The sequence below is a fragment of the Salmo salar genome, chromosome ssa03, assembly GCF_905237065.1.
Source record: "Salmo salar chromosome ssa03, Ssal_v3.1, whole genome shotgun sequence".
In the NCBI taxonomy this organism is placed as follows: Eukaryota; Metazoa; Chordata; class Actinopteri; order Salmoniformes; family Salmonidae; genus Salmo; species Salmo salar.
The window spans coordinates 10,005,134-10,293,491 of NC_059444.1; the positions used below are offsets into that span (position 1 = coordinate 10,005,134).

General features: G+C 43.5%; 7 protein-coding genes, 1 long non-coding RNA gene and 1 other non-coding gene across 16 annotated transcripts; 4 read left to right on the forward strand and 5 right to left on the reverse strand.

Annotated features, from left to right (window-relative positions):
• Positions 1–20,449: 20,449 nt before the first annotated feature.
• Positions 20,450–21,642, reverse strand: LOC123741627 (olfactory receptor 1F12). The gene is made up of 2 exons (XM_045714751.1): positions 21,597–21,642; positions 20,450–21,225 (listed from the first exon to the last, which is right to left on the reverse strand). The coding sequence occupies exons 1-2, from the start codon at positions 21,640–21,642 to the stop codon at positions 20,450–20,452; spliced, it is 822 nt and encodes a 273-aa protein (XP_045570707.1).
• Positions 21,643–22,301: 659 nt separating this feature from the next.
• Positions 22,302–26,669, reverse strand: fbxo36b (F-box protein 36b). 2 transcript variants are annotated; one of them, XM_014189241.2, is made up of 4 exons: positions 26,526–26,669; positions 26,037–26,145; positions 24,527–24,699; positions 22,302–23,093 (listed from the first exon to the last, which is right to left on the reverse strand). In XM_014189241.2, exons 1-4 carry the CDS (start codon positions 26,619–26,621, stop codon positions 22,707–22,709), a joined length of 765 nt encoding a protein of 254 aa, XP_014044716.1. In that variant the 5' UTR covers positions 26,622–26,669; the 3' UTR covers positions 22,302–22,706. The 2 variants fall into 2 exon arrangements, with proteins under 2 accessions (XP_014044716.1, XP_045570432.1); XM_045714476.1 differs by having other exon boundaries at positions 24,527–24,756.
• A 1,280-nt stretch (positions 26,670–27,949) lies between these two features.
• agfg1b (ArfGAP with FG repeats 1b) lies at positions 27,950–35,835 on the reverse strand. Of its 3 annotated transcripts, none has more exons than XM_014189244.2 (11): positions 35,510–35,835; positions 34,657–34,750; positions 34,205–34,320; positions 33,813–33,954; positions 32,524–32,680; positions 30,945–31,089; positions 30,725–30,813; positions 30,550–30,636; positions 30,192–30,353; positions 29,871–29,968; positions 27,950–29,592 (listed from the first exon to the last, which is right to left on the reverse strand). In XM_014189244.2, the coding sequence occupies exons 1-11, from the start codon at positions 35,674–35,676 to the stop codon at positions 29,533–29,535; spliced, it is 1,317 nt and encodes a 438-aa protein (XP_014044719.1). In that variant the 5' UTR covers positions 35,677–35,835; the 3' UTR covers positions 27,950–29,532. The 3 variants fall into 3 exon arrangements, with proteins under 3 accessions (XP_014044719.1, XP_014044724.1, XP_014044721.1); XM_014189249.2 differs by having other exon boundaries at positions 29,857–29,968; positions 35,510–35,834; XM_014189246.2 differs by having other exon boundaries at positions 29,853–29,968; positions 35,510–35,834.
• Positions 35,836–36,818: 983 nt separating this feature from the next.
• LOC106598202 (mitochondrial fission factor homolog A) lies at positions 36,819–64,113 on the reverse strand. 4 transcript variants are annotated; one of them, XM_014189263.2, is made up of 16 exons: positions 63,727–64,113; positions 62,373–62,454; positions 60,189–60,398; positions 53,085–53,263; positions 52,282–52,367; positions 51,208–51,381; positions 50,069–50,147; positions 48,157–49,563; positions 47,683–47,750; positions 47,090–47,144; positions 40,207–40,259; positions 39,667–39,725; positions 38,737–38,838; positions 38,332–38,448; positions 37,937–38,063; positions 36,819–37,173 (listed from the first exon to the last, which is right to left on the reverse strand). In XM_014189263.2, exons 3-8 carry the CDS (start codon positions 60,391–60,393, stop codon positions 49,432–49,434), a joined length of 855 nt encoding a protein of 284 aa, XP_014044738.1. In that variant the 5' UTR covers positions 60,394–60,398; positions 62,373–62,454; positions 63,727–64,113; the 3' UTR covers positions 36,819–37,173; positions 37,937–38,063; positions 38,332–38,448; positions 38,737–38,838; positions 39,667–39,725; positions 40,207–40,259; positions 47,090–47,144; positions 47,683–47,750; positions 48,157–49,431. The 4 variants fall into 4 exon arrangements, with proteins under 4 accessions (XP_014044738.1, XP_045570433.1, XP_045570434.1 ...); XM_045714477.1 differs by lacking the exon at positions 62,373–62,454 and having other exon boundaries at positions 63,727–64,111; XM_045714478.1 differs by lacking the exons at positions 60,189–60,398; positions 62,373–62,454; positions 63,727–64,113 and adding an exon at positions 54,948–55,077.
• Positions 40,960–41,588, forward strand: LOC123741601 (uncharacterized). Its single transcript, XR_006769056.1, has 3 exons — positions 40,960–41,046; positions 41,093–41,293; positions 41,541–41,588. It is a non-coding gene; the product is annotated as an uncharacterized lncRNA (long non-coding RNA).
• Positions 64,114–79,330: 15,217 nt separating the features above from the next.
• Positions 79,331–119,863, forward strand: LOC106598217 (neuronal tyrosine-phosphorylated phosphoinositide-3-kinase adapter 2). 2 transcript variants are annotated; one of them, XM_014189270.2, is made up of 7 exons: positions 79,331–80,225; positions 83,711–84,346; positions 98,044–98,336; positions 105,920–106,966; positions 115,977–117,398; positions 118,709–118,806; positions 119,018–119,863. In XM_014189270.2, exons 2-7 carry the CDS (start codon positions 83,736–83,738, stop codon positions 119,258–119,260), a joined length of 3,714 nt encoding a protein of 1,237 aa, XP_014044745.2. In that variant the 5' UTR covers positions 79,331–80,225; positions 83,711–83,735; the 3' UTR covers positions 119,261–119,863. The 2 variants fall into 2 exon arrangements, with proteins under 2 accessions (XP_014044745.2, XP_014044754.2); XM_014189279.2 differs by lacking the exon at positions 83,711–84,346 and having other exon boundaries at positions 119,018–119,858.
• A 4,805-nt stretch (positions 119,864–124,668) lies between these two features.
• On the reverse strand, positions 124,669–200,296 carry LOC106598235 (collagen alpha-4(IV) chain). The gene is made up of 48 exons (XM_014189290.2): positions 199,891–200,296; positions 199,143–199,273; positions 193,406–193,448; positions 189,510–189,581; positions 188,832–188,966; positions 188,154–188,198; positions 182,397–182,513; positions 181,180–181,245; positions 181,064–181,090; positions 179,132–179,194; positions 178,890–178,925; positions 178,771–178,812; positions 176,259–176,339; positions 175,885–175,929; positions 175,745–175,807; positions 175,277–175,321; positions 174,892–174,945; positions 167,309–167,375; positions 164,252–164,359; positions 162,109–162,264; positions 161,849–161,857; positions 160,754–160,843; positions 159,739–159,899; positions 157,510–157,582; positions 156,721–156,827; positions 156,116–156,299; positions 155,868–155,936; positions 153,889–153,996; positions 151,751–151,969; positions 149,589–149,747; positions 147,467–147,634; positions 140,967–141,116; positions 140,543–140,650; positions 139,540–139,721; positions 139,129–139,192; positions 138,167–138,241; positions 136,498–136,596; positions 136,234–136,344; positions 133,876–133,947; positions 133,624–133,752; positions 133,040–133,147; positions 128,901–129,056; positions 128,631–128,738; positions 128,391–128,534; positions 128,190–128,306; positions 127,841–128,029; positions 126,723–127,006; positions 124,669–126,586 (listed from the first exon to the last, which is right to left on the reverse strand). The coding sequence occupies exons 2-48, from the start codon at positions 199,187–199,189 to the stop codon at positions 126,326–126,328; spliced, it is 5,016 nt and encodes a 1,671-aa protein (XP_014044765.2). The 5' UTR covers positions 199,190–199,273; positions 199,891–200,296; the 3' UTR covers positions 124,669–126,325.
• Positions 200,297–234,869: 34,573 nt separating this feature from the next.
• On the forward strand, positions 234,870–281,276 carry LOC106598248 (collagen alpha-5(IV) chain). Its single transcript, XM_045714797.1, has 39 exons — positions 234,870–234,875; positions 236,706–236,768; positions 237,227–237,274; positions 237,833–237,907; positions 242,418–242,459; positions 242,640–242,730; positions 242,990–243,025; positions 243,165–243,329; positions 243,602–243,685; positions 243,951–244,040; positions 244,156–244,226; positions 244,581–244,769; positions 245,209–245,262; positions 245,416–245,508; positions 245,777–245,867; positions 246,978–247,072; positions 250,993–251,143; positions 251,425–251,532; positions 252,571–252,735; positions 253,939–254,025; positions 254,212–254,346; positions 254,523–254,618; positions 266,115–266,207; positions 266,993–267,132; positions 267,343–267,469; positions 267,929–268,000; positions 268,304–268,402; positions 268,880–268,927; positions 269,120–269,302; positions 270,580–270,710; positions 270,862–270,934; positions 271,510–271,584; positions 271,890–272,009; positions 272,997–273,092; positions 274,217–274,426; positions 276,288–276,465; positions 277,207–277,321; positions 279,937–280,109; positions 280,646–281,276. The coding sequence occupies exons 1-39, from the start codon at positions 234,870–234,872 to the stop codon at positions 280,722–280,724; spliced, it is 4,047 nt and encodes a 1,348-aa protein (XP_045570753.1). The 3' UTR covers positions 280,725–281,276.
• Positions 281,277–287,050: 5,774 nt separating this feature from the next.
• Positions 287,051–287,958, forward strand: LOC106598589 (uncharacterized). Its single transcript, XR_006769409.1, has 2 exons — positions 287,051–287,254; positions 287,550–287,958. It is a non-coding gene; the product is annotated as an uncharacterized protein (transcript).
• The last annotated feature ends 400 nt before the right edge of the window (positions 287,959–288,358 follow it).

The following is a 288,358-nucleotide window of genomic DNA, read 5'->3' on the forward strand; positions in this document are numbered from 1 at the left end:
CTATTATTCTATAATGTAGAAAATAGTTAAAATAAAGAAAAACCCTTGAATGAGTAGGTGTGTCGCTAACGGCTACATTAATACGTACGCACCACGCACGTACACACACATAGGGGAATTCATATGCCGTTTCAGAAATCTGCAGGAAAATATGAATATACAAATATGAATCACTGATGCATTTTGTTGATGTCTTATGATTAACCTGGGCAAATTAATGCATTTTCTAATAAGTTCAATACATTTAGCTAATTTCCTATTAAGTTCAAAACATTTTTGAATATTATTGAATTCCGTTTGAATGTCTGAATTCTCTGATTCCGTCCGCGTTCTCAGCATCGCAGTTTTTATAGGGCCCTACATTATTTGAAATGCAATTGTTTTGTTTTTATTTACCATGTGCATGTACTGTAGACCATAAAAAACCTTTTTTGCTTTCGCTACGTATTTGGATATCTTTAACACTAACATGAAGACAGAACTAATGCAAGTAATGAAATGTGATACCAATGTTTCATACCTAAGAGATGTCTGAAGTTGCAGTACACTGGGTTGTGATTGCTGTAGTATGTCTGCAGCACACCTGAATGGAGGCAACTTTGTGGACGAGGAATGAAGAAACGTGATCAAATCAAATCAAATGTATTTATATAGCCCTTCTTACATCAGCTGATATCACAAAGTGCTGTACAGAAACCCAGCCTAAAACCCCAAACAGCAAGCAATGCAGATGTAGAAGCACGGTGGCTAGGAAAAACTCCCTAGAAAGGCCAAAACCTAGGAAGAAACCTAGAGAGGAACCAGGCTATGAGGGGTGGCCAGTTCTCTTCTGGCTGTGCCGGGTGTAGATTATAACAGAACATGGCCAAGATGTTCAAATGTTCATAAATGACCAACATGGTGAAATAATAATAATCACAGTAGTTGTCGAGGGTGCAACAAGTCAGCACCTCAAGAGTAAATGTCAGTTGGCTTTTCATAGCCGATCATTGAGAGTATCTCTACCGCTCCTGCTGTCTCTAGAGAGTTGAAAACAGCAGGTCTGGGACAGGTAGCACGTCCGGTGAACAGGTCAGGGTTCCATAGCCGCAGGCAGAACAGTTGAAACTGGAGCAGCAGCATGGCCAGGTGGACTGGGGACAGCAAGGAGTCATCATGTCAGGTAGTCCTGAGGCATGGTCCTAGGGCTCAGGTCCTCCGAGAGAGAGAAAGAAAGAAAGAGAGAATTAGAGAGAGCATACTTACATTCACACAGGACACCGGATAAGACAGGAGAAATACTCCAGATATAACAGACTGACCCTAGCCCCCCGACACATAAACTACTGCAGCATAAATACTGGAGGCTGAGACAAGAGGGGTCAGGAGACACTGTGGCCCCATCCGATGATACCCCCAGACAGGGCCAAACAGGAAGGATATAACCCCACCCACGTTGCCAAAGCACAGCCCCCACACCACTAGAGGGATACCTTCAACCACCAACTTACCATCCTGAGACAAGGCCGAGTATAGCCCACAAAGATCTCCGCCACGGCACAACCCAAGGGGGGCGACAACCCAGACAGGAAGACCACGTCAGTGACTCAACCCACTCAAGTGACGCACCCCTCCTAGGGATGGCATGGAAGAACACCAATAAGCCAGTGACTCAGCCCCAGTAATAGGGTTAGAGGCAGAGAATCCCAGTGGAGAGAGGGGAACCGGCCAGGCAGAGACAGCAAGGGCGGTTCGTTGCTCCAGAGCCTTTCCGTTCACCTTCACACTCCTGGGCCAGACTACACTCAATCATAGGACCCACTGAAGAGATGAGTCTTCAGTAAAGACTTAAAGGTTGAGACCGAGTCTGCATCTCTCACATGGGTAGGCAGACCATTCCATAAAAATTGAGCTCTATAGGAGAAAGCCCTGCCTCCAGCTGTTTGATTAGAAATTCTAGGGACAATTAGGAGGCCTGCGTCTTATGACCGTAGCATACGTGTAGGTATGTACGGCAGGACCAAATCGGAAAGATAGGTAGGAGCAAGCCCATGTAATGCTTTGTAGGTTAGCAGTAAAGCCTTGAAATCAGCCCTTGCCTTAACAGGAAGCCAGTGTAGGGAGGCTAGCACTGGAGTAATATGATTAAATTGTATGGTTCTAGTCAGGATTCTAGCAGTCGTATTTAGCACTAACTGAAGTTTATTTAGTGCTTTATCCGGGTAGCCGGAAAGTACAGCATTGCAGTAGTCCAACCTAGAAGTAACAAAAGCATGGATTAATTTTTCTGCATCATTTTTGGACAGAAAGTTTCTGATTTTTGCAATATTACGTAGATGGAAAAAAGCTGTCCTTGAAACAGTCTTGATATGTTCTTCAAAAGAGAGATCAGGGTCAAGAGTAACGCCGAGGTCCTTCACAGTTTTATTTGAGACGACTGTACAACCATCAAGATTAATTGTCAGATTTAACAGAAGATCTCTTTGTTTCTTGGGACCTAGAACAAGCATCTCTGTTTTGTCCGAGTTTAAAAGTAGAAAGTTTGCAGCCATCCACTTCCTTATGTCTGAAACACAGGCTTCTAGCGAGGGCAATTTTGGGGCTTCACCATGTTTCATTGAAATGTACAGCTGTGTGTCATCCGCATAGCAGTGAAATTTAACATTATGTTTTCGAATGACATCCCCAAGAGGTAAAATATATAGTGAAAACAATAGTGGTCCTAAAACGGAACCTTGAGGAACACCGAAATTTGCAGTTGATTTGTCAGAGGACAAACCATTCACAGAGACAAACTGATATCTTTACAACAGATAAGATCTAAACCAGGCCAGAACTTGTCTGTGTAGACCAATTTGGGTTTCCAATCTCTCCAAAAGAATGTGGTGATCGATGGTATCAAAAGCAGCACTAAGATCTAGGAGCACGAGGACAGATGCAGAGCCTCGGTCTGACACCATTAAAAGGTAATTTACCACCTTCACAAGTGCATTCTCAATGCTATGATGGGGTCTAAAACCAGACTGAAGCGTTTCGTATACATTGTTTGTCTTCAGGAAGGCAGTGAGTTGCTGCGCAACAGCTTTTTCAATTTTTTTTGAGAGGAATGGAAGATTCGATATAGGCCGATAGTTTTTTCTATTTTCTGGGTCAAGGTTTGGCTTTTTCAAGAGAGGCTTTATTACTGCCACTTTTAGTGAGTTTGGTACACATCCGGTGGATAGAGAGCCATTTATTATGTTCAACATAGGAGGGCCAAGCACAGAAAGCAGCTCTTTCAGTAGTTTAGTTGGAATAGGGTCCAGTATGCAGCTTGAAGGTTTAGAGGCCATGATTATTTTCATCATTGTGTCAAGAGATATAGTACTAAAACACTTTAGTGTCTCCCTTGATCCTAGGTCCTGGCAGAGTTGTGCAGACTCAGGACAACGGAGCTTTGGAGGAATACGTAGATTTAAAGAGGAGTCCGTAATTTGCTTTCTAATGATCATGATCTTTTCCTCAAAGAGTTCATGAATTTTTTACTGCTGAAGTGAGAGCCATCCTCTCCTGGGGAATGCTGCTTTTTAGTTAGCTTTGCGACAGTATCAAAAATAAATTTTGGATTGTTCTTATTTTCCTCAATTAAGTTGGAAAAATAGGATGATCGAGCAGCAGTGAGGGCTCTTCGATACTGCACGGTACTGTCTTTCCAAGCTAGTCGGAAGACTTCCAGTTTGAGGTGGCGCCATTTCTGTTCCAATTTTCTGGAAGCTTGCTTCAGAGCTCGTGTATTTTCTGTATACCAGGGAGCTAGTTTCTTATGACAAATGTTTTTAGTTTATAGGGGTGCAACTGCATCTAGGGTATTGCGCAAAGTTAAATTGAGTTCCTCAGTTAGGTGGTTAACTGATTTTTGTCCTCTGATGTCCTTGGGTAGGCAGATGGAGTATGGAAGGGCATCAAGGAATCTTTGGCAAGACACTTTGGACAAAACCCACTGAGTCGATGATGGCTCCAAAAGCCTTTTGGAGTGGGTCTGTGGACTTTTCCATGTGAATATTAAAGTCACCAAAAATTAGAATATTATCTGCTGTGACTACAATGTCCGATAGGAATTCAGGGAACTCAGTGAGGAACGCTGTATATGGCCCAGTAGGCCTGTAAACAGTAGCTATAAAAAGTGATTGAGTAGGCTGCATAGATTTCATGACTGGAAGCTCAAAAGACGAAAACGTCGTTGTTTTTTTTTGTAAATTGAAATTTGCTATCGTAAACGTTAGCAACACCCCCGCCTTTGCGGGATGCACAGGGGATATGGTCACTAGTGTAACCAGGAGGTGAGGCCTCATTTAACACAGTAAATTAATCAGGCTTAAGCCATGTTTCAGTCAGGCCAATCACATCAAGATTATGATCAGTGATTAGTTCATTGACTATAACTGCCTTTGAAGTGAGGGATCTAACATTAAGTAGCCCTATTTTGAGATGTGAGTTATCACAATCTCTTTCAATAATGGCAGGAATGGAGGAGGTCTTTATTCTAGTGAGATTGCTAAGGCGAACACCGCCATGTTAAGTTTTGCCCAATCTAGATCGAGGCACAGACACGGTCTCAATGGGGATAGCTGAGCTGACTACACTGACTGTGCTAGTGGCAGACTCCACTAAGCTGGCAGGCTGGCTAACAGCCTGCTGCCTGGCCTGTACCCTATTTCATTGTGGAGCTAGGGGAGTTAGAGCCCTGTCTATGTTCGTAGATAAGATGAGAGCACCCCTCTAGCTAGGATGGAGTCCGTCACTCCTCAACAGGCCAGGCTTGGTCCTGTTTGTGGGTGAGTCCCAGAAGGAGGGCCAATTATCTACAAATTCTATCTTTTGGGAGGGGCAGAAAACAGTTTTCAACCAGCGATTGAGTTGTGAGACTCTGCTGTAGAGCTCATCACTCCCCCTAACTGGGAGGGGGCCAGAGACAATTACTCGATGCTGACACATCTTTCTAGCTGATTTACACGCTGAAGCTATGTTGCGCTTGGTGACCTCTGACCGTTTCATCCTAACATCGTTGGTGCCGACGTAGATAACAATATCTCTATACTCTCTACACTCGCCGGTTTTAGCTTTAGCCAGCACCATCTTCAGATTAGCCTTAACGTCGGTAGTCCTGCCCCCTGGTAAACAGTGTATGATCGCTGGATGATTCGTTTTAAGTCTAATACTACGGGTAATGGAGTCGCCAATGACTAGGGTTTTCAATTTGTCACAGCTAACGGTGGGAAGCTTCGGCGTCTCAGACCCCGTAACGGGAGGAGTAGAGACCAGAGAAGGCTTGGCCTCTGACTCCGACTCGCTGCTTAATGGGGAGAATTGGTTGAAAGTTTCTGTCGGCTGAATGAGCGACACCGGTTGAGCATTTCTACAGCATTTCCCTCCAGAAGCTATGAGAAAGTTGTCCGGCTGCGGGGACCGTGGGAGGGGGTTTATACTAACGTTACTATCTGTACTTACTGGTGGCACAGACGCTGTTTCATCCTTTCCTACACTGAAATTACCCTTGCCTAACGATTGTGTCTGAAGCTGGGCTTGCAGCACAGCTATCCTCGCAGTAAGGCAATCGTTCTCCTGTATATTATGAGTACAGCGACTGCAATTAGAAGGCATCATGTTAATGTTACTACTTAGCTTCGGCTGTTGGAAGTCCTGACGAACCATGTCCAGATAAAACGTCCGGAGTGAAAAAGTTGAATGAAAAAAGTTGAGTGAGGGAAAAACTAAAAATATAAACGGTAATTAAAAAGTAAAAACCGTAAAGTTGTCAGGTAGCAAAGTAAGGTTGGCAACAAAACGTACAGCAGCACGTAAACATGTCTGCAAGTTGTGACCGGAGTGATGTTGTTTTATTGGAATTTGCAGCTGTTGTTGGTAAGTAATGAATTAGCTCAGATGTGTGAAGACCTACACTATCAATACATCTTCATTCCAAAAATTTACAAAATAAAAAATTGTTCTGTCGTTTTTTTTTCTCGCATTGAAAGTGTGTAGTAGGTTGGGTAGATCAGTGGGGTAAAATCCCAATTTAATCCATTGTTAGATTTTAAATAAGGGTGAAAAATGTGATAACTGTGCAAAGGAGACTTTCACTAGGCACTGTATTTTCAAACCACTGTCACAAATGCAACATTTAAACACATTTTATGGATGGTCTGCTTGGCTGCAAGGCAGGGGCGGAAATTCCGGGGGGGACGGGGGGGGACACGACCCCCCCATCCTGGGAAAAATATGATTTGTCCCCCCCAATATATCACTGAAACATAACTATGTAATTTAAATAATATTAATAATACGCAATGAAAGCAATTGTGCTGATTATAGACACTTAATAGCGCGTTTTTAAGTTTCAAAAGATTGCGACCCCCCCGCCCTTTGCCTCACAATGGTTTGATCCACTGCCAGTTCCTTAGCTTGCTACGTAACTGCCGTGAGGTTCATCCAGTCAATCGCGCACACACACACTAGCTGAATATGCAGAGCTAGCGCGCAAATATTAACTATTAAGCTAGCTAGTACCTATTCCATTTATGTGGCGTCGTCAAAGATGGAATCAGCATGCAGATGATGTAAGTTAGTGCTTCAAAGTCCCTGTGATAAGGTTAGCGATAAACTGAAGTCCAAACTGAACAGAACTACACTCTCATCTACCATTGTCTTAAATATATTTAATGGTCTCGTTGCAAAAGCTAAATTGTCGCAAGGGAACTTTTATTTATTTAATTTCACCTTTATTTAACCCGGGTAGCAAAGATTATAGCAAACACCACTGAAACTGAATTGGTGCTCGCTAGCTTTGCAAATTCAGCTATTGTTGGAAGCCAGCCAATATGAAACAAACTATTAAAATTACAAAAGGTTGCAGCATATGTTGTGTAAATGGTGAACTCATACAGCTGTCAACTCTTGTCATTTTAATCCGTTTCACATTTACTAGCTACCTTTTAGATCGAAGCCCATATAGAATGATTGAAGATGATAGAAGCCCATCTCCTACTGTAAATAACCTACACACTGTGTGTGTGTGTGTGTGTGTAGCCAGCCAGGTAGAAAAATGGCAGAAAAATAAAAGACGGACATCAGAGTATTTTTCAATACACCAAAACGCAAAGTAAGAACCCGAGTAGCCTAATATCTCAAAGACTAGTTGATAAAATGTTCATAAGAAAGAAATGAAATTCTAATGGAAATGTTTCACAATGATGTCATTAGGCAGAGCAGGCAACAGATGGCACACAGACAGCAGAGTTGGGGACAGATATGCAGGGACAGACTGGCAGAGACAGGGAGTCTCAGGTAAGTTTGTTGAGTCTTTGTTTGGCAACATTATGAAAGGTTCTCAATTTTTTTGACTTGTAAAATAGGAACATAATTGGAAAATGCCATGGATACCCCCACTCTCAACTTAAACTGGTGACTGAACTAAGATTTGTTAAAGGCAATGGTATTGCTGTTGTGATTAGTTGTGTAGTTTTGGGTACCGGTAGTTAGGAGTACGGCAAACACCTTATGTCTTTGGTTCCTCAATATACATTTACCATATTACAATGTAGGCTATGTGTTACAGCACTACTTTTGGTGTCCCCCTCAGGAATTGCTCTTGAGAAAATGTCATGTAATTGTCCCCTCCAAAGTGGATATCAGATTTTCGCCCCTGCTGCAAGGCCAGGATAAAAAAGACACCCGATGACGCATTGCTGTGTAACTAGACTTAGTATAGTAAGGTAAGGTAGTTTACTGAGGGCTTGGTTTTTAATGAAGTGAAACGTAAAACAAGCAACTGTTACAGTAAAATAACTTAAAGAGATTCTCCGATGCTTTTGTATACTTTTTAGCCAGTAGTTTTGAAAGTAGCGCTCACGAGCCAAAAGTAAAATGACATACTACGTCACATATGTGCAGATATGTGCACCATGTCATTGCTCTCTCTCTCTTTTTGCTGTTTGTGCATCTTGCTAGCTGTCACTCAAATGGCGAGGGGCTGAAGCTCATTAGCTAGAACTCAAATTGCTAGGGGGCTGCACACAGCTTCAGTAAACATTCGCTTTCAAACTAGGGATTTTGTGGCTAATTGTGGTAAGACAGTAATTCTGCTCATAGATTATGCATGAATGAAGTACAAATTGACACATCCAGCCCAAAGCGGGAGGTTTAAAAAATACTTACTAGTCGCCAAAGTTCCGAAGCATGTCTTTAAATGTTTCTAAATAAGAGGGTCACTGGCATCATGGAATCATCTCATCTCTCGTTTCACGATGGGCATATAGATAAAAGTATGGATGGGGGTTTTATGGACGTCCAAAATAACAACGGGATCTGGCTAAAAATAATGTAAAATACATAAATAAGGAGATGTCCGCTCATTGTTTTGCTTCTCTTTCAACTTGATCTTTTAATAAAGCTTTTGTTATTAAGATTTATTTCAAAGCAGTCTCACAAGCCAAAGCCTCTTATTGATAGGCTTGGATACTAGTACTTGGCGAATGCATTGGGCAGGAAGAAAAAATATTCCTTCATTGAGGGGAGGCTATGCTAGTTTTTTTTTAATCAAATTAAATGAAATTAAGAAAATAAAACATGAATTTTTTATGTTTCTAAATACAAGGGGCACAAAAAGCCCATCTCCTCTCCTGTTCCAAGAGCATGAGGCCACTGTGCATCATGGCTGTGTTGTCATGTGTTGCTGCCATGCTGTGTTGTCATGTGTTGCTGCCATGCTGTGTTGTCATGTGTTGCTGCCATGCTATGTTGTTGTCTTAGGTCTCTCTTTATGTTGTGTTGTCTCTCTTGTCGTGATGTGTGTTTTGTCCTATATTTTTATTTTTAATCCCAGCCCCCATCCCTGCAGGAGGCCTTTTGCCTTTTGGTAGGCAGTCATTGTAAATAAGAATTTATTCTTAACTGACTTACCTAGTTAAATAAAGGTTCAATATTTTAATTATTTTTTTAAATGGCTTCCCACGGGGGGCCAGCAAAAAAAAAAAAATAATAATATTTAAAATGTATGCAATGTATGCATTCACTACTGTAAGTCGCTCTGGATAAGAGTGTCTGCTAAATTACTAAAATGTAAAATGTAAAATGGGATTGAGGCTAAATGGGGGACATCAGATCACCAACAGATCAGAAAGATTTACATCGTTTGGGAATGATTGGATATTTTTACTGTGGAGCCAGAATAGATTGATCTCAGAATGATCCCAATTAAAACACCAGGGCCCAGGGCCGGTTCCAGGCATAAGCGACATAAGCGTTCACTAGGGCCCCCGGCCATCTGATGGGGGGGGGGGGGTGACTCAGTCTGGGTCTCAAAATTTGGTTGTGCATCGGCAGTTTCTCTCATGTTATGTCAGTCACTCAATTAGCCATGTCAGCTAACAATTTTTTGATTGGTAGTTAGTCTGGCCAGCTCTCTAAACTTAATCATGGCCGAATACCGACCGGGCATGCAGGGCACGTGCCCAGGGGCCCTGACCTCCAGGGGGCTCCCATTGATGATGTTAGTCATTCTCACTCAGATATCATATTAACGGGGAGTAATTCATGACAAAATGTGTAGAATTGCAGAAAACAAACTTCAAAACTCTCCACCGTGAAGTGGGTGTTTGTGTGAAAATTCACTAGCTTTCTTTGTCATTCTCAGCATCTCAGTTCTCTCACTCTGTCTGTATTCTTACAGGTGCAGCTCCATCTGTAAGTGGCGACGCTGAAGCTGACATAGCAGCCTCGTAGTTACAACGGGCCCATGTTGCAATGCTTGGATTCAATGCTCTGGTTCAAACTCAATCCGTTAATTAGTCATTAAGACGTCGCAGCATATTATCCACCTACAGGGAGGATATCATTTTCTTACCCCTGTGACCAGACGCAAGTGACAGGGCAAATTACATCATCCCGGGTCATTACTGGTCTCGTTGGTTGGCAGAAACCTAAAGCTATGAAGCTATATAGGCTAATTCAGTCCGATTAACCTAAGTTAATATGAGCTTATCCAAGCCTAAAGAATCCCCGGCTCCCAGAGCAATGCATAAGAGCAGGGGTGTCAGCCTTCTGTAGGGAGGGGTGTCAGCCTTCTGTAGGGAGGGGTGTCAGCCTTCTGTAGGGAGGGGTGTCAGCCCTCTGTAGGGAGGGGTGTCAGCCTTCTGTAGGGAGGGGTGTCAGCCTTCTGTAGGGAGGGGTGTCAGCCCTCTGTAGGGAGGGGTGTCAGCCCTCTGTAGGGAGGGGTGTCAGCCTTCTGTAGGGAGGGGTGTCAGCCTTCTGTAGGGAGGGGTGTCAGCCTTCTGTAGGGAGGGGTGTCAGCCTTCTGTAGGGAGGGGTGTCAGCCTTCTGTAGGGAGGGGTGTCAGCCTTCTGTAGGGAGGGGTGTCAGCCTTCTGTAGGGAGGGGTGTCAGCCTTCTGTAGGGAGGGGTGTGGTAAGGTGGCGTTTAGATAAGCAGCCACTGAAACTCTGCAGCAGGTCACCACACGAGAATTTCATTCAGACTCCCGTGGGATCCCTGTGGCGTACCACTACACTCCCTGACATGGACACCTGGATCAACCTGTGTCCTCTGTGGCTTACTTAGCAGAGCATGGTGCTTGCAACACCGAGGTCATGAGTTTGATACCCATTTGGGCCACACGTGTGATAAATGTATGCATGTATGATTGTAAGCCTTTTAGCAGCCTCGTAGTTACAACGGGCCCATGTTGCAATGCTTGGATTCAATGCTCTGGTTCAAACTCAATCCGTTAATTAGTCATTAAGACGTCGCAGCATATTATCCACCTACAGGGGGGATATCATTTTCTTACCCCTGTGACCAGACGCAGGTGACAGGGCAAATTACATCATCCCGGGTCATTACTGGTCTCGTTGGTTGGCAGAAACCTAAAGCTATGAAGCTATATAGGCTAATTCAGTCCGATTAACCTAAGTTAATATGAGCTTATCCAAGCCTAAAGAATCCCCGGCTCCCAGAGCAATGCATAAGAGCAGGGGTGTCAGCCTTCTGTAGGGAGGGGTGTCAGCCTTCTGTAGGGAGGGGTGTCAGCCTTCTGTAGGGAGGGGTGTCAGCCTTCTGTAGGGAGGGGTGTCAGCCTTCTGTAGGGAGGGGTGTCAGCCTTCTGTAGGGAGGGGTGTCAGCCTTCTGTAGGGAGGGGTGTCAGCCTTCTGTAGGGAGGGGTGTCAGCCCTCTGTAGGGAGGGGTGTCAGCCTTCTGTAGGGAGGGGTGTTCGCCTTCTGTAGGGAGGGGTGTCAGCCTTCTGTAAGGGAGGGGTGTCAGCCTTCTGTAGGGAGGGGTGTCAGCCCTCTGTAGGGAGGGGTGTGGTAAGGTGGCGTTTAGATAAGCAGCCACTGAAACTCTGCAGCAGGTCACCACACGAGAATTTCATTTAGACTCCCGTCGGATCCCTGTGGTGTACCACTACACTCTCTGACATGGACACCTGGATCAACCTGTATCCTCTGTGGCTTATTTAGCAGAGCATGGTGCTTGCAACACCGAGGTCGTGAGTTTGATACCCATTTGGGCCACACGTGTGATAAATGTATGCATGTATGATTGTAAGCCTTTTAGGATAAAAGCGTCAGCTAAATTGGCATATATTATTATATACCCACAGACACCTACACAACAAACAAATTCACGTACAGGGACTCCTCGACAACAGTGAAATGTACTCACAGTAACACACACGTACACAAACACACATAACTTTTCATACATTTGTGAAGTGCATGGAGACTTTTTAAATACTGTATAATAAATAAGTAATATATATACTTAATAGATAACAATGTAAATATAATTTAAATCCACCATGACAAATAAACTATAAACAGCACATATTTCAGATCTCCCGCATACCAACCACTAACACATTGTGAGGATCATGCTCAGGTAAATGCTTAGGTTGTTGTCTCTCACACTCTTCTTAGTGCTGAGCTGTCACCTTAGCTGACCTGCCATAACCTTACTTGCTGATTGGGGCAGGATTAGTTTGGGGGGGTTAAGAATCAGACCACCAATCCCCCATCTGCTTCATGGCCTGGAGTGGCCTCCAGCAACTCCTCCCAACCGTATAGTTTTGAAGAAGCACACCACTGTTTTTTCTCTTTCACTCTGCACACATCACGGGAACAGACCTCCCTATTAACATCAACGGGGCTGTAGTGGAGCCGGTCGAGAGCTTCAAGTCCCTTGGTGTCCACATCACCCACGATCTATCATGGTTCAAACGCACCAAGACAGTCATGAAGAGGGCACGACAAAACCTTTTCCCCCTCAGGAGACTGAAAAGATTTGGCATGGGTCCCCAGATCCTCAAAAAGTTCTACAGCTGCACCATCGAGAGAATCCTGACCGGTTGCATCACCGCCTGGTATGGCAACTGCTCGGCATCTGACCGTAAGGCGCTACAGAGGGTAGTGCGTACGGCCCAGTACATCACTGGGGCCAAGCTTCCTGCAATCCAGGACCTATATAATAGGCGGTGTCAGAGGAAAGCCCATAAAATTGTCAGAGACTCCAGTCACCCAAGTCATAGACTGTTTTCTCTGCTAGCGCACGGCAATCGGTACCCGAGCGCCAAGTCTAGGACCAAAAGGCTCCTTAACAGCTTCTACCACCAAGCCATAAGACTGCTGAACAATTGATAAAATGGCCACCGGTCTATTACATTGACCCCCCCCCCACCTCCATTTGTTTTTACACTGCTGCTACTCACTGTTTATTATCTATGCATAGTCACTTCACCCCCATCTACATGTACAAATGACCTCTAACCTGTACCCCCGCACACTGACTCAGTACCGGTACCCCCTGTATATAGCCTCATTATTGTTATTTTATTGTGTTACTTTCTATTATTTTTTTACTTTAGTTTATTTGTTAAATATTTTCTTAACTCTTCTTGAACTGCATTGTTGGTTAAGGGCTTGTAAGTAAGCATTTCACGGTAAAGTCTACCCTTGTTGTATGTGACAAAAACAGTTTGATTCGATTTTTTTATTTGATTTGAAACACACAAAACACACACACACACACACACACACACACACACACACCTGCACAGTCACTTTATAAGCCATGAATGGCACCTCATCATCACAACGCTACTTTATCTGATATGTGCGCGGTGACATCACACAGCTCTCATAATGCTCTAACAACTAATCCGACTGCTGTACGACATTGCCTGTCTGAGCCGGTTACTACAGTATAATGTATTGTGCCTCCTATTCGTGGCTCTAATACATTCTGACTGTTGCACAAACACCACGGCTATGGATCCTATAGACGCTAATAGTCTCTGGCTGTCTCCGCACCTTTACACTTTCCCAAGTTGAAATGTAACGTCCCAGCTAACACTTCTAGGGAGACAGAACGTTTTTGTTATGTTACCTGTAATGTTCCCCTGACGTTTGAGTGTTCCGTTTTCTGTTAGTTAGGGGGACATTCTATATATGTTAGCAAAAACCTTCTGAGGACCTACAGTATTTAGCATATTTTGGTGTTAGTTAGGAGAACAGTCCCTTAACGTCAAACAGAACTTACCCAGACACATTTCATGGGACGTTGCAAGAAGATTCATGTGTCTGGTTTTTCCGAAGGTTAGGAGAATATTCCATCAACGTCACACTAAACAGAACATGGTTGGTGAACTACTAATCCATTCAACACACTTTGTCTAATGGTAAGGTTAGGGACACCCACACAGTGCTTTCAACTTCCATATTTGACATACATGATTTTATTGCATATGTTTATTCAACATGTCTTCACCTGGGATTTGACTTCACAACCTCTTGGTTCATGGCATTCTGATCTTTTTCAAACGCCACCATGTCTGTATCAGTGATTGAACTCACCTGTATCAGTGATTGAACACACCTGTATCAGTGATTGAACACACCTGTATCAGTGATTGAACACACCTGTATCAGTGATTGAACAAACTCACCTGTATTAGTGATTTAACTCTGTATTGCTACACTTTGCACTTCGAAGTAAATCCCAGCTCTGTTAAAAGTACACTCAAGAAAAACAATTTTATTTATCATAAACCAGGTTTCCAGCGAACCTTTCTCTGCAAGTAAAGTACATGTCAGATAAAACATGTAATGACAGGCCTCATGAAAACAGAAAATGTGTCAGTAAACTTTCCAAATGTCCACAAAACAAAATACGCTTGATGAGGTGTGATATTTTTGTGTCTGTAAAATGTATTATGCGATAAATGGCAGTGAAAGCTTTTATGCGCAAATATTGATATAATAACCATCAAATCGAAGTAAACTTGGAGTCACGCGATGACATGTTGTGTCGTCCTCCCTCTACGACTCGATGGGAAAGCATGCAGTTAATTCGGCTACATATGAAACGTGTTATGAAAAACTTCACATTGTGTTGAATGTGCACGATGATGAGCTTGATGCTCCTTTCCAATAAATATCAAGGGTCTTATTCTGTTGACATGAATCATGATCATCGATGCTTGTCTGTATTGACAAATAAAAATAATCTTGCTCTTTTTTCCAGAATCGTCTCATCATGAAGGCTATACCCACACCGTACCTTCAAGCTGTTGGCTATAGCACACATACCAATACCAGAGCGGACACACTCACTATAACACAAACATTTGTTGTGGGAAACCCATCAGTAGAGTTGAAAATACGATAAACAGTCATTTAACATGTATTTTTTATTCAGCCATTTATCCGCAACAAGTCAATTTGATGGAAATATATCTCAGTTGGGAAAATGCGCATATTGTTTTTATGCAAATGTTTGAAAATTGACATTCAAATCTGTCACCATTTGGATGGAAACCCAGCTATAGTGATTAAGGAGTAACATTACAACAGAGTAATATACCCCACCAACGTTAGACAACTCTACAGAAAACCATCAAATTACTGAAATAAGTCAATCAAATAAACGATGAGACGATAGTGAGATTACTGACACAGACATGGTGGCATAGCAGGACGATCAGAATGCCATGAACTAAGAGGTTGTGAGTTCAAATCCTAGGTGAGGACATGCTCAATAATAATTCCTGTATAAAGGAACCTGAATCATGTATATCAAAGAGTCAAATATTTACATTGAAAACATTGCAAGTTAAAATGCACTGTTTGTCTGGGTGTTCCTGAATTTACCAACAGACAAAGAGCTTTGAGTGGATCAGTAGTTCACCAATCAGGGCCTTGGAGAACGTTTCTTTGGAACCCTCATGCGACGTCCTAAAAATGTCAAGCTGGGAACTAAACAAAAACCTCCAGGGGACCATGACAGAACGTCCTATGTTTTAAACGTCATTGGACTCAATACTTTTCTTGCAACAATCCCATGGAATGTGTCTACAAGATTCATATCTAATATTTAGAGAACATGGCAACCATGTATTGCTTTACCTCCCTTATCTTACCTCATTTGCACACACTGTATATAGATTTCTTTTGTACTGTATTATTGACTGTATGTTTGTTTATTCCATGTGTAACTCTGTGTTGTATCTGTCGAACTGCTTTGCTTTATTCCTGGCCAGGTCGCAGTTGTAAATGAGAACTTGTTCTCAATTAGCCTATCTGGTTAAATAAAGATGAAATAAAATGTTCTGTATATGTTTGGTGTGACGTTAATGGAATTTTCTACTTACCCTGAGAACTGGACACATGAATGTTCTTGCGACATTCTCGTGAAACGTGTCTAGAAGATTTATATCTTATTCGGAGAACATGGTAACCATGTTCTGTGTATGTTTGGTGTGAAGTTGATGGAATATTTTCCTAAACCTCCGAAAACTGGACACAGGAATATTCTTGCTATGTTCCAAGGAAAAGTGACTAGAAGATTAATATTAAATATTCTGAAACCATGGTAACAGTAACAATATGCGCTGAGAGTCGGGGAGTGAGTGTTTAAAAAAAAAAAAAAAAACATAATCCAAAACAAGAAACACTAACAGCACACAGACATGAATCGAACAGAAACATTGACGACTGAGGGGGGGAAGAAAAACAAAGGGAGTGACATACATAGGGAAGGTAATCAGGGAGGTGATGGAGTTCAGGTGAGTCTGATGACGCGCAGGTGCGCGTAACGATGGTGACAGGTGTGCGCTATAACGAGCAGCCTGGTGACCTAGAGCGCCGGAGAGGAGCACACATGACAGTAACCATGTGCAGGGTAAGTTCTGTTTTGAGATGAAGGGAATGGTCTTTTTGGAAACAGTCCTTGCACATCACAGGAACATTCCTATGAAAACGTTTGGTAATGACCTAATGAGATCCTCCAAAGTTGTGGGAACGTTGATTTTAAATGAATATGTGACACACCCACTCACAACCTTTCTTAGATACTGTGTATGAGATGTAACAGTTTCTATTTATACATCAAATATTTTGTTACTCCCTTATGGAGATTGGAAGAGTGAGCCACCTGGTCAGTCCAGCCAGGACACCTGGCCACACACATAGATGTCCAGGGAGGAGAGGGTTACTAGAGTGAATAAGGATAACAGTTGCTTTGGAAACTCAGGCCCAAGAATCTGGGACAAGCTAGTTCAGTAAATTGAAACTGGATCCAGAGCTTTTGGCATATTTACAAACCTCAAAAAGTTAATATTGAGTAATATTTTAAACTCAAGGCTTGAGATTTATGGTTAGATAGGCTGTTCAATCGAAAGTCAAGCATATCGAGTGTTATCTGCAGCTGTCGAGAGTTTGGGACTATAAAGTTAAAATGTAGTTATTGACATAGCTTTGTTCTGTTAAATATTCTCTATCTATATAGTACTCTAAATACCCCAATTCATGTTGTTAAATTAAAAAAAATACAATAGAAACCTTTCTGTCACCTTTCAAACCAATAAGGGTTCTGAACTTTAAAGCCAATTATCTCGGAATCCTTGTTTTGCAGATAGAACCTTCTAGTTCCAATCTGTCGTGTTGTTGACTCAACTCATGATGAATGATGTTGTGTCAGCACTATTTCACGATAGTTGCTGGTTGAAAATACAATCAATACAGGACTTTAAAAAATATATATATATTTTTTTTGCATGGGTGTTGTTTTTGCTTCACACATGATATTACATGAGGGAATAATTTATAGACCAATACCAGAAGCCTAGATTCATCGTAGACTGCGTAATATCTGCGTGATTGAAATTTACAGGCAATGTTCTCACGTTTGCGGAGACTACATTCACGCTAAACGCTGCACACAGTATTCTGTCTCATTCGGAAATTACTTTTACATTTCAAACGCGCTATAATGCGGATCTTCCGCAGTCCGGATTGAATCTAGCCTAAACAGATTTTAAAACCTCCGATAACCTTTCAGTTGCCTAATCCCACCCATTACACCACCCCCCAACCCATCCATAATCCTAACTGAAATCCTAACGATTACACCCACCCCTCCCTTAATCCTAACTGTGGTCCCCTCTCCGCTCCACTCAGACCACTCCCAGACAAAAAAACAACTGTTTTTATATATTTTTTTACCATTTTAAATTAAAACTATTATAGTTAGTAACTTTATTGTTACCCTAGAAATGATTTAATATGAAGCTCAAGATGGTTCTACTGGACCTTTAAATCACTGCAAAAAGTGCTTCTACAAAGTATTGACTCATTGGTGTGAATACTTATGTAAATTAGATATGTGTGTGTATTTAATTTTCAATAAATTTGCTATCATTCTAAATAACATGTTTTGAATTCAGGCTGTAACGCAACAAAATGTGGACTAAGTCGAGGGGTAGGAATACTTTCTGTACATAATTATATCGGCATTTATATGTACATTCATGAAAACAGTAATAATGTAATTCAGCAAGTAATATTTCATGATCAACCTTGTCAAACACTTTGGATAAATCTAGAAAATTGCCAAGAGCATTGTTGTAGAGGGCTGTAAAGATTTTATCCTCAGGTTGTAAAAGAGCCATATCTGTGGAGTAGTTTTTACAAAAACCATGTTGGTGATTATCATATAAAATACAGTGTTGGTTTAAATGTTTCAACATTCTTTTTTTACACCAGTTTCTCTGGGATTTATGAAAAACATGGTATTATAGATATAGCCCGAGTGGTGCAGCGGTCTAAGGCACTGCATCTTTGTGCAAGAGGCGTCACTACAGTCCCTGGTTTGAATCCAGGCTGTATCACATCCAGCCGTGATTATGAGTCCCATAGAGCGGCGCACAATTGGCCCAGTGTCGCCGGGGTAGGCCATCATTGTAAATAAGAATTTGTTCTTAACTGACTTGCCTAGTTAAATAAAAAAAAGTATAATAAATCAGTTAAGGATCTTGGATCCCCAGGTTTAAAGAGGGGGAAAACTTTAAAATCTTTAGGAACAATACCAGTTGGTATAGATTTGGTGAATATTTACCTTAGAGGGTATATAATTGAGGAAGACAATGATTTCTCCAAAGAGGCACCAATCTCATCATGACCTGTTGCTGATATCTTTAAGTTACCAATTACCTCCATCACCTCCATTACATCAGGAGGATCAAACTGATGCAGAGAAGGGAAATGTCCCTTAATGTAATCCAAAGGATTTCTGTCAGTTTTTGCCGGACCCTGGTCTTTTTGTCTTTAAATCATGGATACCGTTTTTATGTCTCTGCATCCAGTATCAAATAAGTTAGCATTGGCTCGCAAAATAAACTAACTAGCGTTAGCGGAATGACTGGAAGTCTACGGTATCTACTAGCATGATAGCAGTTACCATAGACTTCCAGTCATTGTGCTAACGCAAGTCAGCAATTGCGCTAACGCTAGTTAGCAACTTCCTTCAAACTGCATGCAGAGACATAAAAAATGGTATTCACTGCACAGGAGGTTGGTGGCACTTTAATTGGGGAGGACGGGCTTGTGGTAATGGCTGGAGCAGAATTAGTGGAATGGTATCCAATACATCAAACACATGGTTTGATGCCATTCCATTGGCTCCGTTCCAGTCATTATTATGAACCGTCCTCCCCTCAGCAGCCTCCACTGATCCACGGGTTCATCTGACTCAGGGGAAGTAGATAAAGGGCTTCATTGCTAAAATTCTGAAGTATCCCTTTAACAGCGAGTAACACACAATCACAAATAAAAGTATTAAATACAACTCAAATAGCATGAGGATCATTATAGGATCACTGTAGGATCACTGTAGGATCACTGTAGGATCACTGTAGGATCACTATAGGATCACTGTAGGATCACTATAGGATTATAGGATCACTATAGGATTATAGGATCACTGTAGGGTCACTATAGGATTATAGGGGTGGCAGGTAGCCTGGTGGTTAGAGCATTGGGCCAGTAACCAAAACGGTTGCTAGATCAAATCTGTCATTCTGCCCCTGAACAAGGCAGTTAACCTACTTTTCCTAGGCCGTCATTGTAAATAAGAATTTGTTCTTAACTGACTTGCTAAGTTAAATAAAGGTTAAATAAAAAAATATATAGGATCACTATAGGTCTTCCAACATTAAATTGAGATGTGAGAGCCATAGAAGCCTTTTTCCTGTTCACCAGTTGATTGATGATTTTCCAAGTTGACTTTAATATTGTTTGAAGATTCTTGGAATTTTCTAGTATAAATCTTTTGTGATATCCGAAGTAGATAAATCTGTTCTCATACTTTTTGTAATTGGTACAATTCCGGGGTGGGATTAGTGAGACATTTTTATATCATTAGTTTTTAGTGAGGATTGTTTTGGAGAGGTCTGACTAAGGGAAAGAAGTGGTGAAATATTATGAAATATCATCAATTAAAATCTTAAAGGGCTCAGTATTGTTACATATTCTACATTTAACGCTACTATCCATTTCCACCGGATCTTTTGACAAAGAGAAGTGGAATATTGGAAAGTGGTCAGAAACGAGTATTTAAATAAGAAATATTTGAATACGGATATAGTTGAACCCGGGTCTAATCAGACAATACCAATACAATGTGAAAACCAAACAATAACCAAGTGTTTTACATTTTATCTGTTCTTTTCCCGACGATTCCACATGTTCAATCGCCACCATTGTCTACAGCAGGTTCAGTAATCATCATACAATGTCCTCATACGATTGCACTTCACTTGTCTCTATACTAGTTTGTCAGTCCACTGGCTTCAGTCTCTATACTAGTTTCAGTCAGTTTCAGTTACGTCACTGGCTTCTATACTATTTTCAGTCAGTCCACTGGTTTCAGTTATGTTACTGGCTTCATTCTCTATTATTGGTCCATGTGCACACTGTGGTTTTCTGTATTTGCTGGGCTCTCTAGGTTTATTCCAGGTCCTTCACATGATGCAGACTCCATACTGGCTTTAGTCTCTATTGTAGCACAGGTTCCAATGCCGAGTGTGGTCTTTGCGCTGGTTACAGTCCCTGTACTAGCCGCGGTTCTGGAGATCATTGCAGTTCCAGTGCTGAGTGGGGGTCTCTGTACTAGAGCAGTCTGTGGTGCTGCTGTAGGTCTGGAAAACGTGTCCAGCGGGGGAGGAAGCGGGGAAGCTGCTCCCGGAGTTCCCGGCAACGCAGGCCGTACACCACGGGGCTGAGTGCCTGCCCCACTAGGAACACCACGAAGTTGGTCACTGTGGCGGCCATATTGTGCTTCCACCTGGTGATGATGGGCACCAGAGGGAGCAGGTACAGGATCATCTGTAGCATGTGGATCAGGGTGGTGTGGCGCCCGCTGCTGTTGGCGTGTGAGAAATGCCCCGCCCGGTAGCCCTCCATGTAGATGAGCACGTAGCTGGTCATGATGAGCAGTACCAAGAACACCACCAGCGCCAGGCTGCTGAACCGAGACGCGGGACTCTCCAGCGTGGTGGAGCATACGGGGTCCAGATCCACCACATAGGCCCAAGAGGACTGGGCGCAGGCCAGGACAGTGAACAGAACCGGGTTGAGCAGGGCCACGAACCAAGCCAGCGCCATGACAGAAGACCGAATGCGACGCACCAGCGTTGGGTAGTGGAGCGGCCGCAGGATGGACAGACAGGTGTTGAGGGCCGTGAGGGTGAGGGTGATGCCCATGCCACGGCCTAGAGCCACCTGGAAGTCAAAAAGGACCCAGCAGGTCAGGCGGTTGATGGGCACGCGGAGGGTGCGGAGGCCGTGCAGGACAGTGCCCAAGGCGTTGAAGCTGGTCACACAGGCACAGTGCTGGCACAGCAGAACGACGCGGACGTTGCGGCGCAGCTCGGCTGTGTGGAACACTGTCACGATTAGGTAGGTCAAGAAGAAGGTGGTCAGGAAGATGCCCCCGCGGACACACAGCCCTATGCATCCCGAGCAGCCCTATGTCATCCCCAGCAGCCCTATGTCATCCCCAGCAGCCCTATGTCATCCCCAGATATTGTAGCATTTAAAAGGCCCGAGTAGATGAAAGACACAAAAACCCTGAGAAATAACATGTGAAGTTAAACCACAAATGCATGAGTGAGATTATTTTGATACTTTGATAAACCACATTTGATGTCAATGACAATACAATGAATGTAAACCCAAGATAGAGCAAACTCATAGGTTGAGACGAAAGAAACATTACAGGGAGGAAAAACAACTGAAAAAAATGGCCATGTCTTACCTGTATTCTGTTCCACTGCCAAATCATAGTTGGAGTCATTGGACATCGCTTCTGCTGATTCTGGCCGGTCACAGGGGTGAAAACTAAATGTTGAATTTGCCAAACCAAGAATACGCAAAACCAAGTTAATGGTGCCAACATCTACAGTATGGGTGTCTCTACTGTGGCTGCTAGCCCTTTGCTTCAGGTAACTGTTACCTTCTATATCTTTGCCTTGTATTTTCTGTCACGTGTCACCACCGCCATGCATTTAGTTACAGATTCTTTATCGACTGCCTCGTAATCCGTGGGTTTAGTGGAATAGACTGTTCTGAGAGTCAACACCTGCCTCTCAGCATAGCAAAATTCTATATTTAACAGTAGGTGGAGCAATTGATTGTGCTCCTAGGTGTGTGTGCTGTGCTGAGTGTGTGTGTGTATGGACATCTGACCTGCACCAGGAGGTTTTGTCGCTAGTGAATGTGAAGGTCCATGAGTGGAGATCAGACTGAACACTTTCCCTATTATTAACTAGAAGGATGTTAAAATGATTGGACCCTTGGTCCTCAAGTTATTTAGCCGAGATAAGGATTTAATCTAGAATATACTGTAGGTTTAAGTCATGAGCATGTTTAAAATATTGTTATATTTTAAACATTGTAAAAATACATAATATATATTTATAAAACAATATCAAATAGGAAGAAAATTGTTATGAGACACAGCTGGCAGGTTTTTATCCTTTTATTTTTACCAAACGTGCCCTCCCTGAATCATTCCACTGAATGGTATTGTCCTGCTCGTGCTAAAATGTATAAGGAAAAAGATTATGGCACATGTACAACACAAAGCAACAGCAGGTAAAAATGCATATTAACATCTCCAGCCATTGCCACAACATCCTTTGCTGCCAGGCAACTGTCTATGAGACAAACTGTCTTCCAACACAACACAGCCATTGTATTGATTGAAAGACAAGAAGCATAACTAACATGAATTCATCAAACATTCAACAGTCATCATATTTGTATCAAAAACGACTTGTACTGTCTCCACCCGAGATCAAGCCGTCCTCTATTCCTCTGCATTGAAACCTCAGATCCTATTTAGAGTGTAAAGATAAAACACTAGTCATTTCAGTGAGCTCCCTGAATCAGCGCTGCAGTCCCCCTGTGCCACACCACGACCCTGGCCCGCAATCATCCCACAGCGCTGCATGTCTGTACAGAGCTGCTCCGGCCCAGGGTCCGACTCAGAACCTGGCTCTATATCTGCAGCGTGGCTCTCTGGGTCCTCACTGCGCTCCACCATTGTGTCTACATCATAGCGCTCCAGGTCTGTACAGAGTAGCTTCTGGCTCCTCTTCCTCCTGCGGCTGATCTGTTTCTGCAGCTGCAGCTTGCTGGTGAAGAAGACGCTCTTCCAGCCCAACTCCAGGGCCAGGGCCTCCACCTCAGCAGACACGGAGCCGCAGTGGCCGCGCACCGCTTGCTCCCAGAACTCCTCCGAACGACACAGCTGACAGACACACAGGGAACAGTGGTTAGGGACCTAGACCATAGTTTGCGGTCAATCCTTCCATCAGTTAACTCACCAGGGGTTTAAACCACAAACAAAAACAACAGATTCACTACAGAAAATAAACCAACAGAATATGGAAATATGAATATGGAAAACACGTAATTACAGTCAGATATACCAATGTAGTTACAAAAGGATTCACATACAGTATACATCATAGGTAGTATACAGTCTACATCATAGGTAGTATACAGTCTACATCACAGGCAGTATACAGTCTACATCACAGGCAGTATACAGTCTACATCATAGGTAGTATACAGTCTACATCATAGGCAGTATACAGTCTACATCATAGGTAGTATACAGTCTACATCATAGGCAGTATACAGTCTACATCATAGGCAGTATACAGTCTACATCACAGGCAGTATACAGTCTACATCACAGGCAGTATACAGTCTACATCACAGGCAGTATACAGTCTACATCACAGGCAGTATACAGTCTACATCATAGGCAGTATACAGTCTACATCACAGGCAGTATACAGTCTACATCATAGGCAGTATACAGTCTACATCATAGGCAGTATACAGTCTACATCATAGGTAGTATACAGTCTACATCATAGGCAGTATACAGTCTACATCATAGGCAGTATACAGTCTACATCACAGGCAGTATACAGTCTACATCATAGGCAGTATACAGTCTACATCACAGGCAGTATACAGTCTACATCACAGGCAGTATACAGTCTACATCACAGGCAGTATACAGTCTACATCATAGGCAGTATACAGTCTACATCATAGGCAGTATACAGTCTACATCACAGGCAGTATACAGTCTACATCACAGGCAGTATACAGTCTACATCACAGGCAGTATACAGTCTACATCACAGGCAGTATACAGTCTACATCACAGGCAGTATACAGTCTACATCATAGGCAGTATACAGTCTACATCACAGGCAGTATACAGTCTACATCATAGGCAGTATACAGTCTACATCATAGGCAGTATACAGTCTACATCATAGGCAGTATACAGTCTACATCCTAGGCAGTATACAGTCTACATCATAGGCAGTATACAGTCTACATCATAGGCAGTATACAGTCTACATCATAGGCTGTATACAGTCTACATCATAGGCTGTATACAGTCTACATCATAGGGTTTGATCCCAGGTTGTATCATAACCGACCGTGATCGGGGGTCGCATAGGGGGGCGCACAATTGGCTCAGAGTCGTCAAGATTAGGGGAGAGTTTTCCCAGGGTAGGACATCATTGTAAATAAGAATTTGTTCTTAACTGACTTGCCTAGATAAATAAAGGTTAAAAAAAATAAAAAAAATAGGCAGTAATACTGTCTACATGCATGCACCGAGTCTCACACAGATAGAGTGGGTCCATTCACCTTCCTGAACCTGTGTGAGGTGTGTCCAAGCCGTGCCACGTCCTCCAGTTCCAGATGAGTCAGGATGTGGAGAAGCAGGGGGTCGGGCAGACGCTCCAGGTAGTCATAGTGGCCCTGACATAGTGCCTGGCTGTACTGAAGGATCCGTGGGCCAAACACCACACTCACCTGACCTAGGAAACCATCACACCAGTGGAGGCTGCTGAGGGGAGGATGGCTCATAATGATGGCTGGAATGGAGTCAATTGAATGGTATCAAACACATGGAAACCATGTCGTTGATGTGTTTATCATTCCACTGACTCCATTCCAGCCATTATTATGAGCCGTCCTCCCCTCAGCAGCCTCTACTTGATCACACAGACAGCACCTGTCAACAGAGTCCCTTAGCCTCATGCCCACCAATGGGGACGTTGCTTAACTCTTTTTTGTGCTGTGCCCAACCTAGCCAAAGTCTGTTACAAGGACATTAGACCATGGGAGAATCTCAATTTGCATTTCCTTGACTCCTCGCATCCCCTCTCCTTCTCAAACCCCATTGGATGAGAAAGTCACAGGTCCCTCCCCTCTGACCATCTCCAATGGGTTTTGAGATTCTCCCCATCTCTCTGACCTAGCAACTAGGTGATTCAAAAGTCTTTCTAGTAAAAGATGCTTAAAAAAACCGCAACACCCGTGAATGGATACAATCTCTACACCAAGGGTCTACAATCCTGTTCCTGGAGAGCTACCCTCCTGTAGATTTTTGCTCCAACCCTAGTTGTATCTAACCTGGTTCAGTTTACCAACCAGATAATTATTAGACTCAGGTGTGCTAGATTAGGGTAGGAGTGTAAACCTACAGGACAGTAGCTCTCCAGGAACAGGGTTGGAGTTAAAAACTACAGGACGGTAGCTCTCCAGGAACAGGGTTGGAGTTAAAACCTACAGGACGGTGGCTCTCCAGGAACAGGGTTGGAGTTAAAAACTACAGGACGGTAGCTCTCCAGGAACAGGGTTGGAGTTAAAACCTACAGGAGGGTGGCTCTACAGGAACAGGGTTGGAGTTAAAACCTACAGGAGGGTATCTCTACAGGAACAGGGTTGGAGTTAAAACCTACAGGAGGGTATCTCTACAGGAACAGGGTTGGAGTTAAAACCTACAGGAGGGTAGCTCTCCAGGAACAGGGTTGGAGTTAAAACCTACAGGAGGGTAACTCTCCAGGAACAGAGTTGGAGAGCCCTGGTCTAGGCCATTGCCTCAACGACCTCTGCCCTCCTGGAAACAACCCTTCTGACACACCTGTGAACCTAAATCATGTGGGAACTGCCGACTTAGCCAATAGTATCATTTAATTAGGGGTTGATTGGGTTACAATCAAAGCAGTCATTTTTAGCATGGTAATTCCCTTTACTCGAGGGCATAGGGTTATTTGGGGCATTTACGCTATTATCTATCTTGCTATTAGTGAGCAGGTGGGCTGTAAGTTGAGCAGGTGGGCTGAGGGCTAGGCTACACTGGGCACCTTACTCTGAATCCGGCTGTCATCCAAGTAGTCATTGTGAGACTCCCTCAGTTCTCCTGGCTTAGTGTTCCTACCATCACTTCTCAAAGAAATCTTCCACCATCTCCAAATAACCTGAAAAATATAGGCCTATGAGTATTGCAGAGCAAGCGGCATTACAGTATTTACTTAGCAAAGCAATTTAGCTAGGTCTATTTGTTACAAGTGCTATTTACTTTAACTATTTGTTGCCAGCTTTCTGGCAAAGCCTTATTTGTTAGTTAGCCGAGCAAGCTACTACTAGATTATATTGTTATGTGTCTAACGTTAACGTTACTGACATGTACGTTATTATTGCTAGCTAACGCGTTGGCTAAACTAAGATTGAAAGATTACTGTAGCGTTAGAGAATGAAAGGGCAAGGCAGTAAATGGCTAACGTTAGCTTAGAAATGTCTAAGAAAAATTGACTAAATACTTTACATTTTAGAGAGGACATAACACGAAAAGATTTACCTCTGTCTTGGTAACAGAAAATTGGAAGAAGTCTTTATTGGGTGGAGGACCTTGACCACTGACTTCAAATAAACTTTTCCCCAACAAACTCGACATTTTGGACGCTTGGTTTGGGTTGCCATGGCAACGAAAGGGTTCGTTAAGGTTTTTTTTCCAGAGTGCTAGAATGTAACAAAACCCGTCCTGCTGCAACATTCCTTCCTGCCGCAACATGCAGCAATGTAACAAATGCAAAATTGCAACCTCCTCTTGTCTTGGGTTTGAAGTCACTTTTGCAGCTGTGTATAAATGAAAAGCTAAGTTTTCCTGGTACTTGAGTCAATGAAAACATTTCCTCATAAAGAGCTTTAGTGAACAACATTTTACTGAGTTACAGATCATATAAGGAAATCAGTCAATTGAAATAAATTCATTAGGCCCCAATCTTTGGATTTCATATGACTGGAAATACAGAGAAAAAAAGCGAGGGGCGTGGATCAGAAAACCAGTCAGTATCTGGTGTGACCACCGTAGAGTTGATCAGGCTGTTGATTGTGGCCTGTGTAATGTTGTCCCACTCCTCAATGGCTGTGCAAAGTTGTTGAATATTGGCAGGAACATGAACACACTCCAAAGCATCCCAAACATGCTCAATGGGTGACATGTCTGGTGAGTATGCAGGCCATGGAAGAACAGGGACATTTTCAGCTTCCAGGAATTGTGTACAGATCCTTGCGTCATGGGGCCATGCATTATCATGCTGAAACATGAGGTGATGGCGGCGGATGAAAGGCACGACAATGGGCCTCAGGATCTCATCATGGTATCCCTGTGCATTTAAATTGCCATAGATAAAATGCAATTGTGTTCGTTGTCCATAGTTTATGCCTGCCCATACCACACAACCCCACCATGGGGCACTCTGTTCACAGCAAACCGCTCACCCACACGACACTATACACGTGGTCTGTGGTTATGAGGCCGGTTCTACATACTGCCAATTCTCTAAAATGACATTTGAGGCAACTTATGGTAAAGAAAGGAACATTCAATTCTCTGGCATCAGCTCTGGTGGACATTGCTGCAGTCCACATGCCAATTGCACTCCCTTAAAACTTGAGATATCTGGGGCATTGTGTTGTGTGACAAAACATATTTTAGTGGCCTTTTGACCCCAGCACAAGGTGCACTTGTGTAATGATCCTGCTGTTTAATCAGCTTCTTGATATGCCACACTTGTCAGGTGGATGGATTATCTTGGCAAAGGAGAAATGCCCACTAACAAGGATGTGAACCAATGTGTACAACATTTTAGAGAAATAAGCTTTTTGTGCATACTGGGATCTTTTATTTTATCTCATGAAACATGGGACCAACAATTTACATGTTGTTCACTGTAGATTTTAACCTCATTCTAAATGAAAAAATGAGAATCAAGTGCAAACTGCAGTTAAAAATCTTTAATATATTTATATATGTACACATTGACTTACGTATTACTGTAATGGCGAGTAACACAATTGCATTAATTAAAAGTGATTGGGGGGCACAAGTTAACCATCTCTCCAAATAAATACAAACTTGTCATGTGTTTTTACACACCTGCGCAGGGCCGTAGCTACATATGAAGACACCGAGGTCCGGACACTGAGGTATAATGGTCCGGACCTCGGTCATTTTTTACAATTAGAAAAATAAAACATTTATTTAAAAAAAATGTACGAACCGAGGCGGGGTCTCCACTTCCTGTTGAGAGTTAGAATAGTAAAATACACAAGGTGCAATTTAAAAACTTGGTTGTGCATCAGCAGTTTTCCTCTTGTTACATGTCACACACTGACAATCACTCCATTTTGGGGGGGGGATTGGTAAATGGGTCTCGTTAGTCTAGCCAGCTATCTAAACTTGTAGTAATCATGGTTGAATTACCAACCGGGCACGTGTCCTATTAACATGGCATAAGTCATTACAAAATATGTAGAATTGCAGGAAATTAGCTTTAAAACTGCAACAACAAGAAGAAAATGTATATAAAGCAAATGTAGTGGTTTACCTTTGGTTACTAACAGTTTTTCTGTTACCAGATCCCTCTGTACGTATTAATTCTAGTCTTATCCCAGTGCTGAGTTAATGTGTAGCGGCTGATCGTATATGTTTGTAGGTCGACTGAGATGAATGAAGCTACAGCATCTAATGTGATAATGGCTGGGGTCATTTAAGCTTGTTTTCGCTGTTCTTCAAATAGCATTTTAGAGTTTATAAATTGTATAAATGCAGTAAATGAGCTTAAATTTTCTTAATTTCTTTGATGGGGTAAAATCTAGGGGTTTTTTTCGGGGGGGGTCCTGCTACACAATCTTGTATCCTGCTGAACACACCCCAGGTTGCACCCCGAGTAACAGTGGTATTAAGCATGCACCAAATAAAAGTCCCTTTCCCGGACACCATAACTGCAAACAGATGCAAGCAGAGGCCCATTGAAACCACTACACAATACATTGTTTCTTTAACACAGAATTCATTAAATGATAGTGAATATGACCATCGGTGCCACCTCGTTCACCAGCCTGATTCTTCACCAACATCTAATCGTCATCGTTCCCGATGAGAAAATCTTTGTCACCTCAGTTCCCTTCTAAAGTTGTTGGATACAACCATGTTAGTTATCATATAAACCCACTGGTAGAAACATTGTAGTGGCGCCTGCACAATGTCGCCCCGCCCACGTCAAGTCCCAATTATACATAACATGTATTTTAAACGTGATTACAAATGCCGACATGCACAATAATACTGTCAAACATAATAAACTACAAAATATATGTATAGAGAACGTATAAGTCCCAGGGCATCGTTCCAGGGCAGTCCACGATCCCATAGTCCTTCATAGTGTCGTAAACATAGTTAAGAAAATCTTGAATTCAGAGTTTCAGAAATGTACTGTCACATCACAAGGTGTGACTGAGCCGGTACATTGAATAGGTGCTGCATGCTGCCCTCTGGTGGTGACTACGGGGAGGGAGGCGCGCTACAGGAAGGGGTTGGTGTTGGAGCTTCCAGAGGGGTAGGATCCAGCCGGGGCTCCCGCCTGGTTGGAGACAAAGGATTAATCAATATTGTAAAATACATGACCATCAGCATGACTTCCAAACATTCATCCATGAAGTTAGCAGAGAGAGAGAGGATGCACATATGCGTTTTTACATTGGACCCATGCAGAAGCCGAATGTGTATAAGTATATTGGACGTGTTCGGATTTGCATTTTGTTGGTCAGTGTTTCACACTTGTATTACAAGTATTACAATCAAAGACCACAAAACATTATTCGACATGATCTGGAAACATACACACTATTAAATACTCCCCATAAATGGGTTTTTGGTCATCCCAGGACCAGCCATGGGCTGCCCAAAGGGGGTCATGGAGGACTTGGTCTGTCCATAGACTGTATATCCACCAGGGCCTGTCAATGCAGAGAAAAAAACAGATTAAGGCTTAATGGTCTCTCTGCCAATTAGGTTCCCAAATAGTAGAATGATGGCTATTTAGTTACAGAGTGGATACTAGCCAGAAACATGATATTTGTTTATAGTGTAGGGTCACAAGAAAAGCACTAAAATTGTTTTGGAAATCACAGCTTTAATGTTATGGCCAAACTATATTGTGATTGAAACTACACTACTTACCATTGGGTTGTTGGGGTTGGTAGGCCCCCGGCTGGGGGTAAGGGCAGGGGGCCTGGCCAGGGAAGGGCTGCTGGAAGGTCCCACTAAAACTGGTCGGGAGGCAGTAAGAGGAGGCATTCCCAAAGCCAGCAGGCATACTCATAGAGCCTGTGCCAAATGAGGCTAGGATACACAGAGAGATGGGAGGGGGCGGAGTGAATAACATGAACACAGTGGCAAACACAAACTAACCTTTCAATGTACAGGATCTACTGATATCAAACAATGCTATTTCAGACAAAGAGAGACAACTGGCTGAGTCCCAAACACACACACTTGATATGCATGTATGCACTTTCATGTGCTCACACAAACACACCTGCGGCCGGCGCTATACCATTGGTCTGGAAGGGGTTGGTGGCCATATCCGGAGCAGCAGCAACAAATGGGTTATTGGACGAGACGGCTGAAACAACAGGAAATTACATTATGCTTTCATTATGTTTGAGAGTCAACCATTTCAGAAAATACTGTAGGTATAACAATCCACTCACCTCCAAAGCCTTGCTGCACATGCATGTTGGGTAAGACTGTCTGGGCAGGCGAGGTTCCCAACACAGCTCCAAACATATTCCTAGATTCACTTAAATACAGAACATGAATACATTTCTTAGCTCATTGAACCACAAAAAAATATATTTTTAAGGAGATCTAAAAGCAAAGGCTAAAAATGTGTTTTTAGTGCCAAGTTTTGGAGTGGCGTCTGTCTCTCACCCCTGGACACTACTCCCTGTAGGGGCAGAGGAGCTCAGCTCGTTGTCCAGCTCAGCCAGAGCAGCGTAGCGGTCCTCTGCCGAGGTGCCCAGCTGGGACTGGGCCGGTACAGCACCAGCCACTGACGGCACTGGGACACCTCGCCCTACAGAGAGCGAGAGAGACATACACAGGGGTCAATATACACACATTCAGACACAGGAGGAAGGACATGGACACAAACACACACATTAAAGAAAGAGGCACACATGGTATGATAAAAACAAGCTAACCTGTTCCCCTGTTGGGCTTGGAACAGAGATAATGAATTAAATGACATTTCATTTTCGTGTCAAACCGCCAATAGGCAACCCATCCCTTATGGGATTAACTGACAAACAAACATCACAATAATTTACTGTAGCAATTAAATAATGTAAATGAGAGGGTGTGTATGAGAATGGGACCCGGCGGTACCTGACGCAAACAACAGAGGGGGGTGAAGTCCTGAAATGCGGAGGTACTCCAGAGTTGCCATACGCCTCAAAGTTGGCAAAGTCAGCTTTTGAGTTAACCTTAGTCACTGCAAACCACAGAGGAAACACAAAACCCTGACAATGGGAGGAATGAGGAATGACGTGACGGTAAAGCCCTGACAATGGGAGGAATGAGGAATGACGTGACGGTAAAGCCCTGACAATGGGAGGAATGAGGAATGGCTTGACGGTAAAGCCCTGACAATGGGAGGAATGAGGAATGGCTTGACGGTAAAGCCCTGACAATGGGAGGAATGAGGAATGGCGTGACGGTAAAGCCCTGACAATGGGAGGAATGGCGTGACGGTAAAGCCCTGACAATGGGAGGAATGGGAAGAGCAGCAAATGACAATGATTTAACATACAAATAACATTATAATGACTTGTGTACCTGCTTAGGGACATTCAGTTTTACTACATTACTCTTCTTTACTCCTCATTTGCATGAACTCGAGATTTATTTCATTTTGACCCCTTGAAGACAAATCACTCAAATCTACTCAATATTGGACGACGTCTAAATCCAACTTAAAAAGGGTCAATCTGCAGTTGCTACATACATTTTTGGACTAATGAATTTATTAAAATGTACCCATTGATTCTTGAACAATATAACTTAAATGCCTCGTGAGCTTAGTTCAACAGTTGTACCTCGTCAGAACCCAAAATATAAGCTTGTTTTACTCCAATGTTTGTAAACAAAGTAAATGTAAACAAACACTAAAAAGCCTCTAAAAACATGGTTAAAACTACATTTTTGATATCATGGATGGTCAGTCCTTGCATCCATAGTGGTCTATGAATTTGAGAGTGGTTACATTTCTCCAGCCCCATCCATCAGCTTTATAGCAAACCAATAGTCTGTTATTGTTTCCACTGCTGATTGCTGCTTTAAATAAAATGTTCACTTAGTCTCCCATTAACATCCACGCATGACTAAGTGAAAATTCAACCTAAATGGAAGTTAGGATTTTCCCCTGGGAGTTTGAGTGAAGGCCACTCTCACTCACTACTAGATTGTCTTGGGAACCTGGTTGGCTAGGGAAACCTGATTGGCTCATTACCTGATTGACTGGGGAAATTCGCAAAGTTGGCAAAATTGGCGTTGCTGGCAGCCTGAGAGGGCAGAGCGGCAAAGATGTCTCCACCCAGGTCCGTAAGGAGGTCAAACTTCTTCTCCTGAACTATGGGATGGGCCAGGGAGCGAACCACCATCGGGGACTGGCGTAGGGAGAGAGAGAGAACATGAGGAATGATTAAGAACAAATTTATCAACGTATATAGCGCTTTTCAAAGAATCTTAAAGTGCCTGCACTTCAAAGCACAAAAAGAGATAGGTAATTTAGAAAAACAACATCACAACGTTATGAGATGGACAGTCATTATAAAGTTCATGGCTTGAGTGGTCATCTGAGGGAGGTGGTCAAGCAGGGAGAGACAGTCCAGAGGCAGGCAGGAAGTGTGATGTCTTCAAGGTGTCACACTGTCTCTGGCTTTTCCGTAGTAGAACTCAGTCAGATGAAGTCTGAGCTAAGCCACTGTAGTCCATGGACTCCGTAGAAGGTAGGTAGCTAGCTACCAAAATTAAGCACCCACTTAGATGATGCTATGGCAGTGACGTGGCACCAGAAAGCACCCACTTAGATGATGCTATGGCAGTCACGTGGCACCAGAAAGCACCCACTTAGATGATGCTATGGCAGTCACGTGGCACCAGAAAGCACCCACTTAGATGATGCTATGGCAGTCACGTGGCACCAGAAAGCACCCACTTAGATGATGCTATGGCAGTCACGTGGCACCAGAAAGCACACCACATTTCAATAATAATTAAATAGCAGCCTTGTAACTTCGTCCTCCCTACGAGCCTCATCACTGCACACCTCTGCAGTCTTGCTTTCGGCTTCTCTCCATCTTCACCCTCCAGACACTAGCTGGCATTCGAATCAAAACTGCTAGCCAGCTAACGTTAGCTAGGTATTCAAACAGCTTCAGTCTTAATGTTGTGGTGGATTCTGATTATATTAATTGTTCATTCTTAAAACAAAAAGATTGTAGGTAAAAATACCATACAAATTACAAAAATATTTACAAAATGTACAGGAGCTCTCTGCTTAGGCTGTTGCTAGGGCGCCATGGCAAATGTCTACTCAATGATGACATGTTTCAAATTAAAATAACTGGGGACATTTTGGGTTGCACCCATTGACTTATATGACTAGACCAAGTTATGAAAATGGCTAAAAGGGCATCAGTCTAAAATGTATTTCATCATTTGTTTGGAAATGACTCAAAAGCACATCAGCCTGAAATGTATTATGCCATATGTTAAGGAAGCAGGTAGAAGCAATACTTGACGTGTTGGGGGGGTCTTGTTGAGCTGCAGGGTTTTCAGGGGCTGGACCTCCGGGGTGCTGGCTGTGCTGCTGGCTGAGGAGCCCGACTTGGAGGCCTGGGCCATGGCTACCGTCCTCGCCTGGTCTGGAGGGACGTACCTGTGTGCACACAAGCATAAAGAAAAATACATCCAGGCAATTGCTGGAACAGTGTTCCAAAGGTGTAAAAAATGTTACATGTAAAACTGGGTTGTTGTTCATGAATTCATAGGATTTTACATTGGCAGTTCCCTAAAGTGGTTTTTCCTCCCATTTCACCCCTGAATATATCACAATAGAAACTGGAGGATCTCTACCTTTTCAGATATTCCGTTAACTCGATAGAAAGCAAAAGAGTGAAGCTCCTCACCATCTTTTCTTCTCATATTTTTCCTGGAGGAATTCTTTTACTTTCTGTGGTTGGCGGAAGTCTGGAACAACCAATGTCTTGTCATCGTACAGACCCAACCAGATGTATTTACAAACCTAGATAGAAAGTGTGTGGGGAAGAGGGAGAGAAAGGAAAAAGAGATACCAATAAACTCCCTTGAGACAGAAAAACTCAAGACGGCAGACATGAGGAGGCAGACATGCACAAAGACAATAATCCATTGTTCTTCAATACTGGTCCTGGGGACCTACAGGGTCAGCAAGACTTTATTCTCAATACTAACACATCTGACTAAGCTAATCATCAATGCCTTTGAATGAATCCGATGTGTTAGTGCTAGGCCGGAATAAAAGCCTGCATTCCCCTCGGATCCCCAGGACTAGGATTGAAGAACACATTTCATAATACATTACATGAATTCATGTCAGTACCTCGTTGGTGTGTTTCTGTAAGAATTCAATTTCCTGTAGTGTGAAGGTGGTCATAGAGATGGACTTCACTCTGTGGGGGGGATTCAGGCCTCTTCTAGCGTGTGTGTGTGGGGAGGGGGGGGTAACGATAGCAGAGGGGGACAATTGGTGAGTATGCATTCTGTGTCAATAATTTTACAAATGACTAGGCCCAACATGACTATACACTCACAGCTAAAATGTTTTAATGTGCTTAGCCTTCACATATGGAGTGAGATGATCCGTTTTAGCATCAGTTGTGCTTTTGTCACTAGTCCCTTCCTATTGTTGTCTCTAAACCATATTCATTTGAATTACTTGACCCACTTCAGGTATTCTATAAGTGTTTGGCAAGCAACAAATGTAACCATTTCTGCCTAGTTCAATACTATATAGACCTATAGGAGTGAGCAACAGATGTCCCAAACTACGCTTATGGTATAGATAAACTTGGATTGGTAAAGAGCCGAGGTTGGGCAAGAGTTTCGCCGGTGGTACAGTGACGTGCTGTTTTGACACACTGGGCAAATACGCCTTTTATCAACAAGCATCACACACACTAACCTTGAGACAACTATTTTCGGTACAAACAATACTTTAGTTGACCTTTTAAAGATTGGGAATTGAAACCTCTCCTTACATCAAAGTACGGGCTTTGCGACCCTGCCGAACCAATTATAGTATTTAGCTAACGTTGGATAGCATTACATGCGGTGTTGGGGAGCATGATAAGTAATATTAGCTAAACCACTAAAATACACCATAAAGAACGACTTTAGCTTGCTTTAAAATCAACCTCACATAAAAGCATAACAATGGTCAACACAGTACTTACAGGATGCCAGAACAGGTGGTACAGACGAAGGAACCCACTGTCATGTTGGCATAAGTCGGGCCGCGCTGGTCGCAATCAAAGCACTTCCTATTCGGGGGCTGGCTAGTCATTTCCCGAAGCATCTTAAGATGCGTCTCCTCTTGTTTTCGCTTCGCACTCGTCGCCATGGTTGAGAAAAGGGGCTGCTAAAGGTGGGAGAAGTTTATCCAGGGGCTAGGCAGGAGAAACAAGGGGATGTCTTGCCTCGACAGCGGTGGTTCAGACACCTTGCAGAGAGGTCTATTGGGACATTTCTTCTTCGTTGGTTTACAGGTGTACTAGACTGCTAACTGGAGCGTGACTGACACCTACTGGTGGACAGCAGTGACCATTCGACAACATTACATTGATGAATAACAGTTTAATAGTAAATACAATGTTTACCATCATACTGATTATGTTTTGTAAAAACAACGACTTAAGATAATCTCCTCTTCCAAAAGGCATCATATGGAGTTTTGGTCTCAACTTTGACATGATCCTGTCAGTTTATCACGATAAGAAAGTCATTTGCCTAGAATGTGGCACTGTTGAGGGTAGCAGGTGTCCACCCATTTGCCTTCCCTCAATATAAATCAATAGTCTCCTGTTTTGGCTGAAGGAACAAGCAAGGCCCCACAGACAGTGGTTGTACTGTTCTCGCCAATGAGTCCCCGCCTCTGCTCATCCTGTTTACTCACTCACTGGGAGTTGGCCAGGGCCGTGTTCATTAGGGCACACAAGGTTTTAAAGCGGAAAACAAATATGAGAATGACCTATTGGACATGCCCAGTTAGTCTGTCCCCGTTTCAGTGCATTTTCTTCCGCTTGGTGCCTAATGAACATGACCCTGAGGTAGTCGCTGTCCCGAATCGGTTTATGCTCAATTGTTCGGAAGTTAAATAAGTGTATAGATCAGTTGATCTGCACAGCTCCATGTTCAGGTAGACCTTCATGGTCCTTTTTCAGGTAGGAATGTGAGACAAAATATTCAGTGCAGTGTTATCAACCCGACCTTCAGTATGCTGGTCTGTAACATATCGTTTGCATTTTCAATACTGATGCAATTCGCATGTGACAAAATACTTACACAATATGGCCGAGGCTAACCGAATGGCAAACACTTCCAGCTGATTGCGAGGAAACGTTATTCGGTCGACTACACTCATTTACCGTTTACGTATTTTGCATCACGTTGAAAATACAAAAAAAAAAGTCAGGTAAAGAACAGTTTCCTGTGGATTTATCTCCCCCTCCTACTGTCAAAATGACCGACAGCATGTACAACCGGTAAAGTGTAAATATCATTTTATTCAACATTCTTCCTTGTAGACTATGCGTCTTTTTTTTATGACTGGAGTAACCATGGTAACAGTCTAGGGCATCCTCTTCACTGTCAGACAGCTGGGGTGGAATCATTAATCCAAACAGTTGCAAAACGATCATTTCTATTGGACAAATTAAGTTATGTCCTTCCCCATTTAATTCCGTTTGCTTTTGTTTATGAAATGTTTTGTAACAGAATCGGCGAACAAGCCCCTGGTTAGTCAGGATGCATTTGCAGTACCGCCAGGCACCGTCTGAGGACAGTGTCACTTGGACTCACTCTGTTTCCTTTGGCTGCGATGGAAGATAGATTCAGCCGGCTACAAGGGGAGAGATAAGACTGGTATTTCAGACAACACAACGACTAAATACATACTAAAAATACACTGGCCGATTTAGGTGGCACATCACTTTCAGTTTAGCCTGGAATCCAGTGTGTTTCTGCTTTAGCCGACCCGGTTATCTTGGAATATTATCTTGCCAAACAAAGCAATGTGACGTTGTTGAATGCAGGAAGAGTTAGGCAACCAGGCTACCCCCAGTTCAGCAGTACAGGGTCGTGTTCAGTAGGGCACACGGTAGTGAATCATTATGCATGCAACAGAGAAGTAAAACCTGTGCTCTTACTGGACAAGTTCAGGTAGTACCTTCACTCTATTTCAAAGCGTTTTCTCCTGTTTCGAGCCTACTGAACACGACCCAGAAGAAAACGTGGTTTTCAACACTTTTTAACTGTATCAAGAAGAGAGACAGTCAATATAACCAAATACATGAAAGGTGATCAATCAATAAAAAGGCATATCTACACTGATGAGTTTATAAACTGTGAAAATCGCTGTACAATTCATACTGTTCACATTAGCTGTACTGGATATAACGGACAAATGTAAAGGGTTGATACAGTCTGGGGATCTCCAAAGCCATAAGTATATGAAGCATTTGGCATCGATTAAATGCTTAATAAAAGTTCTATATATAGCCATCTTTATACAGGGCTCTGGGCCTTATGATGAGATATAGAGTTCAGCAGGTACTCCCACCGTAAAAAGGTGAGGTGTCATTAAAATAGTGGTGTTATATCACCTGCTGGCTTTTCCGCGTAACGAGGAAGAATTCTTCCATGCGAGTTTTATCAGCTCCATCCTGCTGCCTTGTCGCCCTCCCTCTCCACTCACGGAATTTTGCCATTCGACCGCGTCCCCTGTACTCTCTACATATCACATACATATGGAATAATACCGTTTTAGATTACTACCATGGAAATAAAACATGCACTGCAAGATCCACATGATTAGAGTTGTGCGCACCAAGAGGTCGCATGTAACAAACATCTCAGTTTTAGCTTTTAGAACACAATGAAGAAGATTACATGGACAGGGAGGACCTGATCCTAGATCAGCACTCGTACTCTGAGACGCTTGATACATTATGACCCCTGGTCTAATTCCAAAGGGTGTCATACAGGACCAGAACAGTACTTGATGTGTTTATGATGGTACAGAAACCGGACCAGGGCCTCATCCGGCTCAGTCCAGGTCAGGGGGCTCGGTCAGGGTGGCGTCCTGGTACTGCCAGAACAGTGGGACAGGGTGGTTCTGGAGGAGGAAGGGTTGGAGAGTGTTATTCTAGGTACAGTCCATGGACAGGAACATAGCATAGGAGTTGAGGTCTGAGGTGAACATTTTTATAACTATTAGTTAATATATGTTCATCATATGTGAAGTGGGAACAAATTACATTGATTATTTCCTTGGTTTAATAGAGGTTTAATAGATTGTTTAATCCAGATTTATAAAAAAAGACTTCTGCAAACGCATTGGCACCAAAATCTCCAAGTCAATTGTATTGTAGTAATATGAGCAGTGGTCAGGGAGAAAACGTACCTTTCTGTTGATGTACTACGTTCTCTATAGTCCGGTGCTGCTGGATCAGAGTCAGCGCTCTCTTGGGGCCAAGGCCTGCAATCTTATCGCAGTAGTCACAGCCTAACAAGACACACAAGTCCACAAACTGACATTAGGAGGATAAAGAGAAGGGGTGTTAATGAGTATGGGAGTATTTTCAGAGTACAATAGTTGTCTCTCATACTTGAGAGACAAGTACATAATGATGTTGTATGTCTTACAATTCAAGGACATAGTGTGCTTATATATACACATGAAGGCCACTGACCATGTGATGATGGTCTAGGACCATGTAATGAAGGCCTATGACCATGTGATGATGGTCTAGGACCATGTAATGAAGGTCTAGGACCATGTAATGAAGGTCTAGGACCATGTAATGAAGGTCTATGACCATGTGATGATGGTCTAGGACCATGTAATGAAGGTCTAGGACCATGTAATGAAGGTCTATGACCATGTGATGATGGTCTAGGACCATGTAATGAAGGTCTATGACCATGTAATGAAGGCCTATGACCATGTAATGAAGGCCTATGACCATGTAATGAAGGTCTAGGACCATGTGATGATGGTCTAGGACCATGTAATGAAGGCCTAGGACCATGTAATGAAGGTCTAGGACCATGTAATGATGGTCTAGGACCATGTAATGAAGGTCTAGGACCATGTAATGAAGGCCTAGGACCATGTAATGAAGGTCTAGGACCATGTAATGAAGGTCTATGACCATGTAATGAAGGTCTAGGACCATGTAATGAAGGTCTAGGACCATGTAATGAAGGCCTATGACCATGTAATGAAGGCCTATGACCATGTAATGAAGGCCTAGGACCATGTAATGAAGGTCTAGGACCATGTAATGAAGGCCTATGACTCATTCATTACAAAAGCTTTGGGTGGTCTTACCTCCATGTGTAATCTTCAGATTGTCTAACAGCTTGGGTGGAGAGTATTCAATTACTTCACTGTGAGGAAGAATTCGACAGAGAAAAGTGGCCATCAGTCATTTCAATAACTCAACCAATAAATCAATTAAATGTAATTTGTATAGCCTTCATTTTACAAATACTTTGCCACAAAGTGCTTGGAAAGCCACTCGGGCTTAAAGTTTTTTCTATTGGAGAAGCCCACAGCAGTATAGACATGGTTATTGACTCAAAGGATGAGCTGGCGGATCAGGACGTTGCCACCAAAGGGCAGTGTCCATGTCTTCTGATGCCACCACGTCTACTGTGCCCCGTTTCACCAGGTGGGCGCATAACTCCTCGCCATCCCCAAGAGCCTTGAGTGAGTGAGTGAGTGAGTGAGTGAGTGAGTGAGTGAGTGAGTGAGTGAGTGAGTGAGTGAGTGAGTGAGTGGCATGTCATTGTGTGGTGGTTAGTGTGTGTTCAAGTCAACTGGGTGTGTTCAGCGTTAGCATGCTACATAGAGGATTGGCACACTTACCTGGATGATGGACACACCCATAAGCTTCAGGAGCTCACATGTCTGAGGACACACTACAGAGGCACAGAGAGACGGGTCAAAAGTCCAATACAGGAAGACGGAAAACTTGGGTGTATTCATTTAAACCAAGAATGAAGCACATAGTTGCAAACAGTTGCAAAACATTCTTGGCTGTGATATATATTTTATTGTTATCTGTATGTTAGCGATGGGGATGTATATTACGTGTTGTGCGAGGTTGGGGATTGGGTGGGGCCACCAGGGGTATGTTAGGGATGGGGATGTATATTACGTGTTGTGTGAGGTTGGGGATTGGGTGGGGCCACCAGGGGTATGTTAGGGATGGGGATGTATATTACGTGTTGTGTGAGGTTGGGGATTGGGTGGGGCCACCAGGGGTATGTTAGGGATGGGGATGTATATTACGTGTTGTGTGAGGTTGGGGATTGGGTGGGGCCGCCAGGGGCATGTTAGGGATGGGGATGTATATTACGTGTTGTGTGAGGTTGGGGATTGGGTGGGGCCACCAGGGGTATGTTAGGGATGGGGATGTATATTACGTGTTGTGTGAGGTTGGGGATTGGGTGGGGCCACCAGGGGCATGTTAGGGATGGGGATGTATATTACGTGTTGTGTGAGGTTGGGGATTGGGTGGGGCCACCAGGGGTATGTTAGGGATGGGGATGTATATTACGTGTTGTGTGAGGTTGGGGATTGGGTGGGGCCACCAGGGGTATGTTAGGGATGGGGATGTATATTACGTGTTGTGTGAGGTTGGGGATTGGGTGGGGCCACCAGGGGTATGTTAGGGATGGGGATGTATATTACGTGTTGTGTGAGGTTGGGGTATGTTAGGGATGGGGATGTATATTACGTGTTGTGTGAGGTTGGGGATTGGGTGGGGCCACCAGGGGTATGTTAGGGATGGGTATGTATATTACGTGTTGTGTGAGGTTGGGGATTGGGTGGGGCCACCAGGGGTATGTTAGGGATGGGTATGTATATTACGTGTTGTGTGAGGTTGGGGATTGGGTGGGGCCACCAGGGGTATGTTAGGGATGGGGATGTATATTACGTGTTGTGTGAGGTTGGGGATTGGGTGGGGCCACCAGGGGTATGTTAGGGATGGGGATGTATATTACGTGTTGTGTGAGGTTGGGGATTGGGTGGGGCCACCAGGGGTATGTTAGGGATGGGGATGTATATTACGTGTTGTGTGAGGTTGGGGATTGGGTGGGGCCGCCAGGGGTATGTTAGGGATGGGGATGTATATTACGTGTTGTGTGAGGTTGGGGTATGTTAGGGATGGGGATGTATATTACGTGTTGTGTGAGGTTGGGGATTGGGTGGGGCCACCAGGGGTATGTTAGGGATGGGGATGTATATTACGTGTTGTGTGAGGTTGGGGATTGGGTGGGGCCACCAGGGGTATGTTGGGGATGTATATTATGTGTTGTGTGAGGTTGGGGTATGTTAGGGATGGGGATGTATATTACGTGTTGTGTGAGGTTGGGGATTGGGTGGGGCCACCAGGGGTATGTTAGGGATGGGGATGTATATTACGTGTTGTGTGAGGTTGGGGATTGGGTGGGGCCACCAGGGGTATGTTAGGGATGGGGATGTATATTACGTGTTGTGTGAGGTTGGGGATTGGGTGGGGCCACCAGGGGTATGTTAGGGATGGGGATGTATATTACGTGTTGTGTGAGGTTGGGGATTGGGTGGGGCCACCAGGGGTATGTTAGGGATGGGGATGTATATTACGTGTTGTGTGAGGTTGGGGATTGGGTGGGGCCACCAGGGGTATGTTAGGGATGGGGATGTATATTACGTGTTGTGTGAGGTTGGGGTATGTTAGGGATGGGGATGTATATTACGTGTTGTTTGAGGTTGGGGATTGGGTGGGGCCACCAGGGGTATGTTAGGGATGGGGATGTAGATTACGTGTTGTGTGAGGTTGGGGATTGGGTGGGGCCACCAGGGGTATGTTAGGGATGGGGATGTATATTACGTGTTGTGTGAGGTTGGGGATTGGGTGGGGCCACCAGGGGTATGTTAGGGATGGGGATGTATATTACGTGTTGTGTGAGGTTGGGGATTGGGTGGGGCCACCAGGGGTATGTTAGGGTTGGGGATGTATATTACGTGTTGTGTGAGGTTGGGGATTGGGTGGGGCCACCAGGGGTATGTTAGGGATGGGGATGTAGATTACGTGTTGTGTGAGGTTGGGGATTGGGTGGGGCCACCAGGGGTATGTTAGGGATGGGGATGTATATTACGTGTTGTGTGAGGTTGGGGATTGGGTGGGGCCACCAGGGGTATGTTAGGGATGGGGATGTATATTACGTGTTGTGTGAGGTTGGGGTATGTTAGGGATGGGGATGTATATTACGTGTTGTGTGAGGTTGGGGATTGGGTGGGGCCACCAGGGGCATGTTAGGGATGGGGATGTATATTACGTGTTGTGTGAGGTTGGGGTATGTTAGGGATGGGGATGTATATTACGTGTTGTGTGAGGTTGGGGATTGGGTGGGGCCACCAGGGGTATGTTAGGGATGGGGATGTATATTACGTGTTGTGTGAGGTTGGGGATTGGGTGGGGCCACCAGGGGTATGTTAGGGATGGGGATGTATATTACGTGTTGTGTGAGGTTGGGGATTGGGTGGGGCCACCAGGGGTATGTTGGGGATGTATATTATGTGTTGTGTGAGGTTGGGGTATGTTAGGGATGGGGATGTATATTACGTGTTGTGTGAGGTTGGGGATTGGGGGGGGCCACCAGGGGTATGTTAGGGATGGGGATGTATATTACGTGTTGTGTGAGGTTGGGGATTGGGTGGGGCCACCAGGGGTATGTTAGGGATGGGGATGTATATTACGTGTTGTGTGAGGTTGGGGATTGGGTGGGGCCACCAGGGGTATGTTAGGGATGGGGATGTATATTACGTGTTGTGTGAGGTTGGGGAATGTTAGGGATGGGGATGTATATTACGTGTTGTGTGAGGTTGGGGATTGGGTGGGGCCACCAGGGGTATGTTAGGGATGGGGATGTATATTACGTGTTGTGTGAGGTTGGGGATTGGGTGGGGCCACCAGGGGTATGTTAGGGATGGGGATGTATATTACGTGTTGTGTGAGGTTGGGGATTGGGTGGGGCCACCAGGGGTATGTTAGGGATGGGGATGTATATTACGTGTTGTGTGAGGTTGGGGATTGGGTGGGGCCACCAGGGTTATGTTAGGGATGGGGATGTATATTACGTGTTGTGTGAGGTTGGGGATTGGGTGGGGCCACCAGGGGTATGTTAGGGATGGGGATGTATATTACGTGTTGTGTGAGGTTGGGGATTGGGTGGGGCCGCCAGGGGTATGTTAGGGATGGGGATGTATATTACGTGTTGTGTGAGGTTGGGGATTGGGTGGGGCCGCCAGGGTATGTTAGGGATGGGGATGTATATTACGTGTTGTGTGAGGTTGGGGATTGGGTCGGCCAGGGGTATGTTAGGGATGGGGATGTATATTACGTGTTGTGTGAGGTTGGGGTCACCAGGGGTATGTTAGGGATGGGGATGTATATTACGTGTTGTGTGAGGTTGGGGTATGTTAGGGATGGGGATGTATATTACGTGTTGTGTGAGGTTGGGGATTGGGTGGGGCCACCAGGGGTATGTTGGGGATGGGGATGTATATTACGTGTTGTGTGAGGTTGGGGATTGGGTGGGGCCACCAGGGGTATGTTAGGGATGGGGATGTATATTACGTGTTGTGTGAGGTTGGGGTATGTTAGGGATGGGGATGTATATTACGTGTTGTGTGAGGTTGGGGATTGGGTGGGGCCACCAGGGGTATGTTAGGGATGGGGATGTATATTACGTGTTGTGTGAGGTTGGGGATTGGGTGGGGCCACCAGGGGTATGTTAGGGATGGGGATGTATATTACGTGTTGTGTGAGGTTGGAGTTTGGGTGGGGCCACCAGGGGTATGTTGGGGATGTATATTATGTGTTGTGTGAGGTTGGGGTATGTTAGGGATGGGGATGTATATTACGTGTTGTGTGAGGTTGGGGATTGGGTGGGGCCACCAGGGGTATGTTGGGGATGTATATTATGTGTTGTGTGAGGTTGGGGTATGTTAGGGATGGGGATGTATATTACGTGTTGTGTGAGGTTGGGGATTGGGTGGGGCCACCAGGGGTATGTTGGGGATGTATATTATGTGTTGTGTGAGGTTGGGGTATGTTAGGGATGGGGATGTATATTACGTGTTGTGTGAGGTTGGGGATTGGGTGGGGCCACCAGGGGTATGTTGGGGATGTATATTATGTGTTGTGTGAGGTTGGGGTATGTTAGGGATGGGGATGTATATTACGTGTTGTGTGAGGTTGGGGATTGGGTGGGGCCACCAGGGGTATGTTGGGGATGTATATTATGTGTTGTGTGAGGTTGGGGTATGTTAGGGATGGGGATGTATATTACGTGTTGTGTGAGGTTGGGGATTGGGTGGGGCCACCAGGGGTATGTTGGGGATGTATATTATGTGTTGTGTGAGGTTGGGGTATGTTAGGGATGGGGATGTATATTACGTGTTGTGTGAGGTTGGGGATTGGGTGGGGCCACCAGGGGTATGTTGGGATGGGGATGTATATTATGTGTTGTGTGAGGTTGGGGTATGTTAGGGATGGGGATGTATATTACGTGTTGTGTGAGGTTGGGGATTGGGTGGGGCCACCAGGGGTATGTTGGGGATGTATATTATGTGTTGTGTGAGGTTGGGGTATGTTAGGGATGGGGATGTATATTACGTGTTGTGTGAGGTTGGGGATTGGGTGGGGCCACCAGGGGGTATGTTGGGGATGTATATTATGTGTTGTGTGAGGTTGGGGTATGTTAGGGATGGGGATGTATATTACGTGTTGTGTGAGGTTGGGGATTGGGTGGGGCCACCAGGGGTATGTTGGGGATGTATATTATGTGTTGTGTGAGGTTGGGGTATGTTAGGGATGGGGATGTATATTACGTGTTGTGTGAGGTTGGGGATTGGGTGGGGCCACCAGGGGTATGTTGGGGATGTATATTATGTGTTGTGTGAGGTTGGGGTATGTTAGGGATGGGGATGTATATTACGTGTTGTGTGAGGTTGGGGATTGGGTGGGGCCACCAGGGGTATGTTAGGGATGGGGATGTATATGATGTTGTGTGAGGTTGGGGTATGTTAGGGATGGGGATGTATATTACGTGTTGTGTGAGGTTGGGGATTGGGTGGGGCCACCAGGGGTATGTTAGGGATGGGGATGTATATTACGTGTTGTGTGAGGTTGGGGATTGGGTGGGGCCACCAGGGGTATGTTGGGGATGTATATTATGTGTTGTGTGAGGTTGGGGTATGTTAGGGATGGGGATGTATATTACGTGTTGTGTGAGGTTGGGGATTGGGTGGGGCCACCAGGGGTATGTTGGGGATGTATATTATGTGTTGTGTGAGGTTGGGGTATGTTAGGGATGGGGATGTATATTACGTGTTGTGTGAGGTTGGGGATTGGGTGGGGCCACCAGGGGTATGTTGGGGATGTATATTATGTGTTGTGTGAGGTTGGGGTATGTTAGGGATGGGGATGTATATTACGTGTTGTGTGAGGTTGGGGATTGGGTGGGGCCACCAGGGGTATGTTGGGGATGTATATTATGTGTTGTGTGAGGTTGGGGTATGTTAGGGATGGGGATGTATATTACGTGTTGTGTGAGGTTGGGGATTGGGTGGGGCCACCAGGGGTATGTTGGGGATGTATATTATGTGTTGTGTGAGGTTGGGGTATGTTAGGGATGGGGATGTATATTACGTGTTGTGTGAGGTTGGGGATTGGGTGGGGCCACCAGGGGTATGTTGGGGATGTATATTATGTGTTGTGTGAGGTTGGGGTATGTTAGGGATGGGGATGTATATTACGTGTTGTGTGAGGTTGGGGATTGGGTGGGGCCACCAGGGGTATGTTAGGGATGGGGATGTATATTACGTGTTGTGTGAGGTTGGGGATTGGGTGGGGCCACCAGGGGTATGTTAGGGATGGGGATGTATATTACGTGTTGTGTGAGGTTGGGGATTGGGTGGGGCCACCAGGGGTATGTTAGGGATGGGGATGTATATTACGTGTTGTGTGAGGTTGGGGATTGGGTGGGGCCACCAGGGGTATGTTAGGGATGGGGATGTATATTACGTGTTGTGTGAGGTTGGGGATTGGGTGGGGCCACCAGGGGTATGTTAGGGATGGGGATGTATATTACGTGTTGTGTGAGGTTGGGGAATGTTAGGGATGGGGATGTACATTACGTGTTGTGTGAGGTTGGGGATTGGGTGGGGCCACCAGGGGTATGTTAGGGATGGGGATGTATATTACGTGTTGTGTGAGGTTGGGGATTGGGTGGGGCCACCAGGGGTATGTTAGGGATGGGGATGTAGATTACGTGTTGTGTGAGGTTGGGGATTGGGTGGGGCCACCAGGGGTATGTTAGGGATGGGGATGTATATTACGTGTTGTGTGAGGTTGGGGATTGGGTGGGGCCACCAGGGGTATGTTAGGGATGGGGATGTATATTACGTGTTGTGTGAGGTTGGGGATTGGGTGGGGCCACCAGGGGTATGTTAGGGATGGGGATGGGAGGGGTTGTTATTTAGCGATTGTATTGCCTTGATGTGATCCAATAAAAACAATTGTTCACGAAAAAAAAAAAAACTTTCAACTGCAACCGTTCACTCTAAACGAAAAACATTTTGTAATGAAAACGAGTTTCTATTGGAATGGGGCTTGACCTTTCTGTTGGCTTCAGTTTGGTTCTTAGTGAATAGACCCCTGATATGCGCAGTGATTGAATTCCACATTTTCTCTTACCTGTTCCTGAACGACTGGGAGAGCTCTAGCCTGCAGCCTGTGTGCTCTTCTCCAGCTGGAACAAAACAGGGATTTTACGGGATGTGTCGAAATTATACCATAAATACTGTATTGCACTACTCGTGAGGGTGCCATTTTGTGAGGTAGGTAGCTATGGTTTTGGCTGTAATTCTAAGAGCGCCACTCAACACAGCTCTTTTCTCCCCTGGAGGCTTCCCATCGAACACTCTGGCTTGATGTCATGTTCCAAGAAGGTTAGCGTGCGAAAGGACATGCCTGTCACGTGACTAGGGCGAGAGGATGGGAACATGGGTTGGAAACAGGGCCCCTAATTCAGAGTTAGTTGTCACAGAATAGAAACACATCCCAATAGTCTAAAGTGACTCCCTCTTCATCTGGGCTACGGTCTTCCTCTGCACTCACATGAATTAACTGGACAGGTGAAAGTAAATAGCTGGTAGACAGCTGCCTTTCACAAATCCTGTGATCTCGGATCAGTACAGAGGAGAGAAGAGGAAGCCACAGTGTTTTAATGTTATCATCTATGCCAATGGTTCGGTAAGCTGCTCAAGAAGTAAGAAATTACAGCTCACCTAGGGTACTGAAGATGAAGATTGGGTACTGCAGTGAGGAACTGGTTCAGGTGTCCAACGCAAATTACCTTTCCGAAAATTGAAACAAATTACTGTATTAGTCAAATCTGTCAACTCAATGAGCAGCAAATCTGCAGATCATACATCCAACTAGGCCTATGTGTGCCCCATGCCAATAGATATGGGACATCTATTGGCTAACACTTGGCCAGCAAACTAGTTTGCTACTTTTGAATAATGCCTTGTCTGGTAGCTTCAATGTTGGTGAGAAGACTAGTCAACTCTTGGACGGGGCGCAAGGATGCTCCATAACATTACGCATGTTAGGATGAGATGAATCACATATGGAGGAGGTCAAAGTTGATACTAGTAGTATAGATGGAAGGGGAAAATTCTAGTAGTAGCGAACTGCATGCTAGTTAGCTAAACTCTCGGCTAACCCACAGCTAAACGTTATAAAACATGCACACTTACCCGTGTAATCACAGATCTCTGTGTACGAAATGGCACCAGGTGCGTTGCTGCGCAACAAATCAGTCAGTTTTGTAATACCATTGTGCTCGTCTGACTCTTAGTTATAATGCCAACAACTTGATACACAGTTGTGTCTGAAACCTTTTTTGTTTGTTTGTTTGTTTGTTTTTACACTAATCTACCAATAGGGGGCAGAGGGTAGAGAACAACAGATCATCCTTTTCAAACCACACATCATTTATTACAGTCAAATATTTACAAACAATCCATTGATATTACAAGAAAATAGATAAATAAATCCACAAATACATGTTCAACTAAAGAAAATAAAAACTGTTTTTCAACTAAAGATGCCAGTTTCGTGCAGCAAAAACAGCGCCTGATAAATACAGAACAGAATCACATTTGTCGCAATGTTTCTTAGCTCATATATTCCACAAGATACATACATATTTATTCTTGAAAAATATGAGTTCAAACAATTTTTTCCACAATTATGTCATACAGTGCTAAAGACTTCATTGGATGATAATGAATAGACATTTAAACTCATGCTCCACTTCTTGCTAACATTGAGGTAGGAGAGAAATAAATAGTCAATCCACACCATAAAATGGAGTAATGGTATGAATCCCTTCACACAGGACGTGCAACTAAATGCTTCCATTTGGGGAAATCTCAACACTGATTTCCTTTGCCTGTATCCTTGTCATTTCCTCAGCTTCACTGGTTCAAGCAATCTGGATTGATGGGGACATCCAAGGCATATTTTTAACCAACAGATTAGGCAGTCGGAGTTGTCTTAGATACACAACCCCCCAATTTACACCCCTCCAATTTAGTTTTGCTCCAGACAGGTGGGTCCACCCCAAAGTGAGGACAGACACCTGTCTCGATCTATGTGAGAAGACTTGAAATATACAAGATGGCGGTGTACACATTGTTGGATTACTTCACGGATCAAAAAAAGTATTTCTTTTAATAACAGAGCATTTTAATTTTAAAATGTAATGGACCCCCTTGCACCCTGGACAAGGACATTTTATGAGACTCCTGTTTCTACAAATAGAGGGCGAGGGCAGTATCGCCAAACTAAGGTTGGTCTGAAATGTTCTGTGCTACACCAAACAGTCCCTAACCGGTAACTCCCAGTATATTAGATAAAAACATTGTTTTGATTACATCACATTATCTGGTGTTAAAATCTGTAGATAGAATTGAGATATTTCTGCTTAAATGACAGTGTAGGACCTGGTCATTGGGTTCCGTGCGGTTCTAACGTCGGAACCAGATCCAGGTATTGATGAGCCAGAACGCCACGGTGGCGGAGTAGAGAATCACCTCTCGCTTGGAGCGCTCCTTGTTCTCCTCCTCCAGTAGCTGGAGACGTCGGTTCAGCTTCACAATCTGAATTGTGAATCAGTTTGAATCAGTTTGTTAAAAGGATGATTCATCAGAACAGTTGATTCAGTGAATTAAATGAAATTCAGTTTGGTGGATTGAAAACTCCTTATAGAGACCATTTTATTCTTTCTTCATTGGGAGAGTGTCAATTCCACATCAATTCAGGACATCCCCAAAATGTCATTTCCTGAACTGAAATTGAATTGACTCAATTTCTGTGAGTCTGACAATTTATGAATTTATACATTACATACCTATCAGTGGTGGCTGGTGGCACTTTAAAAGGGGATGACGGGCTCATAAAAATTTCTGGAATGAAATTAATGGATGTGTTTGATACCTTTCCATTCACTATTATGAGCCATCCTCCCCTCACCAGCCTCCTCTGATACCCATTATGTGTTAGCTACAGTCATTCATTTGATCAATATATAAATTGGAAGGTAATCAATCATTTAATAAATATAATTGGATAGGAGGGCAACACAGGGTACAATGCTTTGACTACCTGTCGCCGTAATGACGAGGCGTCCACTAAGCCTGAATCGTCAGGGGTCATGTCCATGTCGAGGGTCAAGTGACCAGCCCTACAGGAAACAAAAAGCAGAACATATTTATAATACGACAGAACATAAATGGATTTACCATATATGAAAAAGTTACATTTGAATAGTTACTGGCTGCAACACTGCAAAAGCAAACATCTATATAACAAAGTAAAATGCGTTTCCCCAACTGATGGACTGCATTTTCCTTTCGGCTTGGTTAGTAGCATTTTCCTTTCGGCTTGGTTAGTAGCATTTTCCTTTCGGCTTGGTTAGTAACATTTTCCTTTCGGCTTGGTTAGTAGCATTTTCCTTTCGGCTTGGTTAGTAGCATTTTCCTTTTGGCTTGGTTAGTAACATTTTCCTTTCGGCTTGGTTAGTAACATTTTCCTTTCGGCTTGGTTAGTAACATTGTAAATACTTGACTCAGAGCATTTGAATGGTCTTTCAACTTTGAAAAACACCGTTTTAGTGGCACTAAACACGCCATCACCACTCCGAGCTCAGCTTCATTATTGTGAGGGTAAGTACAGGCTTTGTGCCAATACAGCAGTATTTGAGCTAACAGAGGCGATCATGAGCCAACTCTATGCAGTCTAATGCTATTCCATTCACACACACACACCACACACACACACACACACACACACACACACACACGTCAAGAGTCACCTTGATTCAGCGGGAAAAAGGACAAAGTCATCATGAGCAAATATAAAAAAAGGGGCTATTGTAAAAACAGACTGACTGTCTGATGTTCTCCTAGAGAATGACTAATGTCACAAGATAAAATAGACCCAAGGAAATCTGTTGACAGTAGCTACGCACTACAGCTTACTTAGACATAATAGATCTTTATCTTATCCTAGCTTAGAGAAAGCATGAGGCACACACTGACTACTCCTGAAGTATGCACTAGCATACTTTCTCACATGGACGTTATTAACAAGGGTGGAAACTCCTTCCAGTCGATGTTTACACCAGTCTTATGCTTTTAAATCCATGACCGGGAGCGTGCAAGTGCACACACGTAGGAAAAAGGGTGATTTTATTTATTCTTCTCAGAACGCAACGTGTGTGTGGCTGAGATCAAGGGGGTCACCTGCGGTGGATGTCGACCTCCAGGACCTCCAGGACCTGCTGGTAGGCCCGGCGCGTGGTGCATTGGATATAGGACAACAACCCTCCAGCACTGTACTGTAGGTTCACCACGTCCTCAGGGGTACACAGTGGAGGACAGGCACGGAGAGGGGGGGCGACGGGGGACAGGGTTACACTGAGAGAGAAGGGGGAAAAAAAGTAAGAGTGAGATGGAGAGAAGGGAGGGATGGAAAATTGAAAGAAGGTAGAGAGATGGACAAACAGAGGAAGAGAGGCAAAGACATGTCAAGGAATTGAGAGAGATGAAGAGAGAAAGGCATTTCATAGTCTCTCGTGACTAATCACGGCAAATCTAGGCTCCGGCCAACTGCTTGATTTGGTTCTGGGGGGGGGGCATCCCCGCAAAATTAGGATTAGTCCAAAACCAGCGCAATGGAAGAATTATCCATCAAATCCCAGTCTCCGAGGAAAGACGCAACATTTGAATGTTTCGTCCTCATGAGATTCTTCCTGTGACAGATTACATTTAAATGTTAAAGGGGATACTTTTGGCGATAAAGACCCAGATGAACTCATGGACACCATTTTTATTTACATTTTAGTCATTTAGCAGACACTCTTATCCAGAGCGACTAACAAGAGCAATTAGGGTTACTTGCTTTGCTCAAGGGCACATCAGCAGATTTTTCACTTAGTCGACGAGGGGATTCGAACCAGCGATCCTTTCCAGCGGTTATTTTTACGAATCGTGATCTCGCCGAAGTGGTGCTAGAAGTGGGAACAGGGATTCCAACCAGACAATTCTCTAATAAACACTGGTTATCTGCAAAATAGTCGCACTGAAAACATTGCCATGTTATTAGCATTCAGTATATAAAAATATTGTAAAAATAGGGGGACTTTCCAGAAAGGATGGGGCTAGGAAGGGTCTTTTTTGCCCCAAGAACCAAATCAAGTAGCTGGCCAGTGCACACGCAATATCTGGTTCTGGGTGTTGAAATGAGGCATTTCATAACTACGAGAAAGAAAGCGATGACTCTTCCAATGCTTCCCTCACACCTGGGCTGGTGCTTACCTTACGTGGGTTCTGTTGGCCGGGCCGCTCTGGCGGATGCTGGTGGTATCGCTCACAGTGCGCTCCCTCAGCGACCGAGAGTGGACCTGTGTGTGGGGCACATCAGGGATGTATGATGGGATCGCTATATTTTCATTTTAGCCTTAGATTTGAAAGTGATAGGACTATTTCTGCCTAATTAGAAATGTAGTAACGGATAACTAGGAAGTAACTGGCGATCCTTAGAGTAAGATACCAAACATACAGTATGGGTTGGTCTACTTTTTATTACCATTTTTTCCACTTTGGTCCACTTTGGTCCAGTTGGTAGTTACAGTCTTGTCCCATCGCTGCAACTCCTGTACAGACTCGGGAGAGGCGAAGGTCGAGAACCATGCGTCCTCTGAAACACAACCCAACCAAGCCGCACTGCTTCTTGACACAATGCCCACTTAACTCGGAAGCCAGCCGCACCAATGTGTCAGAGGAAACACCGTACACCTGGCAACTGTGTCAGTGTGCACTGCGCCCGGCCTGCCACAAGAGTCGCTAGTGCGCGATGGGACAAGGACATCCTTGCTGGCCAAACCCTCACGACGCTGGGCCAATTGTGCGCCGCCCCATGGGTCTTCCGGGTCGCGGCCAGCTGCAACAGAACCTGGACTCGAACTCAGAATCTCTAGTGGCACAGCTAGCACTGAGATGCAGTGCCTTAGACCACTGCGCCACTCGGGAGGCCTGGGTTGTAGAACATTTCTAATTTCTGAGAACCATTTATGGCTCTGTGTAGTTCTAATGACTTCACACCGTTGACACAAACTCACCCCCTGGTTGGCGTGGGCCTGTGGTGTGGGAGCCTGGTCCGTCTCCAGGGAGTCCAGGGAATGTTCATTGAGGGTGAGGACTCGTGGTGGCGCCTTCATGTCCAGTAAATCCACAGGAGGAGTGGACTGGATCAGGTCTAGGTCTCTGGGCCGGGAGTAACGGGAGTCCCCATCGTCCCCTGGAGATGGAGGAAGGAGGACAGTGTCATGTTCATTAGTCAACAAACGGGAGAAAACGGACTGAAACAGGGGAGGACTAGCTGGACTTGTCAGCACAATGACTCAACAGGCATTTGGACTGACCTACTGACAACCAGATGGCCCTCTCCAGGTTTCCCCAGACAACCAGATGGCCCTCTCCGGGTTTCCCCACAGACAACCAGATGGCTCTGTCCAGGTTTCCCCACAGACAACCAGATGGCTCTGTCCAGGTTTCCCCACAGACAACCAGATGGCTCTCTCCAGGTTTCCCCAGACAACCAGATGGCTCTCTCCAGGTTTCCCCAGACAACCAGATGGCCCTCTCCGGGTTTCCCCACAGACAACCAGATGGCTCTGTCCAGGTTTCCCCACAGACAACCAGATGGCTCTGTCCAGGTTTCCCCACAGACAACCAGATGGCTCTGTCCAGGTTTCCCCACAGACAACCAGATGGCTCTCTCCGGGTTTCCCCACAGACAACCAGATGGCTCTCTCCAGGTTTCCCCAGACAACCAGATGGCTCTCTCCAGGTTTCCCCAGACAACCAGATGGCTCTCTCCAGGTTTCCCCACAGACAACCAGATGGCTCTCTCCAGGTTTCCCCACAGACAACCAGATGGCTCTCTCCAGGTTTCCCCAGACAACCAGATGGCTCTGTCCAGGTTCCCCCACAGACAACCAGATGGCTCTCTCCAGGTTCCCCCACAGACAACCAGATGGCTCTCTCCAGGTTTCCCCAGACAACCAGATGGCTCTGTCCGGGTTTCCCCACAGACAACCAGATGGCTCTGTCCAGGTTTCCACAGACAACCAGATGCCTCTGTCCAGGTTCCCCCACAGACAACCAGATGGCCCTCTCCGGGTTTCCCCACAGACAACCAGATGGCTCTGTCCAGGTTTCCCCACAGACAACCAGATGGCTCTGTCCAGGTTTCCCCACAGACAACCAGATGGCTCTGTCCAGGTTTCCCCACAGACAACCAGATGGCTCTCTCCAGGTTCCCCCACAGACAACCAGATGGCTCTCTCCGGGTTTCCCCACAGACAACCAGATGGCTCTCTCCGGGTTTCCCCACAGACAACCAGATGGCTCTCTCCGGGTTTCCCCAGACAACCAGATGGCTCTCTCCAGGTTCCCCCACAGACAACCAGATGGCTCTCTCCAGGTTCCCCCACAGACAACCAGATGGCTCTGTCCAGGTTTCCACAGACAACCAGATGGCTCTGTCCAGGTTTCCACAGACAACCAGATGGCTCTGTCCAGGTTTCCCCACAGACAACCAGATGGCTCTGTCCAGGTTTCCCCACAGACAACCAGATGGCTCTCTCCAGGTTCCCCCACAGACAACCAGATGGCTCTCTCCAGGGTTCCCCACAGACAACCAGATGGCTCTCTCCAGGTTCCCCCACAGACAACCAGATGGCTCTCTCCAGGTTCCCCCACAGACAACCAGATGGCTCTCTCCAGGGTTCCCCACAGACAACCAGATGGCTCTCTCCAGGTTTCCCCAGACAACCAGATGGCTCTCTCCAGGTTTACCCACAGACAACCAGATGGCTCTCTCCAGGTTTACCCAGACAACCAGATGGCTCTCTCCAGGTTTCCCCACAAAACCACCCTGACAACCAGATGGCTCTGTCCAGAGAGCAGACACCGCTCACCTGCTATCACAATCCTCTCTGGTACATGTATCATGTAGACCAGGGGCTCCAAAACTTTTTCCCTCCGGCCCCACTTCCAGCATTGGGGAACATCCCGCGTCACGTCTATTCCCATACGCACAAGCATTGTTCATGACACAAACTGCTCACACCACTCATTGGCGTAAAGAATTAGACAGATTTAAAGCTTATTTCCTGCAATTCTACACATGGGTGCAGAGAAAATGTGAACATTTTAAACCTAATTTACTTGCAATTCTATACATTTTTCCATGTCTAATGTGCATTCATGTGATAGGAGTGACTCAAACATGACAACAAAATCTATGGGATAAAATAACTAGGAAAGAAAACATTAGCTGACATGAGCAAGTTGATCTGGACTTTTCTGACAAGTTATAAATAGCTCTCTAAGGTATGTAATGACTGGCATGACAAGAGGAACTGATGATGCACTACCCAATTTAGAAAATGCACCTGGTGCATTCTACTATTACAACTTTCAAGAGTAGGTTGAAAGCGGGACAGAGTTCCTTTTTTTACGGGCGCCTAATCAATTGTGCTATGTGGGTTTTTTTTGCGTTATTTGTAACTTATTTTGTACATAATGTTTCTGCCACCGTATCTTACGGCAAAAAAGAGACACAGGTACAGAGGACACAGAGTGGGGTGCCTCAGACGGCGACCGGGAAAGCTGCCATTACCGTCAATATTACTTGCCAACGTGCAATCATTGGACAATAAATTAGACAAGGTACGATCACGAATATCCCACCAACGGGACATCAGAAACTGTAACATCTTATGTTTCACGGAATCGTGGCTGAATGACGACATGGATATTCTGCTAGTGGGATATACGCTGCACCGGCAAGATATAACAGCACACTCCGGTTAGATGAGAGGAGGCGGTCTGTGCATATCTGTAAACAACAACTGGTGCACAAAATCTTAGGAAGTCTCTAGATTTTGCTCACCTGAAGTAGAGTATCTTATAATAAAATGTAGACCAAACTCTTGGCAAATAGTGTTCATCCATACTTTTTTCGTGGCTGTTTATTTACCACCACAGACAGATGCTGGCACTAAGACTGCACTCAGTCAGCTGTATAAGGAAATAAGCAAACAGGAAACCGCTCACCCAGAGGCAGCGCTCCTAGTGGATTTTAATGCAGGGAAACTTAAATCAGTTTTACTTCATTTCAAATCAGCATGTTAAATGAGCAACCAGAGGGAAACAAAATCTGGATCACCTGTACTCCACACACAGAGACGCATACAATGCTCTCCCTCGCCCTCCATTTGGTGAATCTGACCACAATTCCTGCTTACAAGCAAAAATTAAAGCAGGAAGCACCAGTGACTCGGTCTAGAAAAAAGTGGTCAGATGAAGCAGATGCTAAACTACAGGACTGTTTTGCTAGCACAGACTGGAATATGTTCCCGGATTCTTCTGATGCCATTGAGGAGTACACCACATCAGTCACTGGCTTTATCAATAAGTGCATCGAAGACGTCGTCCCCACAGTGACTGTACGTACAACCAGAAGCCATGGATTACAGGCAACATTCACACTGAGCTAAAGGGTAGAGCTGCCGCTTTCAAGGTACGAGACTCTAACCTGGAAGCTTATAAGAAATCCTGCTATGCCCTCCGACAAACCATCAAACAGGCACGGCGCTGATACAGGGCTAAGATTGACTCGTACTACACCGGCTCCGACGCTCATCTTATGTGGCAGGGCTTGCAAACTATTACAGACTACAAAGGGAAGCACAGCCGCGAGCTGCCCAGTGACACGAGCCTACCAGATGAGCTAAATCACTTCTATGCTCGCTTCGAGGCAAGCAACAATGAGGCATGCCTGAGAGCATCAGCTGTAGTACCCTCAAAGCTCATCACTAAGCTAAGGATCCTGGGACTAAACACCTCCCTCTGCAACTGGATCCTGGACTTCCTGACGGGCCTCAGGGGTTGTGCTCAGTCCCCTCCTGTAATCCCTGTTCACTCATGACTGCACGGCCAGGCACGACTCCAACACCATCATTAAGTTTGCCAATGACACAACAGTGGTAGGCCTGATCACCAACAACGACGAGACAGCATATAGGGAGGAGGTCAGAGGCCTGGCCGTGTGGTGCAAGGACAACAATCTCTCCCTCAACGTGATCAAGACAAAGGAGATGATTGTGGACTACAGGAAAAAGAGGACCGAGCACGCCCCCATTCTCATCAACGGGTAGTGCGTATGGCCCAGTACACCACTGGGGCTAAGCTGCCAGCCATCCAGGACCTCTACACCAGGCGGTGTCAGAGAAAGGCCCTAAAGGCATGGTACCAGAGCGCCAAGTCTAGGACCAAAAGGCTTCTCAACAGTTTTTACCCCCAAGCCATAAGACTCCTGAACAAGTAATCAAATGGCTATCCGGACTATTTGCATTGCCCCCCCCAACCCCTCTTTTACGCTGCTGCTACTCTCTGTTTATCATATATGCATAGTCACTTTAACCATACCTACATGTACATACTACATCAATTAGCCCTACTAACCGGTGTCTGTTTTTAGCCTCAATACTGTATATTTTATTTCACCTTTATTTAACCATATAGCCTCACAACTGTTATTTTTCACTGTCTTTTTACTGTTGTTTTTATTCCTTTACTTTTCACATAATACCCAATTTTTTTATTTTTTTTTATTATTTATTTATTTTACTATTTTTGTATTTTTTTTTTTTTTAAATCGCACTGTTGGTTAGGGCCTGTAAGTAAGCATTTCACTGTAAAGTCTACAGCTGTTGTATTCAGTGGGGCAGCAGGTAGCCTAGTGGTTAGAGCATTTGACTAGTAGCCTGAAGGTTGCAAGTTCGAATCCCTGAGCTGACAAGGTAAAAATCTGTCGTCATGCCCCTGAACAAGGCAGTTAAACCCACTGTTCCTAGGCCATCATTGAAAATAAGAATTTGTAGGCAAGTCTTAACTGACTTGCCAACTGTAGATAATAAAGGTAAAAAATAATAACATTTGGCGCACGTGACAAATAAACTTTGATTTGATTCCCAACCATCACAACTGGGTTGAGGTCGGGTGATTGCGGAGGCCAGGTCATCTGATGCAGCACTTCATAACTCTCCTTCTTGGTCAAATAGCCCTTACACAGCCTGGAGGTGTGTTTGGTCATTGTCCTGTTGAAAAACAAATGATAGTCCCACTAAGCGCAAACCAGATGGGATGGCGTATCGCTGCAGAATGCTGTGGTAGCCATGCTGGATAAGTGTGCCTTGAATTCTAAATAAATCACAGACGGTGTCACCAGCAAAGCAGCCCCACACCATCACACCTCCCCCATGCTTCACAGTGGGAAACACACATGCGGAGATCGTCTCACAAAGACACAGCGTCTGGAACCTAAAATCTCCTATTTGGACTCCAGACTAAAGGACAAATTTCCACCGGTCTAATATCCATTGCTCGTGTTTCTTGGCCCAAGCAAGTCTCTTCTTCTTATTGGTGTCCTTTAGTAGTGGTTTCTTTGCAGCAATTCCATCATGGAGGCCTGATTCACACAGTCTCCTCTGAACAGTAGATGTTGAGATGTCTGTTACTTCTACTCTGAAGCATTTATTTGGGCTGCAATTTCTGAGGCTGGTAACTAAGGAACTTATCCTCTGCAGCAGAGGTAACTGTGGCGGTCCTCATGAGAGACAGTTTTAAATCAAATCAAATTTTATTGGTCACATACACATGGTTAGCTGATGTTAATGCAAGTGTAGCGAAATGCTTGTGCTTCTAGTTCCGACCATGCAGTAATATCCAACAAGTAAACTAACAATTTCACAACAACTACCTTTTGCACACAAGTGTAAAGGAATGAATAAGAATATGTACCTAGAAATATATGGATGAGCGATGGCCTTGCGGCATAGGCAAGATGCAGTAGATGGTATAGAGAACAGTATATCCATATGAGATGAGTAATGTAGGGTATGTAAACATTATATAAAGTGGCATTGTTTAAAGTGACAAGTGATACAGTTATTACATCCAATTTTTAATTATTAAATTGGCTAGAGATGTTGTTTCCTACTTGAGTGGCTGCTGCCAACAACATCTCTAGCCAATTTAATACATCTCCACCCCGCTGATCCTCAACACTGGGGCCCCACAAGGGTGCGTTCTCAGCCCTCTCCTGTACTCCCTGTTCACCCATGACTGCGTGGCCATGCACGCCTCAAACTCAATCATCAAGTTTGCAGACGACACTACAGTGGTAGGCTTGATTACCAACAACGACGAGACGGCCTACAGGGAGGAGGTGAAAGCCCTCAGAGTGTGGTGTCAGGAAAATAACCTCTCACTCAAAGTCAACAAAACAAAAGAGATGATCGTGGACTTCAGGAAACAGCAAAGGGAGCACCCCCTTATCCACATCGACGGGACAGCAGTGGAGAAGGTGGAAAGTTCCTCGGCGTACACATCACGGAGAAACTGAAATGGTCCACCCACACAGACAGCGTGGTGAAGAAGGCACAACAGCGCCTCTTCAACCGAAATTTGGCTTGTCACCAAAAACACTCACAAACTTTTACAGATGCACAAACGAGAGCATCCTGTCGAGTTGTATCACCGCCTGGTACGGCAACTGCTCCCCCCACAACCATAAGGCTCTCCAGAGGGTAGTGCGGTCTGCACAACGCATCACCAGGGGAAAACTACCTGCCCTCCAGGACACCTACAACACCCGATGTCACAGGAAGGCCAAAAAGATCATCAAGGACAACAACCACCCGAGCCACAGCCAGTTCACCCCGCTACCATCCAGAAGGCAAGGTCAGTACAGGTGCATCAAAGCTGGGACCGAGAGAATGAAAAACAGCTTCTATCTCAAGGCCATCAGACTGTTAAACAGCCATCACTAACATTGAGTGGCTGCTGCCAACATACATCATAGCGCTTGATGGTTTTTGCGACTGCACTTCATGTCTTAAAGTAATGATGGACTGTCGTTTCTCTTTGCTTATTTGAGCTGTTCTCACCATAATATGGACTTGGTCTTTTACCAAATAGGGCTATCTTCTGTATACCACCCCCCCACCTTGTCATAACACAACTGATTGACTCAAACGCATTAAGAAGGAAAGAAATTCCATAAATTAACTTTCAAGAAGGCACACCTGTTAATTGAAATGCATTCCTCCACACAATTTGGGAACGTCTGATGTAGACCACACACTGCTCACCTGCTATCACAATCCTCTCTGGTACATGCATCATGTGGGGGGCCAGGGGCTGAGACAGCAGCCCATGTTGGTTTTCGGGGGCCACTTTGAGTGTGTCGGGGATGCGCATGCGCTGGCTGATACCCTCGGTGTACTCCAGCTCATAGTGGATCCGATTCATCTCTGCCTCTTCCGAAGAGGAAGAGGGGAAGGTTGCCCCACTCATCCAGCCTTGTAATAACAACAACAAAAGCTTAAATAATCAAACATTTAAAAATCACTCATATGTTAACATTTAGGTCAATGGATTTTAAGGGCTTGCCCTAAAAAAGGAATGCAATTTGCCATTTAACCAACTGTGTTGATAACAGGGCATTTCATATAGCATAATGATTTCATGGTTTTATTGCATTCTACACATTATTGACATTCTTATGCATTCCTGATATGTTTAATACCAACTCATAATCAAATAATGATGACTGCATTTCTAAGTTTAATGATCATGTAGGCTACCATTTTTGTGGGCTAACTAACACAGTGATGTTTTATGTACTTCTGGTTATTAATAGCCTGATACCTCTGCTTAATCCAAAACAAGCTGATCATGGTTTTATTTATACTGAACAAAAATATAAATGTAAAGGGTTGGTCCCATGTTTCATGAGCTAAAACAAAAAAAAAAATCACAGACATTTTTCCATATGCACAAAATACTTATTTATCTCTGATTTTGTGCACACGTGTTTACATCCCTGTTAGTGAACATTTCTCCTTTGCCAAGATAATCCATCCACCTGACAGGTGTGGCATATCAAGAAGATGGTTAAACAGCATGATCATTACACAGGTACAACTTGTGCTGGGGACTATAAAAGGCCACTCTAAAATGTGCAGTTTTGTCACACAACACAATTCCACAGATGTCTGTTTTTTTAGTGAGCTGACAATTGGCATGCTGACTGCAGGAATGTCCACCAGAGCTGCTGCAAGAGAATTTATTGTTAATTTCTCTACCATAAGCCGCCTCCAATGTTGTTTTAGAGAATTTGGCAGTACATCCACCGGCTTCAGAACCGCGTGTAACCACGCCAGCCCAGGATCTCCACATCTGGTTTCTTCACCTGCGGGATCGTCTGAGACCAGCCACCCCGACAGCTGATTAAACTGTCTGAATAATTTCTACACAAACTGCCTCAGGGAAGCTCATATTTTTAATAAATGTTTTATTTTATTTAACCTTTATTTATCTGTGTGCTCGTTATCCTCAGCAGGGTTTTGACCTGACTGCAGTTCGGCGTCATAACCGACTTCAGTGGGCAAATGCTCACCTTCGATGGCCACTAGCACACTGGCAAAGTCTGCTCTTCACGGATTAATCCCATTTTCAACTGTACCAGGCAGCTGGCAGACAGCGTGTATGGTGTCGTGTGGGTGAGCGGTTTACTGACGTCAACGTTGTGAACAGAGAGCCTGATGGTGGTGGTGGGGTTATGGTATGGGCAGGCATAAGCTACGGACAACGAGAACAATTGCATTTTATCTATGGAAATTTGAATGCACAGACATAACGTGACGAAATCCTGAGGCCCGTTGTCATGCCATTTATCTGCCGCCATCACCATGTTTCAGCATGATAATGCACGGTACCATGTCGCAAGGATCTGTACACAATTTATGGAAGCTGAAAATGTCCCAGTTCTTCCATGGCCTGCATACTCACCAGACATGTCACCCATTGATCATGTTTGGGATGCTCTGGATCGATGTGTATGACACAGTGTTCCAGTTCCCGCCAATATCCAACAACTTCACACAGCTATTGAAGAGGAGTGGGACAACATTCCACAATCAACAGCCTGATCAACTCTATGCGAAGGAGATGTGTCACGTTGCATGAGGCAGATGGTCACACCAGATACTGACTGGTTTTCTGATCCACGCCCCAACTTTTTTTTTTTTTTAAAGGTGTCTGTGACCAACAGATGCATATCTGTATTCCCAGTCATGTGAAATCCAGGGCCTAATGTATTTATTTCCATTGACTTATATGAACTGTAACTCAGATAAATCGTTGAAATTGTTGGATGTTGCGTTCATATTTTTGTTTAGTGTAGCTACGGAATTGTAAAGCAATATGTGATGGCTCCATATCTGGTGTTAAGGCTTAGTTAATGGAATTCGCAGCCACATTTTTTAACTAACCTGGTCTTAGCGATATTTTCCTTGTTCTCGATTTAGAAGGAAAGTGTATCTCATAAATATCCTTGTCCAGTTGCAAGTGGTTCTACAAAAAAAAACAGAAAATTCAGAAAGATTTTAAATCCATGTTTTGTACCGCATGACGGGGTTCCTTGTTATTTTAGCTGCCTACACATCTAGCATCCCCAGCATCTTTGCAGGAACTAGTTGCTTCTGTGACGCCCCCGCGGCCACATGTAGAAGTAGATGACAGCCATCACACAGTGCGACCAAAACAAAGATATGCACACATGCCAGATGCCATTTCTCACTCACTACAGGTTTTATTGCATTCTATAAATTAGACATTCTTGTTACCAACTCCTAATCATGTCATAATGACTTCATGCAAAATGAACACGTAGGCTACCATTTTAATTATGTTTTTTATTTTTTAACCTTTTTTAACTAGGCAATTCAGTTAAGAACAAATTGGTATTTATAATAACGGACTGCCCCGGCCTTTCCCTAACCCGGACGATGCTGGGCCAATTGTGCACAGCCCTATAGGACTCCTGATCACGGCTGGTTGTGATACAGCCCGGGATCGAACCAGTGTCTGCAGTGCCTTAGAACACTGCGCCACTCGGGCTAACTGTTGTTTGTTTTCCTACTTATGGTTAATAATAGCCAAATACCTCATGCTTAATCCTAAACAACCCAAACAAAACATGGACTGAAATTAGCTCAAACGAATTGTCTTAACGTGCTATCCAGAATCCTTGAGACGTGTCTCCCAAACGAAGTTGATATTAAATGGTTATGGTTAGTGGTGGTTATGGTTAGGTAAGGGTTAATGTTAGGGTTTAGGACATGGACGTCCCAGGGATCCCGAGTAGCAAAGGCATTGGCTGAACTGCGTGGGTCACACAGTGGATTACTTGACCATTACAGGCAGTAAACAATAACGCTGGAAAGCACCGTGTGGATGTGATATTTCACACTCGTATCAAACAATGACAACTAGTGTGATGATATTACAAATACTAACTAGTTAACATGTTCAGTGTTTCGCCCATCAGGCTAGCTAGCTATTTGAAAGTCTAACCAGGTAACGTTAGCTATATTGTTTCGACGCTTTGCAACAGAAAGCCAACGGGAAATTTCAGTCGTCGGCTGACTGGAGAATGTAGATTGATTGTAGAATTGTAGTAAGACAAGTCAGACGAAATGTTGTTAACGGTAAACGCTAACAAACGCGTGCATGCAAAATAATAATTGTTGTAAGTAACTATAGCTAGCTAACGTTAGTAACTGGCTTGAAGTTAGCTACATACATTTTCTCACGACGGTGAAGGCTAAATATTCAGACACTTACCTGTTGTATTGCTTCGTCGAAGTGCAGATTTCATAAGCTAAATGGTGACATTTAATTAGTGTGTTTTATGTTCTCCGTGTGCTGCTCATCATCAACCAACCGCATGAAGCTGTAGTAGTCGACAAGACCGGGTAGGGGAGTACCAGCTAGCTACGAAATGTTAGCACATAGCTGGAGCGTCATTCATTCATTCATTCATTCATTCATTGTAGTAGTAATGGCAAACCAATCATTGTCTCAACGCTATCTTCAAAATGGCATTTCGAACTAACACATTACTTGACATGTTTCACTAACTAGTGTTAGTTAGCATTAGTTAACTTAGTAGCCTAGTTACTAACATAACACATCTTTCAACTCGAGGACAAAATCACATATACACTGAGCGGACAAAACATTAAGGACACCTGCTCTTTCCATGACAGACTGGCCAGGTGAATCCAAGTGAAAGCTATGATCCATTATTGATGTCACTTGCTAAATCCACGTCAGTCAGTGTAGATGAAGTGGAGGATACAGTTTAAATAATTATTTTTAAGCCTTGAGACAATTGAGACATGGATTGTGTATGTGTGCTATTCAGTGGATGAATGGGAAAGACTATTTATCCGTCCGTTTTTGAACGGGTGTTCTTCCTGGGATCCTGCAAAATTAAGTCAGTTTTACAATTTTTAAAACATTACGATACATTCACAGATTTCACAACACATTGTGTGCCCTCAGAACCCTACTTCACTGCTACCGCATCCTACAATACAAAATCTATAGGTATGTGTGTGTATGCATGTGCCTGGGCTCCCAAGTGGCACAGCGGTCTAAGGCACTGCATCACTACAGTCCCAGGCTGTATCACATCTGGCTGTGAAGAACTGCAAAACTGCTGGGTTTTTCATGGTCAACAGTTTCCTGTGTGTATCAAGAACCCAAAGGACACCCAGCCAACGTGGCATAACTGTGGGAAGCATTGGGGCGGCAGGTAGCTTAGTGGTTAGACCGTTGGGCCAGTAACCGAAAGGTTGCTAGATCAAATCCCTGAGCTGACAAGGTAAAAATCTGTTGTTCTGCCCCTGAACAAGGCAGTTAACCCACTAAGCCGTCATTAACCCACCTAGGCCGTCATTGTAAATAAGAATTTGTTCTTAACTGACTTGCCTAGTTAAATAAAAATATACATTAGAGTCAACATGGGCCAGCATCCCTGCGGAACACTTTCAATGTAAAACTAAAATGATTATATGGGACATCCTAGCCACTTCCATTGATTGTTGGTCCCTTCATAATTGATCAAGTTTTCCCCCAGATCAGAGCTATTCCCCAACCATTTCCTGAGAATCCTGTCTTTCTATTATAGAGTGTCTCTATTATCCAGTGTCTGTCAGTTTTTTTTATACCCCATACAGTGCCAGAACCTCATATGGGCTCCACATGCTCATCAAGCTCTCTTTTCCCTCCTGTTTCATCCTCCTCATACCTTTCAATCCATAGATATACTATTCAATTACTATTATAGTATTCTAATTCCTAATTCTCTTTTAATCTGTCTTTGCATCAGCTGAATTCTCACAAACTCTCTTGGTGTCACCGCCTTGGTGTGTTTTGTGCTCTGTCTAATTTCATCTTCCTTTCTCTCCATCTCTTGCTCTCTCTTTCCAGATGTTCTCTATTTCGTCCAGCAGAACCTTCCACAGCTGTGTTATAAACTTCTGGAGTAGCGTTCCCTCACTCTTATCCTCCATCTGTTTCCCTCTCTTTTGATCATCTCCATTCAGGAGCTCCCGAGTGGCGCAATGGTCTAAGGCACTGCATCTGAGTGCTAGAGGCATCACTACAGACCCAGGTTCGATCCTGGTCTGTATCACAACCAGCTGTGATCGTGAGTCCCGTAGGGCGGCGCACAAGTTGTCCAGGTTAGGGGAAGGTTTGGCTGGGGTAGGCCATCATTGTAAAATAAGAGTTTGTTCTTAACTGACTTGCCTAGTTAAATAGAATTCCTCAATATGATCTCTGTCTCTCTTCCAGCTTTTCTTCTTTCTCAGCATTTCAAAAGAAAAATACTTTTAATGACAGGAGGTAACAAATCTGAAGAATGCGTATGGAACTACAGTGTGGACATTTGAACATAATACCTTGTAGTCACCCCCTCCAAAATATTCTAAATAGTATTGACACAATACACTATGAAAGTGACACGTTATTTTACAGGATGTAGCTTTGTAGTTTTTTAACTTTTTATTAGGCAATGGTCTTCAGCTCAAAATGTAATAAAAGCCAATCTGGCAGAAATAAATTAATCAACAATCTAGTTTGACTTACCATATTTCTTTGTCTCTCCATTTCCCCCTCACCTTCCTCTTCTTTTTACATTTCTATCATGTTGTTGTCCAATAACCAATCACCCTCGAGCTGAAATTCGAATTCTGTTTGTAAATGTTTACAATTACTTAGAATATCAACAAAAACAACAACACAACAGAAAAGTCTACCTTACTTAGTCTCTAGCGCCCTCTAGTGCTCTGTAGTGCTCTGTAATGCTCTCTAGTGCTCTGTAGTGCTCTCTGTGTGGTGTTACAGCCTGATTTCAACCACTGTTTCTCACATTCCTCTCCATTATTCTGTGCTGCTCTTCTGTCGATCTCCAACTCCCTCCATTGTGGACTCAAATTCCATTAAAAAAAATTCTGTTGTTCCCACGCTCTCATCCTCAGTTACTTGTTCCTCTGTTGTTCTTTCCATCTTTCCATCCTCCTCCCTTTCTCTTTTGTATCACGTTGGGGAATCTATCGATCTCTCTCCATAGCCTTCTGGATAGTTGGCTTTTCCTCCACCATCCTGCTCGATCTCATTTGATCTTTCATTCTTTCTATGTGTCCCTTCCCTTCCCACCACCACCTCCAACCTGTGTCCCTTTCTCTTCCCACCACCACCTCCAACCTATGTGCTTGTGGAGCAGACAGTCATACTCCTCAACATTCCCAACATACCACTGCTTCTCCCCTCTCCTCCGTCTTCCAACCCCTCTGTTGCTTCACCTGATCACCTGTTATTACCATGACCTAATTTCAACATGAATCACTGCGCAGCATTCAAAAAATATCCCAATTTTTGTTGTTGTATTGATTTTATAGCCAGATATTACATACACTCACCACAAGCAGACCGAGTGGAGAAACAGACGATTCTTTTAAATATTAAAGTGTTCTGAATGTGGGAGGGTAAGGCTGCTTCATTGTTCAACCAAAACTAGAAACAAAGTATTGAAATGTAAAGACCTACTCAAAGCTTTCAGTAACTTGGTACAACTACTGATTGCGTTCTATCCATGGTCCTGTTGGTTACATTCTCTGTGAAGTCTTTTTTTTTAATGTCAAGCATCGGTGTTACGTCATCAAACGTCACAATTTGTAACCGTGACGTCAATTTCTTTAATTATATCCATTCAGTCACTATGGAAACCACTTTATGATGTCAGACCTGATTACCTGGCTATATCACAGGCTGAGGCAAGTTGTAACCTAGGGGTTTCTTCAACCATGTGACTTCCCCTAAGGAAAAACTGGATACGCTGGTAATAAGCAGGATGTCAAATCCATTTCAAATGAATTAAAACATGAACATACTGTATTATATCAGTCTCATGCATTGTTTTTTTTATTCTGCAGTTCAAACAATAAAGCGGTCACCTCGCTTTGGTAATGAGCTGAGGGATGGGGGCTGGAGAAATGTCCATTCATGACCATCCCTGATATGAAAGTTATGAGTTTTAATCATGTTTTGAGGCTATGCACTATTCGTTTATAATGACATTGTTTTACTGCAGTGATTGTAAACTATCTTATATTTTGGGTTCTGATGGGAAGACACCTGAAGTAAGCTGATTAAATTAATCTATAATCCATGGCTATACTGTATATCATTACTTAAAAGTAAAAAAAATAATTCATAGATATACTTCAGCAACTACAGATAGTTCAGACAGAAGCTACCATTAGTCAAAAGGTCAAAGTCTACAGTTTTCAACTCAAGATAACTTGCAAAGAGGCAGGTTTTAGCACCATCTGCCACGTAGAGCTGGAAACAGACCAGTCTATATTAATGAAGCTTTGTGTTCTGTTTTGGTTTGATATCTACCCTTAATTGGCCCTAGGAACATAAAATATCACTCTCTCACAACCACCCTAGAATTAATGTAAACCAGCCATTCACTGATTGTAACCTTGTACTTATCATACATATTTGTCTCAGTAATTTAAGTGTTTACTCTGTCAGAAAAACGCTAAACAATCGTGACCCTACGTCCACTAAAATTAAGATTGCGAGCTTACCGACAAAGTCTCATATGTCAGTCAAACTGCACTTGTGATCTGGCTGTCTGTCCCCAAAGCTCTCTCTCCTTGCCAACCCCTTTGTGATGTCATGCCTGTTACGCCTGTAACTGTGACAACACAGTTAGACAAAAATCTTACTACAGTAGGTGCAAATAATTATTGCGCTTTTTTTTCACATACAAACTCACCATATAACTTTGCAACACTGAATTGTTGAATTGCATTTTGCTGAAAAATATCTCCTCATGAGAATTCTCCTCAGAATTAAGATAGGTGTCATTTGTATGTTGCAGTTCAGTTTGGAGTCTGTGTTTGCTGGTTTAGGCCAACAGATGGCGCTTGATATCTGCGCTTTCAATTTAGCTTGTTTTGAGTATGAAACTACGTAGGTGGCCATAACTATCGATATCATTAATGCAGTGTATGGAAGGAGGGTTATCTGTTAAAAGCTGATGAATCGTAATGTGTGTAAGCTATGACAAGAAAGCGCTGAGCTCCTATTCACCAACCATCTGGGGCTCATGCAGTAAGTTCCCTGAGCGGCGCAGCGGTTTAAGATACTGCATCTCACTACAGACCCTGGTTTGATTCCCCGGCTGTATCACAGCGGTCTAAGATACTGCATCTCACTACATACCCTGGTTCCATTCCGGACTGTAACACAGCGGTCTAAGATACTGCATCTCACTACAGACCCTGGTTCGATTCCCCGGCTGTATCACAGCAGTCTAAGATACTGCATCTCACTACAGACCCTGGTTCCATTCCAGACTGTATCACAGCGGTCTAAGATACTGCATCTCACTACAGACCCTGGTTTGATTCCCTGGCTGTATCACAGCGGTCTAAGATACTGCATCTCAGTGCTAGAGGAGTGACGCCAGACCCTGGTTCCATTCCAGGCTGTATCACAACCGGCCGTGATTGGGAGTCCCATAGGGCGGCGCACAATTGGCCCAGCGTCGTCCGGGTTAGGGTTTGGCCGGGGGTAGGCCATCATTGTAAAATAAGAATTTGTTCTTAACTGACTTGCCTAGTTAAAAAAGGTTAAATAATCAAAACAGAAATGGCATCTCCTGATCAACACGGTAACCACTGTGCATCTCCTGGTCATCTCCATAACCACTGTGCATCTCCTGGTCATCTCCGTAACCACTGTGCATCTCCTGGTCAACACGGTAACCACTGTGCATCTCCTGGTCATCTCCGTAACCACTGTGCATCTCCTGGTCAACACGGTAACCACTGTGCATCTCCTGGTCAACACGGTAACCACTGTGCATCTCCTGGTCATCTCCGTAACCACTGTGCATCTCCTGATCAACTCCATAACCACTGTGCATCTCCTGGTCAACCCGGTAACCACTGTGCATCTCCTGGTCAACACGGTAACCACTGTGCATCTCCTGGTCAACACGGTAACCACTGTGCATCTCCTGGTCAACCCGGTAACCACTGTGCATCTCCTGATCAACTCCATAACCACTGTGCATCTCCTGGTCAACACGGTAACCACTGTGCATCTCCTGGTCAACACGGTAACCACTGTGCATCTCCTGGTCATCTCCGTAACCACTGTGCATCTCCTGATCAACTCCATAACCACTGTGCATCTCCTGGTCAACCCGGTAACCACTGTGCATCTCCTGATCAACTCCATAACCACTGTGCATCTCCTGATCTACTCCATAACCACTGTGCATCTCCTGATCAACTCCATAACCACTGTGCATCTCCTGATCAACTCCATAACCACTGTGCATCTCCTGGTCAACACGGTAACCACTGTGCATCTCCTGATCAACTCCATAACCACTGTGCATCTCCTGATCAACTCCATAACCACTGTGCATCTCCTGGTCAACACGGTAACCACTGTGCATCTCCTGGTCAACCCGGTAACCACTGTGCATCTCCTGGTCAACACGGTAACCACTGTGCATCTCCTGATCAACTCCATAACCACTGTGCATCTCCTGATCAACACGGTAACCACTGTGCATCTCCTGGTCAACACGGTAACCACTGTGCATCTCCTGGTCAACACGGTAACCACTGTGCATCTCCTGGTCATCTCCGTAACCACTGTGCATCTCCTGGTCAACCCGGTAACCACTGTGCATCTCCTGGTCAACACGGTAACCACTGTGTATCTCCTGGTCAACACGGTAACCACTGTGCATCTCCTGGTCAACACGGTAACCACTGTGCATCTCCTGGTCAACACGGTAACCACTGTGCATCTCCTGGTCAACACGGTAACCACTGTGCATCTCCTGGTCATCTCCGTAACCACTGTGCATCTCCTGGTCATCTCCGTAACCACTGTGCATCTCCTGGTCAACACGGTAACCACTGTGCATCTCCTGGTCAACACGGTAACCACTGTGCATCTCCTGGTCAACACGGTAACCACTGTGCATCTCCTGGTCAACACGGTAACCACTGTGCATCTCCTGGTCAACACGGTAACCACTGTGCATCTCCTGGTCATCTCCGTAACCACTGTGCATCTCCTGGTCAACTCCATAACCACTGTGCATCTCCTGGTCATCTCCGTAACCACTGTGCATTTCCTGGTCAACACGGTAACCATAGTTCCCCTCCGACATGTTCATCCGTTGACCACTGTGGGATGAGGAGGGTCTTCTGTCTGGGTCCAGCCCGTCTGCAGCCATGTATGGTGCTTTAGTCCATCAGTTGTGGCCCTCTGAACTGGGGATTTAGGGGCTTATGGGGGGTTAAATCCCCGGATTCAAGCCCCCAGCCGCCTGATTGAGGGATTACGATCCTCGACCCCCATTTCACCTCTCCATCTTGACTAACGAGAAGTGGGGGTCGTCTTTCTGGTTGTGTCTCTACTTGACATCCATGGGGGGGAGGGGGAGAGGTCGCTAAATGATTAAGCTAGTTGTTAGTTGTTGGAAGGGGAGGAGGGGGGGAGAGGGGGAGAGGAGAGGTCAATAAATGAGTGGGCTGGTTGTTAGTTGTTGGAGGGGGAGACTGGGGGAGTAGGGGGAGATGAGAGGTTGATAAATGAGTGGGCTGGTTGTTAGTTGTTGGAGGGGGAGACTGGGGGAGTAGGGGGAGAGGAGAGGTTGATAAATGAGTGGGCTGGTTGTTAGTTGTTGGAGGGGGAGACTGGGGGAGTAGGGGGAGAGGAGAGGTTGATAAATGAGTGGGCTGGTTGTTAGTTGTTGGAGGGGGGAGAGGAGGGGAGGGGAGGGGTTGATAAATGAGTGGGCTGGTTGTTAAGGGGAGAGGAGGGGATGATAAATGAGTGGGCTGGTTGTTAAGGGGAGAGGAGGGGTTGATAAATGAGTGGGCTGGTTGTTAGTTGTTGGAGGGGGAGAGGAGGGGAGGGGTTGATAAATGAGTGGGCTGGTTGTTAGTTGTTGGAGGGGGAGAGGAGGGGAGGGGTTGATAAATGAGTGAGCTGGTTGTTAGGGGGAGAGAAGGGGTTGATAAATGAGTGGGCTGGTTGTTAGGGGGAGAGGAGGGGTTGATAAATGAGTGGTCTGGTTGTTAGGGGGAGAGGAGGGGTTGATAAATGAGTGGGCTGGTTGTTAGGGGAGAGGAGGGGTTGATAAATGAGTGGGCTGGTTGTTAGGGGGAGAGGAGGGGTTGATAAATGAGTGGGCTGGTTGTTAGGGGGAGAGGAGGGGTTGATAAATGAGTGGGCTGGTTGTTAGGGGGAGAGGAGGGGTTGATAAATGAGTGGGCTGGTTGTTAGGGGGAGAGGAGGGGTTGATAAATGAGTGGGCTGGTTGTTAGGGGGAGAGGAGGGGTTGATAAAAGAGTGGGCTGGTTGTTAGGGGGAGAGGAGGGGTTGATAAATGAGTGAGTTGGTTGTTAGGGGGAGAGGAGGGGTTGATAAATGAGTGGGCTGGTTGTTAGGGGGAGAGGAGGGGTTGATAAATGAGTGGGCTGGTTGTTAAGGGGAGAGGAGGGGTTGATAAATGAGTGGGCTGGTTGTTAGGGGGGTGTAGTGGAACATATGGAACATACTGTATTACAATGTGAAGACGAATGCTGAGGGTCTTTAGAGTGTTGTTGTTGTGACAGATGAGAGCCCCTGGAATGCACCATGTCATTTTGAGGTGGGTCTGATGCAGCAGTAAAGAACAGACATCAAAGATAAAACCTAGGCATACATACAGTATTAACACACATATGGATGATATATTGACTACAGAATGGACTGCTTTGCCTACAAAGGTCTCTAATGGTTTCTAGGAACTGCCTATGTTAGCAGTATGGTAATGTCTTGGATCTATGGGTGTGTGTGTATGCACAGCATGTGTGTGTGTGTGTGTGTGTGTGTGTGTGAGAGAGCGAGAAGTGTGTGTGCGCATGCATGTGTGGGAGTATTTTTTGTGAGTGCCTGTGTGCGTGCATGTGTTCAGGTATGTGTGTGTGTGTGTGTATGTGTGTTCCGGTGTGTCAGGTGTCATTTGTCCAGTGGTGGAAAAAGTACCCAACTGTCATACTTGAGTAAAAGTATAGATACCTTAATAGAACGTTACTCAAAAGTTGAAGTCACCCAGTAAAATACTACATGAGTAAAAGTCTAAAAGTATGTGGTTCTAAAAAGTAAAAGTATAAAGCATTTCAAATTCCTTATATTAAGCAAAGCAGATGGCTCCATTTCCTTGTTTTTAATATTTATGGATAGCCAGGGGCACACTCCAACACTCAGACATAATTTATAGATAGCCAGGGGCACACTCCAACACTCAGACATAATTTATAGATAGCCAGGGGCACACTCCAACACTCAGACATAATTTATAGATAGCCAGGGGCACACTCCAACACTCAGACATAATTTACAGATTGCCAGGGGCACACTCCAACACTCAGACATAATTTACAGATAGCCAGGGGCACACTCCAACACTCAGACATAATTTATAGATAGCCAGGGGCACACTCCAACACTCAGACATAATTTATAGATAGCCAGGGGCACACTCCAACAATGAGACATAATTTATAGATAGCCAGGGGCACACTCCAACACTCAGACATAATTTACAGATTGCCAGGGGCACACTCCAACACTCAGACATAATTTATAGATTGCCAGGGGCACACTCCAACACTCAGACATAATTTACAGATTGCCAGGGGCACACTCCAACACTCAGACATAATTTACAGATAGCCAGGGGCACACTCCAACACTCAGACATAATTTAGAAAATATACATTTGTGTTTAGTGAGTCCTCCAGATCAGAGGCAATAGAGATGACCGGGGATGTTCTCTTGATAAGTGAATGAATTGGACCATGTTCCTGTCCTGCTAAGCATTCAAAATGTAACGAGTACTTTTGGGTGTCAGGAAAAAATGTAGGGAGTAAAAAGTATGTTATTTTCTTTAGGATTGTAGTGAAGTAAAAGCAAAAGTTGCCCAAAATATAAATAGTAAAGTACAGATACCAAAAAAAAACGACTTAAGTAGTACTTTAAAGTATTTTTACTTAAGTACTTTACACCACTGCATATGTCAGGTGCTTCCGCTCCACTTCAGTGTGTGTGTGTGTGTGTGTGTGTGTGTGTGTGTGTGTGTGTGTGTGTGTGTGTGTGTGTGTGTGTGTGTGTGTGTGTGTGTGTGTGTGTGTGTGTTCCGGTATGTCAGGTGTCCAGAGTGAGAAGCTTTCTGCTTCGCTTAGGAAGAAGGGAGAACAGGGGGTGGAAGTAAGCTGCGCTGAAACTTTAATGAGAATCTGACATCTTCAACATGACCGTCTCACTAGCTGACCACTGCCCTCCTCATCCTCTCCTGAACACTGTCTATATGTGGAGAGAAAAGCAGCCTTTCCTACCAGACTGACGTTCTGTGTTCTCCTACACACAAACCAGCTACTGACACTAGTTATGAAGCTTCATTGTGAAGAATCAACAGCCTGACACGTCAATAGGTTTCCACTACACTTTAATGGTCTTGTGTACAGTACCTTAAATGTACATGGAAGTTGATGTTGACGTGTGATGACTGTTCCAAATGATTTTGTTTCATTCGTTTTTTTGTTATTGACTGACTAATTGTCCTATAGCCACATAATTTGCGAATTAGCAGATCAATGTTAGTTTAAATCATGACATGCTTGGCTGAACTGTAAAAACACTAGAGTACTGTAAATTCAATATTGGGAAACCCCTGGTTAGTTGTCCTAATGAGGTCTACTGTAAATCAATGACCAAAATCAACAATGTGCAATGCTTACCTCCTATAACTTAAATCTACACTTCTGTAAGTACATGAACATCTTTAAAGGAGCACTCCTCAATCTCTATTCCTCGGTTTTGATAGGGCGGTGGTGACTACAGAATTCAGATAGCCTACCTCAGTGGTAGTTACATTGACCGAAACCCTGACCTCAGTTTACAGTACAAACAGTTCATTGTTAGAGGTTCAGTGTAGGCAGAAACATAGGTTGAGGAGTGCTCCTTTAAACCAGGACTACGCTATTCACGTTTTCACATTCTCAAAACACAGTAGCATCATAAAATCCTCTGTGAACTGCTGTGTGCTGCAACACTGTCATTTGGAAGTAGTTGTCTTTTGACCCCTCACCCCCCAGAATCAGTTGAGTTGCACTAATAGAGTTACACACTCTTTAGGCTGCATGCATTGACCTTCGACCCTAACCCTCTGTCAGTCAGTAAACGGTCCCTTTTGAGACGCTATACACTGAGGCTGGGGGGAAAAAGGTCAGGCTGATTCTGGATGAAGCGGCTGGCTTTGTGTCTGTCCAGTCAGCTATTAACATGGTTGATATTTCCTTTACAGTAAAAAATAAAAAATAAAAAAAGTAAAACAAGCTGGTAGTGACTGACTATTTAGTCGTGAGATTTGGCATGTGGTAAATTCATTGTAATTTAGTGATGGTAACAGTATAATATAGAAAGATATATATATATATATATATATATATGTATATACAGTGAGGGAAAAAAGTATTTGATCCCCTGCTGATTTTGTAAGTTTGCCCACTGACAAAGAAGTGATCAGTCTATAATTTTAATGGTAGGTTTATTTGAACAGTGAGAGACAGAATAACAACAAAAAAATCCAGAAAAACGCATGTCAAAAATGTTATGAATTGATTTGCATTTTAATGAGGGAAATAAGTATTTGACCCCTCTGCAAAACATGACTTAGTACTTGGTGGCAAAACCCTTGTTGGCAATCACAGAGGTCAGACGTTTCTTGTAGTTGGCCACCAGGTTTGCATACATCTCAGGAGGGTTTTTGTCCCACTCCTCTTTGCAGAGCTTCTCCAAGTCATTAAGGTTTCGAGGCTGATGTTTGGCAACTCGAACCTTCAGCTCCCTCCACAGATTTTCTATGGGATTAAGGTCTGGAGACTGGCTAGGCCACTCCAGGACCTTAATGTGCTTCTTCTTGAGCCACTCCTTTGTTCTGGAGAAATTGGTTAACAAACACCTAAATGATTTTTAAGTACCAACTGTATTTAGAAAAATTCCAATCTGGTTTACGTGTCCACCACAGTAGACTTGGTTAAAGTGATAAATTATCTTAGAGCCAACACAGACGCCAAACAGCTTTCTGTCCTTGTACTCTTGGATTTAAGTGCTGCATTCGACACTGTTGACCATGATGTCCTTCTGGACAGACTGGAGAGGTAGGTTGGCCTCTCTGGTCCAGTTCTAAATTGGTTTAGGACCTATTTAACTGGTCAAAAGTTTTTTGTCACCTTTGGTGAACATAACTTAGAGAAAATACATATCACGTGGCGTTCCACAAGGTTCTATTTTGGGTCCGATACTGTTCAGTGTAATTATGTTACTCCTTGGCAGCGTTATCAGAAAGCACAGCATTGATTTTCACTGCTACGTAGACAATACACGACTTTACATTTCTGTGTCACCAGAGGATTTAAATTCTTGGATGACTCACTACTTCATCCAGCTAAATCAAGACAAGACCGAGATACTTATTGTTGTAGCCAAAGCACAGAGAGAGAATCTGGCTGAACATTTTAATTCAAGGGCAATAAAGATAAAACACCAGGTAAAAAAACCTACGTGTCATTTTTGATTCTGAATTCAATTTCAAATCACACATTAGGAATGTGACTAAAATAGCTTTTTACCACCTGAGGAACATTGCCAAGGTGTGTCCGTTTCTCTCTCAGGCTGATACAGAGAGACTCATCCATGCTTTTATTACAAGCAGCCTTGACTACTGTAATGCTCTCTTGTCTGGTCTACCCAAGAAAGCTATTGGTCAGCCTCAAAACAAACATACAGAATGCTGCAGCACGGGTACTGACCAAGACCAGACGGAGAGCACACATTACACCGGGTTTAAGGTCTCTGCGCTGACTGCCTGTGAGTTTTAGAATACATTTTAAGATTATTCTATTGGTTTTTAAATCAGTCCGCGATTGTGCACCCCAATACATGTCAGACGTGCTTTTAAGTTCTGTAGCCAGTAGGTCCCTCAGGTCCTCTGTCCCTGGCCTTTTAACTATCCCAAAGCCTCGGACCAAGAGGCATGGAGAGGCAGCATTTAGTTACTATGCCCCCAGCCTCTGGAATAGCCTGCCAGGGAACCTGAGGGGGGCTGAAACTGTGGACATATTTAAAATACATCTTAAAACACACCTCTTTAGCTTTGCTTTTCGTTAGGGTGCTTTTTAGTCTTTCAGTTTTTGTTATTCTTTAGTTTTTTATTGTCTTATGGTTGTTGTGTAGTGTTGGTCAATTAGGTGCAGGCAGGTAGCCTAGTGGTTAGAGTGATGGACTAGTAACCAAAATGGTTGCAAGATCAAATCCCTGAGCTGACAAGGTAAAAATCTGTTGTTCTGCCCCTGAACAAGACAGTTAACCCACTGTTCCTAGGCCGTCATTGAAAATAAGAATTTGTTCTTAACTGACTTGCCTAGTTAAATAAAGGTTAAAAACATTTTTTAAATCTTCAACAGATGACCAGGTCTATATAATTATCAAACTTATATATATTTGTAGTAGAAAGGAAACACAGACTCTATGTTTAAGTATTACAATTCTCCTTTAGTAATACAATTGTAGGCAGAAGTTGGTACAGAGTACAGTATATGATAGCTGTCCCCAGGTTCTGTAAAGTGTTTAAGACATCCTGTAACTTATAGCATCCCCAGTTCCCCTCGCGTGACTTTCCCTGGCAACAACATTTGAATAAATCTAACCTCCCCCTGACAGCAGCAACCATCTTGTCAGCAATTAAAAGCTCAGAAGTGGGTTTGACCGAAACTTGACCTTTCATCACAAGTATAGGGTCATAACAAGGTGAACGAGTCCAAGCATCTTCTGACAGGTGGCTGTTTTCATCAGGCCTGCGGCAGCCTTGTGTTTTCAGAACCTCAGACAGCCACGGTGGGGCCCAGACAGGAGGAGTCTGAGCGTAGGCGGTTTCCGCCTTCTGATAGTGTCTGAAGGGCACAGCACTCAAAACAGGTGTTAACACACACACACACACACACACACACACACACACACACACACACACACACACAGAGGAGACCTTACAGTTTATCATAACACAATGTATACACCCTTTAAAAGTTACGAGGCCTTGGTTTAATTCCTTCAGTAGTAAATATTTCAGTTTATTTATTGTAATTGTTTTTTATTCGTTTTTTTCCTGTTGAAGCACATTGTGTTGCCTTCCATGTCTGAAATGTGCTGTATAAATAAAGCTTGATTTGATTACATCCACTAGTAATAATATGAGTCTGGAGCTATAGGATGTTATTTACAAATTATGTGTTGAGAGAGTAACCAGTGTCATCTGTACAGCAAAGTACTTAGCCCTCAAATATGACTGCTTTCTTAGTAGGCTATTTATAGGCATTTTCCATTTGGGTACTGAACCATACTGTACCTACACAAGCTAGTCCCTATATACACATCTTTCCACATTTACTCTGGCTCCTTTTTGTAGGGCTAAAAGGGTACTAAAACTAAACTCTCTCTCAACTGCTGACTTACTTTCTCATGTTCGGTTATAGAGCTTTAACATGCAACTTGGGGCGACAGGTAGCCTAGTGGTTATAACACCTATAAGTAGCACCTATAAGTAGCCTACTAAGAAAGCAGTCAAAAGGTTGTTGCATCGAATCCCCAAGCTGACAAGATGAAAATCTGTTGTTCTGTCCCTGAGCAAGACAGTTAACCCACTGTTCCCTGGGCGCTGAAGATGTGGATGTTGATTAAGGCAGCCCTCCGCACATCTCTGATTCAGAGGGGTTGGGTTAAATGCAGAAGACACAATTCAGTTGAATGCATTCAGTTGTACAACTGACTAGGTATCCCCCCTTTCCCTATAACTAACTCAATTGTAACACTGTTGCTGATCTCTAACTCACTACTGTGACATTTAACCCTGACTCTTTCTCTCCCCTACTGCTCCCTACCTGCTCTGCCATCCCTAATTCACTGCTAATCCAACCTAAATTCCACCACCGCCTGCTTCTGTCAACTCATTTTTGGTCCCGACACAGTTTCCCTCCACCTCCTTGTTCCTGCAGCCGAGTGTTTAGACCGAGAGAGGGGGAAAGTTAGGGGAGGGGCGAGGGTGCGGATGAAAACAACAGATCGCTACTCCCCTAATCCCTTTGTGTCCACAGTGTTAATCCATCCGTACAAGCCCCCCCTGTACCCGCGCCTCGTAACCGGCCCTCCCAGCACACAAACAACTACATAGTATTCCCTTCAGGAAAGCAATGTCGGTTAGTCATACTGTAAACACAGCGCTAGCAGCAGTAGGATGCTAGCAGCAGTAGGATAACAAACACACAACAACACTAACTCTAACTGTTTTGCGTACATTCTTACCCCAGGGAAGTTTCAGCGTTAACATTGATATTTTTGTGCTTAAATTGTTACATGGGGCTGACGCTGTGTTCTGCAAATGTGTTTCGTTTTTTTCTGTGCTTTCTGAAATGTTGTCTATGTGCTTTCGTTGTTTTTGTTGCATTTGTGCATACAGAGTTGTTGTTTGGTATGCATGTGTGAACACATGCATGTGAATGTAACTCAGTGAATTCATTGTGCTGTGTTTTTTTTGTATGTGTGTGTCTTGTTTACAAGCTGAAGGGAGGGCCGGGGAAGAGGGAGGGAGAGGTAAGAGGAGGCTGTGTTTATTGAGGTCACACCCTGGCAATAGTGGAGGAACCGATCCCCCCCCCCACCCCCACCCTCGCCCTCTTCTCCAACCCACCAACCCAGGCTGCTGGTAAGAGAACTCTCTGTGGTGCTGAAAAGAGAAAAACACATTCAGACACACAGTGAGTGCAGTGCGGCCGTATAAAGCAGATAGATAGACCGAAAGACAACAGTGAGGCAGAGGGGATGGGGGGGCAGAAAGATACTAGTAGAGAGAGAGAGAGGCAGGGAGGCAGGCAGGAGATTTGCTGGGAGGAAGGAAGGTAGAGTAGGCGTGTTCTTTGTGATCCGTGCTCATGAAGCCTGGTCTGGTCTGCTGAGGCTAGTGGAGCTCTGTGTTGATGAGAGAGACGGTGGAGAGATGCTCTGACTGAACACCCCCCTGACACACACCGCTCTGCTTCTCAACTACGGATACTAACTGCATCTGAGGGTCACACACAACCAGACAGCCAAGAGTTCATCGGATCGGTTCAGACAGAAACCCACTAGGAGCCGCCGGAGTCTGTGTTCAGTCGGCAGAAAGTGGCTGCATGTCAAAAGGAGTGTGTGATGCTGGTAGGGTCTGTCTATGTGTGGGTGATGATGGTAGGGTCTGTCCATGTGTGGGTGATGATGGTAGGGTCTGTCAATGTGTGTGATGCTGGTAGGGTCTGTCCATGTGTGTGCAGATGAGTGTAAAGCTGGCCCCTGTGTTGGAGTCTAGAATTGTTTTGACAGGGGCCTTGGGTCTCTCTGGCTACCCAGGGGAGGGAGCACTGGCCTGGGCATCCACAGGCCTCGCTACCCCCTGTCACCGCCCTGGCCCTGGAGGACTCCTTTGAGCAAGCCTAACTGTTGGGAGCGTACAATGGCTACTGGGCTTCCCTGTGGATTGAAGTGGCTTTCTGTACAAGTGCTCCGGGATCTGTCTGAGTTGTTCTGCGGCTCGCACTGGACCCACCTGGAGAACGTTGCTTTGGCCCTCCTCAAGCCAGCAGGGACACAGCTCCACTGTAAGTACCACCACGCATATATTCACACACACACACACACACACACACACACACACACACACACACACACACACACACACACACACACACACACACACACACACACACACACACACACACACACACACGTGTATATACACAGACCTTTCCCTAGCAGTGCCATTGAGTTAATAGGATTTACCTTTGTTACCTGATCCTCTGTATAATGAGTTCGCGGGCAGTGACATTTTTGACACCGATCGAGAAGATCCCCTTCTCCCGTGACACCGTTGCCTAGATACGGACATAGTGTGCCGCTGTCATTTCTGTTTTGAGAAAATTGCAGCTCGGAGAACCAACAGCTGCAGCCAACGAGAGGAGAGGACGGGAAAGTAAAAAGTGAGAGGTAGTGAGGGAAAGAGGGGATGTGGGTTAGCATCAGAGCTGCAGAACAACCTTTTAACAGAATAGATTGAGAGCTTCTCCATCAGATTTATCTGATTTGAAGAGAGGAAAGAAAGAGAAAATATGTGTAAGACCAGAGGAGGACAAACAGCTGCAAGGTTTCACTGAAAAACAATGTGATAAATAAGCTGAGTGCAGTGCTGCAGGTTTACAGGGATTACAGAGGCAGGCTTAATTCAGCTCCAGTAGTGTTTTGAATCCTGCAAGAGCACTCTGTGCCTGAGCATCAACGATAAACTTCAACTATGAGGTACATTTATGCAGTATTAACTGTCGCGTCAGCTACAAGTTGTAATTACATCACTGCCATTTAGATCTGTCTCTTGTCTGTCTGTGACAGTGATTCAAAACTGTTCCCTTTCAAAACGAGTAGTCTCTGTAGCGAACCGGGACTGACTGCTCCACATGCAGTTAAACCCACTAACCCCAACACTGAGGTTATTCATGGATAGACAGAACCGACTGCTCCACATGCAGTTAAACCCACTAACCCCAACACTGAGGTTATTCATGGTTAGACAGAACCGACTGCTCCACATGCAGTTAAACCCACTAACCCCAACACTGAGGTTATTAATGGATAGACAGAACCGACTGCTCCACATGCAGTTAAACCCACTAACCCCAACACTGAGGTTATTAATGGATAGACAGAACCGACTGCTCCACATGCAGTTAAACCCACTAACCCCAACACTGAGGTTATTCATGGATAGACAGAACCGACTGCTCCACATGCAGTTAAACCCACTAACCCCAACACTGAGGTTATTCATGGATAGACAGAACCGACTGCTCCACATGCAGTTAAACCCACTAACCCCAACACTGAGGTTATTCATGGATAGACAGAACCGACTGCTCCACATGCAGTTAAACCCACTAACCCCAACACTGAGGTTATTCATGGATAGACAGAACCGACTGCTCCACATGCAGTTAAACCCACTAACCCCAACACTGAGGTTATTCATGGATAGACAGAACCGACTGCTCCACATGCAGTTAAACCCACTAACCCCAACACTGAGGTTATTCATGGATAGACAGAACCGACTGCTCCACATGCAGTTAAACCCACTAACCCCAACACTGAGGTTATTAATGGATAGACAGAACCGACTGCTCCACATGCAGTTAAACCCACTAACCCCAACACTGAGGTTATTAATGGATAGACAGAACCGACTGCTCCACATGCAGTTAAACCCACTAACCCCAACACTGAGGTTATTAATGGATAGACAGAACCGAATGACAGTAGAGGTATAGTGATGCAGAAGATGCTGGTCTCTCTGAGTTGGCCATGTAATCTCCATCTGTCTTCTCTCCAACCTCTCTGACTCTCTCTCTCTCTCTCTCTCTCTCTCTCTCTCTCTCTCTCTCTCTCTCTCTCTCTCTCTCTCTCATAAACATACAAACACACATACCGGTACACACACACATTCACTCCCTCAAACAGCATAGTATACACTTTGCATTTACACACACCTACCGGTACACACACACACACACACACACACACACACACACACACACACATTGAATCCCACAACACATCATTAGATGCTCAGTGGTGTGGCTGTAAACAGTGTTATATTAGTGGTGTGGCTGTAAACAGTGTTATATCAGTGGTGTGGCTGTAAACAGTGTTATATTAGTGGTGTGGCTGTAAACAGTGTTATATCAGTAATGTGGCTGTAAACAGTGTTATATTAGTGGTGTGGCTGTAAACAGTGTTATATCAGTGGTGTGGCTGTAAACAGTGTTATATCAGTGGTGTGTTTGAATGTGGCTGTAAACAGTGTTATATCAGTGGTGTGGCTGTAAACAGTGTTATATTAGTGGTGTGGCTGTAAACAGTGTTATATCAGTGGTGTGTTTGAATGTGGCTGTAAACAGTGTTATATCAGTGGTGTGGCTGTAAACAGTGTTATATTAGTGGTGTGGCTGTAAACAGTGTTATATTAGTGGTGTGGCTGTAAACAGTGTTATATCAGTAATGTGGCTGTAAACAGTGTTATATTAGTGGTGTGGCTGTAAACAGTGTTATATCAGTAATGTGGCTGTAAACAGTGTTATATTAGTGGTGTGGCTGTAAACAGTGTTATATCAGTAATGTGGCTGTAAACAGTGTTATATTAGTGGTGTGGCTGTAAACAGTGTTATATCAGTGGTGTGGCTGTAAACAGTGTTATATCAGTGGTGTGGCTGTAAACAGTGTTATATTAGTGGTATGTTTGAATGTGGCTGTAAACAGTGTTATATTCACCATCCATTCTCCTCACTTGAGAGTAAGAAATCAAAGGGATCGCAGTTGAACTGACGTCAGGAAAAAGTATTTTTTTCAATGGAGCATTCCAATTCACGCAGCTCGTCTCTGACGCACAAGTGTTTGTGGAGGAATCCTATAAAGAATAATCTTTTAGAGATTCAGATTAAAGCACAAGCCCAATTATTTGATCAGGAATCGCAGCAGTTCTGCGTGTAAATCCAGGAATGCACATAAATGCAATCAGTACCACAATGCGGCATGTCCTGTGTTCATGGTGCATGACCCTAAAGGATTTCTCAGTACTGTTGTTGCCCTAAAGCTTCTGTGTCATTCGGTTCTGTGTCATTTGGTTTCCTTCTTTCATCGGTAAGTTCTTGATCAATGGAAGTCATTTATCAGAGCGTGAGAAAACAGTTAGGACAAAAACCGACTAGATAGTGGACCCCTCCAGAGTTGTTTGTGCGTTTGAGTATTTGTACAGGGACAGTGCACATTAATTAACGTTTCAGTAAAAGTGCCGGTTTTAGCCAGTCGGCTCATTTTCAACCGCAGTCCCTGGGTTTGCATTGTACATTTCCCATGCTCCGGGAATAATGATGAAACGTTGACCAACAACTGCCACAGATACTAACAACCCTTTACAGGCAACGAACCCAGTAGACCACCAGACACAGAAACCAGCCACCAGCCACCAGCCACCAGACATCAGACACCAGACACCAGAAACACCACTATGTCATTAACATTTCTCTATTATACGTTCCAGAAGGTTGCCGGATTGCTTGTGAAGAATGATGAGCTCCAAACAGGAAGAAACTCTGAGATTTGTCCAGTATGTTGAAGATAGTGGACTAAGAGCCTACAACGGGGTGGTCTATCAGAACCCGGATGTTGAAGGTAGTGGACTAGGGACCTACAACGGGCTGGTCTCTCAGAACCTGGATGTGGAAGATAGTGGACTAGGAACCTACAACGGGCTGGTCTCTCAGAACCTAGATGTTGAAGATAGTGGACTAAGAGCCTACAACGGGCTGGTCTCTCAGAACCTGGATGTTGAAGATAGTGGACTAAGAGCCTACAACGGGCTGGTCTCTCAGAACCTGGATGTGGAAGATAGTGGACTAGGAACCTACAACGGGCTGGTCTCTCAGAACCTGGATATGGAAGATAGTGGACTAAGAGCCTACAACGGGCTGGTCTCTCAGAACCTGGATGTGGAAGATAGTGGACTAAGAGCCTACAACGGGCTGGTCTCTCAGAACCTGGATATGGAAGATAGTGGACTAAGAGCCTACAACGGGCTGGTCTCTCAGAACCTGGACCACGGCAGGAATGATAGGAACAGTATTTACCTACAGGAGAAAAAGGACAAGAAGAGAAAACAGGAAGAAGCCATAAAAAGGTAGGAGGCTTAAAATGTGTTCATACACCTACAGGACACTTTGAGAAATGATCCACACATACAGACTGGTCATGCTTGTCTATAGATGTGAGATGTTGCGTCATACTCGTGTGAGGTCTTCTCACAATAACGTTCCATGTAACAAAGCATCAGAGACAGTCCTGTACCTTATAATACACACCCACACCTCAACACACCCACACCACAACACAACACACACACACCTCAACACACCCACACCTCAACACACCCACACCTCAACACACACACACCACAACACAACACACACACACCTCAACACACCCACACCACAACACAACACACACACACCTCAACACACCCACACCTCAACACACCCACACCTCAACACACACACACCTCAACACACCCACACCTCAACACACACACACCTCAACACACCCACACCTCAACACACCCACACCTCAACACACACACACACCACAACACACACCTCAACACACACACACACACCACAACACACACCTCAACACACACACACACCACAACACACACCCACACCTCAACACACCCACACACCTCAACACACACACACACCACAACACACACACACACCTCAACACACACACACACACCTCAACACACCCACACCTCAACACACCCACACCTCAACACACCCACACCTCAACACACACACAACACAACACACACACACCTCAACACACCCACACCTCAACACACACACACCACCACAACACACACACACACACCTCAACACACCCACACCTCAACACACCCACACCTCAACACACACACACCACAACACACCCACACCTCAACACACACAGACCACAACACACCCACACCTCAACACACACACACACACACCTCAACACACCCACACCTCAACACACCCACACCTCAACACACCCACACCACAACACACACACACATCAACACACCCACACCTCAACACACACACACCTCAACACACCCACACCACAGCACACACACACCTCAACACACCCACACCTCAACACACCCACACCTCAACACACACACACCACAACACAACACACACACACCTCAACACACCCACACCACAACACAACACACACACACCTCAACACACCCACACCTCAACACACCCACACCTCAACACACACACACCTCAACACACCCACACCTCAACACACACACACCTCAACACACCCACACCTCAACACACCCACACCTCAACACACACACACACCACAACACACACACACACCTCAACACACACACACACACACACCACAACACACACACACACCTCAACACACACACACACCACAACACACACCCACACCTCAACACACCCACACACCTCAACACACACACACACCACAACACACACACACACACCTCAACACACACACACACCTCAACACACCCACACCTCAACACACCCACACCTCAACACACCCACACCTCAACACACACACACCACAACACAACACACACACACCTCAACACACCCACACCTCAACACACACACACAACAAAAAACACACACCTCAACACACACACACCTCAACAACACACACACACCTCAACACACACCCACACCTCAACACACCCACACCTCAACACACACACACCTCAACACACACACACCACAACACACACACACCTCAACACACCCACACCTCAACACACCCACACCTCAACACACACACACCTCAACACACCCACACCTCAACACACCCACACCTCAACACACACACACCACAACACACCCACACCTCAACACACACACACACACACCTCAACACACCCACAACTCAACACACCCACACCTCAACACACCCACACCACAACACACACACACATCAACACACCCATACCTCAACACACACACACCTCAACACACACACACACACCTCAACACACCCACACCTCAACACACACCCACACCTCAACACACACACACCACAACACACACACACCTCAACACACCCACACCACAACACACACACACCTCAACACACACACACCTCAACACACCCACACCACAACACACCCACACCTCAACACACCCACACCTCAACACACACCCACACCTCAACACACACACACCTCAACACATGCACACCTCAACACACACCCACACCTCAACACACCCACACCTCAACACACCCACACCACAACACACACACACCTCATCACACACACACCTCAACACACCCACACCTCAACACACCCACACCTCAACACACACACACCTCAACACACACACACACACCGCAACACACCCACACCACAACACACCTCAACACACCCACACCTCAACACACACACACCTCAAACACACACACACACACACACACACACACACACACACACACCTCAACACACCCACACCACAACACACCCACACCTCAACACACCTCAACACACCCACACACCTCAACACACCCACACCACAACACACACACCTCAACACACACACACCTCAACACACACACACACACACACACCTCAACACACCCACACCTCAACACACAGACACACACACACCTCAACACATCCACACCTCAACACACCCACACCTCAACACACCCACACCTCAATTCCATTCACACACACCTCAACACACACACACACCTCAACACACCGCATGCTAGTCCAGTTATACCTAGATCCACTAATACATTGCATCCCTGTAAAGTCACAGGTTTAAGTTGTTGCATTGTGCCATGGCAGCCATGGATCTTTTACAATGACATGTAACCCAAGCCTTCGGATTTCCCCTCATTCTGATTTGAAGTGATGGCTTGCTGTGTTGGTCAAATGTCATTACCTGACTTGTTGAGTTGTCATACATACTGCAGAGAGGAAAGAATGTGTGTAATGTATGTGTTTCTTGTGTGTGTGTGTGTGTGTGTGTGTGTGTGTGTGTTAATTAATGGGTTGTGTTTGTGTGTGTGTGTGTGTGTTAATGGGTTGTGTTTGTGTGTGTATCTCTTTGACTATGGCATATTACCATATTTTGGGATGTCAGTGGGGGTGCAGGCCTCTCTAGGGAGTAGAGTTACTTTGTCACTTCCTGACTTATTTGGGACTTGTCCTTGGCTAGAGGTTGTCTCTGCCTGGTCTACTTCTGATATGGAGAGTAGTGTTAGGGTAGCCTGGTCTTTACTTCTGATATGGAGAGTAGTGTTAGGGTAGCCTGGTCTACTTATGATATGGAGAGTGGTGTTAGGGTAGCCTGGTCTACTTCTGATATGGAGAGTGGTGTTAGGGTAGCCTGGTCTTTACTTCTGATATGGAGAGTAGTGTTAGGGTAGCCTGGTCTACTTCTGATATGGAGAGTGGTGTTAGGGTAGCCTGGTCTTTACTTCTGATATGGAGAGTAGTGTTAGGGTAGCCTGGTCTACTTATGATATGGAGAGTGGTGTTAGGGTAGCCTGGTCTTTACTTCTGATATGGAGAGTAGTGTTAGGGTAGCCTGGTCTACTTCTGATATGGAGAGTAGTGTTAGGGTAGCCTGGTCTACTTCTGATATGGAGAGTAGTGTTAGGGTAGCCTGGTCTACTTCTGATATGGAGAGTAGTGTTAGGGTAGCCTGGTCTACTTCTGATATGGAGAGTAGTGTTAGGGTAGCCTGGTCTACTTCTGATATGGAGAGTAGTGTTAGGGTAGCCTGGTCTTTACTTCTGATATGGAGAGTAGTGTTAGGGTAGCCTGGTCTACTTCTGATATGGAGAGTAGTGTTAGGGTAGCCTGGTCTTTACTTCTGATATGGAGAGTAGGTTAGGGTAGCCTGGTCTACTTATGATATGGAGAGTAGTGTTAGGGTAGCCTGGTCTTTACTTCTGATATGGAGAGTGGTGTTAGGGTAGCCTGGTCTTTACTTCTGATATGGAGAGTGGTGTTAGGGTAGCCTGGTCTCAGGTCTGTTTGTGCCGTATAGCCATAGGACTTGGCAAGATAGCACAAACAGATGACAGCGGCCACAGGAGCACAAACAGATCTGGGACAAGGCTAGAGTTAGGGGGATTGTGATCATAAAATCGATGAATGAGCCCACGTTCACTATTGGATATAAATACACTAAGTGTGTGGTTTGTGTATAGTTGTTTTTAACGTTGGACCTATCAACAGAACTATAGGCAAGGTTACGTGTTAATTGGCTAATGATGGAATATATGTGATCCAAAACTCAAAACCAGCCATACATATTCCCTAACTGAATGTCGGTCATTTCAGTCGTCTGATACATTGTTTAATAAATAAACAGTCCTACAAAACGTTGTAATTAACATTGGGATAGTCAGTCGTGTCTTGCAAATGTTTTTGTCCTCTTTCGCTCTCTGTCCCGATGAAAGCGAGGCCGAGGAGACCTGAATATGTAGCGGCACCACGTGGGCATCTGAAAGCTCCGCGAATAGGAAGCGGGCGCACAACGTGGGCATCTGAAAGCTCAGCGAATAGGAAGCGGGCGCACAACGTGGGCATCTGAAAGCTCAGCGAATAGGAAGCGGGCGCACAACGTGGGCATCACGTGGAGACCGCGAGCCTTGGTTGTGTGTCAACAGGTAGGCGCTGTGGAATCAAAGTGTGTGGTTCGCCCGTGATAGATCATAGCAGACTCAGTGGATATAGAGCTGGTGGCGTCTGCTTGTGTGTGTCTGTGTGTGCTTTCTAATGCTACATGCTGACTGTGGCGACAGATTCCCTTTCTACATGTTGCCAAAGTCTCTGCAACATCTAAGAGAGATGTTTTCAAAGCTGCAACAGTCATCGCTCATCAGCTGTGGCATCAATGATGTCTGGTTACCTTGTTATCTTACACCTTGTAGGGTATTGATTAATTTCACCTGACAGCTATATTACAAAGCAGGCTCAATGAGATAGCCAGATAACTTTGATAAATAACCACAAATAACTATTGATTTTCTGGTTCATTAAGAAAGATAAACTTAGATATGTTTTTTGTTGTTGTTGGTTGTTGAGTCAATTAGACCGTACCCATTTCAAGTATATCTTCAATAAATAAATAATAATATTTCAGACTGTTTAGGCATGTTTAGCTGGCTAACTCATTGAACCTGCTTTGTAGTATACCCCACTGGTAAGCTCTGCAAATGTTGTTGAGAGTGTTGAGTGTATTCAGTGCCTTAAAGCTTATGGTCATTTAGTCACTTGTTCTGATAGTAAAGCTGACTCCTAATATTATAGAGGAGTGTCAGCAGTGTCCTTTTTCTACTCATTATCTGTATACTCACAACACTGTTTATACGAGTATACGTCTATGAGCAAATTCTATTTGAGCAAGTAATAGTCCACGTTTTCAAGCGCAAAATCCTAGGTCCTTCAGTCATATGATGAAACTTTTTTTATGGAGTGTAGAACAAACTCGTATAACTTTTCACTCAAAACACATGGCGGCAAAAGTTAACGCACCAAAAGCGAGTCTGTCATCCCAACTCTGTGTCAATTCCAAGTGAGGTGAAAGTGATATCTAGTGTTCCGATATCTCTCTATCCGCCTTTCAGCTCTTGTCAATGGAAAATATTAATACACAGTAGCTAGAGGAAGAATATGAAATGATAGCTGATGATAGCCTTTTTCAAAAGGCCTATTAGTAGGTCAATGAGACAACCCATTTTTACAGTAGCTGATGGAGGGAGAGAGAGAGGCAAAGGGAGAGAGAGAGAGGGGGTGAAGATAGAGAGCGAATGGGAGAGACAGAAAGATTGTTGAGGGAGGGGCAGAGAGGGGGTGAAGATAGAGAGTGAATGGGAGAGACAGAAAGATAGGAGAGGGAGGGGCAGAGAGGGGGTGAAGATAGAGAGAAAACGGGAGAGACAGAAAGAGAAGAGAGGGAGGGGCAGAGAGGGAGTGAAGATAGAGAGAAAACGGGAGAGACAGAAAGAGAGGAGAGGGAGGGGCAGAGAGGGGGTGAAGATAGAGAGAAAACGGGAGAGACAGAAAGAGAGGAGAGGGAGGGGCAGAGAGGGAGTGAAGATAGAGAGCGAATGGGAGAGACAGAAAGAGAGGAGAGGGAGGGGCAGAGAGGGGGGTGAAGATAGAGAGAAAACGGGAGAGACAGAAAGAGAGGAGAGGGAGGGGCAGAGAGGGGGTGAAGATAGAGAGAAAATGGGAGAGACAGAAAGAGAGGAGAGGGAGGGGCAGAGAGGGAGTGAAGATAGAGAGCGAATGGGAGAGACAGAAAGATTGGAGAGGGAGGGGCAGAGAGGGGGTGAAGATAGAGAGAAAACGGGAGAGACAGAAAGAGAGGAGAGGGAGGGGCAGAGAGGGGGTGAAGATAGAGAGAAAACGGGAGAGACAGAAAGAGAGGAGAGGGAGGGGCAGAGAGGGGGTGAAGATAGAGAGAAAACGGGAGAGACAGAAAGAGAGGAGAGGGAGGGGCAGAGAGGGAGTGAAGATAGAGAGCGAATGGGAGAGACAGAAAGAGAGGAGAGGGAGGGGCAGAGAGGGGGTGAAGATAGAGAGAAAACGGGAGAGACAGAAAGAGAGGAGAGGGAGGGGCAGAGAGGGGGTGAAGATAGAGAGAAAACGGGAGAGACAGAAAGAGAGGAGAGGGAGGGGCAGAGAGGGAGTGAAGATAGAGAGCGAATGGGAGAGACAGAAAGATTGGAGAGGGAGGGGCAGAGAGGGGGTGAAGATAGAGAGAGAATGGGAGAGACAGAAAGAGAGGAGAGGGAGGGGCAGAGGAAAAAAACCTGTTAGAAGGAGATTAAGTGTGAATTGCTTGCAAGCAGGAGATGTGTTCTGCCTGGTGACAGCTGGAACAGCCGCAGGCCAATCAGATCACCACGTCGGTTTGAGTGAGGAGGTTCTTCCTGCGTGTACTGCCATCCCATTGGTGTTTTCCTTGTATCTGAAGGAGTAGTTATTCACACACACAGGGTTGTCGCCTGGCAGTTCTGGTTCTGTGTCAACACTTGAGTCTCTGTTTGAACGCACAATACAACACCAACAAACAAAATAACTGGGTTTGTGTGTGAGGAAAAAGTCTGTGCATATCACTGTGTTTGTTGTCTCACACACACACACACACACACACACACACACACACACACACACACACACACACACACACACACACACACACACACACACACACACAGAGATAAACCCAGTTCTATCATGTGTTGGTGTGGTGTTGTGCGTTCCATGTCCCATAGAGACTCAAGCAGCCTATTTACACACAACCAGAACTGCCCAACGACAACCCTCCATCCAGCTGTTCCAAGTGCACCTGTGGTCTGCGTTCCAGCCAATCACTGGTAAATATCCTGTATATAACTCCACCAGTTAAACACCTGACACTCACTACTCTGTTAATATTCATGAGTGTTTTCCTGCAGACAGCTGTGTGTTAGAAGCAGAGTTTCATTCTTATGACCTATGAATGGTATTATTACCTTATTGTTACCATTTCTACAGAGTATATGAAATAAGTACCACCCTGTTCATGTAAAGCCACATTTCCATATTGCCTGGACAACGTTTTTTTCTAATTCTAATGTTATTACATAGGTTCATGTTATTACATAGGTTCATGTTATTACATAGGTTCATGTTATTACATGTTATTACATAGGTTCATGTTATTACATAGGTTAATGTTATTACATAGGTTCATGTTATTACATGTTATTACGTAGGTTCATGTTATTACATAGGTTCATGTTATTACATGTTATTACGTAGGTTCATGTTATTACATAGGTTCATGTTATTACGTAGGTTCATGTTATTACATAGGTTCATGTTATTACATGTTATTACATAGGTTCATGTTATTACATAGGTTCATGTTATTATGTAGGTTCATGTTATTATGTAGGTTCATGTTATTACATAGGTTCATGTTATTATGTAGGTTCATGTTATTATGTAGGTTCATGTTATTATATAGGTTCATGTTATTACGTAGGTTCATGTTATTATATAGGTTCATGTTATTACATGTATTTAGGTTCATGTTATTATATAGGTTCATGTTATTATGTAGGTTCATGTTATTATGGCATGTTATTACATAGGTTCATGTTATTATGTAGGTTCATGTTATTATGTAGGTTCATGTTATTATGTAGGTTCATGTTATTACATAGGTTCATGTTATTATGTAGGTTCATGTTATTATGTAGGTTCATGTTATTATGTAGGTTCATGTTATTACATAGGTTCATGTTATTACATGTTATTACATAGGTTCATGTTATTACATAGGTTCATGTTATTATGTAGGTTCATGTTATTATGTAGGTTCATGTTATTACATAGGTTCATGTTATTATGTAGGTTCATGTTATTATGTAGGTTCATGTTATTACGTAGGTTCATGTTATTATGTAGGTTCATGTTATTATGTAGGTTCATGTTATTACGTAGGTTCATGTTATTATGTAGGTTCATGTTATTATGTAGGTTCATGTTATTATGTAGGTTCATGTTATTACGTAGGTTCATGTTATTACGTAGGTTCATGTTATTATGTAGGTTCATGTTATTAGATAGGTTATTATGATCATTTCTGCAGACTTGATTAATTAAAGTGCAAAAGCTAGAACTTATTACGTGATTTACAATATGGGGAAAACAACTCCTGCCATTCAGATACCAGATTTAGTGTATTTTATGATTTGGAAAAGAACAATACAAAAGTTTGCAAAGAGAGTGTTTTGAAATGTCCGCTGTCTGGGCTACATAACATCAGCTAGAGCAAAGCTCCTCTGGGCACCAGGCTTAAACAGGAATACACACGGAGATCCGTGTCATTTTTCTTTCTCTTTCTGATCTTGAAAAAATGCGAGTTCAATGCCACATCTATCATGGGTATGACTGGCAGCGCTCCACTGTAGTGATTGATGCCCTGAGGTCTTAGAACCCTCAGTTGAAAGGTTTGATTGCTGGAGGACGGTAGCAGTTGTATGTCAGTACTCAAGGGATGTCTGCGGGTTAAGGACTACAGATGGGAGTTTGAGACTTGGGAGTTGTAGTCTCCTGAGTATGTTTGGGGTGTGCACGTGTGCGTTTGTTATGTGGAGCAGTCCGGAGGCTGGTTTTGTGTCTGGTTTCCGTGGATACCCAGTTGCTAGGCAAAGTTAAGCCTCTGACCAATGACCACCCTCAGCTCCTGCAGCTGGCTCAGAGTCAGTGGGAGTCTCACACACACACACACCCAAACACCCCCTGCACACCCACACCACACCCAAACACCCCCACACACCCAAACACACCCACACCACACCCAAACACCCCCACACACCCAAACACACCCACACCACACCCAAACACCCCCCGCAAACCCACACCACACCCAAACACCCCCTGCACACCCAAACACACCCACACCACACCCAAACACCCCCACACACCCAAACACACCCACACCACACCCAAACACCCCCACACACCCAAACACACCCACACCACACCCAAACACCCACTGCACACCCACACCACACCCAAACACCCCCGCAAAACCCACACCACACCCAAACACCCCCGCAAAACCCACACCACACCCAAACACCCCCTGCACACCCACACCACACCCAAACACCCACTGCACACCCACACCACACCCAAACACCCACTGCACACCCACACCACACCCAAACACCTCCCGCAAACCCACACCACACCCAAACACCCCCCGCACACCCACACCCAAACACCCCCTGCAAACCCACACCACACCCTGCAAACCCACACCACACCCAAACACCCACTGCAAACCCACACCACACCCAAACACCCCCGCAAAACCCACACCACACCCAAACACCCCCCGCACACCCACACCACACCCCCGCACACCCACACCCAAACACCCCCTGCAAACCCACACCACACCCTGCAAACCCACACCACACCCAAACACCCACTGCAAACCCACAACCACCCATCCAAGCACTTGTGAGCACACATCGTCACTTAAATGTAACAACTGCTTTTTTATTTGGACTAAAGCATTGATTTATTGTGTCGTTCCTGGATAAACTCTGGGACTTAATAACCCCTCAGTGTTGAACTCTGTTCCACTGACATGGTGAAGACTCCAGTCCAGTGAGGAGTTTGAGTTGTACTTGAGCGCCAACTGAGAAAGATTCACTGAGAAGGAATTACATATTCAACACAGTGTGGACGACGCACAGCCGTTTCAGTGGCCACTATGTGAGTGGGTGTGTGCATATGCAAAAAGGGCCATAGTTGTGTTGTTGGAGAGACAATAGTTGTTGGGCTATTTGTTTTTCTATGGTTCAGTGTAGTGTTGTTTTGTATCTATTGGAAGTGTTGACCAATAAAGCTTATTGGACGCATTTTCCAATCTGATGATATAAGAGAAATAACGAGGTCCAACGGCCTCGTCATCTCCAAACTGCATTTAAACTTTCCAATTATCTCAGTGACTCCTTCTGTTCATTTGCTGGTGACCTTCTAAATAATCAAAAAAGAAAAACAAACAATTTTAAATGAAGCTAAAGTCTCTACCATTTGGCAGTAAGAGTCAGAAATCTACTCTGTACTCTCTGGCCAGTACAGTCCTGTGACTGTCAAAACCCCCACCCTGCCACAACAGCCGCTCTATTCAGACCAATCATCCATGTTTTTAAAGGGGGATTGATGGAGGCTGGAGTGGGGGACTTCCATCGTGTCTCTCGGTCTCTGGGTTTTGGGAGCGCTGAGCTAACCGTGCGCAGAGTTAAACACAAATCAATGGCAACCCACAGAGAGATTTTCTCTCGGCTGAATGGCACCAATGTGGTTCTCAATGTTGGTCGCTTCCATCATTTGAGTCTTCACAAACAGACTAGTGCAAGCAGAAACATGCACACCCAGACACACACACACACACACACACACACACACACACACACACACACACACACACACACACACACACACACACACACACAGGTAGACTGCTGTGTGCTATTATTTTGGTTCAAGGTCTTGTGAAAGGACAGACTTCCAGAGGTGAGGGAAGGACTGATGTATCGGTGATGTTAGAACTTTTCTTAAGCTGGAAACCTTCATGGTGTAACAGCCACTTCTGTTAGAGATATTACAAGAAAAAAGAAGTTAGTGCAAACAACAAACACAGTGTTTTCCCCTCTGACATCATCGCATGTGTGATAGAAGAGCCCAATATGTACAGATTGTTGTTTTACCAAGCTGCACGACGCTCCTCAGCTCTACAACTAAAACATGAATCAATATGTACAGATTGTTGTTTTACCACGCTGCACGACGCTCCTCAGCTCTACAACTAAAACATGAATCAATATGTACAGATTGTTGTTTTACCACGCTGCACGACGCTCCTCAGCTCTACAACTAAAACATGAATCAATATGTACAGATTGTTGTTTTACCACGCTGCACGATGCTCCTCAGCTCTACAACTAAAACATGAATCAACATGTACAGATTGTTGTTTTACCACGCTGCACGATGCTCCTCAGCTCTACAACTAAAACATGAATCAATATGTACAGATTGTTGTTTTACCACGCTGCACGACGCTCCTCAGCTCTACAACTAAAACATGAATCAATATGTACAGATTGTTGTTTTACCATGCTGCACGACACTCCTCAGCTCTACAACTAAAACATGAATCAACATGTACAGATTGTTGTTTTACCACGCTGCACGATGCTCCTCAGCTCTACAACTAAAACATGAATCAACATGTACAGATTGTTGTTTTACCACGCTGCACGACGCTCCTCAGCTCTACAACTAAAACATGAATCAATATGTACAGATTGTTGTTTTACCACGCTGCACGATGCTCCTCAGCTCTACAACTAAAACATGAATCAACATGTACAGATTGTTGTTTTACCACGCTGCACGACGCTCCTCAGCTCTACAACTAAAACATGAATCAATATGTACAGATTGTTGTTTTACCACGCTGCACGACACTCCTCAGCTCTACAACTAAAACATGAATCAACATGTACAGATTGTTGTTTTACCACGCTGCACGATGCTCCTCAGCTCTACAACTAAAACATGAATCAATATGTACAGATTGTTGTTTTACCACGCTGCACGACGCTCCTCAGCTCTACAACTAAAACATGAATCAATATGTACAGATTGTTGTTTTACCATGCTGCACGATGCTCCTCAGCTCTACAACTAAAACATGAATCAATATGTACAGATTGTTGTTTTACCACGCTGCACGACGCTCCTCAGCTCTACAACTAAAACATGAATCAACATGTACAGATTGTTGTTTTACCACGCTGCACGACGCTCCTCAGCTCTACAACTAAAACATGAATCAATATGTACAGATTGTTGTTTTACCACGCTGCACGACGCTCCTCAGCTCTACAACTAAAACATGAATCAATATGTACAGATTGTTGTTTTACCACGCTGCACGATGCTCCTCAGCTCTACAACTAAAACATGAATCAATATGTACAGATTGTTGTTTTACCACGCTGCACGATGCTCCTCAGCTCTACAACTAAAACATGAATCAACATGTACAGATTGTTGTTTTACCACGCTGCACGACGCTCCTCAGCTCTACAACTAAAACAATAAAAACGGTGGTGGGGCGACCAGTAGCACTGTTTCCCCCTACTGCAGATTCCACCTTTAAAGATACATCTTTGTCACAGTAACTAACTACATCTGTTTACTCTTTTGAATGTTATAAAATTAAATAAAGACAGTAGCACACTCTATATTTAAGCAATAAGACCAGAGGAGGTGTGGTATATGGCTAATATACCACAAACCCCCTAGGTGCCTTATTGCTGTTATAAACTGGTTACCAATGTAATTAGAGCAGTAAAAATAAATGCTTTGTCATACGGTCTCGTATACCATGGCTGTCAGCCAATCAGCATTCAGGGCTCGAACCACCCAGTTTATAAATATATTTAAAGAAAAGCACATTTTTTGGTCCATTAAAACAACATCAAATTGATCAGAAATACAGTGTAGACATTGTTAATGTTGTAAATGACTATTGTAGCTGGAAATTGATGATTTTTTATGGAATATCTACATAGGCGTACAGAGACCTATTATCATCAACCATCACTCCTGTGTTCCAATGACACGTTGTGTTAGCTAATCCAAGTTTATCATTTAAAAAGGCTAATTGATCATTAGAAAACCCTTTTGCAACTACTGTATGTTAGCACAGCTGAAAACTGTTGTTCTGATTAAAGAAGAAATAAAACTGGCCTTTAGACTAGTTGAGTATCTGGAGCATCAGCATTTGTGGGTTCGATTACAGGCTCAAAATGGCAAGAAACAAAGGACTTTCTTCTGAAATTTGTCAGTCTATTCTTGTTCTGAGAAATTAAGGACTTTTCTAAGTGACCCCAAACTTTTGAATGGTAGTGTATATATAAACTCCCAGTAATTTATTGGGTAAAACACCAACGTTTCAGCATCACTGTGCCTTCCTCAAGAAGCGTTTATGCCGAAACGTTGGTCCTTCTTCTGACACCGCCTGGTGTAGAGGTCCTGGATGGCAGGAAGCTCAGCCTCAGTGATGTACTGGGACGTACACACTACCCTCTGTAGCGCCTTGCGGTCGGATGCCAAACAGTTGACATTCCAAGCAGTGATGTAGCCAGTCAAGATGCTGTCAATGGTATAGCCATTCGTCATGTATCATAACAAACATTTCTCTCTCTCTCTGTCAGGACGGGCGAAGAGGTGGTGACCGAGGAGAAGCACCTGCGTATGGGCTCTATGACCATGCCAGCCTCCCCGCAGCTTGTTTGCGGGCTGGGCTTTGCCGTGCCCTCCCAGTCACTACACTCGGTGGGCGGGGGCAGTAACGGCGGTGGGGAGGAGGAGGTGGGCAGCCCTACCTCCCGTAAGCAGCCCCCACCCAAACCCAGGAGGGACCCGGCTACCAAGCTGAGCATTTCCTCTGAGACAGTGGACCACAGCCCCACCTTGGTCTGCAGGGGCTGCAGGGCCAATCCGGATGGTAAGTGTTGAACAACGAGACTAGATACTCAAACAGCCTGTAACTCAAGTAGCTAGGGGAAGATAGGCCTACTAAGCAGCTATGAAAAATGCTACTTAAAGCACAACTACGCAATCAAGACCATTATGCAACAGCCAACAATCATGGGAAAATACTACACAACTACAACAAATAATGCTGTGTACCACACAGTTAAGAAAACAAACTACATAGCTAAATAATGCTGTGTACCACACAGTTAAGAAAACAAACTACATAGCTAAATAATGCTGTGTATCACACAGTTAAGAAAACAAACTACATAGCTAAATAATGCTGTGTACCACACAGTTAAGAAAACAAACTACATAGCTAAATAATGCTGTGTATCACACAGTTAAGAAAACAAACTACATAGCTAAATAATGCTGTGTATCACACAGTTAAGAAAACAAACTACATAGCTAAATAATGCTGTGTACCACACAGTTAAGAAAACAAACACAGGGGGGTTTGGTTGTTGTTTTGTCTAGGTGCAGTCGGAGTCCGCACCTTAGGGGGGGTGGGGTGTACTGTCACGTCCTGACCATAGAAAGATGTTATTTTCTATGGTAGAGTAGGTCAGGGCATGACAGGGTTTTTTCCCCCAGGTTTTCTATTTCTAAGTTTTTGGTTCTAGTTTTGTATTTCTATGTTGCGGCTTTGTTTGGGATGATCTCCAATTAGAGGCAGCTGGTCCTCGTTGTCTCTACATTTTAGTCATTTTAGCAGACGCTCTTATCCAGAGCGACTTACAGTAGTGAATGCATACATTTCATACATTATTATTATTATTATTTTTTTTTTTTCTGTACTGGCCTCCCATGGGAATCGACACACACCATGCTCTACCAACTGAGCCACAGGGAAGTCTCTAATTGGAGATCATACTTAAGTAGGGGGTTTTCCACCTGGGTTTGTGGGAGATTAATTTTGAGTAGTGTATGTTTCACCTCTGCGTCACGGTTTGTTGTTTTTGTCATTACGTCTATTTATGTATTGCATAGTTTCACAGTATAAATAAAATGTGGAACAACACACACGCTGCACTTTGGTCCGCTCATTCCTACGACAATCGTGACAATATGCCTTGACACTGTGATATATACAGTGCCTTCGGAAAGTATTCAGACCCCTTGAATTTTTCCACATTTGTTAGGCTACAGCCTTACTCAAAAATGTATTAAATTGTTTATTTCCCTCATCAATCTACACACAATACCACATAATGACAAAGAATAAACATTTGCAAATGTAAAAAAATAAAACAGTAATGAAATAGTACATTTACATAAGTATTCAGACCCTTTACTCAGTACTTTGTTGAAGCACCTTTGGGAGCAATTACAGCATTGTCTTCTTGGGTATGACATTACAAGCTTGGCACACCTGTATTTGGGGAGTTTCTCCATTTCTTCTCTGCAGATCCTCTCAAGCTCTGTCTGGTTGGATGTGGAGCGTTGCTGCTCAGCTATTTTCAGGTCTCTCCAAAGATGTTAGATCGGGTTCAAGTCAAGGCTCTGGCTGGGCCACTGAAGGACATTCAGAGACTTGTCCCAAAGTCACTCCTGCGTTGTCTTGGCTGTGTGCTTAGGGTCGTTGTCCTGTTGGAAGGTGAACCTTCACCCCAGTCTGAGGTCCTAAGCGCTCTGGAGCAGGTTTTCATCAAGGATCTCTCTGTACTTTCCTCCGTTCATCTTTGCCACTGAAAAACACCCCCACAGCATGATGCTGCCACCACCATTTTTAATTTATTTTATCTTTATTTAACTAGGCAAGTCAGTTAAGAATAAATTCTTATTTACAACGACGGCCTAGGAACAGTGGGCTAACTGCCTTGTTCAGGGACAGATTTTTACCTCGTCAGCTTGGGGATTCAATCTAGCAACCTTTCGATTACTGGCCCAACACTCTAACCACTAGGCTACCATGATTCACCTTAGGGATGGTGCCAGGTTTCCTCCAGACGCGACGCTTGGCATTCAGGCCAAAGAGGTCAATCTGGGTTTCATCAGACCAGATAATTCTGTGTCGCATGGTCTGAGAGTCTTTAGGTGCCTTTTGACAAACTCCAAGCTGGCTGTCCTGTGCCTTTTACTGAGGAGTGGCTTCCGTCTGGCCACTCTACCATAAAGGTCTGATTGGTGGGGTGCTGCAGAGATGGCTGTCCTTCTGGAAGGTTCTCCCATCTCCACAGAGGAACTCTAGAGCTCTGTCAGTGGCCATCGGGTTCTTGGTCATCTCCCTGACCAAGGCCCTTCTCCCCCGATTGCTCAGTTTGGCTGGGCGGCCAGCTCTAGGAAGACTCTTGGTGGTTCCAAACTTCTTCCATTTAAGAACGATGGAGGCCACTGTGTTCTTGGGGACCTTGAATGCTGCAGAAATGTTTTGGTACCCTTCCCCAGATCTGCGCCTCGACACAATCCTGTCTCAGAGCTCTACGAACAATTCCTTTGACTTCATGGCTTGGTTTTGGCTCTGACATGCACTGTCAACTGTGGAACATTATATAGACAGATGTGTGCCTTTCCAAATCATGTCCAATCAATTGACTTTACCACAGGTGGACTCCAAGTTGTACAAACATCTTAAGGATGACCAATGGAAATAGGATGCACCTGAGCTTAATTCCGAGTCTCATAGCAAAGGGTCTGAATACTTATGTAAATAAGGCATTTCTGTTTTTTTATTTTAATACATTTGCCCATATTTATAACAACGTTTTTTCGCTTTGTCATTATGGGGTATTGTGATGTTATTATGTGGTATTGTGTTTAGATTGTTCAAGATTTGTATTTATTTTATCCATTTTAGAATAAGGCTGTAACATAACAAAATGTGGAAAAAGTCAAGGGGCCTGAATACTTTCTGAAGACACTGTATGCCTAAGGCTGAGACAATAAGAAGACACAGTGGCAGAATAAATTCAACCAGACCTTTGTTTCATCACAAAAACGGAGAGCAACATCTGTCCGGTGAAGTCCACAAAGCATATTGCATGTAACAAACAGTTACATGACCTACAGCATGGTCTAACAAGTTAATGTTTCTGACATTTTTGGACCTCTAAACAACTATTGATTTAGAACCACGTAGTGTCGCAAAGAAAGTAGAAAAAAACATGTTAACTCACCCTACATGTAGAGAAATGCCATCCTCCTCTTTCATGTTGGTGAAACATTCTATGACTCTGTCATACAGTACACACTTTTATTTGTTGTTGTCCTAGGCTACCTGGTTAAAATGCTTTCTTGCTAGCCTAACTTCCTTTCATGGGCAGTGTTAGCTAGTTAATATTAGCCTTCTACATCAAGCTACATGTTGAACTTCCATCCTCTCAGTCCCGGGGCACAATTTATGAATTTATGGTTGGATCAGAATCGCCATTATAGTCATTGGCCAGTACGGAGAATGAAGTAAAACCACAAGGCCAAATCCCTATCTCTATCCATGGCTAATTTAGAAAAGGGACAATTTTATCTAGCTAGCCAGCGGAGGACAACAACACAATAATATGCAACAATTCAAGTTGTTTCTGTCAATCACGTATTTCTATCGATGCGATGTAATAGGAGTGAAGCCAAATCCAAACTGGCTTCCCTTGACACTTTTTTTATGGTGCGCCAGGACCATTCACAATTGAGCTCAGTCAGTTTAGCTCATAGATGATTGGCTATTATTTTCTTTTTTTAAATATCAAAGGAGGCCAAATGCTCTCTGGCTTCTCTTGCATTCAATGCTACAGGCAGCAGCAATGTCATACTCTTTATGACCAGATAGCATCAGATAGATGGCCTACACATACAGAGACAGAGGGGCGCTGTTTTGCTCTCTCTAATTCTTTCTCCAGTGAGATGCATTCATCCTCTTGCGAATTGAAGGAAAATTATGAAACACAGAGAGAAAGAAATAGTTTTTCCTTGGTACATTTTTGGTGAAGCCTGGCTTCCCTTGGCATCCATGAATACACGCCTGGGGGCTGCCTGCAATCATGGGACTGTTGGTTAGCAAGATTTGATTTGGGCCTTCTCCTCTCCACACGGACATGTCGCAGTTCTAGATCCCCCGATGATGTCACAGTGTTGGATCCCTCGACGATGTCGTGTCAAGGATGAGCAGTCCCTAAGTCAAGGTCATTCAGGTTTCTCTAACCCCACCCCTCAGGTTTCTCTAACCCCACCCCTCATTTTCCTCTGGGATTACACAGTAACACAACCTGACTACTGACTCATTCAGACTTGAGAAGGTTTGAAAGGTGCGTGCGAAGTGACCGGTCCCATTTGTGATGTGGTGATGAAAGCTAACCACGTGCTAACCAATGCCTCCCCAGAGTATGTGCGTTCTACAGTATCTGGGTTGTACAGTATCTGGGTTCTACAGTATCTGGGTTCTACAGAATCTGGGTTGTACAGTATCTGCGTTCTACAGTATCTGCGTTCTACGTTCTACAGTATCTGCGTTCTGCGCTCTACAGTATCAGCGTTCTACAGTATCTGTGTTCTGCGCTCTACAGTATCGGTGTTCTACAGTATCTGCGTTCTACAGAATCTGCATTCTACGTTCTACAGTATCTTTTGTTCTACAGTCTGTATCTGACTGACTGTTCTACAGTCATTATCTGCACTCGACAGTATCAGCATTCTACAGTATCTGCGTTCTACAGTATCTGCATTCTACAGTATCTGCGTTCTACAGAATCTGCGTTCTACAGAATCTGCGTTCTACGTTCTACAGTATCTTTTGTTCTACAGTCTGTATCTGACTGACTGTTCTACAGTCATTATCTGCGTTCTACAGTATCTGCATTCTACAGTATCTGCGTTCTACAGAATCTGCATTCTACAGTATCTGGGTTCTACAGAATCTGCGTTCTACAGTATCTGGGTTCTACAGAATCTGCGTTCTACAGTATCTGCGCTCTACAGTATCTGCGTTCTACAGTAATCTGCGTTCTACAGTATCTGCGTTCTGCGCTCTACAGTATCTGCGTTCTACAGTAATCTGCGTTCTACAGTAATCTGCCTTCTGCGTTCTAATCTGTGTTTTAACATGATGCATCTTTCCTACAAACGGACGGAGATGTAAAATGCGTTTCCCAAAACACCACGCAGAGAGAACGGTTGCTAAGTGTTGATACTGATAGGATCGAAAGAAAGGAAGCGCTGCTATCGGATCAGTTTTCTCCATTCAAATCTTTCCTTAACGTTATAATTATTTCACAATACTGACAACAGATCAGCCCCTAGAGAGATATTCTCACCTACGGCTGCAAATATTGAGGCGGATTATTCTAATGCTAACCCAATAAAAATGCACTAATACACCAATTTGGCACATCATTGCACACGTTGTCACACATCATGGAATATGTTGAGACAAATTACAGATAGTAGCCAACAAGTAGCAAAATAAACCTCAATTGATTGAACATGAAATGTATTTCAATATGATTGAAATATGCCTATAGCTTACTGTTTATATTTTAATGTAGTCATCTCAGTTTTCATTTGAAGCATATCTTTTTATACGTCCCTTGTTTGTATTAATGGCAAAGACATTGGCAAGTTTGTATTTGTAGTCAACTTCGTTCTGATGTTATCTCAGTCACAGAGATGTTTAGCGGAGATCTTCTGTGTATAAAGTGGACAGAAAATCATCTAACGACGCATTTAGCTGTTCTACTGGTCTGAGGAAACTGTTAGATTACGAGTGTTTTCAAGTGCAACTTTAATAGCGATGGTATTTGGGAAAAAGCTCGGAGATTTAACGATGCTCCTACGAAGGTTCTAACGATGAACTTAAACCTTAAAATGCTCTTGGGGAAACTGGGCCCTGATCTTCATGTCCTGGTGTGAGCCGTTTAGTTTAGCCTTTATCCTCACCACGTAGATGAAAGTAATCTTCTCCGCATCTGTTGTGAGGAAAAGTGTAAGAGGACACTGCCAACTGTTACATGTTCACCTGCATTTACTAATAACAGTGGATCTCAAATGAAAACAGAGGAATGAAACGAATGATGGGAGTGGGACACATTGGAAAATAAGATGGTGATAGAAAACATAAGTAGAAAGTGTAGAGACAAGGTAACGAATGAATGGACATTTGACCAATCTCTGATCAGATATGATTTGTTTTTACTTTATTCAAATCAAATGTTATTGGTCACATATACATATATTTAGCGGATGTTACTGTGAGCATAGCGAAATGCTTGTAATGCTGTAAAAGCAGTAGTGTGGCCTTGCGGTTACTGGTTAGGGATGTAAACTAACGGAGCATAAGCACCTAACTATAAACTCAATCACTGTTCAGCTGTACAGATGTACGCCTATATCATGTAGCATGTAAATAACAAGATACTTTGACAGAACAGAAACCACCTGCTGATCAAAGAAACATCAAGTGCTGCAAAATGATCAAGAAATGAACAGGCTATTGAAGTAATATAATATAGTAATATAGTCTGTGAGAGACTTAAAGGTGAATATACGGTCGCATTTGACCGCGTTACAGTTCGATGTGCATGCCATTGTGACGGTTGGTTAGGGAGTTGCCCTGACTGCCTCAGATTGGAGGGGATCCCCGTGTGCACACAGTTCTTCTCCTGTGCCACAGCAACCATCCCACAGAAACAAGCCCCCCCCCCGTAGCCCGGCCAATCAGAACGACAGCAGGCAGCGCGTGCCAATGAGGCGGCGGCAATGGTGAAGCTCTAAGGCGTCCCGGGCCAATCGCCGTCTGAGTGTCGGGGTGTTCCTCACCGAGGGGAGGGTTGTTACGTGAGCCAGATTGGGTTCTGAGCGGAACAGGGGGGAGGGACCAGTTAGAGGCAGAATTCATTCAGGAGAAGTGACTGACCTAGATTCCATTTCCCCCAGGATGGAGAGGGGGCGGGGTGAACACATCCACTACGGGGGAGGGGGAAGGGAGGTGGGGAGGATGAATTCATCATCAGTGCATGAAACAGATCTCAAAATCCACCATGCAACCCAGTTAGCAAAATGGTAGTAAGAATAACAAGCCATCCGAGTACAGAGACACAAATTACACTGAGACGTCTACACACACATTGGACCACAGCTTGCTGAGCTCAAATCTCCTAATGTCACCTCAGGTTGAGATGCATGGCTAAAAAGAGTCTCCCCGTATGGCCTCATTATTCGGTTGAGATGCACGGAATGGTGCTGTGATATAAAGCACTGTTGCATTGACACACGTGTTTTATTACAGTGAGTGTGCAGCCTGTGTTTTGGTCTTGTTTGCCTGTATGTATGTGTGTGTAGTGGAATGTGAGTATGTAGAGGTTGGATTAAGGTTGAGGGTGTATATGAAAGGGATAAATTGTGTGTGTGTGTGCGTGCGTGTGTGCGTGTGTGTGTGTGGTGAAGGCGGTTGAGTCATAGAGAGGAGCCCCTGGGACTGTTTCTGCATGTAGTCATGTATCAAATATATCTGACTCAATGAATGTCGTTCAGCTATTGTGACCTAATGCCATGTAACATGTAGTAATACAACGATAAGGTTTATGCTGATTGGCTGAACGTTTTTGTTTTCTGTTCCTTCAGCGCCACAAGGCTGCGGTGAAGACTGCAAGAGGATCCCTCCGCCCAAACCCAGGAGGAACCCCAACACCCAGCTGAGCACCTCCTTCGATGATTCCTACATCAGGAAGCACATTGGCTCCAAGAGTCACTCCCCCTCTGCCGAGCACGAGCCCAACCCCTCTCCGCCGAGCGACGAGAGCCCCAGCCACCACTCCGACTCGGATGAGCCTGTCTACATCGAGATGGGCGCCAGTGTTGGGGGCGGCGGGCACACAGAGGCACCCAAGAGTGAGGACGAGGAGCCGGGAGAGTCTGTGTACGAGGAGATGAAGTACCCTCTCCTGGATGATCTGGACTACTGCTGGGACCCCCCGGGGTGCCGCTCTGCCTGCCCCACCCCGGCGCTACTGGACCCAGAGCCCCTCAACCGCTGCTCCACCCCGCGTAACATCCCCCTATGCAACATCCCTGCGCCGTTTCCCAACTTGCTCACCCACCGGCCGCCCCTCCTGGTGTTCCCCCCGGCGCCGGCCCAGTGCTCGCCAAACTCGGACGAGTCCCCGCTCACCCCTGTGGATGCACTGACGAAGCTGCCCATGATGGACAACCCCTGCGCCTACAACAAGTCACCCACCTCCTCTTCCGAGCCCCCCTTGGCGCACCTCCGCCGGGAGCTGACAGCCACGCCCACCCTGACTGTTTCGGGTCGCTCGTCGGCTCCGCCCCTGCCCTGCACCCTCTACAAGTCCTCAGCCTCCTCAGCCCACGGCTATCAGCACAGCCACTCAGCCTGCCCCTCTCCCGTCAGCATGGGCCGCTGCCTCACGCCGCTTAGCCTGATCCCGGGCGGGCTGCCGCGCAGCGCCTCCACCACGCCCCATGGAAAGGGCTCGCCCCCACAGGACTGCGTGGTCGGGGGCAGGCTGCATGGGTCAATGCAGAATGTGTCCACGGGACGCTCACGCACACCGACCAGCCCTCTGGACGAGCTGACCAACCTGTTCACCGCCGGCAGGAACATGATGAAGAAGAACACCGGCGGGAGGAAGTCCAAGGAGCCCGGGGAGAGTGAGTGTCAATCAATCATTCAGTCAATCAATCAGTCAATACATCAATCAGTCAATACATCAATCAGTCAATACATCACATCATCATTTATTTGTCAATATAGTTACAGAATCAGTCAATACATCACACCATCATCTATTTGTCAATATGGTTACAGAATCAGTCAATAGCAACATAGAGGTGGAGTAACAAAATAGTTACTCCATATGTATCCAGTGTGATCCAATATGGCTGCCGTGCCATAACCCACACAGTGTAACATTGACACATTGACTCACAAAATACAGCAATGTTTATTTTTATTTGTATGAAATTAGTTGTTAGTGGTCTCATCCACGTCGTATCAACGTAACCCCCTTTTCATCTGGTAAAACAACTTCCAATCCCGTTAAAGAAGGAGATGCTGCTGATAGCAGGCATGCAGGCTATACCATGGGTGTTTTGTGGCTCTTTGCAAGCATTTCCTCCATGAGCCCGTTTAATCTAGGCCCACCGAATGTAGATTGATACAGATCATATGATTTAATCTGGCAGGATTAGGGAGTAGAGCGGCCGGCATTAGGACCTCTCAAACCCAGCAGTGGCATTAAGCCACCACACAGCATTACTGGTAAATATGGAAACATCATGTTTAAACACAGGAAGCCAATGTGTCCAGTCCAGGACCCAGACAAAATTACATCAATGGTGAATTCAGATAGGTTCCCAACACCGGAGATTAACACATTTCTAAATAACTTCAGAAACGTTTTTTCCCGTTTTATGTCGACCATCCCTATGCGCTGTATTTTCAATCATGAATTCATATTTAATTTGTATGCATAATTCAGCCATTACTTTTCTCCGAATGAACGATCTCTATTGAGACATGGCCTGAAACTTTAATGGGCCTCTAATGCGAAGGAATAAAACATGAATTTGTGTTTAAAACCACGTAGGCTATGCATTGCAAATGCACACTGTACTGCAATCTGTAAAGAATTAACTAATGTGTAGGTATTCAGAATTTACACGTTTTGTGTTCCTTAATAACTGGCACAAGAGCAGTGAAGTGTGTGAGTGGGTTTTTATCAGATTGGCAGAAAAGAGCAGCTGATGATTTGGAGAGAGATCTAACATACTGCAGCAACTCCATAGGGGAATTCCCACCAGTTGAGTCCATTTGAATCCATTTAGTTCAAAAAGAACTGAGCATGTGTCAATCAATCTGCACTTAACTCCCAGAGCTTCATAGCAACCATTAACTCCAAACCAGCCATAGCAACAGAAAAAGGAGCCTCTCTTATTTCCCTCCCTATGAGGAAGTGGGCCAATCGCAGTGCAGCCAAGGCTTTTACAGCTGATCAAAGAGTTATATTCCTCTGTTGGCCCAATCAGCTAGTAGAGATTTAACCAATCAGGGAAACATCTTCACAGTCACCAATCAGGAGAGAGAAAGAACAGCCGCTGACTTCTATGACAGTTGCTGACTTCCTGGAATTATACCACAATCTTCTCTGACTGTTGGAAATCTTAGTGGTTGTGACAAATGTTTGCGTCTTGCCTTTTATGCAATTTCTGTGTATTTCTTTGGCTTGTGTAAAAATGTATTCCTATGCAGTAATGTCTTATTGATGCATGGTTCTGGTTTGTCCTTTAGCCCCATATGGCTCATGAACCATGTTCACTCACACTATGTAGCGACTGGGGCAATGCTGTGAAGTCTACAGTTTTTTTCTTCTCATTTGTTTCTATTGTAGCACCTGCGTTCAGCCAGCCTATTGGGGCTCAGGTAATGGCAGGTCCGCTGAGCAACGTTCTATGATTGGTCACGTGCAGGCATCCTCTTGCTATTGGGGAGGATAGACGATAGAAACACAGCTAGCTAGCATAACCCACTTTTCCCCTGGTTCGTCACCTCTATGAGACCGTAACAACCAGCACGCACTGGTGACACGCAAGCCTTGTGATATGGGACTTCTGGGAAAGCAATGATGCACCACAGCGCGCTCTGCTGGGAATCATCTATGCATGTTCGTTTTTGATTTTTGTTGTTGTTGCAGAGATTGATGTATTTTATGGAAGGCAGATTTTAGTCTCTTTGTAGGCTGTTGCCTTTTGGTTGCCAAAACGTTGAGGAACGCTCTCTGACTTCCTTTACTTCCTTCACCAAATTCGACAGATTAAGGGTTGCACATATCGCACCGAATGTGGATCGCATAAAAATCGTCTGCCGATTTTTATGCGAACTGTGTTAAAGGGACATTTCTAAAATGTTCAATTTCATATTCATCATCAATGTCACCAATGTTCCCTCTAAACTGCGCGTGTGCGCACCTCCTCCACGACTGCCACGCAGATGACAAGAGATTGAACTTCACTTGAGTTCGCACCATTAGTTTGCACTTCATAGAATCAACATTATATCACACCCTTTTCAATGCAACAAACCAAAACAAATCTAACTTTGCAAGATTGAGTCTGTGATTTTGTTGTAGGCAGAGCGCGAGCGCAACGGAGTAGAATTCTATTGGTGGAGGTAGCCCACGAGCGGTCGTTCAATTACTCACGAATGAATGAGCAGCGCATGTGCACATTTGTTGATATTCTTTTCCAATTAGCGAGTTTTTAGCCCAGTTAGAGATACCGCTTCCTACAAGAGCACAAAACGTCTAGGCTACATTTCAAGCAGTCTTTGAAAAACCAGTCAGGTAAAAAGCTTATGTCTTAATTAAAGGGGCAGTGTTGTATTTTGAGACAGGCTTGAATATGCAAATAAGTCAATTGACAGAGGGGTAGGCTAGATTGTCTAATTAGCTGTATGGTAATAATGATAAATGCTATTTGGTAAAGTGGTTTCTGGCATCATACAACACAATACAATGCAATGTACAGTCACCTATTTGGCCCATGATGTTAAAGACCAAGTAAAAAATAATTTATTAATATCAAGCCCTTCATAATGTAAAAATGTTATTAAAAGTCTCATGCAATGTAGGTCTGCATTAAACACCACACATATGCCACTGTAGGCTATATCATAGAAATCACAATCTATTTCCATGTGAAAATTGTATGGGATTTGCTCCATTGGTTTTGTTGGTATAGGTCTGCATTATGCTCAAATAGCCACAATAGTCTATTGGCTACTATCTAAAACTGTAAGGGTACAGCCTCAGTGTTCACTGTGTTCATTGTTCACTCTATCATTATGTTAAATGTGCAACCAGAGGAAAAAAAAATCTCTTGACCACCTATACTCCACACGCAGAGACGCGTACAAAGCTCTCCTTCGCCCGCCATTTGGCATATCTGACCATAATTCTATCCTGATTCACCAGTGACTAGATCAATCCAAAAATGGTCAGATGAAGCAGACAGGACTGTTTTGCTAGCACAGAATGGAATATGTTCAGGGATTCTGATGGCATTGAGGACTACACCACATCAGTCATTGGCTTCATCAATAAGTGCATCGACAACGTCGTCCCCACAGTGACCGTACGTACATACCCCAACCAGAAGCCATGGATTACAGGCAACATCAGCACTGAGCTAAAGGCTAGAGCTGCTGCTTTCAAGGAGCGGGACTCTAAATCCCGCTATGTCCTCCGACGAACCATCAAACAGGCAAAGGGTCAATACAGGACTAAGATCGAATCCTAATACACTGGCTCTGACGCTCGTCGGATGTGGCAGGGCTTGCAAACCATTACAGACTACAAAGGGAAGCACAGCCGAGAGCTGCCCAGTGACACGAGCCTACCAGACGAGCCTTCTATGCTCGCTTCAAGGCAAATAACACTGAAACATGCATGAGAGCACCAGCTGTTCCGGAAGACTGTGTGAACACGCTCTAGCAGCCGATGTGAGTAAGACCTTTAAACAGGTCAACATTCACAAGGCCGCAAGGCCAGACGGATTACCAGGACGTGTACTCCGAGCATGCGCTGACCAACTGGCAAGTGTCTTCACTGACATTTTCAACCTCTCCATGTCTGTAATACCAACAAGTTTCAAGCAGACCACCATATTCCCTGTGCCCAAGAACACTAAGGTAACCTGCCTAAATGACTACCGACCCGTAGCACTCACGTCTGTAGCCATGAAATGCTTTGAAAGGATGGTCATGGCTCACATCAACACCATTATCCCAGAAACCCTAAACCCATTCAAATGTGCATACCGCCCCAACAGATCCACAGATGATGCAATCTCTATTGCACTCCACACTACCCTTTCCCACCTGGACAAAAGGAACACCTATGTGAGAATGCTATTCATTGACTACAGCTCAGAGTTCAACACCATAGTGCCCTCAAAGCTCATCAATAAGCTAAGGACCCTGGGACTAAACACCTCCCTCTGCAACTGGATCCTGGACTTCCTGATGGGCCGCCCCCAGGGGGTAAGGGTAGGTAACAACACATCCGCCACGCTGATCCTCAACACAGGGGCCCCTCAGGGGTGCTTGCTCAGTCCCCTCCGCTGCAGTGGAGCAGGTTGAGAGATTCAAGTTCCTTGGTGTCCACATCACCAACAAACTAACATGGTCCAAGCACACCAAGACAGTCGTGAAGATGGCATGACAAAACCTATTCCCCCTCAGGAGACTGAAAATATTTGGCATGGGTCCTCAGTTCCTCAAAGGGTTCTACAGCTGCACCATCGAGAGCATCCTGACTGGTTGCATCACTGCTTGGTATGGCAAGCAGGGCACTACAGAGGGTAGTGCGAACGGTCCAGTTCATCACTGGGGCCAAGCTTCCTGCCATCCAGGACCTCTATACCAGGCAGTGTCAGAGGAAGGCCCTAAAAATTGTCAAAGACTCCAGTCACCCTAGTCATAGACTGTTCTCTCTGCTACCGCACGGCAAGCGGTACCAGAGCGCCGCCAAGTCTAGGCCCAAGAGGCTTCTAAACAGCTTCTACCCCAAAGACATAAGACTCCTGAACACCTAATTTTTTATTTATTTTATTTATTTCACCTTTATTTAACCAGGTAGGCAAGTTGAGAATAAGTTCTCATTTACAATTGCGACCTGGCCAAGATAAAGCAAAGCAGTTCGACACATACAACACAGAGTTACACATGGAGTAAAACAAATATACAGTCAATAATACAGTAGAAAAATAAGTCTATATACAATGTGAGCAAATGAGGTGAGATAAGGGAGGTAAAGGCAAAAAAGGCCATGGTGGCAAAGTAAATACAATATACAGTGAGGGAAAAAGGATTTCATCCCCTGCTGATTTTGTACGTTTGCCCGCTGACAAAGAAATGATCAGTCTATAATTTTAATGGTAGGTTTATTTGAACAGTGAGAGACAGAATAACAACAAAAAAATCCAGAAAAACGCATGTCAAAAATGTTCTGAATTGATTTGCATTTTAATGAGGGAAATAAGTATTTGACCCCTCTGCAAAGCATGACTTAGTACTTGGTGGCAAAACTCTTGTTGGCAATCACAGAGGTCAGATGTTTCTTGTAGTTGGCCACCAGGTTTGCACACATCTCAGGAGAGATTTTGTCCCACTCCTCTTTGCAGATCTTCTCCAAGTCATTAAGGTTTCGAGGCTGACGTTTGGCAACTCGAACCTTCAGCTCCCTCCACAGATTTTCTATGGGATTAAGGTCTGGAGACTGGCTAGGCCACTCCAGGACCTTAATGTGCTTCTTCTTGAGCCACTCCTTTGTTGCCTTGGCCGTGTGTTTTGGGTCATTGTCATGCTGGAATACCCATCCACGACCCATTTTCAATGCCCTGGCTGAGGGAAGGAGGTTCTCACCCAAGATTTGACGGTACATGGCCCCGTCCATCGTCCCTTTGATGCGGTGAAGTTGTCCTGTCCCCTTAGCAGAAAAACACCCCCAAAGCATAATGTTTCCACCTCCATGTTTGACGGTGGGGATGGTGTTCTTGGGGTCATAGGCAGCATTCCTCCTCCTCCAAACACGGCGAGTTGAGTTGATGCCAAAGAGCTCCATTTTGGTCTCATCTGACCACAACACTTTCACCCAGTTGTCCTCTGAATCATTCAGATGTTCATTGGCAAACTTCAGACGGGCATGTATATGTGCTTTCTTGAGCAGGGGGACCTTGCGGGCGCTGCAGGATTTCAGTCCTTCACAGCGTAGTGTTTTACCAATAGTTTTCTTGGTGACTATGGTCCCAGCTGCCTTGAGATCATTGACAAGATCCTCCCGTGTAGTTCTGGGCTGATTCCTCACCGTTCTCATGATCATTGCAACTCCACGAGGTGAGATCTTGCATGGAGCCCCAGGCCGAGGGAGATTGACAGTTCTTTTGTGTTACTTCCATTTGCGAATAATCGCACCAACTGTTGTCACCTTCTGACCAAGCTGCTTGGCGATGGTCTTGTAGCCCATTCCAGCCTTGTGTAGGTCTACAATCTTGTCCCTGACATCCTTGGAGAGCTCTTTGGTCTTGGCCATGGTGGAGAGTTTGGAATCTGATTGATTGATTGCTTCTGTGGACAGGTGTCTTTTATACAGGTAACAAGCTGAGATTAGGAGCACTCCCTTTAAGAGTGTGCTTCTAATCACAGCTCCTTATCTGTATAAAAGACACCTGGGAGCCAGAAATCTTTCTGATTGAGAGGGGGTCAAATACTTATTTCCCTCATTAAAATGCAAATCAATTGATAACATTTTTGACATGCGTTTTTCTGGATATTTATGTTGTTATTCTCTCTCTCACTGTTCAAATAAACCTACCATTAAAATTATAGACTGATCATTTCTTTGTCAGTGGGCAAACGTACAAAATCAGCAGGGGATCAAATACTTTTTTCCATCACTGTAGCAAGTAAAACACTGGAATGGTAGATTTGTAGTGGAAGAAAGTGCAAAGTAGAAATAGAAATAATGGGGTGCAAAGGAGCTAAATAAATAAATACAGTAGGGGAAGATGTAGTTGTTTTGGGCTAAATTATAGATGGGCTATGTACAGGTGCAGTGATCTGTGAGCTGCTCTGACAGCTGGTGCTTAAAGCTAGTGAGGGAGATAAGTGTTTCCAGTTTCAGAGATTTTTTGTAGTTCGTTCCAGTCATTGGCAGCAGAGAACTGGAAGGAGAGATGGCCAAAGGAGAAATTGGCTTTGGGGGTGACCAGAGAGATATACCTGCTGGAGCACGTGCTACAGGTGGGTGCTGCTATGGCGACCAGTGAGCGGAGATAAGGGGGGATTTTTCCTAGCAGGGTCTTGTAGATGACCTGGAGCCAGTGGGTTTGGTGATAAGTATGAAGCGAGGGCCAGCCAACAAGAGCGTACAGGTCGCAGTGGTGGGTAGTATATGGGGCTTTGGTGACAAAACGGATGGCACTGTGATAGACTCCATCCAGTTTATTGAGTAGGGTAATGGAGGCTATTTTGTAAATGACATCGCCGAAGTCGAGGATCGGTAGGATGATCAGTTTTACGAGGGTATGTTTGGCAGCATGAGTGAAGGATGCTTTGTTGCGAAATAGGAAACTAATTCTAGATTTAACTTTGGATTGGAGATGTTTGATGTGAGTCTGGAAGGAGAGCTTACAGTCTAACCAGACACCTAGGTATTTGTAGTTGTCCACATATTCTAAGTCAGAACCGTCCAGAGTAGTGATGCTGGACGGGCGGGCGGGCAGGTGTAGGCAGCGATCGGTTGAAGAGCATGCATTTAGTTTTACTTGTATTTAAGAGCAGTTGGAGGCCACGGAAGGAGAGTTGTATGGCATTGAAGCTCGTCGAAATCAAATGGCTACGCAGACTATTTGCATTGCCTCCCCCTCTTTTACACCGCTGCTCTATCTTCATGTATATATTACCTCAACTAAGCGGTGTCCCTGCACATTGACTCTGTACCGGTACCCCCCTGTATATAGACCTGCTATTGTTATTTTACTGCTGCTCTTTAATTACTTGTTTCTTTTATTTGTTATTCTTATCCATATTTTTAAAAACTGAATTGTTGGTTAGGGGCTCTTAAGTAAGCATTTCACTGTAAGGTCTACGACCTGTTGTATTCGACTCATGTGACTAACAAAATTGGATTGGAAATGCGCGCCAGAAGTTGCAGAAAATTCTCACAACGTTCAAGTTTCTGCTCTGATGTCCTAAAATTTGCTCAGTGCCCCAAAATTTTTTAGGGAACATTATTCATCATCTCCAGCACCACCCCAACATCAACATATGTGAAAATGGCAAGTTTCTATGTTTTGTAGTAAAAAAGATAAAGAAAGATAAGTGTTTCCAATGACATCATCAACCAATTAGGAGGCAATTAGTAGGCAATGCCTCCTCATAATTGGTTAAAAATCACACGACTCACAACGATGTCATTGGAAGCACTTATCTTCCTCTATATTTTTTACTACAGAACATAGAAACCCACCATTTTCACATATGTTAATGTTGGAGCTGGATATGATGAATATGAAGTTTAAACATTTTGAAATGTCCCTTTTTTAATAAAAAAAAAATGTATTTAACTAGGCAAGTCAGTAAAGAACAAATTCTTATTTTCAATGACAGCCTAGGAACAGTGGGTTAACTGCTTTGTTCAGGGGCAGAACGACAGATTTGTACCTTGTCAGCTCAGGGATTGGAACTTGCAACCTTTTGGTTACTAGTCCAACACTCTAACCACTAGGCTACGCAAATGCTATTGGCGTGTCAGAGCCCTAACATGGTGAGAAGAAATTGAAATAAGAATGTATTCAAAGTGGTTACTGGGCCTTTATCTACCCATTGATAAAAGCATCTATGCAATTCACATCCTGGATGTCTCCATGGCAACTGTGGAACAAACAGCGTTATATCCCAGCATACCCATAGTTCATAGCTCCCACAGCGCATGGGTGACACCAAGTGGCCGTATAGCGGTAGTGCAGTATAAATACATAGATATTACAGATGTACTTTAATTTTTCATCTTCTTTATGGTATATAGGCTATGTTTACTAGTTATTTTTGTGTAGACATAACTTGGTATTTTTCGGTACATTGACTGTTTGTCCTCTGTTACAGCCGAATCCAAGAGTAAGTCTCACAGTGAATCAAAACGTGATGGCAAGGACCGGCACAGTCACAAGGAGTCCAAACGGGAGAGTAAGGATCGTAGCAAAGAGTCTTCTTCTCACCTACGCAACACCAAGGACAGGAGCTGTAGCAGCGTGGAGCCACTCCCCAGGCGATATAGCAAAGACCGGGTTTGTAACAGTGTGAAGCCCTTGCCTATGAAACGGGACAGCAGAGACCGGGGTTGTAACCGTGTGGAGCCCTTGCCTATGAAAATGGACAGTAAAGGCAGAGGTTGTAAAAGTGTGGAACTCCCGCCTGTCAGACGGGACAGCAAGGACAGAAGTGTCCACGGCATGGAGCCATTACTACAACTAGACAGCAAAGACTCTCCCCGGAATGGTGTGGAGTCCAGACCGGACAGCAAAGACTCTCCCCGGAATGGTGTGGAGTCCAGACACGACAGCAAAGACTCTCCCCGGAATGGTGTGGAGTCCAGACATGACAGCAAAGACTCTCCCTGGAATGGTGTGGAGTCCAGACATGACAGCAAAGACTCTCCCCGGAATGGTGTGGAGTCCAGACATGACAGCAAAGACTCTCCCCGGAATGGTGTGGAGTCGAGACCAGAGAGCAAAGAAAGGCTCAGCCACCAGAACCCACCGGAACTTCTACCCAGGCAAGATAGCAAAGACCGAACCAGGAACGGAATTGATTTGAGACATGACAGTAAAGTACGAATGGACCAGCCACCAGAGCTCCTACCAAGGCAAGATAGCAAAGACCGAACCAGGAACGGAATGGATTCTAGACATGAAAGCAAAGAACAAATGGACCAGCCACCAGAGCTTCTACCCAGGGAAGATAGCAAAGACCGAGTCAGGAACGGAATGGATTCGAGACACGACAGCAACGAACGAATGGACCAGCCACCAGAGCTCCTACCCAGACAAAAAAGCAAAGATTCACCCAGAAATGGCCTTCAGTGCAGACGTAATAGCAAAGACAGAGACAGGGAGAGCTACAGCCTAGAGTTTAGACATGAGGGCAAAGAACGAAGTTACAATGGAATGGAGCCCTTTCCCTTACCCCGACAGGAAATCAAAGAGTCAGACAGAAATGGCCTTGAAGCCAGGCGTGACAGCAAGGACAGAAGCTGCAATGGCTCAGAGCTGCCCCCCCGGCGCGATAGCTACGGCAAGAGTGCCAATGGGGTAGATCTTAGGTGCGTCAATAAAGACCAGGTTGGTCATAGCTCAGAGGCCTTGCCCAGGCGTGATGTCAGAGATAGGGGGACCTACAGCGTTGAGCAATCAAAAGCACAAGCGAGGAACGGTGTATCAGGGCAACAACAATCCTCGACTGCCACACCAACTCGGCATGGGAGACCTGCTGGCAGTCCGCCAATGGTGTTTGGAAGTGGCAATACAGGTGAGGATAGCCTAAATGAAATTGCAATCCTTCAACACAACCAGACAGACACCATGAAGTGACTGTGGTAAATTATTTGCAGACGCTAAACATGTCCTCATCATACACAATAATCTGCAAAGTTTACTGAGATGCTATACTGTTGATTGCAATAACATGCCATTTACTGAGAGTCAGTAGTCTGTCCATAATAACATGTTTTAAAAAGTGAGCATTCTCTGACTGGGTTGGGTAACCAACATGTATATAACCATGGTAGTAAGGTTCACACTGGGCAAAAACTGGTTGAATCAACGTTGTTTCCACGTAATTTCCTCACAAAAAAAAAATCTATGTGATGACGTTGAATCAACTTGGAAAATTGATTGGATTTGCAAAAAGTTATACATTTAAGGGAATTTCGTATTTTTTTCACCCAACTTTTAACCTAAATCCAATGTTGATTTCCCATTAAATTCATGTGAGTTGACAATTCAATCAAATGTAAATAAAAAATGTGCCCAGTGGGTTATTATTGATATTTGAAGTTATTGGCATAAAATAAACTTGCTGAAGTAAACTAAATATTTAGGCCTACTAGCTGAAGAAAACCATTCACACATCAGTTTAGCAAGTGTTTGTTAGTTTGGGCAGGCCGGTTTGCAGAATTTCATTGCTTTGATGGAATATAGGTTTTCAGCAATAGGTAAATTGGCTATTGAAATTGGTAGCTAAGTTAAGATAACTATTCAGCGACCCACTGTCGAAGTTAGTTTAAGCAAAGTTGTGAGGACTATGTGTAGCCTTCTGAGTGAGCTTGTTAGCTAGCTAGCTAGACATTGATAATAGGATATTTCATATTCTACCAGTAAAGTTATAAAGAATAAATCAAATTGTACACTTTATACATGAAATAAGCAACATACCTAGGCTACTTCACCAACTGTGCTCATCAAGTTTCAGTCTAAAACTCATTTTCCCCCCTATGGTTTTGTTAGGAAGATAATCACACTGCACACACCCTTCAGCTGCAGGTGCTTTTTCAAACATTGTATAGTTGAAAAAGCTAGTACCTTAGGCTACACAATGTAAAAGTAAATGCGATTCCAAGCGTTATCTTATAGACAAGACAGAAAAACATGGTGAGAGTACAATATTTATTCTGATCTAAAAAAAATGACAACGGGTATCAATGTGTGTGGTGGGTTTGAGATTGTGTTTAGGCTTACAACTGTGTGTAGCTTCACCGTAACGTTTTGTTTTGTTTTATGTAAACCATTAAAAGAGTGAGCTCAATTAATTAATTGAAATGCATTTGTCCCTCTTTGTAGAGCTGAAACCAGCACTAACGAAGTATGGCCACTCCTCATCTGCCCCAGTTACACCCTCTCCCTTAGGGACCCCACAGAGGCTAGCATCAGAGGCACAGGTAAGTCGATGAGATAGGCACCTCCTGCAGACCTGGATGAATATACATTTTACATTTTAGTCATTTAGCAGACGCTCTTATCCAGAGCGACTTACAGTAGTGAATGCATACATTTCATACATTTTTTATATAGATTTGTTTTCTTTCATTCTTGAGATGTGCTTGATTTACTTTCCCTGGTTGCTTACCGCTCCACTCCGCTTTTCCCCAGGCGTCCCAGATACCGTGGAAGTGTGGGAACAGCACCATGCTGGAGCAGATCGAGAGGAAACGCTCCCTGTGCATGGAGATCCGCTCCAGGCAGCAGCCAGACAGGAACACCCCGGACAGGAACCTCTGTAAGCAGGACAGCATGCCTACCCTCCCCATCTGGGGGAAGAGCAGCGGGGCCAAAAAGATCCGGCCTCCCCCCTACCCAACACAAACCACCGTGTTCTGGGACACAGCCATCTGACAATAACCAGCTTGGCCTCACGCCCATCCTCCTTCTGAACTCTGTGCCTACTGATTGGCCCTCTCCACATCAGAGGTATCAGGGGCAGCCAATAAGAGCAGGGGGGATCGCTAATGTCAAAGGACAATGGTGGTTACCATAGCAATATTTCTGCTTGTTCAGGTTGACATTTTTTCTTATCATCACCAGTGATATTTGATATTTTTCTATTTCGTGTGACTTCGTATGAATAGATATTTTCTAAACAAAAAGCGATGAAGCAGCAAAAAACTATGTAGTTGTAGATCAATCCGATGTCGTTTTTTTAAACGTTTTTTTGTTTTGTATTTAACATTTTAAAGCATAGTCTATCAAGCATAATTCTTTATGCCAAATGCTCAATTAATTTAAAATGCTAGACGTACTCTTTTGAATGGAGGATATTCTGACAGTCAACACGCTGTCACTGTTGTAGGTTGAGGAGTTCAGTTGACATACAGTACAATACCAGTCAAATGTTTGGACACACCTACTCATTCAATGGTTTTTCTTTAATTTTTAAAATTTTCGAGGTTGTAGAATAATAGTGAAGACATCAAAACTATGAAATAACACATATGGAATAAGGTAGTAACCAAAAAAGTATTTTATATTTGAGATTCTTCAAAGTAGCCACCCTTTGCCTTGATGACAGCTTTGCACTCTCTTGGCATTCTCTCAACCATCTTCACCTGGAATGCTTTTCCAATAGTCTTGAAGGAGTTCCCACATATGCTGAGCACATGTTGGCTGCTTTTCCTTCACTTTGTGGTCCAACTCATCCCAAACCATCTCAATTGGGTTGAAGTCAGTGATTGTGGAGGCCACGTCATCTGATGCAGCACTCCATCACTCTACTTCTTGGTCAAATAACCCTTACACAGCCTGGAGGTGTGTTGGGTCATTGTCCTGTTGAAAAACAAATGATAGTCCCACTAAGTGCAAACCAGATGGGATGGCGTATTGCTGCAGAATGCCGTGCTAGCCATGCTGGTTAAGTGTGACCCATCACACCTCCTCCTCCATGCTTCACGGTGGGAACCACACATGCGGAGATCATCTATTCACCTACTCTGCGTCTCACAAAGACACGGCAGTTGGAACCAAAAATCTCAAATTTAGACTCATCAGATGTAAGGACAGATTTCCACCGGTCTAATGTCCATTGCTAGTGTTTCTTGGCCCAAGCAAGTCTCCTCTGCAGCATAGTTAACTCTGGGTCATCCTTTCCTGTGGCGGTCCTCATGAGAGTCAGTTTCATCATAGCGCTTGATGGTTTTTGCGACTGCACTGAAGAAACTTTCAAAGTTCTTGAAATTTTCCGAATTGACTGACTTTCATGTCTTAAAGTAATGATTGACTGTCATTTCTCTTTGCTTATCTGAGCTGTTCTTGCCATAATATGGACTTGGACTTTTACCAAATAAGGCTATCTTCTGTATACCACCCCTACCTGATCACAACACAACTGATTGGCTCAAATGCATTAAGAAGGAAAGAAATTCCACAAATTAACTTTTAACCTGTTAGGGCTAGGGGGCAGTATTTGCACGGCTGGATAAAAAAAATGTACCCGATTTAATCTGGTTACTAATCCTACCCAGTAACTAGAATATGCATATACTTATTATATATGGATAGAAAACACTCTAAAGTTTCTAAAACTGTTTGAATGGTGTCTGTGAGTATAACAGAACTCATTTGGCAGGCAAAACCCTGAGACATTTTCTGACAGGAAGTGGATACCTGATGTGTTGTATTACCTTTAAACCTATCCCATTGAAAAACACAGGGGCTGAGGAATATTTTGGCACTTCCTATTGCTTCCACTAGATGTCACCAGCCTTTACAAAGTGTTTTGAGTCTTCTGGAGGGAGATCTGACCGAACAAGAGCCATGGAACGATGATGGCCCATTAGACACCTGGCGCGCGAGTTCATGTTGGGTACCCTCGTTCCAATACGTTATAAAAGAGTATGCATTCGTCCACCTTGAATATTATTCATGTTCTGGTTAAAAAAGGCCCTAATGATTTATGCTATACAACGTTTGACATGTTTGAACGAACGTAAATATATTTTTTCCCCTCGTTCATGACGAGAAGTCCGGCTGGCTTAGATCATGTGCTAACAAGACGGAGATTTTTGGACATAAATGATGAGCTTTTTTGAACAAAACTACATTCGTTATGGACCTGTGATACCTGGAAGTGACATCTGATGAAGAGAATCAAAGGTAATGGATTATTTACATAGTATTTTCGATTTTAGATCTCCCCAACATGACGTCTAGTCTGTATCGCAACACCTATTTTTCTGGGCGCAGTGCTCAGATTATTGCAAAGTGTGATTTCCCAGTAAGGTTATTTTTAAATCTGGCAAGTTGATTGCGTTCAAGAGATGTAAATCTATAATTCTTTAAATGACAATATAATATTTTACCAATGTTTTCTAATTTTAATTATTTCATTTGTGGTGTTGACTTGACTGCCGGTTATTGGAGGGAAACGATTTCCTCAACATCAATGCCATAGTAAAACGCTGTTTTTGGATATAAATATGAACTTGATAGAACTAAAAATGCATGCATTGTCTAACATAATGTCCTAGGAGTGTCATCTGATGGAGATTGTAAAAGGTTAGTGCATCATTTTAGCTGGTTTTATGGTTTTGGTGACCCTGTCTTTGAATTGACAAAACATTACACACAACTCTTGTAAATGTACTGTCCTAACATACTCTAAATTTATGCTTTCGCCGTAAAACCTTTTTGAAATCGTAAAACGTGGTTAGATTAAGGAGATGTTTATCTTTCAAAGGGTGTAAAATAGTTGTATGTTTGAAAAATTTGAATTTTGACATTTATTTGGATTCAAATTTGCCGCTCTTGAAATGCACCTGCTGTTGATGGAGTGCACCACGGGGGGGGGGACGCTAGCGTCCCACCTAGCCCATAGAGGTTAACAAGGCACACCTGTTAATTGAAATACATTCCAGGTGACTACCTCATGAAGCTGGTTGAGAGAATGCCAAGAGTGTGCAAAGCTGTCAAGGCAAAGGGTGGCTACTTTGAAGAATCTCAAATATATTTTGATTTGTTTAACACTTTTTTGGTTACTACATGATTCCATATGTGTTATTTCATAGTTGTGATGTCTTCACTATTATTCTACAATGTAGAAAAACCCTTGAATAAGTAGGTGTGTCCAAACCTTTGACTGGTACTGTAGGTTTCTATCTGAGCCATAAATGTAGATCTATATACCTGGCTCTGGTTGCCATGGGCCAATGTGTTCTAGAATGTATAATACTTAGTTCCAGAACAGGTCAGGAATCTTGTGCTTCAGTTTGTAAGTTCACTAGCTGTGTAGTCAGTCAGAGCCTTTGATGAGGATTTCCAAGTAATGAGATGGGTTTGCTGGCATGTAGTACACTTGTGACAATTTTCAATGACATTACACGAAGATGGAAACAAGGGTGGGTCGGGGAGATAAACGTAAACCTATTATCCCAAACCAGCCAAAGCCTGTTGAGGTAAATTGTGGATGGTGACGTTGCACTTTGCAAGGGTTGGTTATTTAATGTGGGTTGGTGGCAATAGCTGGCACAGGTCAGCTGTCCTACTCTGCCAGGCACATTGAGGGCTTCTGTTCACAGAGTAGATACTGTACTCAATCCACACCAACAATCAGCCGGAACAATGATCGCCTGAGATTTTAGACAAATACGTATGCTTACAGCAGAATGTGTATATTATGCACTTGCTTGAGAAATATCTTTGGAAAATATGCTTATATATATTTTTTGTGAGTAGTAGAGCTGTGCCATGTAATGTGTTATCATTGGTTGGCTGGGTGGTATGGTCGCGGATGATTGGCTGTCTGTGACATGCCGTCACCCATGACTGGCTGTCTGTGACGCATTACCCCCTGTGATTGGCGGCTGCTTGGTGGCATCAGATGATAAGGACCTATAGCGTGGCCGCAGCTCTGCCCAAGTATTAAGAACATAGAACAAGGGTTGCACAAGGACCTACAGATCAAGAATTAAGGTTAATAATTAAAAACTGCACTACTCATAACACTCAATTAGGCTGTATCCATGACCACCTGCTCTTCCTCTATCTCAACCTCCTGCATCGTCTAAAGTGGGGTTTTTTTGTACTTAAGAAATGCAATGTCTGCATATCATTTTTTTTCTTCAGAATCCCCCTCTGATCTGTCTTGTCCATAGACCTTGCCTGGCTACCCAGACTCCTTGCTCTGGCCAAAAGCTACGTTCGTTTCTTCTCCACAATGAGTCTGGATCTGAGTACCTCCCCTGACAATTTCTAGAATGGAAATCCATTCTTGACCATCTGATTGGTCCCAGAAACCAATGGGTTGGGCCAGAGCCAGAACACACGTGGTTAAAGTGACATTTGACAATTTGTCATTGGCTTTGATACTCTGATTGGTTAGAGATGATCCAATCGCTGATGACTGTTTTGTACGACAGCACAAACGACTTCAATGATGTCAGTCTCTGACTGAAGTATGTAGCGATACATTCAGTTTGAGTCGTCAGGCAAGCATAGACCAGCATGCACCTGAAGTCAAGGTGAGTCAGGAGTTGCCTCTAACTGCTGGTCCAGTGCCATCTTTTTTAATGATCTTCTAATGGTTAAGGTTAGGATTTGGGACATCTGACCCCAGATCTGTGTTGCGGGCAACTTCTACATCGAGCCATGAATCACTTTGAGGATATTTAAGGTGCAATGCACTGTAGTGATGTTGGGCATCGAAATGGGTTAGAGACCCAAATCTGTCCATCCATTGGCAGACATGAGCAGCAGGCCAATAGGAATGGAGGAAAGGAAACCTAGGAGTAGCATGAACAATCTAACTGGTTAAGCCAGCGCAGTATCCCTTCCACTGAGAAATCAACACGGCGGTCCACACCAAGTCCCTTATACCTGTGCGTGTGTGTTAGTGTGTGTTAGTGTGTGCCAAGCTACACTGTATGCAGGTCAACTCTGAAATGATTGTTTTAAAACATGAACTTTTCTTACAGCGCCGGTCCGAAATGTATAACAATGTTTAACTATCTTTTTTTGTTTGTGTAAATAATGTGCAGTGTGAAAGAGCACTGACTGTGCTCTTCATTCTAAAACGGAAAAGAAGAAAAAAAAAAACATGTTTGAGAAAGAAGTACTGTATGCTGATTGGTTCTGTTGTTGAGAGAAATAAATATTAACTTTGTCTCACTGTGGAAGAGCTGGGACTCCCGGTGAAATATGTGATTGTGCTTTTGGTCTTTACATTTTACTCCGATTTACTTGGATACATATGGTTTTCGATAAGAGTAACCTTAAAAAAAGTTAAAGTTAATGGAAAAGGTCCCTGTAAATGATGACATGATACACAAGGATTTTTTTCATTGTGGATAAAACTTTTAAAAGAATAAAGACATTTGCGTATCTGTAATACAAACATGGCATAGCTCTATTTCATAAATGCAAAACAATAACAGGACGACTGTAATAATCAGCACCGACATAAACATAATTGATATTCACATCACGACACAAGAAACTAAATTAAACTATTTCATTTGTCATTACATTTTACACAACTGAAAACCGGTATATAAAACAGTTATGATGTATGAAAAAATGGGACCAGTGCATTTCAAAGCTGTAATAGCTGTAGTGTAAATGATAAATTATAAACAGGGTAGTTTGGGTCCTCGATGCTGATTGGCTGAAACAGCATTCCAGCCATGCGTATATCAGACAATATACCACGGCGTTGACACAAAAATACTTGTTACTGACAAAAATAGAACAGTAAACACCGTTTTATAGCAATAAGGCACCTTGGGGGTTTGTGGTATATGGCCAATATATATCCAAGAACAGCCCTTAGCCATGGTATATTGGCAATATACCACACCTCTCATTCCTTATTGCTTAATTCTAACATTATGACATGGATATTGATACAATACTAGATTATTGGTTATTTTAACTACACATGTTAAGATTATTTCTGATTAAGGCATACGGTGTCTTTTGGCCTGTAGTCTTTGTGGGAGTGAATAGCTGGTTTTCTAATGATGAGCGCTCTCTGAGTAATCCAGTGTGTTCACATGGCTTACTCCTTTCCCAGTGTCCACTGTCACTTCCTGGCCTGGGAGGTGCTCAGTGCAGGTTGATCAGTGCTGAACCATTGTGCCAATAGATGGGTTAGCATTCTGGATGGCCAAATACTGTAGCTAGCAACAATGACAAAAAGCTGCCATGTGGGGAATCGTAGGTGGGTCATTATTTATCTTGTTCTTGATGTCTTGTTTTGAGGTGTTTTGACTGTCACGTCGATGCTAATATGGCTCAAATTCGCTAGCTAACCAACAACTAACGTATTTGAGAGACATCAAGTGCCCATTGAGCACATTATGTTTTCAATAAACACTGGAGATTAAATATAGTTTACATGTTGTCAACCATCTAAGCCAACCCCGTCTGTTTTGCCCCATAGTTGCACACGCCTCGGTTTTGTTGCTAAACAACCAACCCGTCTATGACCTGGCCAATGGCCTCCATCACGAAGTCAGTTAAAGGGATAGTTCAGCAAAATGACATCATCCTCCACACTTGATAGATGTTTCCTTCCCTTGAAAGTGGTCTATGGACTAGTATAGACTGCAATCCATACTATGGTTTCGTTAAACTAGCCACCATAGTCAAAATGGTAAATGGTAGTCAGCGCCCAGTCCCTGACAAGTGGGACTGGGCGCTGACAGGGCTAGCATAGCACAGCATTGGGACAGTGATGTAGTTTGGTAATCATATTATGAGGCAACTTGACTTATGGATGAAATAGGAGGTGACGTGGCCTGGGGTGGTCTAGTGGTCTGGAGCACATGTACGATGTGCCGCTGCCAGCATGGATTGAAATCTGTCCTACTGCCTTTTCAGAACACGCTCCTCTCTCTCAATCCAATATACATACAAAATACCAACAAACAAAACTATTTAAGAAAATAAATAGGAGGTGACATAAGGTGTTCAGCCCTTGGTGCACACGTGGCAGCGGCTGGCCTGCTGGCGCTGTTGATCGGCGGCCTTCAACACGCTAGGGACGGGGCCGGGGCCAAACTGCTCGTCCAGGGAAACATGGGTCAGCCAGAAGCTGTAGACATTGGCGAAGTAGTGGCATGTGCCCCGCGGGCCCTGGCACTCCACAAAGGGCTGGGCACGGAAGTCTCGCAGGCAGCTGCCGGATGAGGTCAGAGATTGGCCGCCACCCTCGTCGCCCGCTCCAGAGTGCTGGAGAGACGAGAGGATAGTGTGAGCGATATACAGTCACACACACACACACACACACACACACACACACACACACACACACACACACACACACACACACACACACACACACACACACACACACACACACACTCACCATGAGGAAGGAGTAGCCAGCCCACAGACTCCTCCACCCAGGGGGGCAGGTGGGGGCGATATAATCCTGGCTGTGCACTGCCACAGCGGGCGAGGGTGTCTCACACACGGCACAGCGGCTGATATGGGCGCGGATGTCGTGGCCCGACACGGGCATCATGGGCACGGCAGCGGTGGTGGAAAGCCAGTAGGACTTGTCGTTGCGGCTGGCGTAGTCACAGGTACCTGTGTTGCAGTAGGAGAAGGGCATGGTGCTGAAGATACGCAGACATGAGCCGGCCTGGCCTGGGGGGAGGAGAGAGAGAGAGGGGAGGGGGGAAGAGGAGAGAGAACGCGGATGGAGAGAGAGAGAGAGAGAGAGAGAGAGAGAGAGAGAGAGAAGGGTGGGGGGAGGAGAGAGAGAGTTGTGTATATGTGAAACAGGGTTGCGGTCAATTCCTTTTTTAATACAGCCAATTCAGGAAGTAAAAAGAAATTCCAATTCAATTTTTTCCTCATAGGAAAACTGAAAAGGAATTGACCCCCAACTCTGATGTGAATACATTGAAAGACAGACCTGAACACATTGTTGAGCTGACACAAAATGGAGATACCTTATTAGTCAGTATCCTCTCTCTCACCCCCATACACACACACTACCTCTACCCTCGGCCCACCCCTCCACCCTCGGCCCACCCCTCCACAGCCCTATCCACCCCTCCAACCCCCTCTACTCAGCCCGCCCCTCCACACCCCTACCCACCCCTCCAACCCCCTCTACTCAGCCCGCCCCTCCACACCCCTACCCACCCCTCCACACCCCTACCCACCCCTCCACACCCCTATCCACCCCTCCAACCCCCTCCACTCAGCCCGCCCCGCCACACCCCTACCCACCCCTCCACACCCCTACCCACCCCTCCACACCCCTACCCACCCCTCCACACCCCTACCCACCCCTCCACACCCTCAGCCCAACCCTAAAATCCCCTACACTCGGCCCACCCCTCCACACCCCTACCCACCCCTCCACTCCTCGGCCCACTCCTCGGCCCACCCCTCCACACCCCTACCCACCCCCGGCCCACCCCTCCACTCCTCGGCCCACCCCTCCACACCCATCTAGGGGTTCGTACGTACCCAGGTCCTGTGTGTGTGTCCTCTCCTGCCCCTCTAGGTAGAACAGGCTGTAGCCGGTCCACAGGGGGCTGCTGCCCTCGGGACACACAGGGACCTCCACTGACTGGCTGTGGATCACCAGCAGGAAGCCTGAACTCACAGAGCCAGTGGAACCAGGGTAGCCACGGTCACCCTGAGAACCCGGAGGACCTGTGAGGAGGAGGAGTATATGTGTTTACACTGAAAGACTAATGTGTACACGTCAGAGGTGAGGTTAGTATATTGCATTATGTTGAGGTGCACGGTGAGACGGCTTACTTCTGTTACTATTTGTTATATATTCTGTCTCTGTGTGTGTGTGTGTCTTTACCCTGATGTCCCACAAAACCTTGCTGTCCATGATCGCCTGGGTCTCCTAAAGGTCCAGGTGGACCTGGAGGTCCGTTTCTCCCTGGGGGCCCTCGTGACCCAGCCGGGCCCTTAGGACCTAGAGAGAATGACACACAAAACACCACCGTCGGTGTGAAAATAACACACATACACACATATCATGTTTCTGTAGGTCACTTACCGTGAGGCCCAGGGTTCCCACGGGGCCCAGCCGTTCCCGGGGGCCCATTTGGACCTAATGGACCTGAGGGGCCATGGATCCCACGGTGGGGTTCCTGAGTGGTAACGACACCATCCAAAACCTGACCGGGCAGGCCTTTAGGACCTGCAGGGGGATACAGAGGAACCTCATTGTCAGAAAAACAGGGCAGGCTAAAAAGCTAGAATTGTCTCAGTTATCTCTATTGGTCTCAGTCCTCACCTGCATCCCCAGGTCTGCCTTTGTCACCTTTGGGCCCCAGGAGGCCATAGGCACCTGGACGACCTCTTGGTCCGTTGGGGCCCATGTGACCCTCAGGGCCTCTGGCACCTATCAGAAAATAACATTAGGCACCAAACACAGAAAACAGACTGCATCAGGGAGGGACTAACTCGACCTGCCCCCCCCTCCCCCCAAAAACTACATTTTTGTTTTCTGATTTTAAATGTTTTACACAGTTTTCTGTTTCGGAGTTGTGTGTTATGTGGTTACCTTTGGGTCCTTGTGATCCTGAGTAGTCTGTTGGCCCTAGGGGTCCTGGGGGGCCTCTCTGTCCTTTATGGCCATTGGGCCCTGGTGGCCCTTGGGGGCCTGGGTCTCCTGGAGATGGCTCTGCAGTACCAGCAGGACCCGGTTCACCGGGTGGTCCTGAAAACACTCAAATACTGAGACAAGAAAAACACACAGAAACACCTGGTACACACTGACATCTGACACCATAAATGTCATGTATTTTTCTAAGTAGTGGATGGCTGCCGTCTTCTTGGCTCTTAACCAACTATGATATTTTGTTTGTTTTTTCGCGTTGTTCGTAACTTGTTTTGTACATAATGTGGCTAATACCGTCTCTTATGACTGAAAAGAGCTTCTGGACATCGGAACTGTGATTACTCACCTAAAATTGGACAAAGAGTTTTTCTTCAATGAGTCAAACGGAAGGGATATACTACAGACACTGGAATAGGCCCAGATCCCCGTGATTCGCTGGAGAAGGAAACTGAGATTTCGTGGAAAAAGATCAGGGTGCCTTGTGAGGATCAAACGACGAGTGGCTAACCTGCCTTTGCCTTCCCTCCTGCTAGCTAACGTTCAATCGCTGGAAAATAAATGGGACGAACTGAAAGCACGTATATCCTACCAACGGGACATTAAAAACAAATATCTTATGCTTCACCGAGTCGTGGCTGAATGATGACATTAAGAACATACAGCTGGTTGTCAAGACTTCCGCCGAAGTCGGTCCCTCTCCTTGTTCGGGCGGCATTCGTCGGTCGACGTCGCCGGCCTTCTAGCCACCGCCGATCCACTTTTCATTTTCCATTTGTTTTGTCTATGTCTTACACACCTGGTTTCACTCACCCAATTACCTGTTTATTATTTAACCCTCTGTTCCCTATGTTTGGTTGTGAGTGATTGTTTGTTGTATTGTGGTCCGTATTGTGGGCTTGGTAATTCTCATGTATTTTGATGACTTTGAGTAAATTACTTTTATTTCCTCATCTCTGCTGTCCTGCGCCTGACTCCTCTGCACCAGCTACACATAGATCCTTACACTGGTGGGTTATACACTCCATCGGCAGGATAGAACAGCAGCCTCTGGTAAGACACGGGGTGGGGGCCTATGCATATATGTAAACAACAGCTGGTGCACGATATCTAAGGAAGTCTCGAGGTTTTGCTCGCCTGAGGTAGAGTATCTGATGATAAGCTGTAGACCACACTGTCTACTTAGAGAGTTTTCATCTGTATTTTTCGTAGCTATCTACATACTAAAACCGCACACAATGAGCTGTATACCACCATAAGCAAACAGGAAAACGCTCATCCAGAGGCGGCGATCCTAGTGGCCAGGGACTTTAATGCAGGGAAGCTTAAATCAGTTTTACCTCATTTCTATCAGCATGTTAAATGTGCAACCAGACGAAAAAAATTCTAGACCACCTTTACTCCACACACAGAGACGCGTACAAAGCTCTCCCTTGCCCTCCATTTGGTAAATCTGACCATAATTCTATCCTCCTGATTACTGCTTACAAGCTAAAAATTAAAGCAGGAAGCACCAGTGACTCGGTCTATAAAAAAGTGGTCAGACGAAGCGGATGGTAAATTACAGGACTGTTTTGCTAGCACAGACTGGAATATGTTCCCGGATTCTTCCGATGCCATTGAGGAGTACACCACATCAGTCACTGGCTTTATCAATAAGTGCATCGAGGACATTGTCCCCACAGTGACTGTACGTACATACCCCAACCAGAAGCCATGGATCACAGGCAACATTCACACTGAGCTAAAGGGTAGAGCTGCCACTTTCAAGGAGCGGGACTCTAACCCGGAAGCTTATAAGAAATCCCGCTATGTCCTCCGACGAACCATCAAACAGGCAAAGCGCAATACAGGACTAAGATCGAATCGTACTACACCGGCTCCGACACTCATCAGATGAGGCAGGGCTTGCAAACTATTACAGACTACAAAGGGAAGCACAGACAAGAGCAACCCAGTGATACGAGCCTACCAGACGAGCTAAATAACTTATATGCTTGTTTTGAGGCAAGTAACACAAACATGCATGAGAGCATCAGCTGTTCCGGACGACTGTGTGATCATGCTCTCCGTAGACGATGTGAGTAAGACTTTTAAACAGATCAACATTCACAAGGCCGCAGGGCCAGATGGATTACCAGAATGTGTACTCCACCTCTCTCTGACCGAGTCTGTAATACCAACATGTTTCAAGCAGACCACCATAGTCCCTGTGCCCAAGAACACTAAGGTAACATGCCTAAATGACTACCGACCTGTAGCACTCACATTTGTAGCCATGAAATGCTTTCAAAGGCTGGTCATGGTTCACATCAACACCATTATCCCAGAAACCCTAGACCCACTCCAATTTGCGTACCACACCAACAGATCCACAGATGATGCAATCTATATTGCACTTCACACTTCCCTTTCATACCTGGACAAAAGGAACACCTATGTAGTTAATGTGTTCCATTGACTACAGCTCAGCGTTCAACACCATAGTGCCGTCAAAGCTCATCACTAAGCTAAGGACCCTGGGACTAAACACCTCCCTCTGCAACTGGATCCTGGACTTCCTGACGGGCCACCCCCAGGTGGTAAGGGTAGGTAACAACACATCTGCCACGCTGATCCTCAACACGGGGGCCCCTCAGGGGTGTGTGCTCAGTCCCCTCCTGTACTCCCTGTTCACTCATGACTGCATGGCCAGGCAAGACTCCAACACCAGCATTAAGTTTGCTGATGACACAACAGTGGTAGGCCTGATCACCGACAACGATGAGACAGCCTATAGGGAGGAGGACAGAGACCTGACCGTGTGGTGCAAGTGTAACAGTTTTGCTTCCGTTCCTCTACTCGCCCCTACCTGGGCTCGAACCAGGGACCCTCTGCACACATCAATAACTGACACTCACGAAGCATCGTTACCCATTGCTCCACAAAAGCCGAGGCCCTTGCAGAGCAAAGGGAACAACTATTTCAAGGTCTCAGAGCGAGTGCCATCACCGATTGAAACGCTATTAGCGCTCACCCCACTAACTAGCTAGTCATTTCACACCGGTTACACAAGGACAACAACCTCTCACTCAACATGATCAAGACAAGAGATGATTGTGGACTACAGGAAAAGGAGGAACGAGCATGCCCCCATTCTCATCGATGGGGCTATAGTGGAGCAGGTTGAGAGCTTTAAGTTCCTTGGTGTCCACATCACCAACAAACTAACATGGTCCAAGTACACAAAGAGAGTTGTGAAGAGGGCATGACAAAACCTATTCAGGAGACTGAAAAGATTTGGCATGGGTCCACAGATCCTCAAAAGGTTTTACAGCTGCACCATCGAGAGCATCCTCACGGGTTGCATCACTGCCTGGTATGGGAACTTCTCGGCCTCCAACTGCAAGGCACTACAGAGGGTAGTGTGAACGGCCCAGTACATCACTGGGGCCAAGCTTCCTGCCATCTAGGACCTCTATACCAGGCGGTGTCAGAGGAAGGCCTTAAAAATTGCCAAAGACTCCGCCACCCTAGTCATAGACTGTTCTCTCTGCTACCGCACAGCAAGCGGTACCGGAGGGCCAAGACTAGGTCCAAGAGGCTTCTAAACAGCTTCTACCCCCAAGCCATAAAACTCCTGAACAGGTAATCAAATGGATACCCAGTCTATTTGCATTGCCCCCCCCCCCTCCCCTTTTCTATGCTGCTGCTACTCTCTGTTATTATCTATGCATAGTCACTTTAATAACTCTACCTACATGTACATATTACCTCGACACCGGTCCCCTGCACATTGACTCTGTACCGGTACCCCCTGTATATAGCCCCACTATCGTTATTTACTGCTGCTCTTTAATTATTTGTTATTCTTATCTCTTACTTTTTTTTGTATTTTCTAAAAACTGCATTGTTGGTTAAGGGCTTGTAAGTAAGCATTTCATTATTCGACGCATGTGACAAATACAATTTTATTTGGTACACACTGACAGACTGTTTGACATCTGACACCTGGTGCACAATGACAGACAGACAGACAGACAGACAGACTGTTTGACATCTGACACCTGGTGCACAATGACAGACAGACAGACAGACAGACAGACCTGGAGGTCCATGAATGCCTTCGTATCCTGGCTCTCCGTTGGGTCCTCTGTGACATTCTGTGCACTCTCCACCTGAACCACCGGGCTCACCAGTGAGTCCTTTTGGTCCTGGGTGACATTACACATTCAATCAACCATACAGGAGTCATACAGTAACAAACATCATGTCAACAACCCAGCCACTCAACACTCACATGTACCCTACTCCACCGGGGAACTACGTAGTAAATGACACACAATGTACTGTATCTACTATATAGAAACTTAAAAGAAAATCACACAGTTCAATTTTTTTGTTTTTAATACATTTGAAAAAATGTCTAAAAACCTGTTTTTGCTTTGTCATTATGGAGTATTGTGTGTAGATTCATACATTTTTGAATAAATCTGTAATGTAATAAAATGTGAAAAAAAGTCTAGGGGTCTGAATACTTTCCGAATGCACTGTATATAAACTTAAAATAAAATCACACACCAACCTTTTGCTACATTCTAACACATGATGATCTCTTACATGGCATATCAATCATGTCATTACTATCTTGAAAAGCAAATTTTTCACTCATGACTGATACAAACAGTACCTTGGTAGCCTGGAGGGCCCCTTAGGCCTTTAGGTCCGGGGTAAGAAGTTCCCGGGGGTCCCTGGGAGCCTGTGTGGCCTTTGACTCCGGGGAACCCAGATGGCCCTCGTGGGCCCAACACATCTGGTCCTGAGAGAGTGAGATGTGACACATAAGGACTACTGGTACCTGCTTCTATTAGTAACATACTTTACCTGGATTTCTATTTCTATTCAGAGACAGTTATTTATTGATAAGTGTTTGTAACCTCACCTCTTGCTCCCTTCTCTCCTTTTTGGCCTTGTAGCCCGTTCAGACCATGCAGACCTGGGGGTCCCGGAAAACCTGTGGAGAAATTCACATCAAGTCATTCCCATATACATCAAAATCATGCCCGGGTCAACTGCACACATGTACAGTATACATGTATACCATGTCAGCTAAATGTTTTGGAATGCTAGGTAAATGAGTCCAGCCAGCTATCATGACCGGATTACCGACAGGGTATGCAGGGAACGGGGCCCTGACCTCCAGGGTGCCCCCATTGACTACACTCACCCAGATATTGTATGCACATGGCATTAAGTCATGGCAACATGTAGAATTTCAGGAAATTAGCTTTAAAAACTATAAAAATGTGTTCTCCACCCAATGTCAAAATGTGTAGAATTGCAGGATATTAGCTTTAAAACTGCAATATTTTCTCTACAACCCATGGCAAAATTAGGAGCATTGCATGAATTTAGTTTTCAAACTAGAAGATTTCTTTCCGACCCCATGGTAAAATGTGTAGAATTGCAGAAAATGTGTATTTAAAAACAGCAACATATTCTCTATGCATGGCAAAATGTGTAGAATTGCAGGAAATTTACTTTGAAATAGCATTTAATAATTTTTTTTTGCCAAGAGGGGGGAAACTTAAAGTTTTGCCCGAGGTGAGGGGCCCTCCAACCAAATCTAAATGGCTAGGGCCTGTCACTAGGTGGTAAGTATAGTTGAAGTGGGAAGTTTACATACACTTAGTTTACATACACTTAAAACACGTTTTTCAACCACTCCACTTCTTGTTAACAAACTATAGTTTTGGCAAGTCGGTTAGGACATCTACTTTGTGCATGACACAAGTAATTTTTCCAACAATTGTTTACAGACAGATTATTTCACTGTATCACAATTCCAGTGGGTCAGAAGTTTACATACACCAAGTTGACTGTGCCTTTAAACAGCTTGGAAAATTCCAGGAAATTATGTCATGGCTTTAGAAGCTTCTGATAGGCTAATTCACATAATTTGAGTCAATTGGAGGTGTATCTGTGGATGTATTTCAAGGCCTACCTTCAAACTCAGTGCCTCTTTGCTTGACATCATGGGAAAATCAAAAGAAATCAGCCAAGACCTCAGAAAACAAAATGTAGACCTCCACAAGTCTGGTTCATCCTTGGGAGCAATTTCCAAATGCCTGAAGGTACCACGTTTATCTGTACAAACAATAGTACACAAGTACAAACACCATGGGACCACGCAGTCGTCATACCGCTCAGGAAGGAGACGCGTTCTGTCTCCTAGAGATGAACGTACTTTGGTGCGGAAAGTGCAAATCAATCCCAGAACAACAGCAAAGGACCTTGTGAAGATGCTGGAGGAAACAGGTACAAAAGTATCTATATCCACAGTAAAATGACTCCAATATCGACATAACCTGAAAGGCCGCTCAACAAGGAAGAAGCCACTGCTCCAAAACCACCATAAAAAAGCCACACTACGGTTTGCAAATGCACATGTGGACAAAGATCGTACTTTTTGGAGAAATGTCCTCTGGTCTGATGAAACAAAAATAGAACTGTTTGGCCATAATGACCATCGTTATCTTTGGAGGAATAAGCGGGAGGCTTGCAAGCCGAAGAACACCATCCCAACCATGAAGCACGGGGGTGGCAGCATCATGTTGTGGGGGTGCTTTGCTGCAGGAGGGACTGGTGCACTTCACAAAATAGATCACATCATGAGGTTGGAAATTATGTGGATATATTGAAGCAACATCTCAAGACTTCAGTCAGGAAGTTAAAGCTTGGTCACAAATGGGTCTTCAAATGGACAATGACCCCAAGCATACTTCCAAAGTTGTGGAAAATGGCTTAAGGACAACAAAGTCAAGGTTTTGGAGTGGCCATCACAAAGCCCTGATCTCATCCTATAGAAAATGTGTGGGCAGAACTGACAAAGCATGTGCGAGCAAGGAGGCCTACAAACCTGACTCCGTTACACCGGCTCTGTCAGGAGGAATGGGACAAAATTCACCCAACTTATTGTGGGAAGCTTGTGGAAGGCTACCTAAAACGTTTGCCCCAAGTTGAACAATTTAAAGACAATGCTACCAAATACTAATTGAGTGCATGTACACTTCTGACCCACTTGGAATGTGATGAAAGAAATAAAAGCTAAAATAAATCATTCGCTCTACTATTATTCTAACATTTCACATTCTTAAAATAAAGTGGTGATCCTAACTGACCTAAAACAGGGAATTTTTATTAGGATTAAATGTCAGGAATTGTGAAAAACTGAGTTTAAATGTATTTGGCTAATGTGTATGTAAACTTCCGACTTCAACTGTAGGTTGGGTCTTAGTACCTGGAGGACCGGGCTGTCCAGGATTGCCCTTGGGACCTTGACCTCCGAGAATTCCTCCGGGAGGCCCTGGGGAGCCTGGGCGACCCGGCGGACCTGAGGGACCAGGAAAACCTGCACACACACACACAAACTTTAGAATCTAAAATGCTTACATATGTAGACACTAAACAAGCACATATACATAAATGAAATTTCTTGTACCCTGTCCTAAGGAGAAAATATGATATGAGTGACATACAGAAGGGGACTTTAGGGGTCCATTACCTGGGCCACCCAGTGGGCCTCGGGCTCCATGGACACCAGGCTGTCCTGGTGATCCTCTGGGTCCTGGGGCCCCTGGATCTCCTGGGTCCCCCTTTGAAGCTATAGAGTGAAAAGGATCAATTAGGGTTGCACATTTCCAGTCACTTTCCCAGAAATTCCGGTTGGGAGGTTCCCAGAATCAGGAGGAAATAAGAAGGAAATCTGTAATCCTCCAACAAGGATTTCTGGAAAAGTTACTGGAATTTTGCAACCTTAGTACCAATCACACCTGCACATACCTTCTAGGAGTGTAAATCACTCCCCCAACACAAACTTCACATTTGGAAGAGAACACCAATACAGAAAACAACAGCAGCAGCCTGACTGACTGACTGAGAACAGCAGCAGCAGCCTGACTGACTGACTGACTGACTGGGAAAAACAGCAGCAGCCTGACTGACTGACTGACTGGGAAAAACAGCAGCAGCCTGACTGACTGACTGACTGGGAAAAACAGCAGCAGCCTGACTGACTGACTGAGAACAACAGTAGCGGATTGGAAAGAGTTAGGAGCTGACCTGGGAAGGCACCTCATCTTCCCCCAGGACATTGTCAGCACAACACTCAGACCAGACCTGCCAGTCTGGTCAAGGAGCACCAACATCATCTAAATGGCCATGTAAATAACTCCACGGGAGGAGAGCATCAAGGAAGCCTACGAAATGAAGCTGTTGATGTGCCAGACACTCGTGGATGAATGCACTGACAAGGGTTGGAAGGCCAAGTGTCAACCAGTAGGACACTAAGGATTCTCTGAGTAATGGGAGCATAGCGTTAGAAGATCTGTAGCTAGGCAGGAGGTAGAGAGGGCATGGTAACGGCTGGAGGAGCAGTTGGCAAGCCACCTGGCTCAGATGGGGCCTGATCAACCCGATCGGCGCACCCTTCAGAAGGTGTAGTGAGCAGCGCCAAAACACCTAATGCATTGGGGACCTCACCTGAGCATAAGCCATTTTGCAGCTATCCTCTCTTTGCAGGTAAAGTATGGCAAGCTAGCCATAGCATATTCAGTTAATATCTCTGAATATCATGTGACCTGAAGTTAATCCTATTCTAATGACTCGGCATCACACTCTGGACAAGAGCAGTACCAGGATCATGGGAGAACATAAACACAAATGAATAGACAGGAGAGATATGGTCATGATACATACATAGCACACAATTCTGTCATGCTGCACTCTTAGAAAAAAAGGGTTCCAAAAGGGTTCTTCCGCTGTCCCCATAGGAGAACCCTTTTTGGTTCCAGGGAGAACACTTTTTGGTCCTACATGGAAAGGGTTCTACATAGAACCAAAAATAGTTTTTCAAAGGGTTGTCCTATGGGGACAGTCGAATAAGCCTTTTAGGTTCTAGATAGCATCGTTTTTCTAAGAGTGTACTGATGTGACTTCTAAACTGTACGGGCCACAATCCCCATTGGAAGTGAGTATTTATTTAGTTACTTTTTTGTCTGGTAGGTCTGGGAGTCCTAAACATCCTGTTTCCTGTTGTCATCATCTCAAAAGTGTAATAGCGTTGTTTGTGATTGTTCACTCAGTTGGAAATGTGTCCAAATGTAGTGCCCCAGATACTCTGGCTCTAACCAAGAGGAGTGTAGAGCTGTAAGTAGACGTTGTATTGTGATCACCTAAGGTTCTGCTTTCTCCTGGAGGACCCGGTGGTCCAGGTAGTCCTGGTTGTCCTATGGAGTCTCCTGGGTCACCTGCAGAATAGGGTCAGGGTTTGAGTTTCAGTTGCTCATGAGGGCAGGATACAGAGAAGATATCAGTCGTAATTACAGCACTTTCACTCTGATGATAACCCACGTTTTGGAATCCTCTCCTCCTGTCCCTTTATGACCTCCCCTTCCTCTCCTCCTGTCCCTATATGACCTCCCCTTCCTCTCCCCCGTCCCTTTATGACCTCCCCTTCCTCTCCCCCTGTCCCTTTATGACCTCCCCTTCCTCTCCCCCTGTCCCTTTATGACCTCCCCTTCCTCTCCTCCTGTCCCTTTATGACCTCCCCTTCCTCCTCCCCTGTCCCTTTATGACCTCCCCTTCCTCTCCCCCTGTCCCTTTATGACCTCCCCTTCCTCTCCCCCTGTCCCTTTATGACCTTCCCTTCCTCTCCCCCTGTTCCTTTATGACCTCCCCTTCTTCCTGTCCCTTTAAGCTCCACTTCCTCTCCTCCTGTCCCTTTATGACCTCCCCTTCCCCTTCCTCTCCCCCTGTCCCTTTATGACCTCCCCTTCCTCTCCTCCTGTCCCTTTATGACCTCCCCTTCCTCTCTTCCTGTCCCTTTATGACCTCCCCTTCCTCACCCCCTGTCCTTTTATGACCTCCCCTTCCTCTCCTCCTGTCCCTTTATGACCTCCCCTTCCTCTCTTCCTGTCCCTTTATGACCTCCCCTTCCTCACCCCCTGTCCTTTTATGACCTCCCCTTCTTCTCCTCCTGTCCCTTTATGATCTCCCCTTCCTCTCTTCCTGTCCCTTTATGACCTCCCCTTCTCTCTCCCTGCCCCTTTAAGCTCTCCTTCCTCTCTCCCTGTCCCTTTAAGATCCCCTTATCCTTATCATGTTTGTGTGTACTTTCTGTTGTCTCTCTACTCACCCGGTAAGCCTGTCATTCCTGGAAGGCCTGGGTTCCCAGGAGGTCCCGTGTGTCCAGGGTCCCCCTGCAAGGGTGACAAACCAACAGTCACTGGCATAGCAACATACAGTAACACCCACTGGCATAGCAACACACAGTAACACCATAAAACACCAAGATACTCACACATAAACATCCTGTGTCTTAACAAAGACATCTGTCTTACATTACTTCCAAGACCACTTACTTGGGAAGGAATATATTCTCAATTTAAATACAGTACAGACATACTGCACCTCATTTATCAATCTTGAGTAGCATTCATTTGTCTGGAAAACATTCATAATAGCACTTTTTACCAAAGTTTTAGTAGTTGAATGAAGTAAACAAAGAACATCTAAGATGTAGTGATGAGTATCAGTAATGAAGTACCTTATCACCGACTGGTCCAGGGAAACCCACTATACCACTCAAGCCTTTAGGTCCTCGAGGTCCGGGGTGTCCGGGGGGACCAGGTCTGCCAGGTTGTCCTGGGAGCCCTTTCTCATATCCAGGGGAACCATCCTGTCCATTCTTCCCTGGTTTACCTGGTGACCCACTTGGACCCTTGGAACCTGAGAAGAAAGAACAGTGCATTGTTTATCCATGTATTATCAGAGAATCAATAATACAGTCTCACCATCTACCACCTGCTAAAATACATTCTCACCGTCTACCACCTGCTAAAATACAGTCCCACCGTCTACCACCTGCTAAAATACAGTCCCACCGTCTACCACCTGCTAAAATACAGTCTCACCGTCTACCACCTGCTAAAATACAGTCTCACCGTCTACCACCTGCTAAAATACAGTCCCACCGTCTACCACCTGCTAAAATACAGTCCCACCATCTAGCACCTGCTAAAATACAGTCCCACCGTCTACCACCTGCTAAAATACAGTCCCACCGTCTACCACCTGCTAAAATACAGTCCCACCGTCTACCACCTGCTAAAATACAGTCTCACCGTCTACCACCTGCTAAAATACGGTCCCACCGTCTACCACCTGCTAAAATACAGTCCCACCGTCTACCACCTGCTAAAATACAGTCCCACCGTCTACCACCTGCATCCTCTTATTTTAGTTTGAAGTATTTTTACATCTATTACCAAAGCAGCCCTTATCTGTTTTAACACATTTTTGATGTGTTGCATAAAGTCATGGTGCCAACCCTGCTCTCAGAACAAAGGGTTCCAAAAAGGTTCTTTGGCTGTCCCAACTCTTTTATTTTCCATATAGAACCCTCTGTGTAAGAAAGGGTTTCACATGGAACCAAAATGAGTTCTACAGAAGGGTTTTCCTATGGGGACAGCCAGAGAACCCTTTCGGGTTCTAGATAACACCTTTTTTTCTAAGAGTGTGCGGAGGGGGTATTGTTGTGTTTCTCTCACCTCTGGGTCCAGTGAAGCCGTCCTCTCCTGGTGGTCCTTCAGAGCCCTTCTGTCCTTTAATGGTTATGACTCCTACTGGTCCAGGACTTCCGGGAGGACCTCTATGACCTGGGGACATTCTACACTGTCAACATATAACATACTGAACAATATAATATACTATACTATGTGTACATATAAGTACAACATATACAATACTGTGACTGCAACGATAACGTGTGATATGGCGTTCTATGCAGAAACAGTCTACGATGAGGGACAGCACACTGAAAACGTAATGTTGTGTAAAGTGAAATCATGCACATAGTCATGAAGAGCGATAGGATTCTGTAAACAATAGATAAACACAATACTGTGTATCTATTTTATTCTATGGATGCTGCAAAGTGCATACACTATAATGTACAGTATATTCACTTTGTACCTTTGGCTCCTTTGTACCCCTGGTCTCCATCCTGACCGTCACGTCCTGTAAAACCCCTCTCCCCTTGCCTCCCGCGGGATCCTGGGTTTCCAGGCCGACCCGGTGTACCAGGAACAGCCGATCCATTTCTACCAGGATATCCCCTGGGCCCTGGGAAAGATGGCATCATTGGGAATAGTTGTCATAGGATAATAATAATAAAGATAGTCCATTGGCTGGGTCATGTTCATTAGGGCACCACATGAAAATGTTTTAAAACATTTTGCAATGGAAAAACAACAATTTGTGTTTCTTATTGGTGCCTAATGAACACGGTCCTGGTATATTTTGTACTCAAAATGGGTTACCAGGGTTGTGGACGTCTATTTTGCAGGCTGTCTATTTTGAGGCAGGCGATACCCAAAACATGGCATCCATATGTATATATCCTTATCCCAATTCAAATGAAATCGTTGTGCGAACAGAGAATCACGTTCTAATCGGCCTGTGTGTAGCTGGTGTGGAGGAGTCAGGAGCAGGACAGCAGATATGAGTAAGGAACGTAATTTACTCAAGGAATCAATAAATACAACACAATAAACTAGCCCACAATAACGGACCATATACATACAAACAATCACTCAGAAAAACCATGGGGGAACAGAGGGTTAAATAATGAACAAGTAATTGGGGAAGTGAAACCAGGTATGTAGAAAACAAAGACAAAACAAATGGAAAATGAAAAGTGGATCGGCGATGGCTAGAAGGCCGGTGACGTCGACCGCCGAACGCCACCCGAACAAGGAGAGGGTCCGACTTCGGCGGAAGTCGTGACACACGTAAATGTCATAACACTACAGTGCCTTCGGAAAGTATTCAGACCCCTTGACTTTTTCCACATTTTGTTTACGTTACAGCCTTATTCTAAAATTGATTAAATAAATACAAAGCCTGAGCAATCTATACACAATACCCCATAATGACATCACAATACCCCAGAATGACATCACACTACCCCATAATGAAAAAGCGAAAAAAGGTTGTTCGAAATTTGGGCAAATGTATTAAAATTAAAAAACAAATACCTTATTTACATAAGAATTCAGACCCTTTGCTATGAGACTCGAAGTTGAGCTCAGGTGCATCCTGTTTCCATTGATCATCTTTGAGATGTTTGTACTACTTCATTGGAGTCCACCTGCGGTAAATTCAATTGATGTGACATGATTTGGAAAGGCACACATGTGTATATAAGGTTCCACAGTTGAATGTGCATGTCAGAGCAAAAACCAAGCCATGAGGTCGAAGGAATTGTCCATAGGGCTCCGAGACAGGATTGTGTCGAGGCACAGATCTGGGGAAGGGTACGAAAAACATTCTGCCGCATTGAAGGACCCCAAGAACCAGTGGTGTAAAGTACCTAAGTAAACATACTTTAAAGTATTATTTAAGTATTTTGGGGGGGGTATCTGTACTTTACTATTTATATTTTTGACAACTTTTACTTCAGTACATTCTTAAAGAAAATAATGTACTTTTTACTCCATACATTTTCCCTGACACCCAAAAGTACTTGTTACATTTTGAATGCTTAGCAGGATAGGAAAATGGTCCAATTCACACACATCAAGAGAACATCGCCGGTCATCCCTACTGCCTCTGATCTAGTTGACTCACTAAACAGAGAACAACCTGGTCATCCCTACTTCCTTTGATCTGGTAGACTCACTAAACAAACATGCTTCATTTGTAAATGATGTCTGAGTGTTGGAGTGTGCACCTGGCTATCTGTAAATTTGGTTTGGTTTGCTTAATATAATGAAAGTGAAATTATTTATACTTAAACTTTTGATACTTAAGTACATTTTAGCAATTACATTTATTTTTGATACTTAAGTATATTTAAAACCAAATACTTTTAGACTTTTACTCAAGTAGTATTTTAATTGGTGACTTTCACTTTTACTTGAGTCATTTAAGGTATCTTTTATTTTACTCAAGTATGAAAATAGGGTACTTTTTCCACCACTGCCAAGAACACATGGGCCATCATTCTTAAATGGAAGAAGTTTGGAACCACCAAGACCCTTCCTAGAGCTGGCCGTCCGGTCAAACTGAGTAATCGGGGGAGAAGGGCCTTGGTCAGGGAGGTGACCAAGAACCCGATGGTCACTCTGACAGAGCTCTGGAGTTCCTCTGTGGACATGGGAGAACCTTCCAGAAGGACAACCATCTCTGCAGCACTCCACCAATCAGGCCTTTATGGTAGAGTGGCCAGACGGAAGCCACTCTTCAGTAAAAGGCATATGATAGCCCGCTTGGAGTTTGCCAAAAGGCACCTAAAGACTCTCAGACCATGAGAAACATTATCTGGTCTGATGAAACCAAGATTGAACTCTTTGGCCTGAATGCCAAGCGTCACATCTTGAGGATATCCCTACAGCGAAGCATGGTGGTGGCAGCATCATGCTTTGGGGATGTGTTTCAGCTGCAGTGACTGGGAGACTAGTCAGGATCGAGGGAAAGATGGGGCGAAGGTTCATCTTCCAATACGACAACGACCCTAAGGACACAGCCAGGACAACGCAGGAATGGCTTCGGGACAAGTCTCTGAATGTCCTTGAGTGGCCCAGCCAGAGCCCGACCTGAAAATAGCTGTGCAGCAATGCTCTTCATCCAACCTAACAGAGCTTGAGATGATCTGCAGAGAAGAATGGGAGAAATACAGATGTAGCATCATACCTAAGAAGAATCAAGGCTGTAATCACTGCCAAAGGTACTTCAACAAAGTACTGAGTAAAGGGTCTGAATACTACAGTCGTGGTCAAAAGTTGAGAATGACACAAATATTAATTTTCACAAAGTCTGCTGCCTCAGTTTGTATGATGGCAATTTGCATATACTCCAGAATGTTATGAAGAGTGATCAGATGAATTGCAATTAATAGCAAAGTCCCTCTTTGCCATGCAAATGAACTGAATCCCCAAAAAGCATTTCCACTGCATTTCAGCCCTGCCACAAAAGGACCAGCTGACATCATGTCAGTGATTCTCTTGTTAACACAGGTGTGAGTGTTGACGAGGACAAGGCTGGAGATCACTCTGTCATGCTGATTGAGTTCGAATTACAGACTGGAAGCTTCAAAAGGAGGGTGGTGCTTGGAATCATTGTTCTTCCTCTGTCAATCATGGTTACCTGCAAGGAAACACGTGCCGTCATCATTGCTTTGCACAAAAAGGGCTTCACAGGCAAGGATATTGCTGCCAGTAAGATTGCACCTAAATCAACCATTTATCAGATCATCAAGAACTTCAAGGAGAGTGGTTCAATTGTTGTGAAGAAGGCTTCAGGGTGCCCAAGAAAGTCCAGCAAGCGCCAGGACCGTCTCCTAATGTTGATTCAGCTGCAGGATCAGGGCACCACCAGTACAGAGCTTGCTCAGGAATGGCAGCAGGCAGGTGTGAGTGCATTTGCACACACAGTGAGGTGAAGACTTTTGGAGGATGGCCTGGTGTCAAGAAGGTCAGCAAAGAAGCCACTTCTCTCCAGGAAAAACATCAGGGACAGACTGATATTCAGCAAAAGGTACAGGGATTGGACTGCTGAGGACTGGGGTAAAGTCATTTTCTCTGATGAATCCCCTTTCTGATTGGTTGGAGCATCCGGAAAAAATCTTGTCTGGAGAAGACAAGGTGAGCGCTACCATCAGTCCTGTGTCATGCCAACAGTAAAGCATCATGAGACCATTCATGTGTGGGGTTGCTTCTCAGCCAAGGGAGTGGGCTCACTCACAATTTTGCCTAAAAACACAGCCATGAATAAAGAATGGTACTAACACATCCTCCGAGATCAACTTCTCCCAACCACCCAGGAACAGTTTGGTGACGAACAATGCCTTTTCCAGCATGATGGAGCACCTTGCCATAAGGAAAAAGTGATAACTATGTGGCTCGGGGAACAAAACATCGATATTTTGGGTCCATGGCCAGGAAACTCCCCAGACCTTAATCCCATTGAGAACTTGTGGTCAGTCCTCAAGAGGCGGGTGGACAAACAAATACCCACAAATTCTGACAAACTCCAAGCATTGATTATGCAAGAATAGGCTGCCATCAGTCAGGATGTGGCCCAGAAGTTAATTGACAGCATGCCAGGGTGGATTGCAGAGGTCTTGAAAAGGAAGGGTCAACACTGCAAATATTGACTCTTTGCATCAACTTCATGTAATTGTCAATAAAAGCCTTTGACACTTATGAAACGGTTGTAATTATATGTCAGTATTTCATAGTAACATCTGACAATATCTAAAGACACTGAAGCAGCAAACTTTGTGAAAATGTATTTTTGCATCATTCTCAAAACTTTTGGCCACGACTGTACAGTTGAAGTCGGAAGTTTACATACACATTAGTCAAATACATTTTAACTATTCACAATTCCTGACATTTAATCCTAGTAAAAATTCCCTGACTTAGGTCAGTTAGGATCACCACTTTATTTTAAGAATGTGAAATGACAGAATAACAGTAGAGAGAATTATTTATTTCAGCTTTAATTTCTTTCATCACATTCCCAGTGGTTCAGAAGTTTACATACTAATTTAGTGTATTTGGTAGCAATGCCTTTAAATTGTTCAACTTGGGTCAAATGTTTCGGGTAGCCTTCCACAAGCTTCCCACAATATGTTAGGTGAATTTTGGCCCATTCCTCCTGACAGAGCTGGTGTAACTGAGTCAGGTTTGTAGGCCTCCTTGCTCCCACACGTTTTTTCAGTTCTGCCCACAAATGTTCTATAGGATGAGGTCAGGGCTTTGTGATGGCCACTCCAAAACCTTGACTTTGTGGTCCTTAAACCATAACTTTGGAAGTATGCTTGGGGTCATTGTCCATTTGGAAGACCCATTTGCGACCAAGCTTTAACTTCCTGACTGATGTCTTGAGATGTTGCTTCAATATATCCACATAATTTTCCAACCTCATGATGCCATCTATTTTGTGAAGTGCACCAGTTCCTCCTGCAGCAAAGCACCCCCACAACATGATGCTGCCATCCCCGTGCTTCACGGTTGGGATGGTGTTCTTTGGCTTGCAAGCCTCCCCGTTTCCTTCAAACATAACGATGGTCAGTATGGCCAAAGAGTTCTATTTTTGTTTCATCAGACCAGAGGACATTTCTCCAAAAATAATGATCTTTGTCCCCATGTGCAGTTGCAAACCATAGTCTGGCTTTTTTATGGCGGTTTTGGAGCAGTGGCTTCTTTCTTGCTGAGCGGCCTTTCAGGTTATGTCGATATAAGACTTGTTTTACTGTGGATATAGATACTTTTGTACCTGTTTCCTCCAGCATCTTCACAAGGTCCTGTGCTGTTGTTCTGGGATTGATTTGCACTTTTCGCACCAAAGTACATCTCTCTAGCGACAGAACACATCTCCTTCCTGAGCGGTATGACAGCTGCGTGGTCCCATGGTGTTTATACTTGCGTACTATTGTTTGTACAGATGAACGTGGTACCTTCAGGCGTTTGGAAATTGCTTCCAAGGATCAACCAGACTTGTGGAGGTCTACAATTTTTTTCTGAGGTCTTGGCTGATTTCTTTTGATTTTCCCATGATGTCAAGCAAAGAGGCACTGAGTTTGAAGGTAGGCCTTGAAATACATCCACAGGTACACCTCCAATTGACTCAAATGATGTCAATTAGCCCATCAGAAGCTTCTAAAGCCATGACATCCTTTTCTGGAATTTTCCAAGCTGTTTAAAGGCACAGTCAACTTAGTGTATGTAAACTTCTGACCCACTGGAATTGTGATACGGTGAATTATAAGTGAAATAATCTGTCTGTAAACAATTGTTGGAAAAATTACTTGTGTCATGCAAAAAGTAGATGTCCTAACTGACTTGCCAAAACTATAGTTTGTTAACAACAAATTTGTGGAATGGTTGAAAAACAAGTTTTAATGACTCCAACCTAAGTGTATGTAAACTTCCGACTTCAACTATATGTAAATGTAATATTTAAGTTTTATTTTATTTTATAAATTAGCAACAACAAAAAAACCCATCTGTTTTGCTTTGTAATTATGGGGTATTGTGTGTAGATTGATGAGGAAAAAAACGATTTAATCAATTTTAGAATAAGGCTGTAGCGTATCAAAATGTGGAAAAAGCCAGTGGGTCTGAATACTTTCCGAAGGCACTGTATTTTAGTCAACCGGGTGGATTTGCTTGTGTGTGTGCTGAGACAAGCTGGAAACAAAAATAGCTTCTGTTTATTAAATATGTAATACAATAGTAAAAGTAACCAGAATATTATTCGACATTGCCTGTTGCTGTGGTATGTTCAGATGATAATAATAACAATCATCATCAAAATTATAATTAATAGTGATAAAAATTGTAATAATAATATTGATAATAATATTTGATAATAATATTGATATTAATAATATTGATAATAATAATAATAATAATAATAATAATTGATAATAATATTGATTTTAATAATATTGGGATCTGGCTCACCTTTGGTCCCTGTTACACCAGGGAAGCCCGGGTCACCTGGTGACCCACTGAAACCCTTGGCACCAACGGGGCCCGGGGGACCTGGAAGCCCGGGGATCCCTGCTGGTCCCTTCACTCCACGTCCAGCAGGACCCATCGCACCCTTACGTCCTTTATCACCACGGAAACCTAACAAGACACATCACTAAATGACTGAAAGTAGTACATGTCTTTTTAACTAAGTGTGAGGTGGAGGACTGTTCAGAGCATATTATACAGTGGGAAACTCTGCGCAGTGAGTATTTTATATTTATGTACAGTGTGTGTACACAGATATACAGTGAGGGAAAAAACGTATTTGATCCCCTGCTAATTTTGTACGTTTGCCCACTGACAAAGAAATGATCAGTCTATAATTTTAATGGTAGGTTTATTTGAACAGTGAGAGACAGAATAACAACAAAAAAATCCAGAAAAACACATGTCAAAAATGTTATAAATTGATTTGCATTTTAATGAGGGAAATAAGTATTTGACCCCCTCTCAATCAGAAAGATTTCTGGCTCCCAGGTGTCTTTTATACAGGTAACGAGCTGAGATTAGGAGCACACTCTTAAAGGGAGTGCTCCTAATCTCAGTTTGTTACCTGTATAAAAGACACCTGTCCACAGAAGCAATCAATCAATCAGATTCCAAACTCTCCACCATGGCCAAGACCAAAGAGCTCTCCAAGGTTGTCAGGGATGAGATTGTAGACCTACACAAGGCTGGAATGGGCTACAAGACCATCGCCAAGCAGCTTGGTGAGAAGGTGACAACAGTTGGTGCGATTATTCGCAAATGGAAGAAATACAAAAGTACTGTCAATCTCCCTTGGCCTGGGGTTCCATGCAAGATCTCACCTCGTGGGGTTGCAATGATCATGAGAACGGTGAGGAATCAGCCCTGAACTACACGGGAGGATCTTGTCAATGATCTCAAGGCAGCTGGGACCATAGTGACCAAGAAAACAATTGGTAACACACTACACCGTGAAGGACTGAAATCCTGCAGCGCCCGCAAGGTCCCCCTGCTCAAGAAAGCACATATACATGCCTGTCTGAAGTTTGCCAATGAACATCTGAATGATTCAGAGGACAACTGGTGAAAGTGTTGTGGTCAGATGAGAACAAAATGGAGATCTTTGGCATCAACTCAACTCGCCGTGTTTGGAGGAGGAGGAATGCTGCCTATGACCCCAAGAACACCATCTCCACCATCAAACATGGAGGTGGAAACATTATGCTTTGGTGGTGTTTTTCTGCTAAAGGGACAGGACAACTTCACCGCATCAAAGGGACGATGGACGGGGCCATGTACCGTCAAATCTTGGGTGAGAACCTCCTTCCCTCAGCCAGGGTATTGAAAATGGGTCGTGGATGGGTATTCCAGCATGACAATGACCCAAAACACACGGCCAAGGCAACAAAGGAGTGGCTCAAGAAGAAGCACATTAAGGTCCTGGAGTGGCTTAGCCAGTCTCCAGACCTTAATCCCATAGAAAATCTGTGGAGGGAGCTGAAGGTTCGAGTTGCTAAACGTCAGCCTCGAAACCTTAATGACTTGGAGAAGATCTGCAAAGAGGAGAGGGACAAAATCCCTCCTGAGATGTGTGCAAACCTGGTGGCCAACTACAAGAAACGTCTGACCTCTGTGATTGCCAACAAGGGTTTTGCCACCAAGTACTAAGTCATGTTTTGCAGAGGGGTCAAATACTTAGTTCCCTCATTAAAATGCAAATCATTTTATAACATTTTTGACATGCGTTTTTCTGGATTTTTTTGTTGTTATTCTGTCTCTCACTGTTCAAATAAACCTACCATTAAAATTATGAATGATCATTTCTTTGTCAGTGGGAAAATGTACAAAATCAGCAGGGGATCAAATACTTTTTTCCCTCATTGTAGTGCTTATGAATACCTTATCGATGCCATATTAATCTTTTATAATTTATAGTTCCTTTAAAGTGTGACTGTTAAAATGACCATGGAAAGATGACATGCTCTGGGGATAGATTCCAAATATGGGCCCTGGTTTTAGCAGTGTGTCAACAGATCAAACATGAAAAGAACTGTACCATGTGGTGGCTATTTCAGATCCTCACCCGATGGGCCCCTGACTCCTGGTGGTCCTGAGGCTCCCGGTGGGCCAACAGCTCCTTTCTCTCTACATTCTATTGGCCCTGGGGGACCGCTCGGTCCTGGGTCCCCAGTGTCTCCTTTTGACCCCTTGTAACCCACACCTCCGCACGGGCCTAGTCCCCCTGTTATGAAATCACCATATGGTTAGAGATGCAATGAGGCCCATCTTAGAGTCACCAAGAACAATGAAAGATTGTAAAGCATTCAAAATACAGTACCAGTCAAAAGTTTGGACGCACCTACTCCTTCCGTAGTCTAGCTTTAAGGGTTTTATTTTCTACATTGTAGAATAATAGTGAAGACATCAAAACTATGAAATAACACATATGGAATCATGTAGTAACCAAAAAAAGTGCTAAACAAAAAATATATTTGATATTTGAGATTCTTCAAAGTAGCCACCCTTTGCCTTGATGACAGCTTTGCACTCTTGACATTCTCTCAACTAGCTTCACGAGGTAGTCACCTGGAATGCATTTCAATTAACTGGTGTGCCTTGTTAAAAGTTAATTTGTGGAATGTCTTTCCTTCTTAATGCATTTGAGCCAATCAGTTGTGTTGTGACAAGTTAGGGGTGGTATACAGAAGATAGCCATATTTGGTAAAAGACCAAGTCCATATTATGGCAAGAACAGCTCAAATAAGCAATAGGAAACGACAGTCCATCATTACTTTAAGACATGAAGGTCAGTCAATCCGGAACATTTCAAGAACTTTGAACGTTTCTTCAAGTGCAGTTGCAAAAACCATCAAGCGCTATGATGAAACTGTCTCACATGAGAACCGCCACAGGAAAGGAAGACCCAGAGTTACCTCTGCTGCAGAGGATAAGTTCATTAGAGTTACCAGCCTCAGAAATAGCAGCCCAAATAAATGCTTCACAGAGTTCAAGTAACAGACACATCTCAACATCAACTGTTCAGAGGAGACTACATGAATCAGGCCTTCATGGTAAAATTGCTGCTAAGAAACTACTACTAAAGGACATCAATAAGAAGAAGAGACTTTCTTGGGCCAGGAAACACAACCAATGGACATTGGTTGTGGAGGTCCTGGCCAAGCTGTCCCTCATACCATCATGGTCACCTAATCATCCCCAGCTTACAATTGGCTCATTCATCCCCATCCTCTCCTCTATAACTATTCCCCAGGTCGTTGCTGTAAATGAGAACGTGTTCTCAGTCAACTTACCTGGTAAAATAATGGTAAGAAAAAAAATAAAAGACAGGTGGAAATCTGTCCTTTGGTTAGATGAGCCCAAATTTCAAATTTTTGGTTCCAACTGACGTGTCTTTATGAGACGCAGAGTAGGTGAACAGATGATCTCCGCATGTGTGGTTCCCACTGTGAAGCATGGAGGAGGAGGTGTGATGGTGTTAGGGTGCTTTTCTGGTGACACTGTCAGTGATTTATTTAGAATTCAAGGCATCACAGCATTCTGCATCAATACGCCATCCCATCTGGTTTGCATTTAGTGGGACTATCATTTGTTTTTCAACAGGACAATGACCCAAAACACACCTCCAGCCTGTGTAAGGGCTATTTGACCAAGAAGGAGAGTTATGAAGTGCTGCATCAGATGACCTGGCCTCCACAATTACCCGACCTCAACACCCAATTGAGATGGTTTGGGATGAGTTGGACCGCAGAGCGAAGGAAAAGCAGCCAACAAGTACTCAACATATGTGGGAACTCCTTTAAGACTTGTGGAAAAGCATTCCAGGTGAAGCTGGTTGAGAGAATGCCAAGAGCGTGCAAACCTGTCATCAAGGCAAAGGGTGGCTACTTTGAAGAATCTCAAATATAAAATATATTTTGATTTGTTTAATACTTTTTTGCTTACTACATGATTCCATATGTGTTATTTCATAGTGTTGATGTCTTCACTATTATTCTACAATGTAGAAAATAGTAAAAATAAAGAAAAACCCTGGAATGATGAGTAGGTGTGTCCAAACTTTTGACTGGTACTGTACATATACAGTAACAATGTCTGGTGGGCCAATGCAATGTTCTTCCAATGCCTACTGCTCTATAATGGTCTCTCTTTCACTGTGTTGACTACTAGATGTTATGACAGTGACATATTGTGTGTGTGTGTGTATTAACAGTGAGTTAGATGCACCTGGAGGCCCAGGGATGCCTGGCAAACCAGGATCTCCCTTGGGTCCCAGTAACCCAGGTAGTCCAGGTGGACCAATGGGACCAGGTCCGGTGTTGAAGGTGTCTCCTGGAGGTCCCGGCCAGCCTGGAGAGCCTGGTGGTCCAGGGAGTCCTGGTGGTCCGTCCAGGTTGATTCCAGGTTGACCAGGGTCACCATCATCTCCAACACATCCTTGTTGTCCTGTTTGGGAAGAGGGATCCAGACATGAACCATCTAACTACTCACAATAACGACTCACACTAACTACAAACACTAACTACAAACACTAACTCCCCAACCAGTCCCTTCAGTTATTCAGTTATAACCCGTCTTAATTTTAAGATGATATCTATTTACTGTGTAAATATTACAGGCCTGAGGAATGACCACGGTTAAGTTTTGTGTCTCTTTTCTGTATCGGCTGGAGTAGCACCGCTGAGGTAGGAGTTTTACTGTAGTAGCACTGCTGAGGTAGGAGTTTTACTGGATTAGCACTGCTGAGGTAGGAGTTTTACTGGAGTATCACTGCTGAGGTAGGAGTTTTACAGGAGTAGCACTGCTGAGGAAGGAGTTTTACTGGAGTAGTACTGCTGAGGTAGGAGTTTTACTGGAGTAGCACTGCTGAGGTAGGAGTTTTACTGGAGTAGCACTGCTGAGGTAGGAGTTTTACTGGAGTAGCACTGCTGAGGTAGGAGTTTTACTGGAGTAGCACTGCTGAGGAAGGAGTTTTACTGGAGTAGCACTGCTGAGGTAGGAGTTTTACTGGAGTAGCACTGCTGAGGTGGAGTAGCACTGCCGGGAGGAGTTTTACTGGAGTAGCACTGCTGAGGTAGGAGTTTTACTGGAGTAGCACTGCTGAGGTAGGAGTTTTACTGGAGTAGCACTGCTGAGGAAGGAGTTTTACTGGAGTAGTACTGCTGAGGTAGGAGTTTTACTGGAGTAGCACTGCTGAGGTAGGAGTTTTACTGGAGTAGCACTGCTGAGGTAGGAGTTTTACTGGAGTAGCACTGCTGAGGTAGGAGTTTTACTGGAGTAGCACTGCTGAGGAAGGAGTTTTACTGGAGTAGCACCGCTGAGGTAGGAGTTTTACTGGAGTAGCACTGCTGAGGAAGGAGTTTTACTGGAGTAGCACTGCTGAGGAAGGAGTTTTACTGGAGTAGCACTGCTGAGGAAGGAGTTTTACTGGTTTAGCACTGCTGAGGTAGGAGTTTTACTGGAGTAGCACTGCTGAGGTAGGAGTTTTACTGGAGTAGCACTGCTGAGGAAGGAGTTTTACTGGAGTAGCACTGCTGAGGAAGGAGTTTTACTGGAGTAGCACTGCTGAGGAAGGAGTTTTACTGGAGTAGCACTGCTGAGGTAGGAGTAGCACTGCCGAGGAAGGAGTTTTACTGGAGTAGCACTGCTGAGGTAGGAGTTTTACTGGAGTAGCACTGCTGAGGTAGGAGTTTTACTGGAGTAGCACTGCTGAGGTAGGAGTTTTACTGGAGTAGCACTGCTGAGGAAGGGTTTTACTGGAGTAGCACTGCTGAGGTAGGAGTTTTACTGGAGTAGCACTGCTGAGGTAGGAGTTTTACTGGAGTAGCACTGCTGAGGTAGGAGTTTTACTGGAGTAGCACTGCTGAGGTAGGAGTAGCACTGCTGAGGTAGGAGTAGCACTGCTGAGGTAGGAGTAGCACTGCTGAGGTAGGAGTAGCACTGCTCTCTACTGGATGTATAGCGGAATCTAGCCAGGTCCAATCCATTTCATAAAGATAGAATGCAACGCTGGTTTGATTTTACTTGAGCCTTATCACTTGTCTGCCTAACAAATTAACCCACTGACCAACAAACACACCCAACCACCCATCCAACTAAACTCTGTCTATTAACCACATAAAAGCTCATTTACAAAATAAACCCAGAATGCAATGTCATTCATTTGGAATGGATAACATCGCTGGGCCAATTGTGTGCCGCCCCATGGGTCTCCTGGTCACGGCGGCAGAGCCTGGATTCGAACCAGAATCTCTAGTGGCACAGCTAGCACTGAGATGCAGTGCCTTAGACCACTGCACCACTCAGGAGGCCCCATGTACAAATGATTAACACCTTTGTGATAATCCCTTACAAACAGTCATTACCTGGTGGTCCAGTTCCTCCATCTGTCCCGTCATCTCCTCTCATGCCTTGAGGTCCAAGGGAACCTGTGGGACCTGGGAAACCAAGTGGTCCTGGTGGCCCAGGATTCCCTGGGGAGGGTCCATCAGAACAGGTTGATCAGTCAGTGGCAATCAATATATCCCCTATCAATCAATCTATCCCCTGTCAATCAATCTATCAACACTGTCAATCAATCTATCCCCTGTCAATCAATTTATCACCACAGTCAATCAATATATCCCCTGTCAATCAATCTATCACCACTGGAAATCAATCTATCACCTATTACTCATATTTCAGACTCCCAAAGCATGCTAAGAAAGTCTAAAAACACACACACAATCTTTAACAGTGTCCGTATGTACAGTTGAAGTTGGAAGTTTATATACACCTTAGCCAAATACATTTAAACTCAGTTTTTCACAATTCCTGACATTTAATCCTAGTAAAAATTCCCTGTTAGGATCAGTTTGGATCACCAGTTTATTTTAAGAATGTGAAATGTCAGAATAGTAGAGAGAATTATTTATTTCAGCTTTCATTTCTTTCATCACATTCCCAGTGGGTCAGAAGTGTACATACACTCAATTAGTATTTGGTAGCATTGCCTTTAATTGTTTAACTTGGGTCAAACGTTTCAGGTAGCCTTCCACAAGCTTCCCACAATAATTGGGTGAATTTTGGCCCATTCCTCCTGACAGAGCTGATGTTACTGAGTCAGGTTTGTAGGCCTCCTTGCTCGCACACGCTTTGTCAGTTCTGCCCACAAATGTTCTATAGGATGAGGTCAGGGCTTTGTGATGGCCACTCCAATACCTTGACTTCTTTGTCCTTAAGCTATTTTGCCACAAATTTGGAAGTATGCTTGGGGTCATTGTCCATTTTGAAGACCCATTTGCAACCAAGCTTTAACTTCCTGACTGATGTCTTGAGATGTTGCTTCAATATATTCACATAATTTTCCTGCCTTATGATGCCATCTATTTTGTGAAGTGCACCAGTCCCACCTGCAGCTAAGCACCCCCACAACATGATGCTGCCACCCCCATGCTTCACGGTTGGGATGGTGTTCTTCGGCTTGCAAGCATCCCCCTTTTTCCTCCAAACATAACGATGGTCATTATGGCCAAGTAGCTCTATTTTTGTTTCATCAGACCAGAGGACATTTCTCCAAAAAGTACGATCTTTGTCCCCATGTGCAGTTGCAAACCATAGTCTGGCTTTTTGTGCCGGTTTTGGAGCAGTGGCTTCTTCCTTGCTGAGTGGCCTTTCAGGTTATGTCGATATAGGACTTGTTTTACTGTGGATATAGATACTTTTGTACCGGTTTCCTCCAGCATTTTCACAAGGTCCTTTGCTGTTGTTCTGGGATTGATTTGCACTTTTCACACCATAGTACGTTAATCTCTAGGAGACAGAACGAGTCTCCTTCCTGAGCGGTATGACGGCTGTGTGGTGCCATGGTGTTTATACTTGCGTACTATTGTTTGTACAGATGAATATGGTACCTTCAGGCGTTTGGAAATTGCTCCCAAGGATGAACCAGACTTGTGGAGGTCTACAATTTTTTTTCTGAGGTCTTGGCTGATTTCTTTTGATTTTCCCATGATGTCAAGCAAAGAGGCACTGAGTTTGAAGGTAGGCCTTGAAATACATCCACAGGTACACCTCCAATTGACTCAAATGATGTCAATTAGCATATCAGAAGCTTCTAAATCCATCATTTTCTGGAATTTTCCAAGCTGTTTAAAGGCACAGTGAACTTAGTGTATGTAAACTTCTGACCCACTGGAATTGTGATACAGTGAACTAAAAGTGAAATGATCTGTCTGTAAACAATTTTAGAATAAGGCTGTAGCGTATCAAAATGTGGAAAAAGCCTGGGTCTGAATACTTTCCGGGTTTTAATGACTCCAACCTAAGTGTACGTAAACTTCCGACTTCAACTGTAGTTGCTCACCTGGGGGCCCAAGTAGACCCTTTAAGCCAGGTAGGCCAGGGTTGTAAGGGCCACAGGGCAGAACCTCGCCTGGTGATACAAAGAAAAAGGTTTCCCTTCAGTAAAACAGATTTGAGCTGAACTTGATTTGGCATGATTAATTAGATAGATTCCATTTTGTTCAGTAAATATTAAATGACAATGTTAACCTAAGACCATTACCACTGAGGTGATTTTCATTCAGGCGTTTCACTCTCTATCGGTCCTACCTCGAGGTCCAGGTTGTCCAGTTTGTCCAGGGAGACCTGGGAGGCCCGCGTCCCCTGGGGGCCCTTGGTGGCCATGACGGCCTGGAGCACCAGGGCCTGGGGGGCCCGGTCTGCCTGGGGGGCCTTCAGGACCACGGGGCCCTGGGTAGCCTTTGTCACCTACCGAGCCCCCGTAACCGTCACCCTGACGGATGGCAAGGCATGACATGAAGAGGGCGAAGTTGCCCCTACAGGCTGATCTAAGGTCAGTTTTGTGTTTCCCCACTAATGATTCAGGTTGGGACTTGGGGAGGGCAAGCTCATCCTAGATCTATACTTAGTGTAAGCCCGGAGCTGAAATCGTACACTGACAACACAGACAGACTGCAGATGCACTAAACCGCTGGGAACACACTGGTTGAATCAACGTTGTTTCCACGTCATTTCAATGAAATTACATTGAACCAACGCGGAATAGACGTTCAATTGACGTCTGTGCCCAGTGGGAATTGACTGTTACCCCAATATTATAGTGTAGAAATGTAGGAAATTATCGTAAAGTCCCCCCACATTTCAAATCAAAATGACCCTGGGAGGAATAATGTTCCTCTGACAGACTAACCCACCGGGGGTCCGGGGTCTCCCACAGGGCCAGGGAAGCCATCGGATCCTGGCCGACCGGTGGCCCCAAATGGTCCGTTGGGGCCATTGAAGCCAGGGTCACCCTTCGCACCTGTCAATTAAAATGTCCAAAACAACAAGTTATGTCTATGTATTACACCAAAATGCTAAAGGCAATGTTATGAAGAGGGTTGAGGGGTCATTTAAAGTGCATTTTACATTTCTTGTAATTTGACAAACGTCATTTCAAACCAGCGTGGGTTAAAATATACAGCACTGACATGTGTTTTCCTCTGTGGCTCAGTTGGAAAAGGTACGGGTTCAATTCCCAAAGGGATCACATACACATACTAAATAACTCACTGTCCTGTCAGTGGTATATATTGTGTGGTGCTTTGTAGAGACTCGTAACGACTCGATCAGATCGACAGCGTCATTGCTGCTTAATAAATTCTGCAGTCAGACTTCCATCATTATCTAATCCAACATGTTTACTGGTTATGTGTGTGTAAGTAAGGTTCAACATTCACCTTCTGGCAACCTCACCTTCTGCCAACCTTTCTGTAAAGTCTACACATACAGTTTGATGCATACTTGGATAAATCCAAGGTATGCACCAACCAGAACGCACTGCAACTGCCTCTACAATGCAATGATGAAAGGTAAACGCAGCATTCCATTGGAAATGAATGTACTTCTGGTGTACCAAAACGCAATGACGCTGATGGTCTGATCGAGGCGTAAGAGATTCTCTTACGTTGCCCATTCTAATCTGGATCACATCTTCCACTCACCTTTATAGTTGATCACATAGGACTCTCCCTTTTGTCCCTTCACTCCATTGTAACCAGGCCTGCCTGGGTTTCCCTACAGGGGGAAGCATGTCCAGACAACATCACTGTAACCTGCCTGGGTTGCCCTACAGTCCAGACAACATCACTGTAACCTGCCTGGGTTGCCCTACAGTCCAGACAACATCACTGTAACCTGCCTGGGTTGCCCTACAGTCCAGACCACATCACTGTAACCTGCCTGGGTTGCCCTACAGTCCAGACAACATCACTGTAACCTGCCTGGGTTGCCCTACAGTCCAGACCACATCACTGTAACCTGCCTGGGTTGCCCTACAGTCCAGACAACATCACTGTAACCTGCCTGGGTTGCCCTACAGTCCAGACAACATCACTGTAACCTGCCTGGGTTGCCCTACAGTCCAGACAACATCACTGTAACCTGCCTGGGTTGCCCTACAGTCCAGACAACATCACTGTAACCTGCCTGGGTTGCCCTACAGTCCAGACAACATCACTGTAACCTGCCTGGGTTGCCCTACAGTCCAGACAACATCACTGTAACCTGCCTGGGTTGCCCTACAGTCCAGACAACATCACTGTAACCTGCCTGGGTTGCCCTACAGTCCAGACAACATCACTGTAACCTGCCTGGGTTGCCCTACAGTCCAGACAACATCACTGTAACCTGCCTGGGTTGCCCTACAGTCCAGACAACATCACTGTAACCTGCCTGGGTTGCCCTACAGTCCAGACAGCATCACTGTAACCTGCCTGGGTTGCCCTACAATCCAGACAACATCTCATACATACAACTTAAAAGTGAAATATGTTAATTTTATCTTCACAAATATCAAACGATTCCATTCACCAAGAACCACACGCTCAGTTTACAAACAAGTGCAGGGGGAGATTTTGACTGGAATTGAAAGTTACAGATTACACCTTTAAAGATCATGAATATTCAACTCAACCGTACAATGCAAAACCACCACAGCATGTGCATGAGACGTCTGGGTTACACCTTGTGCATGAGACGTCTGGGTTACACCTTGTGCATGAGACGTCTGGGTTACACTTTGTGCATGAGACGTCTGGGTTACACCTTGTGCATGAGACGTCTGGGTTACACTTTGTGCATGAGACGTCTGGGTTACACCTTGTGCATGAGACGTCTGGGTTACACTTTGTGCATGAGACGTCTGGGTTACACTTTGTGCATGAGACGTCTGGGTTACACTTTGTGCATGAGACGTCTGGGTTACACTTTGTGCATGAGACGTCTGGGTTACACTTTGTGCATGAGACGTCTGGGTTACACTTTGTGCATGAGACGTCTGGGTTACACTTTGGCTTGATTATGTGTCTTTTATCGTGTTGTGTATAAGTCATCTGTCTAGGGATGTTTAATCTTGTTTTGTACACTAGCGGCACTCATTTGGGTCACAGGCATATAGGTAGCACAGGTGACCTGGAAGGGTTAGCACGGGTGACCTGGAAGGGTTAGCACGGGTGACCAGGAAGGGTTAGCACGGGTGACCAGGAAGGGTTAGCACGGGTGACCAGGAAGGGTTAGCACGGGTGACCAGGAAGGGTTAGCACGGGTGACCAGGAAGGGTTAGCACGGGTGACCTGGAAGGGTTAGCACGGGTGACCTGGAAGGGTTAGCACGGGTGACCTGGAAGGGTTAGCACGGGTGACCTGGAAGGGTTAGCACGGGTGACCAGGAAGGGTTAGCACGGGTGACCTGGAAGGGTTAGCACGGGTGACCTGGAAGGGTTAGCACAGGTGACCAGGAAGGGTTAGCACAGGTGATCAGGAAGGGTTAGCACAGGTGACCAGGAAGGGGTAGCACAGGTGATCAGGAAGGGTTAGCACAGGTGATCAGGAAGGGTTAGCACAGGTGACCAGGAAGGGGTAGCACAGGTGATCAGGAAGGGTTAGCACAGGTGATAGAGCATAGAGTTCATACCATCCCACAGGAATCATAGATTTCTCCTCTGCATATTGGAATATTCTGTATTGGAACTATGTATTGTTTCATATGCAACAAATAGGAACATCACCCAAAGATATATCTACGTTTGGAAAGCCGATTCTGTGGACACGACATTAACTACTCTCAACCTGTTACAGTGGTGTCTCATAGGGATTCGCCATTACACTTCGCAATACGTTTTATAAAAGGGTTTATCATTAGTTTCTATGTTCTACAATATGGGTTAGCCTTACGTGGGATCCTTGTGAGCCAGGGTCCCCGTTATATCCATGGTCACCTTTCTCTCCGCTGTGCCCTGGCAGCCCGTCATACCCTAGGGGTCCGCGGGGGCCCGGAGGACCTGGGATCCCTCTGTGACCATTCTCGTACGTACACTCACACTCACCGTTGTAGCCTGAAGGACAGACGCAGACATGGTTAGTGTAATCACACGTAGACAGACATGGTTAGTGTAATCACACGTAGACAGACATGGTTAGTGTAATCACACGTAGACAGACATGGTTAGTGTAATCACACGTAGACAGACATGGTTAGTGTAATCACACGTAGACAGACATGGTTAGTGTAATCACACGTGAGACAGACATGGTTAGTGTAATCACACGTAGACAGACATGGTTAGTGTAATCACACGTAGACAGACATGGTTAGTGTAATCACACGTAGACAGACATGGTTAGTGTAATCACACGTAGACAGACATGGTTAGTGTAATCACACGTAGACAGACATGGTTAGTGTAATCACACGTAGACAGACATGGTTAGTGTAATCACATGTAGACGTTCGTAGACAGACATGGTTAGTGTAATCACATGTAGACAGACATGGTTAGTGTAATCACATGTAGACAGACATGGTTAGTGTAATCACATGTAGACGTTCGTAGACAGACATGCACGGACGCACACACACACATACATATAAACACACACATACAAACACACACAAACACTCGGAAGAAACACAGTGCACACAACCAACAGGTCCCAAGTGGCACAGCGGTCTAAGGTACTGCATCTCAGTGCTAGAGGCATCACTACAGACCCTGGTTCGATTCCAGGCTGTATCACAACCGGCCGTGATTGGGAGTCTCATAGGGTGGCTCACAATTGGCCCAGTGTCGCCGGGTTAGGGTTTGGCCGGGAGTAGGCCGTCATTTTAAAATAAGAATTTGTTCTTAACTGACTTGCCTAGTTAAATAAAAGTTAAATAAATAAAAATAAATAAATAATGGTCACTCACCTTTTTCTCCTTTGTATCCCGTTACTCCTGGATATCCGGTATCGCCATCGTCTCCTCGTATACCCGGCTCACCAGGAACACAATAAATGCCTACAGGACATGATTGGCAACCCCCCCCCCCCCAAATTATTTTTTATATATAATTAAAAAACATAACTCCACTGATCATCAGTTCCAGTTATATTAGTGACTTTAGAAAATGGACTAACAACCTGAAACTTTGCATTATGTCAGTCCAACATCTAGTCTGCGTCCCAAACAGCACTCTATTCCATACAGCATTACTATGTACCCTCTGGGCCCTCTGGATAAAAACAGTGCACTACACGAGAAATAGGATGCTTTTTGGGACGCTGACCTAAGCAGTATTTGAAATATGTTGACAGTTTAATTAAGCAATAAGGTCCGACAGTGTGTGGTATATGGCCAATACACCACGGCTAAGGGCTGTTCTTAGGCACGACGCAACGGACCAAAAGGCTCCGTAACAGCTTCTACCACCAAGCCATAAGACTGCTGAACAATTGATAAAATGGCCACCGGACTACTCCATTGACCCCCCCCCTTTGTTTTGTACACTGCTGCTACTAACTGTTTATTATCTATGCATAGTCACTTCACCTCTACCTACATGAACAAATGACCTCTAACCTGTACCCCCGCACACTGACGCGGTACCGGTACCCTGTGTGTATAGCCTCGTTATTGTTATTGTGCTACTTTTTACTTTAGTTTATTAGCTAAATATTTTCTTAACTCTTCTTAAACTGCACTGTTGGTTAAGGGCTTGTAATTAAGCATTTCACGGTAAGGTCTACACTTGTTGTATTCGACGCATGTGATAAATAAAGTTTGATTTGATTTGAGTCCCTGGATAGAGCCCTTAGCCGTGATATATTGGCAAATATACCACAAACCCCTGAGGTGCCTTATTGCTATTATAAACTGGTAACCAACGTAATTAGAGCAGTACAAATAAATGTTTTGTCATACCCATGGTATTCGGTCTGATATATCACGGCTGTCCGCCAATCAGCATTCAGGGATCAAACCAGACAGTTTATCACAATCAATATACAATGACACCAAGCTTACCTCCATATCCTAACAGAATTCCAGTAATTACACACCGTCGAAACACAGCGATGATGTTAGGCCAAGGAGGGGCACACAATGGAAGGGAAAACGTACACCATGTCAGTAACAGTTCACAGTATACCTTGTATTTACGCTAGAACGTGCATCATTTAACTTCCAATGACTGCATGAAAAGGGCAGATCATATCTAATCATGGACAGTGGCTAGAGAGAGCTTGTGGTGTGACTCCATACAGTCTGGTATTGTGCGGTCCTACCTGGACGGCCTGGGGGGCCTCTGAAGCCCTTGGCTCCGGGACGCCCTCTTTCCCCTGGTTGTCCTGGTATTGGCTCTATAGTGTAGTATCTGCCTGGCTCCCCCTTTAAACCCTTAGGACCAGGGAGACCGGGGTAACCTAGCTGCCCTGGTTGACCTGGACAATGAAAAGGAGAGATAAGGGGTCAGGGGTTGAGGGGTGAAAGGTGATGGAATGAATGAGTAAGACAATAGTGAGTGGTGCATGGTAGCATAGCTTACGGGTAATACAGTGCTGTGAAAAAGTATTGGCCCCCGTTCTAATTTCCTCTACTTTTGCATATTTTTTTATACTGACTGTTTTCACATCTTCAACCAAAACCTAAAATTAAAGGAAACCTGAGTGAACAAATAATACAACAACTACATTCATAAACAAAGTTATGCAACACCCAATTCCCCTGTGTGACAAATTATTTACCCCCTTTCACTCAATAACTGGTTGAGCCACCTTTAGCAGTAATGACTCCAACCAAATGCTTCCTGTAGTTGTTGATCAGTCTCTCACGTTGCTGTGGAGGAATTTTGGCCCACTCTTCCATGCAGAACTGCTTTAGCTCAGCAACATTTGTGGGTTTTAAAGCATGAACTGCTCGTTTCAAGTCCTGCCACAACATCTCAATTGGGATTAGGTCTGGACTTTGACTAGGCCGTTCCAAAACTTCAAATTTGTTGCTTTTTAGCCATTTTCATGTAAACTTGTGTTTTACTGTCTTTTTTACTGTTGTTTTTATTTCTTTACTTATCTATTGTTCACTTAATACCTTTTTTGCACTGTTGGTTAGAGCCTGTTAGTAAGCATTTCACTGTAAGGTCTACACCTGTTGTATTCGGCGCACGTGACAAATAAACTTTGATTTGATTTAATCAACTCACAGACGGATGATCTGACATTCCACCATGCTTGACCGTTGGTATGAGGTTCTTACTGTGCAATGCAGTGTTTGGTTTTCGCCAGGCATAAAATAGGACCCATGTCGTTCAAAAAGTTATACTTTTGAATCATTTGTCCATAGAACATTCTTCCAAGAGTCTTGATGATCATCCAGGTGGTTTTTGGCAAACTTGAGTCAACATTTTAGACAACAAGAGTCCTATTATGCCTGGTGAAAACCAAACACTACATTCCACAGTAAGAACCTCATACCAACGGTCAGGCGTGGTGGTGGTAGTGTGATGGTTTGGGGATGCTTTGCTGCCTCAGGACCTGGACGACTTGCCTTAATAGAAGGAACCATGAATTCTACTCTGTATCAGAGAATTCTACAGGAGAATGTCAGGCCATCCATCTGTGAGCTGAAGCACAGCTGGGTCATGCAGCAAGACAATGATCCAAAACACACAATCAAGTCTACATGAAAAGAGCAACACATTTGAAGTTTTGGAACGGCCTAGTCAAAGTCCAGACCTAATCCCAATTGAGATGTTGTGGCAGGACTTGAAACGAGCAGTTCATGCTTGAAAACGCACAAATGTCGCTGAGTTAAAGCAGTTCTGCATGCGATGTGAGAGACTGATCAACAACTACAGGAAGCTTTTGGTTGCAGTCATTGCAGCTGAAGGTGGCAGAACCAGTTATTGAGTGTAAGGGGGCAATTACTTTTTCACACAGGGGAATTGGGCGTTGCATAACTTTGTTAATTAAATAAATGAAATAAGTATCACATTTTTGGGGGTTATTTGTAAACTCAGGTTCCCTTTATCTAATATTAGGTTTTGGTTGAAGATCTGATAACATTCAGTATCAAAAATATGCAAAAATAGAGAAAATCAGAAAGGGGGCGAATACTTTTCACGGCTCTGTAAGTCTAAGAGCACAAGTTAGAACAGCTGTGCTCTTATTTTGTACAAATATGAGCATTGTCTACTATAGTAGGACAGGAAGTGAATGGATAGAAAGGCAGGGGACAGAAGACTGACCCTAGGCCCCAATAAGCCGTCCCAAAGTGACTCGTTTACTTCCGTTCATGGATTAAAAAGGAAGAGGCTGGTATAAGGAATTGGTGGAAGGTAGGACAATTAGGAAACAGGACCAGAAAAGACAGAACATTTAGTAAATAGGGGATAGGATATATTATATGTCATAAAGACGGTGAAATGTTTACCTGTGGAGATTAATACCCCTGGTGGTCCCGGAGGTCCATTAATGCCCATCTCTCCAATGTCTCCTGGTGCCCCCCTTGGACCTTGGGGGCCAGGATCACCAGGGTAACCTGCAATACAGTGGATACAGAGTCTGTTTCTTATTTTACCATGATTCAGATCTCATGCGCTGTTATGTTTTCATAATCTCACATTGTCTTGGATCAGGTTTCTCTGGATAAACAAAAAGGTTAAAGAAATAAAATACCGGTAACATAAATAATCTCTTATGGGTCCATATTTGAGAACATAACTTTCTTAGTCTCAAAATGTACATTAGCCAATTCAAATCATTGATGTAGTTGTATGTGATAAAATGCTATATTAGTTGTTCTCAATACACAACCTGGCACATTTAGCCCTATGCTAACCTGACCAGGTGGCAGTGATTAGGTCCAGTAACAAATTCCGCATCAACTTATCAAAGATCATAGACTTTATATCCACCAACCAATGGCACTTCTTAAAATAGGTCAATTTGGCCACCAGAGGGATATTTTAAGCCTCCAAGTTCAAGGTTTACTTGGTCTGTAAAGTGCGGCGCCCCAATAATACATGCATGTTTTCACATATGACAAAAGCGCGTCTTCTTGCTTATCCGTTTCACACACATCCATGTGCTTTTATGGAAAAAAGATAAAGGAGTAGAAGTGCCTTATGGTCTTGTCCAATAGTTACCATCGCTGTCAGGTGGCATACACACACACTGTTCACTGCTGGTCCTCGATGCTTGATTTAAATAACGCATATGATTCTAATAATGCATATAAAACTTTCGTTTTTGAAGTAGAGGAGGGAGACATAATTATTATTATTGTTAATTTTTTTATCCAATTGGATAAACACTCCAAACAGCCTACCCGACCACTCTGAGGCATCCGCATGGTCCTAAAGCACAGCGTTGCCCTGTTTTGTGTCACATTCAAATGATAAAACTGGGGGGACAAAAATGCAATTTCAGAATGTGGGGGGGACGGACATGTTGTGCCCCTGCATGTTTGGACACCTACTCATTCAAGGGATTTTCTTAATTTTTTACTATTTTCTACATTGTAGAATAATAGTGAAGACATAAAAACTATGAAATAACACATGGATTAATGTAGTAATCAAAAAAAAGTGTTAAACAAATCAAAATATATTTGATATTCTTCAAAGTAGCCACCCTTTGCCTTGATGACAGCTTTGCACACGCTTGGCATTCTCTCAACCAGCTTCATGAGGTAGTCACCTGGAATGCATTTCAATTAACAGGTGTGCCTTGTTAAAAGTTAATTTGTGGAATTTCTTTCCTTCTTAATGTGTTTGAGCCAATCAGTTGTGTAGTGACAAGGTAGTGGTGGTATACAGAAGATAGCCCTGTTTGGTAAAATACCAAGTTCATATTATGGTAAGAACAGCTCAAATAAGCAAAGAGAAATGACAGTCCATCATTACTTAAGATACCTAAATGTATTAAAGTAATGTCAGTCAATATAGAACATTTCAAGAACGTTGAAAGTTTCTTCAAGTCGCAAAAACCATCAAGCCCCCTGATGAAACTGGCTCTCATGAGGACTGCCACAGGAAAGGAAGACCCAGCGTTACCTCTGCTGCAGAGGATAAGTTCATTAGAGTTACCAGCCTCAGAAATAGCAGCCCAAATAAATGCTTCAGAGTTCAAGTAACAGACACATTTCAACATCAACTGTTCAGAGGAGACTGCTTGAATCAGGCCTTCATGGTCAAATTGCTGCAAAGAAACCACTACTAAAGTACACCAATTAGAAGAGACTAGCTTGGACCAAGAAACACGAGCAATGGACATTAGACCGGTGGAAATCTGTCCTTTGGTCTGATGAGTCCGAATTTGAGATTTTTGGTTCCAACCGCCATGTCTTTATGAGATGCAGAGTAGGTGAACGGATGATCTCCACATGTGGGGTTCCCACCGTGAAGCATGGAGGAGGAGGTGTGGGGGTGCTTTGCTGGTGACACTGTCAGTGATTTATTTAGACCTCAAGGCACACTTAACCAGTATGGCTACCACAGCATTCTGCAGTGATACACCATCCAATCTGATTTGCACTTATTGGGACTATCATTTATTCAACAGGACAATAACCCAACACACCTCGAGCTGTGTAAGGGCTATTTGACCAAGAGGGAGAGTGATAGACCACAAACTGAAGGAAAAGCAGCCAACAAGTGCTCAGCATATGTGGGAACTCCTTCAAGACTGTTGGAAAAGCATTCCTCATGAAGCTGGTTGAGAGAATACCAAGAGTGTGCAAAGCTGTCATCAAGGCAAAGGGTGGTTATTTGAAGAATCTACACGTTTTTTTGGTTACTACATGATTCCATATGTGTTATTTCATAGTTTTGATGTCTTCACTATTATTCTACAATGTAGAAAATAGTAAAAATAAAGAAAAACCCTGGAATGAGTAGGTGTGTCAAAACTTTTGACTGGTACTGTATGGGTCAGTCTGTAAAAAGGTCTCCAAAAATAAGTTCCTCATTAAATGTGTTCGTAATGTTCAGTTACAAGGTTTTGGCTGCACTTCTCTCTTCTATTCCAAACACATTAACACAATAAAATGTAATTCTACATTTCAACGGAAAAAACGATATCTCACCTGGGATTCAAACTGCCGCAAACGGCGAAAACTACCAGTAGCCAGGCTTGCTACACTGAGCTATTCATCCAGTTTATATGTTGTGCGTTTTAGTAACTTTGACTAGCAGATTGTGCCGTTTGACTTTGTTAAGGACGCTTTCATGGAAAAGTGATCGATCACATCCAACAACAATACGTCAACATTTGTAATTGGCTGATACAGAATTTGTTACCGGACATAATCACTGCCAGCTGGTCAGGTTAGCATAGGGCTAAATGTGACATGTTATCTAATGGGAACAACTAACATGTAGCATTGTATCACGTGCAACTACGTCAATGATTTTAAATGGCCGTTTTTGAAGTAAAAATGTTTTCTTATGTTCTTAAGTATGGACCTCGTATAACTGAGCTGTCTAACCTGCTACAGTGTAATTGTGGTATATTTGGCGCGACGGTCCTCTGAAGCCTTTGTCTCCTGGGAAGCCCTGCGAGGACAGAGATAGAGGTTATTACCTAATGATAATAATAATAATGCATTCATTTACACTGGCCTGCGGGGCAACATAGGAGATCATCACTCATAAATAGGGCCAGGAGTTTTTCCTGGACAGATCATATGGTCAGGAAACACTCCCTGTGCTACTCATTATCTGGGTTGGCATCGATCCCATTTCAATTCAAGAGATGAATTTAAATTCCAGTTGCTAGATCTGTGGCCCTGAATTAAAGAAGTGTAGTACACGGAAGAGTACAAGAGTTCATGCAAGAGTCTCTCTAAAATGTTTTATTATGTCAATACAATGGCCATCTTTTGAGTCCATCTTTGTCCATAGCCAATTTTATGTCTAGCGATGTCACAGTTACAGGCGCGACAGGCATGACATCACAAAGGGGTTGGCAAGGAGAGAGAGCTTTGGGGACAGAAAGTAGAGCAATCTTAATTTTAGTAGACCTTATTACAAATGCTGCCATTGTTTTGCTATTGTTAAACAATATATATAAACTTTAAAAATGACCTTTTCAGAGTAAGCACTCAAAATATATTTAAAAAACCGACTGAGACAAGAATATGATAACCACAAGGAGGAAGTTGAAGGGCTGGTTTACAGTAAACTGTTGTGAGAAAGTGAGTGGGCTCTTTAAAAATATCTATCACCCTAGGTCCTAGATGAAGAACACCAAAACAGAATTCTCTTGCTCTATAGAAAGGCAGAAGCTTCTTAGTAAATCATCCAGCTCTATGTAGTAGATGGTGCTAAAACCTGCCTCCCTGTAAGCTAGCTAGTTGAAAGTAGGCCTTGACTTTGACCAGTTCTCTGTCCGTTTTCCGGATCCTCATTAGTTCCTGCCAATCAACAGCTACTCTTCCTGGGATCCAATCACAATTAAATACAATAAAACAATACATAACACATTATTACACACTACTCTACAATACAACATTTATAATACAGCAAAATAATCATATTAAAATGTATGTGTGTGTAGAGTGCGTGTGTTAGCATGTGTTTGTGAATGTGTGAATGCTGTGTGTGTGCTGTGTGAATGCTGTGTGTGAATCACAGTCCGCTCTGTTCCATAAGGTGTAGTTTTAACTGTTTTATAAATCTAATTTTACTGCTTGACTGAGTTACTTGATGTGGAATAGAGTTCCATGTAGTCATGGCTCTATGTAGTACTGTGTGTTTCCCGTAGTCTGTTCTGGACTGTGAAGAGACCCCTGGTGGCATGTTTTGTGGAGTATGTATGGGTGTCTGAGCTGTGTGCTAGACGCTTAAACAGACAGCTCTGTGATTTCAACATGTTAATACCTCTCACAAAGACCAGTAGTGATGCAGTCACTATCTCCTCCACCCTGAACCAGGAGAGATTGACATGCATATTATTAATGTTGGCTCTCCGTGTACATCCAAGGGCCAGTCATGCTGTTCTGGGCCAATTCTAATTTGCCTATGTCCCTGACCACACGACTGGACCGTAGTCCAGGTGTGATAAAACTAGGGCCTGTAGGACCTGCCTTGTTGATAGCAATATCAAGAAAGCAGAGTAGCGCTTTATTACGGACAGACCTCTCCCAAGCTTAGCTACTGTTGTATCAATATGTTTTGACCATGAGAGGTGACAATCCAGAGTTACACCAAGCAGCTTGGTCTCCTCAACTTGCTCCATTTCTACATTATTAATTTAGTGTTTAGTGAATGATTGAAAAACTAGCAGGAAATAAGGCTGCTATGTTGCAAAACAGTTGTCATGGAGAGAGAACCCAACAAACAGGATAAAAGGGCAGGAACATAACCAGGTGAGTTGAAAGCTGAAGTAGGTCTCCACATTTCAATACTTTTATGTCCAATAGAGAGATACCTATTTGTTTGAACAACCAACAAGTTCAGCCTGATCCACTTGCGTTCAATATTTGATGAATTGTCCATTTCTCCACTGTCTGTTTCTGATGTGTTTACTCCATATCGTGATACTAGACAACTGTTTCAGTGGAGTAGAGATACAACTGAATTTATTTGTGAATATAATCATTTAATTACGTCATTCCTGTGTGAAGGATGGCGAATGTGTGACCTATGGTCTTTAGTTCATGTCCAATGGGCCATTCACTCCAATGAACAACAATTACGTGGAAGTAAATATTGTACTAGAATGTTGTATTGTTGTATTAATGGTGAGGTGGGCCTTAGAATGTATCCCGTCTCGGGACTGTACCCCATCACAGGAAAGTCAGAAAAGTCTGTCCAATCATAGTGTCTTTAGGTGTTGCTAGGTAACTAGTGGGAGGAGGTGGGAGGAGTAGGAAGAGGTGTGATGATTGGGAGGAGGGAGAAATAAAAAACAAGACATAGGAATGTGGCCAGAGAGGCAATGCAGGAATCCTATCAAATATTCCTCACAGAACTAAGATGAGTGGAAGAGGTGAAGAGGAAGAGGGTGGAGAGAGTTGGAAAGAAAAACACACTTTGAGAGAGCAGAGGATGACCTTCCAGAGGAAAATGTGGAGAAAACAGCATGTCCTTTTCATCCAACCAGTGTGTAGGTTTGATAAGAATAAGGATAAAAAAGGATATGATGGTCCCACTGTCAGAGGACAGAAGAGCAGAGAATCAAAACATGCACAATACCAAATCAACCGCTTAGTCCCGATCCCTTGGACACTTATATATATCTAAAAAGATTGGGCAGGCAATTAGATATGGCAATAGCTCCACCTTGACTTCAGACAGGCTAGGTGGAGTTTTTGCAATACTGGTTACACTAATTCAATCTTTTCAGACTGTTGTCTGGCTCCGGATCCAGAACGCGATTAATACGGACCCCCCCCCCAAAAAAAGGAACTCAGTCGGGCTTTCAATGTAATGCGGTTTAGAATTATAATAGTAGAATAGACAAGGTGCCATTTTGAAAATGACAGACCTTGGAGCGCTTTTTATAACCTGTCAGAAATGTCCAGTTGATCAACTATCCCATGTTATCTAAATACTGTAGGTACGTTAGGCTAACCAGCTATCTACATTTTGTAGTTATCGTGGACAGATCCCGTTTACCAGGGGCCTCGACCCCCAGGGGGCCCCATTTATTTTGTTGAGTCACTCAGGTATCATGTGAACACACATTTGGCAAAATGTGGACAATTGCAGGAAATTTGCTTAAAAACTGCAAAATGTTCCTTCCGCCACAAGAGAGGTGTGAACAGTTTGGTGTCGCATGGGTCGCGAGGTGGAGGATGGTTACTACGTCGACAAAGACAATATCCATCCGGACCTTTGCCACCTAGGACATTTGTGTGACCGGAACTTCTCAAATAGTAGTTGAGTACCCTTGGTTTAGGGGGTAGAGGCTAGGGATCAATTTGGGATTGGGCTATATAGTGGCATGAGACAAGCCAACTGCAAAGACAAACGGCACTATGTCATCAAAACAGGTGTCCCCTGACAAAGGGGGGGGGGTGGAGATGGGCCCAATTTTTTGCCTGTGGTTACTGTAAAGAGAGTGACAGATGGAGGGAGAAAGAGGAGAAAGATAAAGAACCAGGAACCAAATCAACCTGAATTGACGGCTACATCAACCTGAATTGATTCCTGAGAGCAAAGCCAAAGTGCAGAAAAATATAGATCTATATTGGCTCTCATAGAACATATGTGAAGGGTGACTACAGAGAAAGGGATATTTGACCATTTTCTAATTATGCAGTGGAAGGGATTACAGATATATAGTACCAGTCAAAAGTTTGGACACACCTACTCCTTCAAGGGTTTTTTTCTTTAATTTAGCTATTTTCTACATTGTAGAATAATAGTGAAGACATCAAAACAATGAAATAACACATATGGAATCATGTAGTAACCAAGAATGTGTTAATTAAACTAATCAAAATATATTTTATATCTTCAAAGTAATCATCCTTTGCCTTGACAGCTTTGCACACGCTTGGCATTCTCCCAACCAGCTTCACCTGGAATGCTTTTCCAAAAGTCTTGAAGGAGTTCCCACATATGCTGAGTACTGCTTTTCTTTCACTCTGCGGTCTAACTCATCCCAAACCATCTCAATTGGGTTGAGGTCGGGTGATTGGAAGCCAGGTCATCTGATGCAGCACTCCATCACTCTCGTTCTTGGGTACATAGCCCTTACACAGCCTGTGGGTGTGTTGGGTCATTGTCCTGTTGAAAAACAAATGATACTCCCACTAAGCGTAAACCAGATGGGATGGCGTATCACTGCAGAATGCTGTGGTAGCCATGCTGGTTAAGTGTGCCTTGAGGTCTAAATAGATCACTGACAGTGTCACCAGCAAAGCACCCCCATACCTCCTCCTCCATGCTTCACGGTGGGAACCACACATGCGGAGATCATCCGTTCAACTACTCTGCGTCTCACAAAGACACGCTGGTTGAAACCAAAAATCTAAAATTTGGACTCATCAAACCAAAGGACAGATTTCCACCGGTCTAATGTCCATTGCTCGTGTTTCTTGGTCCAAGCTAGTCTCTTGTAATTGGTGTACTTTAGTAGTGGTTTCTTTGCAGCAATTTGACCATGAAGATCTGATACATGCAGTCTCCTCTGAACAGTTGATGTTCAGATGTGTCTGTTACTTGAACTCTGTGAAACATTTACAGTGGCTTGCGAAAGTATTCACCCCCTTGACATTTTTTCTATTTTGTTGCCTTACAACCTGGAATTAAAATAGATTTTTTTGGGGGGGTTGTATCATTTTACACAACATGCCTACCACTTTGAAGATGCAAAATATTTTTTTATTGTGAAACAAACAAGAGATAAGACAAAAAAACGGAAAACTTGAGCGTGCCTAACTATCACCCCCCAAAGTCAATACTTTGTAGAGCCACCTTTTGCAGCAATTACAGCTGCAAGTCTCTTGGGGTATGTCTCTATAAGCTTGGCACATCTAGCCACTGGGATTTTTGCCCATTCTTCAAGGCAAAACTGCTTCAGCTCCTTCAATTTCGATGGGTTCCGCTGGTATACAGCAATCTTTAAGTCATACCACATATTCTCAATTGGATTGAGGTCTGGGCCTTGACTAATTCATTCCTAGACATTTAAATGTTTCCCCTTAAACCACTCAAGTGTTGCTTTAGCAGTATACTTAAGGTCATTGTCCTGCTGGAAGGTGAACCTCTGTCCCAGTCTCAAATCTCTGGAAGACAGAAACAGGTTTCCCTCAAGAATTTCCCTGTATTTAGCGCCATCCATCATTCCTTCAATTCTGACCAGTTTCCCAGTCCCTGCCGATGAAAAACATCCCCACACCATGATGTTGCCACCACCATGCTTCACTATGGAGATGGTGTTCTCGGGGTGATGAGAGGTGTAAGGGTTTGCGCCAGACATAGCATTTTCCTTGATGGCCAAAAAGCTCTTGGCAGGTTTGTTGTGGTGCAATATTCTTTCAATTTTTTTTTTTTTATAACCCAACCCTGATCTGTACTTCTCCACAACTTTGTCCCTGACCTGTTTGAAGAGCTCCTTGGTCTTCATGGTTCCGCTTGCTTGGTGGTGCCCCTTGCTTGGTGGTGTTGCAGACTCTGGGGCCATTCAGAACAGGTGTATATATACACTGAGATCATGTGACACTTAGATTGCACACAGGTAGACTTTAACTAATTATGTGACTTCTGAAGGTAATTGGTTGCACCAGATCTTATTTAGGATCTTCATAGCAAAAGGGGTGAATACATATGCACGCACCACTTTTCCGTCAATAATTTTTTTCATTTCACATCACCAATTTGGACTATTTTGTGTATGTCCATTACATGAAATCCAAATAAAAATACATTTACATCACAGGTTGTAATGCAACAAAATAGGAAAAACGCCAAGGGGGATGAATACTTTTGCAAGGCACTGTATTTGGGATGCAATTTCTGAGGCTGGTAACTCTAATGAACTTATCCTCTGCAGCAGAGGTAACTCTGGCTCTCCCTTTCCTGTGGAGGTCCTCATGAGAGCCAGTTTCTTCAGGGCGCTTGATGGTTTTTGCGACTGCACTTGAGGAAACTTTCAAAGTTCTTGAAATATTCTGGATTGACTGACCGTCATGTATTAAAGTAATGATGGACTGTCATTTCTCTTTGCTATTTGAGCTGTTCTTGCCATAATATGGACTTGGTCTTTTACTAAACAGGGCTATATTCTGTATACCACCCCTACCTTGTCACAACATAACTATTTGGCTCAAACGCATTAAGGAATGAAATTCCAGAAATTAACTTTTAACAAGGCACACCTGTTAATTGAAATGCATTCCAGGTGACTACCTCATGAAGCTGGTTGAGAGAATGCCAAGCGTGTGCAAAGCTGTCATCATGGCAAAGGGTGGCTATTTTGAAGAATCTCAAAAATATTTTGGTTACTACATGATTCCGTATGTGCTATTTCATAGTTTTGATGTCTTCACTATTATTCTACAATGTAGAAAATAGTAAAAATAAAGAAGAACCCTGGAATGAGTAGGGTTCAACCTTTTGACTGGTACTATATTTTTATTTTATCTCATATAAATGTAACCTTTATTTATTGAACCATAAAACACCCTATTTAAGAAAAGCTGTTGAGCGTCTGGCTTGGATACAGTGGCCACAAACCAGGCTTTGTTTATGTGCCAAGTTTAGATGATGTACCCTGATGTATCCGCTTTCTGGTTTTGTCTGTTGTTTCAGCACTCAGCCACAAGAGGGCAGACGAAGTACAGACCCGAACCAAGATGGCAAGAAAATCTATACAGATGTAGGATATTAATTTGAGCCAGTTTGCTACAGCAGGAAAATAATCCTGCAGCTACAGGAAACGTTAATTATTATGTGGATTAAATGTGTTCTGTATCCTCAACATTTGACACTACTTGATAAGAGTTATTATAGTTGGTGGGTGTTCATGGACTCAAATTGAAATGAAGTTTAAAGAAGTCACACCCATAGAGCTCACTCCACAATTAAATCTGAATACTGAAAGCTATAAAGCCTGGGGAATAAAATACAGTATCTCTAGAATTTGTCCCTTTCTGGGTCAACTGAACTAATGGAGTTGAGCCCACCCAACCTGCTGATAATAGACAGATACTGTATGGTTCTGGTTGAGCCCAACCTGCTGATAATAGACAGATACTGTCTGGTTCTGGTTGAGCCCAACCTGCTGATAATAGACAGATACTGTCTGGTTCTGGTTGAGCCCAACCTGCTGATAATAGACAGATACTGTATGGTTCTGGTTGAGCCCAACCTGCTGATAATAGACAGATACTGTCTGGTTCTGGTTGAGCCCAACCTGCTGATAATAGACAGATACTGTATGGTTCTGGTTGAGCCCAACCTGCTGATAATAGACAGATACTGTACGGTTCTGGTTGAGCCCAACCTGCTGATAATAGACAGATACTGTACGGTTCTGGTTGAGCCCAACCTGCTGATAATAGACAGATACTGTCTGGTTCTGGTTGAGCCCAACCTGCTGGTTCTGGGTTCAGCTCACCGTTGGTCCTGTCCTGCCGATCAGACCAGGAAACCCTTGGTCTCCAGGATAGCCCTGAATGAAAGGAGAACAACTACATTAATAACATACAGTATAGAAGTCAACATTCACAGAAAGTACAATATTTAGACATTCATATCAAAACTACAATTCCTGTGCCTGAGCCTCCTTCTCCTCTTTTAGTTTCCTAAAATAGCCAATGCATTTGAAATCTGACAACAGACCAAACTATAGTAAACTAAATCAAATCAGTTTCCTTCAGATGCCTTTCATGCAATATCACTGCAGATCTATTGGTAGTTAAACATAGCAAAGCAATATTTTGGAGAGTAATTATTCCATACAACATTGACGAGACTAAACTAAGGGGAAGGAGAAGACCCACCTGTGGTCCAGGCGTTCCAGGCAGGCCGGTAGATCCTATGTAACCCTTGGACAGAGAAGATAAGAGACAAAAAATTAAAAAAGGACAACTAATCAACTAATATGGAAGACAACAACAGATGACTACATAATAACAAGGAGGACGGCTTTATGACATCAGATCACAACAGTACAGTGTTCCTACCCGAGGGCCAGGAGGACGGCTTTATGACATCAGATCACAACAGTACAGTGTTCCTACCCGAGGGCCAGGAGGACGGCTTTATGACATCAGATCACAACAGTACAGTGTTCCTACCCGAGGGCCAGGAGGACAGCTTTATGACATCAGATCACAACAGTACAGTGTTCCTACCCGAGGGCCAGGAGGACAGCTTTATGACATCAGATCACAACAGTACAGTGTTCCTACCCGAGGGCCAGGAGGACAGCTTTATGACATCAGATCACAACAGTACAGTGTTCTTACCCGAGGGCCAGGAAAGCCACGGATTCCAGTTTCTCCCTTTAGTCCTTCATAGGATTTTTCTCCCTGTAAGGAGAGTTATCGTTCAAACACATGTAATACGCAAATGCACAAACCACACACACATACACACACAAACTCACAGTTATGCCTCTGGGTCCACATGGTCCAGGAACCCCTTTATCCCCCTTAAACAGACAAAAACAACATCAAGAGTTACTTGTGGTAGACGAAAGCCAACTCTGTTAAAGCAAGCCAATTATGGGTTAACTCATTCATTACTCTGGACTTCAAGAACAAAGACCCCCCCCCCCAAGATGCCTAAGCAATATTGCAGTCCATATTTTGAGTCCTAATGCTCCAAACGATAAAATTACATTTTCCTGGTTCCCACTGATGGTTTAGCATCAATTGTTACAACTCTTGGTAAGAATATTGTCCACGTGTTTCTTTGCACGATGAAGTACAGAGAAAGTCCATAATGTTCCCAAAGAGGCAGTCGCACTATATAGGGTACCTTGCCTCCTTTGGGGTAGAAAAAGTCTGGAGGCTCGACGATCTCCTCAGGCCCCGGAGGCCCTGGTTGACCCTGGTCCCCCTGAGAGACAGCAGGAGGAGTAGAGAGATAATATTATCCATGTTGACATGGAGAGACGGAGATGATTAGGAAAGCAAAGGCTAGCTTTTTCAAGCAGAAATTTGCATCCTGTAGCACAAACTCCAAAACGTTCTGGGACACTGTAAAGTCCATGGAGAATAAGAGAACCTCCACCCAGCTGCCCACTGCACTGAGGCTAGGAAACACTGTCACAACAGATAAATCCACCAGAATTGAGAATTTCAATAAGCATTTTTCTACGGCTGGCCATGCATTCCACCTGGCTACCTCTACCCCGGTCAACAGCTCTGCACCCCCCACAGCAACTTGCCCAAGTCTCCCCCATTTCTCCTTCACCCAAATCCAGACAGCTGATGTTCCGAAAGAGCTGCAAAATCTGGACCCCTACAAATCAGCTGGGCTAGACAATCTGGATCCTCTCTTTCTAAAATGATCTGCTGCAAATTGTTGCAACCCCTATTACTAGCCTGTTCAACCTCTCGTATCGTCTGAGATCCCCCAAAGATTGGAATGTTGCCACGGTCATCCCCCTCTTCAAAGGGGGAGACACTATAGACCCAAACTGTTACAGACCTATATCTATCCTACCCTGCCTTTCTAAGGTCTTCAAAAGCCAAGTTAACAAACAGATCACCGACCATTTCAAATCCCACCGTACCTTCTCCGCTATGCAATCTGGTTTCAGAGCTGGTCATGGGTGCACCTCAGCCACGCTCAAGGTCCTAAAAGATATCATAACCGCCATCGATAAAAGACAATACTGTGCAGCCGTATTCATCAACCTGGCCAAGGCTTTCAATGCTGTCCAGCACCACATTCTTATCGGCAGACTCAACAGCCTTGGTTTCTCAAATGACTGCCTCGCCTGACAGAGTTCAGTGTGTCAAATCAGAGGGCCTGTTGTCCGGACCTCTGGCAGTCTCTATGGGGATGCCAGAGGGTTCAATTCTCAGGCCGACTCTTTTCTCTGTATACATCAATGATGTTGCTCTTGCTGCTAGGGATTCTCTGACCCACCTCCACGCAGATGACACCATTCTGTATACTTCTGGCCCTTCCTTGGACACTGTGTTAACTAACCTCCAGACGAGCTTCAATGCCATACAACTCTCCTTCCGTGGCCTCCAACTGCTCTTAAATGCAAGTGAAACTAAATGCATGCTCTTCAACCGATCGCTGCCCGCACCTGCCCGCTCGTCCAGCATCACTACCCTGGACGGGTCTGACATAGAATATGTGGACAACTACAAATACCTAGGTGTCTGGTTAGACTGTAAACTCTCCTTCCAGATTCACATTAAACATCTTCAATCCAAAATTACATCTAGAATCGGCTTCCTATTTCGCAACAAAGCATCCTTCACTCATGCTGCCAAACATACCCTCATAAAACTGACTATCCTACCAATCCTTGACGATGTCATTTACAAAATAGCCTCCAACACTCTACTCAGCAAATTGGATACAGTCGATCACAGTGAAATCCGTTTTGTCACCAAAGCCCCATATACTACCCACCACTGCGACCTATATGCTTTCGTTGGCTGGCCCTCGCTTCATATTTGTCGCCAAACCCACTGGCTCCAGGTCATCTATAAGTCTTTGCTAGGTAAAGCCCCGCCTTATCTCAGCTCACTGGTCACCATAGCAGCACCCACACGTAGCACGCGCTACAGCAGGTATATTTCACTGGTCACCCCCAAAGCCAATTCCTACTTTGGCCGCTTTTCCTGACAGTTCTCTGCTGCCAATGACTGGAACGAATTGCAAAATTCACTGAAGCTGGAGACTCATATCTCCCTCACTAACTTTAGGCATCAGCTGTCAGAGCAGCTTACATATCATTGCACCTGTACATCTGTAAATAGCCCATCCAACTACCTCATCCCCATATTGGTATTTATTTTTTTGCTACTTTGCACCCTACTTGCACATTCATCTTCTGCACATCTATCACTCCAGCGTTTTAATTGCTAAATTGTAATTACTTTGCCACTATGGCCTATTTATTGCCTTACCTCCCTAATCTTACCTAATTTTCACACACTGTATATAGATTTTTCTATTGTGTTATTGACTGTATGTTTGTTTATTCCATGTGTAACTCTGTTGTTGTTTGTGTCGCACTGCTTTGCTTTATCTTGGCCAGTTCGCAGTTGTAAATGAGAACTTGTTCTCAACTGGCCTACCTGGTTAAATAAAGGTGAAATAAAAACACAACTAAAAATGATTACACAGCAAACTCCTGCAAAAAAACCACACACACACACACACACACACACACACACACACACACACACACACACACACACACACACACACACACACACACACACACACACACACACACACACACACACACACACACACACACACACACACACACACACACACTAGCATAGCTACTTACCTCATCACCTTTAATGCCCGGCAGTGATCTGCCATTGTCACCCTGAAACACAAACAAGTTTGTAAGTGTGTGTGTGGGTGTGTGGGTGTGTGCGTGTGTCCGTGTGTGTGCCCACTCACTGGTTCTCCTCTAGCCCCGTGTGGACCGTCTGGACCCTAGATGAAAGAGAGAGAAATATCTTAACACATATCTTAACACGTATACACATATTGTTCACCACAATATAATCTCATTAACTACATACAGTACTGTAAGACATACAGGTCACACAAAACAAAAGATATACATGTTCCACATCACAGAACCGTCAGTATTCAATAGCAAAGACGATGATTACAAAAAGCAAAGTCCTATTGCTCACATTATTTCCATTAGGTCCAGCAGGCCCTGTGTGACCCTTGGGTCCCACATGGCCAGGTGATCCCTGGAGGAAAAACATGACAGAGCACAGGGTCGTGTTCATTAGGCACAAAATGGAAGAAAACGCTCTGAAGGGATGTTAAACAGACAGGTACTATCTGTACTTGTCGTCCAATAAGAAACACTCATTTTCATTTAACTAAATATTTCTGCTGTGGTGTGCCCTACTGAACATGACCCAGATCTTGTTGGCATACATTTGATTTAACTTCTAATTGATGAGTCAAAAGGCAATAAATGAGTGTATTAGAGTTAAATGTTGTGAAACACAACTGCTACTACAACTTATATCCTTGTTTTACTCATGTAAATTGACTGAAACATATTCTCTTTTACAGAAACAACCTGGTGGAAGAGTTACAGGAGAAATACTAGTACTATCACAAAGGTTTACAGTAGAGTAACTATGCCTGAACATCTACAGTGCCTTCAGAAAGTATTCACACCCCTTGACTTTTTCCACATTTAGTTGTGTTACAAAGTGGGATTAAAATTGATTTAATTGTCATTTTTAGTCAACGATCTACACAACATACTCGGTAATGTCAAATTTGAAGAAAAAAGGCAATATTTTTTTCATTCATAGAAAATAAACACCAATATATCTTGATTTTATAAGTATTTAAACCCCTGAGTCAATACATGTTAGAATCACCTTTGGCAGGGATTACAGCTGTGAGTCTTTCTGGGTAAATCTCTAAGACCACACCTGGATTGTACAATATTTGCACATTATTCTTTTAAGAAATTGTCAAGCTCTGTCAAGTTGGTTGTTGATCATTGCTAGACAGCCATTTCAAGTCTTGCCATATATTTTCAAGCCAATTTAAGTCAAAACTGTAACTTGGCCACTCAGGAACATTCAATGTAGTCTAGGTAAGCAACTCCACTGTATACAGTATTTGACCTTGTGTTCTAGGTTATTGTCCTACTGAAAGGTGAATGTCTTATTGCAAACAGGACGCATGTTTTGGAATATTATTATTCTGTACAGGCTTCCTTCTTTTCACACTGTCATTTAGGTTATATTGTGGAGTAACTACAATGTTGTTGATCCATCATCAGTTATCTCCTATCACAGCTATTAAACTCTGTAACTGTTTTAAAATCACCATTGGTGTCATGGTGAAATCCCTGAGTAATGATTTCCTTCCTCTCCGGCAACGGATTTAGAAAGGGTGTCTGTATCTTTGTAGTGACTGGGTGTATTGATACACCATCCAAAGTGTAAAATTAATAACTTCACCGTGCTCAAAGGGATATTCAATGTCTGCTTTTTTTTTACCCATCTACCAATAGGTGCATTCTTTGCGAACCATAGGAAAACCTCCCTGGTCTTTGTGGATGAAATTCACTGCTCAATTTAGGGACCTTAATTGTATGTGTAGGGTACAGAGATGGGGTATTCACTTACAAATCATGTTAAACACTATTATTGTTCACAAGTTGAGTCCATGCAACTTATTACGTGACTTGTTAAGCACATTTTCACTCCTGAACTTATTTAGGCTTGTCATAACAGAAGGGTTGAATACTTATCGACTCCAAGACATTTCAGCTTTACATTTTTTATTAATTTGTAAACATTTCTAAAAACATAATTCCACTTTGACATTATGGGGAATTTTGTAGATCAGTAACACAAAAAAAATCTCAATTTAATCCAATTTTAAATTCAGGCTGCAACACAATAAAATGTGGAAAAAGTCAAGGGGTGTGAATACCTTGACTACACTGTACCTGTCACCTCCTCCCATCTCTGGGTCCTGGAGTTCAAAGCTGCCGTAGCTGTAGACCCCCGTCACCGTGGTAACGTGTTTACGTGAGGTGTTCTAAGAATGCGGAGTGATAGTGAAAACGATGAAACACTTACAGATCTTCCAGGAGGCCCAGGGTCACCCTGTCAAATATCAACAAGTCAAAGTTTGTGTAATATAACGCACATATCTGTACACAGACACACACAGACACACAGCAAAGATTACTCACAGGAAGGCCAGGTACAGATACATCGTAGACAGGCTCCCCTTTTGTTCCTTTGGGACCGAGATATCCCTGAAGGAAAGTCAAAACGCTAGATTATGAGATATCCCTGAAGGAAAGTCTAAACGCTAGATTATGAGATATCCCTGAAGGAAAGTCAAAACGATAGATTATGAGATATCGATGAAGGAAAGTCAAAACGATAGGTTAGGAGATATCCCTGAAGGAAAGTTAAAACGATAGATTATGAGATATCACTGAAGGAAAGTCAAAACGATAGATTATGAGATATCCCTGAAGGAAAGTCAAAACGATAGATTATGAGATATCCCTGAAGGAAAGTCAAAACGATAGATTATGAGATATCCCTGAAGGAAAGTCAAAACGATAGATTAGGAGATATCCCTGAAGGAAAGTCAAAACGATAGGTTATGAGATATCCCTGAAGGAAAGTCTAAACGATAGATTATGAGATATCCCTGAAGGAAAGTCAAAACGATAGATTATGAGATATCGATGAAGGAAAGTCAAAACGATAGGTTAGGAGATATCCCTGAAGGAAAGTTAAAACGATAGATTATGAGATATCACTGAAGGAAAGTCAAAACGATAGATTATGAGATATCCCTGAAGGAAAGTCAAAACGATAGATTATGAGATATCCCTGAAGGAAAGTCAAAACGATAGATTATGAGATATCCCTGAAGGAAAGTCAAAACGATAGGTTAGGAGATATCCCTGAAGGAAAGTCAAAACGATAGGTTATGAGATATCACTGAAGGAAAGTCTAAACGATAGATTATGAGATATCGATGAAGGAAAGTCAAAACGATAGGTTAGGAGATATCCCTGAAGGAAAGTCAAAACAATTTTGCTGATAAAGCATTCTGCTTGTGCGACTCCATCCCCTGAAACACAAGATGTGTAAATGAAACCCGTCAATGTCTTCCACAGTGTATGAGACTCCTGTCAGAATGCTAGCTAGCTACATGAAGGAAACACGACATTCACACGCTGTACATACATCATGAAGTTATATTCTATGGTATTTCTCTTATTCGGAACAATTGAGGGGCGAAGGGCTTCAAAAGGGAGGTGGGTGAAGGTAAAGACCATATGATGTCTACCCTATCTCCAGACTGGAGGTAGGTGAAGGTAAAGAACATATGATGTCTACCCTATCTCCAGACTGGAGGTGTGGTTGCTAGTAGGAGTCCCCTCACCCTGGGTCCGGGGAATCCGTTCGTGCCATGAACACCGGGGATCCCCGTCTGTCCCCTGGTCCCGTTACAGCCGTCTAGCCCCGGCAGACCAGGATTCCCCCCAGCACCAACGTGACCCTGAAACCACACAGGTATGGAAAGATACTCAAGAGTACACACAATACATCCTGCAAACACAATGAACACCACGCTGCCATGTTGTGTATAACAGTATGCACTAGAAATGATTATTAATAACTTCATTACATGAAGTCAGTTTCATTTTCTCTTTATAAATAAGAACATGTGTTTTTGTATGTTCTTTACTAGGGTTAGCTGGCCTTTTGGTTGTAATATATTTCATAAATATGTAACCACTAAAAGGCCATAAGAGTTCAGTAAACTCTAATATCAATCTCAGCCTTTCTGGACAATGTAAAGTAACTTTCCAGTGTTTACAGATTTCTATGAAATATGACCTATAATTAACCTATAATACAATATGAGTGAAATACCTTTCCTTCCAAAACATTTCAATTAAGTATATTAAAAAGCAGCTTTTCTGTGTTGGAATGGTGTGGGCGTACCCCAACAACAGAATGGTGTGGGTCGTACCCCAGCAACAGAATGGTGTGGGCGTACCCCAACAACAGAATGGTGTGGTCGTACCCCAACAACAGAATGGTGTGGGCGTACCCCAACAACAGAATGGTGTGGTCGTACCCCAACAACAGAATGGTGTGGTCGTACCCCAACAACAGAATGGTGTGGGCGTACCCCAACAACAGAATGGTGTGGGCGTATACCGGTCATTAAAAAAAATCATGAGAGTAGACTGCTGATTGGCCAGCATGTTCTATGAGGAAATAGCAAGTCTGTTTGAGATACAAGTTTGAGGTGTTATTTTAAAAGTGTTTTATGATTTTACGATATAGGACAAGTCAACATTATGAGTTGCCAGAACTTTTAAAAAGTTAGATTTTCACTGGACAGTTACTTTAATACTTAGAACCAATATAACATATTATAAGTACGAAAAGTACAAGAATGTATGCACTCACATCTGTAAGTCCCTCTGGATAAGAGTATCTGCTAAATTGCTAAAATGCTAATTGCAAATAAGTCTTATAATAAGATGTAATAAGGGCTTATAAATGGTTACAAGTAATACAGTAGGGTTCCCCAAATGGCGGCCCTTGCGCCCAATTTGGTTGGCGCACGGGCCGCCAGTTTTCCATACACCCCCCCAAACAATGTAGAAAATAGTAAAAATAAAGAAAAACCCTGGAATGAGTAGATGTGTCCAAACTTTTGACTGGCACTGGGTGTACACACCTACTCATTCAAGGGATTTTCTTAATTATTTACATTGTAGAACAATAGCGAAGACATCAAAACTATGAAATAACACATATGGAATCATGTAGTAACCAAAAAAGTGTTAAACAAATCAAAATATATTTGATGTTTGAGATTCTTCAAAGTAGCCACCCTTTGCCTTGATGACAGCTTTGCACACTCTTGGCATTCTCTCAACCAGCTTCATGAGGTAGTCACCTGGAATGCATTTCAATTAACAGGTGTTCCTTGTTAAAAGTTCATTTGTGGAATGTCTTTCCTTCTTAATGCATTTGAGCCAATCAGTTGTTGTCACGTCCTGACCAGTAAAAGGGGTTATTTGTTATTGTAGTTTGGTCAGGACGTGGCAGGGGGTATTTGTTTTATGTGGTTCGGGCTGGTTGTGTTAGTAGTTAGGTGTTTGATTTATTATTCCAGGTTTCGGGCACTGTTCTATGTTAATGTATTTCTATGTTTAGTCTAGTCATTTGTATTTCTATGCTTAGTTAATTGGGGGTTGGACTCTCAATTGGAGGCAGGTGTTTTCTCGTTGCCTCTGATTGAGGGTCCTATAAATAGGTATGTGTTTGTTTTAGTATTTTGTGGGAGATTGTTCTTGTTTAGCTATGTGTGGCTGAAAAGACTGTCAAGTTCGTTTTGTATACGTTTTTTTGGGTGTTTTTCCTTCTTCACATAAATAAAAGATGATGAGTGTACATTTTCCCGCTGCGTCTTGGTCTCAACCCTACGACAACCGTGACAGTTGTGTTGTGACAAGGTAGGGGTGGTATACAGAAGATAGCCATATTTGGTAAAAGACCAAGTCCATATTAAGGCAAGAACAGCTCAAATAGCAAAGAGAAATGACAGTCCATCATTTCTTTAAGACATGAAGGTCAGTCAATATGGAAAATGTCAAGAACTTTGAACATTTCTTCAAGTGCAGTTGCAAAAACCAAGCGCTATGATGAAAACTGGCTCTCATGAGGACTGCCACAAGAAAGGAAGACCCAGAGTTACCTCTACTGCAGAGGATAGGTTCATTAGAGTTACCAGTCTCAGAAATAGCAGCCCAAATAAATTCTTCAGAGTTCAAGTAACAGACATCTCAACATCAGCTGTTCAGAGCAGACTGCGTGAATTAGGCCTTCATGGTCGAATTGCTGCAAAGAAACCACTACTACAGGATAGCAATGGACATTTGACCTGTGTAGATATGTCCTTTTGTCTTGAGATTTTGGGTTCCAACCGCCATGTCTTTGTGATGCAGAGTAGGTGAACGGATGATCTCCGCAAATGTGGTTCCCACCGTGAAGCATGGAGGAGTAGGTGTGATGGTGCTTTGCTGGTGACGCTGTCAGTGATTCACTTAGAATTCAAGGCACACTTAACCAGCATGGCTACCACAGCATTCTGCAGCGATACTCCATCCCATCTGGTTTGCGCTTAGTGGGACTATCATTTGTTTTTTAACAGGACAATGACCCAACACACCTTCAGGCTGTGTAAGGGCTATTTGACCAAGAAGGAGAGTGATGGAGTGCTGCAACAGATGACCTGGCCTCCACAATCACCCGACCTCTACTCAATTGAGATGGTTTGGGATGAGTTGGGACTGCAGAGTGAAGGAAAAGCATCCAACAAGTGCTCAGTTTATGTGGCAAGTCCTTCAAGACTGTTGGAAAATCATTCCTCATGAAGCTGGTTGAGACAATGCCAAGAGTGTGCAAAGCTGTCATCAAGGCAAAGGTTGACTACTTTGAAGAATCTCAAAAATAAAATATGTTTAACACTTTTTTAGTTACTACATGATTCCATATACAGTTGGGCTGAGTGTGTGGGTGTGTGTGTGGGTGTGTGCAAAGTGGTGCAAAGTACTTAACTAAATATACTTTAAAGTACTAATTACAGTTGAAGTCGGAAGTTTACATACACTTAGGTTGGAGTCATTAAAACTCGTTTTTCAACCACTCCACAAATTTCTTGTTAACAAACTATAGTTTTGGCAAGTCGGTTAGGACATCTACTTTGTGCATGACACAAGTAATTTTTCCAACAACTGTTTACAGACAGATGATTTCACTTATAATTCACTGTATCACAATTCCAGTGGGTCAGAGGTTTACATACACTAAGTTGACTGTGCCTTTAAACATCTTGGAAAATTCCAGAAAATGTCATGGCTTTAGAAGCTTCTGATGGGCTAATTGACATCATTTGAGTCAATTGGAGGTGTACCTGTGGATGTATTTCAAGGCCTACCTTCAAACTCAGTGCCTCTTTGCCTGACATCATGACAAAATCAAAAAGGAATCAGCCAAGAACTCAGAAAATAAATTGTAGACCTCCACAAGTCTGGTTCATCCTTGGGAGCAATTTCCAAATGCCTGAAGGTACCACGTTCATCTGTACAAACAATAGTACGCAAGTATAAATACCATGGGACCATGCAGCCGTCATACCGCTCAGGAAGGAGACGCGTTCTGTCTCCTAGAGATGAACGTACTTTGGTGTGAAAAGTGCAAATCAATCCCAGAACAACAGCAAAGGACCTTGTGAAGATACTGGAGGAAACCGGTACAAAAGTATCTATATCCACAGTAAACCGAGTCCTATGTCGACATAACCTGAAAGGCCGCTCAGCAAGGAAGAAGCCACTGCTCCAAAGCCGCCATAAAAAAGCCAGACTATGGTTTGCAATTGCACATGGGGATAAAGATCGTACTTTATGGAGAAATGTCCTCTGGTCTGATGAAACAAAAATAGAACTGTTTGGCCATAATGACCATCGTTATGTTTGGAGGAAAAAGGGTGAGGCTAGCAAGCTGAAGAACACCATCCCAACTGTGAAGCACAGGGGTGGCAGCATCATGTTGTGGTGGTGCTTTTCTGCAGGAGGGACTGGTGCACTTCACAAAATAGATGGCATCAGAGGAAGGAAAATTATGTAGATATATTGAAGCAACATCTCAAGACATCAGTCAGGAAGTTAAAGCTTGTTCACAAATGGGTCTTCCAAATGGACAATGACCCCAAGCACACTTCCAAAGTTGTGGCAAAATGGCTTAAGGACAACAAAGTCAAGGTATTGAAGTGGCCATCACAAAGCTCTGACCTCATCCTATAGAATATTTGTGGGCAGAACTGAAAAAGCGTGTGCGAGCAATGAGGCCTACAAACATGACTCAGTAACACCAGCTCTGTCAGGAGGAATGGGCCAAAATTCACCCAACGTATTGTGGGAAGCTTGTGGAAGGCTACCCGAAACGTTTGACCTAAATTAAACAATTTGAAGGCAATGCTACTAAATACTAATTGAGTGCATGTAAACTTTTGACCCACTGGGAATGTGATGAAAGAAATAAAAGCTGAAATAAATAATTCTCTACTATTATTCTGACATTTCACATTCTTAAAATAAAGTGGTGATCCCAACTGACCTAAGACTGGGAATCTTTACTAGGATTAAATGTCAGGAATTGTGAAAAACTGAGTTTAAATGTATTTGGCTAAGGTGTATGTAAACTTCCGACTTCAACTGTATGTGTTATTTCACATAGCACAAATAAAGAAAAATCCTGGAATGAGTAGGTGTCCAAACTTTTGACTGGTACTGTATATAATAATAATAATTATTATTATTATTGGACATAAAAGACCAGCAAATCAGCTCCAAGTGATTTTAATTTTGGAAATCTGTTCCAAGGTATTCCCACAGATATGTGATTGTATACAAATTTAAGTTTGAAATGATTATGTTTTAAATCAAATATTATATCTGTTTGGGCTTCTTGTGGTCAGTTTGTAGTCTACAAATAATTTGTAATTATGTTCCAGTCCCCTGACCATCTGCGCAAGAAAACTGAGCACGTCACAGAATGTGTTTTTTGGAGAAAAAAAAATTGAAAGCGGGAAAAATCCATATATTAGCCGCGTCATTGTTTAAGCCGCGATGTTCAAAGCCTGGGAAAAAAGTTGCGGCTTATAGTCCGGAAATTACGGTAGTCAAAATGATTAGTCACAGGAATCAGGACTAATAAAGCCAATACAACTGGCTGTTTTACAAACGGTACTCCTTCCACATGGATGGGCGTTGATAAAATTCCATTGCAGACCGGCACTGCAGGATACACTATTGTAGTTTTGCGTGGGAGGAGGACTGCAATTGTTTGTCTCGTTAGGCCAACAGAACAGCCAGGACTGGGCCTGTGTGTGTGAATGTGTGGGAGTGTGTTGCCTCAAATGTACAAATATCCACTGTGTGTATCTATGTTGTTGTAGTAAACCTTCAAGGCATGCTCTCTTCAGGGTTGAATCTTAATTTGAGATCCCAGGTGCATAATCTGATCTGTGTTCTTTTCTCTAATCTCCCATATTTATGTGATAATATTTACATACTCAGATGACAAATGATGATGATGTCGTTGGTGATTTACTTACATTGACACCATCGATACCAGGAAATCCTGGGTGACCAGTCTGACCCTGCAATACAAAACAAGGTGGCATCAGACTGTCCACTGTTAATGACAGGTAGAGAACACAGACTCTCACTCTGCACATCTGTCTCTCATACAGACAGACTCTCACTCTGCACATCTGTCTCTCATACAGACAGACTCTCACTCTGCATATCTGTCTCTCATACAGACAGACTCTCACTCTGCACATCTGTCTCTCATACAGACAGACTCTCACTCTGCACATCTGTCTCTCATACAGACAGACTCTCACTCTGCATATCTGTCTCTCATACAGACAGACTCTCACTCTGCACATCTGTCTCTCATACAGACAGACTCTCACTCTGCACATCTGTCTCTCATACAGACAGACTCTCACTCTGCACATCTGTCTCTCATACAGCCGCACTCATCAAGTGAAGTCACATCAACCCAAGGTAAGACAGGCAGAGACAACATAGAAAGACAACTACACAAACATAGAGAAAGACAGACCAACACACACACAAAGTCACACCCACAAAGTCACACCCACAAAGTCACACCCACAAAGTCAAACCCACAAAGTCACACCCACAAAGTCACACCCACAAAGTCACACCCACAAAGTCAAACCCACAAAGTCAAACCCACAAAGTCAAACCCAGACACTCACCCGTTCCCCTTTTTTTCCGTCCAGCCCAGGTGGTCCCTCGACGCCCCTCCTCCCCTTCTCTCCGTGAGGCCCTGCGGAGCCCCTGATGCCATCTGGGCCCTGTGGCCCCTGCTTCCCCAGCTTCCCTGGGGCCCCCTGGAGAGGAAAAGAGAGCTCAAGTAGTAACAATGTCATTTACACAGCACACACTTCCGATCTGGGTGTAGTAGTCCTCAATATCCCATTAGCCCGTTGAGCTAAAGCCTAGGCTTTAGCTATGAGAGCTAACACAAGTATTCAGCTCTGGAAAACAAGGATATGTATGAGCTGAAAACATGTGTTGAATCCCTGCTACTGCACTGAGCACAATATTACCCTTTTCTCTTTCCACCAGGTAAATCTATCAATTCATCTGCAGCTTCTAGTCATTCCTTTACACCTCTTTTATTTACAAACAGTGGGCAGACATCACTTTCTTATCAAGTTTCACATCAAACCAAAACATTCATTTGTACCACCGTATCATACATAATAGGCTACTGTAAATGTCTGAGCACTAGCTCAAAGTGGTCTCTGTATAAAACACTAGAATGTCAGACTCAGGTCAGTCTGTGAGGTTCCTTGGGCTTTGGGATCATGGCTGCACAGTGGTGGACTGTGGGGGTCCAGTGGAGCGAGGGGAGAATTGAAAAGTCGTACCCGGGCTCCCTTGGCGGGGAGACAGCTGCACACTGAGCAGTCTCTGCCATCACACGAGCCCAGCGTCTCTCCCTGAAAAACACATATCACACACACACACAGACCAATGAGACGCTGCCACACTGTGACAGCCATGAAGATTGACCAATGAGACGCTGCCACACTGTGACAGCCATGAAGATTGACCAATGAGGCATTGAAGAGATCAGTTAGAGGGACAGACTAGTGATGGGCACCAACATGGATAATTCTATATGATATTGATATGAGCAAGGCATAATACGGTTTCACCTTCCTTTCAACCTACACTATTATGTAAAAAGCATGGATGACTGTTCCTGCATGCACAAAACCCTCTCCCAGACCTTCTCAATAGACTCTCAACTCAGCATACTTCATTGCCTGCTGATGGGGCATCAATGGTAAATGGGCTTCCCATTGTATTCAAACTTGTTGGGTAGGTTTTATGCTCCCAGAACATTCCCATCTGGCCTATTGGGCAACCAGTTGTCTGGACTTCACAGAGACATGGAAGCTAACAGAAAAGTGAACATTTACACAATTGCAATGTTGTCATTTTCAAACATTGCAAGTGGGGTAATCTGAGGTAAAAGGTGTTTACGATATACAGTGAGGGAAAAAAGTATTTGATCACCTGCTGATTTTGTACGTTTGCCCACTGACAAAGAAATGATCAGTCTATAATTTTAATGGTAGGTTTATTTGAACAGTGAGAGACAGAATAACAACAACAAAAATCCTGAAAAACAATTGTCAAAAATGTTATGAATTGATTTGCATTTTAATGAGGGAAATAAGTATTTGACCCCTCTGCAAAGCATGACTTAGTACTTGGTGGCAAAACCCTTGTTGGCAATCACAGAGGTCAGACGTTTCTTGTAGTTGGCCACCAGGTTTGCACACATCTCAGGAGGGATTTTGTCCCACTCCTCTTTGCAGATCTTCTCCAAGTCATTAAGGTTTCGAGGCTGACGTTTGGCAACTCGAACCTTCAGCTCCCTCCACAGATTTTCTATGGGATTAAGGTCTGGAGACTGGCTAGGCCACTCCAGGACCTTAATGTGCTTCTTCTTGAGCCACTCCTTTGTTGACTTGGCCATGTGTTTTGGGTCATTGTCATGCTGGAATACCCATCCACGACCCATTTTCAATGCCCTGGCTGAGGATAGGAGGTTCTCACCCAAGATTTGATGGTACATGGCCCCGTCCATCGTCTCTTTGATGCGGTGAAGTTGTCCTGTCCCCTTAGCAGAAAAACACCACCAAAGCATAATGTTTCCACCTCCATGTTTGATGGTGGAGATGGTGTTCTTGGGGTCATAGGCAGCATTCCTCCTCCTCCAAACATGGTGAGTTGAGTTGATGCCAAAGAGCTCCATTTTGGTCTCATCTGACCACAACACTTTCACCCAGTTGTCCTCTGAATCATTCAGATGTTCATTGGCAAACTTCAGACGGGCATGTATATGTGCTTTCTTGAGCAGGGGGACCTTGCGGGCGCTGCAGGATTTCAGTCCTTCACGGCGTAGTGTGTTACCAATTGTTTTCTTGGTGACTATGGTCCCAGCTGCCTTGAGATCATAGACAAGATCCTCCCGTGTTGTTCTGGGCTGATTCCTCACCGTTCTCATGATCATTGCAACTCCACGAGGTGAGATCTTGCATGGAGCCCCAGGCCGAGGGAGATTGACAGTTCTTTTGTGTTTCTTCCATTTGCAAATAATCACACCAACTGTTGTCACCTTCTCACCAAGCTGCTTGGCGATGGTCTTGTAGCCCATTCCAGCCTTGTGTAGGTCTACAATCTTGTCCCTGACATCCTTGGAGAGCTCTTTGGTCTTGGCCATGGTGGAGAGTTTGGAATCTGATTGATTGCTTCTATGGACAGGTGTATTTTATACAGGTAACAAGCTGCGATTAGGAGCACTCCCTTTAAGAGTGCTTATTTCCCTCATTAAAATGCAAATCAATTTAGAACATTTTTGACATGCGTTGTTCTGGATTTTTTTGTTGTTATTCTGTCTCTCACTGTTCAAATAAACCTACCATTAAAATTATAGACTGATCATTTCTTTGTCAGTGGGCAAACATAAAAAAATCAGCAGGGGATCAAATACTTTTCCCCCCTGACTGTATATTTCGATATGATTTTGATATCAAATGGAAAAATGCTACTGATATCGATATGAACTTTCCATAAATCGGTGCCCAATCCCTAGTGTGAACTGTGAAACTTTGCATGTTATGACAGAAGACCCTAAAGATGCAATTGAAGTTCATCGATTTGCTTTGACTACTTTCAACCATAGTGTCAAACACAAGTTGTGTGGGCTACACACGGTCGTGTTCATCAAACTAGGCCATCCTTCATAGACCCCCAAGAAAGTAAAAAGTATATACTCTTATGTGCTTGTGTGTCAGTGCGTTTGAATGTTTCTGTGTGAGAAAGGGATTACACAGCCTGTGTGTTTTTTTTTTAATGAACTAACCGCTTTCTGTCTCATCTCCATAGCTTGTGTTGAAAGTCAGTTGCACAAACACCGAGCAATGTTTGTTTAGGGTTCCTAAATATTTGGATATTAATTAGGCAGGAAGGGCTCCCACTACACATTTGGCAATAAAACGGAGCTTCAATCCCTGCGTGAACTCTTAAACCAGACTCACATTTAACAGTTTAATTAATCAATGATTTTAATACCGTGGATGTGGACCAAGTCTGTAGAGGACGGGGATTTGGGTTTTGTTTACATGGTTTACAATCATACAAATGTTGAGGGTGTAGGAGAATTCCATTCATATCCTATTGCCCTAGATCAATATTCCCCAAATCTGTCAGTACCAGGATGTTAGCTAGGGGTACAAAAATAGGTAGGTAAATGTTGGATGCCAGTGAAGATCACGAGCAGCAGCCCACTGGGAACACACTGGTTGAATCAACAATTGTTTCCAAGTCATTTCAATGAAATTATGTTGAACTAACATGGAATACATGTTGCATTGACATCTGTGTCCAGTGGGCGGTGACATAAACGCTAACGCAAAACAACACTAACTTGTCTTAAGTACAGTTGGGGCAATATTTTTCTGTCGCAAAAACAGCTGAGCTGTGAACTAGCGTACCGCAACGTTCTAAACAACGGGAGTTTCGATACTGTACCTCACGATGGCATTGCATGTGGCGTGTTTATCATGCTGTGACCAAATCAATCTTCTTCCTCACGGAAATTGTTAAAGGCCCAATGCAGACAGAAATTAGATTTTTCCTATGTTTTATATTTCCATACTATAAGGTTATACTGTACAATTGTGAAAATGATGATAATGCCCTTTTCGTGTAAGAGCTGTTTGATAAGACTGCCTGAAATTTCTGCCTGTTTTGGTGGAATAGTTTTGGCCTGCCTGGTGACCAGGCAGTAAATTAGTTAATTGACCAATGAGAAAGTGAGTTCCGAACCTCTCTGCAAATAAAAGCTAGTTTTCCGTTTTCCCCTCCCCACTCAGAACACTCCTAGACAGTCCTAGCTAAATGAACATAGTTTACCCTCCACTACAACCCTTGTACGGCACCATGTGGGGGGGGTTTCACAGTGTGCAATACTGAACACGGACGAGGACAGACCAACCTACTGACACACCGCATCATCACTCTGACTGAAACAGGTGGACTTGAGGTCAAGGCAGAAATTCCACAGTTGATGGACTTAAGTTTATCTTAGGTCTAAACAACTACATTCCAACAGTGAAGCCAAAACCTTATAAGGTCAGCTTAGTTTAGATAGAGAGAGTAAAGCTGATGCTAGATCTGTTTCTGTGGGAAACTTCTTCTACAATTTGAAACGGCTGTACAGAGGGTGTTAAATATGACTTATACTTACAGCATTGACCCTCTGTTCAGAGATGTGCAGCAGGACGATCCACCTGTAATTTCACAAAGTGTTACAGTAAACCTCCATTCATCAAAGTCACATCGCTGGGAGGCGTGACCTGCATCCAGGTGACCTGCATCCTCAGAGAAGTGGACCACTCGGTGTGTGTGTTTAAGTTCTTTGTGTGCGTGTGTGTGTGTGTGTACACATGTTGCATGTGCCTCTACACACATTTGTTTTGTGTGGGTTGAGATTGAGTTGAGAATCTAAAAGTAAACGTGCACGGCAACTGTTTGTCACAAGGCATTTCATCAATTTACACTGGTGTGTCTAGTCTAGCCTATAACATGCCCCATAACTACTTCAGACAGGAATTCTCATTCATTGCTGTTTGAGCCCTAATGCACAGATATAGGACCTTCATTTAATCACAATGTTGTTGCAGGAAATGCATCAACCCCTACAAAAAAAAGTCCATTAATTAACATCCTACATCTGTATAGTGTTGTCAAGTGGGAAGGCACTGTCTTGGTCTGAACATGTGGGTCTGAGCAAGTGTGATATCATACGCTGCGCTGTGAAAAAGTATTTTCCCCCTTCCTGATTTCTTTGCACATGTCACACTTAAATGTTTCAGATCATTAAAACAAATTGTAATATTACACAAAGATAAACTGCATTTTGTGTTTACTTGGGTTAAGTGCTGATTTTATTTATTAAGGGAAAAAAGCTATCCGAACCTTCATGGCCCCATGTGAAAAAGTAATTGCCCCTTAAACCTAATAACTGGTTGTGCCACCCTCAGCAGCAACAACTGCAATCAAGCGTTTGCGATAACTGGCAATGAGTCTTTCACATCGCTGTGGAGGAATTTTGGCCCACTCTTCTTTGCAGAATTGTTTTAATTCAGCCACATTGGAAGGTTTGCGAGCATGAACCGCCTTTTTAAGGTCATGCCACAGCATCTCAATAGGATTCAAGTCCGGACTTTGACTAGGCCACTCCAAAACCTTCATTTTGTTTTTTTAAGCCATTCAGAGGTGGACTTGCTGGTGTGTTTTGGATCATTGTCCTGCTGCAGAACCCAAGTGCACTTCAGCTTGAGGTCACGAACAGATGGCCGGACATTCTCCTTCAGGATTTTTTGGTAGAGAGCAGAATTCATGGTTCCATCAATCGCAGCAAGTTATCCAGGTCCTGAAGCAGCAAAGCAGCCCCAGACCATCACACTACCAGCACCATATTTGACTGTTGGTATGATGTTCTTTTTCTGAAATGCTGTGTTACTTTTACGCCAGATGTAACGGGACGCACACCTTCCAAAAAGTTCAACTTTTGTCTCGTCAGTCCACAGAATATTTTGACAAAAGTCTTGGGGATCATCAAGATGTTTTTTTGCCAAAAGTGAGACGAGTCTTTATGTTCTTTTTGGTCAGCAGTGGTTTTCGCCTTGGAACTCTGCCATGGATGCCATTTTTGCCGAGTCTCTTTCTTATGGTTGAGTCATGAACACTGACCTTAACTGAGGCAAGTGAGGCCTGTAGTTCTTTAGGTGTTGTTGTGGGTTCTTTTGTGACCTCTTGGATGAGTCGTCGCTGCGCTCTTAGGGTAATTTGGTAGGCCGGCCACTCCTGGGAAGGTTCACCACTGTTCCAAATTTTCTCCATTTGTGAATGATGGCTCTCACCATGGTTCGCTGGAGTCCCAAAGCTTTAGAAATGGCTTTGTAACCCTTTCCAGATTGATAGATGTCAATTACTTTGTTTCTCATCTGTTCCTAAATTTCTTTGGATCGTGGCATGATGTCTTGCTTTTTGAGATCTTTTGGCCTACTTCACTTTGTCAGACAGGTTTTATTTAAGTGATTTCTTGATTCAACAGGTCTGGCTAGTGAAATTGAACTCAGCTTTCCAAAAAAATGTGCTTAACCACAGTAAATTCATGATTTAACAAGGGGGGGGCAATTACTTTGTCACATAGGGCCATGAAGGTTCGGATAGCTTTTATCCCTAAATCTCTCTGGGCAAGGTGGGACTTGACCGTCCCACACTATTCAACAGCCAGTGAAATAGCATGGGGCGAAATACAAAACAGCAAAAATATCATCATTTCAATTTCTCAAACATACGACTATTTTACACCATTTTAAAGATACACTTCTCCTTAATGTAACCACATTGTCCGATTTCAAAAAGGCTTTACAGCGAAAGCAAAACATTAGATTATGTTAGGAGAGTACAAAGACAAAAATAACCACACAGCCATTTTCCAAGCAAGGACTGTGTCACAAAAACCCAAAACACAGCTAAATGAAGGACTAACCTTTGACGATCTTCATCAGATGACACTCCTAGGACATTATGTTACACAATACATGTATGTTTTGTTCGATAAAGTTCATATTTATATCCAAAAACAGCATTTTACATTGGCGCGTGATGTTCAGAAAATGTATTCCCACCAAAACTTCCGGTGAATGTGCACATCAATTTACAAAAATACTCATCATAAACGCTGACAAAATATATAACAATTATTTAAAGAATTATAGATAGACTACTCCTGGATGCAACCGCTGTGTCAGATTTTAAAATAGCTTTACGGAGAAAGCACATTTTTCAATATTCTGAGTACATAGCTCGCCATCACAGCAAGCTATACAGACACCAGCCAAGTTCGGTGTCACCTAAACTCAGAATTAGTATTATAAATATGCTCTGACCTTTGCTGATCTTCGTCAGAATGCACTCCCAGGACTGCTACTTCCACAAGAAATGTTGTTTTTGTTCGAAATAATCCATATTTATGTCCAAATACCTCCATTTTGTTTGTGCGTACAGAACACTATCCAAAGGCATAACGCGCGAGCGCGGTACCAGAGACAAAAAGTCAAAATGTTCCATTACCGTTCTTAGAAGCATGTCAAACGCTGTTTAAAATCAATCTTTATGGAGTGAGAAAGGATTCATTTCGCAACTCCTACGGCTTCCACTAGATGTCAACGATCTTTATAAAGTTGTTTGAAGCGTCTATGATAAACAGAGAGCAAATTAGAATGCAAGGAAGTTGACATGTCGTCACTTCATTTTTTTGCGCCTGCGCATAAATCTGAGAAGCGTGAGTTTGTCATAATTGTTTATCTAGACATAGGATAGGTTGTGTGAAAATATTACTGATGTTTAACGTTAAAAATGGACCAAAAGATTAATGCTAAACAACGTTTGACATGTTTGAACGAACGTAAATAGATTATTTACTAGGTTTTTTTAGCTTTTCGGCGTGATTTTACACCCCCCCCACCACGTTTTGTGGGAGCATAATGAACGCTAACTACTTGGTGTTATTTGGACATAAATTATGAACTTTGTCAAAAGAAACCACATTTGTTCTGGACCTGCGATTCCTGGCAGTGCCTTCTGATGGAGATAATCAAAGGTAAGGGGATATTTACAATGTTATTATCGATATTAGATGAGCATAGCACCCCGTTTATTGCAAAATGTGATTTCCCAGTAAAGTTATTTTGAGATCTGGCCATTCGGTAGCAATTACGAGATGATAATATATTATTCTTTGAATGACAATATTATAATTTACCAATGTTTTCGAATAGTAATTTTGTTATGTTCACCGGAAGCATTTCAGAGAAGAAAAAAATCAGAATTTCACGCTACTGTAAAATGCTGTTTTTGGATATAAATATGAACTTGATGGAACAAAAAATGCATGTATTGTATAACATAATGTCCTAGGAGTGTCATCTGATGGAGATTGACAAAGGTTAGTGCATAATTCTAGCTGGTTTCTGCTTTTGGTGACGCCTGACCTTGAATTGAAAATGGATGTTTGTACTTTTGTGGCTATGTACTGTCCTAACATAATCTAACTTTATGCTTTTGCCGTAAAGCCTCTTTGAAAATCGAACAATGTGGTTAGATTAAGGAGATGTTTATCTTTTAAATTGTGTAAAATAGTTGATTGTTTGAGAAATTGAAATTATTAGATTTTTGATGTTTTGAATTTCCAGCCTTGTTAGCAATCCCGACTCGGGGTTCATTGCTAACCTGTAGCCCCAACAGGTTAACGTAAAAATGCGATAATATTCCAACCGGACAATAGCATATTCATTCAAGAAGAAAAAGAAGGAACGGCGCGCTCGCGGGATCGCGCATATCCAATCCCTTTGTCCCCAGGCAGTCCACTCAGTGACTGAGCTACTATTCTCTGCCCAGTGACAGGAGAATGCTGAAAGAACTTTCTGAAGGCTGTTGACAGCCAATGGAAGCCTTAGGAAGTGCAACGTGACCCCACAGACACTGTAGTTTCGATAGAGATTCAAAAGAAGAACTACAATTCTCAGACTTTCCACTTCCTGGTTGGATTTTTCTCAGGTTTTGCCTGCCATATGAGTTCTGTTATACTCACAGACACCATTCAAACAGTTTTAGAAACTTCAGAGTGTTTTCTATCCAAATCTACTAATAATATGCATATTCTAGTTTCTGGGCCAGAGTAGTAACCAATTTAATTTGGGTACGTTTTTCATCCGGCCATGAAAATACTGCCCCCTATACTTTAAGAAGTTAATAAATACAATTATCACTTAAAAACTGCATTTTGTGTTTACTTGGGTTATCTTTGTGTAATATTAAAATTTGTTTAATGATCTGAAACATTTAAGTGTGACAAATGTGCAAAAACAATAAGAAATCAGGAAGGGGCAAATACTTTTTCACAGCGCTGTATGTATATGTTCAGTTGTCTATTGTTTTTGTCTATTTAGAGCAAAAATAATAGCAAAAAAAGTCAAATAACATATATATATATATATTTAAAAAAGGGAAGGCACAGTCTATCTTTTGGGTTCAAATCAAATCAAATTGTACTTGTCACATGCGCCAAATACAACAGGTGTAGACCTTAGAGGGAAATGCTTACTTACAAGCCCTTAACCAACAATGCAATTTTAAGAAAAATACAATTTTATATTTTTTTATAAACAGATAAAAGTAACAAATAATTAAAGAGCAGCAGTAAAATAACAATAGCGAGGCTATACCGGTACAGGGAGGTACCGGTACAGAGTCAATGTGCGGGTTCACCGGTTAGTCGAGGTAATTGAGGTTCACTGAACGTATGCCTGAATCTGTCAAGGTGTGTGTGTTGAGCATCTTTCCCTGTGCACGTCCCTTCATATTATTGTATCCATAGGTATCAAATCCTTCCCACGTTAAAATTGGCATATGATGTCATACTTTTCATCTCCAACTATTGCTGTTCCAGAACGTCAATCTAGGCTGCCAGGTCCTCTATTTTAACACGTGGATGCTACTGCTGCCACCAAGTGTTAAGATAGAAGACCACATTACTCCCAACTTCTCCACTGCAAAAAAAAAATGCTTTCTGGTAGTAAGTGGGTGCTATGCGTCTGCTGCACATACAGTACAAACTGTAGCAGGGATGCTCCCATGAGCCCTTAACTATTATGGGTCAGGGACAACAGTTTGTATCACTGTGCAAGGTTAAGCTAGCTACAACTAGCTATCTACCTCTAATAAACATCACCAAGCCAAGCCATTAGCCCTGGGAGCTAAGCTAACACGAGTCTTCAGGTTCTCGCAAGGCAAGAGTAGTTCACCAAACCACCTCTGGTATGATTCACCCCTTTTCACACTGTTTTCTTCTCTGTAGAAAACCCATCAACTAATATAATATATCAATTATGCGCTGAGGCAGGAGGACTCACCAGATAGGCAGAGAACAGAAGGTCACCCAGCAAGCGAAGGGACTCATTGGTCACTCCTTCAGACGACTCCACCCACTTAAGTGCTGCACCTTGTGATAGGTCAGGGTCACTTCAAACTGGTCAAGCTACACCTGCAAAGCACATACATGTAGAGTTCACACATTTAAAACATGTAATAGTAGACCTACAGGTTTGAGCCTGGGTTGTTACAAGGTGGTAGTGGGTCTATCAACTTTATTGAGCTGTGAATCTGCATTGACATAATGGATCGCATAGTCTACAATGTCATTTTGGAGGCAGACTGCAGACAGCATTATATGACTAGAACCAACAAACTGAAAAAAATAAGTAAAGACAAAAGCAAGACTGGAAATAGATTAACTTAGACAATAGACAACACTTGAAAATCTGATTGAAAACACTCAGCATGACGCTATCAGTTGCACAATGAAAATGAGTCTTCAGCTATGGAAAGGTCTATAGCCTTATGTTTACAGGTTGTCAAATGTTAAATTGAAGCGGTCATTTCACAACTTCTCAAAATACACTCTTTTCTCATTCTTAAATAGGAACTTTACAGTTCTCATTAGCTTACTGGCTTGAAACTTCATGCACACCATCCGTTTTTCATTGAAAGGTCCACAAATACACCAATGTTCTTAAAATCTTTTAGTAGGCAATATAACCTAATATTCATAGGCTACATTTCTTAAGATTGATCAAAAATGTTACGTTTTTAAGAACTCACCTAATTCGTGTGTTGACTCCGTCCTCAACTCAACGTTTCCTCCGTATCCACAATAGTATATGAGTGAATATTGTAGAGCGATATGCCTTGGCTGTCGCGACTCGTTATCATTGTATGATAACACCTGCTGCCGATGCAAGCGAGGCAAAGAGAGGTCTTGAAAGATGACTGGCCATCTAGAGGAGAATATCTAGGCTAGACCGTCCCCCACTTCACAACCTGGGCTGTCCAAAAACGAAACCCTGACTTGATAACTCACTTCACTAACTACAGTGAAGCTTCTACATCTTTTAGCAACCATTTCAAAGTTTTGCTGCAGTTTGAGAGGTTCATTGTCGTTAAATCAGATCAAAAGTGAGCACAAGGGTCGTTTTGCGCCTTTGAAGACGATGACAGATGACGCTAGGTGACCGATAGTGTCCTTGTATTGTCCTTCCATTGGGACGACGTTGAAAAACGGAAAACGGCTCGTTTTTCGTTTCTGAATTTGGAAATCGGAAATCGACTAATTTTCTCATTCATCATCTCACAATTGGGCATGGAATATGGGAAAACAAATAACAACATCTATTACATTTTTCAATTTTCATTTTGCATTTTGCTCATACCTGGAAGTACAGGCCCCCTCATTGAATATTCACAGGGATTAGGAGATATGTTTCCAGTCTAGGTTGGCAGCACAAATAAAGGATTAAACTGTGTGTGTGACTGGAAAATGAAAATACTCATGTTAACTAAGATGCAGAATATATCATGAAGTTAGCATGGCAATAGGACAAACTCAACAACAACTGAACAAAGTTGTCTTGCACTAGCTGGCTAGATAGCACTGGCTGTCTACTGCTGTGTGTGTGGTCCAAAACTTTTTTGTACAGTTAAGGTGTTGACTTGACAGGGCTGAATCCGGATTTGAGGCCCGGTCGAGGATACCCCCCGAATTTGCTACAATATCCTTCCATGGTTGGTTTCATAGAGCCTACCCTTTAACTGCCCTTAATTGACCAAATTGTTTTCTACAACTTCTGAGTCCGTTGAAGAGGATCAGCTTGAGCAAAGTGAGGTGTAGAATCACAGATCTACAAATAGTAATCCCTGCCCAATAATAGCCGTTGTGTGATTAAGATTAGAAGAACTACGCCTTATTTTTACCTATTTGCCACTTCAATATCGAAAATGATTTTGCTGCTCCCACAGGATATCTTAATGATCAACGTGTACACCACTGAAAGTAGAGACTGTGTTTAAAAGCTCTCGTAGGGTGTTTGACATTATAATTTTGGTGGGTGCTACGCTGGACCAAAGGTTCCATGGCCACGATAATTCTGAATGAGAATGTCATGGTAAATTTTAGTGCCAAGTTGGACAAGACTTTGCCCCACTATGGCTCTGTCCCTGCCTACACCTACTCAGTGTAATACTTATGTTTCTGCTAATGGATTTAGGGATGGTTTCCCAGACATTGATTGAGGCTAGTCCTAGACTAAAAATCAAGATCAATAGAAAGTGCTTTATAGTCTAGGACTAGGCATAATCTGTATCAAGGAAACCATCCCGTTAGTGTACCACAGGTACCATTTCCCTTCATCTAGTTGTTTTCTAGACATGACCTGGTGCAACAGAAATATAAACGCAACTTGTAAAGTGTTGGTCCCATGTTTCATGAGTTGAAATAGAATGCACAAAAATCTTATTTCTCTAAAATGTTGTGCACAAATTTGTTTACATCACTTTTAGTGAGCACCTTTCCTTTGCCAAGATAATGCGTTCACCTGACAGGTGTGGCATATCAAGAAGCTGAATAAACAGTATGATCATTACACAGGTGCACCTTGTTCTGGCGACAATAAAAGGCCATTCTAAAATTTGTAGTTTTGTCACACAACACAATGCCACAAAAGTCTCAAATTTTGGGAGAGCGTGAAATTGGCATGTTGAATGCAGAAATGTCCACCAGAGCTGTTGCCAGAGAATGTAATGTTAATTTCTCTACCGTAAGCCGCCTTCAACTTCGTTTTAGAGAATTCGGCAGTATGTCCAACTGGCCTCACAACCGCAGACCACGTGTAACCACGCCAGCCCAGGACCCCCACATCCGACTTCTTCACCTGTGGGATCGTCTGAGACCAGCCACCCGGACAGCTGATGTAACTGTGGGTTTGCACAACCAAAGAATTTCTATACAAACTGTCAGGATCCATCTCAGGGAAGCTAATCTGCGTGATCGTCGTCTGATGCCGCAGACTAGTAGGTTTGGGCCTTTGACTATGAATCTCTTTCACTGTAACTAGGCTTCTCCAAAACTGTGCTCTGATGCCGCTGATGGTCATTAGTAGCCTACCGTCCTCCCCTTAGTTTTGATGGCCTATATTAAAAAGAGGAGGATTCCATCAGCTTTCTATAGGCTAGGCCTACTATATTTATTTCTCAACTTTCCCAATATAAAGCACATTGCTTCGATTTACAACAGGAGTAGCCTACCTGGCTGGCAAGAAAATTTACCACTGAAAAAGCGTCCTCCATTCACTATTTAAGTGCATAAGGATGACTTATTTTCTCCCCCTGTTCTGACAGGTGCATGATAATGGTCCACTTTAAATCAAAACAAATTTCACACATACACTACTGTTCAAAGGTTTGGGGTCACTTAGAAATGTCCTTGTTTTTTAAAGAAAAGCACTTTTTTTCTTCATTAAAATAACATCAAATTGATCAGAAATACAGTGTATACATAGTTAATGTTGTAAATGACTATTGTACCTGGAAATGGCAGATTTTTAATGGAATATCTACATTGGCGTACAGAGGCCCATTATTAGCAACCATCACTCCTGTGTCCCAATGGCAAGCTGTGTTATCTAATCCAAGTTTATCATTTTAAAAGGCTAATTGATCATTAAAAAACCCTTTTGCAATTATGTTAGCACAGCTGAAAACTGTTGTCCTGATTGAAGAAGCAATAAAGCTGGCCTTCTTTAGACTAGTTGAGTATCTGGAGCATCAGCATTTGTGGGTTTGATTACAGGCTCAAAATGGCCAGAAACAAAGCACTTTCTTCTGAAACTCATCAGTCTATTCTTGTTCTGAGAAATCAAGGCTATTCCATGCGAGAAATTGCCAAGAAACTGAAGATCTCATACAACACTGTGCAGTACTCCCTTCACAGAACAGCGCAAACTGGCTCTAACCGGAATAGAAAGAGGAGTGGGAGGCCCCGGTGCACAACTGAGCAAGAGGACAAGTACATTAGAGTGTCTAGTTTGAGAAAAAGACGCCTCACAAGTCTGGTAGCGTCATTAAATAGCACCCCCAAAACACCAGTCTCAATGTCAACAGTGAAGAGGCAACTCCGGGATGCTGGCCTTCTAGGCAGAGTTCCTCTGTCCAGTGTCTGTGTTCTTTTGCCCATCTTAATCTTTTATTTTTATTGGCCAGTCTGAGATATGGCTTTTTCTTTGCAACTCTGCCTAGAAGGCCAGCATCCAGGAGTCACATCTTCACTGTTGACATTGAGACTGGTGTTTTTCGGGTACTATTTAATGAAGCTGCCAGTTGTGTTTTGCTGGTACTATTTGCGGGTAGTGGTGCTAGTTTGACCACCAGAGGGCATCTTTGAGAAGAATTTGATTGCCTTCAATAGTGGCTGTACTGGAGAATGTAAAACCTTTTTTTGTAAGAACATAGTATATGAGAATGATTTGAAGAAATTTTACTTAATTCATTTGATTAATATTATGGTGTTTCTATTTCAAGAAAAATGAAAAACCCTCAAGGTTTCCATTAGGATGGAATGTAAAATATGGCTCTGTACAACGTGACGGTCGGGAGTAGGCTACAGTACTAAGAGCATAACATTTCCACACCCTAATTGTATAATTGCAGTCTAACCAACACTCAAACGGAGATTCAATGAAAATAAAAATCTCGTTGATTTATCAAGACCAGTCACCATGCCTGTCTCAGAGGAGCGCGAAACGGTGCTAAAATAGTTGACCACAGCGGGTAGGCTATAATCCTATTGCTTCTAACTTCAATATGCTCTTTAAATAAATAACAGCACATTACTCAACACTAGTGAGACTCATGTCGCCTACAGTATATAGAAAATATTTTAATCAATGATTTGACCGCCAATAATTACATTGGGGTCTCCCAGTGGCAGCCGGCACAGGTATCAAACCTGCATCTGTAGCAACGCATTTTGCATTGCGATGCTGTGTCTTAGACCGCTGCGCCAATCAGGAGGCCCCAATATGGTGTCCAGGTCAGGATAACCAAAACATTTATTTATTAAAGACAATCAGAAATAATGTTGGTAGTTATTTATTTTGATCCAAAGCCATGAATGAGTGAGTCACTTAGATTTATGAAGGTGCCGGGCTACATGACTGTGCCATCAACTTGATAATATATAACTATATTTTGGAGGTTATTTGGTGTTTTTTTTTTACTAAATTGAGCGATTGTAATCTCAATAAAGGCCAAAATAATATTTGTAAAGGCCAAAACATTTATTTCTGTTTTTAGAGGGAGAGCAAGGCTGTGTGAAGCCCTATGGGACTCCCAATCATGGTCGGATGTGATACATAATCATAATAATACTTATTGTTGTATTATTTGTTTTCTCTTTTCTGGTGGATTAAACTGAAATTGCAACCAATCACGGCCAGTTGTGATACAGCCAATTTAACTAAGAAATACCTTTGACGATAGAATTCTCCCCCTACCCTCCTTCTAGGCAAGTCTATTGTCCAGCTACCTGCTAATAGCCATAATGGCGCTGTACAACGTGACCCGTGTGTGTTTGAAAGAGGATTTTTCATTAAGCAACAATTTGTTTACCTTCATTAGACAATTTTGTTCCAATATTTCTGTAATTCAGTGATATTTATTCCCATAGTAATTCGTTATAGATCCATAACTAAATAAACATCTGCATTTTGAAAGAGTATTTTTATCATTATTTTATTAACAAAAGCATAAAGATGCTGATGAAGAAATACAGTACTGTACAGTATATGCTTTATCTGACATTTTGCGGGTTGCATGAGGTCGCCCACACGCAGGTTTATGTAGGTGCCGAGGCTATATGACTGTGACATCAACTTGATTATTTAGCAGACATCACTTGCTTATATTCAGTCAACACATATATCTTAAGAATATCATGGAATATAATTGAACATTTTCGTTTCTCCATGCTTGTCTCACAGCAGCGCGAAATGGTGCTGAAATAGACGTCCACAGTGGGTAGGCTATATATAACGATATTTTGGAGATTTTTTTTTTTTTTAAATGACAGTGAGCGATTGTAATCTGAATAAAGGCCAAAATAATATTTATAAAGGCCAAAATATGTACAACGTACAACGTGACCGTGTGTGTTTGAAAGATTATTTTCCAGTAAGCAACAATTTGTTAACCTTCATTAGACAAATTTGTTCCAATATTTATGTAATTCAGTGATACATATTCCCATAGTAATTCGTTATGGATCCATAACTAAATAAACATCTGCATTTTGAAGAGTATTTTTATCATTATTTTATTAATGAAAGCATAAATATGCTGATGAAGAAATACAGTACTGTAGAGTATATGCTTTAACATTTGGATAATAAAGCATTTACAGCATTTTGAAGATATAAGCCACCTGCATTTGTTTATTAGGCTACTGTGCAGTCTGACAAGTAAACATAGCCTACAGTACATACTTCATGCAAAGTTCTGCATTTTAGCTAACACTAGTAATTTTATCTTCCTGTCACACTCACACCAAAGATTTGTATAACTAACTCAAGATGTGCACATTTGCAATAACTCAATTCGCCCTTGCACTCCTTCTGAACAACGCAATGCAAAGGGTAAAGTCTACAAAACTTATTCCACTCTGTTCATAACAGATTCTTGTTTAACAGATTCTTGTTTTGGGAACAGAAAACTGTACTGAGATCAAATGTTTAATCGATGAGAAAATTTGCAGAAAGTCAGCCCAATTCCATCTCGCTCCATACTCTCCCACTGCCGGCCACTGGGAAATTCCAAGCAGATACTCCAGATTTAAACATCCGGTGAAAGATCTCTCTCCTTGATTTATCTGTGCTCAAACAGTCTAATATATTCTTTGTGCTGCCAACCTAGACTGTAAACACACACCCTAAGCCATGAGAATATTATATGAGGGGACATGTACTTTGAAAACCTTTTGTTGTTATTTTGTTTTTCATTATTCCACATCCAATTTTGGCACAATAAATTAGAAAACATTTCTTTTTTTTATTCAGAAACCAAAAACGAAAAATGAGCCATTTTCCATTTTTCCGGTCATCTTTTGAATTAAATAACCAGTGAACTGATGATACAGGATTACCATTCTCCTAGCAGCAGGATATTATAATGGAAGCATGATCAATGATTTTCATTTTTTAAATAAGAGTATCCTTGCAAAGATATGCTAAACTTTGGAATATAGTGCAATACACCTGTTTTTCAAAGCATTGCAACCACCTTTGAAAAAAATTGATGGATCATTTTTATATTGTATTATTTATACCAGCATTTCTTTTGAGAGTTTACACATGTACTGTCATGTTGAAAGCTATTGTTAGCTATATTTCAAGAAATAAACTTTTAATAAAATACACATATATGTTATGAATTACTCAATACACACATACACACACACAGGACTATTGAAGGAATCTTATTTCAGGCAGAAAATTGTGTTTATATGACCGGGAAGATATACGATTTAAAAATAACTTATGTTGCCACAAGATGGAGGGAAAGTTAGAGCATAACTGATGAAATTACAATTAACGAAAACGTATGCTTAATTTTAATGTATAGAAATTCACAAATTCTTCTGCACAACGGCAGAGTAATGTCTTAAGTGTAAAACTAATAATGACTCAATAATCCATGCCTTCTGGGAAAACTATAAAATCCCAAAATTATGGGCGGAACTAGAACATTTTCTGTCAGAAGTGTTACATTGTAAACTTACTTTTTTAATCCGTCTGTCTGCATATTTCAAAACATTGCATATGAGGGTGTAGTGAGATACCCAATGGGCTGGACGATTCTCTTCTCGTCATTCATCTTGAAAAAAACGTAGGCTATACTAAATACTTGGAACTCAATCAATCCACCATCATTAACACAATGGAAAAATTTAATGATGTATTATTTAAATATTTAAATAGTATGGGCAACCGAAAAAAACGAACTGGTTCAATTTAAGGCCAAGTGGCAAACAATATGGATGGCGGTGTGAGCATGCTTGTCTGGCCAGATGAGATGTAGTCATTGTTTGTGTGCATCTGTAAGTTGTTGTTCGTATGTAGAAGTTTGTATCTGGAGTCAAAAAATAGAAGAAAAAATATATATTTGTTTAATATATATATAAAACATAAGGAATTACTCAATAGAGACTGAAAAACTTAAATGGGTCTCGTGCTGGGCAACGGGTTTAACAGAGAGTACTAGTGACTATTTCACTAAAAACAACAATAAAATGACCAAAGTCGCTAAAGCTTTCTAGATAACCTCCAACGAATGACAGAATATCTCCCATTTGGCAAAATCGAGTTGACGATTATACAGATAGCAGATCAGCTCATGAATAATGGGGAGATGAAGAGTGGAAATAGTAAGGTATCATAACCCGGACCAACTCTGTTTAAAAAAATATCCATATGTACTCGGTGCTCTAGGTAGCCAGTTACGCACCTGTCACCATCGTTACGCGCCAGCGCTTCATCTGACTCACCTGAACTCCATCAGGTCATTGATTGCCTCCCTTTATATCTGTCACTTCCTCCGTTTCATTCCCGTGTCTGCATTGATGTTGTTTTTTTTCTCTTGTCCGGACGTTGTTCTGGTTTAGTTTCATGTGTATTTATTATTAAATCCTCACCCTGTACTTGCTTCCCGTCTCCCAGCGTCTGTAGTTACGGAATGGTTCCATATGTATTCTCATGCCGTTTGTAAATGACATATTGCATGCTGAAGCTCTCATATATGCAGCAATACGAGACAGCACAGAGAAGCTGGCGAAATGTTATAGCGGTATTTTGACCTTGCATAGGTGAGACGTGCTTTGATGGTGCAGCCTATGGATGACAGAATAAAGTTAGGAATTTTCATGCGAGACATGAGTCAATATGTTGGGTTTCAGTGAGATTGGGACAATAGGAAAATAGCCTACGTTCTATATAAGGCTATATAAGACTACTACAACAGTCAGTAGATATATAGTAATTGCATGGTACATTATTGCATGTAACCAAGGCTACTACGCTAGTGAAGAGCAAAATCCACTTGTATAAAATGCTAGCAAACTAGAATAAAGATGATCATTAAACATTCAACTTTGCTAACGATTCCACAGCCTAATTGTTACCAAATATCCAAACGGAGATTCATTGAAAACAAAGATCTGATCATGATTGATTTATCTAGAGTCCCCCACGCTTGTCTCAAAGCAGCGCGATGGTACTGTCCCAATCAAAACGGTACTGAAATTATAATCTAGGCGACCGACCACACAAGACTATTACTTTCAATTAGTATTGTACATGGTTGTATATGACATAACTAATGTGAATTTTCCCCTCTGTGCTTTTTCAAGGCCCAATGCTGTTTTCCTCGTCTCCTCACTCCGCTGCCACCCGCCTCTCCCTTGTTGTTCTTAACAGCAATTTAAATCAATATAACCTACTGTTTTCTAGAAATCTGGCTTTTTTTCGGGTTCGGGCTCAATTGATTTGTGTAATGTAGAACCAGGCCTGTACTCGGGCTTCAACTCACCGGCTTTGGGTCGGACCGGGATCGAATGTTCACTTCTGATGAGAACTTGAAACTGCATTCGGGTCTCGTGTCCCATCCGGCAGTGTCAGTTATGCGTGTGCTTTGAATTTATGTCGACGGTGTGAAACATATACACTAGGATAAAGTATTCCATGCTACAACCTGTCTGGATAATGTGATATCTTATTTTTGGCCAATCTGCTGCTGGACATGTGTATTTTGTGGAATTGCATTCGTGCGACAATTGGGGGAAAATGTAGTAATTACATTTTTTTCGGGAAATGTGAAGATTTGTCCCGTGACAGACCAAAGCCAGCAGCAAGCCGTGTAACACAGTCTCCCTAGAAAATCACAATATTTGGTTAGTAGAGACCCTACGGAATATTTCCCGCTACACTTTAACTGGGACAGGTGGAAAAAGCCAATATTCTCAACATACCAGTGTCAACATAGTATTTTTTCATTATTTATATATTTTTTAAAGCATATTTTTTATTTGTTCCATATCTTTTAAATTAGTTATTTACATTGCGATGTTTTGAAATAGGGGCTGTTATTTTGAATGTTTTTCCTCATTACCATACGAACGTGACGTCACCGTTGGTGCGGCTGACAGAATACTAGTGGATACACGCTCCCCCAACCGCACTGACGCACCTGTCGCTTGCCGCGCACGCAGGTGTCGGGCCTGGCTGCTTGTATGTTGCAGGAGATAGAGGAGAGGAGCACGCGAATTTGCTAAATCCAATAGTGGCGGGAACATCATCTTCAAGATGAGGACTGCATTGCTTTGTTTTGCTTTGGGGGTGATGCTGCGAGGAACTGAGGCGAAGGATGTAAGCATCATACCCTTTTAAAAATACATGTTTTTTTTGTCACTGAATGTTCATGAAAAGGAAGGTTGTGAGGAACGCTTATGGACAAATCTTTATAGGGAAATGTAGGCTACATGAAAATGAAACGGGTTCACAGATTTAGCCTAAATGAGTCCTACATAACCTGCTGTCTTAAACATAGGTCCACTTTATCATGGGAATCATGGGATGGTCCTACCCCATTGAAGTTTAAATGTAAAATGTTTAAGGTAAGGGTTAGGTTCAGGTAAGGGTTAAGGTTAAGGTTAGGGTTAAGGTATGGGTTAATGTTAGGGTTAAGCGTAGTGACATCCCAAGGATCCCGGATTGACCATGTGCTAGCCTATGAAGTAGGCTGTGGGACTTGCTTTTCGTGTGTGATAATAGTTTGGCCTATGTCTGTCCTGTACTGAGCTTTAGATATTTGCTGTATTGATTCGTTCATTTATTCACAGGCAGCTATATCATGCTGTATGCAATTTGTGTATTGGGCCTTTGGGAGACACTCGTGAAAAAGACATATAACCAAAAAGGGCTATATAGGAGAACCCTTGAAGAAGGTTTAGTAGCCCGCTACCAGACTATATAAGAACTCTTCCAGAATGTTTCTAGTAGGCTCACCAGGCTAGTATGGGCCTAGGCTATATGGGCCAGAAGTACAACAGAGGGTTTAGTAGGCTACCAGGCTATATAGGCCATAATGTTTAGCAGGCTACCAGACTATATAGGCCATAAGGTTTAGCAGGCTACCAGGCTGTATAGGCCAGAAGGTTTAGTAGGCTACCAGGCTATATAGGCCAGAAGGTTTAGTAGGCTACCAGGCTATATGGGCCATACGGTTTAGCAGGCTACCAGGCTATATAGGCCAGAAGGTTTAGTAGGCTACCAGACTATATAGGCCAGAATGTTTAGTAGGCTACCAGGCTATATGGGCCAGAATGTTTAGTAGGCTACCAGGCTATATGGGCCAGAATGTTTAGTAGGCTACCAGGCTATATGGGCCATAAGGTTTAGTAGGCTACCAGGCTATATAGGCCAGAAGGTTTAGTAGGCTACCAGGCTATATGGGCCATAAGATTTAGCAGGCTACCAGGCTATATAGGCCAGAAGGTTTAGTAGGCTACCAGGCTATATAGGCCAGAAGGTTTAGTAGGCTACCAGGCTATATAGGCCAGAAGGTTTAGTAGGCTACCAGGCTATATAGGCCAGAAGGTTTAGTAGGCTAAAAGGCTATATAGGCCAGAAGGTTTAGTAGGCTACCAGGCTATATAGGCCAGAAGGTTTAGTAGGCTACCAGGCTATATAGGCCAGAAGGTTTAGTAGGCTACCAGGCTATATAGGCCAGAAGGTTTAGTAGGCTACCAGGCTATATAGGCCAGAAGGTTTAGTAGGCTACCAGGCTATATAGGCCAGAAGGTTTAGTAGGCTACCAGGCTATATAGGCCATAATGTTTAGCAGGCTACCAGGCTATATAGGCCAGAAGGTTTAGTAGGCTACCAGGCTATATAGGCCAGAAGGTTTAATAGGCTACCAGGCTATATAGGCCAGAAGGTTTAATAGGCTACCAGACTATATAGGCCAGAAGGTTTAGTAGGCTACCAGGCTCTTTAGGCCAGAAGGTTTAGTAGGCTACCAGGCTGTATAGGCCGGTGTCCCAGAAACAGATTAGGCCTAGTCCTGGACTGAAAATCATGTTTAATGGAGACTGCTGTTTAGTTCAGGACCAGATTTAGACTTAATATCTGTGTCTGGGAAACATGCCCTATGAGTGTCAGGTGGGAAGTAGGCTCTGGTGTTTTCTCTTGTGAGCAGGATTGGGGTCAAATTAAATTCTCTCAAAAAAATGTTTACGTCTACATGAATTCATCCCCTGAAATGATTATATTGGAATGGAACTGACCCCAAACCTGACAGCAAGGCCTTGTGTACCTCAGTAGGTCATTTATGATCAGAATGGTCATAAAACACATTTCTTATTAAGCTTTCATACACCCTTTATAAAGCCTACATAGATGTTTCATTAATAATTTATAAGCAAATGTCATATTAGGATTTGAAAAATAACCAGTTGAATGAAGACCTGTCACCGTAAGACGTAATGATTTATGAAGCATCTATGTAGGTCTTATGAAATATTTATGAAAACTTCAATAACCCTTTACAATATATACTGCATTCAAAATGTGACCCTCTGAATTGGGGTTCTAAAGTTGGACGGTGGCCAAAAATATTCAGGTATTTGTCAATTGCTATCATTCTTATTCATGGATCGTAGAACACCTTTCAGAAACAGTCAAATGATTTGGTGATATATTTGAACAAGACATTTTACCATAGCTTTAGAAAAATATTTACAGGATCAAACCTTTACCGGTCAAAAGTTTTAGAACACCTAGTCATTCAAGGGTTTTTTCTTTATTTGTACTATTTTCTACATTTTAGAATAATAGTGAAGACATCAAAACTATGAAATATCACATATGGAATCATATGAAAAGTTTTAAACAAATTTAAAAAAAAATTATATTTCAGATTTTTCAAATAGCCACCCTTTGCCTTGATGACAGCTTTGCACACTGCTGGCATTCTCTCAACCAGCTTCACCTGGAATGCTTTTCCAACGGTCTTGAAGGAGTTCCCACATATGATGAGCACTTGATGTTTGCTTTTCCTTCACTCCGCGGTCTGACTCATCCCAAACCATCTCAATTTGGTTGAGGTCGGGGGATTGTGGAGGCCAGGTCATCTGATGCAGCACTCTATCACTCTCCTTCTTGGTAAAATAGTCCTTACACAGCTTGGAGGTGTGTTGGGTCATTGTCTTGTTGAAAAACAAATTATAGTCCCACTATGCCCAAACCAGATGGGATGGCGTATCGCTGCAGAATGCTGTGGTAGCCATGCTGGTTAAGTGTGCCTTGAATTCTAAATAAATCACAGACAGTGTCACCAACAAAGCACCCCACACCATAACACCTCCTCCTCCATGCTTTACGGTAGGAAATACACATGCGGAGATCATTCGTTCACCCATACCGCTTCTCACAAAGACACGGCAGTTGGAACCAAAAATCTCCAATTTGGACTCCAGACCAAAGGACAAAATTCCACCGGTCTGATGTCCATTGATCGTGTTTCTTGGCCCAAGCAAGTCTCTTCTTCTTATTGGTGTCCTTTAGTAGTGGTTTCTTTGCAGCAATTCGACCATGAAGGCTTGATTCACACAGTCTCCTCTGAACAGTTGATATTGAGATGTGTCTGTTACTTGAACTCTGTGAAACATTTATTTGGGCTGCTATTTCTGAGGCTGGTAACTCTAATGAACTTATCCCCTGCAGCAGAGGTAACTCTGGGTCTTCCTTTCCTGTGGCGGTCCTCATGAGAGTCAGTTTCATCATAGCGCTTGATGGTTTTTGCGACTGCACTTGAAGAAACTTTCAAAGTTCTTGAAATGTTTCGTATTGACTGACCTTCATGTCTTAAAGTAATGATGGACTGTCATTTCTCTTTGTTTATTTGAACTGTTCTTGCTATAATATGAACTTGGTCTTTAACCAAATAGGGCTATCTTCTGTATACCCCCCCACCTTGTGACAACACAACTGATTGGCTCAAACGCATTAAGAAGGAAAGAAATTCCACAAATTCACAAGGCACACCTGTTAGTTGAAATGCATTCCAGGTGACTACCTCATGAAGCTGGTTGAGAAAATGCCAAGAGTGTGCAAAGCTGTCATTAAGGCAAAGGGTGGCTACTTTGAAGAATCTCAAATATAAAATATATTTTAATTTGTTTAACAGTTTTTTGGTTACTACATATGTGTTATTTCATTGTTTTGATGTCTTCACTATTATTCTACAATGTAGAAAATAGTAAAAAATTAGGACAAGCCCTTGAATGAGTAGGTGTTCTAAAACTTTTGACCGGTAGTGTAAATAACATACATTTTTCTGTTTCTTGGACTTATTTCACCCGTTACTGAAATAGTTGTTCCAGTTTAGATGGTTAAGGTAGAATTATATTTTAATGATAGTATATTTGCTTAGGATCTCACTTGGCGAAGGCCACAGGATGGAAAATGGAGGAATGCAACAACCATGTCTCTGTCACTAACAAAAACAGTCATGGGAAGTAACCTACAATTCACTCGAAAGGCAAGGCACTCTGGGAAATATGCAAATAAGGCTTTACACTAAGTGGTGTGTTAATTGAACACTGAAAAGTGTGGGCCCATATGGACACAGGACCAGTATTAAATGTAACACTGTGTTGACTTAACACTGGAGAATTTGCTGTGTGGCTGTGTTTGGAGTGGATGTTTGGCGTAACTCACTTCACTCGACCCAACGTTCTAGTAAATTTCCTTTCATGTAAAGTAAGCCAGTGTCTCACAAACATGCAATCTGCTAAAAGCTATTAAAGATGAACGCACTGTACTTAATGTCTTGATATGGCTTGAAATGTCGTGTTTATACACCGGTGGTCCACGATGTTTGCGTTGATGTGCAAACAGCGTCCATCGTGTGGATGGGCCGGTAAACAGACCTGTGCGAGTCCCAGTGTGTTTGTTTGTGGTGCCATAAGTACATTGGGACTTGAGTGTTTTCACCTGTCCGTACTAGGTCAAGTTTGAGGGGGTCAACAAGTGCCTTTTGGGGAACTCAGAAAGGAGGATGGTACGGTATGCGTGTGTTTAGTCTGAGTATGGGGGCCACTTACAGTATACTGCTTTCACAAAGTATTTATGGTATTTTGCCTGTAAAAAAAAAATTGGGCAATGTTTATATGACCCACTTACAAACAGGTCCATTTTTACCATACACCTTTTATAATGTACCATGCCGGCATGCCGAGGACGAGTGTATATATGTGAGTGGGCATCTATTTTAATAAATCCATTGAGAATATACACCATCAAAAATAAATCCGTTATTCATTTGTTTAGGCAGGTCCTAAGAAACATTTGAAGACTAATAAAATGTATTTTCAAAAGAATAGAAGAGCATATTTTGAGTTTATTAGACCTATGTTACGGGTCTGTGCAGCCATGAATTCAATAGTTGGTTATTTTGTTAATTAAACAGACTAGACACACCTACCCAATCACAGTCAACACACATATTTAATAGTAAGAATTTTATGAAATGTAACAGAATAAAATAGAACAAATCTTTTTCCCACACAACTTGTGTCACAAGAACGGCACAGGCTCCCTGCCTGTGCCATTAAACCCCTACAACTCATCCAGAACGCCGCAGCCCGTCTGGTGTTCAACCTTCCCAAGTTCTCTCACGTCACCCCGCTCCTCCGCTCTCTCCACTGGCTTCCAGTCGAAGCTCGCATCCGCTACAAGACCATGGTGCTTGCCTACGGAGCTGTGAGGGGAACGGCACCTCCGTACCTTCAGGCTCTGATCAGGCCCTACACCCAAACAAGGGCACTCCGTTCATCCACCTCTGGCCTGCTCGCCTCCCTACCTCTGAGGAAGCACAGTTCCCGCTCAGCCCAGTCAAAACTGTTCGCTGCTCTGGCACCCCAATGGTGGAACAAGCTCCCTCACGACGCCAGGACAGCGGAGTCAATCACCACCTTCCGGAGACACCTGAAACCCCACCTCTTCAAGGAATACCTAGGATAGGATAAAGTAATCCTTCTAACCCCCCCTTAAAAGATTTAGATGCACTATTGTAAAGTGGTTGTTCCACTGGATATTTAAGGTGAATGCACCAATTTGTAAGTCGCTCTGGATAAGAGCGTCTGCTAAATGACTAAAATGTAAATGTAAAATGTAAATGTGAACCACTGTCATATAAAAAAAAGGGTCTGTTTGAAAGAGAGCGCATGCTTTTTCTATCCACGTTGATTCTCTTCCCTACCCTCACTACACTTTGTTAGAGAGCAGGCGTAGGGTCTCAACTTCATCATGCAGTGGCGGTCGATGCGTTTAAGATGAGATGACACATTATTTATTTTCATGAGCATGGCCTTATTTCTATTAGATCATATTGGATGACTGTCATTCATATTCCATTCACCCAGTTCAATGGAACATCGATAGGTTTAGGCTACTACATGATACTCAAATGTTCCTTATTCCAATCATGAGGTTGCTACAACTTAGCCTATAGTATGAATGAAAGTTTACAATGTAGGTGCACCAGGGATGCCTGCCTGGAGTGTCACATGGCAAGTGTTTATACTTTTGGGACAATTTCAGCTCAGTCATGTGCTGTAAGGACAAACGCTGGGAGGCGAGAAGCAAGTACAGGGAGTGAATATTTAATGAATAAACAGACAGGAAACAAAACACGAACAGCGTCTGGACGAGGGACACATAACGACATTAATGCTGACTCGGGAAAGAAACTGAGGAAGTGACAGATATAGGGGAGGTAATTAATAACGTGATGGAGTCCTGGTGAGTCCAATGAAGTGCTGATGTGCGTAACGATGGTGACAGGTGTGCATAATGATAAGCAGCCTGGCGACCTCGAGTGCCAGAGAGGGGGAGTGGGAGCAGACGTGACAGTACCCCCCCCCCTTCCCCCATGGGCGAGCTGAGGCGAGGCGCGGGAGCCCAATGAGCCGGCTGAGGCTTGTGAGCCTCTCGAGCCAGCTGAGGCATCCCGGTTGCTTCGGCAGTGGCAACCGGACCCGACATCACCAACAAAAACAAAAAACTCCTTGATGCTTCAAATTGTGGAGTCAGCATTCTGTAAGGACAGAGGCTGAGAGACGAGAAGCAAGTACAGGGAGAGAATGTTTAATGAATAAACAGACAGGAAACAAAACACGAACAGCGTCTGGACGAGGGACACATAACATAATATAATGTTGACTTGGGAAAGTTGCAGATATAGGGGAGGTAATTAATAAAGTGATGGCGTCCTAGTGAGTCCGATGAAGCACAGATGCGCGTAACGATGGTGACAGGTGTGCGTAATGATAAGCAGCCTGGCGACATTGAGCGCCAGAGAGGGGGGGCGGGAGCAGACGTAACATGTGCAGCAAAAGTATTTGACTGACAACAAACACAATTTGAATCAGGGTCTGAGGTCAAGGACAACACCTGAAAGGAGGGGAAGAATGGGGAGAGGAGGCTGCTGCTAATACTGTACTTTCATACTGAAGAATGTCCAAACTCCCAATTCCATTCTTCCATTCTTCCACTTTAACCTGTACACTCATCATGAAACTATAACATGTTTGAAAACCGCTTATGAGATATTCAGAGCTAGATATTGGATTCATCTAGACATTATACAGCAGACCTGTAGGGCCAGGATTTTTTCCTGAACAGCAGACTTGTAGGGCCAGGATTTATTCCTGAACAGCAGACCTGTAGGGCCAGGATTTATTCCTGAACAGCAGACCTGTAGGGCCAGGATTTATTCCTGAACAGCAGACCTGTAGGGCCAGGATTTATTCCTGAACAGCAGACCTGTAGGGCCAGGATTTATTCCTAAACAGCAGACCTGTAGGGCCAGGATTTATATTTATTCCTGAACAGCAGACCTGTAGGGCCAGGATTTATTCCTAAACAGCTGACCTGTAGGGCCAGGATTTATTCCTGAACAGCAGACCTGTAGAACCAGGATTTATTCCTAAACAGCAGACCTGTAGGGCCAGGATTTATTCCTAAACAGCAGACCTGTAGGGCCAGGATTTATTCCTGAACAGCAGACTTGTAGAACCAGGATTTATTCCTGCACAGCAGACCTGTAGGGCCAGGATTTATTCCTGAACAGCAGACCTGTAGGGCCAGGATTTATTCCTATAACAGCAGACCTGTAGGGCCAGGATTTATTCCAGGCCATCTGACCTGACCAGGAAGACCTCTTGTTGTTAGTCTTCCTCCAGTGGTCATTGGACACTTCGGGGTCAGAGGGGACATTATCCTGAAGGAGATCAGATAGTACTTTATTAATCCACCAGAGGGGATATTTGATTGCACCAGCAAATACAAACATCACCAATAAATTCTCAATAAAAACACAACAAGAACATAGACAATAAAAGCAGCAAATCATCAATGAATATAAAAAGTGTTCATGGTAAAAAGCCTCATAGGAGCATATGGTGAAAAGCATCTGTGAAAACGTTCTGTTTTGCACCTATATGTAAAATGCATAGCCATAAAGCGTCTGTAGCCATATAGTGTCTGTAGCCTGGAGTGCCAGATGGGAAGTGTTTATACTTTTGGGACAATTTCAGCTCAGTCAGGTGCAGCAAAAGTATTTGACTGAAAACAAACTATTTGAATCCAGGTCCGAGGTCAAGGACAGCACATGAAATGAGGGGAGGGATGGGGAGAGGAGGCTACTGCTAATATTGTGCTTTCATACTGAAGAATGTCCAAACTTTGGAACTCCCCATTCCATTCTTCCACTTTAACCTGTACACTCATCATGAAACTACAACATGTTTGAAAACCGCTTATGAGATATTCAGAGTTAGATATTGGATTTATCTAGACATTATACAGCAGACCTGTAGAACCAGGATTTATTCCTATAACACCAGACCTTAGAACCAGGATGTATTCCTATAACACCAGACCTGTAGAACCAGGATGTATTCCTATAACACCAGACCTGTAGAACCAGGATGTATTCCTATAACACCAGACCTGTAGAACCAGGATTTATTCCTATAACACCAGACCTTAGAACCAGGATGTATTCCTATAACACCAGACCTGTAGAACCAGGATGTATTCCTATAACACCAGACCTGTAGAACCAGGATGTATTCCTATACACCAGACCTGTAGGGCCAGGATTTATTCCTATACAGCAGACCTGTAGGGCCAGGATTTATTCCAGGCCATCTGACCTGACCAGGAAGACCTCTTGTTGTTAGTCTTCCTCCAGTGGTCATTGGACACTTCGGGGTCAGAGGGGACATTATCCTGAAGGAGATCAGATAGTACTTTATTAATCCACCAGAGGGGATATTTGATTGCACCAGCAAATACAAACATCACCAATAAATTCACAATAAAAACACAACAAGAACATAGACAATAAAAGCAGCAAATCATCAATGAATATAAAAAGTGTTCACGTTAAGAAGCCTCATAGGAGCATATGGTGAAAAGCATAGCCATATAGTGTCTGTAGCCTTATAGCATCTGTAGCCATATAGCAGCTGTAGCCATATAGTGTCTGTAGCCATACAGCGTCTGTAGCCATATAGTGTCTGTAGCCTTATAGCGTCTGTAGCCATACAGCGTCTGTAGCCATACAGCGTCTGTAGCCTTATAATGTCTGTAGCCATATAGCGTCTGTAGCCATACAGCGTCTGTAGCCATATAGCGTCTGTAGCCATATAGCGTCTGTAGCCATATAGCGTCTGTAGCCATACAGCGTCTGTAGCCATATAGCGTCTGTAGCCATATAGCGTCTGTAGCCATATAGTGTATGTAGCCATTTGGTGTCTGTAAAATGCATAGCCGCGGGAAATAAGGGTGCTGAAAAATCTGAATAAAAAAAAAACATTTTTTGGTGAAAAATATTTTTTTCACTAAAGTCGTGCACTGGGTGTTTAATAGTGCTGTATTAGCGGACCGAAATAGCATCTGGAATGATGTAGCGTCTGTAGTGTGGGCAAATATATTTTATAACCCCCCCCCCCTGAAAATAAAATTCCCGAAATTTACAAAACATTTTTTACAAACGCAGCACCCCAACCCCGAAACTACTTCTCGCAACTATGGTAACATGATTCTGTCTGCCATCACACTGCCAGGCTCCAGCAGATACTGTGGAGGAGGTTCACCTAAAGTTAGTTCACCTAAATGATGTAATAAGTAACGTATCGTATTATCTGTTGATCATGGGAGTCAAGGGAAACCCACTGGCCAAAAACGGGTTGAATCAACATGGAAAACTGATTGGTCCTCAGTGTAAGGGAATTCACTTTCTTTTTACCTAAATCCAATGGCATGGTGAATTGTTGATTTCACGATGAATTCACGTAAGTTGACAACAACCAAATGTGAATTAAAACTAGACGTTGAACTGATGTCTGTGCCAAGTGGGAGGGTTTATGGCTTTCACCATTATTATTACCGTTGTTGTGGGCCAACGAATGGGCTATGACAGCATGTCCTATCTTCCACACTGTACCTTTTCCCATGGGAAGCAGCACTAGATAATTATCCTCCTAGTCTTGTTTTCTTCTAAGAAAGATGTTTCCTAAGACACAAGGTCACATTTGTGTGTGTGAGAAAGAGAGAGAGAGAACGAGAGAGAGATTAAAGCTTGCAAGAAAGGCATTTCATTGTTACCTGTGCACGTGACATTAAAACTTGAAACTTGATTAGATTCACTACAGCCATATATTGGACACTTATGATCATGACAGATAAACCTCATACTATTATTGAACATCATTTCCAACTGAACAAGTTGTGGCCAAACCAGGGCCTGTACAGCTACAGGCTTTAGTCCCAGCCCAGCATTAATACATGATTCAATCGATCACTTAGCTGTATCAGGGCAGGAACAAAAGTAATCATTGGGAAATTCAAATCAAATTTTATTTATCACATGCGCCGAATACAACAGGTGTAGACCTTACAGTGAAATGCTTAATTACAAGCCCTTAACCAACAATGCGGTTAAAAACAAATAATAAGTGTTAAGTAAATAGTAGATATGTCACGGGTGTCGTAGGGTTGAGACCAAAACGCAGCGGGTATATGTACACTCATCTTTTATTAGGACAAAGAAGGGAAACCAAAACAAAACACGTATACAAAAAACACAACGACGATAAACAGTCCTGTAAGGCATAAAGCTAAACACGGAAATAACCTCCCACAAAGTGACAGGTGAAAACAGGCTACCTAAGTATGACTCTCAATCAGCAACAACGATGTACAGCTGTTCCTGATTGAGAGTCATACTAGGCCAACACAGAAATACAAAAATAGAACAGCCCCTTAGAAATACAATCATAAGAACATACCCAACACCCCAGAACACATAAATCAAATACCCCTCTACAATACACACACACCCCGAACCACCTAAATCAACTACATCGACACTTACACCAATAAACCCCAGAAACACTCTACACAAAATATCCCTCTATCGAAACACATACACAAAACCATGAAGACAAATACCCTCTGCCACGTCCTGACCAAACTACAATAACAAATAGACCCCTTTACTGGTCAGGACGTGCAAAGATAAGTAAAAAATAATGAAAATGATCTATATAAATAGGGCACCTATAAGAAGTAGCCTTTATACATACAGTAGAAAAGCTCAAATATCTTGACTTGCTGTCCTCTGATACTTAGTTATTTAGGGCTGAGTGGTGAAGTGAGCACTAGAGGTGTGGCCAGACCATAGAGAACCTATTAAGTTAAACCCTGAAAGTTCCAGAATGGGTTGAAAATGGCAGCCATATTGGTCTGGGAGAAATCCAAACAGTCTAATTGTAATGAATGGCAGTAGAGGCCTCTACTCTAAAAAGGCATATGATATATCAGAACTTGTGTAATAGAATTATTGTCAACCTAATACATTTTTTTATATAATTGTAAATACATACTTATATGGGTTTTATACACATTTTCTGTACAGTATAAATATGTAAACAGACCATAAATGTCTCAATTTTAGTTTTCTTGGAAAGCTGTGAGTGCTATTAAATGATACGATATCAGTATTTGTTCTATTTACAACTTGTCCAGTCATCAACTGAATGGCTGTGGATTGACTGCATTTTTTAAATGAAATGTTGGCATATTGGCAGTTCATTTGAAAAATGTATGGAATCATTCCTCTAAAACTGGCTATCTAGCTAACAAACATACAATGTAGATAAATTCTTCCAATTCATTATTTTACACAATATCTTATCACAGCACTGGCAAACCATGGTTGACCAACCCCCTGACCAACATGGCTGACCTTTATCAAATCAAATCAAACTTTATTAGTCACATACACGTGTTTAGCAGATGTTATTGGTCACATACACGTGTTTACCAGATGTTATTGGTCACATACACGTGTTTAGCAGATGTTATTGGTCACATACACGTGTTTAGCAGATGTTATTGGTCACATACACGTGTTTACCAGATGTTATTGGTCACATACACGTGTTTAGCAGATGTTATTGGTCACATACACGTGTTTACCAGATGTTATTGGTCACATACACGTGTTTAGCAGATGTTATTGGTCACATACACGTGTTTAGCAGATGTTATTGGTCACATACACGTGTTTACCAGATGTTATTGGTCACATACACGTGTTTACCAGATGTTATTGGTCACATACACGTGTTTACCAGATGTTATTGGTCACATATACGTGTTTAGCAGATGTTATTGGTCACATACACGTGTTTACCAGATGTTATTGGTCACATACACGTGTTTAACAGATGTTATTGGTCACATACACGTGTTTACCAGATGTTATTGGTCACCTACACGTGTTTACCAGATGTTATTGGTCACATACACGTGTTTACCAGATGTTATTGGTCACATATACGTGTTTACCAGATGTTATTGGTCACATACACGTGTTTACCAGATGTTATTGGTCACATATACGTGTTTACCAGATGTTATTGGTCACATACACGTGTTTAACAGATGTTATTGGTCACATACACGTGTTTAGCAGATGTTATTGGTCACATACACGTGTTTACCAGATGTTATTGGTCACATACACGTGTTTACCAGATGTTATTGGTCACATACACGTGTTTAGCAGATGTTATTGGTCACATACACGTGTTTACCAGATGTTATTGGTCACATATACGTGTTTACCAGATGTTATTGGTCACATACACGTGTTTAACAGATGTTATTGGTCACATACACGTGTTTACCAGATGTTATTGGTCACATACACGTGTTTACCAGATGTTATTGGTCACATACACGTGTTTAACAGATGTTATTGGTCACATACACGTGTTTACCAGATGTTATTGGTCACCTACACGTGTTTACCAGATGTTATTGGTCACATACACGTGTTTACCAGATGTTATTGGTCACATATACGTGTTTACCAGATGTTATTGGTCACATACACGTGTTTACCAGATGTTATTGGTCACATATACGTGTTTACCAGATGTTATTGGTCACATACACGTGTTTAACAGATGTTATTGGTCACATACACGTGTTTAGCAGATGTTATTGGTCACATACACGTGTTTACCAGATGTTATTGGTCACATACACGTGTTTACCAGATGTTATTGGTCACATACACGTGTTTAGCAGATGTTATTGGTCACATACACGTGTTTACCAGATGTTATTGGTCACATATACGTGTTTACCAGATGTTATTGGTCACATACACGTGTTTAACAGATGTTATTGGTCACATACACGTGTTTACCAGATGTTATTGGTCACATACACGTGTTTACCAGATGTTATTGGTCACATACACGTGTTTACCAGATGTTATTGGTCACAGACACGTGTTTAACAGATGTTATTGGTCACATACACGTGTTTAACAGATGTTATTGGTCACATACACGTGTTTACCAGATGTTATTGGTCACAGACACGTGTTTAACAGATGTTATTGGTCACATACACATGTTTAACAGATGTTATTGGTCACATACACATGTTTAACAGATGTTATTGGTCACATACACGTGTTTACCAGATGTTATTGGTCACATACACGTGTTTACCAGATGTTATTGGTCACATACACGTGTTTACCAGATGTTATTGGTCACATACACGTGTTTACCAGATGTTATTGGTCACATACACGTGTTTAACAGATGTTATTGGTCACATACACATGTTTAACAGATGTTATTGGTCACATACACGTGTTTACCAGATGTTATTGGTCACATGCACGTGTTTACCAGATGTTATTGGTCACATACACGTGTTTACCAGATGTTATTGGTCACATACACGTGTTTACCAGATGTTATTGGTCACATACACGTGTTTAACAGATGTTATTGGTCACATACACGTGTTTACCAGATGTTATTGGTCACATGCACGTGTTTACCAGATGTTATTGGTCACATACACGTGTTTACCAGATGTTATTGGTCACATGCACGTGTTTACCAGATGTTATTGGTCACATACACGTGTTTACCAGATGTTATTGGTCACATACACGTGTTTACCAGATGTTATTGGTCACATACACGTGTTTAACAGATGTTATTGGTCACATACACGTGTTTACCAGATGTTATTGGTCACATAAACGTGTTTAGCAGATGTTATTGGTCACATACACGTGTTTAGCAGATGTTATTGCGGGTGTAGCGAAATGCTTTGTGTTTCTAGCTCCGACAGTGCAGTAATATCTAACAAGTAATATCTAACAATTTCACAATATATACCCAATACACACAAATCTAAGTAAAGGAATGTAATTAAGAATATATAAATATATGGATGAGCAATGTCAGAGCAGTGTAGACTAAGATACAGTAGAATATCCCATCATAAGAAGGTTAATGTTCATTCTAGTATTATAATTCCTAATTCTATAGGCCAGACAAGGTCTTCATCTGTTTGTTGCTATGTAGGGCTGTTATGTAGGGTTGTTATGCACTCTCTACCTCCCACCAATTTGGGCGCATTCATTGTTTCTCATTATTTACATGTTTCATTATTAAAATGTATTTGCCCTTTGTTAAATATTTATCAATTCCCTGCTAAACATCTCACCAGTAATTAATTTACTGTTTAATCCTTGTAATTTCCTAGTAACATTACTAGATATCTAGAACATAGAAGTTACATTGGTCATTTATGTTCATTCATTCATTTCAATCACATTATTTACCATTCAAATTATCTCGGAGTGGAGACGTTGTTTACAGAGTTCACAAACAACGCTACATTTGTGAGAAATATGTTTCGGTTTATTTTATTCCATTGAAGGGTTTTTTGCAAATGTACTTCGATTTATTTTGTTTGAGCTACACAGTCATACTTTTAACTTTGAAAAATGTGGTTTTACGTCTAACTGAATGGATATTGAGTTCGTTATTGTTTCTCCGCTGAAGGTGTTTCTGTGCTGGGTTTTTAAAAACATTTGTCAGCTATAATGAGTGTGTGTTGTTTTTTTCTAGTGTGCGTGTACTGGGAAGTCCATGTGTCACTGTGAAGGAGTCAAAGGCAATAAGGTAACCAGAACACCACCACACAGCTTTGAGACTGTATTGATTTAGAATCAATCAATTTCATACTAAATTAGTTATGCTTCATGATCACTGTTATTTCTCCCCATGATCGACACACACACACACACACACACACACACACACACACACACACACACACACACACACACACACACACACACACACACACACACACACACACACACACACACACACACACACACACACACAGGGAGAAAGGGGTTGTGCAGGAGAGATGGGTCCACCTGGGTCGGTTGGGCATCCAGGCTCAGAGGGTCACCCTGGACCAGTGGGGCCAAAGGTAAGGTGCCTGTTATCATTCTTTACTGTCCTTTCCTAGGAAGTGTAGAACTTGCCCTTAAACACAGATCTAAGATCAGATCCCCCATTCCTTAACCATTAGGGGGATGAACAACTGTCTGACCCTGTTTCAGTGGTTTCTAACCTCTCCCCTGTATCATACCATGTACTAAAACCAATTAACACACGGATGTTGTTCTGACTGAATTGTCACATCTTAGATGTGCAGAGACTTTTGCCTTCATTGCTACTACTGTGAATGACCTAGTCACTTCTGTAACTGCTACTTCTACAGTCACCAATAGTTACTACTACTGCACCTTCTTTCTGTTACGGAACCCAATAATTAGCCTACACTTTGTCTAGGGGTCTTAGGCCTAGTTAACTGGTCAGTAACCTAATTTAAGAGGTGCATCTATGTGAGAAATCAGTGTATGTGCCCAGGGAGACAATATATGTACAAAAAGGAAAAATACCAAAGGAATGTCCAAACTAAAGACAAAAACAAAGGAAAGGCCTCATGGCCACCAAACAAACCAAGCAGCCTTACAGCTTTACAGCTTACCAGCTGCTACTATGACTGACCATCACCTTCATTGGCAGCACCTGATGTGCTTATCAACAAGGCTCAGCATCTGGACAAGGTTGCTGCTGCCCCCTGGGGGATGGAGTGTGGAAGTGTATCCTGTCAGCGTGTTTGCCTAACTGTGCGCTAACACAGACACTGCCCACTACACAACACTATCATGAAAAATACTTTGATACAAGCAATCACACCATTTTTCTTCAGGAAATTATGTTTTCTAATTTGAATTACTAGCTATCACAACATGCTCCTCGCCCTCCGGATGTATTTAAAGTTTAAATGGCGATTCTACTGTAATTACAATAGGCTACATCAACATTAGTTTCCATTCATACAAAGTGTCGGGTAAATTTCCACAGTAGATTTACCGTGGTAAACGAGGAAATACATCATTTCTATTGTACAGAGAACTTGTCAAATAGATAAATCCCTCTTAGTCTGTTCAAAAAGGACTAAGTTGTTCCGGTGATAATACCAACCAAGAAGGGGAACATATCTCAAAAGACTTTGGTTGCAAGCAGGACTAAGGTCACAACAACCATCATCTTTTAGGGAACGGTAATTAGGTGACGAAATAATGGTTTCAGAGAGATAAAGGAAGAGGCGAAGCAGGACGGATAGCTGGGCCTGAAATGTATCTTCTTCAGCAGGTGGCGTATTTTCATATTTGTCGCTCACAAAGCGAGGAGTTTTTGTATGGAGGTCAACGAGAGAGTGTTGAATTTGGTTAACAAAAGATGTAATGGCTTATTTGATCAAATAAAAGTTTCTTAATGCTTACGTTATTACGAGTGTACTCATATAAGTAGGAATAAGTTGCAGACGCACAAATATCATACCCCCAAGACATTTTTAGGGAGGGGTATGATATTTATGCCTCTGTAACTTTCTCACTCATCATTATTCACGATTCATTCAAGATTATCCGTAATCATGGTAGCATCCACATTAGATGTGTTTAGAAACATATTATATTGTTATTTACAATAAAAGTGACTCCAAAATGACACAATACATTATTTACTATTCATTTCTATTGGGCACAAAATAATCTGAAACACAACCAAAACAAACAGCAAATGCTTCCAACAAATGTGGTCACACACTTGATGTAGTCATTGCGTGCTATCAATATGGAACCAAATATTTTACTTTTTACTAATTTAATACACATATAAGTGAATTTGTCCCAATACTTTTGGTCCCCTAAAATGCAGGGACTATGTACAAAAGGTGTTGTCATTTCTAAACGGTTCACCCAATATGGATGAAAATGAAAGATGACAGTTTGCACTTTAACCTCGTCGTCATTGTATCATTTCAAATCCAAAGTGCTGGAGTACAGAGCCAAAACAACAACAAAATGTGTCACTGTCTCAACACTTTTAGAGCTCACTGTGTGTCTATCAGATTCCAAAACAACAATGTCAATGTTTTGGTTGAACAAGAAACCACCAGCAGAACACATCAGACGTCTAAAGAAACCACCAGCAGAACACATCAGACGTCTAAAGAAACCACCAGCAGAACACATCAGACGTCTAAAGAAACCACCAGCAGAACACATCAGACGTCTAAAGAAACAGCCCTCCATAATAGTCCTGTGGACAAGGCCTTACAGAGTGAGAACGGAAACCTGAACCTGTTCCTACACCTCTTTCTCAGCCTCACACCGGAGTCTAATCAGACTCACTTACGAGGCCTTCTGAAAACAAAAAGGAGGCAACTGACAAAAGCAATGAGGAAGCAGTCAAGTACGTCAAGGAGAAGATCAGGGAGAATCCTTCCAGAAAGGTGAATCAATCTGTTCCACTGTCTGAATGAACTAAAAGACCATTCTCTAGTGGAGGAGATCCAAAGCTACTTGAGCTCAGGAAGTCTCTCAAAAGTCAAACTGTCACCTGGTCAATGGTCACCTCTGGTCCTTGTGTTACTGACTTCAGAAGAGGAGCTGGATGTGTTTTACCGGAATAAATACTCTAGATCAGAGGAAGGTCGTCTTAGGTTGCTGCCAGTGGTCAAAGCCTCCAGAACAGCTCTGTAAGTATAAAGATTTTTTTAAAAAATGTAATAATTTTCTCTTCCTCCCATTCTATACCAGATTAGCTTGTCATTTGTCAATTAGCTTGCAATTTTCACCTGGAGACCATGTTGATCCAATCAGGGAGATAGTGTATAACGTTCAATCTCCATTTCTCTGTGAAAGGTTTTGCCAATAGTATCAATCAACACACTGCACCTGCCACTGTATTGTGTGTGACCATATTGTTTTGTCCATTGTCTAGGCTGAATGGATGTAACTTCTTCTCAAAGCGATGCTGTGAAGCGTTAGTCTCAGTTCTCAGCTCGAAATCCTGAGAGAGCTGGACCTGACTGACAACAACCTGCGAGATTCAGGAGTGCAGCTGATCTCTGCTGGACTTGGGGATCCTCACTGTAAACTAGAGACACTGGGGTCAGTATTCTCCCGACATGGCAGTGTATTCCTCTGTATTCCTCTATATATTTCAGTGTAAACTTAAATGAGTAACACCAGATATAAAGTATGTAGAAAAGATAATGATACATTTTTAAACAAGATCATCTTTGATAACTAACAATCACCAAAATAAAAACAAGACAGTCAGGGAGAATGTAAAATGTCATGTCATGGGACCCGCATTGATTTTGTTATGTTTGAGTCACTCAGATAGCATAAGAACACGGCATAAGACATGGTAAAATGTGTAGAATTGCAGGAAACTAGCTTTAAAACTGTAACATTTTCTCTCCGCCCATGTCAAAATGTGTAGAATTGTAGGAAATGAGCTTTAAAACAAGGTGACTTCATAATAAAACTATGTTAGACATGGTAGGTTGTACTTGGAATAAGAGAGTACAGATCGGTCTATTTCTGAGTGTGGAAGGCTTTCTGCAGGTTGTCCTTCTGTTTGGTCACAGTGGAAGGCTGTGGTTTTCTGGCTTCAGCACTGAAGTCAAACCAGTCACTGATAAAGCTGGATCTGAGCTACAATCACCCAGGAGACTCAGGAGTGAAGCTATTTTCTGCTGTGCTGGAAGATCCGCACTGTAAACTCAAGAAACTCAGGTAGAATCGCATCTGTTAGTAATACAGCCCTTATAGTTCCCAAACTTACGACACTTTCAGCTGAATCTATCCCTGAACGTAATTCCAAGTTGCAGTATTCCAAAATAGCTTTGAATGAAATGCCATCAAATATATTTCAAATGTTACTTATTTTAGGCAGGTTAGTAGTGGAAAGATTGAGCAGATAGTTTTGTATTGTTTGTGAACAGACAAAAACATGCCCTCTGAGTTCAGTGTGGACCATAATGCTAACAGTGTGGACCATAATGCTAACAGTGTGGACCATAATGCTAACAGTGTGGACCATAAGGCTAACGGTGTGGATCATAATGCTAACAGTGTGGACCATAATGCTAACAGTGTGGACCATAAGGCTAACAGTGTGGACCATAATGCTAACAGTGTGGACCATAATGCTGACAGTGTAGACCAAAATGCTAACAATGTGGACCATAATGCTGACAGTGTGGACCATAATGCTAATAGTGTGGACCATAATGCTAACAGTGTGGACCATAATGCTAACAGTGTGGACCAAAATGCTAACAATGTGGACCATAATGCTGACAGTGTGGACCATAATGCTGACGGTGTGGACCATAATGCTGACAGTGTAGACCAAAATGCTAACAGTTGGGACCATAATGCTAACAGTTGGGACCATAATGCTAACAATTGGGACCATAATGCTAACAGTTGGGACCATAATGCTAACAGTGTGGACCATAATGCTGTGTGTTATTTGAAATCAGCACTTAAGAAATGTAAGTCTTGGTTGCATTGAGGACCAAGATAATAGTATTCAAATATTGCATTTGTAACAGCTACAGCTTCCCAAACAATTATAGTCACTTATTAAACATAAAGTTCTTATATTATAAAAGTCTACATTTTTAGATGGAATATGAAGAAAAACTAAATGTTGGGCATTATTCACTCATTATCCAAAACCGTATTTATGACCTTTTATAAATGATGGTGATCAGTTTGTGTGTCTTCATCAGATGCCTGTGAGTTGACACTGGACCCCAACACAGCAGACAGAGACGTCTCTCCTTCTGAGGAGAACAGAAAGGTGACACGGATCGAAGAGGAGCAGCCTTATCCTGATCACCCAGACAACCTTATCCTGATCACCCAGACAACCTTATCCTGATCACCCAGACAACCTTATCCTGATCACCCAGACAACCTTATCCTGATCACCCAGACAACCTTATCCTGGTCACCCAGACAACCTTATCCTGATCACCCAGACAACCTTATCCTGATCACCCAGACAACCTTATCCTGATCACCCAGACAACCTTATCCTGATCACCCAGACAACCTTATCCTGGTCACCCAGACAACCTTATCCTGATCACCCAGACAACCTTATCCTGATCACCCAGACAACCTTATCCTGATCACCCAGACAACCTTATCCTGATCACCCAGACAACCTTATCCTGATCACCCAGACAACCTTATCCTGATCACCCAGACAACCTTATCCTGATCACCCAGACAACCTTATCCTGGTCACCCAGACAACCTTATCCTGATCACCCAGACAACCTTATCCTGATCACCCAGACAACCTTATCCTGATCACCCAGACAACCTTATCCTGATCACCCAGACAACCTTATCCTGGTCACCCAGACAACCTTATCCTGATCACCCAGACAACCTTATCCTGATCACCCAGACAACCTTATCCTGATCACCCAGACAACCTTATCCTGATCACCCAGACAACCTTATCCTGATCACCCAGACAACCTTATCCTGATCACCCAGACAACCTTATCATGATCACCCAGACAACCTTATCCTGATCACCCAGACAACCCTATCCTGATCACCCAGACAACCTTATCCTGATCACCCAGACAACCCTATCCAGATCACCCAGACAACCTTATCCTGGTCACCCAGACAACCTTATCCTGATCACCCAGACAACCTTATCCTGACCACCCAGACAACCTTATCCTGATCACCCAGACAACCTTATCCTGATCACCCAGACAACCTTATCCTGATCACCCAGACAACCCTATCCAGATCACCCAGACAACCTTATCCTGATCACCCAGACAACCTTATCCTGATCACCCAGACAACCCTATCCTGATCACCCAGACAACCCTATCCTGATCACCCAGACAACCTTATCCTGATCACCCAGACAACCTTATCCTGATCACCCAGACAACCCTATCCTGATCACCCAGACAACCCTGTCCTGATCACCCAGACAGCCCTATCCAGATCACCCAGACAGATTTGAGTTCTGTCAACAGGTGCTGCGTAGAGAGGGTTTGACTGGGTTCTGTTTACTGGGTGGTAGAGTGGAGGGGGGCTGAGGTTCAGATAGGAGTGGCTTACAGTGGAATCAACAGGAAGGCAGTGGGTCCTGAAAGTGGGCTCAGTTACAATGATAAGTCCTGGGGTCTTGTTGGATATGATGACTGTTTCACTGTCAGATGCAAAAACAAACTCACTACCTTACCTGTCCCCCCCAAGTCCAGTTCTAACAGGGTAAGACAGTATCTGGACAGTATCTGCACCACATTCACTGGGCCCCTTGTCCTTGTGCCAGGTAGAATTGTCTCTGTTTCCCCAGTCGCAGGAGCTCTACCTCTATAACGTTATACTATACATGATATCTAATGGCTATTCTTTACAAATGTCATTTAACATTGTCTGAACTCTGTCACTGTATGTGGTCTTCATTTGTTTGTGTAATATGTGCTAAGTAATAGCATATTGTAATGTTGGCAATATAACTACGTTGTGTGTGTGTGCGTGCGTGTGTGTGCGTGCGTGTGTGCGTGCGTGCGTGTGTGTGCGTGCGTGCGTGCGTGCGTGTGTGTGTGTGTGTGTGTGAGGGAGGGAGGGTGGAATGATTATGACACACGTGTTCTACAGGAACTGCACCGTACAGTGAAGACCTAGTTTTCTTTGGTTGATCGTTAAAAAAATACATTGATCAATGCCGTTAAAACATATTTTTGGGTGAACAATAATTTCCTTTTTTTTTTTTACAGGTATTTAGCATTTATAAGACTGAACACTAGATCTCTTTCTTAGGCGTAAGACTTAAATGTTGGCAGTTACTAAAATATGACAAAGGGCGCTTCAAATATCACTTTTCCTAAGATGATATCCCCTGTATTTGTAGTGTTCATAAGACACAAGGCTTAAACGATGTCAGTTACTGATACATGAAAACAACTCGTCAATCTGTAACACTGCAAACCCCTTAGTTCTACCCCAGGAAGGGATGAACGTGTAACGAGGTGTGTGTGTGTGTGTGTGTGTGTGTGTGTGTGTGTGTGTGTGTGTGTGTGTGTGTGTGTGTGTGTGTGTGTGTGTGTGTGTGTGTGTGTGTGTGTGTGTGTGTGTGTGTGTGTGTAATGTGGTTAATGCAGGGCATTGTTCTGATCCACAGTAATCCATCCTCTTCTCTCAGGCTAAGGTAGCACACCATGACTCGTCCATGTTTTTGGGGACAGTAATGTGTGAAATCACATCTGAATCATGTTTTAATTGTCTTTCCCAGGGAGATGTGGGCCCTCATGGACCTCCAGGAACAGATGGCAATCGGGTAACTTTCCACAAATGTCTTTGCTGATATGTAAATGGTATATGTGTGTGTGTGTGTGTGTGTGTGTGTGTGTGTGTGTGTGTGTGTGTGTGTGTGTGTGTGTGTGTGTGTGTGTGTGTGTGTGTGTGTTTGCTGTATATTTAGTAAAACTACAGTCCTGTTTATTTCTTCAGGGACCTGAAGGTAAAGAAGGATTTTCTGGGACACCAGGTCTACAGGTAAGAGTGTGTGTGTGTGTGTGTGTGTGTGTGTGTGTGTGTGTGTGTGTGTGTGTGTGTGTGTGTGTGTGTGTGTGTGTGTGTGTGTCTGTGTCTGTCTGTCTGTGTGTGTAATATTCACTTGACTCTTCTAATAGGGCATCCCAGGCCTTCAAGGACCAATGGGCCAGCCAGGTTCCCCAGGATGCAATGGGACAGAGGTGGAGTAACAATGGCTATTGTCCCATAAATCTCTCTCTATGTGAACCTGTCTGACAAAAAAAAAGGTATCACCCCAAGCTATTCAGATGTAGACAAGACTTACAGATAGTCACACACTCTAGTTAGACAGCAGGATCATCACTACCGTCTAACTTCACATAGTATCACAATCATCCCATATAATGGCACCCTATTTCCTAATATGGATCAGACTAAGTGTCCACTGGTAAAAGGTAATGCATTATGTAGGTGTAACGATGTACGCTGAGAGTCAGGAAGCAAGTTCAGGGACTGAAAACATTTAATTAATAAATGGAACAAAACAAGAAACACAAACAGAGCACTGACAAGGAACAGGAACAATGATGACTGGGGAAAGAAACCAAAGGGAGGTTTTTTATTTAATCAGGCAAGTCAGTTAAGAACATAATTATTTACAATGACAGCCTAGGAACAGTGGGTTAACTGCCTTGTTCAGGGGTAGAACGACATATTTTTACCTTGTCAGCTCAGGGATTTGATCTTGCAACTTTTTGGTTATTAGTCCAACACTCTAACCACTAGGCTACCTGTCGCCAGGTAGGTAAGCCTAGTGACATATATAGGGCAGGTAATCAAGGAGGTGATGGAGTTCAGGTGAGTGTCATTATGCACAGATGCGTGTAACGCTGGTGACAGGTGTGCGCCATAACGAGCAGCCTGGTGACCTAGTGGCAGGAGAGGGAGCACACATGACAGTAGGGTAATAGTGTTCCACGTAGGAGGTGGCGCCACATTCATTCTGAGTGATGTTAACAACATGTCTCCACAGGGTGAGAGAGGTCCTAATGGTCCAGCTGGTCCCTGTGGTGGTGATGATGGATTAAGAGTAAGATGGATGGATACACAACTTTTTTTTATTTGTGTGTTTAACTACTCTGTCAAAATATGTTTTTATTTGTCTTTCTTTTTTTTCCTTTTTTTTAGGGTTTACCTGGAGCACCTGGACCAAAGGTAATCTCGCCACCTCTTCTTCCTTCTCCTGCTCATTCCTTCTTCTTCGTCATCATCGCCATCATTGTCATTATAATTATCAGCAGAATTAACATTTTGTGTGCATGTGTGTGTGTATGTGTGTGTGCATGTGTGTGTGTGCAGGGTGAATCCCAAATGTTAATTGGGATTGGACAGCCAGGGAGACCTGGACCCCGAGGAAGGGACGGTGACCAGGTAACTCACAGCATCCCATAATATAGCATCACTCTCTTCCTCTGTCTATCTTCTCCTCAAGCTTCAGTTCCATCCTCCACTTCCTCTATACTTCCTAGTCAACCTTTTTCCCAATCCAAAATGGACCTCTACTTCCTGCACTTGTAGCGATCAGAGAGGTTTTGATGGGTGTATGTGTAGCAGAAACTCACTCCTCAGCCTGCCCTGAAGTGTTGCCCCTTACGCCATTGAAGAAGGTCTTAATTGGTGGCACGTTAGGTTGAAATGCTCCAGGAGGGTGGTCACGTGTGTTTGCGAGGCAGATGTCCCGAGTTTTGAGCCAGGTATGAGCCCGATCGGAGGGAAGAGGTATTCACTAAGCAAGCGATATGGTAATACGGATCACCTTGCACACTGATAGGCAAGATGACAGTTTCACTATGAAAACACTAATCAAATCCTCTTTTCCCACCAGATGTGTCCACCAAACAGATTTTTTTTTCGCGTATAAAAATCAGTGTGTGATGACATAGTGCACGCAAAATGTAATTTTTCACTTACGTTTTCATGTACCGAATAAAAAATCAAATGTTCAATGTGTTTCCAATGCATTTTCAACTCTACCGATAGTTTGGTCACAAACTGTTGCGTTAAATAGAAAATGTGCCTCCTCTGGTCTTGGCATGTGCTCTCAAGCCAACAGCTCGCAGATACAGTGTGGGTAGGTTGTGAGGGTAGGCCGCGAGGGTAGGTTGTGAGGGTAGGCTGTGTGGGTAGGCTGTGTGGGTAGGCTGTGAGGGTAGATTGTGAGGGTAGCCTGTGAGGGTAGGCTTTGAGGGTAGGCTGTGAGGGTAGGCAATGAGGGTAGGCTATGAGGGTAGGCTTTGAGGGTAGGCTGTGAGGGTAGGCTGTGAGGGTAGGCTATGAGGGTAGGTTGTGAGGGTAGGCTATGAGGGTAGGCTGTGAGGGTAGGCTGTGAGGGTAGGATGTGAGGGTAGGTTGTGAGGGTAGCCTGTGAGGGTAGGCTGTGAGGGTAGGCTGTGTGGGTAGGCTGTGAGGGTAGGTTATGAGGGTAGCCTGTGAGGGTAGGCTGTGAGGGTAGGCTGTGAGAGTAGGTTGTGAGGGTAGGCTATGAGGGTAGGCTGTGAGGGTAGGCTGTGAGAGTAGGTTGTGAGGGTAGGCTGTGAGGGTTGGCTGTGAGGGTAGGCTGTGTGGGTAGGCTGTGAGGGTAGGCTGTGAGGGTAGGCTATGAGGGTAGGCTGTGAGAGTAGGCTGTGAGGGTAGGCTGTGAGGGTAGGCTGTGAGGGTAGGCTGTGAGAGTAGGTTGTGAGGGTAGGCTGTGAGGGTAGGCTGTGTGGGTAGGTTGTGAGGGTAGGCTGTGAGGGTAGGATGTGAGGGTAGGTTATTCTACATGATGAGGTTATTATTATGGATAATTATTGAAAGGATCCACAAACTCATTCCATGCACTTTCACCACCCTGTAAAATTAATCTGTGAGAGAAAAATTACATATTTACCTGATTTGTTTAATATTAATAGTTAACAATGAATATGTTTAACAATAGACATTTATATTCTACCAATTCCTTTTAGCTCTCAGCAGTTGGTCTAGGCGTATAGTCAAGGACATCCTTGGCGACTCTGGTTGGAGATAAACTTGAGGAACAGAATAGACCTGTATTGTTTCCAATCATCTTGGCTTCTGAGTAACTTGGTCACACGGCATAAGACAAAGAGCCTCTGAGAAGTGACCACAGTTCTTCAGTCCATCCTGTTCTTCTCATATCTTCCAAGGGCACAGCTGCTTGGAGATATGAGGTGAACAGAGGCTGGCTTGAACATCATTGACAATTCGATCAGCAGAAAGGAGTAACGTTATCACTTGTTTGCGCGCTATGACCTCACACACCCGATACACATAGCCACGAAGAAGAAAACAACCTAGCTTATGATGCCCCGATCTGCCAGGATATAGACATTAACCCATCTGTCTGTGGTGTCTTCCAGGGATCCTATCAGAGAAAGACATTAACCCATCTGTCTGTGGTGTCTCACAGGGATCCTATCAGAGATAGACATTAACCCATCTGTCTGTGGTGTCTTCCAGGGATCCTATCAGAGATAGACATTAACCCATCTGTCTGTGGTGTCTCACAGGGATCCTATCAGAGATAGACATTAACCCATCTGTCTGTGGTGTCTTCCAGGGATCCTATCAGAGACAGACATTAACCCATCTGTCTGTGGTGTCTCACAGGGATCCTATCAGAGATAGACATTAACCCATCTGTCTGTGGTGTCTCACAGGGATCCTATCAGAGATAGACATTAACCCATCTGTCTGTGGTGTCTCACAGGGATCCTATCAGAGAAAGACATTAACCCATCTGTCTGTGGTGTCTTCCAGGGATCCTATCAGAGACAGACATTAACCCATCTGTCTGTGGTGTCTCACAGGGATCCTATCAGAGATAGACATTAACCCATCTGTCTGTGGTGTCTCACAGGGATCCTATCAGAGATAGACATTAACCCATCTGTCTGTGGTGTCTTCCAGGGATCCTATCAGAGATAGACATTAACCCATCTGTCTGTGGTGTCTTCCAGGGATCCTATCAGAGATAGACATTAACCCATCTGTCTGTGGTGTCTCACAGGGATCCTATCAGAGAAAGACATTAACCCATCTGTCTGTGGTGTCTCACAGGGATCCTATCAGAGATAGACATTAACCCATCTGTCTGTGGTGTCTTACAGGGTGTCCGCGGTGTAACAGGACCGACAGGACAACAAGGGGACGTTGGACCCCGTGGTGCCATTGTGAGTGAATTATTGCGCCTGGTCTCAACTGTGTTATAAATGTTTTATGCTATATTAATGTATTGTGATGTTTGTCTTCTTCAATGACATGTTCACAGAGATGACATTGGATTGCATCTTACTGTGCAGTACTGTACTGCTCCATGAAGGTTTTGTAACAGTCAGTTCTCTGGTGTTAGTGTTGTTGATGTACTAGGTATAGTTATGTCTTGACCTCTTTCCTTGTTCTTACTACTCTCTATCTAGGGATTGCTAGGTCTACCCGGGGCCCCAGGGTTAAAGGTAATAGGTCACAGTGTGTGTGTGTGTGTGTGTGTGTGTGTGTGTGTGTGTGTGTGTGTGTGTGTGTGTGTGTGTGTGTGTGTGTGTGTGTGTGTGTGTGTGTGTGTGTGTGTGTGTGTGTGTGTGTGTGTGTGAAGGTGGCTCAGCTGTGCTGTAACTGATGTTATTTGCTGTAGGGTCAAGAGGGACGCAGCTCCAGTATCCCTGGCTCTTGTGGTCCAAAGGTAAAGACACTACTTCACTGTAACTCACATTATGTGGTACCATTCATTCCATGTGTCACTCCCCTATATCCCTTATTCCTCATATTATCTCCATAAACTGAGTCTCTCAATTCGAATGCTTTAAATGCTTACTTTTAATTCTTGATTATATGTAACATTATATTTGCTAAAGCTCATAACCCTACATATAATTTATACCTATACAGCATCCAATTACTTCAAAATTGTGTCATTGAATGTTTTTTTATGGAGTAGGCTATGTTTTGCAGTCGGCAAGACTACACCACCACGTGGCCAGTCTGTGGAGCTGTACTTGAAATATGAAGTTGGGAATGCTTTCGATGTGTGTTTTTCTTGTTTGAATTTACATGTGTAACATAATGTGAACGTGTGTCTTCATGTTTATAATTATCTGTACTAACCCTCCCTACCCTCTTGGACTAGGTTTCTCTCATTTAATGAGTCATTCTAGCATCATGATGTCATATAACTAGCATACAGGTGGATTCCATTCCAACGACAGGATATATGTGTGACTGGTTCCCTTTTCTCTCGAAGGGACACCAAGGGCCCCCTGGAGTCCCGGGACCCAAAGGGATCAAGCTATATGCCCATGCTCCCTCCGATTTGAAGGTATGGTCACACCAAGTCTGACCTAGGTTTAAATACTACACTGAACAAAAAATAGAAATGCAACATATTTCATGAGCTGAAATAAAATATCCCAGAATTGTTCCATATGCACAAAAAATGTATTTCCCTTCAATTGTTGTGCACAAATGTGTTTACATCCCTGATAGTAAGCATAGTGTAGCATGTCGGGATAATAAAAGGCCAATCTAAAATGTGATGTCTCAAGTTTTGAGGGAACGTGCAATTGGCAGAGCTCTTGCCCGAGAATTGAATGTCCATTTCTCTACCATAAGCCGCCTACAACGTTGTTTTAGAGAATTTTGCAATACATCCAACTGGCCTCAGAACCGTAGACCACGTGTAACCACGCCAGCCCAGGACCTCCACATCCGACCTCTTCACCTGCGGGATTGTCTGAGACCAGCCACCCGGACAGCTGATAAAACTGAGGACTATTTCTGTCTGTAATAAAGCCCTTTTGTGGGAAAAAACTCATTCTGATTGGCTGTGCCTGGCTCCCCAGTGGGTGGGCCTTCCCAGTCATGTGAAATCCATAGATTAGGTTCTAGTGAATTTATTGAAATTGACTGATTTTCTTATATGAACTGTAACTCAGTAAAATCGATGAAATTGTTGCATGTTGCATTTATATTTGTGTTCAGTATAATTTGAAATCGTTCAAATATTTTGAGCATTTGCTTTTGCTTGCCTGGAATGTCAAGTGGGTGGGGTTTGCACTTTTGGGACGTTTCTATTGGTTTCATTGCAGGCAAGCTCAATCAAGCACAATGCAAAGTTTTGCATGAGCTAGCTTTTTAGTGCCTCTAACTGTGACCTGATAATAATCAGATCAAGGTTAATATTGTCATTACTGTGATGAATCAAGAAATACTGTGTGTCTGGAGTAATGTTACTATCTAATACTGTGATGTGTGCAGTAATGTTACTATCTACCCTTCAGGAAATCTGTACAACCAATCTGAAAACCTTGCTGATTGGTGGGATGGTCAGCTGACCCTTGTCTTTTCTGTCTGCAGGGGGAGACAGGGGATCTGGGTGAGAAGGGCTGTAAGGGTTCACCTGTAAGTCATCTCCTTGTTTTCCAGTCCACATACGTATCTCGCTTTTAATCACCTATGTTCTATAGATGGAATCAGGTTCCATTTTATATGACATGTTCGTATGACAGTGTCGTTTCACTATGACATGTTAGTCTACCATTGGACACCCCTGACCTCAGGAAGGTTGCTGTCCATGGGGTGTTATGTATGTGCCGTTATTAGCAAACAGATATCGGGGTCATGACAATGGTCATCTGACATGAGTGGTCGTGAATGGACATGACACCTAATGGCAAGTGTTATAACACATTCATGCCCATGTCATAGTGACACTGTCAAATAAAGTGTTACCTGGAATCTTGTCTTTACTTGATAGTTATCTCTCTCTCTGTCTGTCTGTCTGTCTATTCAATCTCTCTGTCTGTCTGTCTATTCAATCTCTCTGTCTGTCTGTCTATTCAATCTCTCTGTCTGTCTGTCTATTCAATCTCTCTGTCTGTCTGTCTATTCAATCTCTCTGTCTGTCTGTCTGTCTATTCAATCTCTCTGTCTGTCTGTCTGTCTATTCAATCTCTCTGTCTGTCTGTCTATTCAATCTCTCTGTCTATTCAATCTCTCTGTCTATTCAATCTCTCTGTCTATTCAATCTCTCTGTCTATTCAATCTCTCTGTCTATTCAATCTCTCTGTCTATTCAATCTCTCTGTCTATTCAATCTCTCTGTCTATTCAATCTCTCTGTCTGTCTGTCTATTCAATCTCTCTGTCTGTCTGTCTATTCAATCTCTCTGTCTGTCTGTCTATTCAATCTCTCTGTCTGTCTGTCTATTCAATCTCTCTGTCTGTCTGTCTATTCAATCGCTCTGTCTATTCAATCTCTCTGTCTATTCAATCTCTCTGTCTATTCAATCTCTCTGTCTGTCTGTCTATTCAATCTCTCTGTCTGTCTGTCTATTCAATCTCTCTGTCTGTCTGTCTATTCAATCTCTCTGTCTGTCTGTCTGTTCAATCTCTCTGTCTGTCTGTCTGTCTGTCTGTCTGTCTATTCAATCTCTCTGTCTGTCTGTCTGTTCAATCTCTCTGTCTGTCTGTCTATTCAATCTCTCTGTCTGTCTGTCTATTCAATCTCTCTGTCTGTCTGTCTATTCAATCTCTGTATGTCTATTCAATCTGTCTGTCTGTCTATTCAATCTCTCTGTCTGTCTGTCTGTCTGTCTGCCTATTCAATCTGTCTGTCTGTCTGTCTGTCTGTCTGTCTGTCTGTCTGTCTGTCTGTCTGTCTGTCTGTCTGTCTATTCAATCTCTCTGTCTGTCTGTCTATTCAATCTCTCTGTCTGTCTGTCTGTCTGTCTGTCTGTCTGTCTGTCTGTCTGTCTGTCTGTCTGTCTGTCTGTCTGTCTGTCTATTCAATCTGTCTGTCTGTCTGTCTGTCTGTCTGTCTGTCTGTCTGTCTGTCTGTCTGTCTGTCTGTCTGTCTATTCAATCTGTCTGTCTGTCTGTCTGTCTATTCAATCTCTCTGTCTGTCTGTTCAATATCTCTGTCTGTTTGTCTGTTCTGTCTGTCTCTGTCTGTCTGTGTGTCTGTTCAGTCTGTCTGTCTGTCTGTCTGTCTGTCTGTCTGTCTGTCTGTCTGTCTGTCTGTCTGTCTGTCTGTCTGTCTATTCAATCTCTCTGTCTGTCTGTCTGTCTATTCAATCTCTCTGTCTGTCTGTCTATTCAATCTCTCTGTCTATTCAATCTCTCTGTCTATTCAATCTCTCTGTCTATTCAATCTCTCTGTCTATTCAATCACTCTGTCTATTCAATCTCTCTGTCTATTCAATCTCTCTGTCTATTCAATCTCTCTGTCTGTCTGTCTATTCAATCTCTCTGTCTGTCTGTCTATTCAATCTCTCTGTCTGTCTGTCTATTCAATCTCTCTGTCTGTCTGTCTATTCAATCTCTCTGTCTGTCTGTCTATTCAATCTCTCTGTCTGTCTGTCTATTCAATCTCTCTGTCTATTCAATCTCTCTGTCTATTCAATCTCTCTGTCTATTCAATCTCTCTGTCTGTCTGTCTATTCAATCTCTCTGTCTGTCTGTCTATTCAATCTCTCTGTCTGTCTGTCTATTCAATCTCTCTGTCTGTCTGTCTATTCAATCTCTCTGTCTGTCTGTCTGTTCAATCTCTCTGTCTGTCTGTCTGTCTGTCTGTCTATTCAATCTCTCTGTCTGTCTGTCTGTTCAATCTCTCTGTCTGTCTGTCTATTCAATCTCTCTGTCTGTCTGTCTATTCAATCTCTCTGTCTGTCTGTCTATTCAATCTCTGTATGTCTATTCAATCTGTCTGTCTGTCTATTCAATCTCTCTGTCTGTCTGTCTGTCTGCCTATTCAATCTGTCTGTCTGTCTGTCTGTCTGTCTGTCTGTCTGTCTGTCTGTCTGTCTATTCAATCTCTCTGTCTGTCTGTCTATTCAATCTCTCTGTCTGTCTGTCTGTCTGTCTGTCTGTCTGTCTGTCTGTCTGTCTGTCTGTCTGTCTGTCTGTCTGTCTATTCACTCTCTCTGTCTGTCTGTTCAATATCTCTGTCTGTTTGTCTGTTCTGTCTGTCTCTGTCTGTCTGTGTGTCTGTTCAATCTGTCTGTCTGTCTGTCTGTCTGTCTGTCTGTCTGTCTGTCTGTCTGTCTGTCTGTCTGTCTGTCTGTCTGTCTGTCTGTCTATTCAATCTCTCTGTCTGTCTGTCTGTCTCTCTGTCTGTCATCAGGGTTATGCTGGCCAGGTCAACTTTAAGGAAAAAGGGGACCAGGGGGGCATTGGCACTGAGGTAAAACACTGCCACATTCAGCCATTATACTGCCTATGTGACTGTCAATTCAAGGGCATTGAGAATGTGTGATGTGATGAGTGTTATGGTTATGACGATGACAGTGATGTAAGGATTTCATGCCTCTGAGCCATGTGATAGAATTAACATGGGATTCAATGTAATAATGTGATGGGGGTTTTGATAATTAGCTGTATGAGAGATATGCCTTCTCCTTTTGGAGGACTAACTATCATCATTTCTCTTTTAGGGAAGACCAGGGAAGGATGGGCATCAAGGGCCTGCTGGATATGAGGTAGCTGTCCTGTCAATCAGAAATCTGTTTCTTTCTGTCTAACATTGTTGATTATGTTACTGTTTTGTAATGCATTTTGTGTGTGTGTGTGTGTGTGTGTGTGTGTGTGTGTGTGTGTGTGTGTGTGTGTGTGTGTGTACTGTGTTTGTTTTTGTGTTCATGCGTGTTGTGTTTGTGTATATGTAACTATGGTGATTATACACTCTTGCCATTTTTAGGGGAGAAAGGGGAATACTGGTTTAGCAGGACCTGATGGAATACCTGGACCGTGGGTCAGTCATTACTACCATTCATTTCATGTTGAGAATGTGTGCGTGTGCCAATAATACTGATTTTTGTTGTGTGTCTACTAGGGACAGAAGGGCGACCAGGGTCAAGACGGAGACCCTGGGGAGGTGAGTGAGTCAAAGTGCCTGATAATGTCAGTATCAACATCTGGAGCGAAGGATGAACCTACAGACACATGCAAATGAAACCTTCCGTAATGAATAAGATTAGAAGGACTAAGATTACATGAACTCCTACTCTGAGACACTTTATGAACACATGCCCTGGTCTCTCTGGTCTCTCCATAGGTGACCATGATTGGCTGTGCCGTAATTGGCCCCAAAGGACAACCAGGATTTACTGGCCCCCTGGGGCCCACTGGGGTTACTGGTCCCCCCGGTACTCTACGCTCATCCGGCATACAGTTCACACCCTTATTGATATTCACCCTCCTCCTATCCAATCAGATGTGAAGTAGCACTGTATAATCCTGCCTCATTAACCAACATGACCAATCAGTGCGTCCGTATAGCTAATAATAATATTCACCCTCTCCCTATCCAATCAGATGTGAAGTAGCACTGTATAATCCTGCCTCATTAACCAACATGACCAATCAGTGTGTCCGTATAGCTAATAATATCAACCTGTTTTCCAGGTGTCACTGGTTTCCAGGGGCCTCCTGGGTCTCCAGGTAAGCGCTGATCCACACGCAAGCACACACACACACACACACACACACACACACACACACACACACACACACACACACACACACACACACTCACACACACATACTCAGTCTCCATCATGGGCTATCTCCCCCTACACAGGTCCTAACTACGAAGGAGATCCCGACAATCGGGGAGTGAAGGGCCACAGTGGGCCTAAAGGGGATAAAGGAGAACCAGGACCCATCATCCAGGGAGAGCCAGGCAGGGAAGGCTCACAAGGAACATCTGGAGACCTTGGACCCCCGGGACCACCTGGAGACTCAGGTTAGACTCTCTCCATAAATAAAGTAATCTCTCCAGCCCTGAGCCTATATTTATAAAACATCTCAAAGTAGGAGTGCTGATCTAGAATCAGTTTTAGCTATTTGATCATAATAAATAAGACTACATGGACAGGGGAGGACCTTTATGAATATGGATCCTGATAATCTCTCACAGTGATTTTAATTGAGACGCACACATAACATGGCAACTTTTTGATCCCACTGGGATCTTATTTGATTAAAGATAATGTACTTATTTGTTTCTTGTTGCAGATAATCTGAAGGGCCTTATAGGACCTCCGGGGGCAAAGGGAGCCAAGGGAGAACAAGGGTACAGTGGCCAATATGGATTGAAAGGTGAGCTTTGTCTGATTCCTCTTCTGATTGGAGGGGCAGTCAGTATTGAGTATACTGATTGGCTGGGCTGTCCTAGATCTCTACTGTGTCTCTCATTGGTTGACTTCAGACACCATCAACACTGTGGCGTGTTATTGGTAGAAAAATCTAAATATTATGAAATCTCAATCTCAACGATCTTTGAGTGCTGTTATTGGAATATTATGCTCACCTGGGATGCTCAGTTTTGCTGTCGATTGTCACTGTGTCCCTCTCTCCACTACAGGTGAGAAAGGAGAGGTCTGTAGTTTGTGTACGGGAAAAGGGTCGGGAGAGCCGGGACCCCCAGGTTCCCCTGGTCAGCCTGGACTCCCAGGTACCTGCAACGTAACAGAACTTTCAGCGAGAAATGTATTGTGTAGAACAAAAATCTTTGTCTGTCCTATAGAATAGGAGTATTTCACCTATTTAAATAAACCCTCATCCCACAGGCTTTAGTGCAGGACCAGGACCCAAAGGAGAGCCAGGACTCAAAGGAGCCTCGGGATCACCTGGACAACAGGTGACACCTCCTGCATCATACCTCTGCCATACAGATACTAAATACCGTTTTTATTTTACCTTGTGATGTCACTGTGACTGCCTGTGGTTTTGCAGTTATATTATTTCCATAGTGACACATCTTGCTTAGTAGTTTTGCTTAGATACTGTATCCATGGTGTTGCTGGTATACCTTATCCATGGTTTTATTAGGATACCATATCTGTGGTGTTGACAGAATACTGTATCTATGGTGTTGCTGCGATACTTTATCCATGGTGTTGCTAGGCTACTGTATCTGTGGTATCGCTGGAATAACGTATCCAAGGTTGCTAAATTACCGTATCGATGACAACCACTCCTGTCTGTGTTACAGGGTCTCCATGGCCCTTCAGGTGTTCCAGGACCCCCAGGGCCAAAAGGAAATTCAGGTTCCCGCAACCACCAGGGGATAAAGGGAGAGAAAGGAGCCCCAGGACCAGCTGGTAGATCAGGGCTGGACGGCCTATACGGGGCCCCTGGCTTCCGTGGACGCAAGGGCCAACAAGGCCCTAAGGGTGATCCAGTGAGGATTTTAAATGGTTACGATTTCTATCACTAAAATGTATCTTTCTTCTCAAATGCAAAGCAATGATTTGAATGCATTTTTTGGTATTTTTTAAACTGAAGTACAGTTCAAATTTGGGTGAACTGTCACTTTAAGTAGTTAGGTTATGCCTTCTGATATTCTGATTGGTTATGAATATTAATTTGAGGTAGTGATAATAGTTTGTTGTTAGACTGAGTTTATTGGCTGAATGGTAATGTCGATGTGTAATGTTACGTAAGTCTGTTAAAGTAATGTTTTGTGAAGAACTGATATTTGGATGATTGTCTGTGCCAGTACTATGGGCCACTGGGTCTGAAGGGAGATATTGGTGTCCCAGGCCCTCCCGGGCCACAGGGATACCCAGGACCAGACGGTTCACCAGGTCCAGTAGGCATAGGACCGCTTGGCCCCTCAGGACCTAAAGGCAATAGTGGGGTACCAGGTCTACCTGGTACACCTGGTTACCGAGGTACCTTAAAGCAACACACCAATACCTGCTCCTTTTTGCTCCTTCGACTGTGTTAGACGTGTACACCCTCTGGCTGTGTGTTTCCATAACTCAATGATAATGTCCCTATATCAGTTGATGGTCTGACTCCATTTTCTCCCCTATCCCCACCAGGTCAGAAGGGTGAGCCCTGCAGCAGTGTGTCTGACCAGGGAGTCCCAGGCCTACCGGGAAAGGTGGGGCTGCCGGGCACACGGGGCCCCCCAGGTGAGCTCCCCGGGTGGGGACCGAACCACAGCATGGGTGGGAGGTGGCTGGAGGACCGGAGGTCTAGACTACATTGAGTTTAGTGGCATTTCAGTTCTAGCCTGGAGTCCAAACTGTTTCACTTCACAACAGTGGTGAAACATAGCATATTAGTTTAGACTCCAGGCTATTTCATTTCTAACTTTATAAGCTTTTCTGCCATTCTACCTGACAAAGAACATAAACAACGCAATAGGACATTATCACAGAGTTGAGTTTGTCCACACAGGTCCTCGTGGTGGTGCTGGTAACCCGGGGGGAGAAAGGGGACAGGGGTGTATTCTCCACCCTGGGAAGACGAGGACCCACTGGACAGAAAGGTGAGCCATGTCGGCAAACCTTTTTGAATAGTTATTTGTGACATGTCGATCCCTTTGAATATCTTAATAACAGGAATGACACTGTAATGTGAACAAGACTGATGTTTTGTCTGAGTCGTTATCTCACGTGAGGATTAATTTAGTCATAGCCGCCGGAAGTAGTTTGTTTATTATTATTATTATTATTAGTTGTTTTATCGGTCTGCTAATACAGGACTAGTAAACGCCCAGTGCAACAGAATGTATATATTTTGCAGCACCTCAGCACCCCTACTTCCCGTACCCGTGTCTATTGTCTGATTGTATGACAGACATTAGATAATATATCATATTTAGCAGACGCTGTTGTACAAAGCAACTTACATCAGTGAATGCAAAGATTTTCGAATGGGTGGCCCCAGCGGGAATCTAACCCACAAACCTGGCTTTGCTATAGAACCATGGTCTTACCAACCAAGCCACGTAGGACCACCAATGGAGATGTGTTAGTGTATATATTATATACTATTATATACTATATATTATATACACTGAGTGTACACAACTCTTTCCGTGATACATACTGACCAGGTGAATCCAGGTGAAAGCTATGATCCGTTATTAATGTCACTTGTTAAATCAACTTCAATCAGTGTAGATGAAGGGGAGGAGGCAGGTTGAAGAAGGATTTTTAAGCATTGAGACAATTGAGACATGGATTGTGTATGTGTGCCATTCAGAGGGTGAATGGGCAAGACAAAATATTAAAATGCCTTTGAACGGGGTATGGTGGTAGGTTCCAGGTGCACCAGTTTGTGTCAAGAACTGCAACGCTGCTGGGTTTTCATGCTCAACAGTTTCCTGTGTGTATCAAGAATGGTCCACCACCCAAAGGACATCCAGACAACTTGACACAACTGTGGGAAGCATTGGAGTCAACATGGGCCAGCATCCTTGTGGAACGCTTTCGGGACCTTGTAGAGTCCATGCCACGACGAATTGAGGCTGTTCTGAGGGCAAAAGGGGGGTTGCAACTCAATATAATGAAGGTGTTCCTAATGTTTTTACACTCAGTGTATACTCGTGTGTTAGCACCAGTTTGTGGGACTTGTGATGCTGTCTGTCTCCTAGGTGACAAAGGGCAGCCGGGACGCCCAAGTACCTCTGGAAGTGGCAATCCTGGACGACCCGGCGTAATGGGATTCCCTGGGGCTCCAGGGCCAAAGGTCATTACTGAATACTGACCCTGTCATGTCTGTCTATCTGTCTATTCAATTTTTTTAATTACCGTAAGATTTACACTCACAAAAGTTCCAGAGGAATAGAGACATTTCAAATGTCATATTATGTCTATATACAGTGTTGTAAGGATGTGCAAAGAAGTACAAAAGGGAAAATAAATATGGGTTTTATTTACAACAGTGTTTGTTCTTCACTTGTTGTCCCTTTCTTGTCCTTTTTCATCAAATCTTGATGCTGTGATTGCACACTGTGGTATTTCACCCAATAGATATGGGAGTTTATTAAAATGTATTTGTTTTCTAATTCTTTGTGGGTCTGTGTAATCTGAGGAAAATATGTGTCTCTAATATGGTCATACATTTGGAAGGAGATTAGGAAGTGCAGCTCAGTTTCCACCTCATTTTGTGGGCAGTGTGCACATAGCCTGTCTTCTCTTGAGAGCCAGGTCTGCCAACGGTGGCCTTTCTCTAAAGCAAGACTATGCTCACTGAGTCTGTACATAGTCAAAGCTTTCCTTAAATTTGAGTCAGTCACGGTGGTCAGGTATTCTGCCACTGTGTACTCTCTGTTTCGGGCCAAATAGCATTCTAGTTTGCTCAGTTCTTTTGTTAATTCTTTCCAATGTGTCAAGTAATGATATTTTTGTTTTCTCATGATTTGGTTAGGTCTAATTGTGTTGCTGTCCTGGGGCTCTGATTGTGTTTGTGAACAGAGCCCCAGGACCAGCTTGCTTAGGGGACTCATCGCCAGGTTAATCTCTCCGTAGGTGATGGCTTTCTTATGGAAGGTTTGGGAATCGCTTCCTTTTAGGTGGTTGTAGAATTTAACGGCTCTTTTCTGTATTTTGATAATTAGCGGGTATCGGCTTAATTCTGCTCTGCATGCATTATTTGGTGTTTTACGTTGAACACTGAGGATATTTTTCCAGAATTCTGCAAGCAGAGTCTCAATTTGGTGTTTCTCTCATTTTGTGAATTCTTGGTTGGTGAATGTACCCCAGACCTCACAACCATAAAGGGCAATGGGTTATATAACTAATTCAAGTATTTTTAGCCAGATCCTAATTGGTATGTTGAATTTTATATTCCTTTTGATGGTGTAGAAGGCCCTTCTTGTCTTGTCTCTCAGATCGTTCACAGCTTTGTGAAAGTTACCTTTGGTGCTGATTGTTAGGCCGAGGTACGTATAGTTTTTTGTGTGCTCTAGGGCAACGGTGTCTAGATGAAATTTGTATTTCTGTATTTTTTGGAACACCATTATTTTTGTCTTACTGAGATTTACTGTCAGGGCCCAGGTCTGGCAGAATCTGTGCAGACCTGGAGACAGAAGCACCAGATCATCAGCAAACAGTAGACATTTGACTTCAGATTCTAGTAGGGTGAGGCCGGGTGCTGCAGACTGTTCTAGTGCCCTCGCCAGTTCTTTGACATATATGTTGAAGTGGGTGGGGCTCAAGCTGCATCCCTGTCTCATCCCACAGTCCTGTGGAAAGAAATATGTGGGTTTTTTTGTGCCAATTTTGCCAATTTTTTTGTGTACATGTATTTTATAATGTTGTATGTTTTTCCCCCAACACCGCTTTCCATCAATTTGTATACCCAACCCTTATGCCAAATTGAGTCAATTTTTTTTGTCAATTAGGGTGTGCAGGGTGAATACGTGGTCTGTAGTACGGTAATTTGATAAAAAGCCAATTTGACATTTACTCAGTATATTGTTTTCACTGAGGAAATGTACGAGTCTCCTGTTAATGAAAATGCAGAGGATTTTCCCAAGATTGCTGTATCCCACGGTAGTTATTGAAGTCAAATCTGTCTCCACTTTTGTGGATTGGGGTGATCAGTTCTTGGTTCCAAGTATTGGGGAAGATGCCAGAGCTAAGGATGATGTTTAAAAGTTTAAGTATAGCCAATTTGAATTTGTGGTCTGTATATTTTATCATTTCATTTAGGATACCATCAACACCACAAGCCTTTTTGGGTTGGAGGGTTTGTATTTTGTCCTGTAGTTCATTCATTGTAATTGGAGAATCCAGTGGGTTCTGGTAGTCTTTAATAGTTGATTCTAAGATTTGCATTTGATCATGTATATGTTTTTGCTGTTTGTTCTTTGTTATAGAGCCAAAAAGATTGGAGAAGTGGTTTATATATACATCTACGTTTTGGATAGATAACTCTTCGTGTTGTTGTTTGTTTAGTGTGTTCTACAGGAGGTTGGTGGCTCCTTAATTGGGGAGGACATGCTTTTAGTAATGGCTGGAGCGGAATGGTGGAATGGTATCCACTACATCAAACACATGGTTTGATGTCATTCCATTGGCTCCGTTCCAGACATTATTATGAGCCGTCCTCACCTCAGCAGCCTCCACTGGTGTTTTCCAATTTTCCCAGAAGTGGTTAGATTCTCTGGATTCTTCAGTTAAATTGAGCTGATTTCTGATGTTTTAGTGATTCACCATAGTGAAGGCGTAGGCTCCCGTTTTCTGGGTCTCTATGTTTTTGGTTGGATAGGTTTCTCAATTTCTTTCTTAGGTTTTGCATTGTTTTTGTCATTGTTGTTCATTTTCTTAGGTTGTCGGCTTGCAATTTTTAGATTTGATAGGGAAGCTGAGAGGTCAAATATACTGTTTAGGTTTTCTACTGCCAAGTTTACACCTTTACTATTACAGTGGAACATTTTGTCCAGGAAGTTGTCTAGAAGAGATTAAATATGTTGTTGCCTAATTGTTTTACTGGTAAGTTTCTACACTACTTTCCTTCCATCTATAGCATTTCTTAATATTATGCAGTTCCTTTGGCTTTGATGCCTCATGATTGAGTATTGCCCTGTTCAAGTAGACTGTGATTTTGCTGTGATCTGATAGAGGTGTCAGTGGGCTGACTGTGAACACTCTGAGAGACTCTGGGTTGAGGTCAGTGATAAAGTAATCTACAGTAGTAATGCCAAGGGATGAGCTGTAGGTGTACATACCGTAAGAGTCCCCTCGAAGCCTACCATTAACTATGTACAGACCCAGCGTGTGACAGAGCTGCAGGAGTTGTGACCCGGAAAGTAGTGTAGAAACCTACCAAAAAACACCTGTCTGTCTGTCTGTCTGTCTGTCTGTCTGTCTGTCTGTCTGTCTGTCTGTCTGTCTGTCTGTCTGTCTGTCTGTCTGTCTGTCTGTCTGTCTGTCTGTCTGTCTGTCTGTCTGTCAGTCAGTCAGTCGATCAGTCAGTCGATCTGTGTCTGTCTGTCTGTCTGTCTGTCTGTCTGTCTGTCTGTCTGTCTGTCTGTCTGTCAGTCGATCTGTGTCTGTCAGTCAGTCAGTCGATCTGTGTCTGTCTGTCTGTCAGTCAGTCAGTCGATCTGTGTCTGTCTGTCAGTTGATCCATGTCAGCCAGTCAGTCGATCTGTGTCTGTCAGTCAGTCGATCTGTGTCTGTCAGTCTGTCGGTGCCTGTCTGTCTGCCTGTCATGTCTGTTGGTGCCTTTCTGTCTGCCTGTCATGCATGTCGTCATGTCTGTCTGTCTGCCTGCCTGTGCCTGCCTCTGCCTGTCTGCCTCTGCCTGTCTGCCTGTGCCTGTCTGTCTGTGCCTGTCTGTCTGTCAGTCAGTATGTCGATCTGAGTCTGTCAGTCAGTCTGTCGGTGCCTGTCTGTCTGCCTGTCATGTCTGTCTGTCGTCATGCCTGTCAGTCAGTCTGTCGATCTGGGTCTGTCAGTCAGTCTGTCGGTGCCTGTCTGTCTGCCTGTCATGTCTGTCTGTCGTCATGTCTGTCTGTCGTCATGCCTGTCAGTCAGTCTGTCGATCTGAGTCTGAATCAATCTGAATCAATCTACCCTTCATCTACCCATCCATCGACCCTTCCATTAGTCTTTCCATCTACCCATCTAACCATCATTCATCCTTCCATCCACTCTCAGGGTGATGCTGGGTTTGAGATCCTAGGTCCAGCCGGCCTTAAAGGTTTCCCAGGTGGTGTTGGGGCCCAGGGCCCTCCTGGAGATCCAGGAGTACTGGGCCGACCAGGGAGTCCGGGACCACCCGGCCTCAATGGGTCCTCAGGCCCCAAAGGTACTTACTGTACACACAGGTAGACCCAGACACAGCACAGGTAGACCCAGACACAGCACAGGTAGACCCAGACACGACACGGACATGGGACACACACACGGACACTTACACAAATTCACCATCACAACATATCCATCACACACTCCATCTTTCACTCTTTCAGCGCATTCATGCACAGTTAAATTGAGGCATATACACTCTGTCAAATTCACACCAATGTATTTAAACACTGGTACACATACTCCCAGGTACTTATGGCCTTATGCCTGATATGTTTGTAGGAAGTAAAGGTGTAGATGGTTCCCAAGGACCTCCTGGTTACGCAGTTACTTGCTGTACTGAAGCCCCAACCGGACCACCAGGGCTGTCAGGCAGACCTGGACCCCCAGGTGAGCTGGTTGTCTTCCTAATGTCTCTAACATACAACTGGTTGTCTTCCTAATGTCTCTAACATACAACTGGTTGTCTTCCTAATGTCTCTAACATACAACTGGTTGTCTTCCTAATGTCTCTAACATACAACTGGTTGTCTTCCTAATGTCTCTAACATACAACTGGTTGTCTTCCTAATGTCTCTAACATACAACTGGTTGTCTTCCTAATGTCCCTAACATACAACTGGTTGTCTTCCTAATGTCTCTAACATACAACTGGTTGTCTTCCTAATGTCTCTAACATACAACTGGTTGTCTTCCTAATGTCTCTAACATACAACTGGTTGTCTTCCTAATGTCTCTAACATACAACTGGTTGTCTTCCTAATGTCTCTAACATACAACTGGTTGTCTTCCTAATGTCTCTAACATACAACTGGTTGTCTTCGAGACAACATAATCATTTTCTCTTTCTCTCTTTGTTCATTCCTACCACTCTCCATTCTCATTCATTCTCTTCCTCTCTCTCCCTCTCCCTCTCTCTACTCCTCTCCCTCTCTCTATTCCTTTCTCTTTCTCTCCCTCTCTCTTTCTTGCCCTCTCTCTTCCTCTCCCTCTCTCTCTTCCTCTCCCTCTCTCTCTCTTCCCCTCTCTTCCTCTCCCCCTCTCTCTTCCTCTCCCTCTCTTTCCCTCTCTTCCTCTCCCCCTCTCTCTCCCTCTTTCTCTTCCTCTCCCTCTCTCTCTTTTCTATCCCTCTCTTGCTCTCCCTCTCGTCCTCCCTCTCCCTCTCCCTCGCTTTCTCTCCCTCTTTCTTTCCCTTCCTCTCTCTCTCTCTCTCTTCCTCTCTCTTCCTCTCTTCATCACCCTCTTTCTCTCCCTCTCCCTCTCTCGCTTACTCTCTCTTCCTCTCCCTCTATTCCTCTCCCTCTCTCTTTATCTCCCTCTCCCATCTCGTTTTCTCCCTCTCTTCCTTTCCCTCTGTCCACTATTTCCATATTTCCTTGCTTTCTTTTGCTCTTATCCACTACTCTATGACTTTCCCCTCTTACCCAGGTATTAATGGAGAGATGGGTTCGCGCGGGGACCCTGGCGCCCCGGGCTTTGGAAGTTCAGGTCCGGCTGGTGACCCTGGGCCCCCTGGGGCCTCCGGACCCGGAGTGCAGGGCCTGACTGGACAGATGGGAGGCAGAGGGAGAGACGGGTTACCAGGTGCATCAGGTACAGTAACAGCACTGACACATTCAACCCCAGGTACAGTAACAGCACTGACACATTGAACACATTGGTAACACTTCAAAGAGGACAGATGTAATACATGAATACATGATATAAGTATGAATGAGCACTTAGAGTATACTGTCTTATTATAAGGCTCAGCCAAGTTACACTGGTCTCAGATGAAGGCATGTTCTTGTCTGTATTGTCTATGCCTGTTTTGTTTTATAAGTCTGATTCACCGCCGTAGCCCTAGTAGGAATTGCCTCAAGGGGATAAATTAAGTTTGATTGCATTGAATGTGGAAAAACATTGAGTGCTCCAGTATCATTACCATGAGATAGTCTAATGCCAGGGATTTGGTTAATGTCTTTTTTACATGAATATGTTACCTCCTACAGTAGTTGATGTAATATATGTTACATGTTACAGTAGTTGATGTAGTATATGTTACCTATTACAGTCGTTGATATAGTATATGTTACATACTACAGTAGTTGATGTAGTATATGTTACATATTACAGTAGTTGATGTAGTATAAGTTACCTCCTACAGTAGTTGATGTAGTATATGTTACCTATTACAGTAGTTGATGTAGTATATGTTACCTATTACAGTAGTTGATATTGTATATGTTACCTATTACAGTAGTTGATGTAGTATATGTTACCTATTACAGTAGTTGATGTAGTATATGTTACCTATTACAGTAGTTGATGTAGTTAGTATATGTTACATACTACAGTAGTTGATGTAGTATATGTTACCTATTACAGTAGTTGATATAGTATATGTTACATACTATAGTAGTTGATGTAGTATATGTTACCTACTACAGTAGTTGATGTAGTATATGTTACCTATTACAGTAGTTGATATAGTATATGTTACCTATTACAGTAGTTGATGTAGTATATGTTACCTATTAAAGTAGTTGATGTAGTTAGTATATGTTACATACTACAGTAGTTGATGTAGTATATGTTACCTATTACAGTAGTTGATATAGTATATGTTACATACTATAGTAGTTGATGTAGTATATGTTACATATTACAGTAGTTGATGTAATATATGTTACCTACTATAGTAGTTGATGTAGTATATGTTACATATTACAGTAGTTGATGTAATATATGTTACCTACTACAGTAGTTGATGTAGTATATGTTACCTCCTACAGTAGTATATGTTACCTACTACAGGTCCTAGAGGTGACCCTGGGCTGGAAGGAAGATCTGGACCGGGCCCTGACGGCCCACCTGGACCTGAAGGACCACCCGGTCCCAAAGGTCAGAGGTCACACAGATGTACAGACACACACACACACATGGGCGTGCATACACACACACACACACACATACAGACGCGCAACACTCACATGTACAAATAAACTGTGAAACTTACACAATCATGATAAAGGTGTGAATTATGACAATAGATTGTATGATTTTTTGGGGGGATGTGGTTCTGGGCAGGGTCGGTTGGCCCTGATGGGGAGAAAGGTCACAGGGGTGTACCAGGCTCTGTGGGGGACGACGGGCCCCCAGGCCCTTGTGGACCATCATCCAATACAGACATACATGGGCCCCCAGGGGACCCTGGGAAACGTGGTGAGTGCCATAGAGATGAGCGAACAATTCAATCAAACGTGCACTGCGGTATTTATGCAGAAGATCATTTCCATTTGAATCTCGGACAATGTGTTGTAAGAGAATTGCTATTCGAATAATTGTGATTGATATGGTCATTTAACACGTTAACATGTTGTTTGTCTCTTATGCAATAGGTCTGCCTGGTTTCCATGGTGCTAAAGGACACCCTGGATATCCTGGACCCAAAGGCATTGATGGGAGGGATGGCGACCCAGGAAATGGGTCGAGAGGTGTGTGTGTGTGTGTGTGTGTATTATAAACTTGAAAAGGAAACGTCATGCTTCGTGGTAGTGACTGCTGGAGTGATGGTAGTTGTGGTAACGCATTAAAAAAAAAAAAAAACTGAGCAAGTCAATATCCCTGATATCAGCATGACCAATACTAGATATTGGTGGCAGGTAGCCTAGTGGTTAGAGCGTTGGACTAGTAACTGAAAGGTTGCAAGATCGAATCCCTGAGCTGGCAAGGTGAAAATCTGTCTTTCTGCCCCTTAACAAGGCAGTTCCTAGGCTGTCATTGTAAATAAGAAGTTGTTCTTAACTGACTTGCCTAGTTACATAAATACCTATCACCATCTTTAGTCATATTGAAATCAGCTTAAAACTTCTTAGGGATCAAATCCCTTTAGCGGGATCGATTTGACAACATCTGGTGAAATTGCAGAGCACCAAATTAATATTAAATTACTATAAATATTTAACTTTCATGAAATCACAAGTGTAATACATCAACATAAAGCTTAACTTCTTGTTAATCCAGCCACTGTGTCAGATTTCAAAAAGGTTTTACGGTGAAAGCAAACCATACGATTATCTGAGGACAACACCCCACATACAAAGCATATTTCAACCAGCCAGGTGCGACACAAAAGTCAGAAATAACGATATAATTCATGCCTTACCTTTGAAGATCTTCTTTTGTTGGCACTCCAAAACGTCCCAGAAACATCACAAATGGTCCTTTTGTTTGATAAATTCCTTCTTTATATCCCCAAAATGTCCATTTATTTGGCGCATTTCATTCAGAAATACACAGGTTCCAACTCGCCCAACATGACTACAAATGATCTAATAAGTTACCTGTAAACTTGGTCCAAACATTTCAAACAACTTTCCTAATCCAACCTTAGGTATCCTAAAACGTAAATAATCGATAACATTTAAGACGGAATATACTGTGTTCAATAGCGGATAAAAACAACGTGTAAGCAAGCTCCAGGTCGCGCGCAAAACACAATAGAGTCCACTTGGCTTGACAATCACATTGAACAGCCCTACTTCTTCATTTCTCAAAAAAAAACATCAACCAATTTCTAAAGACTGTTGACATCTAGTGGAAGCCATAGGAACTGCAACCAGGTGCCTCATAAATATAGTTTCCCATAGAAAACGAATTGAAAACACAGTGACCTCAATTTATTTTTTTCCTGGATGGTTTGTCCTCGGGGTTTTGCCAATAAGTTCTGTTATACTCACAGACATTATTCAAACAGTTTTAGAAATTTCAGAGTGTTTTCTATACAAATATACAAATAATATGCATATCCTAGCTTCTGAGCCTGAGTAGCAGGCAGTTTACTTTGGGCACGCTTTTCATCCGGACGTGAAAATACCGCCCCCTAGCCCGAAGAAGTGAAAGAAACTTTATTCAGCTGCACAATCAATTTCACACACTTAAGGATGATTTTTGACATGAAATGCAAACCATGCTAATATTGAGGATGTTGTCATGGTATCGCTATCCCGGGCAATCCCATCTACTCGTAAGTCACAGCACTACATAAACAATCTTATCTACTCGTAAGTCACAACACTACATAAACAATCCCATCTACTCGTAAGTCACAGCACTACATAAACAATCTCATCTACTCATAAGTCACAGCACTACATAAACAATCCCATCTACTCGTAAGTCACAGCACTACATACGCAATTTCATCTACTCGTAAGTCACAGCACTACATAAACAATCCCATCTACTTGTAAGTCACAGCACTACATTAACAATCCCATCTACCCGTAAGTCACAGCACTACATATACAAAGGATGGTGTTAATTGTTCAGAACCTGATTTGCAAATGTCAGAGAACAACAGAGTTCATATTGTGTTATTGAACCCGATTTATTAAAGTAGAATGAAGACGGACACGGGAAACATTAACTACATAAACCCTATGGTCAGTCCATCCCTGGCACGATATCAATCAAGGACAAGTGGGAACCTGATTTGCAGAAGTCAGAACCAATTACGAGATTTCACAAAGAGTTCAGCTATATAGAAATAAAGAAAGGTTGTTTCACGTTCCTCATAATTCCTCATAGTTCCTTATAGTTCCACATAGTTCTTCATAGTTCCTCATAGTTCTTCATAGTTCCTCATAGTTCCTTCCGGCCTCCTAAATAGACTGAGACTGACTACCTCAAGACTGTGTCGTGAACTTTGGTCTTTTGCTCACCATAAGACAGTTACAGTATATACAATCGGATATATACAGATTCTTTACCATGTATCATCATTTCATCCAGGTAAGCATGCCTGTGTATTATGAATGAGGTAAGCATGCACGTGTTTTATGAATTGGGTAAGCATAAGCATGCCTGTGTATTTATGAATGGGTAAGCATGCCTGTGTATTATGAATGGGTAAGCATGCCTGTGTATTATGAGTGGGGTAAGCATGCCTGTGTAAAATGAATGGGTAAGCATGCCTGTGTATTATGAATGGGTAAGCATATACAACTACTTAAAGCATTTAATCAGACAACTAAAAGATGTGCAACATGAAAATATTTTCTCACTTACATAGTGTAATTTATTGGTGGTCCCTAACTAGCCCCAGAGATAGGCTATCCAATGTCAAACCAACTTTGCCATGGTGGCACACTTGCCGACTGAAGCTAATTGGCGAAATAAGTTGGCTAGCACTAGCTAGCCTAGGTGACTTCAATACCTGTTTCAAGTTGTCTAGAAGGTTGAGTGACTGTAACTGTGTGCTGTTTTGGCAGAGTTCTGATACACATAATGAATCAGAAAATTGTTCAGTTTAAATTATTATACAAAATTCTTGCAACCAATAGAATGTAATATATATGGGGGATACACCCATTCCAGCTATGCAGATTTAGCTGCAAAGAGACAATCATTACTGCATTTGTTTTGATACTTGTCCATATGTAGCTTGTTTTTGGACGCAGGTTCAGGAATGGCTGATAGCTCCATTTACATGGAGCTAACTCTGCAGATAGCACTGCTGGGTGATTTGAAAAGTCATAGTCAATCCATCAATAATATAATAATACTCTTAGCAAAAATGTTAATCTTTCATTTACAATCTGTTAAAAAACTATGAGAATATAAAAGGTTCAGAACTTTTGTAAAACAGCACAGCACAAAATATATGGCAAATAGAAAATCAAAACTGGATGGTGTTCAGAGATAGATGGGAGGGGTTGAGGGTAGCTGAGGGATGGGACTAAAAACCAACAAAGCTGTTGTTGTCCATTAGTTTACTCCAATTAGGGGAGGGGAGGTAGGGTTAGGGGAAAATAATAAAGGCAAATATATATATTTTTAACACAGATTTATATACTTGTATGTGTTTCTATATATATATATATATATATATATATATATATATATACATACAATTGAAGTCAGCAGTTTACATACACTTTGGTTGGAGTCATTAAAACTAGTTTTTCAACCACTCCACACATTTCTTGTTAACAAACTATAGTTTTGGCAAGTCGGTTAGGACATCTACTTTGTGCATGACACAAGTAATTTTTCCAACAATTGTTTACAGACAGATTATTTCACTTATAATTCACTGTATCACAATTCCATTGGGTCGGAAGTTGACTGTGGCTTTAAACAGCTTGGAAAATTCCAGAAAATTATGTCATGGCTTTAGAATCTTCTGATAGGCTAATTGACATCATTTGAGTCAATTGGAGGTGTACCTGTGGATATATTTCAAGGCCTACCTTCAAATTTAGTGCCTCTTTTTTTGGCATCATGGGAAAATCTAAAGAATTCAGCCAGGACCTCAGAAAATAAATTGTAGCCCTCCACAACTCTGGTTCATACTTGGGAGCAATTTCCAAATGCCTGAAGGTACCACGTTCATCTGTACAAACAATAGTACGCAAGTATAAACACCATGGGACCACGCAGTCGTCATACCTGTCACGACTTCCGCCGAAATTGGTCCCTCTCCTTGTTCGGGTGGCGTTCGGCGGTCGACGTCACCGGTCTTCTAGCCATTGCCGATCCACCTTTCATTTTCCATTTGTTTTGTCTTGTCTTCCCACACACCTGGTTTCAATTCCATCATTACATTTTGTATATTTAACCCTCTGTTCCCCCCATGTCCTTGTCTGAAATTGTTTATTGTAGTGCTTGTGCACATTATGCTGGTGTGTAACAGGTTTTGTTTACACATTGATTTATTGTTCTGTTTACAGTGGTTTTATTTATTAAATTGCGCCATTGTAAATCAGTTTTTGCTCTCCTGTGCCTGACTTCTCTGCCACCAGTACGCACCCCCTACAGAATTCCGGACCAAACTTATGGAGTCAGCAGGAGCAGGTACTCCAGGTATAGGGGTGGAGGAGCGCATCCGGGAGAACGCAGCAATGCTCCACCATCTTGGCACCGCCATGGACCGCGTTGTCCAGACAATGGACCGCTGGGAGAGACAGGGAGTTCTTCCAGCGCCTCCACCAGCACAACCGGGGTCTCCACTACGCGCCCATCCTTCTCCTGGACCCAGTGGGATTCGTCTCTCCCTTCCCCAGGAATACGATGGGATGGCTGCGAACTGCCAGGGGTTCCTGTTGCAGCTGGACTTATACCTGGCAACCGTTCACCCGGCTCCTTCGGGCCGTGAGAGGGTGTCCACCCTCGTCTCGTGCCTCACCAGGAAAGCCCTGGAGTGGGCCAACGCCATGTGGAGAGAGGGAGATGCGGCGTTGGACCAGTTTGAGGAGTTCACCCGCCACTTCCGGCAGTCTTTGACTACCCGCCCGACGGTAGAGCGGCAGGTGAACGCCTCTGCCATCTGAGGCAGGGGACGAGGAGCGCCCAGGAGTTTGCCCTGGAGTTTCGGACCCTAGCTGCCGGCTCGGGATGGAACAACAGGGCCCTGATCGACCAGTATTGCTGCAGTCTGCACGAGGACGTCCGTCGGGAGTTGGCCTGCAGAGGCACCACCCTCACGTTCGACCAGCTGGTGGACCTCTCCATCAGGCTGGATAACCTGCTGGCTACCTGCGGACGTTCAGATCGTGGTCTGTTGGTTCCATCCCCCCGCACCCCCTCTCCGATACCCATGGAGCTTGGAGGGGCGGTGCGCAGGGAGACCGGAGGGGTTCCAACTCGTGCACCATCTGTGGCCGCAGAGGTCACACTGCCGGTCGGTGCCGGGTTGGTTCCTCTGGGTATCGAGGCAGCAGGTAGGGCGCTCTGGCGTCACCCCAGGTGACCATTCTCACCCAGAGCTCTCTGCTGCACATATGTTTGTGTATGTCACTTTTCCTGAGTTTTTCCCGCATTCCCAGCATAAGGCGCTCGTCGCTTCAGGCACGGCTGGGAATTTTATAGATCGTTCGCCCATACTTTAGGGATCCCCATTGTTCCCATGGCTGTGCCCTTCCCCGTTCATTAGGGTCAGGGTTGATTAGGGAGGCCATCGCTCCTCTGGGCATGGTGACGCAGGGGGGTCACAAGGAGAGAATTAGTCTCTTCCTTATTGACTTGCCTGCGTTTCCCGTGGTGCTAGGCCTACCCTGGTTAGATTGTCATGACCCCACTGTTTCTTGGCCACAGAGGGCTCTCACGGGGTGGTCGCAAGAGTGCTCGGGGAGGTGTTTAGGGGTTTCCGTTGGTGCTACTATGATGGAAAGTCCAGACCAGGTCATTCCCCCTGAATATGCCGATTTGGCTCTCGCCTTCTCCAAAAAGAAGGCGACTCAATTACCACCCCATCGACGGGGCGATAGTGCGATAAATCTCCTGGTAGACGCTGCACTTTCCAGGAGTCATGTGTATCCCCTCTCACAGGCGGAGACGGAGGCTATGGAAACATATGTCCCTGAATCCCTGCGTCAGGGGTACATTCGGTCCTCCACTTCCCCCGCCTCCTCAAGTTTCTTTTTTGTGAAGAAGAAGGAGGGAGGTCTGCGCCCGTGTATTGACTATCGGGGTCTGAACCAGATCACCGTGAGGTATAGTTACCCGCTACCGCTCATAGCCACAGCGATTGAGTCAGTGCACGGGGCGCGCTTCTTCACCAAACTAGATCTCAGGAGGGCTTACAACCTGGTGCATATCCGGGAGGGAGACGAGTGGAAGACGGCTTTCAGTACCACCTCAGGGCACTATGAGTACCTCGTCATGCCGTACGGGTTGATGAATGCGCCATCAGTCTTCCAAGCCTTTGTAGACGAGATTTTCAGGGACCTGCACGAGCAGTGTGTAGTGGTGTATATCGATGACATTCTGATATACTCCGCTACACGCGCCGAGCATGTGTCCCCGGTGCGCAGGGTGCTTGGTTGCCTGTTGGAGCATGACCTGTACGTCAAGGCTGAGAAATGCCTGTTCTTCCAGCAGTCCGTCTCCTTTCTAGGGTATCGCATTTCCACCTCAGGGGTGGAGATGGAGAGTGACCGCATTTCAGCTATGCGTAATTGGCCGACTCCCACCACGGTAAAGGAGGTGCAGCGGTTCTTAGGGTTTGCCAACTACTACCGGAGGTTTATCCGGGGTTTTGGTCAGGTAGCGGCTCCCATTACCTCACTGCTGAAGGGGGGCCCAGTACGTTTGCAGTGGTCAGCTGAGGCGGACAGGGCTTTTAGTCACCTTAGGGCTCTGTTTACCTCGGATCCCTCTTTGGCGTTCATAGTGGAGGTGGACGCGTCCGAGGCTGGGATAGGAGCTGTGCTCTCTCAGCACTCGGGTACGCCACCGAAGCTCCGCCCCGTGCCTTCTTCTCGAAGAAGCTCAGCCCGGTGGAGCAAAACTATGACGTGGGGGACCGGGAGCTGTTGGCTGTCGTCAAGGCCCTGAAGGCGTGGAGACATTGGCTTGAGGGGGCTAAACACCCTTTTCTCATCTGGACTGACCACCGCAATCTGGAGTACATCCGGGCAGCAAGGAGACTGAACCCTCGCCAGGCAAGGTGGGCCATGTTTTTCACCCGTTTTGTGTTCACCCTTTCCTACAGACCAGGCTCCCAGAATGTGAAGGCAGACGCATTGTCCCGGCTGTATGACACAGAGGAGCGGCCCATGGATCCCACCCCCATACTCCCTGCCTCCTGCCTGGTGGCGCCGGTAGTGTGGGAGCTGGACGCGGACATTGAGCAGGCGTTACATGCAGAGCCTGCTCCCATCCAGTGTCCCGCTGGGCGTCTGTACGTCCCATCTGCTGTTCGTGACCGGTTGATCTATTGGGCCCACACGTCTCCCTCCTCTGGTCATCCTGGGATCGGTTGGACAGTGCGCTGTTTGAGCGGAGGTGCTGGTGGCCTACCTTGGCTAAGGATGTGAGGGTTTATGTTTCCTCCTGCTCAGTGTGCGCCCAGTGTAAGGCTCTTAGGCACCTGCCCAGAGGGAAGCTACACCCCTTACCCGTTCCACAACGGCCTTGGTCGCACCTATCGGTGGATTTTCTTACCGATCTTCCCCCCTCACAGGGTAACACCGCGATCCTGGTCATTGTGGATTGGTTCTCTAAGTCCTGTCATCTCCTCCCTCTGCCCTGTCTCCCTACGGCCCTACAGACTGCGGAGGCCTTGTTTACGCACGTCTTCCGGCACTACGGGGTGCTTGAGGATATAGTGTCTGATTAAGGTCCCCAGTTCATATCTAGGGTCTGGAAGGCATTCATGGAACGTCTGGGGGTCTCGATCAGCCTTACTTCAGGGTTTCACCCCGAGAGTAATGGGCAGATGGAGAGAGTAAACCAGGATGTGGGCAGGTTTCTGCGGTCCTATTGCCTGAAATAAATCATTCTCTCTACTACTATTCTGACATTTCACATTCTTAAAATAAAGTGGTGATCCTAACTGACCTAAAACAGGGAATTCTTGCAAGGATTAAATGTCAGGAATTGTGAAAAAGAGTTTAAATGTATTTGGCTAAGGTGTATGTAAACTTCCGACTTCAACTGTATATATATATATATATATATATATATATATACAGTACTAGTCAAAAGTTTGGACACACCTACTCATTCAAGGGTTTTCTTTACTTTTACAATTTTATACATTGTAGATTAATAGTGAAGATATGAAAACTATGAAATAACACATATGGCATCATGTAGTAACCAAAAAAGTGTTAAACAAATCAAGATATATTTTAGATTTTAGATTCTTCAAAGTAGCCAGCCTTTGCCTTAATGGCAGCTTTGCACACACTTGTCATTCTCTCAACCAGCTTCATGAGGTAGTCACCTGGAATGCATTTCACTTAACAGGTGTGCCTTGTTAAAAGTTAATTAATGGAATTTATTTCCTTCTTAATGTGTTTGAGCCAATCAGTTGTGTTGTGACGAGGTAGGGGTGGTATACATAAGATAGCCCTATTTTGGGAAAAAGACCAAGTCCATATTATGGCAAGAACAGCTCTTATAAGCAAATGTCCACATGACCTATTACTGTTATCCACATGACCCAATACCTTTGTCCACATGACCCAATATAAACTAGAAAAGGACATTTTCTAAAGAACATGTGTGTCTGTGCTTGCTTGTCTTGAAGTATTTATAGTTGTGATATAAGTTGTAGTAAGGATAAAAAACATTTGTAGTGGTACTGTAACAGTGGAAGTGGTAATGACTGCAATAGTAGTTTTATTGGTAGTGGCTTTGGTAGTAGTAGCAGTAGTGGTAGTAGTAGCAGTAGTAGCAGTAGCAGCAGTAGAATTAGCAGCAACAGAAGCAGTAGCAGCAGCAGCAGTAGAAGTAGAAGTCGCAGCAGTAGCAATAGTAGTATCAGTAGCAGCAGTAGTATCAGTAGCAGCAGTAGTATCAGTAGCAGTAGTAGCAGTAACAGCAGTAGTAGCAGCAGCAGAATCAGTAGTAGTAGCAGTAGCAGCAGTAGTAGCAGCAGCAGAATCAGTAGTATTAGCAGTATCAGTTGTAGCAGTAGCAGCAGTTGTAGCAGTAGCAGCAGTAGTAACAGTAGCAGCAGTAGTAGTAGTAGCAGCAGTAGTAGTATCAGTAGTAGCAGCAGCAGAAGCAATAGTAGCAATAGTATCAGTAGAAGCAGTAGCAGTAGTAGTAGCAGCAGTAGTAGTAGTAGCAGTAGTAGTAGCAGCAGTAGCAGTAGTACAAATAGCAGCAGTAGTAGCAGTAGCAGTAATAGCAGCAGTAGCAGTAGCAGCAGCAGCAGAATTAGTAGTATTAGTAGTAGCAGCAGTGGTAGTAGTAGTATCAGTAGCAGCAGCAGTAGTAGTATCAGTAGTAGCAGCAGAAGCAGTAGTATCAGTAGCAGTAGCAGAAACAGCAGAAGCAGTGGTAGCAGCAGTAGTAGCAGCAGTAGTAGTAGTAGCAGTAGTAGTAGCAGTAGTAGAAGTAGCAGTAGCAGTAATAGCAGTAGTAGTAGTAGCAGTAGCAGTAGCAGCAGCAACAGTAGAAGCAGTAGTATCAGTAGCAGAAACAGCAGAAGCAGTGGTAGCAGCAGCAGTAGCAGCAGCAGTAGTAGTAGTAGCAGTAGTAGTAGCAGTAGAAGTAGCAGTAGCAGTAATAGCAGTAGTAGTAGTAATAGCAGTAGTAGTAGTAGTAGCAGTAGCAGTAGCAGCAGCAACAGTAGAAGCAGTAGTAGCAGTCGCAGCAATAGCAGTAATAGCAGCAGCAGTAGTAGCAGCAGCAATAGTAGCAGTAGTAGTAGCAGAAGCAGTAGTATCAGTAGTAGTAGCAATAGTAGCAGTAGCAGAAACAGCAAAAGCAGTGGTAGCAGTAGTAGCAGTACATTTACATTACATTTAAGTCATTTAGCAGACTTACAAATTGGTGCATTCACCTTATGATATCCAGTGGAACAACCACTTTACAATAGTGCATCTAAATCTTTTAGGGGGGGGGGGGGTTAGAAGGATTACTTTATCCTATCCTAGGTATTCCTTAAAGAGGTGGGGTTTCAGGTGTCTCCGGAAGGTGGTGATTAGTAGTAGTAGCAGTAGTAGAAGTAGTAGTAGCAGTAGCAGTAATAGCAGCAGTAGTAGTAGTAGTAGTAGCAGTAGTAGTAGCAGTAGTAGCAGTAGCAGAAACAGCAGAAGCAGTGGTAGCAGCAGTAGTAGTAGCAGTAGTAGTAGCAGTAGCAGTAATAGCAATAGTAGTAGTAGTAGTAGTAGTAGTAGTAGTAGTAGTAGTAGTAGTAGCAGCAGCAACAGTAGCAGCAGCAGTAGTAGCAGTAGTAGTAGCAGAAGTATCAGTAGCAGTAGCAGTAGTAGAAGTAGCAGTAGCAGTAGTAGCAGCAGTAGTATAGCGTGGTTCGTTCTGCGCTGTGTACTTTTAATTAGGACACTGCCACAACTGGAGGTCTGCTGGTTGGAATTTTTTTATTTTCCCTGCACACCAAGAGACAACACACAATATGTTAGCCCTTGGCGCAGTCACAGCTCTCAGGCACCTCGCTAGCTGAAGGTCAGGCAAAAGAGCGAACCAAAAATAAATAACAGGTGCTGCATGCACACATTCAGTGCACAACAGCACACAATACAAGGAAAATGATATACAACATAATTCGGACAAAATAAAAGACATACCTGCACACGAAGAGACAATACAAAATATTTTTGCCTTTGGCGCAGTCACAGCTCTCAGGTACCTGCGCGAGCACATGGAAACTCACTCAAACACTGTCCCAAGTACTCACAAGTTACAATAGGTACCCTAGTTAGCGAGCTCGGTGAAACTTGTTAACATAAATCTTTATATTGTCCACATTGTAACAAAACTTATGGTTGCATAACAGCACATTGTGTAACATTACCACGGTTTTATGTTGAACAATTGCTGAGCCAAGGACAACATACCTCCCTAGCTGAAGGTCAGGCAAAAGAGAACAATAAGGGGGTACGGAAATACAGATAACCAGCGATGGACCAAACCAAAATATACAAAACTTTTACAATCTCGTGTATGTACAATATAGATATCAAAAAGTGTTTGTACACCAAAAAATAACATTAGCTATGCAGCTGTAATTAAATTAAAAAAACACACTGAAATATTATTCTTATTATCAAATTATTAACACCCCATCTTGACCTGGCCTATTTGAACTGGTCCTTGTGTGCAACTTGGTGCGTAATCAACAACATCACACTGCTACATTAGCAGTAGTAGCAGTAGCAACAGTAGAAGTAGTATCAGTAGCAGCAGTAGTAGCAGTAGTAGCAGTAGCAAGAGTAGAAGTAGCAGCAGTAGTAGCAGTAGCAGCAGTAGCAGTAGTAGTAGTAGTAGTAGTAGTAGTAGTAGTAGCAGCAGTAGTAGTAGTAGTAGTAGTAGTAGTAGTAGTAGTAGTAGTAGTAGTAGTAGTAGTAGTAGTAGTAGTAGCAGCAGTAGTATCAGCAGCACTAGTATCAGTAGCAGCAGAAACAATAGCAGTAGTAGTAGTAGTGACTGGTTTAGTTTGATTTATAACAAGAGTATTGCCGGAATTCTAGAGTTTTCTTTCAGCAAGCACACTAATGATGTGTGTATGTTAGGCTGTCCAGGTGAACCTGGGGCTGATGGACTGTGCTCAGGAGGACCAGGCCCATCTGGACTCAGAGGAAATATGGGGCTCATGGGTCTACCAGGTAACACACACAATGACACACTGACACAAACACACACACACAATGACACACACTAGGCTTGGGTGGTATATCAATACCGACGGAATGACATTTATTTTATTTAGAAATAAAAAAATTGGGGGGGGGGTTGGTGTACCCTGAAGCTCGGAGGGTGCGTGCTACGCCACTTCTTATAACTATACGTTAACTATCTAATATTTGTGCCAAATAAATTATCTCCGGCTCAGGGCTCCAGCTATGCATTTGGTTTGCTAACTTGCTAGCTATGTGGGTATCTTGCAATATCAATCTTCTTGGTTACGGCAGAGATAATCAATCCCCTCCTGGATCACGATCCCTGCTTCCTAAATGTGTTTTGTGCGGCAACATTTTTTTTTGGGGGGGGGTGTTATTTTATTATTTTTTACGTTTGGAAAAAAATAGCGGCCCTTGTATTACTGTAATACTGTATATACCCCAGTATGGTACAGGAACGGTATGAATGTATTCAAATCTAGATAGCGCCTAACCCTAACACACACACAAACACAACCACTGAAACACACACACACACTCACAGATACGCATACACTCACACACAAGCACAACAACATTTGACTATTCAATAGTCTTGTATGCTGCATGGTATAACAACTTATGATATCATATTGAAAAGGGCTGAAATGAATTAAAAAGCCGATTGATGATGTTCTTACTGTTCGTATTCAGTTGTGTGGATATGATTTGAAGTTTCCATGGATTATAGGTTTTTACTGTTATTGAGTTGTAGGGATGTGATCTCGTAGGTCCCCATGGAATAAAGGGAGGCCCGGGTTCCAATGGAGACCCAGGACTAGACGGTATGCCCGGTCCATGTGGGCCAAAAGGAACTAAAGGAGAGTCCAGTTGTGCAAAACCAGGCCTCCCAGGATCACCTGGACAGAAGGTGCAATCAACAAACAGAACCACAGTCTATTACCAGCAATTGAAATCACTGCCACTGTGCAACACAATACTGTAAAACTACCGTCACCATTTAAACACCATGTGACTATTACCTGACTCTGATAACACTATCCTCTGTCTGTCTGTCTGTCTGTCTGTCTGTCTCACTCGTTCTCTCTTTCGCTTTCTCTCTTTCTTTCCCTCTCTCCAGGGCGAGCCAGCCTTGTATAACAAACATGACTCCAAAGGAATGAAAGGCTCTCCTGGTTACGCAGGTCCTCCAGGCTCCCAAGGACCCTCTGGAGCCAAAGGAGACCCAGGACATCATGGACATCATGGTTATTACCACTGAAACACTGATTAGTATGATGAGGACTGTGTGTTGGGCTATCATGTCACATGACCTCGATTTTAACCTTTTCAGAAATTAGGATTTGACCAAAATGAAAGCAATTGTCTGAGGATGGTGCTGGAGTGTGGTGCTGGAGTGTGGTGCTGGAGAATGGTGTTGGACAGTGGTGATGGAATGTGGTGCTGGAATGTGGTGCTGGAAAGTGGTGCCAGAGAATGGTGCTGGATTTGTTGTGCTGGACCATCTGACATAAAAAGAAAAGGGGACAGTGATGAAACAACGTTTAATAAAGGTTAAATTCAGGTCATAAATGTTTAAAACACAGGGCCCTTAATTATGATAGTTGTTTTGATAGATGACCATGATGATGGTGATGATTGTGTACATTTCTCTTACTCTGTCTTTTTCTATCTCTCTCTATTTCTCTCTCTTCACTGTGATCCAGGAGCCCGAGGTCCTGCCGGCCAACCAGGTACTGATGGCCCCCCAGGACTCCCTGTGTCACACGGAGCTCCAGGTCAGAACATCACTAAGGTTTATTCAGGAAATATATTAATGAAAATACAGTATGTTCAAAAGTATGTGGACACCTGCTCGTCGAACATCTCCTTCCAAAAATCATGGGCATTAATATGGAGTTGGTCCCCAACTTTACTGCTATAGCCTCCACTCTTTCCACTAGATGTTGGAACATTGATGAGGAGACTTCAGCCACAAGAGCATTAGTAAAGTCGGGCACTGAAGGGGTGTCCACATACTTTTGGCCATGTAGTGTATGTCTCCATGTGTTTGGGGTGTCTAACCATGTCCCCTTTCACAGGACAACCAGGGTTACCTGGCCCTCCTGGTCCCTATGGTCCTAAAGGTAACCAGGGTCACGATGGCATTCCTGGACCTGCTGGTCAGAAGGGAGAGACACGTAAGACAGACAAGTTGACTTCTTCTTGAACTGTCAGAGTAGTTCTTCTAGTTATAGGTCTTCCCTGTGGCTCAGTTGGTAGAGCATGGTGTTTGCAACACCAGCATGGTGCGTGCAACGCCAGGGTTGTGGGTTCGATTCCCACGGTGGGCCAGTACAAATTTTTTTTACAAAAGATGTGTGAAATGAAATGTATGAAATGAATGCATTCACTACTGTAAGTTGCTCTGGATAAGAGCATCTGCTAAATGATTAAAATGTAAATGTAAAATGTTATAGTAGTACAGTTGATTTCTGAAACAATAGATTGTTCTAAACCAGAGTATTGAGATGGCAAGATAGTCTACTTGAATTGTCTCTGGTGAATTTGTTGCACTTAAACTGAGTTTGCACTTATCAGAGGTTGACTGAAGTGCTGAAACACAAGATGTAATAATCTAGCAATGTAAGACATGTCTTGTCTTTCTCCCTCTTTAGTGATTGTGAGATCAACTCCTGGCCCACGTGGAAAGAATGGACTGCCAGGTGACTCCCTGATGGATTACATTATTCCTATACCTTCAGAAATACACCACTTACCATAACTTGCCACAAACATAGCAAGAGATTTATCTGGCTAACATTTGTTTGATTGTTAACAAAGATAATTGAATTAGCTACCATTGATTCTGTTTATGGCTAGAACTGATTTGATTGGCTATAATTTATTTCCTGTAGGTCCAAAGGGAGATGTGGGTTTCCCTGGCCCCACTGCTCCGGGGCCCCCAGGGTGTCCAGGAGATCAGGGCCACCGAGGCAACGAAGGACCCCAGGGTTCTCGCGGGAGGCCAGGGTTTGGTGGTGTTTGTGTCAACGGGCTGAAAGGAGATGCTGGTCCCCAGGGCAGCCCTGGAAGCCCTGGTGACTTTAACTGAAAATGTATCAGTTAGTGCTGACACAAACTCTACTCTTAACTCAGAATTCAATCTCTATCCTTGACTCTTACTGAAAGTCTATAGGCCTGTTTCCCAGACACAGATAAAGCCTACTTCTGGATAGTGAAGAAAATAATGAAAGTTATTTTTAGTCAAGGTTGAAGGTGTCCGCATGCTTCCCAGACTAAACAGTTTGGAATACTTTTTGTGACGTTTTTGTTTGTTTTGGACTTCGGTAAGAGTTTTGCCGGGCACACAACATTTTTCTCGAGGCATGCCGAAGTTGGTAGCCGAAGTCAAGTTGGTAACCGAAGTCGGTAGCCCCTTCGTGCGTGATCGGTCAACAGTAGGGATTCTTCAATAAAGTCTTTGTTGTCATTCAATGAGAGACGACTAGTTTTCATTCACATTTTTTTATTGAGAAATACTGCACCAAATATCTTAGTTAGATGTAAAATTGTGTGACTAAGATCTCATTGGCAAAAATGTCAAACTGAATGACAGATTTGTTGAGATATCATAGATTAATAAAATATATATATATGAAGTGTAAGCTGGCTACGGCGTCTCAAAATGTACAAACAGTACTATTGCCACTTTTTTTTCAGTTTTTTTAAGTGAAAGTCTTTTAAGGGAGTATGCGACCACACTCGTTCGGTTCGCCTAGCTGAGTTGGAACTGAAGCATGCTGACGCCTTTAGACTCAATATCCCAAGATCTAAATCAACAATTGTCCCAAAGGTTGCAAAATTCCAGGAACTTTCACTAAATTCCCTGGTTTTCCCAAAATCCCGGTTGGAGAATTCGGGGTACCAGGATTTCTGGAAAACCAGGGAATTTATTGAACGTTCCCAGAATTTTGCAAACCTAACTGTCCCTGATTCACTCAAACTCTTATTCCTGACTAACGGAAACTCAATAGTTATTTTTTTTACGTTTATTTAATCAGGCAAGTCAGTTAAGAACAAATTCCCATTTACAATGACGGCCTAGGAACAGTGGGTTAACTGCCTTGTTCAGGGGCAGAACAACAGATTTCTTTTACCTTGTCAGATCAGGGATTCAATCTTGTAACCTTTCGGTTACTAGTCCAACGCTCTAACCACTAGGCTACCTGCTGCCTTGTTATGCCGCCCCGTTATGACTCAATGACTTAGTTGACTCAGTAAGTCAAATTCTGACCCTAACTCAACCTCTCCCTGATTGCTATTCTACATCAAAACATTGAAATGATGACTTGTACTGGGGTCTTTCTGTCATCAGGACAGCGAGGTCCGCAGGGACAGCCAGGTTCTGGAGGCTATGAATGTAAAGGGGACAAGGGAGACCTGGGCGCTCCAGGGGGCAGAGGCATGGACGGGCCCACAGGGGACCTCGGACCTCCAGGGCTACGGGTGAGTCACTCCACTGAAGAATACAAGACTAACTAAATGTTGCTTATGTTAGAACGTGCCTTGAATGCTGAAAAAGATAGATGTTATAAATAATACTGTGTATAATTTGAAGTCTATGGAGTTATTGCTTGAATTTATTTTTACCCCCTAGGGACCAGGAGCCATCCCTGGACCTCCAGGACCAATCGGGTCCCCAGGTCACTCTGGAACCCCAGGAGTCCCCGGTAATCTTATTTTATTCACAATCTTCTGCATTTTCTTTCTTCAGTAAACCAAACCTGCCATTACAGTATAGTGTTGTGTACACCAAACCTGCCATTACAGTATAGTGTTGTGTACACCAAACCTGCCATTACAGTATAGTGTTGTGTACACCAAACCTGCCATTACAGTATAGTGTTGTGTACACCAAACCTGTCATTATCCTAGTGATGTGTACACCAAACCTGCCATTACAGTATAGTGATTACAGTACAGTGATGTGTACACCAAACCTGCCATTACAGTATAGTGATTACAGTATAGTGATGTGTACACCAAACCTGCCATTACAGTATAGTGATGTGTACAGCCAGGAGTTTCTTCTAAACGCTTGTCCTGTCCATGAAGAACTCTGGGCGCTGGTTCTATTTCAAGCTCGTGTGTGTGTGTGTGTGTGTGTGTGTGTGTGTGTGTGTGTGTGTGTGTGTGTGTGTGTGTGTGTGTGTGTGTGTGTGTGTGTGTGTGTGTGTGTGTGTGTGTGTGTGTGTGTGTGTGTGTGTGTTTATTCAGTGTCTCTTGATGAACTGTGTTGTTTTAGGTGAAATGGGTGATCCTAGTTATAACCCCGGCCCGAAAGGTACAAATGGATCCAAAGGCCGGCCAGGACCACCAGGTCAATATTTAACACTGTCAAATTAAACACTGACAACTCAATATTTAACACTGAAAAGGCAACATCTAACACTGACAGCTCAACATTTAACACTCAACATAAAAAAAACGGACAACTCAACATTTAACACGGAAATCTGTACATTTAACACTGGAAATTCAACATTAAACACTCAACATTCAACACTGAAAACCATTGAGTCTATTTTTAATTAATCAATGCAACGCTAAATAGTATCTTTAACACAATTTGTTCTAAAGCAGTTAGTCAAACCTACTCAAAGATTTGTTTATGTACATATACAGGTGGTCCGGGACTTGACGTGCCAATGAGACCCAAAAAGGGGGATCCGGGCCCACCCGGTTACACCGGCAACCAGGGACCTCCAGGTCCCAGTGGGCCGCCAGGACAACCAGGATTAACAGGTTCTGTATTCTTTCTTCATGTGGAACTACAAGCCACATGGCCACCGTGATTCATTTCATCCAAACGGCATATTCTTTCTTACTAATGAACTATTCTATGCTCAGTTGGTAGCTCAGTTGGTAGAGCATGGTGTTTGCAACGCCAGGGTTGTGGGTTCGATTCCCATGGGGGGCCAGCACAGAAAAAGAAAAAAAAATCTATGAAATTGTATGAAATGTATGCATTCACTACTGTAAGTCGCTCTGGATAAGAGCGTCTGCTAAATGACTAAAATGTAAAATGTAAAAATGGGTAAAAGTGAAGGTTATGCCATGTCTTAGCTACGGGTACCACATGCTAATGTTAGCACAATGAGTCTTAGCTACGGGCACCACATGCTAACGTTAGCACAATGAGTCTTAGCTACGGGCACCACATGCTAATGTTAGCACAATGAGTCTTAGCTATGGGCACCACAGGCTAACATTAGCACAATGAGTCTTAGCTACGGGCACCACAGGCTAACGTTAGCACAATGAGTCTTAACTACGGGCACCACAGGCTAACGTTAGCACGATGAGTCTTAACTACGGGCACCACAGGCTAACATTAGCACAATGAGTCTTAGCTATGGGTACCACAGGCTAACGTTAGCACAATGAGTCTTAACTACGGGCACCACAGGCTAACGTTAGCACAATGAGTCTTAGCTACAGGCACCACAGGCTAACATTAGCACAATGAGTCTTAACTACGGGTACCACAGGCTAACGTTAGCACAATGAGTCTTAACTACGGGCACCACAGGCTAACGTTAGCACAATGAGTCTTAGCTACAGGCACCACAGGCTAACATTAGCACGATGAGTCTTAACTACGGGCACCACATGCTAACATTAGCACGATGAGTCTTAACTACGGGTACCACAGGCTAATGGGTCTCAATAGCTCCTACTTTAGTTTTGGCTAAATCCATTGCTAAATTCAAGTTGCCTTCTCCCTGCCAGGGCCCCCAGGTCCTGAGGGTCAACAGGGACACAGCCCTCCAGGCCTGCCTGGCTTCCCCGGACGCAAGGGAGACAAAGGATCGCCAGGACTGACAGGTACAGTTGAAGTTGGAAGTTTACATACAGCTTTGCAAAATACATTTAAACTCAGTTTTTCACAATTCCTGACATTTAATTCACCACTTTATTTTTATTTTTTACATTCACCACTTTATTTTAAGAATGTGAAATGTCAGAATAATAGTAGAGAGAATGATTTATTTCAGCTTTTATTTCTTTCATCACATTCCCAGTGGGTCGTACGTTGACATGCATTCAATTAGTCTTTGTTAGCATTGCCTTTAAATTGTTTAACTTGGATCAAACGTTTCGGGTTGCCTTCCACAAGCTTCCCACAATAAATTGGGTGAATTTTGGCCCATTCCTCCTGACCGGGCTTCTGTAACTGAGTCAGGTTTGTAGGCCTCCTTGCTCACACAAGCTTTTTTAGTTCTGCCCACACATTTTCTATCGGATTGAGGTCAGGGCTTTGTGATGGCCACTCCAATACCTTGACTTTGTTGTCCTTAAGCCATTTTGCCACAACTTTGGAAGTATGCTTGTGGTCATTTTTTTTCTGAGGTCTTGGCTGATTTATTTTGATTTTCCCATGATGTCAAGCAAAGAGGCACTGAGTTTGAAGGTAGGCCTTGAAATACATCCACAGGTACACCTCCAATTGACTCAAATGATGTCAATTAGCCTATCAGAAGCTTCTAAAGCCATGACATAATTTTCTGGAATTTTCCAAGCTGTTTACAGGCACAGTCAACTTAGTGTATGTAAACTTCTGACCCACTGGAATTGTGATACAGTGAATTATAAGTGAAATAATCTGTCTGTAAACAATTGTTGGAAAAATGACTTGTGTCATGCACAAAGTAGATGTACTAACCGACTTGCCAAAACTATAGTTTGTTAACAATAAATTTGTGGAGTGGTTGAAAAACGAGTTTTAATGACTCCAACCTAAGTGTATGTAAACTTCCGACTTCAACTGTAGTTATGCAAATGTATATGAATGTGTGTACCTGTCTGTGATTCTAGTGGTAACATTCGTCTTTGTCGATGTTTTTTCTATCCTTTGTCTAGAACAAGTCATTTTACAATGTTGACCTTGTTGAACAAGATGCAAACAGTTGGAAAACATGTATTTTATGTAAGTGTTTTTGCTTGATCAGGGCCACTGGGCTACCAGGGGTTTCCAGGTCAGAAGGGTCCTCTTGGCCCACGGGGCTGCAGCACGGCAGGCCTGGCTGACAGTTTCCTGCTGGCCCGACACAGCCAGACCATCAGAGTGCCTGACTGCCCCCAAGGCACCACCCTCATCTACTCTGGATACTCTCTGCTCTTCATCAATGGCAACAAAAGGGCTCACGGACAAGACCTGGGTAATGGAGTATGGAGACGCATAATCAATTCATCTGAGACATAAACACACACTTGAGTTGGTAGACTTTACATTCACACACACATATACATACACACACACACACACACACACGCACACGCACACTGTCACAACACGAAAATAAACTATGCACAGATGTATTATTTATACCAACATTTCAAATGTTGGAGATAGAGGGTGTAAAGGTGTTAGAGGGTGTAAAGGTGTCAGAGGGTGTATAGGTGTCAGAGGGTGTATAGGTGTCAGAGGGTGTAAAGGTGTTAGAGGGTGTATAGGTGTTAGAGGGTGTATAGGTGTTAGAGGGTGTATAGGTGTCAGAAGGTGTATAGGTGTCAGAGGGTGTATAGGTGTTAGAGGGTGTAAAGGTGTCAGAGGGTGTAAAGGTGTCAGAGGGTGTATAGGTGTTAGAGGGTGTAAAGGTGTTAGAGGGTGTATAGGTGATATAGGGTGTATAGGTGTTAGAGGGTGTAAAGGTGTCAGAGGGTGTAAAGGTGTCAGAGGGTGTATAGGTGTTAGAGGGTGTATAGGTGTTAGAGGGTATAAAGGTGTCAGAGGGTGTATAGGTGATATAGGGTGTATAGGTGTTAGAGGGTGTAAAGGTGTCAGAGGGTGTAAAGGTGTCAGAGGGTGTATAGGTGTTAGAGGGTGTAAAGGTGTTAGAGGTTGTAAAGGTGTTAGAGGGTGTATAGGTGTCAGAAGGTGTATAGGTGTCAGAGGGTGTAAAGGTGTCAGAGGGTGTATAGGTGTTAGAGGGTGTATAGGTGTTAGAGGGTGTAAATGTGTCAGAGGGTGTATAAGTGTCAGAGGGTGTATAGGTGTTAGAGGGTGTATAGGTGTTAGAAGGTGTAAAGGTGTCAGAGGGTGTATAGGTGTCAGAGGGTGTATAGGTGTCAGAGGGTGTATAGGTGATAGAGGGTGTATAGGTGTTAGAGGGTGTAAAGGTGTTAGAGGGTGTATAGGTGTTAGAGGGTGTAAAGGTGTCAGAGGGTGTAAAGGTGTTAGAGGGTGTATAGGTGTTAGAAGGTGTATAGGTGTCAGAGGGTGTAAAGGTGTCAGAGGGTGTATAGGTGTTAGAGAGTGTAAATGTGTCAGAGGGTGTATAGGTGTCAGAGGGTGTATAGGTGTCAGAGGGTGTAAAGGTGTCAGAGGGTGTAAAGGTGTCAGAGGGTGTATAGGTGTTAGAGGGTGTATAGGTGTTAGAGGGTGTATAGGTGATAGAGGGTGTATAGGTGTTAGAGGGTGTATAGGTGTTAGAGGGTGTATAGGTGTTAGAGGGTGTAAAGGTGTCAGAGGGTGTAAAGGTGTTAGAGGGTGTATAGGTGATAGAGGGTGTATAGGTGTTAGAGGGTGTATAGGTGTTAGAGGGTGTAAAGATGTTAGAGGGTGTAAAGGTGTCAGAGGGTGTATAGGTGTTAGAGGGTGTAAAGGTGTCAGAGGGTGTATAGGTGTTAGAGGGTGTATAGGTGTTAGAGGGTGTATAGGTGTTAGAGGGTGTATAGGTGTTAGAGGGTGTATAGGTGTCAGAGGGTGTAAAGGTGTTAGAGGGTGTAAAGGTATCAGAGGGTGTATAGGTGTTAGAGGGTGTAAAGGTGTCAGAGGGTGTAAAGGTATCAGAGGGTGTATAGGTGTTAGAGGGTGTAAAGGTGTAAGTAATATGGCGGAACTCCCAACAAGCCTATCAGCAGGCAAGGTGGAGTTATAATACCATGTGGGCTAATACCTATCCAATCCCTTCAGATCTACAGTGTCTCGGGGCCACGATAAAGGTGTCATTTGGGGTGATTGAGGTGCTAATATTGTGACTTTAGCCTTCTTTGATGACCTCACCACTGTCCCCCCAGGCTCCATGGGCAGCTGCCTGCCTCGTTTCTCCACCATGCCCTTCCTGTTCTGTGACACGGACGACACTTGTCGCTACGCCGCACGCAACGACTACTCCTATTGGCTGTCCACAGAGAAGCCCATGCCACGCAGCATGGACCTGATCAGAGGAGACGAGATCAGCAGCTACATCAGCAGGTACACAGCCCAGAGAGAAAGGACTCACACACACACTGACTCACACACACACTGACTCACACACACACTGACTCACACACACACTAACTCACACACCCACACACCCGGTATGTTAATTTCATCATTTGTAGTGCTTTTTTAAGTCTAGGATCTGTATAGTTATAAGGAAATAACAATTTACAGTAACTCATGTCTGGTCAATGATTAAATTAACCTCCATGCAGCCAAATGTTCTATGACAGTCTGGAACCCCAGGACTCACACACTGACTCACACACACACACTGACTCAAACACACACTAACTCACACACACACTGACTCAAACACACACTAACTCACACACACACTGACTCAAACACACACTAACTCACACACACACTGACTCAAACACACACTAACTCACACACACACTGACTCAAACACACACTAACTCACACACACACTGACTCAAACACACACTAACTCACACACACACTGACTCAAACACACACTAACTCACACACACACTGACTCAAACACACACTAACTCACACACACACTGACTCACACACACACTAACTCAAACACACACTAACTCACACACACACTAACTCACACACACAAACATACTTGCAGGCCAAAAAATCCAATTACACTGTGTGTGTGTGTGTGTGTGTGTGTGTGTGTGTGTGTGTGTGTGTGTGCGCGTGCGCGTGTGCGTGCGTGCGTGCGGGTGGGTGGGCGTGCGTGCATGTAATTAGGTGTTCAGTGTGTGAGGGCAGCTCCAATGCCATGGCCATCCACAGCCAGACTGCCCAGCTCCCAGACTGTCCTGGTGACTGGGAATCCCTGTGGACTGGATACTCCTTTGTCATGGTAACAACCTAGCCTGGTGGAACCATCCTGACCTTTATCATGGTAACAACCTAGCCTGGTGGAACCATCCTGACCTTTGTCATGGTAACAACCTAGCCTGGTGGAACCATCCTGACCTTTGTCATGGTAACAACCTAGCCTGGTGGAACCATCCTGACCTTTGTCATGGTAACAACCTAGCCTGGTGGAACCATCCTGACCTTTGTCATGGTAACAACCTAGCCTGGTGGAACCATCCTGACCTTTGTCATGGTAACAACCTAGCCTGGTGGAACCATCCTGACCTTTGTCATGGTAACAACCTAGCCTGGTGGAACCATCCTGACCTTTATCATGGTAACAACCTAGCCTGGTGGAACCATCCTGACCTTTATCATGGTAACAACCTAGCCTGGTGGAACCATCCTGACCTTTATCATGGTAACAACCTAGCCTGGTGGAACCATCCTGACCTTTGTCATGGTAACAACCTAGCCTGGTGGAACCATCCTGACCTTTGTCATGGTAACAACCTAGCCTGGTGGAACCATCCTGACCTTTATCATGGTAACAACCTAGCCTGGTGGAACCATCCTGACCTTTGTCATGGTAACAACCTAGCCTGGTGGAACCATCCTGACCTTTGTCATGGTAACAACCTAGCCTGGTGGAACCATCCTGACCTTTATCATGGTAACAACCTAGCCTGGTGGAACCATCCTGACCTTTGTCATGGTAACAACCTAGCCTGGTGGAACCATCCTGACCTTTGTCATGGTAACAACCTAGCCTGGTGGAACCATCCTGACCTTTGTCATGGTAACAACCTAGCCTGGTGGAACCATCCTGACCTTTGTCATGGTAACAACCTAGCCTGGTGGAACCATCCTGACCTTTGTCATGGTAACAACCTAGCCTGGTGGAACCATCCTGACCTTTGTCATGGTAACAACCTAGCCTGGTGGAACCATCCTGACCTTTATCATGGTAACAACCTAGCCTGGTGGAACCATCCTGACCTTTGTCATGGTAACAACCTAGCCTGGTGGAACCATCCTGACCTTTGTCATGGTAACAACCTAGCCTGGTGGAACCATCCTGACCTTTATCATGGTAACAACCTAGCCTGGTGGAACCATCCTGACCTTTATCATGGTAACAACCTAGCCTGGTGGAACCATCCTGACCTTTATCATGGTAACAACCTAGCCTGGTGGAACCATCCTGACCTTTATCATGGTAACAACCTAGCCTGGTGGAACCATCCTGACCTTTATCATGGTAACAACCTAGCCTGGTGGAACCATCCTGACCTTTATCATGGTAACAACCTAGCCTGGTGGAACCATCCTGACCTTTATCATGGTAACAACCTAGCCTGGTGGAACCATCCTGACCTTTATCATGGTAACAACCTAGCCTGGTGGAACCATCCTGACCTATTTCACTTCACATATCAGTCTGGCATTGCTCTTCTTTGATACATTTTGTGCATATGTCTGTAGTGAAGGGCATTATTCAAAATGTACTTGTCTGCGATTGGATCACCTTCAACCAATCAGAGGACTGCCTAATTGTGGTATTCTGTCCTAGAGCCACCTTTTGTTTCTGAGAGGATGCTGATTGGTTCTAATTTACAGAAAATGGCCAGACTGATTCATGAAGTGAAACAGAATGGTGAATGATGCGATCAGGCTGGTTCCACCTGGCCACTAACAATCTGCTCCCTGTATTACACATATCCATATATACTGTTTAATATCTGTACAGTATATGTGTACATTGATAAATGCGATTGATATGAATGATAATGATGTGAATGATAATGATATGAATGATAATGATGTGAATGATAAGGATGTGAATGATAAGGATGTGAATGATAAGGATGTGAATGATAGTGATGTGAATGATAAGGATATGAATGATAATGATGTGAATGATAATGATATGAATGATAATGATGTGAATGATAAGGATGTGAATGATAAGGATGTGAATGATAAGGATGTGAATGATAGTGATGTGAATGACAATGATTTGAATGATACGGATGTGAATGATAAGGATGTGAATGATAAGGATGTGAATGATAAGGATGTGAATGATAGTGATGTGAATGATACAGATATGAATGATAATGATGTGAATGAATGACAATGATCTGAACGGTAATGATGTGAATGATAAGGATGTGAATGATAATGATGTGAATGAATGATAATGGTGTGAATGATAATGATGTGAATGAATGATAATGATGTGAATGAATGATAATGATGTGAATTAAATATCATAGTAGCAGCGTATGGAGCAGAGTCCATTGTGCCATCATTCAAAACTCAGTCTAACTAACTCTCCTTCTCTATACTGCTCTACCCCTCACCACTTCAAACCCCTGCTTTCTTTCCATCCCCCGCTTTCTTTCCATCCGTCGCTTTCCATCTTGTCATCTCCTTTCTTTTTCCCTTTCTCCTCACCTCTCCTCATTTTCTATACTCCTCTCCTCCTTTCCATTCCCAATTGCTTCCCATCTCTTTTCTCTTCTCCTTTCTCCTCCACCGTTCTCCTCTACCTCTCTCCTCCACCTCTCTCCTCCACCACCACTCTCCTCCACCTCTTTCCTTTTCTCCCAGCAAACGGGTGCGGGTGCTGAGGGGTCGGGCCAGCCCCTGGGCTCCCCAGGCTCGTGTCTAGAACACTTCCGCCAGGTCCCCTTCATCGAGTGTCACGGCCGAGGAACCTGTAACTACTTCCCTGACTCCTACAGCTTCTGGCTGGCCTTGCTCGACCCCATCCACATGTTCAGGTTAGAATAATCTCAGCAGAGACTGATTCGGTGTGTGTGTGTGTGTGTGTGTGTGTGTGCATGGTGGGGATGGAGGCCTGCAAAGTGTGTGCAGACTTTTGTTCTAGCCTAGCTCTAACATACATGAAATGTCCACCTATCTATGCCTAACCTAATCTATCAACACTGTATCATATTCTGTTTTGTTCTATGCTATACTCAACTATACTATACTATGTTGGATTTCATTTGAAGTTGTAGACTTCTTGTGTTTTACGATGTATCTGTCAACTCTAATGGTATAATACCCTGTATTTTAAAGCACAGTATACAGTAATACTGTTGTCAGATTGAACTAAACCATATGTCATGGTACTACTCTAAATAGAGCCTACTTTCCTTACAGTGCATACTTTACTGATCTAGGATCAGTTTTGCCTTTTAGATCATAATGAATCAAATGATATGGAGTGGGCGGACATGATCCTAGACCAGCGCTCCTACTCGTTAATGCTTTGTGAATATGGGCCCTGTTCTGTGTGCTCTCCCCCCTGCAGTAAGCCTGTGCCCCAGACGGTGAAGGGACGTCTTCTAGAGAATGTCATCAGTCGCTGCCGTGTATGCAGGAAACCATGAAGCAATGGTAGTGCATTATAACCCACATTCAGCCTCAGGCAGTGCAAAATGAACCATTACTTTGATGGATTTAACAATGATAATAATCATATTCTAATGTATTTATAATTGGGTGTTCTTTCAGACAAATCCAGCTAGGCTCAAGCAATCACTCAAAATATTTGGAACATGTAAGATACTATTTGCAAACTGGTATGGTTCCCAGTCCAAAAGACACGGCTGAATTATTCCGGATCAAGACTGACATGTTTATTTAAGATACCTTGGAACTACTGTTAACATCACCTTCTGGGTTGTAATTATATTGAGCCCTTGCACTGAGGACCACACACATGTGATTTTAATGTAACTAAGTGGTTTTATAAAGTCTCAAGCACTGTACTGTATATAGCTATTGTGTTTGTCTCTATTAACATGTATATTTGATAATGTGTCTCGGGTATTCCCTTCAACATAGGTGCTCTCTCACAACAAAAAAACATGATTTTTTTTGTGTTTGTAAAATTTTTTTATTACAATGGTTGGATAATTCCAAATAAACATTCACTCGGAGTTGCGTCTGTGTAATTGCTTGAGTTTAGGTCTAAATGCCATAACATTTTCTTTGCAGACAATCTGCATTTTTACATTTACCTTTTAGTCATTTAGCAGACGTTCTTATCCAGAACATCTTAGTCAGTGCATTCATCTGAAGATAGCTAGGTGAGACAACTAACCACATATCTCAGTCATAGTAAGCACATTTCTCCTCAATAAAGTCTAACTATACTCATTGCCATGAATAATGTCACGTCTCTTCTCCCCTTGTCACGTCTCCTCTCTCCTTGTTACGTCTCTTCTCTCCCTTGTCACGTCTCTTCTCTCCTTGTCACGTCTCTTCTCTCCTTGTCACGTCTCTTCTCTCCTTGTCACGTCTCTTCTCCCCTTGTCACGTCTCTTCTCTCCTTGTCACGTCTCTTCTCTCCTTGTCACGTCTCTTCTCTCCTTGTCACGTCTCCTCTCCCCTTGTCACGTCTCCTCTCCCCTTGTCACGTCTCCTCTCTCCTTGTCACGTCTCCTCTCCCCTTGTCACGTCTCCTCTCCCCTTGTCACGTCTCCTCTCTCCTTGTCACGTCTCCTCTCCCCTTGTCACGTCTCCTCTCCCCTTGTCACGTCTCCTCTCCCCTTGTCACGTCTCCTCTCCCCTTGTCACGTCTCCTCTCCCCTTGTCACGTCTCTTCTCTCCTTGTCACGTCTCCTCTCCCCTTGTCACGTCTCCTCTCCCCTTGTCACGTCTCCTCTCCCCTTGTCACGTCTCCTCTCCCCTTGTCACGTCTCCTCTCTCCTTGTCACGACTCTTCTCTCCTTGTCACGTCTCCTCTCCCCTTGTCACGTCTCCTCTCCCCTTGTCACGTCTCCTCTCCCCTTGTCACGTCTCCTCTCCCCTTGTCACGTCTCCTCTCCCCTTGTCACGTCTCTTCTCTCCTTGTCACGTCTCTTCTCTCCTTGTCACGCTGTCAGGGTACTGTACTGTTAATGAGTGGGTTAATACACCACCCAGGCCCACTGAAGCCCATTCCCCCCAGTGGAATAACTTTGATCTGAGGATGCCGGATCATCTTCATTCATCTTTATGACCAATCACAGTAGTTGGCGTTAGCCTGCATTATGCTGTTATGAGAGGTCAGACCCAATTACTTGAGCATGAACAACACAACTGAAAGCTTGTTTTGATGTTTACCGTTGCTTGGAAATAAAATGGTGACATATGGCAAACCTCATTGACTGGCACTAGATTGAAACATTATTGACTAATTCCAAACAGACCTTGGAACTCGCTTAACCAGATGGATATTTCTAAGGAACTTGTGTAAACCTGAAATGACCATCTAGATGACATGGACTATTCAGTGGGAAAGAGCTCCATCGTACAGCCCTGACATCATTAACATTCTATCACACATGAGTAGGTTACACATCACTTTGGTTGGCAGGGAAACCGCCTTCATAGCGAACTGAGAGAACAGGTCTGGGCAGGACATCCTATGTTTGAACAGGTCTGGACAAGACATCCTATGGAAATAACAAATGATGTGAATGTGTGCAGTCAGTGTACTAGTGAAAGCTGGCTATAGCCGGTAGCTAATGGGAAAACACATGCGTCTGTAAGTCTACATTCACTTTCCACAGTATACTGTTTTGTTTCCAAAATGTAATTCTACATCACAATTTACTGTTCAGTAAGAGACTAAAAGACCAACATCCTGCTCCTGAAATATAACATTCTCTCTTTGTTAACTTCCACAGTCACAATCCCTATTACAAGAATCCTCTCATTTCCTAAATTAAAAGGTCAACACACTGGAGCTGTCCATGGTGCTGAAGGGCAACACACTGGAGCTGTCCATGGTGCTGAAGGGCAACACATTGGAGCTGTCCACGGTGCTGAAGGGCAACACACTGGAGCTGTCCACGGTGCTGAAGGGCAACACACTGGAGCTGTCCACGGTGCTGAAGGGCAACACACTGGAGCTGTCCACGGTGCTGAAGGGCAACACACTGGAGCTGTCCATGGTGCTGAAGAGCAACACACTGGAGCTGTCCATGGTGTTGAAGGTCAACACACTGGAGCTGTCCATGGCGCTGAAGGTCAACACACTGGAGCTGTCCATGGTGCTGAAGGTCAACACACTGGAGCTGTCCATGGTGCTGGAGGTCAACACACTGGAGCTGTCCATGGTGCTGAAGGGCAACACACTGGAGCTGTCCACGGTGCTGAAGGGCAACACACTGGAGCTGTCCATGGTGTTGAAGGGCAACACACTGGAGCTGTCCATGGTGCTGAAGCGCAACACACTGGAGCTGTCCATGGTGTTGAAGTTCAACACACTGGAGCTGTCCACGGTGCTGAAGGTCGACACACTGGAGCTGTCCACGGTTTTGAAGTTCAACACACTGGAGCTGTCCATGGTGCTGAAGGTCAACACACTGGAGCTGTCCACGGTGTTGAAGGTCAACACACTGGAGCTGTCCATGGTGCTGAAGGTCAACACACTGGAGCTGTCCACGGTGCTGAAGGCCAACACACTGGAGGTGTCCATGGCGCTGAAGGTCAATAGAAAAGTCCATAAAGGTGTTACAGCAACGAGTTAGTAGAAAAAACGGAATTTGTTATCGCCTGGCTACGTGTGTGCATGTGCCTGTGTGTGTGCGTACGTGCGTGCGTGTGTGTCTGTACTTATGTGTGTGAATGCCGGCTGGTTTGACGGGCCAGCTGGACATTTTAATCAGCCATGAGCCAATGACCCTTTACATTCTCTCTGTGATGATTCCGTTGTCTTGTTTCTCCTTCACTCAGTAGGAAAGGACTCATTAAAGCTCCCATGCAGTCTTTTTTATAGATCTTTTAAATCATCACTGCAAGTCTAATAAATCACTGTTTGTGTATATTTCATAAAAATAACTCCAAATGTATTTTTTGTCATTTATTTCGCTGAGCCTCCTTTTGCCATTGAAATGCTCAGTCTGATCATGTGGGCGTGTTGATACAATTTTAAATATATTTACATACACAGCCCTGATTGGCGGATAGGGTCGTCTAGACTCAGTCTAGAGCCTACCCCGCTTACCCCTTGAAAGTAGAAGGATACATATGCAAATAAAAGATGACTGGTCATTGGTCAGAATAATCAGATCAGATTGTGATGTCATGCTGTGGGCCAAAATGCCATCCCACCTGAACGGGCTGAAATTACAGCTGTTTTTTATTTTCTTCAAAAGGCTCTTACACTAAAAGGGCATTATCATAATTTTTTCAATTTCTGTGTTATTTCGACCTCATAGTGTGGAACTATTATAAAAAAATACAGAAATCACATTTTTGACTGCACTGCCTCTTTAAATCGCACTACCATCAGAAAAACGGTATTGGCCCCGAAGGTAGAATAACTAAAACTCACTCACCCATTTAATGGCTGTGGTCAATAGCTTGAACATCCCAATGTCATAGTGGATAACAAAGCCACAGCATCTTTAGAAAACACTACTTTGACGTAAGGCAATAACAGAAAGAAGCGACATGCAACTACTATGTTTGAATGTCACTTTTTTACGTATTCTAATGAGACCATGTTGCAGAGCATAGTAAGCCATAGGAAGGCACTACTACCACAGTTAATAGCCTAGTGGTTAGAACGTTGGGCCAGTAACCTGAAAGTGTTGCTGGATCGAATCCCCGAGCTGACAAGGTCAAAATCTGTCGTTCTGCCCCTGAGCCAGTCAGTTAACCCACTGTTCCCTGGGCACTGAAGATGTGGATGTTGATTAAGGCAGCCCTCCGCACATCTCTGATTCAGAGGGGTTGGGTTAAATGCAGAAGACACATTTCAGTTGTGCAACTGACTAGGTATCCCCCTTTCCCCTTAATATTAGAAAGCCATTTTCTCGGACACGTTGAGGACACGTTGCGGACACGTTGGGGACACGTTGCGGACACGTTGTGGTTGCGGACACGTTGTGGACACGTTGCGGACACGTTGTGGTTGCGGACACGTTGCGGACACGTTGCGGACACGTTGGGGACACGTTGCGGACACGTTGGGGACACGTTGAGGACACGTTGGGGACACGTTGAGGACACGTTGGGGACACGTTGAGGACACGTTGCGGACACGTTGAGGACACGTTGCGGACACGTTGTGGACACCATGCAAGGTGCAATGAACCAGTGAGTGACGGGCACTACTACCCCCTGTACTAATAGGATTAATCCACTTAGTGGAAGACTAATGGCAGCGGCGCGACATGATCCTCCTATAGTATATCATTCAATAAAGTCGCGCGCTATCCCCTTAAATGGGCAATCTGCAGTTGAAACAAAAACAAAGTATTTCCCGTCACTGTTTCTGTAAAAATTTAAGGGATGGGGCTGGAAAAATGTAACCACTGTCAAATTCATACACAAAGCTACTGATGCAAGGAATGACCGTCCATGCTATAAAAAGTATAATTTTGACCATGTTTTGAGGCTATACAGTGTTTGTTTAAATTTACTTTGTTAACAAACATTGGAGTAAAAAAAAGCTTCTATTTTAGATTGTGATGGAGTTGAACTAATCTCATGAAGCATTTATAAGTTATAAACTTCAAGAATCAATGTGTAGGTTACATATCATTAATTTATAAATAATAAAAGATATATATCAACTGCAGATTGCGCCTTTAGGGTCTACCTTCTTCCCTTTCAAGGTGAACTCCCATAAGAGGAGCCATATTATTTTGTCTTGGGTTTGCCAAGCATTACTTTCTAGGTATAGGAATTATCAATGGCTTGTGATAACAACATTAAACATGCATTTTAATTCAACATAATCTAAGTGACTGGTCAGCTAAGGCTACTGTGTGAATACATATATGCTACAACCAGGGCCAGGTCCATTTTTAGCACAGCGGGCCTGTATAACATGTTTGTTGTTTTTTTGCGCAAAATTAGCATTATTTGGCTAATAATGTGGGCCTCAAGGGAAAATGGGCCGGTGTGGGGACCTCAAGGAAAAAAAATGGGCAGTTGTGTTAGAAATGCCAGGGACGATTTTTGGTCCAAGTCTGCCCCTGTCTACAACTGTAATAAGAGGGGTGGGAGAGGGGATACTACGGACTAACAGATATATGTCAAACAGAGTGTAAATCTTCAGTAATAGACAAGGCAGAGGGAACCAGTGTGGAGCATGCCGCGATGATGAGCGACTTCCGTGACCTCTGTATCCCCCAATGTCTGCCCGTTTTATGGCGCAGAAAAAAGGGTTAATGAGATCACTTTTGCGCCATGTCGGTGTCATTAACGTTTTATTTCACGAGTGCACATTGCGCGGCCAGTCGCACGGAAACCAGCTTGTAATAGCAGTGTGTGGATCTGTGTGCGTGCAAATATGTGAAAACAACCGATGATAACATTACATTCACTTAGGCCTCTAGATCCGCAATGACGTGAGTGTGGGTACCAGTTATAGCTGAGGCAGTAAGAGGAGAAAAAAAACATGTAGGCCACACACAGCACGAGTGGAATTTATGGTCTGAATAAATGGTGCGTTAAAGACTTACAGGCTACAAATTAAAATTACCTGTAACATGTTTTATTATGCCCCAACATCTCGTTGTCAAATATGCAGTTTTGCAACTATGAGAAGAACAAGAGTTGCCTTTAGTTCCAGACCCCTAATGACTGCTGTAAATGATCTGTCACATCACATGCTTTAATGCATCACTGAGGACAAATACAATTTTATTACCTCACCCTCATCTTACGTAATACATTGGTTTAAAAAGACCAGCTACCGAGGCAGCTGCAAGTTAGTCACAGTTTCGTTCCATCATTCCATCTTGGGACATCTCATCTATACCAGCTCGACAGACCTACCAGAGTCCAGATGGCCCTCACCGGAATCTGGTGCGCATTTGTGCTTGTGTGTGTCACTCTGTGTCAGATGGGGAAGGTCGACTCTTTCGTTAACGAGGATAAACCAACATGGCTCGAAACATTACAGGATAAACAGGTGAGGAGCATGGTGTTCTATTAGTACCTTTTTAAAGTTTGTGAAAATTAGGCGATATAAAGTTGACGTTACTTAGTGGAACGTGCTTGCATTAAATTAAATGAGTGGATTTGTCCATTGTGCTGAAATGGCTAATTGGAAGAATGGCAGTAAACGCACAAAATGACAGGCTCCTTCACTTTGGACGTTTTATTTCAGTAGACTAGCCTACCTATGCTAGGCTATATGCTATTTTAATTAACAAGGAATGCATTTAACATTGCAGCTATATAACATGTCTTTTTTTCTTTCACAGGTATCCGCCGCCGACGACAAATACAACCTCGTCTGGTTGCTGTACAAGCTTTCACAGTCACACCATGACAACACGTTCAAAATAAACTTCCCCCCTCATGGACCGGAGAGTGTCGGGAAACCGGAGAGTAGGCGCGAGACTATACCACAGGACTCGCGGGTTCGTAAAGAAGGATGCAAAGTGTTCTTCTGGAAGTCATGGACCGCATGCTGACCGACGGGTTACTTTTACTCCCAATCACATGACCTTTGAATCGACGACAGATTTTATTACAAATCCTTACCAGCTTGCCAAAGTTTTTACTAAATTGTTAATTTAACGTATTTTTTTTTTTTTTAATTAATTTTAAGTTACATGGTTGTGAGGCTATAGCCTATTTATCAAGTTGAAATAAAATCAGAATTATTTATTAATCGTTTGTCTCCAGAATTATACTTTTCTTTCTCTCTTTCTCTCTCTCTCTCTCTCTCTCAATTCAATTTCAATTTAAGGGGCTTTATTCACGTGAGAAACATGTTTATATTGCCAAATCAAGTGAAATAGATAATACACAAAAGTGAAATCTCTCTGTCTGTCTGTCTCTCTCTCATTTCTTAGAATGGCAGATAGCCTACTGTTCTAAGAAATACTATGTGATGATACAGATTAAAATGGACTTGAAATGGGTAATCTGCGTTTGATAAATCCATTTATATTTTACTTTTAAATGAATGATGTATACCTGTAGGCTACCCATGTATTCTTTTTAGACATTTATATTTATCTCTGTTATTTTTTGTTGGGGGGGTTACAGGAACATTATCCATTTC

Excerpts from the sequence above, each read along its gene's own strand:
- LOC123741627 (XM_045714751.1), bottom strand. The coding sequence starts at position 21,642 with ATGTCCAATGACTCCAACTATGATTTGGCAGTGGAACAGAATACAG. Across the intron at positions 21,226-21,596 it reads GGCAGTGGAACAGAATACAG|TGTTCCACACAGCCGAGCTG; the intron begins GTAAGACATGGC and ends TAATCGTGACAG.
- fbxo36b (XM_045714476.1), bottom strand. The coding sequence starts at position 26,621 with ATGTCGAGTTTGTTGGGGAAAAGTTTATTTGAAGTCAGTGGTCAAGGT. Across the intron at positions 26,146-26,525 it reads TTTCTGTTACCAAGACAGAG|GTTATTTGGAGATGGTGGAA; the intron begins GTAAATCTTTTC and ends TATATTTTTCAG. Across the intron at positions 24,757-26,036 it reads GGATGACAGCCGGATTCAGA|CCATCATTATGAGCCATCCT; the intron begins GTAAGGTGCCCA and ends ACTCCATTCCAG.
- agfg1b (XM_014189244.2), bottom strand. The coding sequence starts at position 35,676 with ATGGCGACGAGTGCGAAGCGAAAACAAGAGGAGACGCATCTTAAGATG. Across the intron at positions 34,321-34,656 it reads TACAGAAACACACCAACGAG|GTTTGTAAATACATCTGGTT; the intron begins GTACTGACATGA and ends CTTTCTATCTAG. Across the intron at positions 30,354-30,549 it reads TGGTATAGCGCCGGCCGCAG|CCTCATTTGGCACAGGCTCT; the intron begins GTGTGTTTGTGT and ends TGTGTATCCTAG.
- LOC106598202 (XM_045714477.1), bottom strand. The coding sequence starts at position 63,760 with ATGAAATCTGCACTTCGACGAAGCAATACAACAG. Across the intron at positions 51,382-52,281 it reads GCCAACAGAACCCACGTAAG|TGTAACCCTGTCCCCCGTCG; the intron begins GTAAGCACCAGC and ends CTTCTCTCTCAG. Across the intron at positions 50,148-51,207 it reads GAGGTCGACATCCACCGCAG|GGCTGGTCACTTGACCCTCG; the intron begins GTGACCCCCTTG and ends TGTTTCCTGTAG.
- LOC106598217 (XM_014189270.2), top strand. The coding sequence starts at position 83,736 with ATGATGAGCTCCAAACAGGAAGAAACTCTGAGATTTGTCCAGTATGTT. Across the intron at positions 98,337-105,919 it reads CTGCAGGGCCAATCCGGATG|CGCCACAAGGCTGCGGTGAA; the intron begins GTAAGTGTTGAA and ends CTGTTCCTTCAG. Across the intron at positions 118,807-119,017 it reads GGCTAGCATCAGAGGCACAG|GCGTCCCAGATACCGTGGAA; the intron begins GTAAGTCGATGA and ends GCTTTTCCCCAG.
- LOC106598235 (XM_014189290.2), bottom strand. The coding sequence starts at position 199,189 with ATGAGTCCCTTCGCTTGCTGGGTGACCTTCTGTTCTCTGCCTATCTG. Across the intron at positions 155,937-156,115 it reads TGGACAACCTGGACCTCGAG|GCGAGGTTCTGCCCTGTGGC; the intron begins GTAGGACCGATA and ends TTGTATCACCAG. Across the intron at positions 133,753-133,875 it reads AGGAGAGAAGGGAGCAAGAG|GACCAGATGTGTTGGGCCCA; the intron begins GTGAGGTTACAA and ends TCACTCTCTCAG.
- LOC106598248 (XM_045714797.1), top strand. Across the intron at positions 267,470-267,928 it reads AGGACATCATGGACATCATG|GAGCCCGAGGTCCTGCCGGC; the intron begins GTTATTACCACT and ends ACTGTGATCCAG. Across the intron at positions 276,466-277,206 it reads ATCAGCAGCTACATCAGCAG|GTGTTCAGTGTGTGAGGGCA; the intron begins GTACACAGCCCA and ends GCATGTAATTAG.